At 39.7% G+C, this 264,674-nt stretch overlaps 6 protein-coding genes across 8 annotated transcripts; 2 read left to right on the forward strand and 4 right to left on the reverse strand.

Moving 5' to 3' along the window:
• The first annotated feature begins 14,249 nt into the window (after window positions 1-14,249).
• Window positions 14,250-25,799, forward strand: det1 (DET1 partner of COP1 E3 ubiquitin ligase). Its single transcript, XM_084734830.1, has 9 exons — window positions 14,250-14,539; window positions 17,909-18,249; window positions 18,456-18,722; window positions 18,845-19,057; window positions 20,059-20,282; window positions 22,176-22,305; window positions 22,842-23,032; window positions 24,049-24,240; window positions 24,935-25,799. Exons 2-9 carry the CDS (start codon window positions 18,001-18,003, stop codon window positions 25,122-25,124), a joined length of 1,656 nt encoding a protein of 551 aa, XP_084590956.1. The 5' UTR covers window positions 14,250-14,539; window positions 17,909-18,000; the 3' UTR covers window positions 25,125-25,799.
• A 17,011-nt stretch (window positions 25,800-42,810) lies between these two features.
• map1lc3b (microtubule-associated protein 1 light chain 3 beta) lies at window positions 42,811-53,176 on the forward strand. The gene is made up of 4 exons (XM_084733478.1): window positions 42,811-43,074; window positions 46,903-46,958; window positions 51,299-51,405; window positions 51,956-53,176. The coding sequence occupies exons 1-4, from the start codon at window positions 43,035-43,037 to the stop codon at window positions 52,122-52,124; spliced, it is 372 nt and encodes a 123-aa protein (XP_084589604.1). The 5' UTR covers window positions 42,811-43,034; the 3' UTR covers window positions 52,125-53,176.
• A 5,515-nt stretch (window positions 53,177-58,691) lies between these two features.
• On the reverse strand, window positions 58,692-88,856 carry zcchc14 (zinc finger, CCHC domain containing 14). 3 transcript variants are annotated; one of them, XM_084733813.1, is made up of 14 exons: window positions 87,385-88,856; window positions 84,455-84,679; window positions 77,562-77,811; window positions 71,447-71,517; window positions 71,234-71,305; window positions 70,417-70,484; window positions 69,677-69,843; window positions 66,616-66,652; window positions 65,997-66,534; window positions 65,761-65,858; window positions 63,251-63,348; window positions 62,954-63,106; window positions 60,848-62,089; window positions 58,692-58,947 (listed from the first exon to the last, which is right to left on the reverse strand). In XM_084733813.1, exons 1-14 carry the CDS (start codon window positions 87,877-87,879, stop codon window positions 58,892-58,894), a joined length of 3,570 nt encoding a protein of 1,189 aa, XP_084589939.1. In that variant the 5' UTR covers window positions 87,880-88,856; the 3' UTR covers window positions 58,692-58,891. The 3 variants fall into 3 exon arrangements, with proteins under 3 accessions (XP_084589939.1, XP_084589941.1, XP_084589940.1); XM_084733815.1 differs by having other exon boundaries at window positions 63,251-63,345; window positions 65,770-65,858; window positions 87,385-88,855; XM_084733814.1 differs by having other exon boundaries at window positions 65,770-65,858; window positions 87,385-88,854.
• Window positions 88,857-90,125: 1,269 nt separating this feature from the next.
• Window positions 90,126-165,666, reverse strand: jph3b (junctophilin 3b). The gene is made up of 6 exons (XM_084734447.1): window positions 163,911-165,666; window positions 140,768-141,254; window positions 135,596-135,961; window positions 113,504-113,628; window positions 109,983-110,986; window positions 90,126-94,219 (listed from the first exon to the last, which is right to left on the reverse strand). Exons 1-6 carry the CDS (start codon window positions 164,290-164,292, stop codon window positions 94,139-94,141), a joined length of 2,445 nt encoding a protein of 814 aa, XP_084590573.1. The 5' UTR covers window positions 164,293-165,666; the 3' UTR covers window positions 90,126-94,138.
• A 16,424-nt stretch (window positions 165,667-182,090) lies between these two features.
• On the reverse strand, window positions 182,091-194,153 carry klhdc4 (kelch domain containing 4). Its single transcript, XM_084734947.1, has 13 exons — window positions 194,017-194,153; window positions 193,280-193,371; window positions 192,251-192,329; window positions 191,413-191,511; window positions 189,008-189,144; window positions 188,626-188,718; window positions 187,799-187,961; window positions 187,635-187,713; window positions 187,323-187,531; window positions 185,016-185,247; window positions 184,622-184,804; window positions 184,304-184,429; window positions 182,091-182,787 (listed from the first exon to the last, which is right to left on the reverse strand). Exons 1-13 carry the CDS (start codon window positions 194,113-194,115, stop codon window positions 182,615-182,617), a joined length of 1,764 nt encoding a protein of 587 aa, XP_084591073.1. The 5' UTR covers window positions 194,116-194,153; the 3' UTR covers window positions 182,091-182,614.
• Window positions 194,154-222,297: 28,144 nt separating this feature from the next.
• Window positions 222,298-249,126, reverse strand: slc7a5 (solute carrier family 7 member 5). Its single transcript, XM_084733295.1, has 10 exons — window positions 247,882-249,126; window positions 244,353-244,478; window positions 231,193-231,298; window positions 228,571-228,615; window positions 228,337-228,460; window positions 226,456-226,559; window positions 226,215-226,311; window positions 224,937-225,086; window positions 223,023-223,200; window positions 222,298-222,937 (listed from the first exon to the last, which is right to left on the reverse strand). The coding sequence occupies exons 1-10, from the start codon at window positions 248,453-248,455 to the stop codon at window positions 222,882-222,884; spliced, it is 1,560 nt and encodes a 519-aa protein (XP_084589421.1). The 5' UTR covers window positions 248,456-249,126; the 3' UTR covers window positions 222,298-222,881.
• Window positions 249,127-264,674: the final 15,548 nt, after the last annotated feature.

Here is a 264,674-nt window from a genome sequence, read left to right on the forward strand (position 1 = left end):
AAAGTGAACCAAAGAGAAGCCTTTTGGATTCATCAAGTCAATGCTTGGAAATATTCAAGTCTCAGTGAAGATATAGATTATATGTGTTTTTTTGTAAAGCTTTATCTTTGTTCAATGTATTTCCTGTATTGATTCATTATTTTTCTTTGTATGAGTATTCCCTTTTTTCTTACAGTATAAGTTTAAAACTAAAAGATTATGATTTTTGAAAATGAATTTCTCCTATTCCTTTCTTATCTCATGTTCATGTCTCATTAGTTTCACCTGTTATGTTTATCTGGGTCATGTGACAACTATTATAGGTGTGGCTACACCGTTTGCTTGTTTAAAGCTCTGATGAAGAGCTGTATGATTTAGCCACTATAATAAGGACTCTAATCTTTTTTTTCTTTGTCACCACCATTTTTTTGTGGCATGCCTGGAATGCATTTCTTTGATTAATTGAAAATGCCTGCTGTAAAAATGAGAACTGTTAGTTTAGTTAGTTAGTTAATTTATTTTTACTCATCTTTATTGTGTTACACACAGTGTTAACAGTGGTTTGTTAATTAGTGAAATCATGTACAAACAATTGTTAATTCAATTTAAACTGTTTTATTGTTATTGTTAATATTGGATTTTATTTAGATCTAACTGCCAGCAGTGATGGCTTTGCAGCCATTTCCTCAGCAATATTATAAAGAAACACAGTTCTTGTCACCAAGTGTGAGATACTACAAATGTCTGAAATTCCAGATATCTCTGAGTCTGGCATGTAAAAAGGAGGAAGGCCACTTCTCCCACTTTGTACAAGTTATACAAGAAGCTTGGCCGAAGTGAGTTTGCTGAACGTTCTCTTAAAGATGCAGCAATTTTTTCAAGATTCAAGATTCACAATATTAACTGTCACAGCAGTTATACCAGTACAATCATGTGAAAAATTGTGCTGGGAAGCTCCATTAAGAGTTGGTTGAAAAAAGTAGGTCAGTTAGTAATAAAAGACAGAACAATAATAATAAGATAAATACACAGAATACTAGTAGGACTTAGTACAAAGATATAGTAAGGAGTAAATAAGTTCTGGATTCTGGAGAAAAAGTTAATTGTGGAGTCTCATTCCCAGGTTTTTAAAGGGATTGTTCACCCAAAAATGAAAATTCAGTCATTACCTACTCACCCTCATGCTGATTGAAGGTCAGGTTTAGTTTTTAAGTCCACAAAATACTGCTGGAGTTTCACAGGAAAACAGCGTTGCAGAATCTCCCAGACAATATAAGTGAATGGTGAACAGTTTTCAAATAGAAAGTGTTTTGTAGACAAACAAAAAAAAACAAAGCTTGACCTTCAATCAGCATGAGGGTGAGTTGATAACAACTGAATTTTCATTTTTGGGTGAACTATCCCTTTAAATTACAGATGCTTTAGATTGATTGTTGAGTCTCATTCCCAGGTAGTCAAAGACTGACATTTTGGGGCTGAGACTCAACAGTCAGTTATCATACTGACCTGTGATTGGCCAAAATCAGCTGTCACAGGCTAGATTCCCCAAAGCCTGAAAAACAGAGCCAAAAGAAGGAGCAAAAGTCTATTTTTCTCAGACCACTTGAATTAAATTATGCTATTTATTATGGAATTTTTCCCCTAAAATAATCTTCCTTCCCCAGCTCTAAGTGGTATTGATTATGTGAAAACTGGCACCTTGTATTGTTGCACTTCTCAGCCACAGGGAACATTTTGGCAGCCTGCTGTTTGTCAGTCATGGTTCTGAGTATTAAAACACCAAAGTTCCACTGTGGAGCATTAACGCAGCAGGCAGGACTACAACAGCTGCTGCCATATGATGCAGCCAGGAGGCAGGGAGGACAGATGCAGGATGGGGTATTATATACTGTAACATGTGCAACCGCACTTGCCTTTCAAAGTTAACGATACAACATGACAGAGTTACTTTTACAAATACCATTTCCAAATACTGCCAGCGACTGATGGACATGTTCTTAAAGCATGGCTGTTTCCTTCAGCCAGCACTCTGCCAAAGGAATAATAACAGAAAAGTGGCCATCACTCTGCTTTTCAGCTCACACTCTCAAATGGCAGAAATTACAGGCCTGCTTCGGCTCTAGCTGTTGAGACTCGGCTGTAATGTGTACAGCCGCTCAGTCCCCCACCAAGGCCATTCGCCTCGCGCTGAATTGGGAACGTGAGAGGGTAGTGAGGCAAGTTTGGGTGACCTCTTTTTAAGCTCTCCCTTTGAGCTCTGAGGTCTCTTTTTCTTTTGGGGAAAAATGGCAAAAATAATTGTGTCCCTGACTTCTCATCTTGTGCTGCTAACCCGAGTGAGGGGAAGACTTGACCCGGTGGGAAGAATCGACCCGTGTCCCGTTCATGTGATCATGAACCGCTCAACTACACAACTGTTCACTGTTCTGCTCTTATTTCAATGATCATAAAGCCTGATAATGGCAGAGAGGGGCAGTATTTTAATTATACATATTTAAAATATGTATTTAATTACTCTTAAGTATTTTTTAATTTGTATTGTTTGCTGGGCTAAAAAATCAAGATGTAATTTGCAATAAAATATTGTAAAAGCTTGTATTTGTGTATTTGAAATACATTATTTAATGTAATTTTATTCTCAAAGAAGACATTTTTGTTTGGCTGCTTTGGTGTTTGGTCAGGTAAAGGATCAAAATATGATTGCTTACTGAATGACACTAAAATACACCAAAAGAAAAGAGCAATTACCAAACACTTGTGCTTGAGAAGAGTGGTTCTCAACCTAGGGGTCGGGACCCACAAGGGGGTTGCAAGATTATTTCTGGGGGTCGCCAAATGGCTGTGGAGAATAATATGAAATAACATATTGTAGCAGGCAGCGCAGAATGAAAGTCAGGAAGCAGCTCTCAGTGAAAAGACATTCAACATGAGGGACAAGCACTCAAAAATATGGAGTTTAGCTTTCATGTGTTACACAGTAATCCTTCAGGCAGACGGAGGGGGTCTTGAACACCAACCTGATTATTCTGGGGGGTCATGACTGCTCTAGAACCGACATAAATGCTTAAAACCATCAACATGTGCTCATACCTAAATAACAGAATAGGTCGATTGACAGAGACTCCAAAACAACACATATGATCTTTGGAGACCAGTGACAGGTGTACATGATTTATTACAGTAAATATATTACAGATTTCTCCTTTAACTTATGTAGGTCATATAGAGGCATCAGTACTAAACTGAGACTGTTTCATAACCAGTTAAAACTCCTTGTCTTAGTTTTAAAATAAGTATATTTGAAACATCAGTCAAGTAACTTTAAACGTCAAATAAGTCAACGCTGATTTTTGGTTTCACACAGCACACAAACCTCCACCACCCTGGTTGAAAGTCGTGTGTCTGACTCATCCGTCTCTGTGTGGACATTCTTGCTCTTTATGCCACTCCCGTCATAAATTACCACGGCCACTAAATGTTGATGTCTATCAATAAACAGAAATAAGCGGCCTGCGGATGACATATGAGGCCATTTGTCTGGTGAGACAGGCTGAAACCACCCAGCATGCACCCCTGAATTTGCGGCCTCCCACCGCCTGATTGGCCACTTTTGTATTTTCAAATTGCAAATTACAGACGCACTTTATTTTACAACACACTAATAAGATGTATAAGCTGTACTTTTGTACTTTTTCAGTTTAGTCAAAAACTAAAATAATATGTTCTTTATTAGACTGTAGTTGTACCTTAATGGGACACCATACATTAATTATGGACACATTTTGGTATTTATGGACACACTACTATAAACTAAAATGTATTATTTCCCAATGTTAGACCCTCAGTAGACTTTATTAAAGGGAGAGACATTACAACAGAAATGTACTTTAAACTAAATCAAAATTTCATATCAGTTATTTCCCTGTGTAAAAACAATATGTGGACCAGATCTAAGAAGTAAACGCCAAAATGATAACAGTACAGGAATATTTGTGTGACCACACAGACTTATTGTAATACTCTAGACCAGGGGTCTGCAACCTGAGGCTCCAGAGTCTGACTTTAGAAATGAATAACATTATATTTTTTAATATTTTTCATGTTTCATTGTTGTAGGTCTATGAAAAACTTGAGACAGCTCAACGTACTGCAATAGATTTTTGAGTTTTGAGCCCAAGTCAAATTCTTCAGTTTTGAAAAAGTTTTACCAACTACTGATTTTTTGTTGAGATAATTTAATTTTCTTTTTTAGATTAACTTAAAACTTTGAGTTTTACAAACCCCAAAATGTTGTATTTAAAAAATTATAGTAGAAAATTTTGCAAAATCATCATTATTATTATTATTTATTTATTTATTTATTTATTTATTTATGTATTTATTTTGAGTTTCTCTAACTTTAAGTTTTACTATAAGTTTATCTAAAGAAGAACAGTAAATTATCTCAACTAATGGTCATCAGAAAGTTTGTAAAAGTTTGAGTTGGGCACAAAACTCAAAAATCTATTGCAGTATGTTGTACACCAAATTTCAAAAAAGTGTTAATTTACTGTGTCTATGGCTCGGTGTCTTTTCCTCTAAATTTTGATGGTGGCTCGTCTTCCTGGGTCTCCATAAGCTATGGCTGCCAAAAAAAGTCTTCAGGGAAAAGAGAGAATTAATAGCTGCAGCTCCAGACAGATTTTTTCTCCCCTTTTTTGGCCAAAATGTCTCTTTTGATCATAAAGGTTGCAGACCCCTGCTCTAGATAGACAATGTGATTTGAACAAAAAAGTAGACATCACTCTTGGCTACTCTGCTAATTGTATGGGACCAGACAAATGGAAGATTATACACACTGCGTTACAGTACATTTGTGGGGTATGACTACTGTCTAACAAAGAAGATATTGCTTCTATTTTTTCTCTAATTCAGTACAAAGTACAGCTTGTGCACTGCGTGTAAAATCAAATGTTCCCTAGAGTACTTGTATTTTAATTAATTAATTTATTTATTGATTTTTTTATGATTGCATGAGCACAATTTTGAAAACAGGACTCATTTTGTCAAAACACTACACACAATTCACACAACCACACACACACAGGTAGCAGAACACCTCAAATATTTTGAAACACTTCATTATACGACAACTTGCAAAAACCCAACTTTGTGACCATACGGCACACGCACAGTTCATATGATCTGATTCTGTGACACTGTTGTGCTCAATCTAAAACACGTTTAACATTTCTACTTTTTTATTGAATATTCTCTCTTTTTTTATATATATATTATCAGGGCAGTGGTTCCCAAACTTTTTTGGCATGCCCCCCTTTCAGAAGCCAGAAAAAGTGTGGCCCCCACCTCATACTTTTTGTCAATCATTAACAATAATTTGGGGTGGAACTCCTAAAAAAGGATTCAAAGGATTAATTTTAGTGAAATAAAGTTTAGAAGGACAGACTCAGCTAACTTTTTATTTATTTCCCAAACATAAATCATATTCATTCAGCTTTGTTTTACTCTCTGTTTCTCCCCTGGTCTTCTGCATGAACACGTGTGGAGACAAAACAGAAAGCATGAGTTACACTCAGGCTCTGGGCTACACTGTACTGATTTTAGAAAAACAATGTTTTTTGGTGCTCATGTCAAAATATCTAAATTACTGTTGCAAATTGTGTTGAACTCTCTGTCCAGCCTCTCTCAGTGTCAACCTAAAGTTTACATGGTCAACCAATGATGCACATTTGATAAATTCAGCACAGGTAAACTCACCTGTTGCCTTTTTATAGTTGTCATGCCTGACTGAGTTTACAGTTAAACAGCTGAGTGTCTGAACACCTGACAGCTGTGTGTTCGGCTGTTTGAATTGTGTTGTATTTTGAAAGGCAGTGCCTTGAAAGTGCAAAGAACTGACATCATGGTTCTGCGTCGAATGTGGAGAAAAGTGTTTAGTGGTTTGAAAAACACTGTGTTTAGTGTTTTGCAAGAAGTGTGAGGCTGAGAATGTGCTTATAGTCGTGCAGATCTGGGGTGAGGTTTTGCTCATTAACTGTGTGTTATTTTTAATTTCAGTGTGCAAGCCATTTAAAAAAACAGTAAATATGTTTTCTATTACATGTGATTAGCAAGTATTTGTATTTTGCAACAAGGTACTTTCTGATGTATTTGTTCCCATTTCTAAGAAATGGAAAATACAAGAGGTGGACAATGACAGAAGAAACACAAAGCAAAAAAAAGGAAAATACTGAATTATCACTGTAATTGTGAAATGGCATTTTTTTGTTGTTGTTGTTGTTGCTTGCGATGATCAAGAGAAAAGGAATGAATAATTGTGAATTTTCACATTACATAAGTATGTGCACACACATGCAAATGCAGAAACATAACAACCCCCTCCACACACACTCACAGACAAACAAGTGTACAGGCTGTTGCATTTCCACTCTCCTTCCTTTCCCCCTGGTAACTCACATCTAAAATTATGCCTCACTTGAAGAAAATTGAAATTGAAAATGTGGAACATTTAGCAGGAGGGTTCCCATATAACCAATTACACACAAGAACCAGAATACAGCTTCTCGAGGCTGAAGAGTTATTTTCAGCCAGAATAAATAACAGGAGGCTGGAGAAAAATCTATATGATTAATTGAGTGGTTTTTATGAGGAAATTAATTAAGCTTCAAGAACAAAGAAAAAAAAATGATGCACACACTGTTCACTGTTATTTTAATCAATCAGCAGTGGAATTCCTCATGGCCTTCAAGGTTTGTTGTCTTGACACTGAAATGATTCATTTAGAAATTAAAGGAATGGAGACAAACGGTGTGTGTGTGTGTGTGTGTGTGTGTGTGTGTGTGTGTGTGTGTGTGTGTGTGTGTGTGTGTTTAACCTATGAACTTTTCTTCTGCATGTCAAAATGAGATCTGTTTTGTGTGGGTTGTCTCACTGAAAAAAAAAAAACACACAAAAAGCAACAACAAATTTCCGGAAAATATCCAGCAACCGCGGTAGTCAACTCTTCTTCATGCTGTTTAAACACGTTTAAAGTGCTGCTGGTCAAATTTGTGGTTGGATGTCAGCTAATGTGTCTTTTATATACATGCATGTATTTTCATACACGACCGCACCTTCGGCTAAGAGACCACAGGCAGGTTATCTGACGTGTGACGGATCAGCATGTACTGTAATTTGATTGTGTCTTATTCACAGGTGTGTATGGACAGTGTGTGTGTGTTCAATTTTCTATGTAAATGTGTATTTGTACAGAGTGATTCTCATATATTACAGTCTGTTTTGTGCTTATTTTTTTGATTGTATGTCTATTGTGCAGCTTGTTTAACATGAATATGCTTCTCTTTTAAGAATTATTTTGGTAATACTGCACTATTGAAGGACTGTGCACCCAATTATTTTTCCCCATGTCTACACTCATCAGAAATGTGATATGACAATAAATGTGATTCTTCTCTATCTCCTTTTTATGCTTCTTTACTGTAGGTTTGTAGGGAAACACTCTACTTTTCTAGTAGATTAAGATTTTCCATACAAAACATATACATTTATATTATATTATATTATATTAGATTATATTAGATTATATTATATTATATCATATTATATTATATTATTTTATTTTATTTTATATTACATCTGTCGTCTGTCATATGCACAACAAAAATAAAATTCTTCTTCTCCCTCCAACATCTCAATCACAATGTATGATGAGAAAAGAAATCTGTATGGCACGTACAAAATGAGAATCTAAGACATGAAACATAAAATAGTGCAGATGTTGAATATAGGAATACAGTATAATATATATGAAAAAATAAATAATATGACGGGTGTACAGTTGTGAAAATGATTAGGCTGTAATGTAGACAGGATGTGGACAGGTATGACCAGGATTTTAGATACACTGCACTAATAAAAAGCTTATCTGTGCTGTTTATAATGGTGAAACAGTGAGCAGAGAGGTAGTAAATAAATAAATATATGAATGTATATACTGCATACACACAGATATAAATAGATGTATATAAAAATGAGGTTGCAAACTGGTAGTAAGTAGTGAGTTGGGGTCTTCTGCTGGCTTTCTTCCTGCACTGCTACGTGTACTTTTACTTAAGTGACATGTTCAGCACAGGACTGGAAGGGAGTATTTTTATATGACAGAACTGCTACTTTTACTTAAAGGGACAGCTCACCCAAGAATCAGTCGCTTGTCTGTTGCACTACTTATCCATGTTTTGGTGTGAGCTGCAGAGTTTTGGAGGTATCTGCCTTCTTTCCAGTACTATGGGACTAAATGGCACTCGGTGCTCAAAGCACCGAAAAATGCACAAAAACTCAACAGCGATGTCTCTTTCCAGAAATCATGACCTGGTCACTCAAGATAAGTCACAGACCTTGTTGTGAGAGGTTTCATGTAGGAACTACTTTTTTTCTGTGGTATAAAGAAAGATGTTTTTTGTGTTTTGAGCACCACAAAATGATGATTTAGTAGCATTACATTAGAGAAGAGGCAGACATCTCTACAGCACGTAAACTCACAGCAAATCAATCTAGATGAATAAATAACACTACACGCCGAAAGAAAAATATATTTTTTTTATTTTGGGGTGAATTGTTCCTTTAGGTAAGGAATTCACAGAATCTACCTCTGTCTAGAACACGTCAAATATTTCAATATCTTAACACTGCGACAGGACTTACTGAGGGCTTTTTTGTTAGCAAGAATCCACACATCCTTTGACTGATGACAAACACTAAAATCAGCTTTGGGGCCCCCTGAACCTTTTGTCCCCTGGACTTGTATTCTGCACAGCGTCCATGCGGGAGACGAGAGAAAAATAGCCTACCTGCACAGCTTCCTCTCAGCCACCTCTCTCACAGTCCACACTTTGCCAAGCTGGGGAGCCTGTGGCAAACCGGCCGGCCATAATGCATCTGTGATCACTGTAATTTCAGAAAAAAAAAAAAAAGCAGAAATCATCCACTGTCACAAAAGACAGGAAAAGTTCATGCTGTATAAGGATTGAAAAGTTACAGTGTTAAAATGTCCTATTGTGCTCTGAAATTAGGCTGGATCGAAAAGTTAAAAGCTTTTGTTAAATGCCAAACACAACTGTCTGAGCAAAAAAGATGGAGGAAATGGTAAAACAATGTATTTCTATTTGCTCCCCATTTCTTGAATAACCTTTTCTAAGTGCCTTTTATATAGGAGTTTTATCAAGTCAATGAATTTGCTCTATACTTTTCATCCACATGTCCTTTAATGCAAATGCTCTTTTAGACATTTCTATTCGTTATAATGATGATAATAACGGCAATTCTCGACTTTGCACTCTGTTCAGCTCCATTATTAACTGTTCCAAAACAGGGTGTCAGAGGGCCTCACTCTTTCTCTCTGTATCCTTTCTCTTACATTTTTTTAAACTTCGCACAAAAGACCTCACAGAAAGTTGCCGCTTGCCCGGTTGCCCTGGTTGCATTTCTTGACCACCTAGAAGAAAACAATTTGAAGTTTTCGAGCAACTCCATTTTGGGGTGGGGTGATGGCGCCGAAAGCACGCAGTTAAGAGGGAAAATTTCTGTGCTGTTTCACCTGAAGAAAGAGATGTGAACAAGAGCGGGAAGAATAGACACTGTCCACTTTGGGCTGTAAAAAGCACAGAAGGATGAAAAAATGATCTTAAATAAGCACTGTGTCTTCTGGCAGATTGGCTAAAAAGTATATAAAAACACTCAGATGTGGAGCCTCCATCTCTGCTCTACTTCATGGGCTGATGCTAAAAGCTGAGGCGAGGGTCCTGTGCAGTGAGCGGTTTATTAGCTATTTATTAGAAAGTATCAGAAGAACAACCAGCGGATGGTACATAGTTTCTATTCTGAATTACTCCCATGTGGGTTATTGTTGTAGCGCACAAACACCTGCACATGCACACACATGTACGCACGGGCACACAGACTTCACACATCCACATCTTGAAGCGCAGGTTTAATCAGGCATAGTTGAAAAGGAAAATGCCATTAGATTTTAAAGTGGATAATTTCACATCCTTCCCTCCATTCATTTCTTCATTTTTCTTTTCAAACCGGCCTTTTATGCCCACTACATGTGCTTTTATGGAAAATTACAACATTTAAACCAGACTCTTTGGTCAGGGATAATTACACAAAGAACCATTAGCAGTCTTCCAAGACCAACGTACTATGAGCAGCTTTCTTTTTCTTTTTATAATGCTATTCTCCATCTGTAAGAACATGCCTCATAAGAAAGAGGATAATTATAATTTAATTATCTGTCATTATGGGGAGCAAAACGCAGGTCACCTCGGGTTCACTCATGCTACATGCTGTTATAAACAAATCAATTAAATGAAGTAGGCTAAACAAACAAGACAGTTGTATACAGTACAGTGGCCAAAGGTCTGTTGTTTTTCCTCTTCCAATTTAGCTGCAGCCATTATAATCGTGTTCAAAGTTTGCTGGAGCTCTCGTGCTCCTCACCTGCAAACCCACCTACTGAACAGTAAATTGGCACTTCACTGAAACCAGCAGGTGTGTGTCAGGCTCATAGGAGGCCACTATAAGAGTTACCTCCCGTCCACTGCAATTACAAAAAACATAGAATAATATGCAGTTACATTTTGTACTGCGGTTCTCAGAAATATATCAGTCTCAGTAGCTTTTGGGTTAATAGTGTGTATAATAGAATACACAGGTTTAAACAGTGTTTATGCAAACAATATTATGACAAATGTTTATGTAATCTTCAATCTATATCAGATGTCATTTTCAAACACCTTTTTTTTATGGATGCCATTTTGACACAGGTGTTACCAGTGATGTAAATTAAAGGTCCAGTGTGTAAAATGTATAATAATAATAATAATAATCTTTATTTATAGAGCACTTTTCAAAATTCACATTACAAAGTGCTTCACAAAGGCAACAAAGTAAAACAGACAGGATCAAGTGTCACACAACAACTCAAACAGATAAAATAAGATGGTACAGAGCAAGGATAGGAATGTAAAAACATTTTTAAGAAAAGCAGTGCACAACAGTTCAAGTTTAGATAAAATCAGGAAAGGCTCTCCGATAAAGGTATGTCTTAAGAAGAGATTTAAAGGAGATCACTGACTCGGCTGTCCTAATTTCCTCAGGCAGTTTGTTCCAGAGCTTTGGGGCCCTGACTGAAAAGGCCCTGTCCCCTTTAGTTTTCAGCCGGGCATGTGGAACAGACAAGAGACCTCTGCCTGAGGATCTCAAGGTACGTCGTGGAGTGTAAGGTACTAACAGGTCAGAGATATATGGGGGTGCGAGGCCATTGAGAGCTTTAAAAGTCATCAGTAAAATCTTAAAATCTATTCTAAAACATACAGGGAGCCAATGTAGAGATGCTAAAACAGGAGTGATATGATCATGTTTCCTAGTTCTGGTTAAAAGTCTGACAGCTGAGTTTTGAACATTCCTGAAGTCTGTTAATAGATTTTTGGTTCAGGCAGGTAAAAAGGCTGTTGCAGAAATCCAGGTGTGATGAGATAAAAGCATGTAAAAGGGTTTCTGTGTCTTTAAAAGATAGTGTAGAACGTATTTTTGAAATATTTCTTAGATGATAAAAACATGACTGCACAAGCTTTGTTGTATGATGTTCAAAATTTAGGTTTCCATCAAACCACACTCCCAGATTTCTAGCAACAGGCTTAATATGATTTGTTAGGGGACCAGCAAATGGTGGGATTTGTGTGATCATTTGCTGGGGCCCAATCAACACGATTTCAGTTTTGTCAGCGTTTAGTTGGAGAAAATTTTGTGACATCCAATCCTTTACTTCAGATAGACAGTCATTTAGTGAATCAAACATATCAGGATCAGAGGATCTCAGAGGTAGGTACATTTGTGAATCATCTGCATAAAAATGGTAAGACACACCATGTTTTTGTAAAATATGCCCAAGAGGAAGCATGTATAAAGAAAATAAGATTGGCCCCAAAACTGACCCTTGGGGCACACCATATTTAACACACGAGAAGGATGACACATAGTTATTAACAGAGACGCAGAATTTCCTGTTTGATAGATAGGATGAAAACCATTGCAGTGCTGTACCAGAAATCCCTGCCCAGCGCCTCAGTCTGTCGAGGAGGATGTTGTGGTTGACTGTGTCAAAGGCCGAGCTAAGGTCCAGGAGAACAAGAACTGCACATTTGCCATCATCAGCAGCCATTAAAAGGTCATTTGTGACCTTAAGCAGGGCCGTTTCGGTGCTGTGGAACTTCCGGAAACCAGATTGAAATTTTTCAAAAGTGTTATTATTTTCGAGTGCCGATAGAAATTGCTTGTACACTTTATGTATGTGAATGTGAATTTATTGGCATCATATGGCAGAAATGGAATCTAATATTCTCAACTATGTTTTCATCAGTGTGTAATCACCTGAAAATAAGAAAAAAATATTCATGGAAGGTTTTAACTTAATATTTTAAGACTCCACAAAATCAAAGCAAGTATAAAGAAAACTCTGAGATGTTGGAGAGGATGTGGTGAGCAGACAGCAAATCACAGTTATATATTTTGGTCATGTAAAGCAATAAATGGCTTCTGGGAAAAATCTATTAGAGAACTCTCAAATATCTTTGTTATTTCTTTAAATAAAATAAAAAAAACTGTTGTATTATTTGGAAAACTACCAGAAGAGATCAACAAGAGAGATTCTCACTTGTTTTAAATAATTAGGGTAGCAATGATTAAACAAATTACAAGGAACTAGTCTTAATCAATGTTAAATGGAAGGATCTTCATGTTCATGTTTGCAGGTATCATGTATATTCATGTGTCTCTATGGTACCCAGTTGTTGAGTGATGTATCCTCCAACATCAATCAGTTTATTTAAACAATATCAGTTTATTTAATTATATCCTATGAAATAATACATGAGTAATAGATACTTTTTAAATTCTTGCCATTTTTATGATTATCATATTATTATTACTTATTTTCTGATGTTGTTGCTGTTGTTTCTTCCCTCATTATCTTTCCTTTTTCTTCCTTCATATGTATGTTAAATCATCTTCAAAAAAAAAATGCTAATTTTAAAAAAGAGAGAATAAGCCGCTTATATCTACAGAGGGTGCAGGTCCTCTGCTGTGGAGGCAGCCATGTTTCACTGCCATATTTCTACAGTAGCTCAGGATGGACAAACCAAACACTAGCTCTAAGTAAGGACCTCTCACCAACATGTTTGGAAGGGGACAGTGAGGGAAGGTGTTTGTAATCTGCAGGCTCACTACTAGATGCCACGAAAAGACTGATCCTTTAAAGTCTCATTCCATTCAGGTCAAACAGATTCACACCTGTTTACCCTACTATTTCATGCCAGTATGGCTGCTGTGAAAAGGGCCCCTTGCTTCTAAAGTATTTTGAATAATGAAGTATGCATACATTCATGTATCTCCATACTCATCTTTAACATAATAAGTGTTGAATTATACTGTTCTGTAACAATTATGTATAACAGCCCTGTGTTACTCTGATAACACTACGTCCTGATATGACATAAGTGTTTTCTTTTCCTGGTTTTAAAGGCTGAATTACAGTAAAATTATGTAATTTTCTGAACTTAGCAGACCCATACCCAGCACCCACTCATACCCACATTACTGATGATTATTTATCAAAATTATTATTTATCATTGTGTTAATATGTGTTAATAGTAATATCATGACATGTGATTTTGTCCATATATCCCAGCCCTGGTGTTGGGTAGTTTAATCTATAGCAATAAATCATAATCTGTAAAATCATCGTATGTTTGTACTATTTGAGAATTAACTGTGTGTTATTTTACAGAAAATGTGTATATTGATTTATATATTGTATATCACAGCATAGGCTAAAAAATATTAAAATATTATTTAGAAGCCACAGAGTCTGGTTTAAATGTTGTAATTTTTCATAAAAGCACATGTAGTGGACATAAAAGGCTCCTACATGTACTCCCATCACTAGCAAAATGAAGAAATGAATGGAGAGGAGGATGTGAAATAATCCACATTGAACCTGTGCTTCATGATGACAACGAATGCTGTCCAGCAGTTCATCTTACTGTAAAGTTTATTCTCAGTGTATGTGTGCTGGAGGCTTTAAGGTTTCATGTCACATTATTTGATTAAATTGTCACATGTTGCAATACCATACTCCACCTGAAGAGGCTGTGGTGGCGCTGTTTAAAACACCCCTGAGTGACACTTTACTCACTGCTGTCTTCCTCTTCTTCTTCTGTGGTTCCTCCACGGCTCACTCACAACAAACATAGCGGCGCCCTGACACTTAGCGCTTAAATGCTTCACATTGTCGCGTATTTGGAGAAATGTGATAGGTTACAGTTACTGTTGTGCTTTGTGGAAGAAATTAAGCTCGTAGTTTCCCAGCAATAGGAGGTACAAGCTAGCTAGTTAACTGTAAGTTGTCGGGCTCGTGAGCCAAACTTACCTGTTCGTGCTAACAGGCTGCTGAACTCGGAGGAGGCAGAAAGCTGCCCAGTAGCGGACTGGTTTGCTTTTTATGTGAGTAACAGCTCAACTTCCCGTGTTAAATGTCTTGTAATTTAAGTGAATTAACGGTAGCTGGTCTTCATTTGTCGAGTTGGCTGAGCCAGTGACACACGTTTCAGACCACAGTCTGGATCTCACAGAGCAGCACAAAGTCTTCCTGTCCGTGCTGTGTTACTGTGAATTACATGTGTGTCTTGGGTTTTGTTCCTTTATCTACATACACAGCTCAGTGAAAAGACATTGTATTACTCCGTCTGTGAAAGCAGCTCCAATATGTGGGGCTGCGACTAACGATTATTTTCATCATTGACTCGTCTGTCTCCATCAATCAGTTATTAATTGATTAGTGATTTGGTCCGCAAAATGTCGAAAAATGTTGATCACTGTTTTCCAGTGAAAACTTGACGTCCTTAAATGCCTTGTTTTGTCCGAAACACAAAGACATGGAGTTTACTGTCCGAGTGGACAGAAGGACATTAGAAAATATTCACATTTGAGAAGCTGACATCGAAGAATTTGGACAGTTTTTGATTAAAAAATGACTCAGAATGATTAATCAATAATCAATCATCATTGGCTTTGCAGGGCCTGTTTGAAGTCTCATCTGATAACCTTGATGATGGTATCTGAGTTATCTCAGTCTACATTGTTAACTGAGGATGTGGAGTTTGAAACACATTGGCATTCATTTTCCAGGCTGGACTTTTTTTCTTTTTTTTTTGATGAAAGCTGCTTTTCCCTTGCATTGTGGGAAATATAGGATCAAGTATTTTTAGAGCTTGACCAAGGGTAGAGTGACCAGATCCCAACAAACCAAAAGTGGGACAAAGAGCATCAGTGTGCAGGACAATGTGGGACATGTTAACAATGCTGAAAAGTAGTGGAACATTTTTGTTATGTCTGTCTAACTTAAAAAAAAAAACAATCAATTTTCTGTTATTGCCCTTAGCTTGTTGTAGCTGTAGGTCATTTTCTCTGTCAGTGTTTCCACCATTTTCCATCTATATTCGCATAGCTTGTGACTTCGCAGTTACTCAGATTTATAATAACAGTATAGGCAGCAAAAACAGTAACAGGTTAACCTACACTTGACCCGCATGTGCTCAGTTAGAGTGACATCAGTAGCCTTGTGATGTCAGTAGGGCTGTCAACACTGGCCAGACAATGATGTTTGAATATTCCCTCTAAAAAACACATAGGTTTGAACTATTCAAATATTTAATTAGTTTTCCGGCAGATGAAAACAGAAACGGTCAAAATGTCTGATGGGAGATATACTAAACTAACTACCATATAAAATATCTTTAAATAAATTAGCATATTTGAAATAAGTTGAAGTGAATTTCAGTGTAATTGTTTTATATTCAGTACTGAACTTGCTGCACGCTGAATTAAACAGTGACTTGCAAGAATGACATCAATTGGCACATCTGGCTGAGTGGTGCTGTCCACGGTACTGAGAAGAGTAATGCAGGATTTAACTCTGGCCCATTAAATTAGCCTTTAGCCTTTTGTTTTATTAGGATGAGAGACGAGGAAAGTACAAAGAAATGATGAGTTTGTTTTACAACGATAAAATTACTGTTTCTGTAAATGGAATCTGGTGGTTCTGACAAGACCGATATATGGGCTGTTTGGGGTCAAACAAAACGTATCTTACTATGTTCAACAATAAGGTCTGTGTCTGCTGGGATCCTGTCCATAATGTTCCCAGAAACTTAAAATAACAATCTGAGCCTCTCAGTGACCTGAAACGAGCCACAACTTATGCATCTGCATACATGCATGCAACATATGGAGCACCCCAATACTTAAACAAACAGCACTACACCCCTGTTTATTTGTCTGCAACAACATTTGTCCGGTAGTAATTCTTTATGGCCGGAATTAACAGACATATTGGTGGTCAAAAAAAGTCTAGCGCAAACTGTGAAATAAATTTTACCATGAGGGATTAATGTTTTGTTTAAATAAAATAGACACACAATTTCAAAAGAAAATAGTTTAACACTGGGCGATGATTCACAATAAAATGCAATTAAAAACCAAGAAGAAAACTGCATGCATTCTTGACACTAGAAGGAAAAAGGGGCCACTGTTGAGCTCTTTTTATTTATAATATTTCTAGCAGAGGAGGACGTGTTCAGAGTACACCAGGGATCCAGGGATGGAAAGATATTTCTTTGCCATCTGGGTGATGTGAGGATGTTTCCCAGAGTCCGATGTTTTCCAGATTGTGAGAGGATTTTGTTGAGCTCTTTTTTTGTTGGAGACTCTTGTTCATACATCGACATCTCTCTCTCTCTTTTTTTTTCCTTTTTTTTAAGCAGCAGCAGTGTTGTCCTAGTCTGGCTGTGCAATACCTTACCTCTTGCACACAACTTCGTCATCATGAGGCGCCACAGTTTTTTTGTCCTCAAGTCAAAGATATTTATTTGACTTTAGTCCTCACTGTAATTAAAGGGAATAAAAAACAGAAAATATTCATATTTGAGAAGCTAAAACAGACAATTTGGACATTTTTTCCTATACACTGTTTCAAAATGATTAATTGATTATGAAGATAGTTGGCAATTGATTCAGTAGTTAACAAATAATTAACTGACTGATCATTGCTGCTCTAATCTCAGCAATGATCTGATGGTTTAGAAACCTGGATAAGGTGTTTACATGTGCAAACAAAAATATTCATAACCAGGAAAAGAGTGTGCATGTCAACACTGTCAATAAAAGATTTCAGAAGTACCAACTTTGTCTGAGCTAGTGTTGTCATGATACTGGATTTTCTAATTTCGATACAGGACTTGGTGTTTGATACTATGAGGAAAATGGACTCAAAATTGAAGGCATACATTTTTAGATTTAGGCTATAACTTGACAATGGATATTCAACCGGAGCACATGGAGTGAGTGACAAGAAGAAGAAGACACAAGTGAGCAAGTGAGAGGAAGTGGGACTATGTGGACACTGCAGTGGTGTGTGTGTCAACTCACTGTCAAAAAGACAGTAGAGAGTGTGAAAGCACAGCTGATACCAGAGGATCGATACTGAGAAAAATGAGCAAAGCATTTCAAATATCCAGTATCAGTATTCTTCGATATGTTGGTATTTTTGACAACACTAGTCTGACCAGCAGCCAATAAACTCAAATGTTTTCAGTGACATAAAAAAATATTTTCCCATTTGTGCAACTGTAAATATTTTGTAGTTTTAATTGATCACTGACTTAACATGGTGAATCTGTTTGGTGAATTTGAAATTATTACAGCCTTTTTATCATATGATTAATTGCTCGACTTATTTTCAGCAGTAAAACTTTTAGCTTTACTTGAAAACCAAACTGTTCTTTCTCTCCTGTCTCATTTCCAATACTGTAACAGGACTGCACTTGTGATGTAGTTGTTACACCATACTGCCCGCCTGTCTAAGTACCTTCTGAGGAGGTGATTTGAGATCATTCTCTGATCAAGCGATGGACGAGGACACTCCAACCCTTAAGCCCAGACGGATCCAGAATCAAAACGTTGTTCATCGTCTTGAGAGGCGCAGGATCTGCTCTGGCCGACCCGGAGCTCACTGGTACAGAGTACGCTGCTTCCACCAGAACCTTTTCCCCAACTTCACTGTGGTCAACGTGGAGAAGCCCCCCTGCTTCCTGAGGAAGTTCTCACCTGACGGACGCTGCTTCATTGCTTTCTCCTCTGACCAGACTTCTCTGGAGGTAAGAAGACAAAAACTTAACCATTAACTTAGGGTTGATCCCCTCATAATCCCATGAACGTTGGAATTGGACTCTCTTTTCATCCCCCAACTGTCTAAAGGAACTGATCCAGACTAGAACAAACTTGGTCCATCTAACTACACTATTTTACCCAATACAAAGAGATGAGGAAAAACCCATCCTCTAATTCAGTGTTCTTCCTACAGATATATGAATACCAAGGCTGCCAGGCGGCTCAGGACCTGTTGAGAGGTCAAGAGGGAGAGACTCTTCTAACAGCCAATGACCAGCGCTCCCTCAACATCCGAGGCCGCCTGTTTGAGCGCTTCTTCTCCTTGCTACACGTCACTAACGTTGCCTCAAATGGAGAACACCTCAACCGGGAGTGCAGCCTCTTCACAGACGACTGCCGCTATGTCATCGTAGGGTCAGCTGTGTACGTCCCAGAGGAGCCACCGCCTTACTTCTTTGAGGTAACGATGCCATTAAACTTGCTACAGATGTACAGGGGAGCTCAAAAACTACTAATTTCAACAAATTTACTTCCATAGTTTGGCTCAGACTGCCCCTTTCATCCACATTTCATCTTCCCTAGGTGTATCGGAACAATGAATCTGTGACTCCCAATCCCCGGTCTCCTCTAGAAGACTACTCCCTCCACATTATTGACCTCCACACTGGCAGGCTGTGTGACACCAGGTCCTTTAAGTGCGACAAGATCATCCTGTCCCACAACCAGGGCCTCTACCTCTACAGGAACATCCTGGCTGTGCTGTCGGTCCAGCAGCAGACAATACATGTGTTTCAGGTGAGCAGAGTCACCATCTAAAATGTAAATATGTACCAAATTACTGCACAGGTTTCAGTGATTTCAGACTTAAGTGCATATTTCACTTCTAGGGAGAAGGGTTGGGCAAGATGTTAAAATTTCCTACCGGCGATCATCAGTCCATCAACCAGCGATTGGCCATATATTTCATCCCCCCTCCCACCTCCTCCCATCCTCTTAAGTCTCAGCTGGGAGATGTGGGCATGCAGCAAATTCACTACAATGCGTACACTACGTACTTTCAGTATGTCCAGTGAACCAAATAAACTGACAAAGTGTTAAGAACTGAAACATTCTCACGTCCATTTTCCTTAGTAAACAGAAAGATACACCCATACACCTTCTAATTTCAAGTTCCTCCCTTTCATTGAACTAAGATGAGTTTAAATTGCTTGTTAACTCCTCATAAAACACATTCAAACTCTGCATGAATGCATGTAAAACTCACCTAAATGGTGTTTGTCTTTTCACTGTCCCTACAATCACCAACTCTCGTTTGGTGGAATTAAATCCTTAATTGACCACGTTAGAGTTCCGTGCTCTACAGGTCGTTTCTCTCTGATGCCTCACCCCGCTCAGAGCACTCCTTTGGCTGACTAGGTGTGCACTGTGCCGCTGGATGAGAGCACATCACAGAGTAACAGCTGCTGTTTATTCTGCAGACCATTACATTAGCAAAATAAAAATTATCACCCCCAAAAAAGAAAAAAAACAGCGGCGATGGGCTGAAACCAGGCAAGGCAATATATTAGTCCAGTCGCCCAGCCTTAGTAGGGACACTCCGAAGTGGGAGAGGTAACATGACATCTAGTTTGTCACCTGATATGGTTTGAAAATTGTTCTGATCTTAATATATATACAACGTTGTTTGCTCATATTTTACTCAGTCTTCTATTTAACTAGTTTGGGGAGGTACTGCTGCTGAAAGAGCAGATTAAAAGTACCATCTTTGTTTTTATCTTCCTATCTCCCTTTCCCAGGTCACTCCAGAGGGAACGTTTCTAGATGTCAGGACTATTGGGCGGTTCTGTTATGAGGACGACCTCCTGACTCTTTCTGCGGTTTACACTGAGGCTCAGGCTGAGAGTCAGCCGGGGTTCCCTCGCCTGTACACTGACAAAACCATCAACTCACTTAAGCACAGGCTGCTGGTGTACCTCTGGAGGAGGGCTGAGCAGGACGGCAGCGCCACTGCCAAGAGGAGGTATGCAACGTTCCTTGCATACTCTCAGTTGATTTAAAAAAGTAGTTGTTTTGATAAGCTCCAGTGTATCAGTGTTTTTTAAGGTTTGGTGCAATTTATTATCATTGACAGCCTGTCCACTTCTCTGTCTGTGTTGAGGAAGCTCCTCCGCACGCACACACACACACACACATGCACACACACCGAGTACAGTTAGTGCACAGCAGAGCAGAGATGCTGCAGGTGAAGAGACAATGAAATTTAACAGGTGAAGTAAGATTTCTCAAATACATTTACACTTGTTATTGTAAGTAAGTGCAATAAAATCCTTGTCAGTAAAGAGCCAATAATTAATCAATACACCTGCTCAACAAGCATTAACATGTCAACAAGAGCAATATTTAATTGTCATTAATATTTTAATCTAAAAAACTTTGCTTTTAATGTGAATACACATGAGAAAATGTCCAATCTCTCATTCTGATATTGATACTAGAGTACTTTGTTGCTTGTCACGTAGCCAGACCACTCTTCAAAGCGCTGGAGAAAGGTCTGGCTCCACATACGCACAGTCTGCTATAGGGGAAAAAATGCTGTACCTTGTTTGCATTTTTTTTAAACTAATCACAATCATCTAAGACAGCATTAAACCCAGGATGCAGCCATTGTGCTGCTGCAAAATAGTGTTGAGGGGTAACTTGTTTTGGTGGAACATTTGCATGTCAGCAGACAAACCCTGGCATGAAAATGACTGTATCACTGGTAACAGCTGTTAGCGTCTTTACTTTTGTACCATTAGCATGTAGGTTACAGTTCTGAGGTTGTTCTTGATTCCCAGGGACTTTGACAACACAGATAGCTGACGGCACGACCAGTGCTAGGACTTATCATACCAGGAGCTTTTCTAACACCTGGAACTATCAGACAGGAATTATGTTTAGTCCTTGGTTGGGTTTAATTATTTAATCAACAAAACACTGCTGGAGTTTCTCAAGAAAACAGCGTTGCACATTCTCCCAAATGATTAAAGTGTATGGTGACCATTGTTTTTTCTGGTCACCATTCACTTCAAGTATTCGGGAGATTCAACGACGGCGTTTCCCTGTGAAACTCTAGTAGAGTTTTGTAGACTAAAAAACTAAACCCAACTTTAAATCAAAATGAGGGTAATTAGATAATGACTCAGGTTTCCTTTTTGAAAACTATGCCTTTAAGTCCATAGTTCCTCAAAGGGCTCTGAGGTGTCTGTCTATGCCGGTTCCGTCTTGTCTGCACATTTTGTGGCATAAGCATGACAGTGGGTGTGCGTAGTGAGCGTGGTTGAGCAAGAGAGAGAGAGTGCCATGCTCAGAGCAGACAGGTGTAGGCAATCAGTGCAGAGGTAGCAGGTTAGAAGTTCAGTTGTCCAGTGGCAGTAAATGTGCAGTGAAGGTTACAGTCTGCACACGAATAAAGCCTGCAGAAGAAGTTCAAGAAATTCCTGAGTCTTGCTTCCCATCTGCTGGGTAAAGTGAAGGGAGAGTTTGTGGGGTTACAAACATGAACAAAGTGAGCTGTTCTGTGGCTCAGGAGCAAACTCTGTTTCGCCTAGTTTGCAAAATGGACATAAATATATTTATTCAGTGTCTGTTTATTGGGAATCAACCCTGTGTTTATGTTCATTTTGTCAAAAATAGATTTGAAGCATAAAGAAATGCTTCAGGTCGCATTTAAATGGCTACAACTAATGATTAATGTCACAGAATTGGTCTGCAGCCAAATATTTACAATTTGGCACACTGCTGTAACAGTGAATAGAATACAAACTGCAAAAATTGCTCTTCAGTCTGTCCAGTGCCACTGCCATATTGTACTGATGTTAGATCTTAATTTAGGGATCTCTTTCATTCACCCTGCTCTCGGTTTTGTTGTCAGATTCTTTCAGTTTTTTGATCAGCTGAGGAGGTTGAGGATGTGGAAGATGCAGCTGTTGGACGAGCATCACCTCTTCATTAAATACACCAGCGAAGACGTGGTCACACTCAGAGTCACCGACCCCTCACAGGTAGAGACAACACTGCATGTGCACTGGCATAAACACACACACACACACACACACACACACACACACACGTGAATTCCTCTCCCTGTTCTCTTTGTTGCTCCCCCCTGCATCTCTCATGTCTTTTGTTGTTTGTGCTGCATATCAGGAATTCCTCTTTCAGGTCTCCAAGGACACCTTTCTCCTACAGATTCATTTCAGTCCTATGATTCATTCATGTTGACAACAAATAGATCTAATTAACGTGCATTTTATTTACGTTAAGTCTCAGCTCTAAGACTCCCTTGACAGTCATCTGTTTTCATCTCTGAAGAATATATTGTATAAGCAATCTCATATTCACTATTAATATATAGAAGATAAAAGCCTGTGGTTCTTAGTTTCACTATATTTATAAAAAATATCTCACTGTTCCAGACTGTCCTTGGTTGGTGATTGTGTCGTAGTTTAAAACAAAAAAAAAAACCCTCCAAGAAAAAAATCTTTAGTTTGCGTTTCTTTTCACTGAACCTTCATCCCCTCCTCCCTTCCTCTGACAGCCATCCTTCTTTGTCGTGTACAACATGGTGTCGACGGAGGTGCTGGCCGTCTTTGAGAACACCTCTGACCAGCTGCTGGAGCTGTTTGAGAATTTCTGTGACCTGTTCAGAAATGCCACGCTGCACAGCCAGGCTGTTCAGTTCCCCTGCTCCGCCTCATCCAACAATTACGCACGTCAAGTCCAGAGAAGGTACAGACTCGAGGAGAGAAATGTCCCATTATTGTTACAGTTGTTCTGCTAAATTGAATATATATTTCATTTTTGACATAATTGTGGTGCAAACTGCCGAGTGCAGAGATCTTTTCTGAATGATAGAAAAGAAGACATCTGATGGTGTGCAGCCAAATGTCAGGGAGGATTTGAAGACAGTGGTTAGGAAGGGAACCAGAACAGCAGCAACTGCCTGGAGGAGCAGGAAGGAGTTTGAGGACATAATCTAGATATAGAAGAGAGACATTAAGACAGTCAGTGTGGCTGTGATTGAATTTGGCGGGTCGACTTGCCAGTGTAGGTGACAAAGTCCTCTGTGGAAGGTGAAGAGGGAGGAGCAGACAGAAGGGGGGATCGAGGAAGGAGGATAAGATAAAAGATAGTTTGAGCGAGGAAAAGAGCTTATAATAGGATTTTAGAGTGGTGAAAATTGATGTCTGGAAGAAGGAGAGGAGAAATTGAAAGCGGGTGAGCACATTCAGCAAACCAGATTTGTACCACTTAACAACTGGCTAGCATGAACCCAGTTCACTGGGTTTTCGATGGCTACAAAGGATAAGGTACAAAACAAGTTGAGAGGAAAGACTGAAAATGTGAGAGCTTGAAGGGTTGAAAGGGAAGGAGAGAATAGAGGAGGGAATGTGAGACCAGAGTCGCCTCTGAGTGTCGGTACTGTGCAGAGAGACTTGGGACTATAATTTAGCCAGATATGTTTGAGTAAAGTGCTTTTAGAATAAACACAAAGGCATTTTCCAACCAAGTTCAGACATTTATTGCGTCTGATGGAGGCTTTGAGCTGTTATTCTGCAAAGAAAAGCAGCTATAGTGGAAACAAGGCTCTTCATTCCTTTGTCAACTTCAAACCAAACTACGAGGAACAAACACTTTAGGATCATAGAAACAAGTTTGTGCAAAGACAAGGAGTTTCTATTTGTTTAATGCTGACATTAATTTTAATGTTACCATGGTGATATCCTTGTCTGTCTGCGCTTCAGATTCAAAGACACCATAGTGAACGCCAAATACGGCGGACACACAGAGGCGGTGCGTCGGCTATTGGGTCAGCTGCCCATCAGCGCCCAGTCCTACAGCAGCAGTCCCTACCTCGACCTGTCCCTCTTCAGTTACGATGACAAGTGGGTGTCTGTGATGGAGAGACCCAAGACCTGTGGAGACCACCCCATCAGGTATGAACTCTGTCAGGAGGATTGTGCATCTTATCAGATAACCAATAACTGATATTTGGAGCCAATACACATTTACAGTAAAAATGAGAATCCTAGTGACAAAGTTTAGGATAAGTATTTTATACTTCCACTCCACTACATTTGGAGGCAGATATTGAACTTTTTAGTCAACCAAGCTTAATTTATTTGATGACTTTAGTTGGTTACTTTTAGAGCCAGATAGAGTGTCAGTCAGCCAATATTGACCAAGCTCTGCTATATCACTCTGTACATCTTTAACAGTGTTAACAGATATTTTTTACATAATTTGCAGATTGTTTTATTATTTTCTTAGATTTTTGTTGAAAGTGTCTGATTCTATTTATTGAAGGAAGCTGCAGTTTGTGGTGCTGTTGAACTATATTGTATTATATTGAGAGGTGTTTCTTCATTCAAAAGTGTAAAAGTGTAGCACAGTACAGTTCCACAAAGTACATCCTTCAGATTTACCATATATCAGCACCTCTGTAATACTCCATGAAGAGATGAATCATTGCAGGACTGTTGTATTGTATTGCATTAGTTTTAGCTAGGTGTACCTAATAATTTGGCTGCTGAATGTATGTATACAGTAGTATGTGTTGGAAATCAACAGGCTGGGCTACATGTAGAATTTAATGGTGTCTTTTTCTCCATATATCCACCCACCCACCAGGTTTTATGCACGGGATTCTGGGCTGCTGAAGTTTAAGATCCAGGCAGGCCTTCTGGGACGGCCCGTAAATCACGCCGTGCGGCGCCTGGTCGCCTTCACATTCCACCCGTTTGAACCCTTTGCCATCTCTGTCCAGCGCACCAACGCAGAGTACGTGGTCAACTTCCACATGAGGCACGTCTGTGCGTGACAAGCTCATATGCGTGTGTGTGCGTGCACAACAAAACTCACACTTGGACTCAAATTGTCGGGCCGTCGGGCTTCTGTTAGCAGTTACTGGTGACAATACAACAAACATGTCCTCCATCAGGAGGCACAAAACTGTTTGTTCTGTTGGTCGCCCTCTTCTCCTCCAGAGAAATCAGCAGTCCTCTGCCTGCATTCTCCTCCTGATGGAAACCACTGTTCCTCTCCTCTTTCCCCCTCCATCACACAGTGGTCACTCCACTTCCGCCCCTCCTCCCCCTCGGCGAGAAGGCAGCAATTCTGCCTTTTCCTTTCGTCTGCGCTGCTTCGCCTCCTCTTTCCCCCTTCCCTGGCAGAACAAAGAGGGACCTGTAGGGAGGAGAGGCTGGAATAAGTGTAAATGGAGATGTAGAGAGAGTGATTGATGTGCAACGGAGGTGGGAGCTGCAGGTAGCCGGACCTCTAAGAAGGAACCAGAGGTGTTTTCTTATTCCTCCTGTGCACTGAAAGCTGCACATTCATATCAGAATTGCTTATCCAGTTGGTCCATTACAAACTTTCTTTTTCTTCACATAGACTGGGAAAAAGATGATTTTATATTATATTGTTTTTACACTTTTTTTTTTTTACATATTATTGCTTGTATATATTTTATGCCAATAAAATTGTCTAAATTATATTGTGTGTTTATTTTTTTTGCTTTACAGGTGGTTGCAGAGGGAGTTCTTTTGCATTTCAGTGTGTGGAGGTAGCTGTATACAGTAGCTATTAGAGTTCAACCTATTTTGGATTTTTGGGACTGATGCTGACATTAGGGAGTAAAAAATATCAACACAGCAGTCAATATTTTTTCTTTACATATATATATTTGTGTATATTTATAAATTCAAAATGACTTAAACCCACTACAAGGACTTTTTAACTGGTTATGAAACAGTCCCAATTTCTAGGAGAAATCTGTAATATATTTATTCAACAAAGATTAAAGAAACCTGCTAAATTAAAATAGTGGCTACTGTTAGTTTGTTTCATATTGATTAGAGTTGAAATTAAGGCCACCTGTCTGCTGAATGGGTGTCTGTTTATGAGTCATAACAAATCTTCAATAAAATTTTAGAAAGAGTAGATGTTTGTAATGTTACTGAGCTCAAATTCCAGGGTTAGTATTTTCAGAGCTTTTCTTTTCAGGATAACTTTACATCAACAGGTACTTGACAGAAACAGGTTATCATCTTAGCGTGTAGGACTCGTTGCTTATAATGTTGCACTTCTGTTGCGCTCCTGCAGTGTTCCTGCAGCCTGCCTGAGCTTCCTTGAGCCTGGGGAGTAGGGGGCAGGGTGAACCAACTCATTTAAACTGTGGATTGTATATTAAAAGCCTATTTAATATACTGTCTATGTGAGAAGATTTCTTTTTGTATAGTTATTCTTAATGCCTGCCTGCGGGTCGGATTCTCTTTAAAACCAGAAGAGAAGAGCCTGTGTTTTCATTTTCCCCAGACAAAGTTACAGTGAGTAGTATGTTAGCCAGTTAAAAAAAAGCAGTGCTAATTATGGTGGAAATGCCACCACGTTTGTCCACAAGGGGCCTCCTAAATCAACAATATCAGAGTTTCTTGTAGTAGCTCAATGGCACAGAAACAGTAAAGCTTCAATGGCATTTTTAATAGTTATAAATACCTAATAATTAAAAAAAAACATATAGAACAACATGAATCAAGAAAGAGGATCAACTATACACATGATTCTGCCAAAAAAAAGCAAACAATCTGCATTGTGTTCTGTAAAAAACGTATTGGACAACATATGTTGATACTATTATAGATGGATTTAGCTGTGCTAGGCCAAAATAGCTATGACTATTATTAAAATTGTGTATAATTGTAATTTTTTTTTTCAGTTAATGTCCGTCTACTTACATTTGGGTATTTGCTGATACGAAGTACTGATATGAGTACTTATAATGGCATAAGAGTTCTTGCAGTAACTTCAAAAAATGTTTCATTCTCATCAGATTTTATTCACTTTCTAATTGTAACAAATTCTTGTTGCAGGTTCCTGCTGCTAGCATTAGCAAACTCCCTGAACTCTGCGTCGTGTTGACGCTTTAGATGTGTTATAGAATTGCCTGTGCTGAAGGAGCTACTTTTCATAAGGTGGTGGTATCTGAGTAGTTTTTAGTAGTAAAGCTATGAGTGCATCTTTAATTATAAGCTGTCACATTTATACTGTATGTAAAAGTACTTAATGGTGCAGGAAACCAGAAGTAGACTTGGTTTTGTTGCTGCTTCATACCTCTAAGTCTTGACCTGTGTACGTTCTCCTATATGCAGGAAAAAACAATTCTTCATATGTGTGTGTGTGTGTGTGTTCGTGTGTGTGAGAGAGAGCAGGCATGGGCGGTTTTTTATGCAAATGTGAGTGGGAAAACACTGGAGTAGAAAAACAATTGCAAACATTGTTTCATCTGGATGAAGCTGTGTTTTGTCGTGCAGCAGATCCAGTCCTTTTTCCCATCATACCTTGCCTGTAGCCTATCTAATGATCTACTTCTGAGTGGATAGTAGCTCTCAACAGCATCTCACTGAATGTGTCACTGCCATGGAGCCTTATAATGAACCTGAAATGATGTTAGCACAAGTTTGTACCGCATACTGAGCGCAGACGAGATCCAGTGCAAGTGTCATCATATTTAATTTGACTGCTGATCCCTGCAGTCTGTTCTCCTGCAGCGTATAGGATCATAACGTTGCCATTTTGAATCAGGTCCATCTGTTCGGCAGACTAAAAAGCCGGACATCTGTTTACATGTCAAATGTGTTATTAAAAACACACAAACACACGCTGATCCAAATCTACAAATATGCAAATGGCCTAGCACCACCTCTCCTGACATGAATGCAAAGTCACTGATTCATGAGCGGGCACATATGTATGATCAACAGACAGAAAGGCAAGAAGCACACACACACACACACACACACACACACACACACACACACACACACACACACACAGGCAGCTGCAAGAGAGGTCATGTATGGAAAGCAGGTGCTGAGGGATTAAGTGTCCTCCTAGCCTCTGGTTACCCACTACAGTGAACCTGGGAGCTGTGTGTGTGTGTGTGTGTGTGTGTGTGTGTGTGTGTGTGTGTGTGTGTGTGTGTGTGTGTGTGAGGGGTTTTAGGCAGAGGGAAGAGGGTTTTTACGGATGGAAAGATGATGAAGAGATGAAAGAATTGGGGATAGACGGGGGGTAAAAAAGCAGGACAGGGAGGTAGAGATGTGATCGATGTGGTGTGAGTGCAGCGACTGTGTTATGCAGCTGCTTAGTTTTGCATAAGCACAATAAATACTAGTTTGTAGAGCCAGGCTTAAGGAAGCCGTGTTATGTCATTGTCATTATAGTGTGTTTGTGTAAGCTGGTGTGTGACAACATGCTGTGATAATCAACTAATTACAGGAAGCGCACACAGCAGGCACACACAGGCCTACATATAGGAGGACTTATTGTCTGTTGTCCTCCTCTCGGCAACAGATTGCCCGGAGAATATAAATAATTGTGTACGTTTGAGTGCTGGAGAGGAGGTGAGTAAGTGCGTCCTCTCATACTGGATGTTAATGGCTCTATGTTCGCCTCAAGCAACATGTGTGCTGTTCTTACCCAATCAAACGCTGCTAGGGTTCATATATTTTCAGTTTTCTGCAGGAAATGTGAGCCTGAACTTCTCTTGTAGGTAAAGAAACCAATTATCAGCCGTTCACTTTCACCCCCGATGTTTAAAAGCCAATCAGGATGCAGGACACTGTGGAGTTAAAGTTGCTGCTGCAGTCTGAACGTATTGCTACATGAACCCAGTGCCTCCTAGTACCGAGTACAACAACAAATATGTTGTATCTGTCTTATTCTTAAGAATCAGGTAAACCCAGAGCCTTCTCCCTGACCTTGGTTGCTACGGAAACATAACCGCTCTCTGCTTGGTAACCTAGTCTTTTCTAATTGCTGTTGTCTTAGCAACAGCGCAACCAATGTAATCCAGAAAAGGCCACAATCCTAAGTGTTTCCTGTTTGCAGCGCTCGTCTTCTCGGAGCAGTCTCCGAACACACACACACACACACACACACAGAGGACACGTTTAATCATTTAGACAACAGTCACCTCTGAGAACTGCTGTGGTACACAGTGTGAGGGTCTGGTGCTGGAGGTGGCAGGATGGACGCTGAAATACTCACAGATAACAGCATGGATGGATCTGCAATGTGAACCACTTATATGCTGTATCATTTTTAGCGTGTTGTTCATCTTTGTGAGCATGGATTGATTCACAGTGGTCTCAAAAGGAACATCAGATCCTTGAGTTTCTATTTTCAGGTGCTGTTAGTTTTTGTGATCAAATCTTTTTGGGTTTTTTTTTTTTTTGCAAATGGTGTTAAAGTGACAGATACAAATAATTAAAGTGTTTTACACATAAATCCTCTGCCTCCCTGTCATTTTTTTCCTTTCTAAACACATTATACATGTTGCTAAACATGTGAAAAGACTGTGAACTGTGTAGCACTAAATTCTGAAGTTAGACTGATAGACTATAAACTATATATAAACTATATAAGAACCACAAACAACACATGAAGAACACCTCCACGCCTTCCCTCACCCTCTTAACGCTGAATTAAGGACATACCTTTAGTGACTCTCAGTCCAAATCAGCCCAGCAGTTCACTTCAGCCATCATCCAACATCCGGACACAGAAGAAAAAAAAAATACCATTCTGTCACTGTCCTCTGGCTCTGGTGACTCAAACATGTCTGGACATGTCAAATAAAGCTGCGAGAGAAAACACGTTTTTGTGGTGTGACGAACTCAGAACACACATTTATTGTCGCTTTACAGTCTGTTTAACAGCCCATCTCAGGGTCTCCTATGGACTGCTCAGCTATAATTAATTGAGAATGCTGTATAGTGCTTCTCTGTTCATGACCCAAGGAGCTCATTCTTTCTTTGCACTGCTGCATTTTACCACACCTCCAGAGTGGAGGATTTTGCTTTATTAATTCAGACAGATGCCATCAGTTGACTTCTACTTCCTAAGGTTAAAGGGGCTCTTGTAGGAGTGGGCGAAACCAAAAAAAGTGATTTTGTTCCATTACCAAGTAATACCTTACCGTGCCAGGCAGCTGGATCTTGCCAGGCTCCAAGCTATCTATTTGTGTCCGCACCAGAGGTGGTGCGAGCCAATCAGGACCCTTAGAGGGATTACTGACAGCGGTGGGCATGGTTTTAGGTGTGCTGGTGGTAAGAAGCGTCGATGGAAGTAACTCATCTCAAACAAACAAAGGCAGCTCTTGAAGAGGTTAGTGTAGATGCTGTGATAGCATCAGTTATATCAGAACTGGAGAGTATTTCTTCAGTGAAAGAAGAGCAGAGAACAACACTGAAAGATGTTTTCACTCTTCTTCCAGGCGGCTTAAGCATTGGTTTGGTGAGCTGATCTGATTGGATGAAGTTAGCCCATGTTAGACATGACAGGCAGTTCATCCAATCATCTGTCAAGTGTTGTTTGACAGCGCCTGCCCTTTTCCAACCAGTTTCTATGGATGGTTTTCCAGATGGTAACCATCTGGTTAAGTAATGCCAGGGCCAGGTCACCCATATCATTACTTGTATCTATACTTGTTATTGTAAAAGGGAGTTTATGGCAGTCAGTTTGTGGTGCTCAAATCTGCAAAAAATATGTTTGAAAACTAAACTGCAATGTCTCTTTCCAGAAATCATGACCTGGCTACTCAAGATAACACATCACACACCTTGTTGTGAGCATTTAGGAACTATTTTCTTTATACTCCACTACACCTATCACCATGTTAGCTAGGTCAGTAGCACACAAGCCTCGCATCCATGAGTAAATGCACGCATCCCTCTCCGTGGTGATATGGTTGTTGTGGTTTAGAAGAAAGAAAAAAGTCCCTACATGAAACTCTGCAATTCACATCAGAACTATCTAGATGAATAAATAGGATACATGTATTTTTGATTTTTGGGTGAACTGTCCCTTTAAAAGCAGCTGATGTGCTGTCATATAAGGGACAAATATCTCACAATTAGCTACTATCCTACCTCTGAATAAAATATTACCAAATAACTTATCAAACATGGGGAAATGTGTTTTATTACTTTCTCTTAATTATTCCTTTACATGCATGTGTAAAGACAAGACATTTTTGTATTGTAAAGTAATAAATGCTCATTATTATTTTGTATTAATCCTACTGATACTAGAATCAATACAGAAAATCAAGACTTCATATCAGTATTATTAGTATTATTGATACAATGGGGATCAATGCAGCCACCCCTAAGCTCTTGAACAAACAAATGGAAGGAGCCTGACTGTCCTTTTACTATTTCTGTACAGTATCTGGACGCCTGGTGTACTTCTGCAGTTGCCAGGTGGAACACAGACAGATTGTAGAGTAGCTAAGGTCATTTGAAACACACGGTGACTCATCTGTGACACCTGAACGGTGCATGTTATAATTGAGAAAGAAAACTAGTTAGCAAGCGAGCAGATTGGTCTTAACAGGTTGAAACAGAAAGCTAAAAGTGATGGAACTGATGAAACGCTCAGCCTCTTCCACTACAAGTGGTAGTAGGAGACGTACAACCTTGACCGACCACCTAAACACTGACGGTTCAATTTTATGAAAAAATGTTGTAACAATATACACTTCAAGTCAGCCAGAGAAGCTGGTTGTTGAAGAGGAGGTCAGATCTCTGCGCACATTCAGAGGTCCAGCTGTTACTGATGTATTTTAATATAAATGAAGGAGTTATGAGGAGTCCTTTGAATGGGACTGGTCTTCGTTCAGGCTGAAGCTGGGAATGATTCAGCAGAGCGTGAGCCAGCAGATGTGATGCAAAATGCTTTATTATAAATCGTCCATCCTTTTGTTTGTGCTTTCATCTGTATTTCCAGTTTCACTTCTCATGTTATGTGTGCATTAGTGACTGTGTTGTACCAATTTGATACTGATCAATATTATTTGGAATGGGGGGACAATATTTAGAACACATGCATTTGACATGAAAGAAGTAGAGGACTTTTATTTTGAAAAACCACTTGCTTTTTCTGCTTTATATTCCATGTTTTGAATTGTTACCTGGGAGCAGAATTTTGTGTTTTTCTGTACATATAGAAATTCCCAGTATAATCTGATGCAGAAAAGGCACAAATTGGTGAAAGTGGTGGGGAAATAAAGGCTTAGATTAAAAAAAAAAAAAAAAAAGTTAAACCATCTTCAAATTTTAGCCAATATAATAGAGCAATCAGTATAAGGTCAAAGTAGTAAAAATTGCATTATGATGCATTAAAAAAAAGACATATCCTAAGCTACTACAGAGTCAACAATACAAAGAAACAACACAGACAGCAGAAGTGACAGTGATCCATTACATCCACAGCTGCAACGCCTCCACCTCCAGCACCAGTGCAGCACAATATCCAACATCAGCACCCTAAAATATGTCAAAATAAAACATCTAAAGGAGTAATGTTAAGAACATTAGCTTAAGATAATAAATCAACCTTTATATGTAAAGTTAAAATGCCTCGTTATATCAATGCTGCATGTTTCAACTTTAGAGAAACAGAGAGTTCGCAAGAGTTCATTGGTCAAATTCAGCCAATCACGACTCCTTCATGTTTTCATAACGGTTAAATAAAGAATATCAAAGTTTTCTCGTTTATTAAGTAACATTTCTTGTTCAAGCTATTATTCACAACATTTTTAACATGCACCACTCTGTAGACATATATAGCTCAAGCTAATGCAACGGAAATACAATTCTTATTTTCACTTGATTATACACTCAGGAAAACATAATTATGAGTATTATATTTGATTTCTACAATAGATCCCTGTAAATCTTACGCACTGCGCCTTTCAAAGCTTCACTAGGAGTAAAGCTGGTGAAAAATACAGGCAGGGTGGCGAATAACAGATAATCTTATGGATACAAGGTAGTGGCTGCAAAAAGGTCAGAAAAGATTTACCTGGTGGGGGGACTTCATTATCCCCTGACATATAAAAAGCAGCCAGAATGTTCACTGATGACTGAAGGGCCGCAGTTTTATTACTCCAAAGATGGCTGCCATATTTCTTCTCTTTGTACGCCGTCATTGTCTTTTGCTCCACTTGATTCTAGATGAACAGTGTTACTGCTGTCTGCTGTGATCAGCAAACTCACTTTGTGTATTTACACATTATATACAGTTGTAGTTGTTAGTTATGTTTTTCTGTGTATGAACACATACCTCAGTCAAAACAAATATTTAAATATACAGAATAGTAGATTAGTAGTTGCTGATAGCTTGTATTTAATCACAATCACAAATGTGTTACTGTAAAGCATTTTTTTTATATCTGTCTGTACAAAAATCTGTACATAAGACACATTCATAAGAGAGAGATTTCAGCTAAATGTCAAAATAAATGTTGTTTTTGCCGTCAGAGGCAGGTAAAGAAAAAAAATCAGATTTCTAAGTCTGATGTTTTTTCCCCCGTGTTTATGACTTAAGAACAGATAAAAAAAAAATGCTTTGTCAAGATAATAATTTTAAGTTCCTTCATTTTTTTGCATCTGTGACAAAGATGAGAAAAAAGTTTTGCCAAGAAATTTTTTAAAAGTTCCTTTTTTTCCTTCTGTGGATCATTTTTTACACGTTTGTTTTTGTGATGCTCATTTTGGTCACAAGAGGATAAAGTGCATGACTGTTCCTTGTTCTAAACGGGGAAGAGAAAGATGCACAAACAAGTTCTTGAAACCTTTTGACTTGAAATGATGAACTGAATGAATGTTCTGTACAGAGTTCAATAAACTCATTAAATCAAGTTTCTAAAGAAATATGATCAGTATATTAGCAGACTTACCAGCATGCACTGTTTGAGAGGTAAAACTCTCCTGAGACTCGTCCTTTTTATTGAAGGAAACTTGCTGTGTCCCTCATACACTTTAAGATAAGTCATTCAAAACACTGCAGACATGTTTTCTCTAGAACAGCTGAATTCATATCAAGTTTATTTGACTAGAAAAGAAATATTATTTGAAAATGACCTCAGCTGTTGTGGCCTTGTAGCTCAGTTAGTAGAGTGTGTGACCCATGTACTGAGGCCCTGAACCCTCTGCAGCTGCTGTGGGTTTGATTCCCACCTGTGGTCCTTTGCTGCATGTTGTCCCCTCGCTCTCTCCCCCCTTCCTGTCCTCTCTACAGCTGTCCTATCATCAAAGGCATCATAAAAATTGCTTCAACTTCTCTTTTCCAGTTCAATCAACTTAAAATTTCAAGGCAGCCCGGGCAATAACTTTGCTTTATGTTAAACAAAATTCCATATGTAAACACGGGGAAAAAAAAAACATTTAGACCCGACTTGAAAAATGGATCACCAGATTTTTTTTTCACACTTGCCTCTCAGGGCTTCCATCGATATCCAGAGAACATAGAATTTTGTTTCATTTCCATTTTAGCTTCCTTAAAGGTGTTGGTACCTCCAACAAGACTATCCTTATAAATGATTTATATGTGATTTATGATGAGGTTGTAAACTTGAAATACCATTAACAAACAGTTATTAACAACACAGGGTTCCACATAAACAGTACTCCCAAAGCCTTACTGTAATCTGATACATTAATTTGATGCCAAATGATATTTTTGGACTAGTAAAATATTCTGACGGAGGTTAAATGTTAGTAACTTGTCAACAAATATGTGTTTGAGTTGACTCGTGTAAATGCTGCTGATGGAGAAGACAGAGGAAGCAATGAGGCTTTCAATTCTGAAGATTAATGTGGGCTCACGATTTGGCGAGCAACAGATCACTGTTGTCCTCTTCAGAGCCGCAACAATTCATTGATTATTTATCAGCTAATAAATTAATTGCCAACTATTTTGCTAATCTAATTGATTGATTGGTTTGAGTAAATTTTTAAGAAAAAAAGTTAAAAAAAATACTTTTATTTCATCTTCTAAAATGTGAATATTTTCTGGTTTCTTTACTCCTCTGTGACAGTAAACTGAGTATTTTTGGGTTGTGGGTAGAACAAGACGTCATTTTGGGCTCTGAGAAACACTGAACCACATTCTGACATTTTATAGATCAAACAACTAATCAGTTATCCAATAAAATAATCAACAGATTAATTGATGATTAAAATAATCATTAGTTGCAGCCCTTTTTATCTAATATGTTGTAACAGCTGATTAATGATTTATTAAGTGTTTACAACCTAACTAATAACCCAATTATATACCATGTATAAATCATTTATAAGGATATTCTTATCATTAAGTTGTACCAAGCAGGTTTTTTCACACTGAGATCAGTGGATTATTCAAAGTAACCAGAATATTGTGTCTTGAAAGTTGTTGTTTTTTTCGTTCAGTCAAATGTTGAATTTTTCAGTGCTGAGAGTGCAAAAATGAAAACTTTAATTGTCATTTGTGTGATCCGACACTTCTTTCCTAAATACTTCGAAATAAATAGCTTTGACTTATCCATGCCTGTTCCCTGGATTTAATACAACAAATCAATAATTAATCATTTGCTCTCCTCTTTTATGTGTTGATGGATACACAGTGGGAACTATTTCACACAATGTGAAAACACACACACACACCTCCACCTTTGCTCCCGTTCATATCCCTCACCTGTTATTGTTATCGACCTCTCTCGTATTGTTCCTGCCTGTAATATATAACACTGTAACAGTGTCAACATTTCATATCACACGGATTAGCACTGCAGCCGTCTGCACAGCTGATTGAGACCCGCTCTGCACTGGTGGAGCCTCCTGGTGAGAACCAAGAAACCACCACGCCACCACCTAATGAGTGGAGGGAGCAGGCAGGAGGGAGAGGGAGGCTCTAAATATTGACAGCAAATATTTGATTGAAGGGTAGGGGTGTCCCCCGACTCATAGGTGTGTGCTCAGACACAGAACACACACACTCACACACTCACACACACACTCACAGTCCAAAACCCCCAACTACAATTTCATGTGTTATCAGCGTCTACAGCTGTCTTTGACTTGAAAAGAGAGGGGTGGATGCTTCATACACACACACACACACACACACACACACACACACACACACACACACACACACACACACACACACACAGTCCTCAGGGCCTGCACCATGCTGAGACAAACACACAGCTCACTGTGGTGGATGATACTCTGTGTGTGTGTGTGTGAGCTGCAGATCATTTCTAACTGACTTCATGCCTGTCGTAGACACACCCGGCTGGGTGCCAGCACGTGCACAAACACACACACACACACAAAGCAGTAATATGCAGCACTCGCACATGCAGAGACGCACACACCTGACTGAGCACCAGTTGGGGGGTTTCAGGTGGAAATCCGTGGGGAAGGCTTTGCAGCATGGCCAACCTAAAAATATAAAGCACTGGGAGGTCCTGTGTGAATAAACAAACACACTGTAAAATCAGTCGATCATACAGGAAGAGCTGGAACAAAGAGGGAATAATACGTGTGTGTGTGTGTGTGTGTGAATGACTGTGAAGGATATGGTTGTGTATGTTCTCACTTAGCGTTTGGAAAGGTAACACAGGCCTGGCCCTCACACTGACAGTGTGTTACTGTCTCTCTTACAGCATAAGACTTCTGTATTACAGTAAAAAGCAAACTGAGGCAACTCTCAAGCTGATTTAAGACCAGTTGAAATTTCTACATGAGGTACAGAGTGTAGTTAGGTGGACCAGACGTTGCCCCTCCAGCTCTGGTCCCTGAGACCAGCGCTGTTCCCTTTGACAGTCCAGATCAGCAGCAACAGGTGAGCAGAGTTCTCCACCTGCTGGAGAAAAATTAGAACTGCATATATTTCTTGGCCTACTTCCTTTGGACTACAACTACCATCAATGCTGGTGTCCATAAGCAGAGATGAAAAGTGATTAACTATATTTAGTAAGTCCTGGATTAAATTACAGTGTGACGGTAATTTTATTTGAGTATTCGTTTTTTGTTGTTGTTTTTTTTCAATCTTCGGTCCAATTTTATTTTCTATTTATATGCTCCTGCTCGGCCAGATTATTCAGCAACACATTGTGTCTTTCCATTGTTATGCAGACGACACACAGATATACCCGTCCCTGAGACTGGATGAACCTAGAAGCCTAGCTGCTGTGTTAAACTGCCTCAGTGATATAAACTGTTGGATGGTCCAGAACTTTCTTCAGTTTAACAACTCTAAATCAGAAATCATTCTGTTCGGTCCACCAAATTCCATTTCTTCCATCAAAATTAGTCTTGGTCCCCCGTCCACAAATGTCAGATCCTCTGCCAGAAACCTAGGAGTAATTTTTGATTCTGATCTCAGCTTCCATACTCACATCAACAAAGTCGTCCAGTCCTGTTTTCTCCATCTATGTACCATTTCAAAAATCAAACCACTGCTCCCACACTCTGACCTGGAAACAGTCATCCACTCATTCATATTCTCCAGACTCCATTACACTTACGCTACATGGCTGAAATGTTAACCCCTTATGAGCCACTATGCAGCCTTAGGTCCTCGGGCGGGGAACTCCTGGCTGTTCCAAAGTCAAGGCTTAAATCTAAAGGTGACTGCGCTTTTTCCATCAGGGTCCCTTGACTTTGGAATGACCTGCCCGAGGAGATAAGGCTCACAGAATCAGTTACATCTTTTAAATCACTTCTTAAAACTAATTTTTATAGACTTGCTTTTATGTGATGTTGTCATCTCTTTTTAATATATTTAATTTTTATTCTTTTATTTGCACCTTATACTGACATTACATGTTGTTGTCTTATTCCATTCCTTTATTATTTATACTGTCTTGACAACATCATGTTATGTCTCTGTTATGTCTGTCCTCTTTATTTTAATGTATTCTTAGTGTCTTATTTTGCTAGTTTTACTGTTTTTATCCTTTTTACAGTGTTGTGTTGTTTTTCTTTGTTATAGTGTCTTTGCTTGTATCTTGTTTTCTTCAATTTTAGCTTGCAGCAGGCCCCAATAGTGGAGCCCTTAACTGTATGTAACCATTCAAGCTTGTCTGTTATCTTCTGCCATTTGTTATTAGTTTGCCATGCACACAGATTACACCCTGTACTGGCCATAGTTGTCCCCCCCCCGTTTCTAGTCCTACAAAGACAATGGCTCCACTTACCTCGCCACCTGACTGTGTGAGCTGCATCCATCTTGTCCAGGAAATTGAGAAGCTGGAGCGAAGAACTTCCACCCTGCACCTGATCCAGGAAGCAGAAAGGATCATGGACACCATCTTAACCTTCAGCCCCACACAGGACACCACCACCACAGGACACCACCACCACCACTGCTGGAGAGATGGACTCCTCCGTTCAGCACTCCACCGATGACGCTGCAGCTCCTGCTGACCTCTGGACACAGCTCAGGGTGAGGCCCAAAGTCCCAACAAACTCCTCTCCATCCCAGAAGGCCCTCTGGTCCACAGTGAAGACGAGTGGTAGGTGTCTTTCTTGCGCTCCCCCATCACATGAAATCCAACTGAGAAATACATAAAACATCCTTATATAACATATTTGACATTTAGGAGATCCAAAAGTAATCAGATTACATTACTTTAATATTGTGATACTTGGATTAGGTTACTGATTACACGTTTTAACAGGTAGTTAGTAACTGTATCAGAATTCACTTTTAAAATAACTTTTCCAAGCCTGTTAATGACCTTCCTGATGTCTCAGACAAGTTTTTTAAAATTTGATTAGCAGATGACACAAGTGTCTTCTATTCATATAAAGATCCTGATACCATCATTAAGGTGTGAAATGAAGAACTTAGGAAGCTGTGCAACAAATTTTCACTTAACCTTAAAAAAAAAAAAAAAAAAGTTCAATCTTTTTTGGTTTCAAAACAGGGAATTTTAATTCCTAGACAAAAACTGCAATTGATATCATCCTTAAAATTAATGTGAATTCTACACAGTTTCTCTGAGAGTCAGAATATTCTTTATCTTGGAAACCTTATATAATTACTATAACCACAAAAATTGCATAGAGTATTGGTTTACCAGGCAAAAAACATCACTTGATTAACACTGAGGTAGCCTATCTATATATTAATTATTGTAATATAGCTTGGGCTAGGACTCATCAGACCAAAACTGAGCTTATTTATCATCTTCAGAGATGTACACAAGTTGTGTCAAAAACTTTCCTCTCAGCCTCTATTTTTTTCAGTTAGGTGATTTATTGAGTGAACTGTTTTCAGATTATTTGTTCATAGTTCCTGCCCATTTTTTTTCATGACATATTTGCATGTAATTATCAGTTTCATAATTATTCCACATGTAGCTCTTGTCCTCTTAAAGCCCCTCATTCCTGTACTTTACAATCTCAGTTTAGTATATTTTACTGAGGGTCCAAAATATGGAATTTTCCATGGCAGTTTAAAGGAGCCCTGAAATCACTCCATACAGACTGTCAGTATCAGCTGGGTCCAAACTATATATTCTTTGGTCATATAAAACTAAAAGCCTACTGTGAGGATAATTTATTTTTTCTTTTCTTATGCTGCTGCTTGTGTCACTTCTCACATTTAATTCACTCGTCTTATGAAACCTTTAAGTCATATCACATGAGTGTATGTTCTTAGTTTGTTCATGACAGGGTTAGTGGATACTTACATGTATTATGAAAATAGCCTTCCTGATGTGTATTTATGACTATATTTGTGTATAAGATGGAACACATGTTGTTTAGGACCACCCTCTACGTGTAATTTTATTGACAGATATATAAAAACTATGTATAATTCAGTACAGTATTTATTACTACCTATTTGCAAGCCCCTGGAGGCAGTGCTCCCTCATATTTATTTGTAATTATAATATACTGTCTTTTTAAATCTTTACATTTATAACAACAGAACAACAATCAGTCCAGTATTGGGTGAGACTGCTTCAGCTGTAAAACAGTCTGTAATGTAATTCCTGTGGCAGGACCATTCAGATTTAAAAACAAGTGAGCCCAATGGGAAAATCACTGAGGGTTAATAGGTCACACAGAATACTCTGTGAATGTGAATGTGAGTGAGAGTGTTTGTCTGTCTCTGTGTGTCAGTCCTGTGATGTCACTTGTCCAGGGTGAACCTCACCTCTTGCCCAGTGTCAGCTGGGATAGGCTCCAGCCTCATCAGGATAAGGTTACAGACAATGGATGAATGGAAACAAAAAACATGAAGAACAACCAGTATATATATATATTTTTTTTTTTAAACAACCCTTTAGCTGTTTTTCTTGGACATTTAGGCTTATTTTAATTCTCAATTTCCATTTAAAAGCATATCAGAGAAGACAGATAACAAATTGTTTTTTTCCTTTACAGGTTTTTTAATATACAAAAAACAAAACAAAACAAAGGAAAGTGGATTTCTATTTTTTCATTTCCCCCCTAAGTGGGAATCATCAAACAGGTACTTTCACAATTTTTCACAGTCTTCTCATTTGAAAACAAAAATCCTGGCTGCCAAGCACACTGACCTCACTCACGAGTGATTTTCAGCTTTATGACTCTTCAGGTTCAAGAGACATATTTTAGAACTTGTTAGTGCAGCTGATGTGAGTTTCTCTGTGGCCCACCAGACCAGAGTGCAGTGTGAAGCTCTACTGAGCAAATGTTGGGTGTGGAGGGGTGTAATCCTGTTGTAGTGAATCATAGCACATGGCGTAGGTGTTTTTAAAAAGTGTAATCAATACCACATTGGTTCAGATGTCTCAAACTAGCTAAGAGATATATTCATCATTTCACACCAGACAGAATAGACCCGCCCTACAGAAGCCTGTCAGTGTATGTCCACTAAAAGTGCTTGTTTTTGCTACTGACAGGCTCAGACTGTTATTCTAAGTGTCTGACAACATTATGGAAATGATCCCTGCAGAGAGAGACATTTTTAAAGAGTAAGATCCTTTTTGTTTAACTGGAAATAGCCATTATATCACCATCCTCGAAGCCACAGACTCCAATTTATCATCGTAAAATACACTGCATTTTAACTCAACAGAAACAAAGTTACCAAAACCATCTTGGTTTTTCTTCCCACTGCTTCATGAATCACCAACTCTGGTTTGGTCGAAATAAACTCTTAATTTGTGGAGTTAGATGTGACACAAAAATGTGGGAAAATAGGATCCAAGATGAAAAATAACAAAGTTATTCTGATCTGATAATTCTTATGAAGTGGTATGTTATACTACCAACAGTATAAAATATTACCACTAGTCACTCAGTTCTACGAGCAGCTACAACAATAATTTGTTTATATGAGTATGAATATCAATACGAGTCTAAGAATATAAAATGACTACTTTTGCACTTAAGTATCATCATCCCAGCAGATCTATAATTTGACTTGGTGACCTTTTCTACCTAGAACTCATCATAAAGGGTTATACCTAGAACCATCTGCGAAAGGTTTCACCCAGAACACCCCCTATGAGAGGTTCTACAGAAAACCTTTCTATGGTGTAATGGTTCCACCCAGAACCCTGTCCTGGGATTCTGTCCAAAACATTTCCACCCTCTAAGGGTACTAATATGAACCCACCCATTGTTTTTTTTACCAAGAGCCCCTTTTTTATTATGAGAGTTTCATCTAAAACCCAGCAAGGGGTTTCTACTGAGAACCCTTTTGTGTTCCAAGGGCTTTACCCAAAACCCACACAGACGGTCCTACCGAGAACCCTCTTATATTAAGAACCCTGGATGAAAGAGTTCTTCAAGGATCTCAATAATCCATTTTAATGCACACTGTCTACTTACTACTTGTAAAATATAGCTGTTGCACCATCATGTTTCTACAGTATCCCAAACAGACTTATTAAACACTGGCTCTACATACGGCCTTCCATGTTTTTTGCAAGTTTTTGAACACATATAACATAGTACCATACATACAAATATCTACATCCATTCACACACATATATACAAAGTACCATAACACTATGTAAACAACATAAAATAAACGGAGGTAGGCAAAAGAGAAAAAAGGGGGGAAAAATGAATAAATAAAAAATAAATAAATTCCTCAAAAAGGACTAACAAATGGGGTCATAACACACAACTATATATAATATACATTTGACCAGTAGTTGTCTGTTATTTTTAGTAGGCCATGAAGTTTGTATATTCAAAAGGGGTTTTAAATATGGGAAATAAACTATTTCCACCATTTTAAAAAATGACTTTATAAGTGCACAACTACCTTCAGCTTAAGAGCCAATACTGACGACATTTATCCCTCCACAAATAATGAAAAAGGACAGAAAAAACAGGGGTGGGGGTGTTCAGAAGTCCTTAAAAGTTCTTAAAATATGCCTTATCTTCATTCCCTGGGTCTAAGGGAACATTAACTCTTGCCAAAAAAATTATCAGCATGATTGAAATTGTATCGTTTTTTGACAAGATGAAACCCAGGGTTTCTCAAAAGAAAGAAAAAATCAAAGGAACCACTCAAAGTCCTACAGTTTAGTGCTTGTCTGTTTATTCACCGTTAACTAAGTGTTTTTGTCTTAAATTGAATTTGACAGAGAGAGAGAGAGAGAGAGACCGAGGGAGATGGAGGGAGGCGAAATGACGTCAGAGGTCAGCTGACAGGTTTGTTTTGCTTGCTCGAGCTCGTCCTGATAAAAACACAGAGGAAGGAAGCAGCGACATCAAACAAGCTCCGAACTACTGCGCTTCAGCTCTTATTTTACCAATAAACTACCAGCACCGACACCACGGACACTTTTATAAGCCGTTTTTAGCTTTTATATTTCCGCTTTGATACCGCCGCTACCTCTGTTTCCATCTACTGCCAACTGGCTGACTTTGACGCAATATGCCTTCAGAAAAAACCTTCAAACAAAGAAGGACGTTCGGTAGGTCTTCTTACAGCTTTATTTCACCATTTTACATGCAAATCCTCTGCTCACTGTCATTTATGTACAGAATTATGTTTGCAGCTGTCGGCCGAATTTGTCTCTGAACTGTACCAGTGTGAATTACATCGTTAATGTGGACAGGCCAAGTAGTTGTTAATTATTATCCCAGTGCTGAGTATTAGCGTTCATTTTGTCTATCTAGTTCGGTGCACAGTTTAAATGTATGTTAAACACAGCTGTACAGCTCATTACATATCCTAACCATATACGGTGCTCTGTGCTTGTGTGAACTTATCCAAAAGGGGATAAAAGACAAATTGTTCTCACTCGTTTACATACAAGTTTAAAAATAGAAAGGAATAGATTAGAATAGATAAGAATAGAATAGGTGTATTTGCTGCAGGCCTGTCTCTCCCAGACTGTGTGTGTGTTTATTTGCATCAGAGCGGTGGGAGAAAAACAAAGTGGTGTCGAAATGCAGGGCAGAGGAAAATAGAGCTGCAGGATTGGGGGATGGGACAGTTTATAGAGGAGGAGGAGGAGAAGAAGAAGAAGAAGAGATGAGTTTAAAACAGGAACGAGACTCAAATGATACCAAAAAGTGCAGAGTTTATCTTTTGTCTGAAGGCCAGGCCGCAGCCTCGATGCAGTTTCGTTTCAGTTATGCCTTCTCCACCCACCACAGAACTGAAGACGAGGCCTGCAGGGCTCCTACAAATGCAACTTTTGCTCGTTTATCCATTTTCTCTCTCTCTAACTTTGTGTTTTTTTAATAATTTAGTACATAATTACACAGCATTTGCATTTAAATGTCCGTTAGGTTGATAAGTTGTTCCTTCAGTTGTGTTTGGGAACAGTGCCTTCATGGAAACATAATTCCCAGTATGACTAACAGTAACCGACTTCCTGTTTAACGTCACGTTATTGGTCCAAATTTACACAACCAGAGCACGTGAGCACCAGACAGCAAAGGGAAACATCGATGTCACGTGCGTTCAGCGATATACGAGAATGCGTCAGGTGAAGTTGTAGATATAAGACAAATTGATCATTTTTACTGTAACACTACAGCTGACTGCTGGCGAAGGCTCAGCTGAAACTTGAACAAATAGTAGTACAGGCAGTTTTCACGGCGGCCATATTGATATGAAATAATACAGTAAAAACAGGTGTCACCAGTGATACTAATTAAGGCCCTGTTCCGTTTAGTGCAGCAGAGCCTTTCCAGTGAACCAACACGAACAATGGCAGCACCCTGACTCTTTTTGACTTGAATATATCAGAACATTAATTAGTATAATTGGTAACACCTTTGTTTACACTGTTTTATGTCAAAATGGCTGCCGTGAAAAAGGTTAGTCTTGTTTACAGTGTGATACTTGAGTCATCATTTACTCAAGTCCAGGAGTGGAATGTAAATAAATACATTTACTTAAGTACTTTAGGCTACTTAAGTACAAATTTGTGGTACTTTTACTTTATTTGACTGTTTCTGTTTTATGCTACTTTATACTTTTATTCCATTTCATCTCAGGTGCAAATATTGCACTTTTTTACTCAGCTTTACTTACTAGTTACAGTTTAGATGACAATTTTTCATACTCCTGTCCTCTGTAAATCATGTAACTCCAAACATGTTTTTTTTTAATGTTTGTGATAATTTGAAGGATTGTGTATGTATGTATATGTATGTATTTATGTATACACTAGCATATATTCATACTTGTGGAATGTTTTACTTGTACTTTTGACACACTTAAAGCCATAACATTTGGACATTGTCTTTCTCTTTTGGAAACACTGATTGACATTTTTCACCATCTTCTGGACCAAACAACTGTTAATCGATTAATTGAGAAAATAATCGACTGATTAATTGACTATGAAAATAACCGTTAGTTGCAGTCGTACCTAGGTTATATATTTTTGTTGTGTTGTGTAGTTACATAATTGCACGCTACTAAACAACATAGTCAAACCACATTTTAAGTACTGTTTTACTGTTAGATAGACCCATCACAGCAGAATTTACATATTGTACATTTAAGTACATTTAAAATCAGATTGTTTAAAACTTTTACAACATCGCCTAAGCTTTTATTTCGCTCCTATGTCACTGCCTTGTGTATACATGATTATCTGTGCCCACATGTTTGACTACCTAGATTTTTAGTATATTACGTTGTCATTAAGCCTGTATGAATCTGTAGGCCTAAACTTAAGTTCAGTTTCTGAGTATGAAGCAGTTCAAGTTTCATATCTGTACGATAGGCCATAACATGAGTCAGGAAACCACAGGGAATCTTGTAGTTGTGCCAAGCGGTGCTGAATCATTCCCATATTGTGACAGAACAGAAATGTGTTGTGGAAAAAAAATACTTTTAGGTCAACTGCTTCCCTTTTTTTTCTTTTATTTGATTGAAATCTGATGACTCAAAGGCTGTTTGTCCCTTGGTCTGGTCATGACCAGACACAGAGCTTCCTTGTCCTTGAGCGATGAACTCATCCTGATTGAAATGTTAGTCAAACAACAATGCCCTACATTTTCTCAATTTTAGCATGAAAATGGTGCACTCATGAAGATAAACATTTGTCAGTTGATTGAATTAGATATCCTAGCAGTTGGTACTAATATTTTTAGTGGCTTCATGTCACAAGACTGGACATCAGCAACTCAAAGCCTCACTCTGACAGCTGACAGGAGCCAGTGCACTGCCTCTGATTGCTGGGCTCCAGCTACATTTCTTCCTGTTTCTACCAGAGGTTTCATCAGATGATCATGATGCTGGCATGTTTTTTCCCCGCATGTGTTGTGTTGTTGATGTTGTCAGCACAAAGTGCAGAGTTATCTATGGATGTTTATTTTGGCACAGTTACACATCACTTAAAACGGGGTTAAACCTCAGAAAGGAGGAGCCTGTGCTGCCATAGGCCATGATCCATGATCTATTCAATCAGCTGACTGACCTGACCTGATCTTTTGATTTATCACGGTGAAGGGGAAAAGACGGTGTTGTAAAGGTCTGTTTTCAGCTGAGATTGCAACAAACTGAGTTATAGAAAACACAAAGGCACATGTGAACATGATTTTTAAATCTTCAGCCTATACTGAGGACATTTAGTGAACATGCATTGTTCAGATTGGGAAAGATCTCCATTGTGTAGCCTAAATTACACATTTTAGCTTCAGTTTCTTCACAGAGGTGTGGAGTGTGGGTGTGCAGACTATACACACTTGTGAACACATGCTTGAAGTAATTGAGTAGAAAATGAGTGAAGCACAATTTTAGTCTAATAATCTGCTAATCACAGTGGAACAATGTGGTTACACCATGAGTGGATTTTAGAAAAGCCCATTATGTTTTCACCAGAGTGCCTTAAGTCCACTCAGCAGTCTTTTAAATACATTGTTCCCAGATGTTTCTATTCTGCCTAAGAATGTAATCATATTATGACTATTTAATGAATATTTTCAAAGTAAATCTTATAAGAAGGACCAATTACAGCTGCAGCATTGTTGGTTAAGATCTCATATGGATGTATGATGTGTAAAAGACCTCCCTAAAGCTGTTGAACCAGATATTATAATTAGATCATGTGATTATACTAACCCGCAGACGGGTGATTTGAAAACTGTATGCATGTGTGGAGTGACTGAGGGGTTCTGTTTATACTCTGACTCATTTTTTTATGGCTTCTCTGTGTGTCTGCATCGTCTTTGACCTCATTAGTGTTTTATCAGCACTTGCTGATTTCCCTGACCTGCTGATCTCTTTGTCTGCTTGTACATTTCCATTAACCCCAGTCTGTTTTTCTGCCCTACAGAGCAGAGAGTAGAAGATGTCAGACTGATCCGAGAGCAGCACCCCAACAAGATACCTGTGAGTTCACATAATGTATATTCACTCGCAATGACCAACTGACTGAGTGAGCACGAAGTTATGTAACTAAAACTACGTTAACTGAAATACAAATAAAAAAAAAAACAGATTTTAGAAAACAGCAAAAACTAACTGAAGCAATATTGTGTATTTGAAAGAAAATAAAAATATACATGAAATATCTTTATTTTTAGTATTTGTTGATTTGGTCAAATTTGTCAACACAGCAAGCATGACGAGGCATGAGTGTGTGTGTTTATTGAGACTGGGGTGTGTGCATGACTGTGCCTTCATGGTGTTGTTTGTACTTAGAGCTGCAGCGATTAATTGATTACTGTTAAGTTAATCGTCAGTTATGTGGATAATTGATTGATGGTTGTGAGTCATTTTTTAATTAAAAAAATATGATGATGATTTGATTTCAGCTGCTCAAATGTGAATATTTTCTGGTTTCTTCATTCCTCTCTGACAGTAAACTGAATATCTTTGGGTTGATGACAAAACATGATATGTAATGATGTCGTCTTGGGCTTTGGAAAACACTGATCAACATTTTATTGAACAAACAATTATTGGATTTATTGAGGAAAATAGTCAACAGATTAACTGTTAATGAAAATAATAATAAGGTTGCAGCCCTAACTGTACCTATTCTGAACTTCTTGAATCTTCTTCGTCTCTGATAAATACTCCCCCGTATTATAATTTTTGAAAAAAGTAAAACTAATACTGAAACTTATAAAAACGAAACATTTGAAATGACAAAAAGGAGAAAACCCACTCTGGGAACTACCTGAAACTTAACTGAATTGAAACAAAAATTAAAAAAGGAATAAAAATGAAATTAATAAAGTATACAAAACTATAATAACTCTGATGAGCACCAAACATCCAGTGAAGCAACATTGTTGTGAAAATGCTCTGGGGGGAAAAAACTGAATGCAGAGAAATATATCAGTGTGATGTGTGTAACAGTTAACAGGAAGACACAAAGAAGAAGACAAGCGTACTGCAGCGGAAAATGTGACCACATATTTCCTGGTTGTCGTCTGTGAGATCGTTTTTAATGTCACTTGTTGAAATCAGGCACACGTCTCACATCTGGTTTGATACTTTTTTTGTTGTCTCACTGGTCATAATTCTAAGTTTATTAAGTTAATTTGACCACAGTGACCTCAGCAAATGGGTATGACTGACTGCGTCTGCTAATTAGTTAAATTTCCTGTGTCTCCTAGCAACCACCAATAAACAGACACACACCTCGTGTTTCACCTGCTCGTTTTATCATTTTGAGACAGAGTATCAGTGCAGCCCTCCATCTGCTGCCCCGTGTCTCATCTTAAAAGCTCCCCAGTGCGTGCGTGTGTGTTTCCTGTGTACTCTCCTGGGGTTATAAACTGCCATGTCATGCTAAGTGTTGAGACCAGAGGCAGATGCGCTGTGTCACTGTAATGTAACTCCATCCAGAGGGCCTGAGTGGAGTCTGTGGTGGGAGGCGGGGGAGCAGGAGACTGTATGACAGACTGATTATAGCTCTGAGTCCAGGCCCCACCTCACCGAGCACGATACCTGCTCTCATGCCAGACAGATGTCAAGGCACTTCAAAAACATGAGCTCAGATTTCACACCAGCAATTGCTATTTCTTTTTCATTTTCATCATTAGTGTTATTTTCACTTGTTTAATAGTTTAGTAGTTACAAACTGACTCTCCTTATTCAGTAAAACAGTTGTCAGCGTTCAGATGAAACAAAAAATAAATGACACAATAAAATGATTAAGTTATCAGCCAACAGATTACAGATAAACATTAACTTATAATAGAGTGGGGCAATAAATCAATTTAATGTAAATTTGATAATAATAATGATAAGAATAAGAATAATCATCTTTTTATATAGATGTATAGAGCACTTTTCGAAATCCACATGACAAAATGCTTCACAAAGGCTGTAAATGAAAACAGACAAGTCAAAAGTCATCTGGTATAAAAAAACAAAACAATTTAGTGCATGAAACCAATGCAGTGGTCAAAAATAAGAAATAAAAGGATTTTAGGCGCTAAACACATAGCTACTTGTTGATTATCCCACTTAGTTATGAAGCAAGAGCTTATTGTTTTACAACCAAACTCAGCTGGCTTACTGCAGTTGATAACGAGTGACACCGCTTCCTTACGAGAAGACATGAGATCAAATAACTGTCCATATAGACCAGTGATGCCTCAGTGGCACATTTGAAATCCCTCCCTCTGTAGATGAGTAAATTAAGTGTCTGAGCTATTTATTGATAACTAACATATTTCTTTTAAAACCAGCCTAGTATGGGACAGTTTACTTATTTGTAACTCCCAAAAGTTCCCTTCTGTCCTTCCAAACCCTGTCTGTTTTGGGACACTCCTATAAAAAGGCTGCTGTGGATCGTATAAAAGGTGCCGCTTCTCAGTGAAATGTTGTCCTCCCTTTGACTGCTGTGATGAGAGGAAACAAAAGCATAAAGAATGTCACATCAATCTTAACCACATAAAATCGGTTGGAGGTGAGTGAAACTTTGCTGAAATAGAGCCAGGGCGAGCGATTTCTCAACAAACATGTTGCTCAGTGTGTTCACTGATGCATGTGGCAGGTCAGGACGTCCTCATTTAGGAAAACTGAAGCAATCAGATGTTCACTGTTCCAGTTACGAAGTGGTGTGAGCTTTGACAGCTGTGCTCTTTAATATTGCCTGGTTACAAGTTGGGTAGTGGATGAATTTCAAACGGTGGTTAAACTTGAACCAAACTACATGTGTTTTAAATGTTTTAAGGATGACTCCATTGAAGACTAAACGAATGAACAAATTCATGCTTTTTCTCCTGACGTTTTTCTCTAAGGTTATTTCCTCCTCCAGCCCACCACCGACACTTGTTGTAGTTATTTGTTTGTCGAGGCAATGGGCTAACGTTACTCACACTATGTTATTACTATGTAACGCACATCAGTACAAGAGCTTTCAATTCACCTTTTCAGTGAACACACTGCTGTCTTTTCTCTTATTCACAAAGTGGTGTTGATCATTTCACCATGGAGCTCAGCTCTGAGGAAACAGAAAGTTATCCAGTGTTGTGTTCAGCTGCAGTAATACCACTTGGAAACAGCAGGGGGAGTGTTGTCTCCACTTTAAACAAGAGAATATTTGGATTTTTTTACTTATTAATAGTAAATGATTGATTTTAAAAACAGAGGCAGATTGATTTTCTGTTCTTTGACTAATCAATACATGACAGATATATTGGTCGACTAATTTATTTTATTTATTTTTTTACAAAATGCAGTGCAGATTATTTTCACTTAGCATTATAGGTAGCACTTTGTGTATTTTATCCTTTTTCTTAATTCAGGTTTAATATGGACATATATTTTAGTCTGTATGTGTTTTTTAAATTATGGTAAAAAATACTGCTGAAAGTTAACTGTTTCAGTGCCCTGATGTCATTTTAGACTATAAAATACTGTAAAATATCCTGCCTCCATTGCATATTTTTGTCAAAGGTGTTAAACACTTTTGAGGGATCAGTGGACAAATATGTTTATATTGTATATAATGTATGTTCTATATATTATACTCTGTATAATACAATAAGAATATTGGCTAATATATATCAATACCTGATCGTTTTACTCCCTTATGTCAGCATCAACCCCCAAATTTTTGAACACTTTCTCAAATGAATTTCTTGAAAATGTACTCTATCAAAATGTACATCACTATCGTTATATAAGACTACACATCCCATGATACAACATTTGATCTGTTGCAGACAGTCAGGTTACCATGGCCATCCTAGCAGCATAAACACAAACATTAATAAGACATTAAATAGGTCAGATAAGTAGCAGAGATCAGAGGATGCGGTGTGGGAGACAGACGCAGCAGATTAGCGTTACAGGAGTGCGTGTAATTTGCAGATGTTGTCAGTGATGAAGTGGTGTGTGGGCCTCTGCTGTGCTGTTTTTAAAGGCTTGTTGGAAACGCATCTTAACTCCATTAAATGTCGTCTTGCTGGATAAAAGATTCTGTGTTCAGAGCTCTAGCAAATCAGTTGTGGTGCAGTGAACGTGGTCGCTAGATGCAGCGATGCGAGCGTCATGTTACTGTCACCATATCATCTGATACGTGTGACTTCATCTCCCTATTGATCCTGGACATTTTGTCTCAAAACAGTTTGAGCTGTCAGCATATGAGGTCTAAAAACAGCACAGCATATCTATACATCTTTGCTGTATATAATCCTAGAACCCCAGCAGCTGGAATGAACCTGGAGAAACCACTGACTGATGACGTGAGTGTCTGTCTCCTGTAGGTCATCATTGAGAGGTATAAAGGAGAGAAACAGCTCCCCATCCTGGACAAGACCAAGTTCCTGGTGCCTGACCACGTCAACATGAGTGAACTCATCAAGATTATCAGGTAAACTCAAGTCCTCCACTCTCATCTCCTCTCATCTTCTTTACTTGTCTGTCTTTTCCTGTCCTTTCCTGTCTCCCACTCGCCTCCTTTTTTCTTGAATTTCCTCTCCTTTCTTTTTTTCTCCTTTCTTCTTTCTTTCCTTTCAACTTCTCCTCCGTCACTGCCCTCTCCTCTCCTTTTCATTTCCTCTTTTTCCTTTCCTGTCTTGTCCTCACCTCTTCCTTCTCTCATTTTCTCCTCTCTCCTTTCCTTCCCTCTCCCCTGCTTTTCTTTCTTCTCCTCTCTTATTTCTTTTCCGTTCCATTCCTTTCCTCATCTCCCCTTCTTTTACCTATTTTCTTTTCTCTAATCTCCTCTTCTTTCATTGTCTTTCCTTTCCTTTCCTTTCCTTTTACCTCGTTCCCTTTCCTTTCTCATCCTCACTTCTTCTTTCTTTCCTTATTTGTCTTTTGATAACAGCAGAACTGGTGTAAACAGAACAACCGGACACTAAAGGTCTATTTTGAAATTCTCCTGTCCTCACTCTGTCTTGTCTCTGTCTGTCCACTAGGAGGCGTCTCCAGCTGAACTCTAACCAGGCCTTCTTCCTGCTTGTGAACGGCCACAGCATGGTGTCAGTGTCGGCCGCCATCTCCGAGGTCTACGAGCGGGAGCGGGACCAAGACGGCTTCCTCTACATGGTGTACGCCTCCCAGGAAACCTTTGGCACCGCACAGTGAACAGCCTTCCTCCTTCTTCCACCCGGCAGGCCATCGGACAATCGGTAGTTTTTAGCCCCCTCCATGTTTCTCGCCACACAAAAACCTTTAGTCTCGACTGTAAAAACTCAAAACAGCTAAATCTAAACACGGCGTACGATCGTTTCCCAAGTCGCATTGGTCCAGGTCGTGATGAGCGAACAGACTGATTGCACCACCGCACTCTCACAGTAGCATAACGCCACACAGGTCGACCAGAACAGCAGAGTTTTCATCCCCAAATCTGACTGTGACTCAGGCCGATAGAGTCTTTTAGTGTCTCTGCTTCTTTATTGTCTTCTCTGGTGAATCATGTCCACTGTCATGGCAACATACGGCCTGTTGACAGCAGTTATTTTCAGTGTTGTGGTTACGTGTCTCCTAGGCTGTATTTAAGTTAATGTATATATACATTTCAGGTAGTGATATTACATAAAAGTGGTATCTATATATACATTAGCCAATGAACAAAGCCAACCTTAATTTTAAGGTTTATTGGAGATGGACACTTGAGAGTTAGGGGTTCATACGTTGCTTTTAATGGAGATTTTTAAGGGATTTGTAGTCTGGATCAGATCGGAGTTCTTTTGCCAGAGACTAAATGCAACACAAAGTAGAGAAACCTCGTCAGTGTCTCGTCACATTCCCTCAGCGGTCCTTCCTCTGTGTTTCTGTCCCTCCCTGCCTTGTAGCCTGAAGCATCTTCATTGTAACTAAGAGATGTTAGGAAACTGCTTTTTGCTCTTGAAACAGATGATTGTAGTCTGCAAAAAAAAAAATGCCTTGGTGTACAGATAATATGACTTTACAGCTTTGAATATAGAAAGGGGTTCCAGTGAGAGTGTAACCAAGTCGACTTTGGACACACTACAAGGAGCATGGTCTGGGTGCATGTGTAAACTGAGGATGATGATGTTTCTGTAAATGCTGATGAGGGGAGGGGGGTCGCCGTTTCTTTTCCTCTTAATCTCCTTAGTCACGCGCGTCTATTAAAGTGATGAAGGAGAGTCAAAACGAAAGCGAGAGTCGGGCAGGTTTCCCCACAGCTGTCACTGTTGTTCCGTTTACTGTCGCTGTGGGGGGGGGTCGCCCACCTGCCCGCTGGGGCTTTTAGGGTCCGACCTGTCTGTCTGCAGATGGTCCTCCACACTTTCCGTGCTGTCGTGCTTCTCCTCCTCCTCGCCATCTTTTTAACAGATTGTTTAGCTGCTTTTATATCGCAGTATTTTATCATTTTGGTTCTTTTTATTTAATGTGATTTTTATTCCATTGTACGCCATCATGTCTTTACTCTTCTCTGTCTGCAGTACGTGAAGTATGAAGGTGACTTTATTTTCTGACTAGTGAAAAGCCACTGTGTGTCTGTTACGGAGGGGTGGAGCATTTGTTTCAGTGCTGTCTTTTTCTGCCTGCTCCTCTGTTTCACACACACGTATCCACACACAGCAATATCACACAGCCTCCTCTTATGTATTTATGTTGGTATTTTGTAAACAATAAAAAGGAGAAAAAAGGAGAAGTTGTGGGTTCTTGTGTTATTCTGACTATAAACCAGCATCCCCAAACCACGGCTGTTCACATTGTGTTGTAAATGTGTTCATTGTGTTGCTCATACCACTTCACAGACGACTGCTGGTTCTCATACTATCCAGTGTGTCCAGTTACAAAGTGAGAAGTGTAAAACACGCTACAGAACCACGCCGCCTGTGCTGAAGTTACAGGTGTTGCATCATAAAACTGACACAGGTTTTTCCTAGTTGGTTTGGCACTAATCCCCTCATGGAAAAGATCTAAACTTCATTAAATTTTTATATGTCTTAGCAGAAACTGAATACGTGACAGTTACAATGTCCTTTAAATTTCTGTAATATGAGACTTATATAAATTGGGAACTTGTAAGTACTATAAATAACAGTAATTCTAGAGTGGATGTTTGTTTAATCAAACTTATGAGTTGGGCGGCCATTAGTGAAACAGAAATCTCGCAAATACTGTATAAAAACCTTAAAAGACATGCTAGATGTCATATAATGAGACATTCACATAAAAAACATATATATATGTATCTCATCGTAATGCTGAATCTTGTGCAACTTATCACATGTTGTCAAATGTAGTTTAACGAACCAACGGTAGCAGTTATCATTTCTCAAACACACTGACACAACAGAGAGCAAACCTGACATACCACAGTGACTGAACATGCAGCAGACATCATAGAGGGACATACTGTGGCAGTTTGATCAGAGGGAGGGGGACACAGAGAAGAAGACGTGGTGGACAGTTACACTGTGCTGATAGTGTTTTTTTTTTTGTTTTGTTTTTTTTGCATTGTCAGGACAAGTATCAGATGAAAAATGCTGTGACCTGATAAGAGTGTTTGGATCACTATGAGGTGTTGGATTCACATTTTGTTTTTCATTTCTAATTAGTTCCTGATTTACATTAGCATGTTATTTTGAGACAATTGTTTTTATGGCACTTTCTATTTGCATCATGTTTTACATAAAAAGCTCCACACGGTGAAGAGGAGACCCATTACAGTGTTACTTCCTGCTGCACAAATTTAGATCAAATCGATAAATGTTGGTCATGTTCTGTATTTTTTTTTTTAGCATTCTGAAACATCTAATCACACGTGTGTAAATTTGGGTCCATTTCACTGTCCGCCCTGTAATTTACTATAAATGAGAATGCTGTTTTTTTATCCATGACAAAATAAGACCTGTAATCTCAGTGCTGCTCCACTGGCTAATTTTAACACAAGTCCTCCAGTCCACTGGGTTAGTTTTAAGTTTTAGATGTGACGATTTAGTGACTGAAAATATCTGACAGGAGTGGAGCTGTGCCAAACACACCTAGCAAAGGGGATAAGCATGTAGCTGTTAGATATTTAAGATTCATGTGGTCTATGAACAGATTTTTGTCCATTGTGAAATAAGATTTGATTTGCTCTTGCCCATAAACATGAATTTAAAGTGGAACCATCAACCATCCATCAATTTTATACTCCAGAGTCTGACAAGAGGTCTCAGAGTGTAGTTTTGCATGTTAAAAAGGCTTTGTGATGTCACTTGAGTCAGTGTCAGTTGAGGCTGAAACTGCAAGTTTGAAAATGGAAAACAAAAATCTGAGGTTGTGGAGTTGTGGATCTTACCAGATCTCTATAGCTTGTTCCTCATCTCCTGCTTCAGTAAACTCCTGCTTCAGGAATAATACATCAAACAATCTGTTGGCGGTCAAGTTGCACTGTGGGTAATGTAGTTGCCAGGTTTTGATAAGGAAGAAAAATGTGTCTAACAAAAAAAAAGATGCTATTTCTGGTTCTGCTGCATCAATGTTGACCCATATTTTACAAAAACTGTCCTTCAGTCCAAGAGTGTTACCCTTTAAAGGACCAGTGTGTAGGATTTTAGTGCTATCTAGTGGTGAGCTTTCAAATTGCAAACACCATTCCTCACCCTCCCCATTAAGTGTGCAATCTACTGTGGCCATTTGTAAAAAAAAAAAAAAAACATCTAGGGCTCATTCTAAGGTAACAAAAACATGATTCTTATTTTCAGGTGATTTTACACTCATGATACATGACATTTCATCTCTGCCATATTCTGCCAATAAATCCTCATAAATCTAATACACTGGACCTTAAAGCTAATAAATAAAACATGCATCATATAATGAAAGACAATCAGAAAATATTTTATTACTTAAACATGTTTTTCTGTCAAATATCAGATAAAACAACTTTTACAGCACAAGAAGCAATAAAAAATCTGACCTACAAAATGAACTTGATAATTAGAAACTGTTCAAACATTTGCACACAAAACATTTCAAAAGCACATTTTCTAAAGATAAAGCAACATGCATGCTGGAGCATCAGTTACCCACCAGCCTCTCCTGGGATTGTTACAGATTTAGACTGAAGTTTGGCTTCAAACTGCAAAATGAAATAGTTCCAAAAAACCTATATGGTGGAGCTACTGTATGTGACAAAAAATGTCAAAGGAAGCCGCTCTTTGGTTTGATCTATTGAGGCTTCTGCTGTGCAACCATTGAGGAAAATGTCTAAAGTGTTGTTATGCACCCATGTTCAGACACTGTTACAGAGAGTTAACTGAACATTTGGCTGAACAAGCGAAGGCTGGCTGGTTGATTCGAAGCCCTGTATTCCTGTGAGAAGGCAATACTCCAAAGACGTTTTATCATACAATACTGAATATTCAGTATTTACTATTTTAAATAAACGCCCCATGTCCCTGTGCTGTGCCCTCCAGGGGCACAGATAGAGTTTCATCTGAAGGACCAGCTGTCCTCGTGTCTGTAAAACTCCGGGTCCTGCCCAGCAACTCACTCACAGTCGGTCGGAGACTTCAATACACTGTGAAACTTTTCCTCATGTACTCAACACCCTTTCCAACTCCACAGGCCTGCATTTTCCTTTGAATAAAGACGATACACATTAATTACAAAAAGAGAAAGAAAGTCAGCTCCGTCTCTCCTGGAGTGAGAACAAGTTTAGGATTTACACCCAGGTACATTAAACAACAATAAAAAATCTGACATCTTCAAACTGAACTGAAAAAAATGGCACTTATTGAAATGTCCATCCAGCCTGCAGAGCGAAGAAACGCTGATGTGAAGTGAAGATACAAAGATGTCCTGTAAGAACTTTCTGAAGTGTCTGAAGCTGTGGTTGTCCTGCTGTAGAGGAGCAGTATTTGGCTCTGGAGGCTGTTTTGCTCTCAGGTTGGCTCACAGTTAAAGAGGCTGAAGGGCTTTCATGGACGACAAAGTGGCTGGTGCAGCTTCCCTCTGTGATTGTCTGCTGCTGAAGGGAGATTCCAGTTTGCAAGTGTGACCTGTCCACAAACAATTCAGCTCTTAACGGTTGTGCTCTGTCCCAGCACAAGGGCTGGACACTCCTGGTGCATATTTCTTCACCCATAGCCGACAAATCTGACATATTTCAAACCTTTTAGAGGATACATTCCCATTGCAGAATTCAATATCTAATAATTCACAGCAAGTTATTGAACGAAGCGTTCAGGTGCCAATATTTCTAATCTACCTATACTTTTTTTTTCTACCAGCAGGAAAGTAGTTCCTACATGGACCTTCTCAGAAAGAGGCCTGTAGATTATCTCAAAAAATCGGGTCATGATTTGTGGGAAAGACACTGGTTTTTAATTTTTCAAATCTATTTTTTGGTGCTTTGAGCACCACAAGCAGAGTGCTATTTAGTCCTGTTGGAGAGAAGGCAGACATCTCTAAGGCTGATATCTCCAAACCTGTGCAACTTAAAAAAAAAAAAAAGTACTTCTGTGTGTGTCCCCTCGATTGCACATTGCACCTTTAGCAGTAATTACTCTAGCAAGATCTTTCTGATACCCTCTGGACACAACCTTCAAAATATTTAACAAGTTGACATGAGAGTGCCTGAATGCACTGTCAGCTTTGGCCAGACCACATGATCAGAGGTGGAGCTGCAGTCTTAGCAGAACTTCAGTTCCTGCTCGGTATCCACCCTCCTGATGCAATTCAGTTCCTTTAAAGGTGTCCTGTGGAGTTTTCTTGTAAACAAACAATTTATATTTACAGCGAGTGTTTTTCAACTTTAAGTCTAACAAACATGTTGGGTCCATTTCCTTCAACATAAAACATTTGCAAAAACAGTTTGTGTTTAATGTTTTAAATCCTGCACTGTTTACATTCATGTTTACCACAGGGTACCTTTAAAGTTCTCCCACTTCTTCCCCATTTGCTCCTCTTCAAGGAGGACGACCAAGAGGGTGATACAGCTTAAAACCTTATTGGTAGCTAATCCATACTACACACCAAATCTAAGCAGATTTTAAATATGTAGTGTCTACATATGCATACTAAAAACTTTTTTGAGTGTGCTACTGATGGACACTATTCTCTCACAATACAATGCTCAAAGGAAAAAGAGGAGCTGCTCACAGCTGCAAAAATGAGCTGTGGATGGTAGTTAAACTTGTTGCCAAATGGAACTGGCACTTGCATTCTGAAGTTGCATGTTGATTGCCTTGGCTCTGCTCAGCGCACGTATTGCATAACTTTCTGTTAGTATAAAACAAGAGTATCAAGTCTTCTGAGTAGGATGAGATGTTTTATACCAACAGATTCAGTCAAAGGTGCTTGTTTGTGGCTTCAGAGAGCTGGACATGTATCCAAGGTATCCAGTCTGCCACAATCTTTTGATTAAACAGAGTTTTATGTTACGAACAAGTAAAAATGTTCCCAGGTAGTGCTGTGTCTTTGGTTTGTAAACTGCTCAGTCATTTAGCTGGGAGGCAGAGGATTCTGAGACTCTGGTTGTTCTGCACCATAAGTAACATTGCTGATTTTGTAGTGTTTCTTCTGAGGATGAGTTCCAGCAACATCTTTGAAAGGAAGTGAGGCAGCAAGTTTACAAATCTCCAGCTCTCCTCGTGACTTGTTTGTATTTGTGGAGATCTGAGGAGGGATGGAAGCTAATCTGATAACACACACCGTGACAACCACTCCTCGTCCTGCGAATGTAAGCTGCTGTGAAATAATTAGAAAAGAAACAAGAGGTCTGTGCTTTTAGATCTCTGAAAAGACTTGTGTTGCCTCGTCGTACCAAGAAGGAGGCTGCCTGCCTGTCTGCTCGTCCCTTTTCAACTCTGTGGCCGCTGCCTGCTGGCCTCAGCAGCAACGTGAGGTACAGTTGTGTCGGGAGTATGACAGTTCAGATCAACTGGTTAGTCCCCTGAGTCCTTACTGTCAGAGTGAGGAGTGTACTTCAGTCGAAATGTCCCTGCGAAACACAACAGAGAGATACAGTTGCTGGGTTTCAGCTTTGCAATACCCAAATACAAAGACAAACAGTGGTATGTCTTATTTGCCTAATGAAAAACAGCCTGTTGTTGGTTTTGGTTGAACCACATCCTGTGCCCCACTTACAAGATGTGCTGTTATCAATACAACTGTGGTGTGAAATCAGTGTTGTACCACAAAAAGAATAATATTAATTATAACTGTTATCATTGTCTGATAAAGGAGATAAATTCATTAGGCAATTAGGATCTGGGACCGTGACAGAAACCTCCTGACTTGCAGATCCCATTGTTACTGTAACCATGGTAATTAGGACATGATTTAGGAAAAAATCCATTACAGATTAGCAGTTTCTAATTCAATGCTCCTAAGATAGAATGAATTTTATACTGTACTGTACAAATGTCATGACTGCCCAAAATGTTTAATAAACTCTCCTAACTTTGGGTTAACTTCTTAAACTGTCCTAACTTTCACTTTTCCTCCACGTAGTGTTGACTGACTTGTTTAATCCAGTGGAGACCTGTCTTTGATCTTCTTTCAATTAAGAAATTCACTCCAGTTCTGATATAACTGATGCTATCACAGTATCTACATCTTCACGAGTCGCCATTGTTTGTTTGTTTGAGACGAGTCGCTTCCATGAATGCTTCTCTCTGTCGTCACACCTAAAACCACGCCTGTAGCTGCCAGTGGTCCCTCCTAGAACACTGATTGGCTGCACTACTTTCGGTGCAGACACAAACGGATAACTTGAAGCCTGGCGAGATGGATTCTCACGTGAATCCAGCTGCCTCACAAGGTGAACAGATCTTATGAACACCTCTAACTCTGGCTTGAAGTAGGCTAAAGGATCTGTTGTTGTTTCAAGTTCCAATGCATGTTTCAGTATGTTTCAATCAGAAAAACCAACAGTTACACATCTGTTTAGCTCAGTGAGATGAAAAAGCAATATTGCTTACTAGGTGACAGAAATAAAAGTTGCTAAGCGATGCTGGATTGAGAAACAGGATAGGATGAAGTAAGGGCAGATAGGATTCCTACAGTTAGTTAAGATTTGCTCATAGGAAGTTTCTTTAAGTGCCTGAAGTAGGGCTGAACAGTTATTTTAAATTTTACAGCAGATGCAATATTTGTTAAAGGTGAAATGTTTGTCAAAATAGCATTTTAAATGAAATACTGTGATGCTGCAGGGATGTCCTGGTCTGCACATCATATCCTACAGATTAGATACACGGCAGATACAAGAAAGCATCTTTGTTTGGTACAGATCCCTACAGAAATCACACCATAATCATCCGTTATCAATGAAAATGAGAATAATGATGTTGAAAAGATAATTTCCTACAATATTGCAAATCATATCGTCATTGCAATATCAGTCAAAATAGTCACAATTAGATATTTTTTTCAAAATCATTCTACCCTACCCTGAAGCAGCTGTAAAAATGAATAGAATACAGAAAATACGCAATCATGAATCTGTTTAAAACTCCCATGACAGAGATCATCATCAATTAGCATTTAAAGCACACATTAGAAAAATAAAAATAAAAGGATGAAAAGATAATTAAAATTGCCAATTCAAAATTACATACTAACAATTATATTTATTTACATCATTTAAAAAGTTTTTTAATTGTTTTTGGTTATTCCACTTCTTGTTTATGAGTATGCCTATCATTTTCCATTCATTTTAATTTTGGGATTGTCAAAATCAAAACTTGGGGCATCACTGTAGCTCAGTTAGTAGAGCGTGCGTCCCATGAACTGAGGCTGCGAAGCCTCTGCAGTGGTTTATCATTTTACTGATTGATTTTTACTGAATAAGCAATGAAAACGTCTATCTGAAAATAATTATAGTTCATGTGTTCACTCACCTTGTTGTGCTGAATCCATGGGCGGCTGTTTGCACTCTTCCGCTCTGTGTCCGTTGGCACCACAGTTATAACATGACAAGTTCCCTGCTACCCGTTTCTGGCCTCCATTTCCCACAATGCCATGGGGCTGGTAGAAGGCAAAGCCCTGCTGCTGGTCGTGTGACACGGGGCTGTGTCGGTAGAGAGGTGGTGGCACCATCATCGGGTAGGTGAAGGGTGAGGCTCCAGTGCCGGCAGCGCTGGACGAGGCTATCAGAGGGCTGAGGTGGAGCAGAGGACCCAGGGTGAAGAGGGAGGGGCCAGCCGAGAATGGCTGCAGGTAGCCGCCTGCTGCATATCCAGGCAACGCCCCGTAAGCGCCGCAGTTCCCCCGACAACCGCAGGAACTGCAAACACACACAGAGGGGGTGTGACCTGAACTTTGATCCAATGAAGAGGCAGAGGAGGGGGAAGGGGAGGGGCTGGATGTAGGTTGGGGCGGGTAGTAAGTATTGCCAGGCACTGCTGCCACAGGAACACTGCTTGCGGTTGCCATGGGAACAAAGCCACCACCACCACCACTGGAACCGCCAGACTGTGAGCCTGATTTTGTGGAGGGACAGGAGGAGGAGGAGGGGAAAGAAGAGAAGGAGGAGGAAGAGGAGGCAGGTGGGCAGGAGTAGTATCCAGATGGAGAAGGGGATGAAGAGGAGGAGAGGTGGAAGTGCAGAGGCGGGTGGGAAACGTGGTGGAGGCTGTTGGAGGTGGAGGTCAAAGCCGAACTGGTTTCCACCATCAGACCCACAGCACCTCCCGCCAGGCCGCGGCAAACCACCGAGTCCTGGAGGGCGGAGGAGCCGTCCATGTTGAGCCCCGGGAACAGGTTCTCCAGCCTCACCCCCACCCCCACACTGAGCCCCGCACTGAACCCTGCACCCCCTGCAGGCAGGCCAGAGCCCAGCGGCTTCGTCCTGTCCTCCGTGCACAGCGGAGGCGGCCTGGGCTTACGGGGGGAGGTCAGGATGCGTGCTGGGTTTGAGACTGGGGAGAGCAGGGTCTGGGGGTAACTGGGCTGCGGGTGGTAGGGAGACTGAGGGACGCCGAAGGAGCAGGAGGGAGGGAGAGGAGGAGCTGGGTCGGTTTGGACCGGTAAGACCTGCGCTGTGGGGCGGCTGGAGCCTGTGGGGCAGCTGGAGTTCAGGATGAAGAAGCAGGAGCGGTCCTTCTCGGGACCCCCTCCTGCTGCGTCTGCACCTGACACACCTGTGACACAGACACATGGGGGTGTGATGAAAGCTCATTTTGATGTGTGTGATTGAATATTAGACGGAGGAAAGCCACGATCAATAACAGTAGCTTTAAAAAAACATTAGACAATATCAAACAGAGAATTTTCAGCAGCTCTTTCTCAAAAACAGAAAGAACCTCACAATCAGAAGTTGTCTTCATTTAAAAAGAACACAATTTCCTCTCTAATTTGATACCAAACATCTCCTATTTGTAGCCTTTTACACCAAGTTTTTAGACTAAGCTTCCACATATTTATAAAAACACAAGTAGCACTAAAACTGCTGTAAATAGCTGTAATGAAATGAATCTCAGTCTGTCTAAAAGAAGAGAAAGTAACTTCAGGTCAATTTTATAACAAATATGATCTACAACATTCCATCTTGGGCGAGGAGAGCCAAGTAGGTCCCCCTGGTTTTTGGCAACTTGGGCAACAAAAAAAATAAAAATATCACTGCATTTATATGTGGAAAAGTCATGACCCCGTCAAGCCTCCCTACCTACTGACTATACGTCACACTTCACTCCAGACAACAGCGTCTGTCTCTAGCAGTGACAGCTGGATATATCGGTTCTGGTTATTGATGATCAATGTAACTACAACACAAATTATATACATTTTATTACACTAAGGGTGATTGTAAAATGACGGGCACTCCCGGGCAATTTTTACTCATGTATATTTTTTTATTTATATTATCAAAATCAACAGTGAAAGTATAGAGATTTCTGTTCAGCCCATGCTAATGTCAATTGAGAGTTGAGCATTTTCACTTGTTTTCTGTTCTATTTTCAGCACTAACACTCTGTGATGATTCAATTGTCCTGTGAGAAACTTACGCCTGTGAATGTCTCTGGTCCTGTCGAAGGTGGAGTCACAGCAGAGTGGTGTCCGCGGGGAGCAGGAAGAGCTGGAGTAGCCTGAGGACGAGCTGCTGTCTGTTGAGACAGGGTGATTATGTGGTACAGCGTCCACCTCCACCTGCAGCTCTCCTGAAATACATTTCAATACACCACGATTTTGGACTGTCACAATTGAGAGAGAGGTTACTTTCAAATGAAGTCAACTGGCAGTAAACTTATGTGTGAATAAAGTCAAAGGAGCAGAGACAGCCTGAGCTGAACCAGCTTTATTACCTGAAGTGGAGATGGCATGTGTTGAGGGTCCCATGTGACTGGAAGGCATCACCCTGGCGATGCCGCTACAGGACCGCTTCTCCATCTTCATCTCCCTGCTGGGGACACACAGACAGAGAGGTATGATGCATGTTGTGGTTCACTGCCTTCAATTTTACAGGCTAATTTTTAGCATAAGTTAAACCTCTCCTGTGGATTTAGTGAATCGTGGATTGTTTAAAAAGCTTTGTTTTTACACTTGACCAGAACAAAATAAGCCATAAATTCTAATGTCTCCATATAGTTATGTCAGATTCCTGTCCAGCTGAGAGGCAGCGTAGGTCCACCTGTCACCACAATGGGGAGACATTGTCCACTCAACATGTTCTTCAGCATCCCAACTTCTCCTCTACACACATCTGCAACTCCATCTCATGGAAAACCACTGCAGGAACTTTCCATTAATGTGCCTTGTTTAGGCACGCTCATACACAAACACACGTGTTGCCACCTGCCTAATGGAAACCTGTTGATACTGGGGATCAGAGATAAAGAGAGCAAGTTCACATGAGAGGAACCCAGAGGTGTGTGTGTGTGTGTGTGTGTGTGTGTGTGTGTGTGTGTGTGTGTGTGTGTGTGTGCCTGTGTGGGTGGATGTGTTTGCATGTGAGTCAGAGCGTGTAGATGCATCTGCTTGCACGTCCATGTTTTTTGTGTTTTTGCATGTGTTTGTGTTGGTTATCTCCTCATAAGTACATCTTATCTCTGAGGTTCACCTGAATCTGGTTAACCATTGATGCTGTTTGGACTGTTTCTGCTGAATATTTACTGTTGAAATCAGTAGCTGATCAGTCTCTCTGTTAATCATTAATAGGACAAAGCATCTGCTTACTTCACCATGCACTGCCACAAAGACTTGCACTGTAACGGCTCCTGAAATGAATGCTAAAAACCTTAGATGTTAGTTGCTTAGATGATAAGCACATTCAACAGATACTCTGTATGTACATTAACTTCCCACAATGTGAGGAGTTATTTTAATTGAAGCAACAGTATTACTTGCCAGCACATCAGTGCTGGACACACACTGAATTCAGCACCTCCAACATCTGGGAATTTTGTATTGGCAAAACTATTATGCAATCAGAAAACAAGTTCAAGCTGTAATTTATATTCTATTCAAGATTAGCAGACAGATTTGTACGTGTAAAATTGTTCAGAGCAATTTCAGAGTGATTTTTTTCCCACAGCTGTCCCACATTGTAGTTTTAACTGTTCAACAACCACTGTCTCAAATTTAAGCTCTTTTTAAACAACTCAACTTCATTGACTCACTCTGGTTTGTCATGGAAGTTCTTCTAGCTGCTTCCTTGCACTTATGTACATATATAAAATAAAAAAAAATGTAATGACCCTTGGGTGTTAGGCTACAAACAAAAGTTTTCATTATTCTTTTAGTTACTGGTATTATTGGAGTACTGTTTCTTGTTTATTTCTAACTGTTCATTGCAAACTTCAGTGTCATACACTTTAAGGGGCATTACTCGTGTGGCTGCAACCTCACATTTTTTTTAATTTAAAAATTTTAACAATTAAAATGATATAATATATATTACACGACACATAACCGTAATTATTTTATTTGTGCGGTTAAGTTTCACTGCTGTCCCAGAATTGTCCCAGACACTGTATCTTTGTCTCCTGAGGTGTTATTTTTTTTTTGTCCCCGGGACAACGGGGCATCTTTAATTTGGAGCACTGGTTCCTTCAGTTCATTTTAATGTTTTAATGTTGTTTTTTTCCTTTTATGTTTTTACTGAATTATCTAAAATGCTTTGAGTAGCCTTTGTGTATTAAATGTGCTACACAAATTAACTTGCCTTTGATGTAGCAGCCTCATCACCACTTTGGCCTGAAGGCTACTGATTTCTCCTGTTACTGGGCTGTGGCATCTACTTTTTTGAAGAAATTAAAGGAATAGTTTAATATTTTGGGAAATATGCTAATATGCTTTCTTGCTGAGAGTTACACAACAAATGGAGTTAAGATAGACATTAACATTTGGCCCTCAACAGAGTCAAGCTTGCTGTTTCCCCACTGTACCAGCTTCATTCTTAGCACACAGACAGGAAAGTGGTGTCAATCTTATCATCTAACTCTGCGCAAGAAAATAAATATTTCACTTAGTAATGTTCACTCCAAGTTTGACATTCTAGTTCTGAAAAATTATCAATGTCTGCATTGTGCTTTTTTCAATGAATAACTCATTGTGGATTATCCCTTATTAACTGCCCCTTAATTACCACATTATAACAAAACAATGTTATGTGTTGATATACCAATACAGCAAAAAATAAAATTAAATAACTTGTTTCTAAAGCTTTATAGCTGCATTGGACCACTTATGAATCACTCCTTTACACTGCCAACAGTTTTACATGTCAACCAAACTACTCAGTTAGAACTCAGCCAAAATGACAAAAAAATAAAATGAAATAAAAAATGCAGCATTAGTGATGTCTGCAGCTTACTCTACTGACTTTTGTAGCTCTAGTTGCGTCTTGAGTTTCTTCTTTGCTCCTTGGGTCAGGTCATACTTGTTCAGGTCTTCCTCTGTCAGCGCTAAAAACTGCAGGTAACACAAACAAACACATGTGAGACTAATAAGTGCGTATAAGAAAGTGTATTGCTTTATTTCTGACATGAATACAGCTTGACATATTAATTTTAGTGAATGACTGGAGGACAGAGTCTAAAGTTGACCCACCTCTTCCATGGTCAGCTGTTTGAAGACAGGGTAATACTTGTGGAGCCGAAGCCTGCGGAGCCAGTCCAGGATGCCGTTCTGCTCTGGAGTGTTGGGCTGAGGCTGGCACGCTGCCTGTGTATGGGACTGGGAACGGGACTGGGAGTGGGACTGGGAGTATGACAGGGACTGGGAATGTGAGTGGGACGTTGGCTGGGAATGGGACAGGTGTAGAGACTGAGGCTGTGCGCTGGGCTGGCTGCTGGTTTGCGGATGAAGGTGGTGCTGAGAGTGGGAGTGCTGCTGGGGCTGAGAGTACGAGTGCGACTGACTGTGTTGGGGGTGCGGCTGGGAGGAGGGGTCGCCTCCGACGGCCATGGAGCACTGGGTGGGCAAAGCCGGCACAGGGGGAGGGAGGGAGGACAGCTGGGGGGAGTGCTGGGGAGGGGGAATGGAGGGAGGAAGAGGAGGAGGAAGGGAGGAGAGGTGAGAAGGGCGAGTCAAGACAGAGCTGTGGGTGCTGACGACAGGCTGGACGCTGGCCACTCTGTACACGGCCCTGAGAACAGAAAGACGGTCTGAGGGGACACAAATGATGATGATGAAGAATGATAGAAGACAGAGACGGAAAAAATCTTACCTGTTGGTTCCTCTGTACTGAACCATACAGCCAAGATCTGAAGGACAGAGTAAAAAACAAAAAGACCTTCATCATCGTCATTATCATCACTACCAAACTGTTGAAACAACTCAAATAAATTTGAAGTGAACAAGTGAGGGACACCCACATGCTGCTCGTGTAAAAGACAGAGTGAGACACTGACATCTTCAGACCTTTCATTAACAAGATTGATTTGACTCAGTTTCAATGTGCAAAACATGCTAAACACTGCCTCATATCTCACATAGCACACAAGTTAAAAAACATTTGTATCAAATTATGTAATTCACAATGAGTTAATCAAAGCATCACACCATTATATGTTATATAATGGGCATTAGACTTTGTGTTGATTATATAAATAGACAATAGCAACTGGAAAAAAACACATTTTATCCATAAGTCAGTATTTGAAATGATGTAGATAAGGAATGCTTTTTGAAAACTTTGATTGTATTGATTATGTTGTATTACTGTAAATAACACATGAAGTTTAGAGTCAGACTACACTTCAGTAAATCCAGGGACAAATGATTATTATTACTGTGTTTTTTTTTCTAGTGTGTCCATTTACTGTTTCTATAATGTTAGAAGAGTTTTTTTTTTTTTTCAACTGAAAACACATTTATTTTCACTTTTTCCAAACTCTTCACTGAGCAAAGAGAAATTCAATGTGGACTAAACTGTGAATCACTTATCATTGCTTTCACACAAAATGCATTCTCACACATATGATCACATATTATGCAAGATACACTTTTCATGTTTTTTCATCACAAAATGTGTCCTCATCGTCTCTAAAGACCACCAAAATATGAGAAACTACCATCTTCTCTCTTTTTTGCTTGCTCCCCCTTTCAGAAAATTTGTGTTCCAAAACACCAGTCAGATTTGCCTCCCCTTATGATGTCACTAAGGGCTTAGCACAGTCTCTGGGACAGTGAATCACAGTGGGCAGTGCCTGCAGGGAGCTGACCAATCAGAGCAGACTGGACTTTTCTGGAGGGGAGACAGGAGCTACAACACTGTGTTTCAAACAGAGGGTCAATAAAGGAGCTGCAAAAATAGCCAGTATAAGAAAATAAATGTGTTTTATTGACACTAAAGTCTGTAGACCTATTCTATTGGAACCCCCAAATAAAAATACGAACCCCAAAATGAGCATTACGTCTCCTTTAAACTCTGTATAGTACACTCTATTTTTTTTGCACATGCAGTATTGTACAAGCAGTTACCTTGACATAGAAAGAAAAACAACACAACACAGTTACTGTAAATTAGACTGCAATTTGCTATATTTTTCTATATCTAAAAGGAAAAACTAATTGGGACATAGAACACAGAGTCTCTTTGATTACCTCTGAGAGACATGTGCCAAGTGAGAAAAAAGAAGAGGCTTGGTAGTTTTGTAATTACATAAGATGATGTGGCACTTTTAAACGTTGTTAAGAAAAGTGCTACGGGAATTTATGTTGCTAATCTCTAGACACTGTGGAAATTTAGAAAAAAATGATCTGCTTTATTAATCTATTTATTAAGAACTTGCAGACTTGGTCAGGTGTCATTTTGTTGATTGTCTGGAAACTGTTTTGTGTGTGTCTGAGGCTTGGATGGTATCAAGGTATTACAGTATACCAGGGTGTTTTCAATTTTCAATACCATCATTGTGAATAAAGTTATCTGAAATATAGAAGCTGCTGCTGAATGAAATTAATTTTTTACCTCATGGAAAACAAATAATTGATGGGTCATTTCTGCTCCATGTACCCATGCTTATTAATTAAATATGACTAAATATGGAATCATGAAAATATTGCCACATTTAACTTTTCATTCATATTTTGACATGAATGAATGACTCTATTTACTATGTATTCATTATTCTATGGTCCATAGGTACTTAAATTCCACAAGATTTGTCTAAGAATGCTAATTGCATATTAAAACCAAGCACTGTGAGCTAGATAATGACATATATGCTACAATGACTTCAATCACCAGCTTTTAATGACTTGTTTTTTCACACAAACACAGTCATATACCATATACCCCCGTGGAATATCAGGAAGGTATGGAGGTATGAAAAAATACTGCTCAAGCCTTGTGTGTCTGCTGTCTATTTATTGAGATAAAGCCATTAACTAGAGGAACGCTGCACTGACCCATGTGTTCAGTGCAATAAATGTAATGTCACAGCCTCACAGTCGCTTTTTAGGAATGGACTGTGATATATTGTGGTGGAGGGCAGAGCGCTTTGTGTTAGTGGAGGCAGATTACAGCAGAGTCAGACACATTCATATTAGCCTTGTTCCCTGGGGTCTCCTGTGAGTCTGCCGTGCACACACACACGCACAAACATACACACAGACACACACACATACACACACACAGAGGGAGGTAGAATCACATGCAAAAAGTACAAGCACACACAGATGCACTGACGGCTATAAATACTCTCCAGGATGAAGTCACACTCACAGAATCAAACACACACACACAAGCACTCACACACACACACGCGCTCCAACATGAGGTCACCACACTCCAGGCTTCCCAACACAAACATGCCACGCTGAATTCCCACACCAGACTAAAATAGACCCTGTCCGCTCCCTCCAACACCTCCGAAACACAAACTGAAAATCCTGCCTGCAGCCTCACCTCTCTCACCTCTTCACTACCACCAACCAGGACCTTCACTCACGGCCTTGTGCTTTTCACTACCTCTGTTTTCACGTCCTCCTTTCTCTCTAAAATCTTTTATCATGCCCTTCTTGCCCAGTCTCTCCTTGGCACCCTCATTCCCTGCATCTAAGAATAGAGATCTCCTGTTTTATATCCCTCTGAAAAGTCTTACTAGTTTTATAGACTCTGTTGCCACACACTCATGACATCTGCAGTTTAATCTCATCTGATGATTTCTGCTACACTTCATATCCTATTTCTCTACATTTTTTAATAAAAGAAAGAAACAGAAATGAAATAAAATCCTAATAAAAAAACAGAACATCACTGACAATGAGACACAATACAGACTTACTAGAGCTGGAGGTGAACGGGCAGGTCGGGGCTACAGGAGCTGTAGGAAGAGAGGAGGGTAACGGAGGGAGGGAGGCGGAACAGTTGGGTGAGAGAGGCCTGGTGGAGGTGAAGAACAGCTGGACACTGTGGTGCTGCAGGACATGGCAGGGCAGCGCTGTCAGACACCTGGGTGCAGGCAGAAAGACAGGACAGCAGGGAGACAGATGGGGAGTCAGACAGACGCAGGGGGGCATATAACATCAAATGGATTCAAAAACTACAAGAAGAGATGTTCAGAGGTTGGATTAAAAAAAAGACGCTACTGCTGCATCTTCACTGATTGACCCTGCTTTGCAACTAGCATGTAAGCAAAATGATGTTTGCAAGCTGCTGCTTCTGGGAAAAAGATAGAATTTACCAGATATACTTGGTATTTTGCAAATATGATGACACAAGTCAGAGAAATGTCAAAATGCACCAAAAAAAACACAGTGAGGAGGGAGACTGTAAGCAAGCATGCATAGAAATAAACGGTGCTGGTTTTAAATAATTCCAAAAATCTGCTTTACAAATGCTTTATACGAAACAGTAAATAAATACTTCATCTGTGGTGAGTGGCCAAATTCTCTGATAAGCCATCATTTCCTGAGAGAGTTCAATTAAATTCCCTTACATTCCTCAGCCGGAGCACACCTCACCATGTTAGGACAGAAACAAGTTTTAAAGGACAAAAAGAAACAGGACGGGTTATGGACTGACCTGGGGTCCAGCTCTATGGACTGAGGGAGGAATTTCTCCACTCCTTCATCAGGAAATACTTGTGATAGCTTAGGAAGAAAAGTTCAACAATTAAGACATGACATTATGCCACTCTCTGCCTTGTAATCGTGAGTCTTGAAGTTGCTGTGCTTTGCACACTACGACTGATCAAAGACAGGGGTCACTAACTACAAAATAAATTCACCTGAGGTGTCTTCTCTTCTCAAACTACATTTACTCACAAAAACATATTAGATTTTCAATACATTCAAGTACATTACTGTCGTGTTCATATCACCATATATATATACATTTGAACTACCAAACCAGAATCGGTCATTGCTGGAAGAGAGGGAAGAATAGTAGAATAAAAACAGTTTTGGTGAGTTTTATTTTCCTTCTTTCTGTTGAGTTTGAATGAAGTGTGTTTTACAATGAAGCAATTATGGTTATTGTAGCTCGGTAAGCGAGAGAAACTTGAATTTATAAAGTGTGAGTAACTAGAAAAAGTTAAGTGACTAGATGGAACAATTTCCTTTGACAAGGTCTGTGGATTATCTTGGAAAGAGACACTGGTTTTGTATTTTTCAAATTTCTTTATTTTTTCTCGCTTTGAGCGCCACAAGCCCAAAAAAGTCTAGTACAGGTAAGAGGAGACATATGTGTTTATCATTTAGGAGTTAACTGTCCTTTAAATTTAGAAACACAGGAAACAGTTAATTCATTTATTCATACATAATGAATGAATAGATGAATGAGTATAGCCTGAAACTATTATAATCAGTCAGGGAAAGTGTGTTTCAGTGGTGGTCCTGACCTGGGAAAGCAGCTCTGTCACTTCCTGCTGAGTTCTGACAACGGATGACACAAAACCATCTGACCAGCTGGCCTGGAGGGAAAGAGTAAGGATGAGGTGACGGGGTACAAAAACCAGGTGGAAGAGAGGGAGTAAAAACATGAAGAGATGAACAGAGAAAATTTGGAAAAGTGAGCATGAGGCATGTGTGTTGTTTTTTTCTGTGCGACTCACCTCGAACACATATTCACTGGTGTCTTCAGACTTGTGTGTCGCTCCTCTCAGTACCACCCTCTCAATCAGCGCTGAAAGGAGCACAGATCGTTTCACTGATGATTAACCACACTTTGAGACAGTTTCTTGAACACATCAGTCATTTAGAGTTGATTAGTCTAAATGGCCTGGAGGAGTTTAAACTTGGCCTACTCTCATCAGTAATAAATCATATGAGGACAAAACCAGAAGTAGTTTTAATCATGTGATCAGGTGTTACTACACCTGAGCATCAGCTGACTGCACAGTTTATGCTTTGTCTCGAGTCACCGCACAAAGTGCCTGTAGTGTCCAGTGTGTGTATGAGGTTGGCAGGATTGTTGACTATCCTCAGTGAGTCCATGTCGATTAATATTCCAGGTGCTCAGGTTTGATTCCTGTATTATGTTACTAAATAACTCTCCTTCAACGACGACATGCATTTTAATCACTACAAGATGTAGGACAGTTTTATTACTGAACGTGTCCTGTTCTGCAGAAAAACAATGTCTTTACCAGAGGTTTGAATTCACTGTATCACCCCAGACAAAGAGTCACGTCTGGTTATTGTGTCCATTAATAATGTCTTTTCTGATTTTTCAGGCAATGTATTGTATCACAATATGTCAATATAATACATGGACATGGATAAATGGATTTAACTATAGTGCCCCGTTTAAAAGCATTTAATCAATTAACCTAAAAAAACAATGCACTAGCATAATGATAACTGTAAGACTATTTGCCGTCCTCATCTAGTTATTGTCTTTTATCTCCCTACACATTCAAATACATTTTGTACAATGGCTTGACATGAGTATTTCTCAACACACAACCCAAATATAATAAATTCGACTGCCTCTAAGGATGATTGGATTTTTACTGATAGCCAACCTGCTGATATTTCCCAACTCATTTTGACATGTACTGATGCTGATACATATGCACTTTTTATTCCCCACCTAACTGAGGTGTTGAGAGTATCAAGTATCTCCTGTGGTGGAAATAATATATTATTATGCTTTTCAAAATCTATACATTCACAGTGAGAGAGCTACTGCTGACAGGTGAATTTTCCTGGCACCTTCATTCTTTCTTTTAGTTCTTCTGAAATTAGTCATATTGATCAGGATGACAGCTCTTAATATGGGCATTTACATTTATAATGTTAGGGAATGTGACTGACTCCACTTTGCATGACCGATGCTAAGCAATCTTTGTAAACAGCAACTTTGCTATCCGTTTCGGTCACTTCTAAAAACCTCCACACTGCAGACAAACTTCTGTTGTGTCTAATTGGTCTGTGATAGCAGCAGAATTGTTGGGCCAGTACTGATATTTAATTTTAAAGCCTTTATCGGAATATGATGCCGATATTATATCCACTTCCTTCAGCTCTCTCTCTGTAGCCTCAACTAATATTTACACCTTCATATTTTCTTGCTAATTCAATTCTACCCTTCTTACACATCTAGCTTCATCTTCAGCTACCAATGAGACAAATCTGTGAGATCTACGTGCTGCTTGTCTTGCTTTTCGATTTACCATGGAAGATTAGTCAGCTACCCACAGTACAATAAACCATTTGGTACTTATCAACACTTAGTGGCTCGGAGATGTCTGGCTCTGTACACTCACAGTCCAGCAGTAACCTGACTGAACAGTTTGTCCATCAGATGAGGCTAAAATCTTGGCAATAACTCTACTATGTACTGTATATATATGCACTCTAATTTTCCATCTGGACAGAAACTCTTCTGACTGCGCTGCCAAAGCCCTCCCCACAGCTGCTGCTGTACAACTCATTCAGGATGGTGCTTCCCGTCAGGGATTCAACCTGCCTAAATCTGTCTGGTGAAACCTGTAATCTGCCCACCGGCTGCCTGCCTGCAGCTATTTGTATCAAATTTAAAACACTGATGTTGGCTTTTAAAACTATTAACCTCTGAATAATCATCCAGCCCTCAATTCTGGCACTGACACTCCTGGTTCTGTAGTTCTGCAATGTCATTTACACTCCTGACAGGCCAAATTATCTCCCTCGCCACCATTACTTTCTTTCAGAGGCTGTAGCTGGCTCAGAAACTTAAAGAGTATAGATACTGGTATCATATGAAAGAAGAAAAAGCCACTCCAGTGTCACTGACCATATCAGGCTAGCTTGTTTGGAAGCTGGCTGTATAACTCTTCAAAATCAGGCTAAATTTTGAAGAGTGAAAAATTAGCATGGTGATTTTCATAGGCGTCCCTTCACATCTCACATCAAAATATCTGGAGGAAAGTGGATTCTATGGAAACCATGTGTCTCTGCTTTACAAATATGCCCACATTATACTAATCCCTTGTAGTTATGGATGCAGTTATTTGCATGTGGTATAAATGTGTAATTTTTGCCAATTCTATTTAAATATTTCTGCATACTGCATTCCCTAAACTGGATTGTAATTGCATTAATTATGTATGACTGAAACGCTGAGACTGTTGGGAATTCTATTCATGTTTGATGATCGTGGCCATAGTAGCTATTTCACTGTACTCACCATCCAATCACTGAAAAAAACAATTCTTTCAGATATCTCCAAATTGTCAAGTTTATGATACCAAATCACAGCATGAATTTTTCTATGGTGTTCCCCAAGGTCTTCTTAATCTTAATCTGGTGTTTTGAGGGAATTTTTGTGAACGTTTTTATAAATTTTTTCGAAACCAAATCTGTACTGAATGGCATCCACCCAAAAACAGCTGGAACAATTTATGAGACATGATAGAGCATGGGAATGACCATCACATATTTTCATTTTAATGTTCTAAGCCATTCAACACTACAATGTGACACAGTGCTGAGCTGCATCTTAAATTAATCTTTAGATTTCCAGATTTCAGATGATATACAGCACTTCTATGTGGCAGATACTGTTGCCCCCCTAAACATTACATTACATTACAAAAATAATTGTATGGTAGGGAGGGGTGGAGTGGAAAAGGTTACTAATGTGGATTTTCTTTTCAGTTACTCTTGGTCTCCTGTAAAAATACAGACTGGCCCTATTTTTTTTATACATAGCACTTGTTTACAATAAATATATGGATGCAAATCTGTCTGTAATCACACACGAGTGAAGACTGGATGTATTCATCTGTGCACACACATCTTGGATTGTTAGCCCATACAGTACGTCTACTTCCACGTCTGAATGCATGCCTCAGGTGCAGAGGCAGGTTGGGGCTGATCCACTGTCATTAGATCCATGTCATTAGATACAACCAGGTGAGATGAAGTGGTGGAAACGCTAAATAGATGTGTGTGTGTGTGTGTATGCAGAAGACCTGCAGGTATTGATTCAGACATATTAGAGTCCAACACTCTCTATTTAAATCCACATGAGGCATGCAGCAACAAGCAGCAGGGGAGGGGAAGACATGAGCGAAGGAGGAGATGAATTAGAAGGGGATAAAGGAGTAAAAGAGAGAGGAGGTGCTCCCACCACACACGCACACACACACGCACACACACACACACACCTCACCACCTTGCTGTGTGCTTGCTTGTTGGGCAGCAGCTGTGGAGGGCTCTAAATGCCTCCTGCCATTCACACTAATCTAGGCTGCCACACACACACATAGTGTATATGCATACACTTTTGAAGTCCAGGAGTGTGTATGCAGAACATGCTGATGACATGATCAAAAAAAGTTTCAGTGATCTCATAAAGAGATAATACTGCAAATTGAGAAAAAATCCCTCGTGTTGCCTCTGTGTCTTTGTTACTTCACAACTACAGTTAAATGTGTGCAAGAAAACACATTGTAAAACCAACACGAGGTGTGGCTCATTCTCCCTGGCCTGAGGTAACAAACACACAGGGAAAATGGTAGGGCATGGCATATAAACTTTATTGTGTGTGCCTGTGTGTGTGTGTACTTCTCAGCATTTGTGTTTTATGGGTTTCTACATGCTGAATACAACTGTGTGTGTGTGTTATGCTGCTGACAGCTATGTGGTGTGACCATGAGGTAGTGAGATAGTTGAGTATTGTGTTACAGACAGAGGCAGGGGGCCAAGACAATAACAGACCGGCCCGCGGAGGCTCACCCACCTAAAACCACATACTGTACGCCAGCTGGTCACTGAGTGATTGATTTCAGACTAAGGATAATAAGAGATATCGTCTGTGATCAAATTGTCTTATTAAAACCAATAATTTCAGTATGAGTGTGACCAAGACTTGAGAACGAGACATTTCTGTCAGCCTTGTCTTAATGTGTGTTTAATATTTGCCAAGTTAAGATTGTTGATCCATTAATTTTTAAAAGACCCAACAGTCCTGCGCTACATCCACCGAGGTGTTTTCACTTTAACTGATTGTGATGCACAATACCAGGACTCTGGGAGAGGCTCAGTGCAGTCATTTTTAATGTTAGAGCTTTTGGTACTATTTAAGGGCAATTTTACTTAACAGTAGTATGACACATTCAAATGCATCATTGTAAGGAACATTAGATAATTTAAACAAAGACACGACTATGTTCCACCAATCAGTTTTTCTATATTGACACCAAGTCCAATGACCACGTGTAATATGACAAGAATCGTCACCCACCACCCAACGCAGTTCTATAGAGCATTTCATCCTCTATTAGGTCAATGTTTTGATTTTAATGCACATTTATTGAACTATATCTAGGCCTGGGCATTTTTCCTAGCTGAAAATGAGGCTGAGGTAGAATCATCCAGACAATGTGCATGTGTACCGTGTGTTCACTTGGGTCAAGCACACATTTTTTATAAGCAAAATATTTTAGAGAAAGAAATGACAATTATCATGTTATTAAGCATATTTTAATAAAAAAAATAATCAAATATTTGATTTGATTCTGTGTTAAGATGTTAAGATTTTTAAAATCAAATCAGGCTGTGTATAAAGGGCCCTCTTTTTCTTTCTCTTAACCAAGCAACAGGCAGTAGACAGACAAAATTAGCAAACAGCTGGTGAAAAAAAAAAGAAAGTAAAAAATATTGCAGCTAAAGAGACAGATATTTTTCTGAGGAGTTGGTGAAGACCAAAACAGAGCTAAAGGGAGAATTAATATTGGATTTGCATTTAACATGTGGTCAGAACCACAACTCTAAGTAAGTGCTAATGTTGCTCCACTGTCTGTAAATACACTGATTGTTTGCTAATAAGTTATCTCTATGAAATTAATAAGTTGGTGTTAGTGTTAATTTGTCCCTTAGTGGCCAAAAAACATTAACAACAAAAAAAAATTTCTACTGGTATCTAGTCATGAGTTTTGGTTTTATTTTTCAGAGGTTTTAAGATAAACAAGTCTGAGATTTGCTCTGCCGCCTCAATGCACACGAGGTGAACTGACTGATTAAATTGAAAAATTCACATTTACACGTTGTGTAATTATTTTAATTTAATATGGGAATGTACTCAAAATCTTCTTCAATAAAGTTTTATCACATAATTGTTGATTCAGAGGGTTTGGTCATGGTTGCCTTGATGAATTACCCTGAAACTGAAGCCATGTGCATCCTTAAGTGATATATTACACTGCCGCTCTCGCTCTCTCGTTCTCACTCACTCACTCACTCACTCACTCACTCACTCACACACACACACACACAAGCCTTAGGGCAGCATTCTTTGCGCTTAGTTTTAGTGTTCAGATGTGCCAGCATGCCACATCTTGTTCAACTGGGCTTAACTGAGTGTATAGCATGACACACACACACACACACACACACACACACACACACACACACACACACACACACACACACACACACACACACACACACACACACACACACACACACGGCAATACACACAAATGGAAGGTGGGCATGAGGCCATACATATATACATACTGTACATACAGTGAGTGAGTCAAAGAGACACTGGGGTCAAGATAAGCACAGAATAGTAGACAATATTTCCCTAACAGAAGTCAATATGTCCTGTAAATAGTACATGATCATCAATAATCTTTCTTAATTATTAATCAGCTGTGAGTACAGCAACAACTTAGAAATGTAGTACAAATATACAAGCAAAAACTTTTGTATTGACTGCTCCAGTACACCGCTCACCTTTTCCTGCTTTCCCTTGGTGGGTCTTGGTTGGTGCTGCTGCATCCTGACCTTGCCCAGCAGGTAGAGGAGGAGGCAAATGAGGGGGTGGTGGTGGAGGAGGAGGAGGTGGAGGAGGAGGAGGAGGAGGAGGAGGAGGAGGAAGGTCTGGGTGAGGAGGGCTGAGCTCCTGGCTGACCGCTTGATCTCGTCGTCCCATGGTGATCCCTGAGCCCGGCCCGGAGACTGTGGCGGCCTCTCTGGTCTGGCTCTGCGGCGCAGGGGTGAGAGATCAACCAGCAAAGGAGAGGTTAACACCGCAGAGCAGAGGTCGTGGATAACTACATACAGCACAGGACAGCATTAACTCCTGAGCCTCAAGTACAGCTCTTTACAACACTGGAGCTTGTTCAGTACAATAACAAGAGGGTATGCCTGTACTTGCAGAGGGGTCAGCTGCAAAAAGGGAAATCGTGAATTCTGCATTTGCTCCTCATGCATGGTCCCACACTTAATTTTGTTGATTAGGCCAAATCATTTTCAGAATAGTTTTCACATTTTGGTAACATTAGCTAGCTTGCATTTTGCTGCCATTAACTAAGTTACGATGTCAGACTTCATATCACTTTAACAGGACAAGGAGAGTGCTGATTAAGGTATCAAGTTTGCTCAACTGAAACACAGAGCAACAAAGGGCGGAGCTTAGGAAGGGTCAACTGGATAGTAATGGTCTTCCAAGGAAGCCAACTAGCATACACTGCCTGCATGTCTCATAACTCTATGCAAATGCCAACTTTTGGGGGGGGAAAGAAGAACAGACATTTAGATAAATTTCACATTTGACATCAAGGAAAACAAGACCCTGAATCATTAACCGTGGGGAACATCACTCAGTGGTAAAAACACAACGAACTTGAAGCTGCATTTGCAAACAAATCATCCTGAAATTCATACAAAGGAACACAGTTAAACGTTTTTGTTTTTCAAGCTCTCAGCTAATCCGAGCTAGTGTATTTTAGCTAAAGACTAACAAAATCAAAATTTGCTGCTAAAATGAACACACAGTTTGCCTTCACATGGGCACAAAACACACACAAGGCAACATTCAGCAACCATCTCGATGAATGCAACTCTTAAGCTCTGTACTGTCACTGTTTGTACAAATTTGAACACTGAGCAACGCTCTCTCCAAGGCTGGCACAGTGCTAAAACAAAGTGAGGAGAAAGGTCTTGTGGCACGGAGCAAACGAATATTTAACTGGGCCTGTCTTCTGAGAGGGCGCTCTTATTGCTAGCAATGCCTTCATGTAGCACTTGTTGTGAGAAAGAGTTGACATCCAAATACACATTTAAACCTGGAGCCACCTTTTACTGTTCTGAGCTACTGTGCAAACATGGCTGACTCTGTGGAGAGGACTCGCGCCCTCTGTAAATATAAACAGCTCATTCTACAATAACAAAAATACAATGAATCTTAATTTTAGGTGATTAAACACTAATGTTCATAGTTATAGAGCTGCGATGATTAATCGAGCTATCAAATATTAATCGATTATTAATTTAATCGCCAACTATTTTGATAATCGATTAATCGATTTGAGTACATTTTTAAGAAAAAAGGTCCAAATTCTCCAAATTCAACTTCTCAAATGCAAATATTTTCTTGTTTCTTTAGTCCTCTATGACAGTAAACTGAATATCTCTCAGTTGTGGACAAAACACGACATTAGAGGATGTCATCTTGGGCTTTGCAAAGCACTGATTGACATTTTTCACAATTTTCTGTTTATGGACCAAACAACTAATTGATTAATCAAGAGAATAATCAACAGATTAATGGATGATGAAAATAAACATCAGTTGCAGCCCTACATTAAATCGTATACATTCAACCTTCAAGAGAAAGATATTCATAGTAAAGCTTTGGAAATCTTGCTAAAATTACACATCTGCTAGCAGAAAACCTTGTGGTTGGTCAGTTTGCTTTCACACCAAACAAACCACACTAACCAGGCAAACGCACAAAGGTGTGTTTTAAGTGAACCAGACAGGTTAAATGTGAAAACACCCCTACATTGCCCAGAACACCTTTCAAGATCCCCAAACATTTGGCATGGGATTAACTAGGAACTGCTGCACAAAATTTGACATTTGATGTCACAAAGATGACAGACTTTCTGTTGTCTGGAGCTGCACTAACATGATTTCTTCTGGTCACACAATATGTGCATTTCATTATGAATAATGTATGGAATGTGGACTGAATGGTGGATTTTAAGTTACTATATTTACTTTCATTTGTTTCTGTTGAAAACTACTTGCAGTGTGTTTGTATCTAGCATTGCTTTTCAACTTGCTGTATGTGGTACAGTTCAACAGGAAAACCCCTTGAAATGCTTATTCATAAAATTAAGATTAGAAAGATTACATTACAGTTAAAGTCTGCGGCTCTCTACTTTCCTGAGGGAAACGTGCTCTTGCCTGCAATCACACACATGCACAGCATGAGGCAGTAGATCTGAAAACAATTAAGTGTGCTACTGCCACATCCGCATGTTACGTATTTACCCAACCTGCCAAGTCTCTGCTGTCTGCAGATTGTTAGAGAAAGGAAACAGAGTCTGACTCTGTTACACTGTAGGTACATGACGTGAATCAACAGGAAGGATTACAAGGCCACGACAAGACAACAAGATGACAAGAGAAACAAGAAGTGTTGAAAGGAAATCAAGATACGTTCCAGATACTTGGACAGTGTGTGAATCTCCCTGAATGTTGCTAGTAGCAATCGAGCAGTAAAACAACTTAAAACTATCAAACTCTAACAGACTGTGTACTGACAGCAACTCCTCCTCCATTTCCTACAAAAGTCATCTTATCTCTGCTGTTAATTCAGACAGTGGACTTAAAGATACATAAAGCCCTCATATAATAGGGTGGTTATGAAGGTTTGTACAGACCAGTGTACTGTATCTGCCTTTTCATAACACTGCACTTCTGTTACTAGAGCCCACTGGAGAAAATCGAATTCAACTATTTTTCCTCTGGAGTGACTCGGCATCCAGCTGCTTTGTGTTAAAATAAGCTCAGGCAAGTTGACTTAAACTCCTGGAGGATGACAGAACTGCAGTGGCCGGTGCAGCACTAAACTCTGTCCTATGAGCAGTAATGGAAAGTATCTAAGTAAATACAATTTTGAGGTACTTGGACTTTAAAGAGCATTTATGTGTCATGCTAATTTATACAATTACTCAACTGTAGTTCAGAGGGACATATTTAACTTTTTATTCTACTACATTTATCTTACAGTTGTAGTTACTGATTGCTTTGAAGCGTAAGATATTACATATAAGACATATGATGAGCTTGTAGGATATTATGTAATAACCAAATAGTACATAAAGTATGTCAATGTCCTGAGTGAAACATTGCGACGGACAATGATATTGTTGCTGCATTAAATACATTTTAAGCCACTTGGGAGCAGCAGAACAAGTAGTAAACACAGACACAGGGAAACATTATCCCAGGTTTCCCTACATTTCCTTCCTTAAAGTCCAGTAGACTCTCTTCGGTAAGCTCTGTTTTGGTTTTCACCAACTTCTGAATATTATCTGTCTCTTTAGCTGCTAAATGCTTCTCAATGTTCAATAGTGAGTTGTTTTTTTCACTTTTTTTTTTTTTTACACTCGTCTATGAAAATATCAGTTGATACTCGACTTTTTTTATTCTGTTGCAGCAGTATTACAAGTTAGTTTGCCTTCTTTCTAGTGCAGTAGGAATTCCATGATGTGGCGATGTACTCCAGGCCTTCAATGCTGTGTGACTGTACAGAGTTGAACAAAGACTGTCCACAGTTAATCTGGTTGGTTTCTTATTATGTTAGAAACATGCTCAAACTTAGTTTGTTCAATCAACAGAGCAGAACAAAAAACAAGTAGCAACAAGTAGCCTACAGTGAATCTAGAAGCACAAGTGACACATGCAATGTACTTACATACATAACATTATGTGAATTAACTGATATCATTATGCTGTTTCAAAAACAGGAGGGCCATCGACTTCAACATGTCTGGATGGTGTGTTTTGGATTTATTCCATTTTCCCAACAAAGCATTTGAGTGCAAGAGGAAAAAATCGGGGGAGTTCAGGGCAACACGAGACAAATCATTTTGGGTTTGAAGCGTTAGTCACAATCTCTCCATTGCATGTTTTTACTAAATACCCTGCGATAACAATTTGCAGCCAATCATTCTGGGCATCCCTAGGTTTTATATTTCTAAGACGCACCCCTTTCACATTAACTATACTCTAACTTCCTTGCGTGTCCTTTTTTCCACCACTGATTACACAGAGATTCAATGATGGTTACTGCTAGACTATTTTATTTCTGTTACACTCCTCGCAGCCTACTAGCACGGTGGCTAATGTTAACCCTGCTACAGCAGAGATACACATTATGGCCTGGAGTTGAAGCTATTCTGTCAAATAGAGTTCATCTACAGCAGCTGACAGTGGGCCTGGCTGAAACCTTCTCTACTGTAGATAATGTACATGACTGCTCTGCTTTACAGTGAAACCCTGTCATTCCCTTCAGAGCACTGAGGGAAGGAAAGAGCCAGAGAGGGAGAGAGAGTGAGAGCATTTATAACTTCCTGGGGATTCACTGGAGACACACACACACACACACACCACAGTGGGTTGATTTCAGCATAGAGAAATGTGCTGACCTGCACTAAGCAGGAGCCAAGGGCAACAAAACACTAAATACAAACGCTCCTCTCTGAGCTGGGTACTTTCCCTTCACTGCTCACACATGTTTAAACAGTGTGCCTGTCTGCTTCTGTGTGAGCACATAAGTATGTGTTTATGTTTGTGTGACAGAGGGGAACAAAATACCCAACATCTTGCTTCTTAACCTTCTTTTCATATCTGTCTCGCTCATATTGATAAACTAGATCAGTTTCTTTCTCTTCCAGATTTGTCACAGTCCTGTTTCGTGTCTAAATAATCCCTGTGCGAGATGATCCCACGTTACTGTAACAGGGTTAATGAACCCTCATCGCTGGGAAATCCCCTCGTCTCCCTCCCCCTATGATCTCCACCTTTATTACAACACATCTAGGCAGAGGGACCACACTTAGCTGTAAACAACTAGTGTTTTTCTTCCTGTCCTCGTTTATTATCAATATTTGGACATTTAATGGTTGACCACTGATTGCGTTGTTAGAGAATTGTATTTGTTTTACAAGAACAAAACTTTTCTTCACATTTCAAGACAAACTTCACATCCAGCTCTAGAAGCTTAAGACTCATCGTTTTATTGGTCATGAAAAGGTGGAAAGTCCAAAGAAAATCATTGAAAACAGGGGAATTATAAGGAATGATAAGAAATGGAAACTGGCCACATGTCATTGTTTGGTTTGGGTTCCCTTTCATACACCTGTTTGTGTACCTGTACATACAGAGACATACAGCGAATACAGCTCACTGCTTATGAGGGTTAATGTATATAGTGTGCATTTTAAGTATGACATACCACACTGAGTATCAGAAGTAAGGATGCTTATCCTAATTTTCCTATGACCAAATGATATCACATGTCATATGTTTGACTAGCATTTTGTTTGGTTTTTTACTCGATATGATGTAGCAGTTGTTGATGAAGCCTAGCAAATGTGTTGAATATTTTTCTTCCTCATAAAAATTAGCACAGTTAATTGTAGTTTATATAAAAAAAACTGTGCTGATGCTAGCAGCACAGCAGCATGAAGCTAGCATGCTAACATGCTAGCAGCATGTCTTCTAATTGTGCCACCCGCCAGAATTATATTTATGGGGTCTGAATTTGAATTTTGTGGTTTAATTTGTAAGACTCTCATTTGAAAATTAAAGGACCCATGTGTAGGATTTAGTCCCATCTAATGGTGATAATGTAGATTGCGAACAACTGGCCTCACTCTCACCCCCTCCTTCTATGCATGCTGATGCCAGGTCAGTCGCAACAGGTGTCCACTGTGGGGTGGACAATAGCAGTTTCCCTTTTTAAGCAGATGATACTCAAAACTAACTAAGCTGTGACCCCTCAAAACAACTACAAGAACACTATCAATCTGCCAAGCTGCCCTCATGATGTCCACAAATGGATGTCACCTAATGTCCTGCAGCTAAATTCTCATAAGACAGAGATTCTAATCATGGGTCAAGATAATGCAAACGCTCAAATATCAACACTCTTGGTTTTCTGTCACATTCAATAATCCAGCATTGCAGAAAACTCTGTGATTTCTGATCATAATCTCATTTTAAACAAACATGTCAAATCAATGGTTTAATCCTGTTTTCGTCACCTCCGAAACATTTCAAGGATCAGAACATTGCTCCCTTCCATTAAATCGCTTAGATTATTGTAATTTATCAGCAAAAATCGACTCCCATCTCCAGCTCATCGAAAACTCTGCAGCCAGGATTCTGACTCAGTCCAAGAAACATGACCACGTCTCACCCAACCTGGCTTCCCTACACTGGTTTACCTGTTGCTTTTAGAAATGACTGTAAGATATTTGCTCATTACTTACAAAGCTTTGGGAGACCTCGCTCCTAGTTTTTTGGCTGAGCTTTTAGTTCCCTGTGTTCCTTCACACTTTCTGAGATCCTCATATGCGTCATTGCTGGTTGATCCAAGATTGACATTTGTACATAAAGGGGATAGAGCCTTTGCAAACAGAGCTCTGAGACTGTGGAACGACCTGCCTGAGGAGATCAGGGAAGCAAATTCTGACCCACCTTTTAAATCACTTAAAAATCCGCTTTTATATATATTTGTTTCATTTCTTAAGGAACTGAGACTTACTCACTTGTTAAATATACAACACTAACACAGCCCACTAAGCTCTGGCTGTGTTGCTCCTTACCTTGTGCCAGCAGGTGCAGTGTGTGTGGCAGGGTTGGCAGGCAGACAGAGGCAGGTAGGCAGCATTGGCATCAGGCAGGGAGCAGGCAGCGGGGGACAACGAGGCCAAAGGCAGGGACACTGTCTGATGGTGATAGTGGTGATGTGGCTGAGCGTAACAGACGGCGCCTCGATCCCCGCCAGGGCCTGCTGCTTGAGCCTCTCCACCTCCTCCTCCACTGCTCACCTGCAATGACCAGTATGTTCAGGAAGATGCCAAAATCAGAAGTACAGCTGGAGTAAGATGTGACAGTTGTGTCAGCTCTTTTTCTGCTTATGTCAAGTTTTATTTTATCACAAGACAAAAAGGTCTTTTGCTGTCCTGTGCAGTGTAGTGACAAGTGACAGGAGTATGGACTTCACAGATTGTAACTTAATCGAACAAGAGTCCAAATCTGTTGTAGCCTGTTACAGCACTAATCCATTCATCATCATAATAGAGAGGAAAGATCAGGAAACATCTGAAAATAGTGCATCAGGAAGAGTGTCTCTGTAAAACACTTTGGCAAACAACTGTTGTTTGATTTTAATATGCCGAATAAATATACTGAATTGACTTGATATGGGTAATTTGATATTCTTTAAATACAATGTATTTAAAATATGTTAATTATAGTATTGAAAGAACTGAAGCTATGAAATAAGAATGATGCAAGTTCTCATTCAAAACCTCAGTTTAATTCAGTCTTTATAGTCCAGCCTAAAATTTGGCTTGCATCAAAACCAGACTGTGGTTACTTACTTTTTATGTACCAGTACTGTGTGCAAGTTATAATTTTTTAAAAGACAAAAAAATAGCCTATGTTGTGTGATAAGGACTTCAAAAGAGGCATTGCGTGTCATTTTTTATACTAGTATTGTGTGTATAAACTTCTAGAACTGGGACAACTCTACTTGACAATACCTGATCCAGCATTTTAGGCTGTATATGAGGTATTTATGATACTGGCATCCACACTGTCACGGACAGGGTTTGCACATATATTGAATTTGACCAGATACAAAAATGAACATTTTGTCTTAGAACTTTTGCAAATGCAAATGCAATTTATCACAGAAGACATCAAGATTCATCAGTAAATGAAAGACGATTAGCCAAAAAAACACATAAATCATATCTTTTTACTGTGACCTTAGCTGTGGTTGACACTGTAAGCTTCTGCTTGCTGTCACCTTTCTCCTACAAGCATATAATTTACTTTGTTCACCACTGAATAGTGTGATTGAGGCAGCCTGTCACTGACTGTGTCTCACCTGTAATTTTGGTGTACGGGTACATGTCAGTGTGCAGTGCTCATATTTCCTCTGCCAGGTCACAGAAAAGCCTGAAATTAGTTTGTGTTTCACCTGCTATAATGACTTTTGCTTTCCTCTGAGCAGGTGAAAAGCTCACCTGCGGCCGGGGGGGGGGCTGACGGCAGGGCAGGCGGGCTGATAACTCAGAGCAACTCGTATGTGTTAACAATGCTCAGTGGTCTGGATTAACGGGACCCTTTTATCCGAAAGGAGGCACCTTCTCAGAGAGATGTGGCTTCATAGCGCAGTAGCAGCCATGCAGTCATCTCCCCTGCTTTACAAGCTCCTTCATCTAACTTTTGGTTCATTTACCAACACATGATCTCACTCAGTCACTGAGCAGAACTTTCACCATCATTGTTTTTTGCTTGTGTCATTCACATTCATAAGACTTTACAGGACCGTTTTTGGAGCTGCATTCACTGTACTTACATTTTAGATAATGAAGACAAGTTAAATGGTATTTGCATGAAACAAGCTCCATGTGTCAGATCATCTAAATGTTGAGAAAGAGGATTTTGAAAGGAAAAACGAGAACTAAAAGGTACATTAACGTACGTATGGAATAGGAGCAGGAATGTAAGGTATGTAAGGTAGTCAAGGTATGTACTGTGCCATTGGAGTTTTTAAGAAATAACTTCTATGGTACAGTACGTACTTGAACATTGTTTTCCAAAAGTTTCTTGATCTAACCATCTAAATAGAAAGTATTCTTTTATTGAAGAATGTAATGTAGTAAAAGAGCAAGACCGATATATCATCTGGCCAATATTATCAGCCTGATATTGGCCTATCACAGCTATATTAGTCTATGTTTTTACAAAACATCAGTTTTATTTATTTTTTGTTTTAAGTTAATTATTATTTGTATTATTACATTATTATTATAAGTATTATTTAATATTTGATGTTTTTTCTTGATTCATGTTTGCTGCTATAACAAGGAGTTTTTAACTGGTCATGAAACAGTTTCAATTGATTACTGATGCACTCTATATGACCTACATAAGAAAACAGGACCATCAGTGAGAAACATGGTTATTTCTATATAGTTATTCTTAACGCCTTCCACCAGGTCAGATTCTCCTGAAATCACATCAAACAAATCTAAGTAAGTATCATGTTATGAGTTAAAAATAAGCAGAAGATTTTGATTGATACTGGTATTGTCTCCCATATATATTGATTGGAGCCCTATATACTGAAACCTGAAATTGTACATTTACTGTATATTGGAATATCATTTTAACTCCCTAATATCAGTCAGGATCATCCTCAAAGACAAAAATCTAGTATCGGTCATGCTTTGTAGACCTTTTTCATAACAGCCATATTGATCTGAAACAGTGGGATGAGCGCAGATGTTACCAGTGATATTAATTAGAGTCCATTAAGTGTAGCAGAGTCTTTCCAGTGATCCTGTTTGACCTGAACACAACAGAACCTTCATTAGTATCATTGGTAACACCCGTGTTTGTATTCCTATTTCATGTCAAAGTATTATATAGAGTCTCAGCCCCTGCTCCCTACTGCTGATAACCCTGCAGAAGTTAGGAGTGAACTCCAATGGCTCTCCACTGAAAGCATCCCTCTCACCTGTAGAATGTCCTGGATCTGACCAAGCTGCTGCCTCAGCACCTGTTTCTGGTGGAAGCTGAAGGCCGGGTGGTGAGAGGCCATGGTGAACAGAAGGAGGAACTGCTCCTCGGTCCTCCCGTCGTTCAGCGCCAGGCCGTAGTTATTGATCACCGTGTCTATGTGAGTCAGGGTCCGGTACAGGACTCCCGCCGCCTCCCTGTTGTCCGAGCCGAGCAGGGCGAGGGACACCAGCAGTTTGCTGCGCACCACCTCGTCAGTGATGTTGGTGAGACCCGAGAGGTCGGCGGGGTTGTTGGCTTTGATCTCCGCATCCCGGAGGGAGTGGTAGTCCTTGCGGGCCAAGTCCTCCAGGCAGGAACCGAGGAAGCGGAGCTCGATGGGGACGCAGAGGTCCAGGAGGCCGCACAGGAACTCTGCTCTCTGGGCTGAGGTGAGGGAGGAGAACCAGCGGTACACCCCCTCCCTCTGGACACAGCTCCGGCTCTCCACCATCCTCACACATCCACTCACACTGAACTGGAGCTGTTGTTTGGACACTAACTGGAGTTAAAATGTCTTTCCACACAGAAGAAACTTCACAATAAACAGAGCGTGTGCGTAATTACGCAGGCGCGCGTGAGCAGCTCATAAACTCGGAGCTAATTAGTCAACTTTATCTGAAGTCGGAGACTGTCTCTCACTTCATATTCTCGGTATTTACAGCCGAAGCAGTGAAATGAAACAAACAGAAGTATTTCTCTTTGTTGGCGGAGCAGGCCTTTCTGAACCATAATCTCACCGAGTCTCCTCACATGAAGCCACAGGCTCTGGGTTGTGTTCAGTACGGCAGCCGGGAGTCCCTCCGCCGTGTCCCTCCCCGCCGGTCGGACCGCTGTCCTTCTCACGGTCCAGAAACAGCTCGTGCAGAATGGCAGATCAAAACACACCGCCCCATTCACGGAGACGCTCATGCACACACTTTTTTAACCGAAGCCGCCCCGTTCTGCTGTCCCGCAAGACACAACAAACCCTCCCTGTAGAGTTGCTCCTCCGTCCTCATGGCTCAACACAACTTGCGCGAGGAACCGTCGGCCGCTAGCAAAACTGTGCTGCTAAAGTTTAAAAACAAAACTAGTGGGGCCTGAAGCTGCTGCTGCCGCCACTTTGAAATACCACTATAACATTTCCGAGACATTACCTCATCAAACGCCGGTGTGGAAAAAGCAAAACCTCACAGATACTCGAGGTTTTGTTTGGAGTCCATGAATGAATTCCGTGCAAAATATAGTCGTACGCTCCCTGCATTCTGCCATGAGTCTTGAAATCCAGAAAAAACAGCTGGGTATAACATTATCCCAACTCTGACAGCAAGGCCCGCCCATCATACAGAAATTTCCTCTCTGATTGGCTTCGAGCCCCGTCTGTATTGGAAGCCCCTCTCGTGATTGGCTCAGAGGGATATCCGCTGCCCTGCTATTTCACATCTTCTTCTCATGCGCTCATACATATCTCAGCTTAGTTACTAGGGCTTTAAAGTGCCAGATACACGTTCAACTGATGCTATAAAATTTATTTAGTAGGATAGTCTTACGATGAAGAAAGTTCTGGTATCTCGCACGAATAACTTAGTTCTCACTTTTAGTGTAGTTTCTTTTTTAGTTTTAGAAGTAAGCTTGCCTCAGATGTGATAGCAATGATACTTGAGCTAAACAAAAGGAACTATGACGTTAACCAATATTACAAGTACAATCGCATAAAAAAAGTAAGTGTAAGGTGTGTTTTTTACCAGTTTTTAGAATATCTTGCAGAAAGAAGAGGAGAGAGAAGTAGAAAAGTCAACTATAATGTCAGTGGTGAGTACTAAAGGGTAATACTAGCCTCTGGAAATCAGATTTTGGCAAAAGATAAACAGATGTGGTCGTGCAATGGACGTTTATCACGGCGGCCATATTGATATGAAATAACAGGTAAACACAGATGTTATCAAAGACACTAATTAAGGTCTGGTTCCAATTAGTGTAAAAGCCTTTTCAGTGAGCCAACACATACAAAAGCAGCACTCCCTCTGACCTGAATGTAACGGGACTTAATTAGTATCATTGGTAATACCTGTATTTATATTGCTATTTCATATCAACGTGGCTGCTGTAAAAAGGTCTATTTCATGTCAGATCAGCTGGTAGTTCACTAAAGACACTGTATAGATTAACACACTTTATGTTCTCCATGGCAGCAGCAGTATTCTGTATTATATTAATAACTGTTTAGTATCTTTACAGTTAACTCCTGTGTGTCCTCTAATGAAGCCCCTTTTCTTTTATTTTGTAGTTCATATCAAGGACCAGAAGATGGCGCCAGTTGTCCATGTTGAAACCTGATGCAGCAGCAGCATGCTTGCTGATGGACGTGGTGTTGCATCCAACATGACACTTGACCATTGCCTTATCACAGATGATAAAAACACAGTAAGAATGTTTTTAAAATGTTGATTATATAAAGAGTTACTTGACATAACATGCATCCCCCCCTCGAACCTGCCCGTCTGTATTCTTCTTCATCAGTTTATCCTCTTCTCCATCAATACAGCCTCCCACCCTCCCACCTCTCATTGAGAACACTGGTCTCTAGTGGTAAACCCCGCCTCCAAACACAGGCCCCACCCCTTCCACTGACGGAGGAAAATTCAGTTAAGGTTGCTATAGTAACCGTACCCCTCCCTCTCAACCAGGCCTGTACCACTCCCTCTCTGCATCAGGGATGCTGCCTGACATGAAAAGTATGAAAACACAACACAGCGACACAAAGGAAGAGGCAGAGTAAAAACACAGGATCCGAGAGTCATTTTCTTTCAAACACTTTCATTATTTTCTCCACATAACTCAAAAACAAAACAGAGTAATTCCCAGAAACATAAAGAAAGAAAGAAAGAAAGAAAGAAAGAAAGAAGGAAAGAAGGAAAGAAAGAAAGAAAGTCAAACTATAGAGAGAGAGCTTGGCATGCTGTAGCATGCTGCGGACTAACAGGGTGGCGGCAGGGCATCGTCACCAGGCTGATGGCATACAGCAGAGCTTCAGTCTGGGACCTAAATGAAATGAAAATAAATTGTTCTGCCTCTCGGGGGTGGAGGCACGTTAGACTGTACTCCTGTAATAATGTGGGGAAACACCAGAAATGAGCCTACAGCCGAGTTTGAGTTCCAGTCCAGAGTTTGAGAAACGCTGTTGGGACAGAAAAACAACAGCGAGCCTCCCTGCCCCCTGGAAGTTGTTACCGATGGCAACAGGCTCAGCCACCTCATCCCATCACGTGGACGAAGGAGGGCGCACACACGTTCAGACACTCCGGTGAGCGTTCATGTGCATACATGCAAACAAACACAGAGGCTGGTCTGCACACAGACACAGACACAGACACACACACACACACACACACACACACACACACACACACACACACACACACACACAGCATCTTCACTGGACTATAAAAATAGACAAATTGTGAGTGGTATTTGTGACTATACTTTAGTCGGTCTGTTTGTCACTCAGGGTCTTGAGTCGGTGGAGGTGAAGCTGAGGAATAGAGGAGGCTTCTACACTGCTTCTACACTACAACACCCCTGCATCATTTCACTAAAAATCCTTTCAGACTGTTAGTTCTGCTGCTGCTGCTGCTCAGAGTATCACTTAGCTCCACACAGACACTTCAACTGGTTTCATTTAACCCAGAAAAGATCAAGAACGGTCCATAAAAGGCATTAGGACTCAGTGCCAAATACTCATTTTTCCAGGCACTGTACCTCTCAAAACTTAACTTGTCGCATGTGCTTCTGAAGCTTCTTTCACTTTCAGATTCAACGCACAACTAAGATATTACAGTACATATGCATGCATTGTTGTACTTTTATCAGTTTGCGCTACAAAAGCAAGGCAAGTGGCGACTAGTATTTTTTTCAGACATCTTGCAAGTATAGTATAAAAGATGTAGTCGTTGTCTTCAGGTTAAGTTTTGAGAGAAGCAGTGGGAGACACTGATTTAGAGCCATATTTCTGGTGTTGCACATACAGGCTTTTCTCCTGCCTTGAAATACCTCTGCTAGTGGTACAGTAGGCGCAGGGCTTTGCCAAGGACGGTCTGTCTTGAACTCCCACCAACTCAAAGGAAGCTCCATCCTCTGATTGGTGTGTGTGGAGGTGGGAGCGAGTAGGAGGGAGAGATGGAGAGAGCGCAGCTGTCAGCTGATGCTAGTAGGCTAGATGTGGATGAGCAGTGACTGTGTCCTCTTGAGATGCTCTGGTAAAGTTCATGAGCAGCGTGAAAGGCCACTGAGCTACTCGGAGACCACACACGCACATACATACATACACACACACTGCTGGAAAAGACACCGCAGCTTGATACAGACTCAAACGCTCACAAAACTCCATTTACAAACATGCACACTGCAATCACACTTACTGTAAATATAGGGATTCAACTAATATTTTCTCATTAACTTAACGTATACAAGTTTTATTTATTCAAGTCAATTAAACTTAAAATTGCTAGTTCTTACTTTCAGAACTTCTAAACATGAGTTCTCCTAACTTGAAGTCCTGTGACTTGAAATGATGTACTGTACAGAGTTCAATCAACTGATTAAACTGAGTTTCTAAAGAAACATAATCAGCATATTAGCAGACTTCCCAGCATGTACTGTATGAGAGTTAAAACTCTCCTAAGACCCTTCTTTTTCTAGTTTGTAGAAAACATCTATGATGAAACGAACTGTCTCCCTAACACACTTACAGATAAGTCATGGTCGCTTGTTTTCACAATAATGAAAATACTGCGAACATGTTTTGTTAAGTACAACTGAATTAATATTAAGTTTATTTGACTACAAAAAGTTAATTTGTTCTGAATCATAATGAAATTACCTCAACTTGTCTTTTCAACTTCAATCAACTTAAAATTTTATGGCAGCCCAGACACTAACTGTATTAAGTTAAAACAAATAATTCATTTTGTCCTTGCTGTATATACAGCATGCACTCATTTGTTCATAAGTACACACACACACACACACACACACACACACACACACACACACACACACATTCTCACTCCCAGCATGAGATAAAGCACGAGAGGAGACAGACATCTGAGTGGGGACAGATGAATGAGAGGGATGGGGTAACAGCAGTGAGTGTGTGTGTGTGTGTGTGTGTGTGAACAGGGAGCCATCAACCATGTATCTAGGGAGCACACACTAGCCAGCTCCTGAGTCTCACTTAAACACACACACACACACACACACACATTAAAGGGATAGTTTGGATTACTTTATGTGAGGTTGTGTGAGATAGTTATCTATTATTACCTACAGTAGATGGCGGTCGTCACGCCCCCAGTTTGAAGCATCAGCATGGAAGCTAAGCAATGAACAGCTGTGGACAGGGTCAGAAGCAAAGGGTACATTAGCCACTTTAAAAAGGTCCACCCAAAAAATCAGTATCAGTTTAAGTGAACGCTATATTTAGACTATTTTCACCACTTTACCTCGCTGTCAGGCAGCCTTTTTGCTCTCTCCTCACCAACCAGACTTCATAAGCAAAATTACTAATTTAACTTTGCATAACACAGGAGTTGCTGGTCTACCGCTGCCTCGATTGGTGAGTTTGTTTGTGTTACTGTGTGACTTTGGGGAAGTAAAGTTGTCCTTTTAAAACACCAAAGTCACACAATCACACCAGCAAACTAAAAGACAGAGGCAATGGTAGAACAGCAGCTTCTGTGCTCTGTGAGATAAAATTACTTATTCTGCCCATGGAGTCTGGTTGGTCAGGAGAGAGCAACATTTGACTTGTACAACGGCAGCTTCCCGTTGGAAAAAGCTGTCTGATAGCGAGGTAAATATGAAAATATTCTAAATATAGCATACACTTAAACTGATATTTATTTTTTAGGTGGCTAAAATATGTTTTGCTGCTGACTGTCCACAGCAGGACACTGCTTAGCTTCCATGCTGGTAGTCGTTTCTGTTTCTCAATAATGATGATGGGAAATGATGACCACCATCTACTGTAGATAATACACTGACTACGGATAACTACCTTATACAGGTCCACTCCAGGTACTCAGAACTATCCCTTTAATATACCTTGAACCATCGGTAACAACACCTGGGCAGGCGGAGGACCCAAAAGGCAGGAGTTATATAAAGAAGGGCGGAGGGTTACAAAATAAAGAATATATCCATCAACATATTGTACATGAGAGAAAATGTTAATAAATAAATTATAAGTTACAAATCTGTTGAAAACTATGATTTGAAGATGAAAAAGTCTGTCTCGTCAGTCCTGTCTGCAGACAGTGGAAGCAGACATCTTGCTGTAATGCCAGCCGCAGCTCTCACGGCCTGGGGATCAGACCAGTTCAGCCCATTTGAGTCTACACGTGAACTACTGAAGCTCACTTAAGTCCAGTTCCTGGACTATATTATCTCCCTGTAGTCCAGTTACCTGGACTGCTTTATCCCTCTTTCGTCCACTTCTTTGGGCTACGCACTTCAGCCTCTCTGTCACAGAGACTGGACCAAGTTCAGCTGAGATAAGCCCGGGTTAGCCACCTTTAGCCCAAACGATGGCAAGGCCCTCCTTGGTCCGAGTCTTCCTTCAGCCGGCGGCAGTCCTCTCGCCAGGAACACGAAGGAGCAGCAGATTCGTCGTAATACTCATATGAATTTATAGTTGTAGCATAGATAGGCTGACTCTGAAAGCGGTGCTGTCTTTAAATAAAAAAGTGGATAAACAAAATAGCCACTCCAATGTTGAGCAGAATCACCATGACAACGAGGATAGAGCTGTAGGCCTGCGTGGGAGAGAGAGAGAAAGAGAGAAAAGGGGAGAGTGTCAATAATAAGGACACACACAAAACCTGCTAATACATACAAATGTACTCACAGTCATAGTCATCTCTTTACCTTTTTCACCAAATCAGTGTACAACAGCCAAGATGCTTTTCATAACCACAGCTGGTCATTATATGCAGTATAAAGGGAATAATTGAAAAGAAAGTAAAGTGGAACACAAACCTCCAAACCAACAAGTGTAGGTGGTAAGTAGCTTTGCTTTACCACAATTAAAAGAGATAGTTTGGATTATATGATATGGGGTTTTATGAAGAACTTATCTAGTAGATTCCAGTTTGCACGACCCCAGTTTGGAGAAGCAGAGAGGGGCACCTACACAGAAACTATTCTAAACAATGTACTGCTGTTGATGGGGCCAGCAACAAAAGGTATTTTAGCTGCTTAAAAATGGTCCACCTAAGAACAAAATCAATATAAGTTTACATATACAATATAAATAGAATACTTTCACTGCTTTACTTTGATTCCAGACAGCCTTTTCCGATGGGAGACTGCCATTATATAAGCCAAATATTACTACCTCCAAACCAACTAAACTCCATGAGCGAAATTAGTAATTTTACCTTGCAGAACTCAGGAGTCGCTGGCCTACCACTGCCTCAATCTTTTTGTTTGTTGAGTGACATCAGTGTTTTAATAGGATAGTTCGGATTAAGCAAAGTCACACAATAACACAAAAACTAACAGATCAAGGCAGTGGTAGACCAGCAACTCCCATGCTCTGCAAGGTAAAATCACAGATTTCACCCATGGACTTTGGTTGGTTTGGAGAGAGCGATATTTGTATAACAGTGGGTTCCTGTTGGAAAAGCCTGTCTGGCAGCAAAGTAAAGCAGTGAAAATGTTCTAAATATATCATACACTGATATGAAATACTTGTGTAAACACATTACCCATGATGCTAATTAAGGTCCCGTTTCATTTAGTGTATCAGAGTCTTTCCAGTGAGCCAAGATGCACAATAGCAGCACCGTGACTCTGTTTGACCTGAATGGAACAGAGCCTTCATTAGGATCATTGGTAACACTGTTTATCCTATTCTTTCATATGGCTGCTATGAAAAAGTCCATTGCCCAGCTTCCATGCTGGTGCCCTTCTCTGCTTCTCCAAACTCAGGGCGACTGCAGTAGGAACTATCCTTTTTATGGACCAAAAGACTATTTTGACACAAAGATGTATGATTCCCTTCCATTTTATCAGTGTATTCCTATGAAATTGTTGGTGATTAAAGACTTTTGTTGTTGCAGAAATAATTTCACACTTTTAACGTCATGTTCGTTGGACATTGCATAACTGCGCACACGGCATCAATCATCCCACTGCTGTCAGGTGAATTCTGCTAACTGTCACTTCAGCTGGAGGAGGCTGTTTTACTGGGACAGAAAATCCCACAGCCCTGGGGTTTATAAAACCTTTTCAAAAAATTACAAATGAACTCAAACGCATGGGTGTCAAGTTAAATACAATGCTCTGACATTTTGAAGATGCAAGGTTTTCACCTGACAACAGTAATATTCTCCTGTATTGAATAAATGTTGATAGTGGCTTTAGTGCTGCTGCTGTTTGATGCTAAGACAAATGAATTTGGTACTTTTATTTTAGCTAATTTCAGCTGCAGTGATTCATGCTCTCTTCAAGTATGTGGAAAAGACACCTCTTTTTCTATGTTTTGGGTATACTCAAAAAATCAGCATGTTACTGATCTACACCCTGTCTAACCCATATTTCTGTAGAAATAGTGAGTAAGTAAAACCACGGTTACAATGTACTCACAGGAAAAAGATATCAAAAAGCATTTTAATTAACATTTAAGTGAAAGAGGAGCAGAAACAGTTGAGCAGTCTGAGCCTGTATGAGATCAGCTACTGATATTGACATGATGGAGCCAAATTGTGTAACATCTTTAAATAATAATATGTTTAATTCAATCCTTAGGCAGACAGTGAAGCCAGCAACAGGTTCATGTGGGAACCCTGTGGAGTGTTTATTAGCAATCACGCAGCAGAATCTTGAACTAATTGCACATATGCTACGGCTTTCTGACTTACACAAGAATACAAAGCGTTGCAAGACAAAACAATATTGTTCAAGCTGTTTGAAAGTCAAAGGAGCCTGGCAATGTTTCTTAATTAAAAAGAAAAAAAGCAACTGGATAACTGACTTAAAGAGTAATTTTGGTATTTTTCAACCTGGGTTCTAATTTCCCAGTTTTCCCTCTTCAAGTGATGAACCACAATTTTTGAAATTAGCCCAGTATTGAGGGAGAGCGCTGCAGCCAGGAGAGGCTAAACTGAGCTACAATGTAAACCCTTCTGGATAACTGCACACCGTTGAAAGTAGGTCCACTGTAAGAGCTTTTTTGCCACTGATAGGCTCAGATTGTTATTCTGACTGTCTGACAACATTACAGAAAGGAGCCCTATAGAGACATACTTTTTTAAAGAGGGAAATATGTTTTTTAAACCAGAAACAGCTGTTTTTGCTCTCACCAAACTAACCAGATTCCCTTTACAGAAAGGGTAATTTTCTGCAATGTGAGTCTCACCGCGATAGATGCGAAAATATTCTGGCTGTACACACTGTTTCTCTGATGTCCAACCTCCCTCTCACTCCTCTTTCATTTTTTTTATCATTATTTTTTTACTGGAACAATAACAAATAGGCTAAAAGCCAATACAGCAAATTGCCATTTACATTTTAAATTTTCATACTCCCCAACACTTAACCCCTTCTCTATCCCTTCCTGCCCCCTCTCCACCCCCCTCCCCTCCACCATCCAACAGGATAGATGATCACAGCAGTCCTATTTAGACAGAAGATCTTTCAAATCAGATATCAGATTCATCCACATTATTGTTGTGTCTGGTCCTGCATCATTAATCCATGCTGATGATAGTTCCAGATAAGAAATGTCCAAAAACCTCCAGAGCCAATGAATATTTGAAATATTGTGAGGAGGTTTCCAGCACTGGACTACAATCTTGTCATCATTTAGAAGATGTACAGCAGGATCCATTGTTAATAGTACCCCAATTTGTCCTGCAAGGGTATTAACAACCTTCCCCCAGAAATCAAGAATCCCCGGACATTCCCATACAACATGAATAAAGGAGCCAACAGTTCCAGAAAGAATAAGATGAGTCAGGGACCACATTCGATGCCTAATTCTCAGTCCTCTCTCAATATTTTTGCATCTATCTCAATGAATTAAGGGTTTATTTGAACTAAACCAGACTTGGTGGCTGTTGGAACCATGGGAAGATGTGCCAAGACATTTTTGGTGCTAACATTACAGTTTTGCAAAGGGAGTCTGGTTAATTTGGCAAGACCACTCTAAAAAAAATGTCTCTCTTTGTTGGGAACCTTTCCATAATGTTGTCAGACACCCAGAATAACAATCTGAGCCTGTTAGTGTCAAAAACAAACACTTTTAATGGACGTACTTTGACAGCGCACAGTTCCATGGATGGGTTACATTACAGCTCAGTTTCATCTCTGCCAGCTGCAGTGCTCTTTGTCAATACTGTCCCCATTAGTCATTAGATACAAAAACATACTGAAATGGAGTCCAGGTTGAAAAATACCCCTTAAGATGTACTTTAGATCAACTAGGAATCACACACAATGTGTAAAAGAGTGTAAATATAGCTGGTGGAGACACACCAGTTGCACTAGGGCCAGTAGATAGAGTGGATCACCCAACAACATGCTGGGAGGAGAACTGGCCATTTTTAGTGATTCAGAATTGCAACCTCAGAATGTGCTTATGTTCAAAGAAGAACTTACATGAAATATTGTGGCATGTTTTTAATTATTTAGTAAAAACACATGGGAGCATAATTTGACAAAATGATATGGTTATTGTATAAAAACTAAAAGTAAACTATAAAACTACTGAACTAAATGAATGATTTCTTATTTTCTTTAGTATTTTTGTTATATACAGACATGGAATGATGATTGATGGGTAACATGTATGTTGTTCAATGCCAAGTCTCTATTTGATCAGGCAATGAGCTTTAGTGCCGAATCTGTCTATACTGACAACCTGACTAACTCAGTTGAGTGTATGTGCTTTATAACTAGTAGCCTAAGTAACATGCACTTAGGCCCCTCATAATAGTGTGCACTGGAGCCTTACACCATTAATGACCCTTAAAGTTGAAAGAATTCAAAAGTCCAATTTGTCTGATTTAACTGGAAACTATGAGACACTAATCAGACATCCATCTCACTGAGACATTTATGTGAAATAACTGAAAAAAATCCCCTGCTTTCACAAATACACGAGCACACCAACGAGACGAACTGATGAATAATATACCCTAAAGAGCAAGTGAAGGGAGAATGAGACAAGTCTTGAGGGACTCCACAGGTCAAATGAACACAATTAGACACTTTATTCATGATGGGTACAAAAAAAGGCTTCCCTAGATGATCTAATAAGATATTATCACTAAATACTGTAGTTTCTGTTTCCAGTCTGTCACTCTTTCTTATTATTTCTTTTACACCGGTGGTTTCTGGAAAAATGTCCCAAAAAAGGACTGAACTGTAACGCTGCTTACTATTTGCAGCATCTTTTTGATGTGACACGCACGGACACACCACCCAGCAGCAATGATGATACATGTGCAGTGATGAAGGAGCAATTTGCATCTTAAGGTAAATAATACCATCCTGTGTTGATCCCACAGGGAAGCCCACCTCCTCTGACAGAGCGAGGTCAGAGGGCAAGCTCTGCTGCAGAACCGCAGCCTGGAGCTGGCGGGGAGTCAGTGTCTTGCTCGATGACACTTCAGCAGATGCTCGGTGACAACCTGGGTCATGTGGGTGAAGGCCAGTCTTTCTGACCACCTGTCCGCTCCGGGTAAATATGTGAAAGTGAATCTAGTATATTCACTGACATTATCATCGATGCAGCACTTTTTTTTCACCCCACACAGAATCCTTTTTTAAGTGCTTGAAAATTACACTTTTCACTGGTATTTACATAGAGTGTATTTGGGTCTTATTAAATGACCAAAAGAGGAGGTGCAGAAGACCTATGGTTTTAATTAAGTCTACTTCTAAAATAATTTTAACAATAGCTGCAGTGGGAGAGGGAAAATGGGACTCTGAGTAACACTACACTCTGATATTAAGCAGCATCTGTGCAACATTGTTGTAAATGAATCTGTCCAGAGTGGCTGCTAACAAGGTTTCTGCTGATCAATCCGGTGATAGGCTTATCACAGATCTGTGTCACAGATGATTACCAGAGCAGGAGGGTGAAATCCTCTGATAATCAGCCTTTTCTACCTCTATTCAGTAACACAATGTTTGCGCTTTATGTATCCATGCACTGTAGTACAGTTCCTGACTTACAGATATTCATACCTGTTTTCAGTGGTTTTTGCACCACTTGTTAGTTGATTAGTGAATTATTAGATTGTTTTTATTACTTCATTTGTACCAACTGGGTATAATCATTTATAATTAGTGTTTCCAATGAGTAAACCATACAGAAACTCTAAGGTCTAGTCTTAAAGGTCCAGTGAGTAAGATTTAAGGGGATTTATTTGCAGAATAAGGCAGAAACAGAATATAATATTCATAAGTATGTTTTCATGATATCTGCCAGGCTTAAGCCTGGAGGGGATCATGTAATCACTCTATGTGTGTGTGCATGTGTGTGTTTGTGAGTGTGCGTGTGATGTCTGGACCTGCATCTTGTCCAGAGTTAATCTCAAATACTGCTGGACTGATCAGTCTCATATTTTTGTGCACAAACAGGATTGTGTGCTCATGAACGCCTTGAGGGAATTTCTTCAAACTAGACACAAATGTTAACTCGAACTCAAAAATGAACTTTTTTGGTGGTCAAAGGTCAAAGGTCATGGTGACCCCACAAAGTACATTTCTGGCCATAACTCAAGACTTCAAATTACACACAAATACATAATAGCATAAAATGATGAGGCTGTGACATTTTATTTCCAGAGGGTCATGGGTCAACTTCACTGTGACATCATAATGTTCAGCTCTCTATCAGTCCTCTGTGTTTCTCTGTAGAAGTAGTCTTCTAGTGTCTGACTAGAACTTATTAACAGGTTTCACACATGTATAGTGATAACTTCCATTTTGCCAAAAATTGGCAATACCTTTAATACTTTTTATTAAATTGCTTCAAAGTTACAGGTCAGTATTGTTCCATACTAGCAGAGAGGTTATTCTCTATTTCCTGCCCAGGGACTACAGATGAAATTTAGCTTATCGCTATGGTACAGTTAAAGAGCTGAGCATTATCACTGTCAAATAAACAAATAAAATAAAATCCCTAAAAGTCTTCACTACATACATTGCATGTAGAGGTGGATGTAAACTGTAACTTGACTGGCTGGTGGAGACATACAGCTGTGAGGCAGTAATTATTTTTTGACTGCTCTGTTTTATACAACCACTGACAGCTGACTTCTAACTCTTCTTAACTGGAACTTTGCAAATCTCAGCTGGTTGCATCTGACAGTTGTGGTGACATTGCAGTAGGTGTTTCACCATCTGTTGCCTGGCAGGGATCTGCACTATACTGAGTTAGTGTATATAATCACCAAAAAACAGGAGCTGTTGTGTTTTCATTACTTTAGAATGAGCTGTTTGTTTCTGTAGTGGGCGTAGGTTCTCATGAAGGCTGCCATGTTGAACTGTTGTGTTTCTACAATAACCCAGAATGGACAAACCAAACACTGGCTCTAGAAAGTGTTACGGCCACTGTTGGTTCTCCTACACCCTCCTTAGAGGCTTACCACTAGATTCCATTAAATCATACACACTGGCCCTTTAAATATATTGTTGGAAATGTTAGAAAACACATTTATTTGTTTTCTGAAATTTAGACTGATGCAATTCTTATACCTGTACACTAAACATGAATTTACAGCGTGTACAGATGTATAAGAAAAGCTAAGCACACGATGCTGCTCAGCCTTTGCTTCCAATTTTTCTCACTGGCCTCTGACAGTATTAGTCCCCATATTCCGTGGGCAGCAGACCGCCAAAGTAAATTTTGAAGCTAGAAAACTTTATCCTGTATGTGGTGACCAGTTCCTCTTGGACTGAATCAATGTCATCTTTGTATCTGTTATCCAGTGTTTAAAACATCCATCATTTACAGCCATTTGTCGATTAGCTTAGCTTGCAGCTTGTTGTTAGCTAATGGCTGCTGGCTGTAGTTTCAAATTGGCACTTAGACCTTCTCATCTTACTTTCAGCAAAAAGTGAATAAGCAATATTCCGAAGCAAAAGTAAAATCATTAGCCTATATCTCTGTTACTTCATTCTTTTTAAAGGAAATTTAGAGAGGTACAGCAGTTTGCATTGATAGCTAATTTCCCACTGCCTTTTATAGCATAAATGTTATATTTATCTTCATGAAATCAACATTTTCTACTATTATTTTTTCAGTCCTCAAGTGATTTTGCACACTGAGGTCACAACATATTGACTTTTCACTATTTACAATTAATATTTACTTTTCAAAAACACATTAACAGAGCCAGTTTACTCTTAATCTTCCTAGTGTGAAATCCTAAAAATGCACAGAGCACAGAGCCTAACAAAGATCAGGTTAAGTATAATAACCATACAAATAGTGTGAGCACCCATTTGACATTCTTTTCCCTTTGCTTGAAGCCACTATGAAGCACTATGAACCACTTTGCTGTCATTAAGAGAGAAACGCAGCTTAATGTCTCCACCAGCTCCCTTGACCCTACCAAACACCTTTTTTAACAGAATGCTTATTATCCTGAAGATGAAGTGCTGGCAAAGAACAAATCATTCCTGCTTACTGGCATCCTCCCCTGGTACTGAGAAGTGCCACTGTGAAGCATCTCTTGAAGAAAAATTACTTAGATCTTCTGGATAAATCTTTAGAAAGACAGTTTTCAACAGTGATATTGACTATGTGTAATGTGAAAATGATCACCCACAGTGACAAACTGCCAGGAAATGATCACAAAACTCTTCAACTCTTCAAGCTAGTTTTTAGTTTTTGGCTCAAAAACTTACTGTTTTTTTTTTTTTAGTACTCTCATCAGCAGTGAGCCACTGCTAAACCCACTGTACTCTAGCTAGCATCAAAGTTAGCAGCTAGCAGGTGAAGAACATTGGACTTTAAGCAGCTAAAGAGCCAAACACTGGAGACCAAAACAGAGCTAAAAGGAGAGTGAATATTGGACTTTAGGTAGCCAGATGTTAGCGTAAATGAATGCTAATGTTGCTCTGTGTCTGTGAATGTGTTTAATGTAAAGAATATGTTAAAAAAAATTCCTGTAGCTAACCACCTCTTACCTGTAGGGCTATTTATTCATCAAGATAGTTTTGATTTGAGTTGTTTTTTGGTGCTCAAAGCACCAAAAGAAAAACCATTTAACCATTTAAAAGACCTTGTTGTGACCAGTTTCATGTAGAAACAGTTTTTTTTTTTACCGTCCTCCAATCACATCACCATGCAGAAGGAAGCGTGCACCTACTCATGGATGAGAGGCTCGTGCTTGTGACAGTGCGGGATGTAAACATTAATTGCATTAATTGCATAACCTTTTGTCCATGAGAGGATGATGGCATCACTCTGCACAGTGATACGTTCCTCCATGAAACTGCTTTTTTTGCACTTTGAGCAGTGTCATTTAGTTTCATTATATTAGAGAGAGGGCAGACATCTCTGTGGTTGATATCTCCAAACCTCTGCATCTCACACCAAAACTATGTAGATGGATAAACAGCACTACAGACCAGGGGTGAACTGTTACTTTAAGCGTATGGTTAGGGACGAGACACAACCCTGGGTCTCCCACATGAAGACAACACACTACACCACCATCAACTACCCCCCACCTCCATACCGTAACAATCTGCTTCTCTACATAAAGGGACATTACTTCCTGCGTTGGCACTGAATGCTGGCATTGGATGAAAATCGTACTGTACAGATTGGGCCAACATGGACCTCATCCCTCGGGCTGCTGGGCTGTAAATTCTGTATCACTCAGTCATGTAAACCCTACTGGTAAACTACCTAAAATATTAATCATGTCTCCTCTTCAGAAGACAGAAGTTCTAATAATTAGAGCACAGACTCAGAGGCACAAGTTCTGCAGTGACTTAAAATCTTTGACACAAAACATCAAGGTCCAAGACAGCAGGGCTAGCCTTTTGTCGGCTTTTTGATCCTTATCTGAATTTTGAAGCTCAAATACAAAATATCTCCAGCATTGCCTTTTATCATCTCAGGAAATACTGCTGCCATATCTCTCCCACACACGTACCAAAGAATCTATGCATGCTTTTATCACAAGCAGGCTGGACTATGGTACTGTCATTCTTTCTTTTGTGGCCCACCCAAAAAAGCTTTAGACGAACTGTGGACCAGCCAAAATGCAGCAGCATGTGTGATGACCATTTGGTACTGGATTCATCTTTGCACATTTTAAGATTCTGCTCTTGGTTTTTCAAACTGCCAGTTGGGGTAATGACTGAGTGCATGTCAAACACACATTCAAGATGTGTGACTGCTAAATTTGTTCATTCATTGCACTTTGGCCTTTCAGTTGTTTGATGATCTACCACCAAAGTGGAAGTTTTAGTATCTATCTTTTCACTCATACTAACTGGTTTATCTGGTCATCCAATAATTTATGTCTAAATGGATAGTTGAGATTATTCAAAGTGGGGTTGTATGAGGTACTATTATCTACAGTAGATGCCGGTCAGCACACCACCAGTTTGGGCACAGATGCTAACCTATGTACTGCTGTGGACAGGATCGGCAATAAAACTTAATTTAGCTACTTAAAAACATTCATCTAAAAAAATATCAATGTCAGTTTAAGTGTCTGCAATATTTATAATATTATCACCACTTTACTTCCAACATAAAGCAGTCTTTACAGACGCATAACATTACTTTCTCCAAACCAACCAAGCTCCACAGGCAAAATCAGTTATTTTACACAAGAGTGTTGTTTAACCACTGGTTCGATCTGTTAGTTTGTTTCTGTTGTTGTGTGACTGGTGAATCCAAACTAGCCCTTTCAAACAATGAAGTCACACAATAACACAAACAAACGAAAAGACTGAGGCAGCAGTAGGCCAGCGACTCCTGTGTTCTGCAAGGTAAAATTGCCAATTTTGCCATTGGAGTTTGGTTAGTTGGGATAGAGCAATATTTGGCTTCATAACAGGAGTTTCGTGTCAGAAAAGCCTGTCTGATGGCGAGGCAAAGCGGTGAAAATATTCTAAATATAGCATACACTTAAACTGATATTGATTTTGTTTGGTGTTTTGGTGGCGTCTCCGAACTGTGGACATGCCAGTAGGTAACACACTGACTCTCAATACGTACGTCATGCAACCTACATAAAATAATCCAAACTATCTTTAATGTAATTTATTTCTTTACTTTTAAGATGTCTTTGTCATCATATTAGTTTTTGTTATTGTGGACTATGAAGGGCTCAGTCGTCTGGGGACACGTCTTACTGAGCTGTTGTTCCTGTAAATATGAGCCTGTGGGATGCACAGAGGTTCATTTCTGTGTTCCATGATGACGACTGGTTGATGTCTGTGAGTGGACACAGAGGTGCAGAGCTATTTTGGTACTGAGGTTTCATGCTATACTGGTTACAGTAAAAGATTAAGCATCTTTTCCTCGTCCTTGTACAATGCACTTTTGTGTCGCAGTCTTGCACAAAAAGCGCCATATCAGAAAAGTTTGATTAACTGATCGATAAAAAGAGATTCTGTGTGTGTTTGTGCGGTGTGTCAGAGCAGCCCCACTGTTCCCATGGTGTTCGCAGCCTTCCCTGTGTGTATTTATCTGGGTGTGATAGTATCTGTGTATGCTGTGAACCTGCCTTATACAAATCTCACTTGCTTCTCTGCGGCTGCAAACACACACAGACACACACACACACACACACACCCCACCTCTACCCACCCCCCGCCCCCTTGTCACTGACACACGCCCACCGATTGGCCGCCGTTGAAGCAAGGCATAAGCTGTTCCCTAGCAACACAGCGCTGGTTAACCAATAGGGGGCCGTCTGTGAGGAAGGGGCTAGTTTGCCAGTCTGCTGTTACTAAGGTGCAGAGAGGACCGCTGGGGTTCTCTCTCCGCCTGTATATCTGTGTGTGTGTATGTGTGTGTTTTAGGCTTTAGGTTTTTAAGTAGCAGGTAGCAGCAGCAGAAGCCACTAAACTACAAAAGAACCGACTTTATTCCCCGTGCCAAGTCATCACACTGCTGCAGACAAATTTGTGAGCAAGTTGTGTGAGGAGTGTGGAACTGTATTTAACAGTTTACACACACGTAGAGCATTGTGTGTGTGTGTGTGCGGGAGAGAGATCGCTTGTATTCATAACATGCTCACTGCATGTCTGTAGCGTACGATGTGTGGTCTCCTCTCGCTGCTGATTTTCCTGTTGGTTTCATTAGCTAATGCTGCAACTGTATTATCATCCAGGATTAGCGTGGTTGGGGCCGTCCACCAGCCTGAGTCAAGACATAGCCAAAAAATTATATTATAACGCCGTAATCCTCCCCGCTTGCTCATAGTACAAAAAAATCTTTCTTTATTTCACAAGGTTAAACCTTGTGCCTCTCCCCCAGGATTATCTTAATATGTGGGATAACATTGTGTTATGTCACTGGGGATGGAATGTATCCTCATGACAGTGGGCAACAAATCCTTTTAGTCAAATCAATGTGTGGCAGTGACACGACAGATATGACAAATGCACCATACAGCTGCTGTCCAGGGTGATATTAGAGCCAAACACAGCTATGCAGAGGTTCCAAGAACAGAATTTTAAAGCTGCTACAGAAAATATTTCTATATTTGCACTGGATAAAATGACTGCGTTTAAAGTGAAACAGGATGTTCATATGATGAACCCACAGAAAATTATCAACTGACTCAGTTCCTCTGAGTTCTACAGAGCTATATAGTGTTTAGTGTTTTTAACTGAACCCTGCAAGCTCTGATAAACTCATTTTAAGCCACCTTCCCAGCACCAAATGACAGACAAAGTTAGCTACTAACTGATGAAAACAGTGGAGCCATGAGCAGTTGGTGGAGGCTAGGGTTTAATCCCGAAAAACAGGATTTCCAAGAAATCTAATCAAGACCATTTCCCATTTCCCGGGAAATACAATGATGAGAAATGGGAAAAAATGTTTTATTCATTTATCTTTGTTAAATACAGAACATATTAAAATATATACCTAAAAATGTAGGCCGACAGTTTTCTGTCATAAAACATGCAGTAGATATGTTTGTGTGCGTGCTGAGTGCCAGTAAAACACAACACAGCCTATTACTTAACACAAGGCGCTATGATTAAAAATCACATGCATGCTTCAAGTCTGACCTTGTGGAATTGCACATCTATTACAGGTAGTACGGTAACACCTTTTGGCCCATGAAATTCATTCTGATGCAGGCTGACCTCTTGTGATTGCACCAATACTGTAGTTAAGAAGGTTAGTTGACTGAATTCATCTGTTGCAGGGAGCTCACACTCACAGCCTCGACTCACACCAGCAGAGCAGCCACAGAAAACTTTATAAAATGAAGATTTGTAAAATATCACTTTCATGAGGTTGTTCTTCTCAGAAAACAAATCACAGACAATAAACTTGGCATTTCATAATTCAGTCAGTCGCAGTCGAGCAGCAGATATAATGAAGTTCAAACTGGATTTGAAGCTTATATTAATTCTAATGTTGATGGACATATATTGTGTCCTTTTTGTCTTAATAATCATCAAAATAATACACAAAAAAGGTCAGGTTAGGAACACATATATGCATAATTCATTGTGTCACATTTAGTATTGCTTGAAATGATTGGGGCTTAGCTGAAGTTATGTCTTTACAAAAAAAGAAGTTTATTTCCCAGGATTCCCTGAAAAATTGGCTTCTTTTCCCGGGATAGAAAAAGTTTCATTTTCGGGAAAAAGATTAATCCTGAGTGGAGACCATAAAATAGCTATAAGAAGAGTGAATATTAGACCTAACATTCATCAGATGGCCGTAGTCATAACTACAAATGAATGCTAATGTTGCTGTATGTCTGGTCACTGTGTAAATTGCAGTTGTTTGCTAAAATGTTTCCAATATCAACTTTATAAAGTAATAATGATGACGTTGACGTCATCAGTTTTTATAATAATTTACCCATCAGGTTAATTTGTGGAGATACTGTGATGCAGAAACTCCAGGGCTTACTAACACAGTAACAATCTAAACAAGTTTAAAACAAGTCCTTTCTTCGCCCTACTGGACTTTAGTGGTGTCTAGCAGAGGCACCATGTCCTCAGATATCAGCAGTGAAACTGATGTGTAAATTATTATCATAACCAACAGCCAAACCCACAAAAATCACAGTAACAGTATTTGTGTAGACAGCAAGCAATTACAATATTATGTGTATCGCTGAACCATAACAAATTCACAGAGAAAATATTCTGACTGTGCCAGTCTATTTTGTGGCTGTTTGTTCCTGTGTGTGTGTGTGTGTGTGTGTGTGTGTTGGGCACAAATTTGTCAGTGTGATGCTTGATAGGATAAATGAGAAGTTCATCACCGCCACTGAAAATTCTCTGATCAGGCACAGCTCAAACTGTATACTTGACATGTGACATCACACCTATTAAAGCATTACACCTGTAATCACCAGGGATTCTGTTTATGTTCTTGAGTTCTCAATTAAACCTCACAGAAGTATCAATTTCCTGATTTCATGAAGAATTTAAATACCTCACCATCATTTCAAAATATTCAAAAGATTCAAAAGGTTGGATCTCATAAGCAGTGGAATACCTAATTTCACCTCTGTTGTTGGGTTCCACCAACTCCTAAGAAAAGTATCTGCCTCTTAATCTGTTTATTTCCCCACTGTGTTCACCAGCTAGTTGTTTATTTTGTCTGACTGCTGTTTGCTGCTGAGCAGGTAGTGCACAACGGAGAGAATGAGCTGAAAGATGAAAATCCTCTGTAGAGCTGAGGGGAACCAGAGATTTGCAGGATAATTCTCTGTAGGTATGTCACTACAAGCAACACACCCAAGTGGTCATGTGATCCATTGTGAGTAGAAAAACACTGGTCATAGCCACTTCTGTGTTGAAATTTAATCATTCAAATTTTGTTCAAATTTACTTTGAAATCCATCCGTCTGAATGTATGTGATTTGAATTCTCTTCTTTGCTTCTGCTGTCCCTGTCCTTTTCTTTCCCCTTCTTCAGCCAACCAAACTCCACTTGCAAAATCAGCAATTTTACCTCGCAGACCACAGGTGCTGCTGATCTATAAGCTAGTTTGTTTGTGTTATTGTGTGACTTCTGTGTTATAAAAGGTTACTTCAGGTTCACTGAGGTCACACAGTAATACAAATAAAATGACTGATCAAGGCAGCGGTAGACCAGCAACTCCTGTGTTCTGCAAGGTAAAATTGCTGATTTTGCAAGTGGGGTCTTGTTGAGCAAGAGTGATATTTGGCTTATGTAACGGTTTCCTGTCAGACAAGGCTGTCTGACAACAAAGTAAAACAGTGAAAATATTCCACATATAATGTACACTTAAACTGACTTTTAGATGACTAAAGCAGATTTTGCAGCTGACCCTGCACTCAGCAGTACATTTCATGGCCTCCATGCTGTTACTCCTCTCTCCTTCTATAAAATGGGGGCATGCCTACTGCCATCTACTGTAGGTAATACACTAAATATTGATACAAACCCGATTCAAATAATCCGAAGTATTTCTCTAAAATTACCAAATTCTGATTGAAAATGACTAAATTCCAAAAAGTTATACTCAAGTTACTCCAATTAAATTAGGATCTTGGGATTTTTTAATCAGGTCAGCATCAGGTCTTAACAATTGGCTCACATTGGATTGGTTCAATTCAGAACAGTCTATTTTCTTTTAACAAGGAAACAGTCCCCGGGTTGAGAGTTTTGTGGTGTTGTCTTATCTGCACGGTCAGTTTTATTCAGTTGCTTGGTCAGTGAGGTCAGGTTTCTTTATTTTTCTTGATTTTTTTCCAGTCCTAAAAATGAAAAGGTAACTCTGCACAGATTGATTCATTTGTTTTTGGAAGTTTTAAAGACTAGAAATCCAAAATTATGGGTCAGTTGTTTGTTCATAAGTCCTGATGAAGTGAAGACCTTATTCAGAGCAGTGTTTCCGATGATACCAATTAAGGTCCTGTTCCATTTAGGTCAAACAGAGTCAGGGTGCTGCTGAGGCTCATTGGGAAGGCTCCTGTTACACTAAATGTAACGGGACCTTAATTAGTTTTATTGATAACACCTGTGTTTAGCCTGGTACTTCATGTTAAACTATGGCTGCCATGAAGAAGGTCATAATGAAGATATTCAGCCATTGTTAAGGAGGTGAATGTTAGTACTTGCCAACTGGTGTTTATTTAAGAGCCAGTTTTCTATTTTTTTAACTCTGAAATTTTTACTCACACTGCCTGTGCACCAGAAGGTTTTTTAGCCAGTGACCATACAAACCACCTGCAAGTGAGAATAACCCAGCCATCAGCTGTTTTGTGAAACTCTTGCCTTGTGCTGCTTTAATCTCATCTCTCAGAGCTGGTTTTATTTGTGTGTAACAGAGTTGTGATAGTGTATGAGCATCAGGGTGAGTCTTACCGTGTTGCCTTTGCTCTGCATGAGGCTGTGGTCCTGCTGCTCCGGTGTGATGGGGGAGGACTTCAGAGGGGGGGAGAGGGTGAGGTCCCGACGCAGAGGCCGTGAATCCATCTTTTCCCCCGGTCTATCCAGCTTGTGCACTGAGTCTTTACCCCCCTCCCTCCCCTCTTTCCCCTCTCTTCCTTCCCTCCCCTCCCGCCCCTCACGGTTCTTATGCCTCTGTCGTTGCACGGTGTGCGAGCGCCCCTCTCCATGAGCGTGACTGTGCCCGTGCCTCTCCTCCCCGTGCCCATGGGGCTTGTGGGTAGTGGAGTCTCTGGGCTGTAAAGGCTTCATCTCCATCTCATAATTGCTAATTTTCTCCTCATCCTGCTCCAGCAGCCGGCCGCCCCTACCGTGCACGCCCCTGTGCCCGGATGTCCAAGAGGCAGACGAGGATGACTCCGTCCACCTGTCTCCTCTGGCTTGCCTGTGATTGGATGATCCATGCTCCCGAGACTTGTGATTGGAGGAGCTGTGTTTGTGTCCGTTGGTCCGGCTCGCCCCTCGTCCGCTGACCCCACCTCCTCCTTTCGACAACATCCCTCTCCTCTTGTCCTCGCTCCAGCTGTTGGCCCGTGGGTATTCCCCCTTCCCTCCTACTCCGCCTTCACCTCCCCCGCTTCCTCCCTCCATCAACACCTGGATCTCTGTCTGCCCTCCTCCCCCACCTTTCTCACCCCTTTCTCCTCCATCCTTCCCCCTGTCCCCGTGGTCCACGGCGCTCTGCCGGTGGAAGCGGGCACTCTTGCTGCGTTGGGTTGGCCGTGCGGGGGGAGGCGGAGTGTGGGGCGGTGAAGAAGAAGGGGGACTGAGGTCTGGGGTTGCAGCATCGTTAGAGGGGTCGTCAGAGGCCCCACTCTTTACATAGAGGTCAGGGCTGTCGGCGGTGCCAGCGCTACTCGACAGCCCCTCTCCCTCCACCTCGCTGGACACCTGACGTTTGGGACGCTGCACCTCCATGCCTGCAGAAGACAGAGGACATCGTAAAGATGATGAATATTTGACATTCAACATCATCACTTCTTACTCCTTTAAACAGCACAAGTATCAGTACATATTACCTCACTGCATTTTAGGGACTGTATGAAAATAGGATGGGGAGGCTGCTATGCTACTGCCGCTGTGTACACGTGCTTCACACACTTTGTTTAGGGCACCAACTGCCAGAGGGGGGCACCAGAGTGAGCGAGCCTCTCACAGCTCTACCTACTACTTTGATAAAGTCCACGGGAACACCCTTGTCTCCAGTCAATATTCTTTTCAGAGGCTGTAGCTGGCTCAGTTAAAGCTAAAGCTAACTATGCCATTTTAATTAGATCTCAAGTGGTCAGAAATGTTTAAATTTTGCAATGATCTGTGTAAGTAACGGTATCAACCCAAAAAATCTGAATAGGCGCCTAACCAAAACACAGGGACTATTAGAGATTTATGACTTGTTAGGGCACCACAAAGCCTTATGCTCAGGGCATCCAAATGGCCAGCAGCAACTATGTGGCTGCTGATGGACTCGAATGCAGAAGAACCTACTGCAGTGCCACCACAACTGCCAGATGAGATTAGCAAAGTCTTAGTTTTCTATAAGAAGCATAGAATATTGTAATGGTATTGTAACAGAGTCTCTCCCGGATTCACCTTGTTGTATAAACTTAATAAACAACAAAATGTTATTTATTTAGAACATTTCAAACAACCAGGCAGCTTTACAAAAATATAATAGATATAGAAATTTACATTTTAGAGAAGCTTACAAAGGCTGAAATTCTAATGATCAGTTTGCTCAACCCAATGGAAGTTGTGGCAAGTGAGAAGGTTAATGTTTTGATAGAAATAATTAGATTGTCCCCAGTTTTTTAATTCCAACAAGTAACCAGTATCATGTTCAGTATTTCAGTGTTTATAACAAACCACATTTCATGAAAATTGGTTAATTAATTAAGGAACGTCTTCTTTTTTTTTTTTTATTGATTTAATAGGGATGAAACTAATCTGATAGTGGACTCTTCTGATAGTCTATTATTCATTGATTATTGAAACAATTAATTGGCTAGTCACCCAAAAAATACAACTCATGTTTTGAATTTTTTCATTTGAGTTTGTGTTGGCTTTTAACCGCAAGCTAGCTAACAAGCTATATTGCTTTGGTGAGTCCAGATCTGCATCTTCCACATGTCCAACGTCCCTCCTCTTCAAATGTTCGTGCATTATTGACGTGCTCCCATGATAAGCAAGGTCTGCCTTACAAATCTTTGTTCTTTGCTGCATTGAAAGTGAAATGCTTCTAGAATTTAGCTATTTTGCTATGGTTGTTTACCTGTTGCTTCCCGGTCACTACTGCGTGTGTGCACTGCTCAGCAGAGATGCACAGGGACCTGCCTAATTTGCTACTTCCATTCGCTCTGGAACAACGATGTTTAGTTCAGCTCCACAGCATTAAAATCACACGTGATGATGTAACCAACATATCAAACGACAATCAAATTTGTTGGCAACTAATTTTGCAGTCCATTTTTGTTGACTACATTAACTAATTGTTGCACTCCTAGCAGGTAAACCTTGTTTTTAGCCTAGCAGTTATGGATGACTTGCAGCACGTGCCAGCAGGTTAAGAGCAGTCAGCGGTCGCTATAAAACAGAGCAGTCAATAAAATAGGTTTTTAAAAAGTTCTAAATCACCGCAACCATAAGAAGTCTATTTGCAAACAGTAATAAATGTGCACAAAAATATGGGTCTGATGGGTCCAGTACTATACAAGATTAGCTGTGGACAGTAGCTCCAGCCCCGCTGGTCATGCACTCACGATCTAATGCGTGATCAAAAGCCATGTTTGTGTGTGAATGAATCTGACATGAGAAAAAGTTTAAGGACTCTTCCCTGATCTTGCAAAAAATTATAACTACCCTGTCTTCTCCGATCCCATCTCTCTCCCCCTAAATTCTTTTTGCAGTCCTTTAGTTTTTACCTGTAAACTAATGCAAAGAAAACGTAGGGTAAATGATGATGTCCTGGATGAACACAAACATGTTGCAAAATGTCAGCACTGATGCATGTTGACATGGATGTCCTCACAATAACATGAACAATAGAGCTGTGTGAGAAACAGACAGCCGCTGAGAGCAGAATAGATGGCAAAAGAACAATCACTGTCATCTCAGGTATCTGTGTGTGGGAGTGTACAGTACATGTCATGAAGCCAGTGTGTGTGTGTGTTTGTCACAGTGCTTAGTGGTGCATGTTCTTGTGGGTTGGCTACCTGCAGCGCTGTACAGGTGTGAGTGACAGAGGCAGAAACACAAAGCTGGAGGGTGGTTCACACTGACCTTTTTCACCAACCCACACACACACGTGTATGTGTTTTATGCGTTCATGCATGTGGACACACACACAGGTTGTTGTGTATGTGTCTCCTTGGCTGGGTTTGTATATCATGGACGTGCTGCAGTACACATGTATGCTGTGATTTTGCCGAGCATGTGCTCACCATTTCCTGGGTGCTGGAAGGACGGGGAGAACTGCTTGGCGGTGACCCTCGCCAGGCGACTCTCCTCCTGGGCTTTCTGAGCCGCTCCCACTGCTGCCTCCGCTTTACCCTGTGCATGAGCCGTCCTGACACACAAAAGACACACAGGGAACAGAATATGTAGACTACAATATGTATATATGTCACACTTTATCTTTAAACCTTCTTTAAAATAAGAAAAGAATAGAAACACAATCATTGGCAGTAGTGTCCAAAACCAATTCCTGTATAAAAAAAGCTTAGCAGGTTGGAAGTAGATAAGGAATCCAAGTTCAAAAGAACAGAAAAGCTAAACTAAAAAATACTGTAGGTAAAAAATACACAGTAACTGACCTTTTGTAACAATAAAAGTTTTTCACTGATGTAGGAGTATTTATGGTGGAGCCTTTGTTTATTCAATACACACTCAAAATGCAACCAGTTCACCTCTATTAACTTTATGTTGGCTTCTGGTGGTTGTTCCCCAAGGGATGATGGGATTCCTTTTGCAAAGTGGATCTAATCCTTTAATGGTTGAAGGAAAAGTTAAGGTTCAGAAACTGTAAATGCAAAAGCAAATGAAGGAATCTGTTTTTTTTCCACAAGTATTCCAGAGGCCCTAATGTCGTCCTTTTTGGGACCCGTGTACTAAATAGTTGGTAACCTTTATTGTCCAACACACAACCAATAAACCTGACAGGGTGGACACACACTAAGCAGGCTAAATTTATCACCCTCTGTTCACACTAACCTGACATTTTTCTCACCTTAGGACAGAGCTTTTTAAAAGTCACATATTGACCACTGTTTAATGCTGCTTTGGCTGTCTGACTGAACAGACAAGTACGTAAATGAGAAGAGTTACTGTAAATCCTGTGTTTGGTTGTATAAGCAGTTATTACATCAATTAACAGTATAATTGATCAGACAGGAGGGGACGAAACAGGCCCAATCAGGCAAAAAAATTAAGTACTGCTTTTTTGCCTGGGCTGATAGTGGAAGTCGGTTATTTGTCAACCTTTAACAAGAAAAATGGCCCAGTGGGAGGATTAGGGTTCAGCAGCCCCGACACTACTGAATGATCCAGGACAAATTATAGGAATATTACAGGCAGCAGATTCAGAGAAAAGGGCACAATTACAGTACAAATCTGTTTGCTGCTTCAGCACCACAGACAGCATTGGATAAATTAAAACACAGAAGGCTACTAATATTTCAGAGCCATGGTCAGGGCCATAAATTCTAACTTGCGTAAACCTCGGTCAGATAAAGGATCAATGACTAGAGCAACATATGCAACTAAACAAACCTTCTGCCCCTAGTCTCTCCAGTTGAGAGGGTCTGCCTGCACATGTGATCATTCTGCAATAGGGGGAAAAAAACTGGTGAGTCCTGGCATTGAAATGACTAAATCCCAACAAAAGAAAAGGCAACAGCTTAGCAACCAGGTGCTAACTTTTCAGTGATGCTTGTTTTCAGTGTTTCTTGTAGCAACTGGGATTTTGGAAATAGTTATACACAGATAGCAGAGGGAAAGGAAAATGACGCCTGACATAGGCAGCCAGTGGCAGACTTATTCATCCAGTGAGTCACACTGCTCTGCTCCTTGGGAATGGAGAAGGGGGGTGGCAGGTTAACGGGGGGGTTGCATTTTGGTTATTTTGCTAACAAGAGGGATGGCATCTCTCCAGATAACCCCTCAAATCACCTCCTGCTGATCAGGCACTCGCGAGAGAATGATAGCTGGTAATAAACAAAGTTTATCTGCTGAAGCAAAAGCGAACATTTCAGTTTTTCTGTAAACAAAAGTTTAGTTGGTTGTTGTTAGATGGTGTGGGCAAAACTCTAACTATGTATTGTGCAGGGCTGCCAGCAGCCTTAGACCATATTATAAAGAGTAGACGAAGCTTCCAGGTCTGAAAAGGAAAGCCAACGCGAAAGTGTGTTACACCTGCTTTCTGTCTTATGACCAATGTGAGAGACTTAATGGGTTGCAAAAAGAAGTCTGATTGTATGTAATTTCATGGCAAAATGACCCTTCTCACTTCATTTCTGACTTCAGTTAACAGTTTTCTACTGAGTTTGTGGTCTCATTTGTTAGTTTCAAGTCTTCTTTTATAAAGCATGATGTTCATTTTGTAATTGATGGTCCCATTTATAGAAAAATAGACAATAAAGCAGGGTATGCTTTAGGGCGGGGCTATAGTGTGATTGACAGGTCATTCTCAGTGAGTCAACAGACAGGGCTCACGAAACTCAAATCAAACTGTCAAACTAGAAAATGCTGATCAAATATGGATCAAGATTCTGTTACAGCATTGCCTATTTCTCACCTAAAATATTTTCACCAACATATTTTAGTGGACTGTTTAGCTGTAATACACGAAACTTTGTGTCCAGGCAGGGTGCCATTATTTGCTGCTGAACGGACGAGACAAAACTAAGCACCGATCCGATCCGAGCTCTTGACGGTACTGGACATGCACACAACCAAGATGGTGACTAATGCTAAACTCAAGTCTTCAAAATGGCAGCTCACAACCCACTTGGTGACGTTATGGTGGGTTCGTACTCACCGACAACCTCTCCTTCAGGGCGCTTGTATGAAACAACACTGAGGTAGGTTGGGTTATCGTAAAATTGATTACCACAACGTATCAAAAAAAAAAAAAACCCACTTTGTGACATTACTAATTCCACAAGTTACTCTGTTGTTATTTGATAACTGCTAATAAATAAAACAGTCTGTATAGGAGCAAGGAAAAAAATGACTTTTAGCAAGTAGTTGTCTGATCCACTTTCTCAACCGGGCAAAAAATAACTTTGAACTTAATACAAGGAGTTTTTAACTAGTTATGAAACTCACTTTAATGCTGATGCCTCTATATGACTGACAGACAGACTGACTATGTCTATACAATTATCCAATTCTCCTTGAAATCAGATGAAATATTTTACAGCATGCAGACCAGACGGGCTGGTCCCAGGCAAAGTTACGTTTGCAAGTGAAAAAGAAGCAGGAAGAGATTTGTCACTAGATAATTTTATTTTTGAAGTTATATTTTGTGGTTATGGCAGTGGAAAACACTAACGCTTATCCACAGAAATCAATACATTATGAAATTTCCTTGTGGCATCTTGAACATTGAGTCCTGTACTGTTAGCAAGCCCCGGTCACAATCTTTTCCCTGTGATTATGGAGATGTGAATAATACATCTACATAGAATCACGTCTCTGTTGTGCCCATATAAAGCATTTATTCTCGGGTATCATTATTAAAAGAACACGCAGCATACACCGCCTCGTTCGTATCTGAGTTATCTGTTCTATTGCATCTTTTTATGGCTGACGAATCTCATTATAAAAGACACCTGAGCCAGTGGGTGAGAAACACACACAAAAACACACAAGACTGTGAACAGCATGTAGGCATCAACATATTACATGATACCTCACACAGTAGCTATGGGAGGACATTTATTACAGAGCTGCACTATGATGAGGCAGTATGTGTTCATCTGTTTACAGCCACTGTAATCTTTTGCTTGAAAATGTGTTTATTATCACAGAATAATTCATCCCGCTGCCCCTGCTTGTCAGGCTTTTCATTCATGTCTCTAACTGCTCTTTTCACAGCCTCCTTTTCATATCTCCCTCCGTTCTTTCTTTCATTTCTGCCCATGTCCGTCTCTGCCTCTTCCTAATTGCTCTTTCCTTCTTAATCACAATCCCCTTTTCATCTGCCTCTTGTCCCACCCTCTCTTTCTTTCTCTCTGGTTATATCAAACACATCTTTTCTCTCAGTCACAACCCTCCCCTCACCTTCATCCGTCTCTCTTTCCAATCGTCTATCTTTCTCTGTCTTTTTCGAAGGGCTCTCGACTCGAGTAAAATAACCTCTCCATCCCTCCCTCCATCTTTTCTCTCTCTGGGCAGTAACAGTCTTGATGCAGTGTTGCATGTCGATGGCTATTGATTTTTTGCTCTTCGCCTCTCTGTTTCTCTTTGCCCCTCTCTGCACTCTCTGCCAGCGCTGCTATGCCAGGCCCACAGTATACTCAACACCACCATGTGTGTGCGTGAGTGCGTGCTTGTTGGCTGTGGGGGAGGTGAGGTGTAAGGAGGGAGAAGAAGAAGACTGTCTTACTGTTTCACATGACATAATCACATGTAGACTTTTTTCTTTCTTTCACAACAAGCTTATATTCAAAAGGCTTAAATGTCATGAATAAACTGCTTCCCATGCACGCTCGCTAATCTGGCACAACCTGCTCTCACCTCGGTGCTCACGCCACAACACATAAGAATCTCCTTCTTTCTCTCTCTCATCCTCCCCACCAACAACTTCCTGTCCCGCTCCTGTCTTTTCCCGGGAACAACCTGTTTCTGGATGAATCAACTGCCTGCAGAGAAAAAAGCTGCCCGTTCAATGGCAGCTTGATTATACAACACAACATCCTGTCCAAAAGAAAAAAAGAGTTTCAGATGGAGGGCAAGAAGAGACAAAGGAAAGAGAGACAGAGTGGGGTGACGAGGAGAGGAGAGGAGAGGAGAGGAGAGGAGAGGGATGGAGGAGAGCGCGTGAGAAAGAGGAGGTACAGAGGGTGTGATGGAGACTGAAGAGGAAGAAAGATGATCGTATTAAAAAGGTGTTGGGTGTTCAACATCAATGAATCATTAGCAGATTAATTGTGAGACAGTGTAATTACAGTGGCGGCCAAAAGATTGACAACCTCTACATTAAAGCCAAAGAAGGGACAGGCTGGGAGGGGGCAAGCAGCAATGTCTTCTTTATGACAAGAAGGGACAGGGTTTATGAGAGATTTTACTGTCACTTTCAGAGCCACTAGCACAGAAAACACCACTGGCAGCAGACAAGGCTGCCCATTGTCTCCACTTTGGTCTCATCACTCAAGTTACTGTGCAGCAAATTTCAGTGATATTGTTTAGTGACGATATGACCGTATTTTTATTATTAATGTCAAGTAAACTGTAATTAAAAGTTAACAAAATTAGTTACTGAATGTTTAGAGTTATTTTTAAAGTCCAGATGAAATGAATAATGCCTTTTTAAAAGACCAATATGTAGCACTTGTGCTTGGAAAAATGAGCATTGCAGTCTAAATAGCAAGCTAGAGCCATAGAGACAGAGGATGATGCGTCTTACTCTGAAAACTGTCCAGTAAATCTCTGCGTCCCTTTTCTGTAAGAAATGATCCCACTGAATAGCCAGAGGTGAAATACTTTAATATGCACAACTATTTGATCACATCACCAGGTAAGATCATCATTTCTAAAGTTTTGCTGGTCAAATTAGCGACTGTAATCAATGCATAATGTTACTGAGTGTCAGGATCCCACAGTTTCCTCGTTCATCCTGCAGACACTTCATGTCTGTATCCACTTTTGTGCTTTTAAAGACTATTTTTCAGTTTGGCAGCTTATAAAGACTTAGTTCTGGGTTCTTTAACTTTTTAGTAGTGCATCCCAGCACACAGCAGCTTTTAGACATTCTTCTGTAGTTTGCTAGTGGACAAAAAGGGACAAGAGACAGTGTCACACAATTCAAGTCAATGGAGAGCCATGGATTGTTGTGCGCTGTCTCTATAGACCAAGCCTGGGCAAAATGAGGCCCAGGGGCTGGATGTGGCCCACTGAAAGGTTTCTTGTGGCCTGTAAGGTCATCAGGGAAATAATAAAAAATAAAGACTATTAACAGCATTTTCCCTACCATTAAACCATTATCAGACCTTTATTTTGAAAGAGGTCAGTGTTGTGTTCACTGCTAATGATAACAAACTGCATCTTTTATATTAAACTGTAACTTTATTAAATCAGTGCTGTACATCCATGTTGTTTACTGCTACTATCATTCCAACCTGTATGCAGCATGAATGGTACACTGTAAAACATCAAGGTTTGGACATCGCTGACAAAATATTAGCCTTCAATTCATCATATGACAATTCAGAAAGGGTGACCAACAGTAGAGGTGTCCTATATAAAACACTTCTGACCATTCTATTGTTAGAGATTTGGCCATTATTATAGGACCTTATATCATTTGTGTCTGGCCCACGGCAGCCTGATGAATTTATCATGTGGCACCCCATGAAAAATAACTGCCCACCCCCGCTTAACTGTATATTAAATAGGTTGTGATCCCATTTAATATATGATCTATAGTTGAAGTGAGTTGTTTCCCCCCACAGACCCTCCTACCCAGACTTGAGGAAGCCTGGGCTGGCTTCAGGAGTCCGCAGATGCACACAAAATACTAAATTGACAACAATGAGTCCTGAACTATAAGCTGATCAGCTGTTTGTAACAGTCAGTTGGCTGTCGATGTAAAGTGTCCATTATTATTAAAACAATTCCCCTGCCAGACTCCATTAACATTTTGCTCAATTACACGTTATAAACATCTACCACTTCTACAAGATGATTAATAATTTCATACAACTCATAAACAGACAGACACTTCCTCATTCTGCATTAATGTGAGTTCTAATTAATGTTAAACAAGAAGCAAAAATTTCAAAGAAGGACGTCGTGGCTGGATCCTGGTTGTCAATGAAGTTAGTTTTTCAACTGAACATGTTTCCTTAATCTCTGATATCGTTTATGATTTATTACAGTTTTAACTCTCTTAGATCATGTCCCTGGACATACTGTGCACCTATTTGACAATATACACTTTTTTTTAAAACTAATAATCTATTTTTTTGTATATTCATATCAACATTCAATCATTTGTTCTTCCCATGAATCTTGATATGATGTGTACGTACACCAATAATATCATGACTTTTCAACTTTCAGCTTCTTAACATTCAACATTAGAATCAAATTCCTTCCAATGTTATGTCCTATTGCACTTTGAAATACACAATGATAGGGAAGAGAGATAAAGTCAACTTTAAAAAGTTGCTCAATGTAAAGCATAACAGTGGAACACTGTTTGTTATAATGCACATAAATTATTTTATTTCATATGTGATTTTGCATTTTTTTTGCCAGATCATGAGACATATCAATATTTGGAAACTTTTCAATGTCAGGTTGAACTCATGCTCAAACAATTCATTGATTAATCAATTAGTTAGATCAAAAGAAAAATTATCAGCAAAAGTCTGGAAGGGATCTAGTAATAGCTTCCATGTGTGTGTGATCAATGCACATACATCTTGTCCGCAGCTAATTTCGAAATTCTACTGATCTGATGGATGAACCTAATTTTATTTGTGCACATTCATGACTGTGTGCTGAAGGACCTCTGTGGTTCAGAAATTTTGAAAAACCTTGAAAAATCTTTTTGTTATGACTTTTGTGCCTTTATGTTTTTCTGACTGAAGGCATTAGGTTTTCAGGTCATCCCACCCTTGTGAATGTGATATCTTAAGAATGCTTTGAGGGCACTCAAGGGGTTTTGAAAACATTATCACCCTGTGCTAGAAGCTCTGTGAGGCTGCAGTGGTGCTTTGAGCTAAATGCTAACATCAGCTTGCTGACGTGCTCGCAATGCACCCCACTTCAACACTGAAAAAGTCCAAAGTTTGACAGTCCTGCCATGCAGTTGCTAAGCTATGATTGGACAATCACTCACTGGGGGAGGAGTTTAGTGTAATATACACTTTGACAACAATATATTGATCCATGTAGCACCTTTAAAGTACCCATGGAGATAAGCTGTAACTGCAGGTGTGATGCAGGTGTCAAAGTCACTGACCCTCTCATTGTTTGTTCAGCCATAGTAACCATTTACCCTCCATGCTAGCAGAGTTGGTAATAAAACAGTACACCTCTTCACACACAAGTGAGTTGAAGAGCAAGTCTGTTGTGTTAGCTCTGCCTACAATTTCTAGCAGACCAGGCACTGCTGGGTGATGGAAAAGCATGTGACTAACTGTGCGCTGCTTGTGATTTTTCCTGGTAATGCCGCCATAGACACCCATATCATAATGCAAATGCCCTGCAAATGCAAGGGCTTTCATAGGTGAGCCATAGGCTCAATCGCCATTGCGTTAACTCATTCTGCGATAGATAGTGACTAAATAGACATTTATTTAAATGAAAGTCTTTGCAATTATTACTTCGAGAGGACAGAATGAGCAGGGAAACCGGGGCTAAAAGGACAATGGAGATAAAGGAGGACAGCGAAGAGGAGGAGAGCCAAAACAAACACGAGATGGGAGAGATACACACACAGAGGAAGACAAACACAAGCACACTGAGGTGAGGAGAGGAGAGAGACAGGGAGAGAAAGTCTAATCCAGGACTCAGCTAAGCTCTCCATCATCTCTGTCATAATTCTGAACCAGCTGATGATGAGGAGGATGATTCATACCTGAATATCTAACAGAGCTTTCCGGTTTGCATCACTGCTAATAGTGTGTGTGTGTGTGTGTGCATGTGTGTGCATGTGTGTGAAAGTGTGTGTCGGGCTTTAGGCTTGCTGATGAAACGAGGTCACAGGATTGCAGTGAATGGCTCCGTCCACAAAGCACAGTGAGTCACTGGTGTGTTTATCTGGTACTAACTAATCACAGGTAGCCTGATGCCACATCAGTTACATCAGCACATGTGACAACAGCGATCAGGACGCATCAGCCTCGTATCACAAACACACGCGCACACAAATCCGGGATTTATTGTAATATCAGACACGTGGACAGCTGACACAGAATTTCTACCAGATCCAGGATGTTGACCTTTGACCTCACTGCCTCCTAACAAGGATCACACATATCAACACTAAGAACTTGGATTAACATTCAAGAGTAGCAACATTTTTAGAAACGCACACACACGCTCCAGGAAAGTTGGAAGAAGAGCCATATCATCCTTGAACCAGATTGCCGTTGTGCTTTCATTTAGCTCCAAGGCTCTCTGCAGCAGCTACCCTGTGACTGTGTTTCACCTCTCAGGGTTTCTCCTGGTGTTCCACAAGGAAATACCCTGCTGTTCTGTTCTGGGACACAGAGAGAGAGAGAAAGGCTGTCCTGTCCCAGGCTATGCTGCTGTCTGAATCTGGGTTAGACATTTCTGTGTGTGTGCATGGGTGTACCACAAAGAAAGAGCTGCTGAGAGCTGGTTTGAACACCAGGCTACAACTGTACTGTGTGTAAACTTATGCTCAGTCTGAAATCATATACTACAAACCCAAAATGTATAGTATTGTTCAACTTTAGTGTAAATAAACAGTAGTACGTATATAGAGAGCCAATGTCACACCCTTTCCGACGGACCACCATGGGACCTAAATATGACCTGAATCAGTGGCAAGAGACAAATTATTTTTTGAGCTTGTTTAAATTGTGCCATGAATTACACCTGTGATGTTTTTCGGTATAAAAGACAGTTTTGCAAGTCAAGGAAGTCTCAGTTTGTTGTTAACCTATTGAAGTATCAGACTGTGAAGATCAGAAAGACTACACACCCAGAACTTGCTTAAGTGACGTCACTTCGAAAAGCTAATGTTAGCCGCTGAAGCTATGATGCCTGTGTGTTTTCATACCAGGATGTAGTCACACAACAGCAGGTCTTACTCATTCTTTCTCTTCACGGCTGTCAAAAGGACCAGGAGTGGCTGAATAAAACACTTAAGTTGAGAATACATTACAAGGACGACGTATATCACACAAGACGAAAGATGTAGCTCACGGAGCAGTTTCACATAAATCTTGATTCACTATGATAAACTGAGACTTTCTTGACTTGTACAATTATGTTTTTAAATTTACAAACAACATTTAATTTGTGGTACAGTTCAAAGTCTATTAAACTATCAATGTTCAGACATACTGCGCGACATGCATCATGTCACTTCCTGAGAGCTTCCTTGCTGAGACTCGTAACCGTGGTAACCTGAGCCAACAACAAGCTAATTTAAAAGATACATATACATCTAGGAAAGTAAAACCTATCTTGCATTTACCCTGAAGCATTATCGATCGCTGTCCGCCTTTAGCCATTGTTGTTTTCACTACTGCATTGCATTGTGGGATATTTATGCTGCCCCAGCATCCAGTGCTTGCATACTGTAATATTTCTCCAGAAGTGCTATGAACCTCGAGTATTACTGGTTTAATACTAAGGTTCCGGACATACTAAAAAATCTCACACACTGTTTTAACATACTAAATAGTATGTTAGTATGGAATTTCAGACGCAGCCCTAGGATCTTAGCGTACTGTTATATTGGATTCTGCCATTATACAATAAAACCAGTGTGCATCACCTACCAAGACTGTCTGCATGCGGCAAATACTCAGACAATTGCCAGTTAGATACTCACATACCTGCCAACACTCCTGTATTTCATGGCCATCTCCCAGCACCCTCCTGTTTTGTTGTTTCTCCCAGCCCTGCTTCAATTGTTTGGCCCTCAAACTTTTTTATGAATGCTTGTCATAAATGGAATCATATGTTTTGTATGTTTGTCCGACACAAGTACGCATTGCACCTTCAGTTTAATGCTGTATTTTGCACCCACAGTTGAAATTTGAATAAAAAATTCCATGTGCAAGGTGGTCGGTCTGGCACACGGACTGAGCGTCCACTTGCACACCTCTGAAACAGCCGTGCCAGTCACAGTTACACGTCTTAAAGATTTACCTCAGGAGGTGTCTGGATGGTTCAGAGAGTCATGACACGAACACATCACTACAAATATGCACCCAAAGAGAAATAAGTATAATGTTCGATCACGTAGTAACAAACAAAATTTAAAAAAAAAAAAAAAGTAAAGAAAAAGGATTTGGTTATGATCACATTAGGACAATGCTATTTAGCAATAATTCTAATATATTTCACCTTATGTGTGGTCACACAGTTTAGTAATTAGTGTTACACAACAGTGCTTGTGCTGTGATGTGCTTCAAAGATAAAAGACATTTCCTTCATAAAAAAGCAAAATATACTGTTATAGTCGACCAGTCTGTATGGTTACTGTAGAAGCTGGTTTTGTTTTCAGATGATTTAATGAAGTTAACTCTCCGTGTTATTTCCTGCTGACAAGATTCGGCACTGCGCAGAGCACTGGGAACTGCCCATCGGCTCAATGGCCAATTATTCTGAAGCCTGTATAGTCCAAAAAATATCCCATTGGACCAAAAGCTCATATGTCCGACAGCCTGTTCTGCAGAAATCAAACGCCTGTTGCTCTAAAAATATAAAATCTCCCTGCAGTGGTTAAATTCAGTGACTGCTGGCTCTGTTCATGTTGGGGGTTTTGCCCTTAATTTACCATATTCACATGACAGTTATTTTCCTTGGATGTCACTCTCAGGGTGGGAAGCTTAAATGCTGTTACCAAAAGGAAAATGTTGTACTGCTGTGTTACAGTTTGCAAATGTAAATGCAAATCTAATTTCACAGCTTTTTCAATAGATCAGCAAATGAAAAGACAACAAATAGTAAAAATCTTGAGTGACACCAGGCCATATTTCGATGTCAAACAACTTATTTGTAAACCCATTAGTTACTGATAGACCAGTGGTTTCCAAATTGTGTGCCATGAGGCAAGTACAAGTTTGCCTTGGGTTTCTGTAATGGTACGTTTTTATTTAAATATACAACTATAGAAAAAGTTAAGAATTAAGTTTTTAATTTCCTGTGTTAGTAATTTGCATGCACACATTTCCCAATACAGAGGAAAATTCTATGCTCTTCAAAATTCCAATCAAACTGAACCCCAGTTTTCACCATTCACACAGTTGCCCTGATTAACTGACGTCTAATTTCTTTTTCCCACCTGTACTCCAGGAACTCCACCTCTGATTGGCTAGTAGGCTACTCGTTGCCTCGTGAGGTTGGTTACAGAAGCTATTTTGCATGGATATGAATACAGATGTACCCTGAGATTTTGTCTTTTCTTTGTGGGCAAAAAAGTTCGAAAAACACTGCCTTAGTCAACAGCTAATATTAGCACTCACTTCCAAGCTAACTTTAGAGTTTCATGGTGTTGCATGATACAATAGGAAGGTTGTAAATTAATTTTCAAATATTTATTTACCTGGAAATCAAACACACTGGATGTAATCAAGCCTGTGATGCACAGTAACATCATCTTGGCTGCTGGGTGAAAATGGTGAATATCTCTCAGGCCTTACACCAAACAACAGTTTAAGCTATTTTACTGTCACAGACACAAAATCATGAGTTTTACTTCAGTTGGTGTGCGTCTCTCATCCGAGTCATTAGTTGGCAGGGATAACGGGCTGTTGGACAAATGATCTTTCAGTCCAGGGGGACATTTTTCAGACTTGTGGGGTTTTGCAATAATGGGCTGTCGGAACAATATGGCACCTGAGCACTTTATGCTGCTTCTATTTCAAAGACCTCATCTTTAAACATAGTTTTCAAATCAAGGATAAGTTTAAAGTTTTTACCATTTCCGAACATAGGTCCTAGCCGTTTCCAGGGATGTAACATCAATATAGCCATATTATTTAATGCAGTCTGCAGGTTAGAATGCTAACATGCTAATATAAGATGTGTTGGGGTTTAGCTCCGTGCCTCACAGAGCTGCTAGCCTGGCTGTAGTCTTAGTCATGCATTTCCTCTGCCACTCTGACTGCCCTCATGAAATAGGTTCATTGAAGTACTTTTTGTGTTAAGATCTGGGTTTATCTGCTTTAAGCATGCATAAAGTGGCACCCTACTTTAAACAAGGGCACTCTGTCCCTCCCCAAAAATAATTTAAGCCCCCCCTTGTGCATGAGCTCCTGCCCTCCAAACATCCGAGCACAATCCTCCTCAGCATACATTAGCTGAATTCTGCATGACCTGACTGTGTGTCTTTACACTTACCAATGCATCTTTATTGCTTTTTTATGTCTTATTCCTGCCAGATCCACCTGTAGCTCCAAATTACATCTCATGTGGTTCAGTCAAACATTGTTCAAACACACAAAACTGATTAAGTTACATGATTTTTAGGAGAGTACTCGACAGAACAAAACAGACAAATACACTTTTTTGCAGACAGATGGGAAATGAACAACAAAATGAAACAGAGAGAGAGAGAGAGAGAGAGAGACAGCCACTTGGGTCACAGACAGACACCGAGAGAAGCAGAGAGTCTCAGGTAAACCAACAGATGGGCACAATAGACAACCAGGTGAAACTACTAATGAATAATACAGTTTGAAGGGTCTTCACATCAATAAGTCTGCCATATTAATTTGGAAGCATTTGTACAATTAATAAACCAGCTCACCTTACCAAAGTGCAAGTGAAGTGTTCATAACTATATAAAGGTATCAGTTAATTTGATAATTAAAAGCCCAAGATTCAGGGGGGATCTGTTGGCAGAATATGGCAGAAATTATATTCACGAGTATGATTTCATCAGTTTATAATCACCTGGAAATAAGAAATGTTGTGTTTTTGTTACCTCAGAATGAGTATACGTGCCCAACACTGGCTCTAAATATGGCCTAGACAGCCTCCGTAGCTTCTCCTATACACTTGGAAGGGGAGGGTGAGGGGTGTTGCATTCAGTCTGCAAGCTCACTGCTGGACGCCACTAAATCCTACACATTGGGCCTTTAAATACTGATAGCAAATGTACCGCCAAAATTACCCCCTTACAAGGAATATGTCACCATTAAAATGCTCATTAAAGTTCAATTTCTTCTCTGTATATCCAGAAAACGGTCCAAAATGTGTTAGCCTAGCTTAGCACAAAGACATGAAGCAGTATGAAACAGGACATGTTTTATCTTGTTAGCAAGCCAACTAGGAGCCATGTGTCTGAGTTGGTCAGGTTAGGAAAGGAATAGACGGCAACTCGACTATTAATAATGTTAGTAATGTTTGAGGTAGAACCAGTGTGTTCAACTGAAGTGTTTACTTTTCTACATCCACATATGTCATATACATGAGATGCAGTATAAAACTAAGACAGCATTACTGTTGGATGGTGCCATGAGGTAACTAGCTAGCTAGCATGCCTGCTACAAGAGTTTGTCTTAGCTTAAGCTAAATATGTGTATAGGACCAGTCTCTGTGTTAATACAATTAATTTATAGAGAGAGGAAAATTCAACATGAAGAGCTATAACAACAAAGAATCTAATTAAAATTATTATACATGCATTCTGGCAGCTGTCCGCCTTGTTTATTTGTACAAGCCAACCGTCTTAAACACAATTCTCTGGTCATGAATTATTGTGGCACTCAATCACTCTGGTGGACACCACTCACATCGAAAACACAATGTCAAAGAAAGGCTAATGTTCTTTTGGAAATGATTTTCTGTGTGTTTCAAGTCTGTCAGCTCAGACAGAATTGATATCCTGTGATCGGTTCTAACAAGGTCAGTGGTCTTCCACAGAACCAGAGCTCTGAGACTATCATGAAACATCAAACATTTTTATTCAAGGGAATAGAGTTCATTCAAAAAGAAAATCATGACTTACACATTAATACATATTACGAAACAAAAGTATGTGCATGACAGTGAACAACGTTAAAGTGGTGTTTTAGCTGACCCCTAATAGTTAACTAAACCTTTAGTTGGTAAGAAAAGTCTTTGTCGACCAAGTTTTAATTTATCCATCATTTATCCATCCAAAAGAAACTTGAATTCCATTTGGGAACTGTACCTTTAATCTTTTGACACAGAAGTCACTGGTGCTGCTAACTGTGTTGTTGCTGACTTTAGCTACAGTAGTTAGCACAGTTAGCTGTGCTAATAGACTGAGATAACTGGATAATGAGGTTGTCAGACAAATGGGCTTTCAGTCCAGAGGGACATTTTTCAGGCTAGTGGGGTTTCACAGCAATGGGCTGTCAGAACAAAATGGCACCTGAGCACTTTATGCTGTCTCTGTTTCAAAGGCCTCATCTTTAAACCTGTTATGGTTTTCTAATCTCCAATGAGTTTAAAGTTTTTACCATTTCTGAATGTTGGCCTGAGCTCTTTCTAGGGCATGATGGTCTACAGCGTCAAAGTGGCATTAGTTAGAAATATGGTCTGGTTGCCCCCTGATAGTTGACTAAACCATTAGTTGGTAAGAAGAGTCTTTGTCAACCAAGTTTTCATTTATCCATTCGTCAAAGCAAAAAATACACCATAAGTTCCTTTCTGTGCCTTTAATCTTGTGACACAGGAGTAACTGGTGTGCTGCTGCTAACTGTGCTATTGCTGCCATTAGCTACAGTAGTTAGCACAGTTAGCTGTCCTATTGGACTTGGACAACAGGACACAACCTGTGGGACGGATGGAGGTTGGTTTGATGACCGGGAATACAATAACCTTACTAAGGTGACATACAGGACTGTGACTAGGATTCTGTTTCAGGGGTGATGAAGACACGGCGGGTTTAGGTGAGGCCAGGGGTTGAGGAGCGAGTTTGTAATGTTAGCGTTTGGCCATGATTCAAGAATTTGTACAGTAATTGTGTCAAATTTTCACACAAATATCCAATGGGATCAAGTACTGAAGTGGTGACTTTTTATATCCAAAAGGTCAAAGGTCAACTTCACTGTGACATCATCATTTTCTGCAAAAACACTTGAAGTGCTCTGTCAGTCCTCTGTACATGCTTCTATATTGCCAAAACATACAGAAAATACACAATGGACAAAACTTTTACTACACAAAATATATGAGTCTGGTCAGACATGAATTTAATCTGCATCTTAACTGGTTTGCAGAGGCAAACACTGGGCAGAACTTTATATTTGTGGTTATTTATTGCCTTGTATTGACATCCACTTAGGTTAGTGACTTTTTGTATTACTGCCTACTTGCTCTATTAGTCTTGTGGGGATAAATCACACCTATAAGGGTGCAACTTTGCTTTACAGGTACACATACAGTATTTTAAAAACATAATCTATACTCAACAACACTTATCACATATTAGAGCACAAAAACCAGCCACAGAGAATTTTGACACATTTTATAATAGGATACTTGACTTTTAGCCATGATATGCAGTTGAAGCCTCTGAGGAATACTACAATATTTTAAAAATTGCAGACGGGCTGCTCTGTGATGAGTACAGCTGCCTCTAGACAGAATACTATGCCCAGATGTTTCAAAGACAGATTGGGTCTCTCTCAGTTTTTGTTGAGAGGTTATACAGTATTTATTTACATGACCAACATACTTGAAGCTTGTCTGCAGCTAATCTCGTATAATGCTGGACCCATTAACCTAATCTTTTTCCGCACATTCATGATTGTGTGCTGAAGAACCTCTGCGACTCACAGCTTTTGAAAAAAACTTTTGTTTTCAGGTTGAGGGAATTTTGTAGCAAAGGTTAACCGGACTTGATAGAGTTCTTTAAGACGTTTCGCCTCTCATCCAAGAAGCTTCTTCAGTCCAGAACTGCATGGATGAGAGGCAAAACGTCTTCAAGGACTCTATCAAGTCCAGTTGCCTACGACAACCTTTGCTACAAATACGGTGACCTGGATGACTGAGGATCTTCACAGACTTGCAGGAATTTCTTCACCACTTGGACTCAAGGATGAACTGATTAGATGTTGGTTGTCAAAAGTCACTGTGACCTCACAAAATATGTTTTTGGCTATAATTCAAGAATTCATATGTTAATTATGACATAATTTCACATAAATGTCTGAAGAGTACCTGCTTAAATGTAGCTAGTTAAATGCAATTAAATTACAAACTCCACTGAGTGACCTCATCTAGTTGACACATTTGTTTGCAAAATGAATTTCCTACAGTGTATTAGAGTTTAATTTAAACACGGCACATTACAGCCTACACAATCAAATTAGTTGTGGGATATCTGGAGACTGACAGTGACAGTCTGCTGTATGTTAGATACAACCTGAAAAAAGTCAGTCATACTGCGGCACAGGGCCGCTTCTATTAGAATTAGGCTACACATGTGACAAAGTTTTGGTCCATCAGCTTATTTCTGGCTGTGCTTGAGGTCTGAATGTTATGGGACAATCTGTTTATCAGTGCAGGTCTGACAAGACGTTACAATAATTGTTAACAAAGACCACTTTAAAATGAAGGATTAGAGTGCAGAGACCAAATTACAATAATATGTAACAACCCAGCGTGTTCTCTAACTTGTCTACATTTCTTTTCGTCTTTCTTTGTCTTTGTGCGTGGTTGTCAATAGTGTGAGATAAGTGAGGTGAGCAGCTGGAGTGAGCTGTGGTCAGACTGCCCTCAGCAGAAGACAGTGATCAGGACTAATAGGATTGGACCTTTAGTCATTCAGCTCGTGGGTCCTCTTGCATGTCCCCTCAACAAACACAGGCATGACCATCAGCTGCATTCACATGCATTAGAGTGTAAGCTTATAAGGAAGAGCAGGTTTGAGTGAGTGTGTGTGTGTGAGTGTGTGTGTGTGTGTGTGTGTGCGTGTGTGCGTGTGTGTGCATCCAGTTCAGCCTCTCTGCTCTCTCTCAGGCTGCCTGCCAACATTGTTGGCATAATGCGGAAATCTCTCTCACTCTCTCCTACTTTTTCTGTCTCACTTTCTTATTGTCTTTTTCTCTCCAACTCCCACGTTTACACTCGCCTCATCTCTCTCCTTTCCCTCTTTGCAACGTCACATCATTTCCTTGTCACGCACTTGTCCTTTTTCTATCCTCATCTTTACAAGCTTGACCATCTAAGCCTTAACAAATATAGAAAACAGGCAATCTGCTCTTGACACATGCAACACATACACACACATGCAAGCATATATACACAGAGTATACTGTACATAAGTTAGAATTATTGACCATGATGTCAGTGTTACATTATTGATCTGTTCCAAGGTCAACTGCTAATCAGATAGTAAACCTAACCCGTTTTCAGACAGCTGATTCATTCACAAACTCAGTGTCACTAACCACTTTTACTGCAGCCGTTTATCCCAGTCGCTGCTCACATCTTTCCTTTGCAGGACTGAACATCTGTTGCTCAACATAACCTAATAGAGGCAAAAACGAGAGCTGGCAGTGCGAGGCTAGATGTCTTCCTGGATAACACTGAAGTTTAAGTATCTGTGTTCGCATACAAATCACATGTGCAGTCAGCTGCATGCAGCAACATCTGATTTTGGAGAACATATCCACACAGTTCAGATCTGAGATAGCACACAGTTTGAGCTGCAGGGTGAACTGAAGCATACGAACACAAACATAAAGTCAAATCTTAAGCTGAGGTTCAGCACAGTGTATCAAGTCAAGCATGTGAAAAAACTTATCTTATCAGACTCCATTTCCAAGCCAAAATTGAATATAGACTTTATGACAAATTACTTTTTGCCACTAACTTAGGAGTCGTACTTAAATCTTTAGTTTCAGAAATGCAACTCACAGGAGATTCCAAGTCATTTTCTTGTTTTAAATTCAATGTCAAAAATCCAATGAACTCATCTTTGAGCTGTAATCTGTCTGGTACACCTGCCATTAACCAACAACTCAAACAAACAGTTTGACATTTTGGAAATAGACTCTCATATCTGCCTGATAAAAATGAAGCTAGTGTTATGGTTAGCTTAGCTTAGCTAGACTGGAGGCAGGGATGACACAGCTAGCATGAAACAACCCCATAAAACCACAACTTGTAGTTTTTACATTTGTGTTTGTGTATGATGAATTAAACAGGATACAACTTCTTAGCTTCTTTTTTATGCTTTTCCTCAAAATGTCAAACTATTTCATTAAATGCATCTTTTTTAGAGATGCACAAGTCCTACTTTTTCAATTACTATATGTACAATATGTAAGTTATGCCACTTACAATAAGAAAAGACATAGTATGATAACTTTGTTAAATAATGCATGGGAGTTTTTTTCTTCACTTTAAACAACTTTTTCAGACAAAAATCTATCTGAAGTAATATTATAGTAATATCAAAGTTTCATTTATGTTATGTTCAGTCATATTTGCAGACTTGTTGCCCCACTCTCTGACATATCTGATGTATCTCGTGTTTTCCTGAAAGTTAGCTAGCAGCAGCTAACAGTAAGTGCACTGTTACCATGAATAAATTACAGATTTCTCCACATTTGAACATTGTTGGAAACATTTGAGATCATGTAAGTACACAGCTTTACAAAACATATAACATATGTATATAGCCTTTTTAGATACTTTCATGTGGAAATTTGACATATTTTAGCTTTAATACTAGCTATGTATGCTGAACTTCATGCATTCCCTGATACCAAACACTGATTCAACCCTGCTGCTCTTTCACTTTACCCACCCAGATTTATCCCGCCAAAGTATTAAACTAAACCAGAGACCCTTTATTCACATGCCTGGTTCACCACCCTTTAGGCCAAAACCTGTGAGATGAAATGCATCATATAAAGTCACTTTAAGGAAATACTGTTTAAGTACCGACAAAGACACTGGTGAACTAGACATTTTACCTTCTTTTAGTGGATATAAATCTAGCTGTGGAATGGGATTCCTGTGAGGTTAGCTGCCAATGCTGGCTCAGTTTGTGTTCCTGGACTGATCTCTGGAGTAAAATTATCCCAAATGTTCACCTTTACACTTGCCATGCAAACTCAATCTACACATGAAAATAAAAGCTGTGACAGCAAGAACTGTCACAGAACTACTGAATCAACGGCCCTATAACCTGGTTCCTTGAAACAACAAGGTCTGGGACCAAAATGGGTCATGAGCCTACTTCTGATGGGTCCCCACGTGACAGGAGTATCAATGTGTATCCATGACTACACGTCCCAGGACAGCTAATTAATTTCTGCTTTGAGTCCTGAGCTGAAAAACAAAAATTGTTGCTTTATATTCCTGTCCAAAAGTTTCTAGCTATAGTAAAGAAGGTCAGGGCACACCCATTAACATCATAACCCCAACTGTGCACATTGTTTTAGTTCAATGAGCAGACCTATAATGAGAGCAGGCTCTTATTTCCATTCTGCAGAGCTGCATCATCAAAGTCTTAGCAGCTCCTGACTGTCTCGCTTCGCTTGCTGTTTCACTTGTACCACAACCTCCTTAACCCTACTTTCACCTTAACCTTAATCCTGTTCTTAATCTGTCATTGATCTCAATTATAACGTGGAATGGAGCCATCCACCAGTGTTTACAGGTGGAGCCAACTCCCCCAATGAGTCAGAGACATGGAGTCATCAGTGGGGGGTGTGCACCGCTACAACACAAGGACGGAGAGACAAGAGAGAAACAGACAGGTAGTGAGATGGAGTATGAAGAATGGAAACTACAAATCACTGCTGATTTGAATCATTTTGTTCAGTTGCATTCATAGATTTGAAGTCACTGACTTCAGTGAGTACATGAGTAAGTGAAGGCATCATGGTTCATGTGACTGCAACATTCAGTGCTGGTTCCCACCTTCAATTCAGTCATATGTTGCTAGTTTAGATTTTAACTTTCAGTTCAGTACAAAAATAGCATATGCAAAAACACTGTTAATGCCTCAGCGTCCCTGTAATTGCAACAGAACTGTTAACTGTCTTTTACAAAGCTTTTTAACGACATAGTAATGTACTACATACAGTACATAGAGATGAGGAGATTATTATATGACTGAGTCTGTAAAGCCATGTGATGCTATTTGTACTATTACTGTACAAGACTTATTAGTCCAACAAGGAAGTTGTAAAAGTTAATTTGATTCCTTAGACAACAATACAATTTTTGTTGATATCTCGAAGTCTGCTACAATACAGTTAAATGCAGGAGTCTGCTATCAATATTAGACAATGTCATTTAACCCTTTCAGTTACATTTATGTCAACTCACAAAAAGAAACTACATTGTGATTCAACAATTTTGTGACTGAACTCTTTTAAAGGTGTACTGATTTATTGATCCAGATCGATGTATGTGTATGTGTACACCTCTACTGCATGGTGTTCCAACTTCCACAGTCTTTAATGTAATATAATCAAAATACCACAGTAGTTAAGACCTTCTTTCAGATCTCTGAATTGATGCTTCTGTTTTTGATTTGTCAAAAGGTCCGGTCCTCTCCCCTTTGACATATTCTTTGCTAATGGTCAGAGAAACAACAATTTATCCATCTACATGTGTTTGGTGTGAGCTGCAGAGTTTTGGGGATATCGGCTGTAGAGATGTCTGCCTTATCTCCAGTATAATGGGACTAAATGATATTCAGCTTGTGGCAGTCAAAGCACCAAAAAAAAACATGTGAAAAGTTCAAAACCAGCATCTCTTTTCAAAAATCATGACTCGGTTACTCAAGATAATCAACAGTCCTTGTTGTGAGCAGTTTAATGTAGAAACTACTTTTTTTCTGGTAGAAATAAAGTTGTTCTGGTAGATTCTACTGCAGAAAGAAAGTAGTTCTTACATGAAACTGCTCATAAGAAGGTCTGTGGAGTAACCAGGTCATGATTTTTTGAAAGAGAGACTGGCTTTGAGTTTTTGAAATTTTGGTACTTTGGGCACCACAGGCTGAGTGACACTCAGGTCCATTATATAGAAGAGAAGGCAAACACTCACATCAAAACTATCTAGATGGATAAATAGCACCACAGGCGGGGGGAAATATGTATTGTTGACCTTGGGGTGAACATAGCTTCTACATCAACTAAAAATAACAAGACAAAATATTCTAACCCAGTGTTCAGCCCCAGAGGTCGGTGCTTAAATTCCAGATGGTTTAGATTCTAACAGCCTCTGAAACATTTCAGATTTTCAGTATATCTCTATGACTTTAAATATTCATAACTAAACAATCAAACTAAACTAAGCAATCAATAACTCTCATCACAACTTGATCCAAATATTTCTAAATCCTGATTGGTGTACAGATGTACATGACATCATCACCTCTTCCAGCTGAGCCGTATGAAGAGAAACATGAATAGAGGAATCTCATGGATGAATCAACCAAAATAACTTTAGAAAGAAATGTTTATGCTCATATATGACCGTATCCATCGCTGGAAGAAGCTGATTGAGAAAATAGGTTTTCAGAAACTTTGTGGTCAATTTAGATTATACGTTCACTATGACAACATACGCACACAAACCACCTCTCGAGTCGAACTTTTACTTCACCCAAAGGAAAAGAGGGTAACATACAAAACACAAAACCACCATAAAGCCCATACCTGGACAGAGCGATCTCAGCTTTCTGCCGGGCGATGTCGGCGGCCTTCTGCGCTCCCTCCACGGCTCGGTCCACCTTCTCCCTGATCTTACTGGCCCGGAGCGGGATCAGGTTCTTCCTTTTGCCGCTCACCAGGATGTTCTGTTTGTACTTCCCTTCCTCTTTTGTGCCGTCAGGAAACGTGGTGCAGCCGTAGCCGTGACGTTTGTTGCTGAGCCACTCCCCCTCATACTGCAGCCCGTCAGACCGCCGACTCACACCGTACCCCGTCCGCTTGTCGTTCTTCCACTCCCCGCAGTAGGTCTCTGTTGCCGTGGCGTCCACGTCGTCGTCAGCGACAGCCAGCTCTGCATCTGCATCTCCGAGACTGTAAAGGTGAAAGGTTACATTAGTTTAGCTGGTGTGTTCAGTCCATAATCCTATGTCCTACATGTGACTTTGGGAAGAACAAAAGAAAGTTTGGTGGCAGGTAAGCTATTAGAGTTCTAGAGGCGGCTGATGAGTACCACCATCTCCAATATCTCCAATATCCTTGTCAACACATTTCATCATCTCTCCCCTCTCTTTCTGTAACCCAAAATTTGATTGAATTAACACCTATCTTTTACTGAAATGACCCTGGTGTTCTAAAACTTCCTGCAAGACAGTTTAAACTTAGGTAGTACCTAAGTTGAGGTACTACCTAGTCAGGTAGGACCAAGTCAGTGTTTTGCAAGTCTTAAGTCTTTCCACTCAAATCCTGAGTCAAGTCGTAAGTTTAAGACTAGCAGTCCTAGACTTTCAATTTCAAGTCCTAAATAAGTCATAATGTGTTCTTCAGCCACTGTAATAGCTTACAACAGACCCTCGACTTACTGTTCTTTGTGCAACTTCAAATGTCAAACACAATTGAAAGTTACTGTGTCTCCTTTATTTTTGGACCTGCACGTTTTGCATACTGCAATTGTTTTTTTTTCCCACTGGAGCTCAGGATGTAATGTTAATTCTATATAGTTCTCTCCTGAAACTTGACTGGTTGCTGTCCAATTGGTTGGAATTAAGTGTTTACTTGCAGGGAATAAATAGCGTTATGTTAGCTGATTCAGAAATTGAAGGAAAGTGAATGAACTCGTGGATTTACACTTTTTGTGTTTTTGTGTCAAAAGGCTCAAGTCCAAGTCAAGTCCCCAGTTATTGGTGTTAAATTCCAAGAGGAGTTGAAAATCTTTTTGATTTTATCAAGGTGAATGTGAAGCAGGTCAACACCTCTGGCAGTTATGTCAAAACCACCACTCAGTGTGGTCCAAAAACATACAAAACCAAACAAAGTGATCAAGTTAAGATAACTTCCAAAGAAAGTCTTTTATTTTATCTTTTATTTCCGGGGGAGTTACATGCTGAAGCATTTTTCTGACAAACAACTTAATCCACCTGCTTGGCACTCCTGTGCAGCGTCACTGCTTGGAGCATCGGTTGCCACACTGTCAATGAGCATAGCTTTTTTTTTTACAAGCATGATGGTATCAAACCTGGCAAACTCACTCCAACAATAAGACTCCCAGAGGACCAGTTGTTTCCTCTTGCCTCCAGTCTTTATTAGCCTAGCAACGTCAGTTCAATTATGATTTCCGAGGGTGTTGTCAACGCGCACGGACCAAAATGCCTCTGGACACTATTGGATAGACCTACAACCAAACAGAGCAGCAAACGTGTGATGTAGTGGTGCTAGTCCATTTCCAAGCAGGGCACAGCTAAATGGTAAACTAAAGGCCTGAGGCGTTGTGCTGGATGGACCTGCTGACTGGATGCAATTGGATAGACCGACAACCAATCAAAGCAGCTGAATGTGTGACATGTGACTTTTCAAATCTGGACTGAAGACGCTCCTCGGTCAATCATGACCCCAAAACCCACCATATTAAATAAACGGTTGTGATTGGCCTGATCTACAGCTGGTGGAATGCTGTCAGATGTTTCTGCCAGACCAAATGAACATGAGCTTGAAAGACTTGCATGGTTTCCATGTCTTGCAAGTCTTTTGTTAAGCTAAGCTTATCATGTCCTGACTCAAGTCTGCATACTTATCATACAGACGTGAGATTGATATCGATCCTCACTTGGAAAGTAGACCAGTAAGGGCAATTCCCAAAATGTTTAACTATTCCTTTAATATTTTTAGAGCACAAACTATCCAGAAGACAGAGCCATGATCAAATCAAAGAATCCCAAGTTGGAAATGCATCTTTTTTTGTTTTCAGGATGCCTTATGAAGAGTGTACATCCAAAAAATAAAGAACGGACAAAACACTGATGATCTTCCCATTCCCTTGTCTCTGACTATAGGGTAGAGTGGGGAATAATAATTTGTCTTTCTCAAGTAGAATTCATGTAGACTTGTTTTCATCTTGCGTCCTTAGGCCCATTAATTAGATCTCTGCTTCCCTTTAGTGAGTTTCCACTGACCCAACATTAAGATTTATCTCTATAATATGGTCATAAAATGATAAAAATTAATTAACACATTAATAAATAAATCACATACAAATGAATTAGAAAGTTTTATCTTTCATTCAAACAAGCTCCCACAGAGGGTTTTCTGTAAATGTTTACAGCAGAAGAAAAAAAAACCCTAGAAGTTTCTCTCCTTATCAGCCTTGCCAATAATTAATCAGACCTGATAAGCTGCTGTCAGCCACTTTGCCAACAAACAGGTCAGGAGCTGCTGATTCTTGTCGTCAAGTAATTGGTGCCTTTAAGAATAAGCCACCTCAGTCCAGCGGTCTTGGAATTTTACATAAAGCTTTTCCAGAAGCATGCAACTGATTTAACTCATTCAAGAAAAAGACATTACTGTGTACCATTTGTTCCAGTACCTTCCATGTCTACTCTGTGACTCTGAGCTGGTGCAATAAGATTGATGAGAAAGTATGAACAACAGAAGAGCAGACAGACACAGATGACAGACCTATCACTGGGTAACACAATGTAAAACCGGAAACATTTTATTACACCACGGGCCAGCTGACCAGTAAACTGCCCTATAGGCCAGATTTGACTGCATGCAAATTCATTTTAAAGACACTTAAGTAGGACAGGTGCCTGTTGTTGCTTTGGTGTCCTCCAGATGAAGGACAGTTCCCTTTCTCTGTACGTCATCCCTCCTTGTACTCTCAGTCCACCTTGTTCCCCACTTTCATTCATTTCATTACCTCGTGACGGAGTTGATATGACACACTCCTCTCAGTGTCAGCCAAGCACAGTATGTAGGATGTAATGGTGCCATGAAATGGCCTTGAAACTGCTTTGGTATGTTCCTGCGTGAATCAGAGTATTGGGGCCAGGGGATTTAAAGAAGGGTTGGGTCAGCTGCCCCACAATAAGATGGAAATTCTACTCAGTGAAAGATGCATCAAGAAAACTTTTTAACATGACAAGGATGTGAGAAAGTTTTAGCAGTATGGCTAATGTGGGGAAAGATTGTAATTATGCCAAATAAAATATAGTTAAAGGACCAGTTTGTAGGATTTGTTGGCATCTAGATGAGTTTACAGATTACAAACACCTCATATCACTCTCCCCATTGCATGCGGGAGAACCTATGATGGCCACAAAAGTCGCACAAGACACAATAGGCTGCATCTAGAGCCAGTGCTTGGTTTGTTCATTCTGGGCTGCTGTACAAACATGGCGGTGCAACATGGCAGATTCTGTGTAAATCTGACACACTGGATCTTTAAGGTAAAAATATGGTTAAGCAACTGAAACAATTGGTTTGGTTTGGTTTGGTTTGGTTTGGTTTGGGAAAGACAGCTAGTACAAAGGCAAATATCAGTTGTGGGTTTGTGACAAACTCCATTTTGCTGCTTCCTGAATTGACCCTCCTAACTCCCGCCCCTTTTAGAACCTTGGTCAGCTTTCTCCTTTCCTCTTTCCTGTGTTTAGATATGCTATGCGCCAGGCTTGTCTGTGTTGAAAAGAAGAACAAATCATAAGTTAGGAATACTGCATACCTTGCAGCGAGCCCCATGGCAGGGGACGCAAATCAAGCTGGGGTTTCTCCACTATTAGACACTTAATTTTTATTCACCAATTTGTGCTTTCTCTGCATCAAATTCAATGTCCTCTTTCTCTTTAACATAAATGTAAAGGAAATAAAAAGTCAATGACTATAAAGTACAGTTGCATTGGAAATATTAAGGATTAGAACACCAGATCATAAAGATGGGCAAAATGTTTGGTCGGTCAAAACTCCACTCTGGATCCTCTGCCCTTGCACTGCTCGGACATGGTGGTCCCCTTCTTCAGTTCGGACAGTCTACCATCGATAACAGAAAATATTTGTACAGTACTCATTCCCACACTCCAGGAATGGCCCATTTGTAATTCAGATCTGTATTTTGACAGCCTTTTTCTTTTTACGGACAGACTGCGGGCAGACTCGAGCTGGAGGTATTCTCTGGAATTATTTTTTTTTTTTTTAATGCCAGTTTTAGGCTCTGTAACCAGGGAAATGAGGACACTGAGGGACAGATAACTTTCCTGGCTGGTATTCTCTTCCACAAATTCTGATTTAATACTCTTTTATCGTTTATTATTTCTCATGTCATTCCAAGCATGTGAAAACAGAATGTATGCATTAGAGTAGGATGTGCACAAAAACACGGGACAAATTGCATCCTGTATTGATTTACAGGATGATTCTGAATTATACAGGACAGGTGGCAACCCCTGGACAACACTAGCTAGCTAACATTACCTAACTTCAGATAAATGTTGGTATATGTTGCTTTTACAGGTCCCCCAGTCTTCAAAATCCTTTTTTTAAAAACATAAACAAGTCTAGCATATAGCATGTCCAAGTACAGGAAACAGGAAAGGAGAAAGTTGACTGAGGTTCCACCGAGTAACAAGTTTGCTCAACTGTTATTGGAGCACAGAGCAAAAAGGGGCAGGACTTAGGATGGGTCAGTTAGCTTTGAATGTTGGCATGAGAAGTAAATTGTGCAGAATTTTCCAAAATAGATGTTCCTAGGGTAGTGGGTTGCAATATAAAAACAAGTTTAAAAAGGCATTTTCCCTTCATTATACATGTGATTTTCATCTAGTGTTTTAGTTTGAAGACAACGTCACTAAATAGTAGACCGAACAGCTACCTGACCTGCAGGTGATTGAGCCCACTCCACCCAGTCATTACCTGATAGTAGAGTTGATATCAGATGCAGCAGAGGACACAGTACTCATTCCAGCCTCGCTCCTGAACGAGCTCTGTTTGGACCTCTGGGAGGCCAGAGAGCTCCTAGACTCGGACTTCCTCAGCTTGAGCCCGGACAGGATGGATCTCCGGAATAACCCGCCTTTTCTCTTCCCCTTCAGCAGCTCAGCCTCGCTGTGCGCCGTCAGGACGAAGCCTCCACGTGACACGGCGGGGCTGCTGCCGCTGCTGCCTGTGCTGCACATAGACACGCTGGTGGTCAGCGTGCCAGGAACAGGAGGAGGACCGGGAACCACCGCCCCGGTGCGGTCCAGCAGAGCTGTACCGTTGCTGTGCTCCGAACCGGAGCGGAGAGAGTTTATGGAGGTACGGAGCGGGGAGCGGATGACGGCCGCCATGCCGTATGGGACACTCTGGCGAACTCCGTAGCCATGTCGCATGCCGCCAACCCACTGGCCCTGAAACGTTCCTGGAGAAAGAGGAGAAAAATGTATAAATACCTACACAGATATTTTCTTTTATACTTTATGATTTTTTGCAAGACAAAAGATGAAGAAAAACTGGTTGGTTTGGCAAATTTGGTTAAGTGCCTGACCTTCACTGCAGTGCAGAGTATACCCGCTTCCCCAAGCTTTTCTATGAGGCCTTCAAGGACTGTCTCCATCCTACACAATGCATGAGTCAGACCAAAACGAGGCGAGGTAGGTGGTAGGACTGAACAGTTAATCAAAATATAGCAAAATTCAGTGTGGCCAAGAGCAATATCCAAAGATATTGAAGATACTGAATTTTTTTGATTAAAGTAAAATGTGTCACATCATACCATTGTACAGTCAATGAAGCTTCGTGGTGCTACGGAGATGTCCAGGCTAAAAATCATTCTCCCCAGACATTAGAACAAGCTTGTTTGGTACAGCAAAAATCCTATCATTTTTGTATTTTTTTCAGTGAAAATTAAATTACCATTACCACTAAAGGCTCACTTATGCCCACCTTACATACACAAATATATGTCGGTTTCAAATTATGTAATTGACACTGCTCGCATACGTATATGCGTCCTTTACATACGTCAAAGACAATGAGGAAAAGGCAGATGTTTCTTGCAACAACAAACATGGCAACACTGGAGGAGGTTGTAATAATTTAACTTTTGAGAAAGAGGCAAAAGTGGAGGCTACATTGCAGACGGCGGTGGTCTGCATGGCCATTAATTTCATCATGACAGCTGAACAGAAAATTCTTTACCCTCCATAGCTATGGATGGTAGGAAGATAACATTTTTAATTCTGCCCACTAAGCAGTGATTGGTCAATTGTAGTCCCCAACTGGTGGAAATAACAACAATAGATAGATAGACAGATAGATAGATAGATAGATAGATAGACAGATAGATAGATAGATAGATAGATAGATAGATAGATAGATAGATAGATAGAATAAGAAGTACATACATTGAAATACACCTATACACATAAATCGATGGTGGACTCAAGTACAAGTAAAAAAACTGTGCTGCTGCACTGTAGTCAATTTTGATTTTAAAAGTGTAATGCATACTTAAGCAAAAGTAACCAAAAGTGCAAACTTGAAAATCTACTCATAAAAGTAATTTGAGTATTTCTAATTAGTTACTTCCAGCCCTGGAGATACAGATACATATATAGAAGGTTGTACTTCTCTAGTAATTACTTGTGTGTTAAACAGCCTGTGGCTGAAATGGATAGGCAGGATTATTCAACATGAAGTTCAGCCTTGAGAGGATTCTCACCTCTGGTATCTACTGTACTGTGTTCACATGAGTTCCTATGATATACAGTGATGCAGGGATCTTCTGAGTCTTACAGAGGAGCCTTGTTAGCCTGGTAGAACTCTTATTCTCATAGTTTATATTGTGCTTGCTCAGTGGTATTCTGAAATAAATGTGTGTTTTGGGGGCAGTCAATACAGGCTCCACATGAAATATCAGGTTAATCCACCAGCTGCTGGATGTAAGGTACAATACAACTTGAGTAGTGTCTGAAATTTTAATTTTCCTTTTTGCCATTTTGCCACACCAGATAGTCCTGGACATGATTTTTTTATACAATGTGTAGCTTTCATCTCTCTTTAATGCAGCATCACGTTATAATGTTCTACATACTGTTTTTATGCTGTGATGTGTTTACAGTTGTATTTTTTGATGAAATAAAGTAATAATTTGAGGAGTACTACTGTACATGGGAGTGGCTTCCACTTGTCTGTCCATTCGTTCCCATTCATTCACACCATGTCTCTGCACTACCCACACATACTGCTGCATAATAGTCCCCATGTTGCCGAAAAGTAGGGCATCTGTGTGTGTGTGTGTTTGTGTGTGTGTGTGTGTGTGTGTGTGTGTGTGTGTGTGTGTGTGTGTTTCCACCATTCCTCTCTCTCTCTCACACACACACGCACACTCAAACGGAAGTGTGTGTGTTCCAATAGGAGCGCAAGTGATCCATCCCGCCTGCCCGTACCTCTGATGTAACAGCACTCTGATTCATTCTGTAGCAAACGCACTTGCTCGAACCAAACTACATGACCATATAAGGACTGCAACCACGTTCTCCATCTCCATCGCAAACACACACAAACATTTCCCTTGTGGGCTCAAGTGTCAGTGAAGTGGGAAGTGCTGAATGAAGCCGATGGTATGGGCCAATTGTATTCTTGCCTACGTTCACAAACACACTCACACAGGCACAACAAGCACATCCACAGCGCTGTAAAAAAAAAAAAAAAAACTTGAGAGAGAAGTATTGTTGTTTGTGAACCTGCCCTCGCCATTAGGATGATATGCTGCCTCTTATCCCTCGCACACACACACACACACACACACACAAACAAACAAAAACAGTCTGTGTCATAGACAGCTGGCCAGCACATCTGGCTGGGCCTTTGTAATCATGTCAGTACACAGCTGTACGACCATATGACAGACAGATCAAAGAACACACATACACACACACACACAAACACCCGTGCAACAGCGTGACAAGATTACCATTTTATTAAATGGCCGCCAACATGTTTGGAGCAGGGGAGTGAGTCAGACAGCAAAGAAGAGAGACAGTTCTGAGTGAGACAGACAGATAGACAGACAGACAGAGCATCATCTGTGTTTCTGCTGACAGTGCAGAAAGAAAGAATTAGACAGAGAAAAATGTGAATGTGAATTTTGTTATGGCAGCTCTGGAACTTTTTTGGTGCAATGTGTTTATGACAATTTTGTTTTTGTTTTCTTTGTAGGTCACTGTTGTTTATTGCTTCATGTGTAGAGTCATTTCACTCATCTTTTTCTCTTAATTTTATTCTGATATTGAATTTTGTCTCATTGATGTTGCATGATATTAAATTATAATTGTTGTTTTGTGTGCAGACCCCTGGCAGACTAGTGACCACTTTGTGGAGGCTAATGGGAATCCAAATAAAGAATAAAGAATAAAGAAAGTCAAAGCATATAATGAGAAAAATGCTAACTGATTTCAGTACGACCAAAACAATAGGGCTGCGTTCCAAATCGCTTTTTCTTGTAGTTTGTTTTGCAGCTGCCCTTACAAAGTACTTACTGTTACATTCAGCATGCAATTAGGACATTCTACTTCATCACAGCATTGCGTGTTGAACTTTGACTCTCTTGCTCATACATGTACTGCTGTCCATAGTGCAAAGTTTGACGTAAAAAGAAACTGTGTGCAGCTAATGAGCTGTCATCTGTCTGTTCTCTCCAGCAGCTCAGCCGATGTGATGCATCTTCAGCTGCACAGAGAACTGCGGGTCAGAATCGCCCGAAAAGCATGCTGGCTTGTATACAGCAAATGCAGATGCAATTTTTCTTTAAATCATACTGCATTCAACATACTATTGTATGTACTGGGACAAGTCTTTTTTCAGGCATACTAAATAGTACAGTAGCATGAGTATTGTAACACACCTCATGTGTGTCTCAAATCCATACTTCATACTAATTCTCTGCAGGTTTTGAGTATGTTCACACTGGAAACGTGACAAAATAAACTATACTCAAGACAGTACGCATACTACAAAACCTTTAAAATGGAATTGAGCAGCTGCTCACAGTTGTTCAACTATAATTTGACTGTGAGTGGTGATGAAACAGCTCCAGAAAAAAAAAAAAAAAAACAGAAAACAAAAGTTAGCATCAAGACTGCAAACAGGGAAACAATGAGCCCCAACAAACCCTCCTTGTCTCCAGCCTTAATCTTATGCCAAGCTAACCACCCTCTGGCTGTAGCTTCACATTCACCATACAGACATAAGAGTGCTATGAATGTTTTCATTAAATTCTCTACAAGAAACCAAATTAGCATATTTCAAAAAGAAAAATAAATAAAATCCTCAACTTCAAGTTTTAGGGTGACTGACGCCCAACAGCACAACTGTTGATTTCCTTTTACTATAAAAGTGTCAAGTATACAGATTTCTTGTATAGCAACAGCAAAAACAATTTACTATAAATATCAGTACAAAGTGTGTACTTTACTGTTTTGTAGCTACCTAAAATAAAGTTAACTCTTTCTTATCAGGGGTGTAAATGACAAGTTTCAAAATGATACGCTATTATATCAGTTCTTTTGAAAACTACATGATATATGCTGATATCACTCAGTCTGCCACAGTACAACTTCAATTTGATTCAGTTCATGGGTCTGCGATCAATATTACACATTTAAGAAAAAAGCAATAAATGATTTGACATTTTTATGACTGAACTCTTCCAGAACATTTGTGCTATGAGACATGCCACAGGAATTTAAAGCCATATCTTAAAGATGACGATATAGATCAATATTTTCACTTTGCATTGATTATATTTGATCACTGAACATTGAATCAATGTATTGATCCAAATCGATGTATCTGTGCACTTCTGTCTCTCATCCCAATAAATATTTTGTGTAGGAATCAAGGAAAAAAAATGGAAATGTTGTACAGTTTTAGTATACTCCCACAGATTTTGTATCTGTTTTACATTTTCTCCCTCATTTGCCATGTATTGTTTGAAACTACTGCAGCTGTTATAGCTAAGTAAACACTGTGTTTCTAACATTTTGTCCTCACCATTTAGACAGCTGGAAATAGAAGAAAGATCACCAGTTTAACAGAAAACAGTTGAACAGCAGCACGATCTGCAGCCCCCACAGTGACCATAAACTTGAATCAACACCTCTTTCAAAAAAAAACCCCTGAACATCATAACTAGTCATGATGGCAGGATTTACTGCAGGGCTGCTGTATCAGACTGCATTAGGTTTAGCTAGGTGTACCTAAGAAAGTGAGTGAATAAATATATGTGAAGCAGTGTGTGAGTTTTTGTTATTTTGTGATGTGTATACAACCCTCAGAAAAGCCTGAGTGAATCAAATATTCAGTGGGGCACTGGGCTGCTTTTCCAGTGTGGGCCTGTCGCTCTCCATGGTGCTGAAAAACACAGTTTAAGAGGCTGCTGTGGTGATATTCCTTCAAAATCAAACCAATTTACAGTTTTTGTGTGAAAACAGTGCACTACATTGTAAACTCTAGGAGACATAAGTATCTAGCTGCTTTGTAACAAGAGCGACATGCAACAGCAGATTAGGTTATCCTCCACTCATCATTTTCAATATGAAGCTGTCACAGCTGTATTTAAAAAAAAAAAGAAAAAAAGAAAGACTCCTGGATATGTAAAGGCCTCGACCCCGGGCGTACAGTTGTGAGGAGAATCCGCTTCACAACTCGCCTGCCAAAACAATTTCACTGATTCTGCCTGGAGGCCAACAGGAAGCACTCACGAATCATATGGGCCTATAACCCAGGCTGAGGGTTACCGCGGGCACGAGGCGGCCGCACGGAAAGAGTTAACGCGGAGAGATCAAAGCTGCGGAAACATCACAGAGGCACAGTGATTTGATCACGCGCCAACCCCCAGGCTGAATTCATAATTGTCTCTTTAACAAATGCGCGTCTGTTCTCTATTTCTAGGTTAAAAACCATCTGTCTCTCAGGGTCTGCACGAGACACTTGTCAACATCTTCAGTTCACCTTGTTGAATTGTACTATTTCCTATTTTTTTTAAATTAGACCACTATTCATCCATTGTGTTCAGATGACAAGGCGTCAGAATTCACTCACTAGTTCCAGAGGAGTTCATATGCGTCTATAATATTTCACAGTAATCTCAGTTACTACTTAACACCTCAAAATATTGATTTGTGCGGCACAGCGGTAAGAAAGAGACCGCATGGAGCAAGAAGGGCTGTGAAGGAGTTGAAATTGGTTATTTTATGAATTATTAATGTGTTGTTTCACCATGTCAGCACTTGCATGTCAGAGCAGTGTCTGTGTTTGTGTATTTTGAGAGAAATTGGGAAGGCAGAGTGAGATTAGACAACACGAGGTCAAGTGTCTCACACAGTTTGTGCCAGAGAAGCTTTTAGTTGTGGCAGTTTTAATTCTTCAGTTCTTTGACAAAGGTCCACAGTACAGTACTTTACTACAGTAAAGAAATGTGCAAGTGCAACAACAGTAATCAGAGACAGAAAATAGTTCCTATATGAAACTTCTGACAACAAGGCCTGTGGGTTACTTTGAGTAACCAGGTCACGATTTCTGGAAAGAGAAGTTGCTGTTGACTTTTTCAAATGTACTTTTGGCGCTTTGAGCACCACAACCCGAGCGTCATTTAGTTCCAATACACTGGAGAGAGGGCAGACATCTCTGTGGCTGATACCTCCAAGACTCACACCAAAACTATCTAGATGGATAAAAAGAACAACAGGTAAGAGGGAAAACACAGGTAACTCTTTATACTAAGGCACTTGTAATAAGCATTAGTTAAATGGTACTAAGGCCCCAATAATTTGCTTATTAAAATTAATGATAAGATTATATAAGGGTTAATAATAGCATAATCAACATGTTTATTGTTACATTTAAGACATTTATAAGCTGTCTTGTAAAAAACTTGTTGTTCGACTGCTTAAGAAGGTTAATAAAAGCTTTATGAGTTTCTTATAATTGTCTATAATAGCTTTACAAACACATTTATTGAGTTTAACTCATTATTATTATAGTTGCTGTTTTACTAAGCTGTTGTTGATTTCTACATACATCATTATGTATTTATTAGCAATTAACTATGCATTTTGGGGGTACCAGATGTAAAGTATGAACAGTTGTTAAGGTTATTTAATCCTTTATTATGCATTAATTAATGGTTCCCCATGTTTTTTTTTTAATTGTTACTATTTTCAGATGTTTTTCCTCTGCTAGGAACTGTAGTGAAGTATGTAGAAATCTTAGTAAAGCAACATATGTGTTATTGACATAAATATAGTCTTATATTAATGGTAATAAGCATCTTAGGGCCTTATTACCTATTAACTAACACTTACTACAAGCATCTTAATATAAAGCGTTATCAAAATATGTAGTCTTGATTCTGGGGTGAACCCATCAACATTGCTGGTACAACAATTCATCATTAATAACTAAAATGCTGTATTTCCACAGCTTGGTATAACTCAGCTCAACAGGACTTGCTTGTAATTGTCCATTCTTCTGTGGTTTTCCATCAGCAAAAGTTGGTGAGAGTAGCTGGTGCTTTTTTTGGTATGTAGAGGTTCCAGATGAGCTGACCTGATATGAAAAGGTGGAGTGAAAAACACTCTACAGAACTGATTTGTCAGAGAGAATCATCACTAGAATCATCACTTTTGCACACAGACATCCTGCACATTTTATTATTCAGTAGATACAGATTTTAAAAAATGGCATCCCACAAAACCATGCTGAAAAGTTCAGGATAACCTCCATTGTTCCTGCATGTTTGTGACACACTGAAGATGATGTCACAGCAGTTTCACCTGCCATTGCTTTGACAGCTAAGAATCCAAGCTACATTGAGGGGGTACAAAAGAGCGGTGGGAAATGAAATTGAGAAAAATACCTAGTACCCAAGGTGGATTGAGTTGAGCCAAGCCAAGACGAGCCATACCATGCAGTGAAAAAATGGCATAAGACCCAAAGCATGGAGAATTTAAGATGGTACAACATTTAACCTATGATGTCTAACATTAACATATTAAAGTATCTCGTAATGCTAGACATATGCTAGATATTTTGTTGAGTTGTGTACTATTTTCCCAGCAAAATTCAAACTAAGATAAATCCATAATTCAATCAAAGTAACAATGCCTTTCCTACTAGCCGCTAGCTGCCGATATCCACCAGGATATGTGTCAGATATGTCAGAGTGAGGAAGGAAGATGACGAACATGACTAGATGTGAATAAAACTTTAATACATTACCTCGTCCATGAACTCTAATTCTTAAACTTAAAGTCCCGTCAGATAGATTTGCATCGGGGATGGTAGTTGTTTATCAATGAAGACAATAAGTCCCATGACCCCATGCTACTTCATGACATTAAACTACATCTTTGATGTTGTTTTAATGTGAGAGACCCCTCGCAGCAGTATTAATTTGCATTATTTAATGATTAACAATTTCCCAGAGAGGCTGCTCACACCACAGTCAGGGCAGAGAGCACTCCAGCCCGGGGTTTGTTTCAGTCAAGGGGTCGGGAGACACACACAGTGAATGTTAGCCACACTATTGATGGTAATGTAATATGTTACCACGATATGAAATGAGAAAAAAAAAAAATAAATAAGAATGTGAAGTTGAGATTCTGCTTAAAAATGTATCTTTCACAAAAAACACAAGTTTCTCAGTTTTTTTACCTGGAAAGTGGATTTTTTGATGCGACCAATGAACATTAAGGCGCTTCAAAAAAAAAAAAAAAAAAAAAAAAAAAAAAATTAATGAAGCTATAACAAAATGTTTTTTGTGTTTGAAACTATGAGATCTGTTCTTTCTTTTGATATATATCATGTTAACATATTCATAGAACTGAATATTCAGTGGGTGTTGAAAAATGCTGGCACTGGCTGGCAACTTTAAAAAAATAAAAATAAAAATGCTGGCAGGGAAAGTTAATCTGCAAGGGAAAAAAAATAAAATAAAACTGCACATGGGTAGGGGAAAAAAATTAAAAGACCTTACCCCGAGACTATCCTCAGTAAGAAGAAAATCTAAATAACCCTGCCCCTTTTTTGACCTTCCTGCCCTGCTATTAATTTTCATATAGTCCCTAATGAATAAGAGTTTTAGAGTTAGAGCTGCAGTACCATGCCATCCCAAGTGATTCCAGGGCAAACTCCCTCATTAGTATGTCCAGTGAGTCAGTATTGTATTAGCAGTGGAGCAGGGCAGACTTCCAAGATGGATATTTAGAGTTTTCATGTTTCAGACAGAGCTGCTAATCCTCACTACAAACATCAAACCACTCCCATTACATAAGCTAAAGCCTGCAGTGGGCTTGTTGTTAGTAGTAAAGGAGGTGTGTATTAAAAAAACGCACCAAAGCAGAATGCCATGGCATGAATACTTTCTTAACCGCACAACTGGAGAGAATCTGTGTGAAATCAAAAAAAGTGATGCACAAGTGTTGAGGAGGTGGATTTTCCTTGACGCCACTGTTTATTGGTGATGTGTCACTTTTTTGTGAAGTGATGTGTGGGTATCATGTGCAATGCTTTTAGGAGAAAGAAGTAAATTTAGTGCACTTAGACATGTGAATATATGTCTTTGAATGCTATGAAATGATACTGTAATGTAAGAAATAGCAAAGACAGAGAGAAAGAAACCAGTTAGGCAGGATAAGCCATACGATCAGGTCACGCAGACACATCAGCTGCTGAGAAAAGCAACAAAAGGAAAGACAGATGGTACACTTAAGAAATATAGACAAGACAACTGACAGGCAACAAGTCGTGCAAACAGACAAACAGACAGGAAAAGCTAAACTATGGTCAAATCGCTGACCATTAAAAGCAAGGGAAGTCAGTTCAAAGCTAAACCTCTGCCTGGGTAAATCACTGTGCGGGACCGTTATCCGTTTAAGAGATTTTGCTTAGGCCCTTTTTCTGTCTGAGTCTTTCAGATTTCCCTTTTAGGATTATTTATCTGCTCAGAAATGTAATGAAAACAACCTGTCACAACATGGTGGTCTGCCCTGAACATTTTGTAACTGATGGTTTTTGTCCTCATGAACTCACTGTATGTATGAACTTTGTCTAAATACAAATGGACTGTCCTCAATTGTTTGTACATAGACAAGTATGTATACTGAGGGTTACAGAAGGGTTCTCCTTGAAGTGCCAGAGGTTCTTCTCAGAACCATTTGCTTCTGAAGAACCCTTTTTTGAAGAAAGCATTTGTCAAGGGTTCTTTGTAAAACTAAGTGTTCCACTAGGAATGTTTTTTATGCAAAGAACCCTTTTTGGAAGAAAGAGTTTTTCAAAAATTGTTGAAACCCTTGAAGAACTCTCACGTTAAGGGAGTAAGTTAAGTATGTACCATAATATAAAAGGGTTCACAGTAGAACCCTGGGAACCCCTGGGTGGGTTCTCAGGGGTTAGACAAAACCCTTGGAATATTAAAGGGTGCTTGGTAGAACTCCCTGGGTAGGTTGTAGATAAAACCCTCAGAATATAGAAGGTTTCTTGATAGAACTCCCCAGTTGGGTTCTAGATAAAACCTTTGGAATATAAACAGTTTCTCAGTGGAACTCTCTGGGTGGGTTCTAGATAAAACCCTTGGAATATAAAAAGGTTCTCGGAAGAAGCCCATAGGTGGGCTCTTGATAGTACCCATAGAAGTTGGAAAAAATCTAGATAGAACCCCTAGAAAAGATTCCGGGTCGAACCATTACACCATCGAACATTTTGTCCGTAGAACCTCTCATAGGAAGTTCCAGGTGAAACCTTTCACAGATGGTTCTAGGTATAACCTTTTATGTTGGGTTCTAGGAAGATCACTCTGAAAGGGTCCCAAGAGGAACCTTTATTAAAGGCTTATTAAAAGGGTTCTCCAATGGTGAAATGTTAAAGAACCCTTTATGGTTCTAGCATCTTTATTTGTGTAGCTTTATCTAGTGTCACCCACCAGTTGGAGCTAATTTGCACTGCCCAACCCAATATGGACCTTTAAAATACATAAAACTCAACAACAAATCCAAAAGAGAAAATACACAAACTCAACAATAAACATGTACACTAAACATCAAAATAATACCGAAAATACAGAGAGAACACTATGGGACACAAACTATAATACAACAAACACACCATGAAACACGAAGCACCAGATTTTCTGTGACGGTCTCTGATTGAGTTTAAAAAGATTCCAGTCAGGATCCAGTTTGAGGTCTGTAGGTAAGATATTCCACTTGTTGGTCCCCAAAATAGAAAAAAGCTGTTTGCACTTGTGTTGCTGATTTACATGAGGGCACCTTGACTCGAATCAATTATATGTGCATACAAGATTAAAAAAAAAATAAAATAAAAAAGGCACCTAGGACATCGAGTGGCAGGCAAGAACACCTACAGCGCTCTCAATAATAAATGGGTGGTTGAATGTATGAGACATTTGCCCTCTGAGAAAACTTTGTACTTTTTGTACATGTTGTGGTCAAAGAGACAATCTTATACTTGAAAAGTGACAGGTTTGATTTCTTGTGTTCATCAAGATCCACACACTCTGCTGAACCATCCTTGAACAAGACACAATTAAAGAAAGGATGCACTGTAAAAACAAGTATACCAAGAATGGATGGATTTAAAGGTACCCTGCCCCACCTTTTTTATATTCACATTTACTAGCTTCTTCCCGGCCTTTTGTTGGCAAAATTCCTAAATACAGGTAGTGCTCAAAAATTTCAAACAGTACCTTTAATTTAAATTAAAATGCAAATGTGAAAAGGTCAGTAAAGAGGAGCCGCAGAAAAGACAAGTGATGCGTTGTGGCACAGTAACATGGTTGCTATGAAAATATCAGGCAAGTAAAGGAAGCCAGAAAAACCAGTGAAATATAAAACACTGGACAAACTGAAGTGGGTAAACAGCAAAAACATGGACGCCTAGTTATGTTTAAAAGAGGGGTGCATGACATAGTGTGGCAGGAAAACATTTGTTTAATTAATCTAGTTTTTCACTGGGACTGAACAATTAATTAAAAACTTACTGAAATTACAAAATGGTCTTCTGCTTTGTTCAAATCCCTGGCTGTGCGATATTATTTAAAGGAGAATTATGTGTCAAATACTATTTTAAATGAAATATTGTGGTGCTGCAGAGGACTGCAGAAAATGTCTTTGTTTGGTAATGATCCCTGAAAAAAATAACATAATATCATCGTTTTAATGTGTTTTTCAATCTAAATGAAAATAAAATAATCATGTCCTCTAATATCTCAAATCAGATCACAATAGTCAAATAATTGCAATTAGATATTTCTTCAAAATCGTTCAACCCTCTTTTTCATTGTGTTTCTGTACTCAGCAGCGAGTGAAAGATAAACGCTCACAAAGGGCCACCATTTACTGCAAACTGCCGAAACTACAGTACAACAGTACAATTGGCTGAAAATTAGCCTGTTTGATTTAAACTAAAGCTCCCTGTGCCCTCCAGGGAAAATTTTACAGCAAACTCCCTTCAAGAAATTTGACATATTAACAATTCCTTACGTGTCCATAAATACACATAACTCCAGAAACTCAAGATAAAGGGCAACATATGTCAACAGTTTTTGGCATCAATATAATTCATAAAGATAAACTGCATGTATGTAAAAACTCTACATTTTGCATTTTGTCTCCTCAACTTTACCAGCCTCTGTTGGTTAGCTATGCTGAATCAGATATACACAGAATTAAATGCTGACTCATTAAATTGTCTATCATGTACGTGTGTCAGTGTTTGGTAGTTTGTTTGTTTTTTGGCTGCCCGCAAAGTAACTACCTGTTTTGCTGCTTCCCGTTTGGTGTAGGAGAGAGTGCGCCTACCACCTTATAATATTAAACATGTTTGATTTTATTGGAACGTCAAGTCAAGTCAAAAATTAAAAAAAAAAGGACTTAAAACAGCTCTGACGGATTTTTATTGATAAAAAGGTGGGGATGCAAAAGCACATTTCCTCCCCCAAGCCTAATAGAGAGGGGTTAGTCGCTATTTTTGCTCCATTGCTCAGGGACTTATGAGCAAAGGTAATAATAAGAAGAAAGAAAAGATATAAAGGCCTCATTCTAAGGTTATAAACACACAACAATTCTTATTTTCAAGCAATTATACACCATATTCCATTTCTGGCATGTTCTGCCAATAAATCCCCCTCAATCTTACATAGTGGACCTTTAATGGGATCATCTTGAACAGAATAAAGGACTTAGTCAGCATTCAGACAGGACTTGCAGACCGGATTTCACAGAGCTGTACTCTACTGACCAAATTACAACTCTGAGTATCATGACTGAGCAAAGATGGAATACACTTTTCCACTCTATACCCTTGACGGCACTGGATAGGGAGACTCTTTGGAATATTCTTCAGCACTGTGTCAAAATCATCAGACCCAACATATTTTCACTCCCGACTTGTCAAATGCGGCCCTGTGTTTGAAAGTAGTGTACTACTGAAAATCTTTTCTCTGTGTTTCCTCCTGGTAAATCCACCATAATGCTGCCAGCGCTTGCACTCCTCATGTACCTGCTTCTTAAAGGTGATGAGAGCTGACTTTCTGATTGGTTTAAACTCACCAATGAATAAATCGAGGCACTTGTGCACAGCTGATAGGTGTATCCCGCTGTGCACTGCTGGCGCAAGGGGTGGAACAAGGCAGGACACCCATGCACCCCTGGTGCAAGATAGCAATGGTGGATTTGGCCACACCTTGAATAAATTAATTCCACCACACCTTGTGCTTTCAACTTGTGCTTTAGGCCAGCGTAAGATAGGGCCCCTTGTCTTTCTTTATACTGCATCACCTGATGGCGCATCAAACCATTTTGCTAGAAAGAGTCCAGAAATTACGTTAAATGTCGGCATCATAGTTTGAAGCATTTGGGCACTGACCAAGCTACTGTATTTGAGATGCTGGGAATGAGAATAGACTGCAAAAACACATATGAGGCAGTGACCTGCAAAATAGTCCACAGAGGGCCTCGAAGTGAGGACTGGGGTCAAGGATGCCTACTGTCCCCTTTTTTTAGTAATCTTGCTGGCAACTGACAACACTCAAAGACATACACTGCACACAAGACTGTGGACTGTGGCAGTAACTAAGTACAAATACTAGTTACTGTACTTAAGTAGAATTTTTATTTTTCTGACAACTTTTTACTTTTACTCCCTGCATTTTATCACAAATATCTGTACTTTCTACTCCTATCATTCTCAAAACATGCTAGTTTTATTGCACTTGAGGGGAATTATTAATTATTTTTGTTTTGCATCAGTGCACATCACCTTCCCAACATCAGGACTAATTTCAATGTAAATGGATGAGACAGTAATACACAGATGTGTGTCCATCAGTGCATATCACAGCTGATAGACACAGCAAGGCAAAAAACAACATGTAAAAGATGCAACAAGATGAAAATAATGTAAAAGATGTAACAAAACAAACGTGATGTGAAAGACATCACAATGAAAATGACATAACAAGACAAAAATGTCTGATAAGACGAGAACAGAGTAACAAGACAAAACTACATAAAAGACAGAACAAAGCAAAAACAATGTAAAACACATAATAATAAGAAAATGACAAGAGAGGAAGATGTGACCATGGAGACCAGGTGAGGCTCAGTCACCTTTGCACAAAAACAACAGGTAGAAATGAATTTTTGAGGGCTACTTTCTACTTTTATACTTGGTACATGCACACATTTCAGAGCCTGTACTTTAACTTGAGTAAAGAAGTTCAGACCAGCGTCTTATTTTATAGAAGTGTCTGTACTTTTAATGGATATATATATACATATATATATATGTGTGTGTGTGTGTGTGTGTGTGTGTGTGTGTGTGTGTGTGTGTGTGTGGTTTTGACACCTCTGAACATAACCCATCTACATGCATGTTTCTCTGAGTGGTCCAGAGAAACATGTCTTAGTTACAGGATGAGAGAAAACAGAGTGGTGCTGTTAGCTGAAGAGCTTCCTCCCACACGCTCAAACAGGCTGCAAATATATTCTCTCAAACACAGTCATCAAGCTTACAGCGCTCCTGTCTTACCATTACAGTACACGGTCCAGAAGAAGCAGGGTTTTTTTTACTTAATTTGGCCCAGCTATCACATCTCTGCGTAGATAATAATTGGCGTGGTCGCTGGATGTATTTAAATATGAGAGAAGTGAATTTATTAAGTCAGCTTACATAACGTGGTCAGGGCTGGAATAATTACTGCACTGATAGCAGCCTTTAGCAAGCTAGCAAGATATGTTAATGTAGGACAATTATAGTGTTGTTGTAGCGTATTTGCCAACAGCTGGGGGACAGGAGAGACGTTCCAGGACGCTGCTGAGCTGTCATGAGCCTTGTTTAATGAAGCATCTGTGATTGGACGTGCAGCAATATAAATGCTGCTGTCACATTTTTCTTTTCAGTGTTTGTTGAAGACTTCAGACAGAACCATTTAGATATTCACCCCTCAGTTATGCTGGGAAAATATATTTTAAAAGATCAACGTTTTGGCTATTAAACCTTGTAATAGGCCAACCTCCTAGTGATTTAAATTTTTTATTTTATTTTTGTCTTACAGAGTTGACAAAACATTTTGTTTTTTTACATTTCACAATATAGCTGTAGTGAGAGGCAATTTTACTTTTTAAAGTTGGTCAGAGTTCTCTTAATGCTAATCAAAATACACAATTTTAAATTATGATTCTTAATGTGTTTTGATTTAGAAAAGCCACAGAGTTGATATGTTATGGTTGAAACACATCTGACAGCAATATTATTTGAAAAATAGAAAGTTCACCAGTGCTAGAGCAATATTCCCACCTTTTTTAAACCAGGAAGTGAGACAGTTGTCCTTAGGTAGCTAACACTTTTTTATTCCTGATTAAACTATATTTTTGTAAAAATCTGACAGTTGATGGAAATCTGGGACACAACTTAAAAGGGCCAACATTTTCATAAGAAATATATTTTAAAACAAAGATGATTATACCTACATTATCAGTAGGTATTTTTATGTTTAAATTTTGAAGGCTTTGAAGTTGTGAATTCTTGTCAGGGACATGGGTGTTTTCTGGCACAGAGCAAGTTTAGAAATTCAAAATAAAAAAATAGCAAACCAAAACATTTTAAGAAGAATAAAGAGTACATTTTTTGATAGGACATGATTTGTCTAAGAATGGGAGATATGGGGAATGAAGAAGAGTTTGTGTGTTTGACAGTGTGTGGTGTATTAACTCATCAGACACAACAACCACTGCCACTATAATCTTTAGTTGTTACCACAGTTGTAATCTCTGCCTCTCCCTTTGTGACTCACTTCATTTCTCACTAAAATGATTACTGAAGCTGTCTTTTCATTTTTCTCCTTCAGTCTTTCTCTCTCTTCCTCTGTGTGTGTGTGTGTGTGTGTGTGTGTGGTTGGTAATCAGTCAGCTTAGCTCTTCATCTCAGTAAACACCATTAGCCCGGAAGGCCGAGCCAGCCAATCAGAGCCCGGCAGAGCCGGCCGAGTGGCCAATGGTGGCTAGGAACACTCAGTCCCTCGTGACACGCTGACCTGCTGCATGTCGGTGAGCGTTGCTATGGAAACCCTACTGTACAGAGCAGCTCCGAGGAAACGCAGTGGAGCGAGGGAGGCAAGAGAGAGGTGGGAGGAGAGGACAGAGGAATGTTGGCAAACGTAGGAGAGGAACCAAAAGCCAAGCAGCAGCGAGAAGATGAGGAGGAGGAAGAGTGTTTCCTAGAAATGTGGCATCAGGTGGAGTTGGAGGAGAGAGTGGGACTGACAGTCAGTTTCGACCTGACTGTGGGAAATGAAGCTGGCTCTAAAGTGCACTGCGTGATCCAAAAGTATGTAGGCAGCAGAGCATCTTTGAATGTTCTGGCTCCTGACTCTTATTGCTTTGGACATGACAGAGCCCTGAGGTTGCAAACTTAGACTGTCAGTGTAAATCTGAGAGTAACCTGTGTGTGGATATATCAGATGACCGCGTCCCATGGTTCAGTTTATTTCAGGGAGCCAAACATCACATGTAATAACTCTGTCAATTTGATTTCATCACCATTACAATCTCATTAAAGTCACATAATTTATGTCAACCTTTATGCCTTATTTAGTAGGATCAGTTTAGTCTGGAGCCCATGAACTCAATACATATTTCCCCCCTGTTTTGTAGTGCAATTTATCCATCTAGTTATGGAGATATCAGCTGTAGAGATGTCTGCATTTTCTCCAGTGTGATGGGATTAAATGGCACTCAGTTTGTGGTGCTCAAAACACCAAAAAGAAGAAAAAGAAAGAAAGAAATTGAAAAAAAAACAGCGTCTCTTTCTAAATATCATGACCCAGTTATTCAAGATAATCCACAGACCTCATTGTGGGCAGGGGGAAAATGAAAGTGAAAAGATGAAATGAAAAATGCCTTTTTATCCCCTTTAGATCCTCACTCATAATGTACATCCATTCAACAATATGCTCTATATCATTACTTGTATACTTATATCAAATTAGAGCCAGACCGATATATCAGTCTGCCAGTATTATCAGTTTTTCTTTTTATAGGCAGCATTTTATGATAGATAGATAGATAGATAGATAGATAGATAGATAGATAGATAGATAGATAGATAGATAGATAGATAGATAGATAGATAGATAGATAGATAGATAGATGGATAGAGGGGCACCCAAGAGGGTAATGTATTATATGTCCTCCACTGGAAGGGCCCCCTGGAGGATTTCATCCACTATAAGGGCATCCAAGAGGGCCCTTTTGCACCTGTAGTGACTTTTAATTGATTAAAACTTTTTAGCCTCTTTTGGCTCTTTGTTTTAGTTTAATGGTCCATTTACTTTCAGTCTTACTGACATAATCAACCATGTTTCCATCAGTAGCAGACAAGCACTATAAACTAGCTGTCCAGCACCACAGGGCAGACAGACTAAAGTTAATAACTAACGTTAGCTGGTGAACAAATTTGAACATTTAGCTGCTGGAGAAAAAGAGAAGGATTTTCTCAGGTGCTAGTTGGGAACAAAACAGAGATAAAAAAAAAAAAAAGAGAGAGAGAATGACATTAAACTCACATTTGTCAAGTGGCCAAAAGCACAACTGCCAATGAATGCTAATGTTGCAGTGTGTCTGCTGAACGTGTAAAAGCTAAACTAACATGTTAGCGTAATAACTTAATGAGTTAATGAGATGATAAAACAGCAGGGCAGTGTGTTTGTGAGATTGACTGAGTTACTTCACGTCCTCGAGGGCAGAAATCAATCCCTACATTTTTTAATACATTATTAAGTTTTTTTGAATAATGCTGGAAAAAGCTACAACATATTCAGTTTGTTGAATCCGACATGCAGAGGAGTATTAGTGCCAGGCACACAGAAAAAATACCATCTATTCAAAAGAAAAAATCTACTCTGATTTATTTTTCTTATGTCTATAAATGATATCGAAAGTTTGACTTTAGTCCCAACATTTTGACTTCATTCTCTAAAACAAAAAAATCATCCTCCACTCATTTTTCCTCTTATCTACAGCCCTGATTCTGTAGAAATGTACTCTTCAATGCTGCATGTCAACAAATCTCTTGGGTAGTTGGACGATTTTTAGTTGTTTGAATCTGTTACAGTTTCAGTACTATTAGCCTTCATAATCTTTGTCTTTACCGCTATTGTTACGTAGTTTCCCCTGTCATACTAATAAGACTGAAAGCAGATATAGACTTCTTATCCTCAAGGTTTTACACACAGCCTTTCTCTGGAGCTGTGGAGCAGCGTTAGCCATGACTTTTGAAGAACACAGAATGAAGCTAACAGATACAATGTGAAAAGAGACTAAATTAGCGTAGAGCTAAAGATAACCCACAGAGGGAAATGTGCTCTGTGAATATCACTAGAAAGAGACATAATCTTAGCAAGGTAAGCTTTATCCTGGCAATACATGAAACCGATTGTCACTGAATAAAATGCCTGGACACTCGATCACTTCATTCCTCTGTTAAAGACATTTTAATTTGACATACATTTTTGTTACCTCATACATGTATTTAAAGGACAAATGCATGCTGTTATAATAAGGACACTGTGTACTGTTGGAGCAAGATAAACACTCATAACTAGGCCAATCTCTGCTGCATTTACAGTATGCAGGTTCAAATACTTCACAGAGTTACAGTGTCTCTCCAACACGTCCCTCACTGCTGTCCATTTTCTTTCTTTCTGCAATGGTCTCACTCGTCTTCTGATTAGAGCGTATCTCTCATAGTAATCATGATAATCATCCATCCAGCCAGCCAGCCATCTCTCCATTGTCTGTTCATAATTTCACTGATCCATTCATCCATCAGTCTGTACATCTGTCCATCCATCTATCCCTCCCTCCCTCCGTCCGTGCGTCCCATCTGTCTGGTTAACTATCAAGCTGACTTCTTCTCCTTTGTCCTTATTCAACCCCTCAGACCAGTCTGGTCTAAGGATTTTATCAGGCTGCTAAGGCCCATGTATGTGTGTGTGTGTGTGTGTGTGTGTGTGTGTGTGTGTGTGTGTGTGTGTGGTCCAGACCAGCATTGTACAGCGGCCTGCTAGTTGTAGAGTTATGTAACAAAGCTTTGCTTTAACTGCATGTATGCTACTGGCAGCTCTGTGGCTCCACTCACACCACCAGATTTTGTGTGTGTGCATTTTTGCACGCACAATGTGTATGCTCGGGTGTGTGCGTGTGATCTATTTTTATGCCAGAATCCATATGGTGTGTGTCTCATTAACGATGACTGAACTGAGCCACGGTCTAAGAGACTCAAAGTGCATTGATGCCATTGATTTCAATTTCAGGGCAAATCGGATGCTGATTTCAAAAATGTTCTACTGATGAAAGGCCCTTACAAAATATATCTACATGTAGGCCTACAGAGAGGCTTGTATTAAATCCTGTGAATCATCAATTGTATATTTTGGTGCCATTGTTAATATATCAGCTTTTTACTGCAGGACAATGAAAAAATAACACTGAGTCACAGATTTGTTACATGCATTAAAGTGCCCAGCACTTAATTTGGCAGAACAGTCAGACGGGCATATTGGCAAGTGTCACGATACTATTACAATTAGACTTTTCTTGGCCATTCCTACAAGAAGACACTGTAGTTTGTCTTAAAGGACCAGTGTGTAAAATTAAGTGGCATCTAGCAGTGAGCTTGCTGATTGCAAACACCTTGACTCGCTTTCCAAGCGTTAAGGAGAACCTATGGTGGCCACAAAACTAACACAAAAACACAAAAGGCCCTAGATTTAGTGTTTGGTTTGTCCACTCTGGGCTACTGTAGAAACAAGGTGGTGCAACATGTAAGCGGACCTGCACCTTCTGCAGATATACAGGGCTCATTCTGAGGTAACAAACACAACAAGTCTTATTTTCAAGCGATTTTACACTAATGAAAACATACTTATGCATTAGGGGTTGGCATCATGGCCCTGAAATAATATCATGAAGTAACAATATTCTTGGCAATATGAAAAAATGCAGAAAAATAATTTTGCTTTGGAATTCTATCTTTTAGTTCTCCTCTCTGGATCATCTCTCTCTTCATCTCTCCTATATCCAATCAATTGCTTCTGCTTGAGGTGGTGAAATTAGTTGCGTTTCCCCTTTGTTACAGTTTTATTGCACTTCTTACATGTTAGTGAAGATTATTGTACATCTGATTCTTTGTGACCAAACCACTTTGTAGCTTCAGCGGCTAACGTTAGCTTTTGGAGGGAGAAAGTCATGACATCACTTGCATGACTTCTGGAGGCATAGTCTTTTTAATTACATATCTTCACCGTCTGATACTTCCACAGTTTTACGACAGAATTTCTTGACTTGTAAAATGACTTTGCACAAATGGAAGCAAAAAATAACTTGTCTCTCGACACTGACTACAGTTCATGTTTTAGGGAGGTGCGTAGTGGTGCACTGGAAGGAGCAAGACTTCCCTGAGATTCCCCTCAATATTACGCACTGAACCTTTGAGTTGTATTTTTAGCTATGCTAGCAACATGGCTAAAATGCAGCATTTAGACATGTCAGACTGGCAGTTGGCCAGTAGATTTACCACACTGGTTCAGACTAAAATATATAAACAGCTACTAGTTGGATTGGCACAAAAGTATGTTCAGATATTCATGGTTCCCAGAAAACAAGGCCTTGGGACTTTAGTGACCTTGGAACTTTTCTCATAATGCCACCATGAAGTTTGCATCTGTGGTTTCAGTTTGACTGAAATGTCACAACTTTTGGATGAACTGTCATTTAATGTGTCACAGACATTCATGGTCTCCAGAGGATTAATCATGTTAATCATGTTGATCCTGTTTTATTTAGCGCCATCATCAGGTCAAAATGTGAATTTATGCAATACTGTGTCACTAAATATTGCAAAACTAATGACCTTCCCATCAACTTCAGCTGTACTGTGTGCTAATTATCAAATGTTGGCATGCTAACACGCTAAACTAAGATGTAACCTTTATATTATCTTGGCATCAGCATTGGAATAGTGAGCATGTTAGCATGCTGGCTCTTGCATTTAGCTGAACTGATCCATTAATGGCTGAAGACTTGTTTGGACAGCTAATAACTAAAACCACAACTACTTCCATTTTGTTTGGAGTGATTGAATATTTGAACATTATCCTCCTACACTGCCACTGAAGTGTGAATCTTTTGTTCTGTGGTGTAGGCAAGATTCATTCAAGGAGGAATTAAACTTGGCATGGCACATGGAAGTGGGGGATAGTGTTGCCACCTTCAGTGTAGAAAAACAAGGGACACCTTGTCAGCGAGCTCAGGCGCGGGGACACACATCAGGCAGAGGGTCTGGAGATCCTCCGTCATGAGATTTTGAGTGTCAAACATGAATGTAAAGGAAATAAAGAGGCAATAAAGTAAAGCACAGTTGCATCAGTAATATTAAGGATTCAAACATCAGATCAGAGACACTGAGCAAAATGTTTGGTTGGTCAAAATAACTCCACTCTGGGCCTCTGTCCTTGTACTTTCTCCAGGTCGGACAGTCCACTCTACTCTATTGTACCCACTGACAGGACTGATCTACTTGCGGTCTTTCTGACATTCAGGTCTGTATTTGGACACCTCTCTTTTTACAGGTGGACTTGAGTTAAAGGTTGCTTTTTTTAATGTCTGAGTCTCTGTAACAATGGCAACAATGGTGGTGAGTGACAGACAACTTGCGTGTCATTCTGATATGACACTTCCCCAGTATGTCTCATGAAGCTCTTTTAGTTTAATTGTTTCTCATGTCATTCAAAGTATGTGGAAATGTAGTGGTATGCATTAATGTAGGGTGTGTGTGAAAATAAGGGACATATTGCATCCTGTAGAGGACAGTGCATATTACTTTTCAATACAGGACAATCCTGTATTTTGCAGGACAGGTGGCAACCCTAACTGAGGGTGAAGACGTGGATTTTATGTCGCTACCTTTTCTCTTAAATTATTACAACATTGTAATCTGTTTTTTAAAACACTTTGCTTTCTTGGGACTATCTACTTGGGAGATGATGTCCTCCTCTGTCCCCCTAACCTTTCACTCATCCCTTAAGACTGCATGGCCTGAATTGAAGGCCTCCAAATAAACATTGTGTCCTCAGGTAGCTGAAGCAAGGGGTGAGGGCTGGGAGGAAAGAGAAACGAACAGACGTGGAGATTGAGAATCATTTACAAAGCCTGTCCTGATGCAACCCCTGCCTCTGCGCGGCTGTGTGTGGACGCAGCACAAGAAAGGATGACCCTAGAAGACCTCGAGACAAACTCCTCCTATTGGACATTTGTCACATCTGTAACTGTAAATGGCCTGTCAATCATTCTCCAGTAAGAAGTCCTTTTCACACATGACAGTTGTCACTCACTCTTCAGTATCGCTCCATGACAGGCACTGTTTGCTTCACACACCCAAACCAACCCCGAAAACACCCACAATGCATCTGTCTGTGTGTCTCTCCTCCCTTTCTTACCTCCATCAGAATACGTCTCTGTTCCGTATCCGTCCTGCAGCCCGTTGTTCCACGTCCCCTCGTACTTTCCACTCGTCCCCGTGCTCTCCCGTAGGCCGTAGCGTCCCTTAAAGCCATGCGTCCACTCGCCCTTGTACACCCAGCGTCCTTTATTCTCGACGCCCACGCCATGTCTCTTGCCCTGAGCCCAGGTGCCCTGGTAGGTGTTCCCACTGGGCCATGTGTAGACGCCCAGCAGCTCGAAGCCGTGGGCCCAGGACCCACAGTACTCGCCTTGGCCCTTGGGTCCGGTGCAGATCCCATGGCCGTGCGCCTTGCCCTCCTCCCACCCTCCGCAGTATGACCCCCCATCGTCAAAGTTGAACCTGCCGCCAGTGGACATGCATGAAACAGGTCTTGGCAATTCCCCTGAAGCCTCGACAAAAAGAAAAAGAAAAGAAAAATAAAACGAAGGGAGGAGAAAAGAGGACAGGTTGGTGCTAGAACCAATCCATGGAGCTGAGTTTGGAGGTCGGTGAGGTCAGGGGTGAGGATGAGGAGAGAGTGGGAGGGAGAGGGGGAGGACTCCCACACAAATCAAGCAAGGCCACCCTTAGTTTTCAGCCGGTTTCAGAGAAGAGGAAGGAGAAACAAGGTGAAAGACAAAACTTGGGGTGTCAGGGGTCTCCCGGCGTGGTGGGAAAGGGCGACGCTGCTCACACCATCCTCTTGGTGGGCTCCTCGTAGCATAGGCTAGCACTTTCCAGCTCCTATGTGGAGGACGCAGGTGAGAGGGGAGGAGAGTGGGCCTGGCGCTGCCATTATCCTCTCTTAGCAGGAGTTTGAAGCATCAGGCAGCTCCACCGGTCCTGCCATCGGCCTGCCTACACAGTCTACGACACGCACACAACTCTTCCTCCTACTCCTCTCCTGCTTTCCGCTCAGGCCCCCGCGCTCAGTTGCCTCCTACCTGATGATGCCTCCACCTCTCTGGGGTGTAGAGCTGAGAAGTCTCCCCAGTGGCAGCCCTTCAAATCTCCAAGCCTCCAGCATAGAAGCCACCCTCAGGCTCCCTGATCGGGCCCAAACTGGAGCTCTGACATGTTGTCTGAGTTAGAATAAAAAGAAAAAGACTCTCCTCCGCAGAATTTTTTTTTTTCTTCAAGCCCTCTCCTGATGATCAGACCAAAAAAAGAAGTCTCAGAATCTGTGGCTCACTTCAGGCTTCACCATCCTCTTCAGCCTTCATACACACACACGCACACTGTGCCTGGCCGCACACACACATGCACAGAAAGAGGGAGAGACAGAAAAATGGGGAAACACATCAGGTAATCTGCTCGGCTGCCTTCTTTTTTTGTCTGTCCTGTCTTGCTGGAGAGCAGCAATGCAGTCTCCTTATGCAGGCACACACACATACACACACACACTCTCTTCTTGACAGCAAGTGCGCACACACAGACAATGAAAATAAACAAGTGAATTGATTAATTTCTCCTCCTCTATTCCCCCTCTCCCTCTCCCTCTCAGTCTGTCTGTAGGTCTTTAATCCACTGCGTCCATAAGTGGTTTATCCTCTGCGTGGGTTGCCTTCAGGTCTCCTGCTTGATGAAATAACATCCATCTATATGATCCTGTTATGGTGTGTTGTGTCCTCTTCAGCATCTCCTGCTCGGCTCCATGTTTCCCTATGGAGCGCCGGCTGACGCACAGCCTGCCTTCCTGCCTGCTGTCTTGGTCTTACAATCTCTTCTCCTCCTACGGCTGGATCTCAGTATCTCTCTCTCTCTCCTGTGTGTGTGTGTGTGTGTGTGTATGTATGTATGTGTGTGTGTGTGTGTGTCTCTCAGAAAATCTGCTCATTAGAGAGGACTGTTCCAATGCAGCCAACCAACCAACCTGCCCCCCCTCCTCCTGCTCAATAGCACACTCCAGCTCTTAAAGAGACACAGTCCACACAGACACCAGCTTCTCTCTTCACTCCGTCACCTGTAGCTCCTTCATCATTTGCTCACCCTTGTCTCTTTTCTGTCGGCATCTTGTCTCAGCCTCGGATGGTTGCTTGGCCTGAGAGTCTGAAGATGACTGCAGTGGTAGTGATGCATATTTCTAGTTAGTAGACATTTTACCATATGCATGTATTTGTTTTTTTGTTTTGTTTTGTTTTGTTTTGTTTTTTTGCTGAGAATTAAACTACAACTCCTACTGTATGACTTAATTGTGAAATCATGATTTATGTGCTCACTCCGTGTGGTCTGATCATCAAGCCACAACCTGGATGCTCACACTGTTACATAAAATATAAAATAAAACAGCCCATCAGCCCCTGCGGGCCGTATCTGGCTATAAAAGGTGCCGGCATAGAAAGAAATTTCTGACATTGCTGAAAACTGGGGGTGGAAGTTGGGTTGTATGTTTGCCATACAGCCTAGTAAAGTTCACTGGTGTTTGGAAAACTCCATACTTGACCGAACAACTTTGTAATCAGTTTCTTTGACTAACACAGCCACAAACTCTGTGCAGACAAGGATTTTCTGTCTGTACGTGCATTAAACATTCAGCAGTGGCCAGATTTGAGCTGACTCTTCTATTGGCTACTTTAACTAATTAAAGCTTAACAAAATAATTATATCAATGGACCACAAACTGAACTTTTAGCGACTCTTTCTGTCCAAATCAGCCTGGAAGTTACTCATCAATTCAGAAGAGGCAACTGATGGTGAAGCACCTACTGCAATCCCACCACAACTGCCAAATGCAACCAGCTGAGATTTGCAAAGTTCTGCCAACATTAACATGACCCCCACATACATATATATATATATATAAATATATATATATATATAAATATATATATATATATATATTTATATGAGACCTAATTTTAGATACTTGCTGATTTTTTATCATTTATTCGGTGGTTGTAGGCTGAAGATAATCGCAGCTGTGCTGATTATTCAGTATAACAGCACAACCTCAAGTGTGATATTGCTTTTATATAACAATTTTGCCATTTATTAGTTAACAGTGACAGTTTTGTTATTTGGCTCTGCCAAAACAAATTGTTCTGCAGCCAAACTGAAACTGGACTGTTAGCTTGCTAGCTACTTTGTGTAGTTCAACACATTACTGGACACATTACTGCAGTAGAGCTCTCCTTAAGTTGTCCAGATGAATCCACAAAACTGTCTCCAGACTGTATTCAGCTCACTCTTTTAATCGACTGTTAACGATATTTATATATTTTAGACGTGGACCAAGCAACTGGACCAAGACCGCTGGAAAACTGTTTGCTTCCAAGCAGTGCAGTTTGTTTGTGGTCTGTCTATTATATGTCTATTACTCTTTCATACTATTGAAGAAAAGATTATGTCAGACTAAAAGGGATAGTTCACCCAAAAATTTAAATTCAGTTATTATCTACTCACCCTCATGCCTATTTCATCATAAGCATGGAAGAGTACCAGACATATCTGAGGAAACCAGGTTGTTGATGGTGGTCTGTATGCAGTGGTTCCTCTCTGAGAAAGCGCTAAGACCTCCCATTGATTAGCTGATATGAATACTACCAGATAATATGATTCTTCAGAGGAACAAATACTAAACTGTGAAATGGATTGTATTTACTTATACTCCATGGTTTAGAGGGTAATAAATCAGTTGAAGTGGTCTGTGAAGTGACTGACTGATTGCACCACTGATTCTGATTAAGATTTTTAAAATTACATGTATGGCTGCCCAGTACACAGTCTGTTATCGGTGGCAATGGAGGTTTGCCTTCAAAGTTGAGTGCTGGAGGGCAAATCATCACATCAGGCAGAGCAACACAGAACTAGTGCCATTTATTCTCATTATATTGGGGAGAAGGCAGAAGGCTCTTTACAGCCAGTATCTCCAAAACTCCAAAACTTGCACCAAAACAGTATAAATTAATTAATAGCACTACAGGACAGAGGAAAAACACGTATTTTTGAGTTGGGGCTGAACTGTCCATTTGTCCAAGTGTTCAACTGACACTGAATTTTACTTTAATTTAAAGTCTAATATGTCATTTAGTTCCAGGGTTGTGATTGGCTACAATGGAACACTTAAGTACATGAAAGCTGTGAGCCTGGGTCGTGCTCATTCCCAGGTCGTCATTTCGCCAAGCCCCAACTCACAAAGATGCACAAGGTTCCCTTTAGTCTGCATGAGACATCAATGTAAACCCATTTACAGACATTGTAGAGAGAGAGTGTGTATAGAGGAGGTGGGGAGATGTGGTGTGTGTGTGTGTGTTTTTTTGTTAAGTTAAGAGTTATCAGTTGTCAGTTAAGAGTCATTTACAGTTGACACTGACTAGTGGTTTGCGCTGTGTTTCAGCTGCAAATGTGTGCACAGAAGGGCAAACCATGAATAGGTTAAGAAAACTGTGTACAATGTTCAGAGATGTCACCTCACTACTTCTATTTTAAGTTGTTAACCAGAGATATATTGTAGAACTCGACAGGGCTTTGCTGCTCAGCACTGCCAACAGTTTTTTTTCCCAGTGGTCACTCACAGTATTGCAGCAAAAATTCCCCGCCAGCCAAAAAAGGCATTTCCCCCCTATAGGTCACCAGTGTAAAAGAGATGTCTGTAAAACTGTTGACAGGACACCTCAAACTGCAGACAAGGTCAGTTATGACTATCATTGTGCATTTTTGATCCATGGAGGTTTTACATTTGTTAAACTGACAGAAAAGATGTAACAAGACACAAACAGTGTTAAAGACTCAACAAGATGAATATGATGTAAATATGGAATGAGAATGAGAAGAGAAGGAGATGCAACTGTGGAGAAAAGGAGATGTTCAGTTAGCTTTGCACAGAAACAACCAGTAGAAATGTCCTTCAGAGGGCACCTTTCTACTTTCATACTTTGAGTACATTTCAGAGACCGTACTTTTTCACTTTTACTCTACTCTAGGAAAGAATGTGTGTACTTTTGCCACCTCTGTGTTTCATGTTTATTAACTTTACATAGAATTCAAATGAATACTGAATGTTTGCTGAACGTGTCTGTTTATGAGTCCTAATAAATCATTAATAATCTTTCAGAGGGAGCAGACATTTATAACTGTTGTTAAATTAAGCTATATGTTAATGGAGCCTGGCAGGCAGAGAACAGGCAGCCACTTCACTCATCGTCCAGAGGGTGTTATTTCAGAGCAGTGGGCTTTTGATTTCAAGATAACAGGCTTAACTTTACAATGACAGACAAGTGACAGTGACAAACTGTTATAAACAGCTGATCAACTTTGACAATAACAAGTGAAGATGAATCCTACACTCAAAGTATAATATTGCTCTCGTCTAATGATTGTGTAGATTCAGTGTTTCTGCAGCCTGCAGGCAACCTGCCTGAACTTTGAAGGCCCTACCTTACACCCAGTGCAAAGCCATTGCGCTGCTGACTCAGGTGGTTTTACTGGCTTACAGCGGCGCAAGTGCCATTTTTGCCACATCGCAAATGTACTTACGCCTGGTCTGTGTGGTCTAAACATGAAGGCAAAACGCCTACCTTGTGCTTAGCGCATTGGAGCAAAAACAACTTGCGCCTCAGACCAGCTAAAAGTAGTTTTTTATTATTATACAATTATTGTATTGGTTTTTGCAGGAGTTGATGTAAAATAAACTAAGTTTTAAACAGAGTTAATAAACAGAGTTTTAACCAAAAAAAACAAAGAAAATGGTGTGTTCCTTATGTTTGTCAGAACGGTGAGAGTGACTTCCGTTTTAATGCCCCTAAACCAGGTGGTGTACAGCCTTTGCAATCAAAAGAGCCATTTTAGCCAAAAAAAGGAAAGAAAAATCTGCCTGGAAACACAACTTTTAACTAATTTCCCTGTACTAATATCCCTGAAGACCTTTACTTAAATTTGGCAGCAATAGCAAACTTATTGAGACTCAAGAAGTAAGAAAGAAGAAGAAATTTAGAGGAAAAAGCACTGAGTCATAGACACTGACTGTCACACACATTTTAGTTGATGAAATTTTAAAACTTTTTTTTTAATGGTGTACAGGTTGAATATTTTTACAGATGGTGAATATAAATCATTTTACACTGTAAAAATAAAAATAGTTGAGACAACTAAAAATTTCCAGGTAACATACTCTTATGCTTAAAATAAACTTCAAAAAGTTTTGCTAACCTTTAGTATTTAGTTGAGATAATTTACTTTAGATAAACCTGCATCTTTTAGAAACAAAACAAGTGTATTTCAAAGTTTGGTCGCAGTGAGCTGTGAACCTGATTTATCATCATTGTCATGCCTTAAAATTAAATGTCTTCAACTGAAAATATTAAAAATTTTAACCATCATTCACTTTCACTTGAACTTCTAATTTAATTTTGGGTCTAAAACTCAAAGATTTAAGTTTATGTAAAGAAGAAGAGTAAATCATCTCAACAAAAGATTAACAGCTGGTAAAAATTTTGCAAAACTTAAGAATTTCAGATGGCTCAAAAGTCAAAATATTTTGCAGTTCATTTCCTTGACACATGCACGACAATGATAATGTAAATTTCAATGTTAAAAAAATGTTATTAATTTCCATAAAAGTTTTTGCCAAAGTCACAGGGAGCCACTAAACAGCGGCTAAAGAGCTGCAGGTTGCAGACTCTCGCCCTGAACTGTGGAACTCATTGCCTTTGAACGTCAGAATGATAAAATCTCTCATTTATTGAAACATTTTAACATTTTATTGTTTTATTATTGTACATTTATCCCTGCAGACTTTGTATTTTTATTATTGTGTGTCTGTTTACTTTTTCCATGTGACGCATTTTGGGCTGTGTGTATGAAAGCTGTCATATAAATAAAGCAGAGCTGAGTTGAGTAGGATTTTCCATTTGGATTCAGACATGACAACTCATGCAAAATATTAATAGACTGTACTGTTAATTTCCGTTGCTGTTAGTGGTGTCTTTTGTTTACTTATCAGCATTGTGCTTGTTTTCCCTTCAAGGCAGTTGGAGTCACAAGATCATGCAACAATCCATCAGCCAATCAGCATCTTTGGAAGGACTACTGGCAGCTACAGGTGTGGTCTAAGGTGTGATAACAGGGAGCAGAGTCCATGGATGCAACTCATCTTGAACAAACAAAGGCGGTTCCTGAAGAGGTTGGTGTAGATATTGTGACAGCATCAGTTATATCAGAACTAGAAGAGTATTTCTTCATTGAAAGAAGAGCAAAAGATGCATGGAAAAGATGTTTTCTTCTGACCAGCTTTGGCAAGAGTTTGATCTGACTGGTTGAACTTAGATCATGTTGGTTGTGATAGATGGTTCATGTGAGCAGAAAGGAAACACAAGGTGACACAAATGTTAGCAAAATTATTTCAGATTAAGACAACTGTCTGTCCCCTCCTACCTCTCCCACTGTCCTCTCATCCTTCCTCCTCAGATCACAGAGTCCCTCCCTCTCAAACTTCTTTCCATGTCCTCCTTTTCCCTGTTCGGCTCCTCCCTACAGCTGTCCTGTTGCTGTTGTTGTCCTTGTCCTTCTGTCTGCCAGTGTCTGGGAGAGCTAAGCCAATTCCAGCCCAGATTACAGTAATAAAATCACTGTGAGGCTGGGGATTAAGGCTTAGGCCTCTAAACACACTGGTAGTAGAGAGAGGGAGAGAAAGAAAGAGAGGGAGGAGGAAGAGAGGGAGCAGGTGAGCAGGTGAATGAGAGGGAAGACGGGGGGGGAAGGGTACGGTTAATGTGACTTCCTGACCACAACAGAGGGATTAGGATTTAGAGAAGTTAGTAACACAAGTGTCTGCACTCACAAATCCATGACATCATCTGATCAGAGTCAATTAGAGTTAAGAAAGCACTGACATAATCACAGATAATGGTTACTGTGTCATTACATTACACACATACACAAACAGCACTGTGCAAAAGTTTTAGGCAGGTGTGATGAAATGCGGTAAAGTAAGAATGCTTTCAAAAATATAAAATTTAATTGTTTATTATTGATTTACAAAATGCAAAGTGAGCAAACAGAAGAAAAATAATCAATATTTGGTGTGACCAACCTTTACCTTCAAAACAGCATCAGTTCTTCTAGGTACACCTTCACAAAGTCAGGGATTTTGTAGGATCCTAGTCAGGTGTAGGATTAACCAATTATACCAAACAGGTAATAATGATTTCATATGTAGGTTGAAACACAGCCATTAATTGAAACAGATGTGGAGGAGGCTTAAAACTGGGTGAGGAACAACCAAACTACCAAGGTGAGGTTGTGGAAGACAGTTTGATGTCACAGGTCAGACACCATGACAAGAATGAGGACAGCAACAAGACACAGGATAGTTATACTGCATCAGTAAGGTCTCTCCCAGGCAAAGATTTCAAAGCAGACTGGGGTTTCAAGATGAGCTGTTTAAGGTCTTTTGAAGAAGCACAAACAAACGGGCAACACTGAGGACTGTAGATGCAGTGGTCGGCCGAGGAAACTTAGTGCAGCAGATGAAAGACACATTATGCTTACTTCCCTTTGAAATCAGAAGATGTCCAGCAGTGCCATCAGCTCAGAACTAGCAGAAACCAGTGGGACCCAGATACACCCATCTACTGTCCAGGGAAGTCTGGCCATAAGTGAAGAATTGTGGCCAAAAGGCCATACCTCCACTATGGAAACAAAGCCAAGTGACTCAACTATGCAAGAAAACGGAGGAACTGGGGTGCAGAAAAATGGCAACAGGTGCTCTGGACTGATGAGTCAAAATTTGAAATATCTGGTTGTAGCAGAAGGCAGTTTGTTCGCCGAAGGGCTGGACAGCAGTGCAATGTGTATGAGTGTCTGCAGGCAACAGTGAAGCATGGTGGAGGTTCTTTGCAAGTTTGGGGCTGCATTTCTGCAAATGGAGTTGGGGATTTGGTCAGAATTAATGGTGTCCTCAAAGCTGAGAAATACAGGCAGATACTTATCCATCATCAGTACCATCAGGGAGGCGTCTGATTGGCCCCAAATTTAGTCTGCAGCAGGACAATGACCCCAAACATACAGACAATGTCATTAGGAACCATCCTCGGTGTAAAGAACAAGGAGTCCTGGAAGTGATGTATGACCCCCACAGAGCCCTGATCTCAACATCATGGGTCTGTCTGGGATTACATGAAGAGACAGAAGGATATGAGGCAGCCTACATCCACAGAAGATCTGTGGTTAGTTCTCCAAGATGTTTGGAACAACCTATCTGACGAGTTCCTTCAAAAAGTGTGTGCAAGTGTACCTAGAAGAATTGATGCTATTTTGAAGGCAAAGAGTAGTCACACCAAATATTGATTTGATTTAGATTTTTCCTTATGTTCGCTCACTTCACATTTTGTAAAGTGATAAAAATTAACAATTACATTATATATTTTTGAAAGTATTCTTGCTCTACAGCATTTCTTCACACCTGCTTAAAACTTTTGCACAGTACCAGCACTCAGGTGGTTTGGTGAGTATTTATTCTTTAACGCTGCAGTAGAGAGAAAGCCTAAAAACAGCTGATTGTTGAGTCTCATCTCCAGGAATGCGAGTTAGGTTTCTTTTTCTCCATGGTGAGCCCTCCTACGGACCGACAGATATCAGCTGTGTGTAATAAAACAGACACCTGACAGCACAAATGGTGACAGAGAAGAGAAACTACATTTCAAAACACAGAGATTCAGTTAGAAGCTAAAGTTACTGAGAGCTGAACATAAAGAGACTTTTAAAAACGTCTTTCTGTCTGTTCTCCTGCACACACAAACTCAGTATCGCAACACTCACTTGTTCAGGGGGGAGAAAAGGAGGATCGTCATGGTTTGGCTGTGGTTGGCGAGACGTCACCGCATCCCACTTGGAGGCAGGTCGTGCTCGCTTTGACCCTGTGTGTTTGTGTGTCAGTGCTGACAGTGGTCACCAAAGAAACCAGTTCTTTCTTTTGCATCCCTCCTCTGTTTACTCTCACAAAGTGTCTTTCAAATCGCAACATGGACAGAGGTGCAGAAGCCCATTTCTGTCTCACTTGATTTACAATACGCTGAAAGGTTATTATGGAATTATTCCTCTTTGATACCAAAAAAAAACGTTGCCTACCACAGCTTTGAGTTATATAGGAAATATTTATAAAATGTTTTGCTTTCATTTTTTTAATTTTTGAACTTGCCCTATGCCAGAAAACACCCTCGTCCCAGACAAAAATTCACAACTTCCAAACAAAATGACAACAAAAACAAATGACTTCAAAATCTAAACTAGCAATACCCACTGATAACAGGTATAAAAATATGCTTATAATCATCTTTGTTTTAAAATTGATTTTTTCTGAACATGTTAATCTGTTAAAGTTGTGTCCCAAATTTCTGTCAACTCCATCAGATTTTTACAAAGACATAATTTAATCAGACATTAAAAAAAAAAGACAGGAATACTGTTCATGCAATGGTTAGCTTTCTATTTTTCTACAAATTCATTAATTCATATTGCTATCAGATGGATCTCAACCATGTCAACCCTGTAGCTCTTCTAAATCAAAGACAAAATAGGAATTGTGGCTTAAAAATGTGTATTTTGATTAGCATTAAGAGAACTCTGAACAACTTTACAAAATATGATGAAAATCTGATGAAACTGACAACTACCGTATTTTCCAGACTATAAGTCGCACTTTTTTTCATAGTTTGGCTGGTCCTGCGACTTATAGTCAGGTGCGACTTGTATGAATTAAAATATATAATTTCACATGTTCTTAAATGTTATTTGACACTGACTGACATGACCAAGGAGTAAACATTACCTACAGCAGCGAGAGGGCACTCTAGGCTTGTGACAACTAACGGTATCTGTTACTCCTGTACCACTGAAAATTAATTTAAACATGAACTTAAAGACAACTGAGAAAGACTTAACACAAATGGCCCCCAAAAGAAAATCATATTCTGCAGATTACAAGCTGCAAGTAGTGAAATATGCAGCCTAAAACGGTAATCGAGCAGCAGAAAGAAAGTTTGGACTGAGCGAGAAACTTGTGAGGGACTGGCGAAAAGCGGAGGTTACTCTTACTGCAATGAAGAAAACAAAGAAAGCTAATCGCGGGCTAAAAGCAAGATGGCCACAGCTGGAGGAACAAGTTCACAGATGGGTGCTTGAACAACGTGCTGCCGGGAGAGGCCTGTCAACGGTGCAGGTACGTCTCCACGCCCTGGTAGTTGCCAAGGCAACGAATATGAATGATTTAGCGGGAGGACCTTCTTGGTGTTACCGCTTCATGCAACGCAACTGCTTCTCTATCAGAGCACAGACAACGGTTAAAATAAATTTCCCCAACAAAATGCGACTTATAGTCCAGTGAGACTTATATATGTTTTTTTCTTCTTCATGATGCATTTTTTGACTGGTGCGACTTATACTCTGGAGCAACTTAGTCCGAAAATTACGGTACTTTTAATTAAAAAAATATTCACAAGGTTAGCCCATTACTACTTTTAACAGCTGAGTTTAATCTTTTTAAATATTTTCTCAGCATAATTCAAGACTTCAATTCAAAACCATCTCAAAATAAGAGTTTGTTCCAATTCTCAAGAATGAGTGATGTATGGGGGCTGTATAGGTCTCAAATCAAAGTTTATCTCAGTTCAATTTGCCACAAATATTTAGTCATTCAGTCTAGTTACCTCCCATTAAATCAGTGAATCAGTATGTATTCAGGAAGATTACATAATTTGTCTAGCACCAGTAACTTTAAAGCTATGTAACATTTCTGCATAAAAATGTCTAAAAATACATCATTTTCTGAACCTAACCAAGTAGTTTCTGTGCCTCTATCTTGACATTGGATATTTATTGTTACTAACTTCACCACAGAGCTCTGCACATGCAAAACTGATATTAGAAAGGTAACACTCAAGAATTTCACACAATTAATTAATGAATGTACCTGTGAGTCCATAAAAAGCCTCTTTCATGGAGCAGTTGTCTCTGCAGACAAGAAAGAAAGAAACTGTTGTGGAGGCAGCAGTGAACATATATAGTGGCCAGGCCACACCAAATAACACACAAGGGTAAAACAAGATGGACACCAACTACAACTAATACCAGGCAGAAGCTAACAACAATCTGACCCCCCCTCTGATTTGGCAGCACATGGTTTGGTCTGATGAGCTGGCTGTAGGATTTAACAGTCTCCACCCCTCAGTCGCACCTTTTGCTCAGCCAGGTAGAGAACCGCCCCGAACAACCACAGTAAGTCAAAGACAAAGAAACACACGGTTCATATAACAGAAAAGAGTTTGTTTAACCCCACAGTGTAAGAATATGTTCACTCCATTTAAACAGTGTGAGGATACAAAGAAATGAACAAGATTCTGTGTCATAAACTGTTTGGTTTACTTTGGCAGCAAAATATTCACTGCATCTCCAACTGTGTACAGAAATGTACCAACTATGGTAAAAGTACTGGTGTTAAAAAGTTTAAAGTTTGAAATTAAAAAATATAACATTTTTAACAAGTTGGCAAGTCTTAATGAGGGTGACATAACTCTCCATTCTCTTAAATAATGCGTTTGAAATTACTACTTTTTTTCAATTTAATAAAAAAATAAAGAGAATGAGTCAGTGCCCCCTTTGAAGACCCAGTCAAAAACAAAAACAAAAAATCTGGACACACCCCTGTATGTTGGCTCCAACTTTTTTTCTGTCCTAATTAATCTCAGTCCATGTCTGTTTAACATTAATAAGAATTAAAGTTAATGCAGAATTTTTGTCAGATGATCAAGTGTCTGTTTATGTGTCTTAAGAAATCAGTAATGATCTTGTAGAAGGCATAGATGTTTATAACTATTAAATGGAGAAAAAAGTTAATGAAGTTTGGCAGAGAGTGAGACAGGCAGACATTTAACTCATCCAGAGTGTGTTAATTCAGAGCAGTGGGCTTTTCTTCTTAAGAGAACTGGCTTAGCTTTACATTGACAGACAACTGACCATTATGTTATTGTTGTTGTTGTCAGTTTATGAGGCTGTGTGCATCCTGTGGTCCTCCTGCAGCCTGCCATGTCTGGAGAGGAGGGGACGGGGAGAAACACCTCGATTCAACCATAGATTGTACATTAAACAGGATTAAAACCTATTTAATATAAAGTCTATGGCTCCAGGTCTCTATTTGGACTGTTGTCATGATTACAGTACATTCATTGTTTCAATTCATCATTTCAAGTTAGAAGAACTTGTTTTTCAGTTCTGAAAATTGTTTTATCTTGAATTAATAAAACTTGTATATGGCTAGGTTAGAACTTTATTGTCCACAGTGTGGGAAATTGTTTTTGTCACCACAATCAACATGGGTTACAAATAAGACAAAGGTACAGAACAGAACAATGGGAAAATAAGTTAACTAAATGTTCATTTTTCTGGTCAGTTTGGTTTTAATTAGTTATTTGATGCTATAAAAAAAGGGGTGGTTTGTCTCATGATTGACAGTGAGCCCTGTGTGAGTGTGGGTTAGAATATTTTGGGCTTTGTTTTTGCACAGTGTGAGGAAGTGGAGACACGTTGTTCTCCATTATTTTACAGTCAATTTAAACATATACTAATGTGTGTGAAAATCAGTGTGAATTATGGCCTAAATGGAACTTTATGCTCCAGTAGAAAAATGTTCAAACGGGCACCTCCATGTTGGATCAGACAATGACAGTAAAGTTAAAGAAATATACAGCAACTGAGGTGAAATGTTCTTTTTCTCTTCTCTGTTAGGCAGTCTTTTCCATTAAGCATACTTTGTGTAAAAAAGGAAGATCTGCTTGCAAATCTAAATAAAATATAGTACACAGTTTCCACACAGTGGTCAGAAAGGAATTTAATGTTGAGTCACTAGTTTTGGCAACTTTGACGTCTCTACTCATGATATCCTGGCAGCCAGAAGAGATTCAAGTCTTCTCCATACTTTATTAATATCAAATCTCTTTGCAATATAATGTACACTGAGTTAAGAAAAAGCTAGATATATCCCCTTGCCTGAAACTGACGTACTCTACAAGTTTCTCTCTCACACACACAAACACACACACGCACACACCACACGTATCTCTGACGATTACACGCTACGTGCCCCCACGTCAGCAGTGCACCCAAAAAAATCTCTTTAGTTATTTATAAAATCTTTTTTTGTCCTGGAGTTAAAATAAAAAAGGGGGTCGCAGGAAAAAAAAAAAAGGGAGAAGAGGGGCTGTGAAGGAGGGAGAAGTGAACGAGAGGAAGGCAGCCTCATTCTCATCCATCTCTCCTTCTCCTCTATTATTCATCAGCCTCTTCTCATCCCTCGTTCAGCATGCTGATGGAGGATAAAATAGGTCACTGAGGGATAGGCTGGTGCTCGCTCAGTGACTGATGTCTTCCCTCACACGTCGTGCACTCCCCCCCTCCTCCTTCCCTGCATCCCTCGCTCCTCCTCCTCCTCCTCTTCTCCCTTTTCTTCCCTGCCGCCGCTGCTGTCTTGTCATCCCATCTTTCTCACCCACTCTCCATCCCCTCACCTCTCCCTCATCTTCTGATGCTTCCTGAACGCTGTCGCTCCTCGGCTCAGCTCACCTTCCTTTCTCCCTCCCTGCTTGTTGAAGAGGAGTAAAAACTCAGACAAAGGACATGTGCTGCTGCGAACTATCTGCAGGGGGCACACCAAACCATCATATCTATGAAGCGGTTATCTTGCTGTACACAGAAGAGATGGGCCCAGCAAATCAGATGAGGTGGGGAGAGATGAAACTTAACTGGAATGATAAAAAAGATGACCAGTGTATCAATCAGAGGGAACAGAGGAAACACCAGATCATTTGACTTACTTCCTGGACTACTTTTGTCCACGTTCTCGTCAAACCTCCACTGTAACCTGTGGCTGTCATTAAAGTACAGTTGGCCATTTTCAGCTGGATTTTTTATTTAAAACTGATTTCAAGTGGAAAAGTAAAATAACCTTCACATCTATTGTAATTTGTACTACATTGTTGGTCCTGCTTGCATATCCCTTCAATGTTTTTAAGTAGCTGAAGCAGCGTAGGCCACCGTTTCTACCTGTGGGACTGAGTGCACTGACAAACATGTCCACCAGATGGGGACAAATCCTATCTAGAAACACACAAGTACAGGGCACAGTATGGATAATGGATGTTTTTCTAAATTATTTAAGCATTATCAGTGTTGAAAAAAACATTTAAAGAGGAAGCACATTGTGGTTTGCTTTTAATTCTAAATTGTATGACTGATGCATAAACAGGTGACCATTTGCATTCTGTACTTTTTATAACCACTTCTCAACAATGGGATCATGTGTATTGTAAACTGTGAAATGATGTCTGTAAGAGTTTCCCATGTTCTCAAGTACATTTACCCCTTATTTTTTTAAAGTGAAGGTGTGTGTATTGTTTTATGTTAAATTAAATGTTGGGGGTCTTTGCTGGTTCGGGTTGGGTAAAATGCACCTCTTAGCTATATATGATATTATGTCGATCCTACTTGCAGACATGGGGTCCAGTGTCCTGCACAGTTCTGTACCACAGGTCATGCTCCTCTTTCCGAAAATGTTTGTTTTCTGCATTCACAGAAAATATGGATGCCTGACCCTGTGCATGGTTTACATGGATGACATGTGGAGGATGAGTTGGGATATATCTTATTTACATGGTGTTAATATCCTGGTGAAATTCTTCAGCCTTTTGTGGCAAAGAAAACCAGCACTCTCAGCTTACATGGATGGAGAAGAATCCCCCAGAAAGTGCCTGTGTCGAGGAACAGCTTCTTAACGCTGCTGAACTCACGTCTCACATGTTTGCTTGTGCCAGTCCTATCCAGTACTCCGTCAATCCGTCACCGTCTCTCCTTCCTGCACTGCGGGGTGCTCGTCTTCATCTGGAAACACACGGTCAGGTAGAGAGGTTTGAAACAAACTGTGGTCAAATTTAGTGCAAACAGCTTCTAGCTGGTTTCCAGCCAAATCAAACATCACCTGTTAGGAAGCCTATCTGCTCCTAATTTCCTAACAAGAATATTTGATAGATTCAAGTAAACAGGAGTGTCTGAGGTTGAGTTCAGTCCAACTCCTCATGTTAAAGGACCATTGTGGCTATTTTAGATATAAAAGTTACAAAATGTGGGCACAAGTGTAGAAAGATGTGAAGTTTACCAGGCAAACAGATGCTGTCAGTCTAATGACAGGAAATATAAGATCTGCTGTTTTTAAAGCTCGACCCGGGAGTTAAAGTCTGAAGTACAGGACCACGAATAGAGATAAAACAACTACAGGCTTCACAATAAACTGCAATAAAATTCCTGATGATGAGTATTATTGTTTCAAATTTTAATTCTGTTTCATTACCACATTTTTAAAAACTCACAGTACATCCTGTCCAGTGTCAACCGAAGTTGATGCAGGCGTCAAACACGGAAAAAAACAAAAAAACACTGACATTACAAAGGACATGATGTCATTTCAAATCATTGAGATGTTTTAAATATAAAACTTGGTGACATGATTTCAGTGCTTTCAGATTTTTTTAAAAACATTTTTAACTTTTAACAAAACCGTGATAATAATGATAACTGTCATTTTGGTCACTATGATTGTGATAAGTCATTTTTACATTTCATTTCTGCCCACTCATGCTGAATTTTTGAGGCCGATACAAATATTTTATTTATTTTTTTTAACATAAACACATACAGTAGCATCCCAACTTTTGTTTTTTTGGCACACTGGTGCCATGGCCATGGGCCTTTTGCAAAGATTTTGACTTGTCATAGCAGCAAAAGCTCAGGTGCTACTAATAACAATAACAATGGCCTGGTTCCATTCATGTCTCCCAATAGACAATAACAGTGGTACTGTGAACCAGCATGCTCATTACCAAGAAAACAAAATGTCTGTTGTGAAGAGGCTGATTGCCGGCTGGTCAGCCGGGACACCACTTTGATTGAGGAAATCGAAATATCTCAATAACCATGAAATGGATTGACGATCATGGTCCTCACAGAATGAATTCTACCAACTTTTGTGCTCCCTGACTTTTCATCTCATGCCACCATGAGGCTGACATGAGCAGTGAAATAATTGTCTTAACAACTACTGGATGTTGTGACATTTGCTTCCAATGTGAAGAACTTGTCTGGACTCAGACCCACCACTGCGGCAACATGTCATGAAGGGGATGTTTGTCCTCAGTACCCTGCTCGAGACAAAAACACCCAAGTATTCTTCCTCCTCTCACAGTTCTCGAGATCCTCAGGTTTTGCTTCCAGGTATACGATCCACTTTATAGCCGAGGCCAATGCCGACTTGGTTCTGTCCAGTTGATCCTCTGTTGTAGCCATACAGGACTCAGCTTTCTCGATTCGTTCTTCGTTGGCTGTTATGTCTCTTTTAATGATGTCCAAATTGTTCTCTAGTGTTGTGATGAAGTTCACCATTTCACCCAAAGGATTATCTATCCTGCCTGAACTCTGCACAGAGTGCTTTTAGCTCAGTTAGCACCACAGCTATTTTAGCCATGTCGTTAGCTTCAGTGGTCTCGACCGAGGGATCTGTTTTCCTGCCTTGTGAGCTTGTCTTGTGTGCTTTAGTAAAAATGTCACACTCCTTGACTGACAGAGGTTTTGACAGTCAGGTCTGAGTTGAAGGTAGAGTTTACAAAACTTTGGGGTAGTTTTAAGCGTGAAGTTGTGGAAGCCCTCACACTAAGCAGCCATCTTTGTCAGGGTCATGTGATCCCATTGTGTTTTATTTTTCAATGTTTTAAACTAAAATCCTTACATATTGCTCCTGTAAACCTGCATGAATCAATATTATTTTACTGACAGTGGATCAAATGTCTTTGTGCAGTGTGAAAGGTGTCGCTCATGGTAACAAACCCAGTGAATTATCACTCGCTTCTGCAGTTTTCCTCCATTCTTTGATTGTTTTATTGTCTTTGAACTTATTGTTTTGGTTTTAAATTCTGCAGACTGACGGTTTTGGTGGCCAGAAAGAGGTCTTCAAATGAAAGCTAACGTTGCTCTGTGTCTGATGACAATATCACTTATGTGTTTACAGCTTGTTCTGAATTTGTTACACAAATCTGAACAAATCTGAGAAGCCTGCAAGTAAATCACCCGCTGTGACATCACTGATAGGATTGTGAACAGAAGTGCAGCTATTTCATAAAATCAAACTGTGGTCAAGCAGCAGTTTCACTACAGTATGTGCTTTATTTAACAGTTACAAAAACATGTGAACAAAAATAAAACATGTTATAGAGAAGCTGTACAACTTGGTAGAACAACCTCCAATTTATTTGGTTCTTACAGAACCAAAACCTCATGCAATTTTAATTTCAATGCTCATCATTTAAATTATTTAAATTCTAATTTCTTCTTTTTTACTTTGCTTTAGCACATTGGTCTCAAAACTGACAGCAGCAACACAGGTGTGATCTGTTAAATATTATTTAGTCATGTGAGTTTTTTTTTTTAAATGGATGCAAACTGTTGTGTTTAGTGACTCAAACACACAAATAGAAAACATCCCATATATTCAAATTTCATCTCATCAGAGGTGTTTCTGTTTTTACACTGATTGAAATTCAACTTGCATTACTTAGTTATTTGCAGTACAGTTCAAATGATCTTTTATAAAAGGTTATTACAAAAAATATTTTACATGCACACACTCACAGCACACTCACAGTCATTCAGACAGTTTGGCGGATCACACTACTGGTCTTCATAGAAGACTTTAGCCATGGCGAGGGCAACCTTGGCGACCTTTTTGTCCTTGGCGTCAGGGCCCATGTTTGTACGAGCCAGTCCTGTCCAGTACTGCTCTGTACGGACCTGGTAATCCATCATCGTCTCTCCTTCCTGCACTGCGGGGTGCTCGTCTTCATCTGGAAACACACGGTCAGGTAGAGAGGTTTGAAACAAACTGTGGTCAAATTTAGTGCAAACAGCTTCTAGCTGGTTTCCAGCCAAATCAAACATCACCTGTTAGGAAGCCTATCTGCTCCTAATTTCCTAACAAGAATATTTGATAGATTCAAGTAAACAGGAGTGTCTGAGGTTGAGTTCAGTCCAACTCCTCATGTTAAAGGACCATTGTGGCTATTTTAGATATAAAAGTTACAAAACGTGGGCACAAGTGTAGAAAGATGTGAAGTTTATCAGGCAAACAGATGCTGTCAGTCTAATGACAGGAAATATAAGATCTGCTGCTTGACCCGGGAGTTAAAGTCTGAAGTACAGGACCATGAATAGAGATAAAAAATTCAACCAAAGTTGATGCAGGCGTCAACAAAAACACTGACATTACAAAGGACATGATGTCATTTCAAATCACAGACATGTTTTTAATATAAAACTTGTTGAAATGGTTTCAGTGCTTTCAAATTTCAGTACTTTTCAAAAACTAAATCAGCAAATTTTAACAAAACCATGATAATACTGATATCCATCTTTCTGGTCACTATGACTGTGATGTTAAATTTTTATACAGTTTCATCTCTGCCCACTCATGCTGAATTTTTGAGGCTGATACCAAATGTGAAACTTTAAAAAACTCATAATAATAAATCAGCCAGCATTCATTAGACTGCAGCACATCTAACGGTTGAAAAGTAAACTTGTCTCTGGTGAATAAACTTTATAGCCTCATGGTTTCACAGCCCACCTCAAACAAATGTTTGGATTTCCATGCTGCAATTTTTTGTCCCTTATTGTTTTGACATATTTGCCAAAACGCTTATAATTGCTTTAAGCTGATATCAGCCAATATATTGGCGTGGCCTATTTAAATAGCTATTAAACACATTTAGAAATAAAATATTGATTTTTGCTGATATCTAGTAGGGTTGGACGATTGGACGAATCTATTACCTATTGATGATGGGCTGACTCCATCTCCAGTTGGATTTTTTGGCTGATTTTTGGGGTCGATATTTGTTATTTTATTTTTGTTAATGTAATACTCAGCCAGACCAAGAGTGAGAGACTAACAAAGACAGTTTTGGTGATTTAGAGTTGAGGTGTGTTTTAGGAGGAGTTAATTAAGCTTGTCTTAGCTCGGTAAAAGAGAGAAACTTGACTTCAGAAGGCGTACAGTTGTATTTTTGTGTTTGAAAAGGAAAATGAGTGAGATGATATTTGATTTCTTGACACTTTGTGAGTTTATTTTGTTAACTGGACATAGTGTAGCCAACCCTAATATCCAGGCATTTAGTGTCTAGAGTCACCTGCTGATGGTAGATGAGATTATATATTGTTTTTTCATGAGTTTGGAGGGTTGTTGTATCTTATCTCAACATGTGTTTAATGTCAAGCAAATCCTTATCTAGATATTGTGTGTGTTGCTGACTGTAAGTCACATGAAAAGGTTAAGATATAGATAGAGGCAGAACAATCCCTTGCCTTCCTCATCCTCGCTTTCCTCTTCAGACTCGTCCTCCTCTTCCTCCCCTTCAGCTCCTTTCGCCTCCTCCTCCTCCTCCTCCTCCTCGTCCTCTGACTCAGACTCTTCCAGCCACTCCTGCGTCTCTGTGGAGAAAGAGTCATAAATCCAAATGAAAGCTCACACCCGTCTCTCCCATCTTATCATCCTCCTGCGTCACAAGATGTTCAGACAAGACAAATCAACACGCTGGCTGCTTTACGACCGCCCGCTGAGCCTCTGGGATGCTGAATACATTTCACATCTTTTTTTGTGTGTGTTGCATCTTCTTTACTCACTTGGGTCCATTTCGACCAGAACCTCCCACTGGTCCATCTTGTGGAGATCCAGGCAGTAGAAGTCGTTCAGGGTGAACTGGCGGTCGCCGACCTCAAACATCCCCCCGTACAGGAAGAGCTTGCCCTGACGCACTGTTGCCATGGCGCTGGACCTCTGGCAGGGCTCCACCAGGGGGGCTGAGGCTGAACATGCAGAGATTTAAAAAAAACACGTCATTGTCCAGCCTATTGATATATTTTTTCAGGTTTTTTCCTTTTCGTTTTTTTCGTTGTAAAGCAACAATAAATGTGTGTTCTGAGTTTGTCACACCACAGAAACGCGTTATTAACCACCAAGCCAAACTTGAAAGATAATTTATAATGATAAGTTTAGTGTGTGTGTTTCTAATCTTGCCATTGTCCTCTTCCTCCTCCTCCTCCTCCTCCTCTTCCTCCTCTTCCTCCTGAGCTCCAGGGATCACTTCCTTGATGGTCATCACCGTGCCGTCCTCGGTGACAATCTCCTTGATGACCTCGGTGGGTGCTTGAGGTCCCGCCTCCTGCTCCTCCTCCTCCTTCTCTGCTCCCTCCCCCTCTGCTCCACCCTTCTTCCCCCTCCGTCGCTTTTTCTTCTCCGACTTGTTCCCCTGGACAGACAGGAACAAAACAATAAGCTATTGCAGACAGCCTGCCAAGCAGTTCTCACTGCTTCATATTGTAATGATGTGGTCCCAAGCCAGATGTTCTAGTCAAGACTTTGCCTAATGGTCCAGTGTGTACGATTTACAGGGATCTATTGGCAGAATATGGTGGAAATAGTCTTATAAATAAGATCTGTTGTGTTTTTGTTACCTTCGAATCCTCCTCCACAGAGACCACCATGCTGAGCCTCACTTGTCTCTACGGTCACCTTAGTCTGACTCACCTAGGGCTGTGGCGATAACTGCAATACCACAGTGACGTGACGCCTACTGCAGGGTCGAGCTCACTGCCGTCATCACTGTAAATTTTATTTTGAAGGGTCAATCTCATGTTGAGATCAGCACATGGATCTATTAATACATCTGTGCATCAGCACTGCCACACACAAGTCAGGAGCACAGCTTTTTGATTGGTCGACAGACTCGACCCCAGGCATTCTGGGATTTCCTATGGGTGGCTAACAACATGCTAACAACAACAACAACTGTTTCGACATGGAAAATGGATAAATAGTCTCCAAAAGGCACAGCACTTCCAGGCTGGATTACAAAGCCTTTGAAGGGGATACAACTGCACAAGAACCGAAGCTGTAAAGGTACAACGCTAGCATTAGCATTAGCTTTATGTTAGCCTTTCCTGCTCAGCTAACGTCGGGGCTAATCCTGTAACTGTCTCAGCAGTTGGGGAACAACAGAGACTTTTCTTGGTCTTGTGATCGTGTTTGTCATGTCACTGTTTTGGTTGATGCTCACTCCAGTGCAAGCTTACGAACACGCACGTGGATGCAGAAATGCAGTTTATTTAAAAGCATCAAATATGAGGATATTCTGAAGATTCTACATAGTTTTTTTAATGCAGAGCTGTTCTCAGTCTGAATCCAACCTGATCAACTAACAGAGTACTTCTCTCAGCTGCCAGGGTGAAAACAGTGTTCCACCTTCTTCTTTGGTTGAAAGTCTGCTACACCCAGCATCATTGATGGGTGACATCAGACGTGTGCATCTGTAAACACACCCAGCAGTGATGTCACAGTACATGTGTACAACACTGCAGCCACTAAGATGTGATGGCACTGGAGATCACAAAATACATGATTTTCAGGGGGTGTCAAGTTGCTCTATAAATAAAAGCTGGGAAAACTGCAGAACATACAAGTAAGCATTCATTCAATAAAACTACTAAAACTGAAACAATAAGTTAACCTCAAGAAACTGGAAATGAAGACAGGACTAATTCCTACAAAGGCAGCTGAAGGAACACAAGGATTTGTTTTGATCTGTTGTAAATCTATATGATAACAGCACAAGAACATAAACATGAAAAAAAAATTAGCAGTAATGAAGTGGGGCTGAACAATTAATCGAAATTTTATCAAAATCGCAATATGGTCTACTGCAATTTTCAAATCGCAGGAGGTGCAATATTTGATAAATCCCGATTTTTGTTTGCAAAATTATTATAGTGCTGCAGAGATGAGCTGTCCTACAAATCAGACTCTGCAGACTTAAGAAAACATCTTTGACGGGCTGCAACTTATGATTGTTTTCATTATCAATTAATGTGTCAATCATTTTAATGATTAATCAATTAGTTGTTTGGTGCATAAAATATCAGATGTTGATCAGTGTTTCCAAGATGACATCATCAAACATCTTGTTTTGTCCACAACTCAAAGAAGATATTCAGCTTTCTGTCAGAGAAGAGTAAAGAAACTAGAGAATATTCACATTTGCGGAGTTGAAATCAGAGAATTTTGACAATTTTCTTTAAAAAACTTATTAATCTGTTATCAGAATAGATGCCAAGTAATTTAATAGTTGACAACTAATAGATTCAGACCTTTAACATGTCTTTCAATGACAATGAGAAGAATAATGTAGAAATTATCATTCCCTCTAACACTGCAAATCATATGGCAATTAGATATTTCTTTCAAATTTGTTCAGCCCTGTAATGAAGATGCACAAAGCATCCAAACAAACACTGATTGGTGCAGCAGGTTCACAGTTTCGCAGCTCACCCTGAGCAGGCCAGGGAACCAGCGGTTCTTCACGGTGTCATACAGATACAGGTCATTGTAGAAGTCGCCCTCCAGCGACTCCTCCTCTTCCTCATCACAAACCCCACCAAACAGCACCGCCCGCCCCGCCGGGCCCACCGCCAGAGAAAAACCTGAGCGGGGAGGGGGCTTGTGACCAGAGGGGTTCAGCCTGGACCACGACCACTTCTCTGGAGGACGGAGAAAGACAGAAAAATACAAACAGGGACATCAGCTTCCATTCGTGTTTATCACTTGTAACGTCTGAAATCATTGTGAAGGTTTTTTTTGTACCTTGGCCATCTTTACCCTCTCGCTTCAGAAGAAACATGTCAGAGTGGATGGTCCCCTTCTCCACATCCTTCTTCACTCTCTACATGAAAACACACACAGTTATTAGGCAGACTTCACATCACAAATAGAGGCTTAAGGTCAATCAGGGAGAGGCGTGCACACACCACTTTAGAGTATCCCCCGTATATGATGACACCCATGCCGTCGGGCGTAGAGGTCATCTGACAGGCGGAGCGTGGGCAGGGGCCGGAGCCTGATAGAGTGAGGCGTGACCAGGAGAAGGTGTCCAGGGAGAAAGAGTAGACGTCATTGTAGTAGATAAAATCCCTGCAAGGGGAGGACAGGGAGGCTGAAACTAAATGGAACTCTGGTGTTTAGAGAACAGTCTGCTGATGCGGCTAACTTGTTAGCAAACATTAACATCCATCATTTACAGAGCAGCTTTTCACACTCTCCTTTTGGCTCTGTATTTGGTCTCCTGACTGTTGCTCTTTAGTGAACTTTCTTTTGTCATCATGTCTGACTCAACAGGACCTTTAAAGACAGTTTTTTTCCCAGGGTTTTTGATAAATGCTATGGCATTGAACCTGGATTATTTTGGCCACAACATTAGATGAGAACACGGTGAGTTATCACCTAACTACATGTTGTTTACTCCAAGGGATGGAAGCAAATGAGGTGATAAAATGAGTAAATATCACAATATTTTTGACTTAATACCTTACCTACCTAATCATCAATGATGTGGATATATTGACTACTATATTGATATATTGATTTTTCTGTAGATATTCAGACCTGGAAATGACTAAAATCAAATTCATACTGCGTAGTACCCTGATAAAATTGACGCGATTTGGACAAGGCTGTCTAACTTCACTCATTCAAGGAATCAAGTAAATAATGATGAAATCAAACATGTTGCCTGTCCACCATCCACTCTATTACAGACATACAGTCCTTGTTTATTCTGCTGTGACCTTCTGCCTACCTGGTGCTCTCATGGAAACCTCCAAACACCAGCAGCTGTCTCTTACTGAGGACCATGCGGTGGCCGCTGCGACCTGATGGACCACCAGGAGCCCTGGAAAAACACAAAGCCAGTGATCACTTCTGATGGTTGATGTCTGTAAAATGATATCTAATTATAAATCCAAAACAAACATCCACAACACCATGCACCTCAGGGACTTGTTTTATATAATGAAGCAGTGACTTTGTGAAATAAGAATCAATAAATCTACTGATTAGGCTTACAACAGAGGTTAGATTTCCTCATAATTCATTTAATCCAAAATATTATTTCTGGCCACCTTTTACATCCCTGTATTCACACATTTAATTATTACTAATTTTATGATCCGTGCACATACTTGATGTTCTCCCAGGTGTGTGTAGCCAGATGCAGCACCCAAAGGTCCTTGTAATGGTAGAACTGCTCCCCGTTTGGAGAGGCAAACTCTCCTCCAAACACCCAGAGCTGACCCCCGCCCTGGGGAACGACCACAGCCTGAGGAAGAGAGAGGGAAAGAGGGAGGAGTGAGACAGAGGGGAGGAACAAAAAGAATGGGAGGAGGAGGAGGAGGAGGAGGGCTGCATGAACAGTGAGATAAGGAGGCTTGATGTCCTCAGATTTAATTGGTTTTCTTCCAACAGGCCATCAGGTGATGACATTGCTGATACCATTTAAAGTTTCTTCTGTGACAGTAGTCTGCCCCCTAGTGGTTCAAATGAAGAATCACATAATTGAGCGAGGCCTTCCAGCAAAGTGATGTTTCGGTGTATCAAATGTATCATCATCAGAGGCCATTAAATATAGCTGAAGGTCAACATACCTGAACACCTGCCGTTTGATTAATACTAAAACTGAACTAGAATCAAATACTCTCATAGAAATCAGAGAAGTTACACATGCAGAGGAAAAAGTCGTGTTTGTGGTTGCTGGATTGTCAAACAAGGCAAAAAAAAAAGACAAAAAAACACTGCAATGTTTTGATGTGAGCAGAAAATATTAACGGAGTGTGCACTAAATGATGGTTAACCTCTTCAACTCCACATGGATGCCCACGTCCAGAGCCATCATGACTGTCTTTCAGAGGCTGTAGCAGACTCGGTTTTAAAGCCAAGTTGTTGGAATAATGTTGAGAAAAACTGACAGTCATTTAAACTGCGTCCCTTGACCTCTCATCTGAATGAAAATGTGTTCTATGGGTATCAGGGATGTCACGATTGCAGAAATTTAGTAGTCGATACCAATACTAGTGAATTTCCTCAAAACCACTGAAAAAAACAAAAACAAGAATACATGTTTTTCTTTCCTACCTGAAATAAAACCTCTTCTGAGCTTTGAGAACAAAAGACTGAGGGGGAGATTTACTGAGGCTGCCACAAATCACTGTCAGGAGAGCATGTTGTCATGTCTGGAAAGTAATGCAAAAGTGATTTCTGCTCAAATATAAAGTCTGTTGCTTTTTCTGTCTCATTCTCTCGCTCTTTTTCCCTTCTTGTTTAACAGTTAACTTGAACAGAGTAGTCGTACACACCTGCGGGTCTATACTGTATTTTTTAGCCTGGTGTTCAGCGGCTAAGTGTAGAAAAAGCTGCTGTGTGCACCACTGCAGCCACCGTGTGTGTGTGTGTGTGTGTGTGTGTGTGTGTGTGTGTGTGTGTGTGTGTGTGTGTGTGTTGACTGAGAGGGAGACAGAGACGGGGACAGGAAGGTGGAAGAAGGACTACTGCACACAATGTTTCTGGTCGTCATTAATACTTAATCTGACCGCTGCTTTGTCACTCGACCTGCCCGTTGTAACCTGTGGTATTCTCTAGAAAGTCGATCCGAACCTGCCCGCTCCATGGTTTGACTTTTGGATGAGTCAAAGCTGCAGCTGCTGTGTAATTGTTGTGGTTCAGTGCTGTTAGGCGTTCCTCTACTTCCTCCAGCATTTAACAGCAGACTACAGCACTTGTAAGTGTCCATACTGTCCCTGTCATGTCCAGAAGAATTACATCTTTGGTTCCTATGCTACTATTAAAAAAAAAAAAAAAACTTAACTTCACAGCAAAGTATTGGTTCTCATGACATCTGTAATGGGTACAAGAGTCTCATCTTTATGCAAACCCCATACAGATTTTTGCATGCAGTATAAATGTGTTATTTTCACCTACTCTATTAGAATATTGCTGCATACTGGGGTCCCTGAGTCGTGTTGGAGTATCATGAATCAGTGGAAAGCTGAGACCTTTGTGGTTTCAATGAGCCCAGCTGTGTTCATGTGTGATGAAGTGCGCATAGCAGCCATTCCACTGTAAATGGGTCATTTTTTGAAACCTGACCTCTCTAAAACGACTTATAGTGACATCTAGAATAATCACCACCTCATGAAACTTCACAACCACAAACTAAAGATCTGAGGTGTTCAGGGGACGCAGGTCTTTCCTATTCATGCTGACATTAAGGGGTGTTTCTGAACAATCTCCAGAACAGAGGTGTTTGCCATCCAACTGCAGACAAATCCAGTTCCTGTAGGAATCTTCAATTGCCAAAGTTTTTGACACCAAATCACGGCATGATTTTTTCTGTGGTGTTCCCCAAGGTCTTGGTGTCTTAAAGTGGTATTTTCAAGAGATTTTAGACAATTTTTTAATCAATTCTTAAGTGATTAAAAAAGACTGGTTACATTGAACACCAAATCTGTGTAATAAATAGGATTTTAAAAAAACAGAACCAACCAAAAAACAAAAAACTGCTTCACGTTCAGAAAACCTGACTGTGGCGTACCTGGTGAGAGCAGCGAGGTGGAGGAGGTTTGGGAATGTCTGATTTAACCCACGTGTTCTTCTTGATGTTGTAGAAAAAGAGATCATTGTACAGGTATGTCTGCAAAAGAGGAAACAACAGGATTTTGAATTAAATTTTTATTTAGTAGGAGTTCTGCTGTAACATGTAAAGTGGGAAAAGAGGAAAAATGCATTCATTCACAGTGCGAACGATTGTGATTGTGTACTGCAAAAATTCTTCCCTATTACCTCTCTATCATCTGATTAGGGCTGCAACAACAACAACAATTATTTTCACTGTCAAGTAATTTGTTAATATTTTTTTTTAGATTAATCGATAATTATTCTTGTCACAATATTATCAGTTGAAAATAAGCTACGTCTTTTCTTTTTGTCCTTTCATGAAACAATTATTTTCATTACTGATTAATCTGTTGATTATTTTCTTGTTGTTTGTTCCATATAATGTCAGAAAATGGTGAAAAATGTTAGTCAGTGTTTCCCAAAGTCCAATGTGACATCATCAAAATATTTTTTTGTCCACAAGCCAAAGACATTCAGTTTATGGTCGGAGAGGACTAAAAAATATTTGATGAGCTGGAATCAGAGAAGTTTCACTTTTTTCCTTAAAAAATGACTTAAAACAATTCAGCAATTATCAAAATAGTTGATGTATAATTTAATAGTCTATTAATCCTTGAATAATGGTTGCAGCTTCCTGATTCCTACTCATTCAGTTTTTCATTTTCAAAAGACAGATTTGGAAAGTCTGCATCCATAGTGACAAGTTTCATGAATTACAAAGACAGAGAATCATTTATTAGAGCTCTTTTTACTACCTTCTTTCCATTGAAGTATTCTCCTCCAAACAGGATGAGTTCATCTTTCTCAGGATGGGCAGACAGAGACGCATTCAATCTGAAAGACAAAAACAGATCAGAGACTACGAAACACACATCCTCCTACCTTGGCTGACAGGTATGATTCGTGCACAGTGTTACAATCTCCTCTGAAACTTCTGTCGGTCAGTCAAGACAGAAATATCACAACAACCTTTTGGAGGACTGACGTAAAATCTGGTACATTCATGTCCCCCTCAGGAAGATTTGTAAAGTTTTGGTGATCACCTGAACCTTCATCTAGCGCCAGCATTTTAACATGACAACAGCAATAACAACACCAATCTGTAACAGAAAATGCATATTTCTTTGGAAGTTACACTTCTGTAGTATGTGGTGTGTGGAAAACTCATGACACTCTTCTGTAACTCTATGAGAGAGTCAGTCAGTACATTTTCTTTTATTACTTGGTTTGACATTCTCTCGACAGGTAGTCAAAACAGACTTCATCACATCACAGTTTTCTCTCATGTCATTAAACTGGGAATGGAACAATACCAAAAACTCAAGATGCGGGAATACCACAATAAAATGATATTTATTGTTATATTAAAGAATGAAGAAAAATAACCACTTAAAAATGTATTTTAATAAATAATAAATGTGATAAATGATGTGTGCAACATTTTTTGCTCATAAAAAATGTGTTTTACCTTCTGCTTTCCTTCTTCAGTGAACAGTGATAAAAGTTGCCAGTCATGACTTAAGCATGTGCAAAAAATAGAATTAATTAATGAATTAATGAATTAATGTTTGAACTATGAATGTACACCTGCAAAATAAAAGCAATGCAGTAGTCAGTAGTAGTTTTTTATCAAATAAAATTAAAATCGTAAAATAATTAACCACAGAATAATAACATGCTACATATCATCATCTAACTCATTTAAATTGTTAAACGCTCCAAATGAGTCACCAGATGATCTTGCACATGTTAAGTGTTAAGTGTTAAGTGATGCTGTCTTTTACCTCGGTGATGGAGGTGGACATGTCGTCTCTACAACTTGGGTCTTCTTTGCATCCAGATTCTGAAACTCAGCAATCAGAGCCTCCAAATCATCCTGCAGACAGAGAAGGGAGGGAGGAAGGCAGAAAGGAAGGACGGAAGAAAATAGCCAGACAGATATTTTATTCTGTATTATTTCATGGCTTTGTTAAATACTCTAATGTTAAATACTACTAATTTTTTGATTAGTCAATAACAGCATTCTAAGGTCTTTTATTTCTATATAACAGACTGTTGCTATGAAAGACAGGCCGATCAATTATTGTTAAATCACTAAAATAATTTTAAAATTAATATTTTGTGTCACATAATTGTGTGCCACTTATTTTTTTTTCCTTTTTTGGATAAGTAACCATGTCATAAGCTGGATAATATACAGTGAGCAGGTTATTATTGCTTCACATTGGGGTCCTACATCATGCTGTGGGGTTTTATTTTACAATAACGACCTGCTCACTGTACATTATCCCTTACATAATGACCTGTTCACGGTGCATTATACCTCATTTAGAAAGAGCTGAACTTTAGTTAGTACTTCTAATAAACGATGCAGTGAATAGACCAACAGCGAGCAAGAAATCATTTTCACAACACATTAACAATCATTTGTACAAAGCTATTACTATTGTGATATGACAACTGCAAACATTAACATAAAGAGTTCATGTTTTAGTCCAGGCTCAGTCAGGTTGGTTGTTACCTCCTCTCGTTTGGACCTCTTAGAAACCTTCTTCTCCATCTTGGCGGCGGTCTTCTCCGCTCCCTTCACCTTCTTTTCTTTCTTGCCTTTTTTGCCCATGTCTGCTGAGATGCACTGACAGTGTCGCGGGGTTTTTGTCTCTTATTTTCAATGAAGTCGGTGTCACATGGAAATCCAAACAAACTCACATGCCAATGCTTTTCTTTTACTCAGACAAGCAGGATTTACTTCCGGCAACATACTGGACGTGAGCACAGTGCGGAAACCTACCAGCGCCCTCTAGCGTGACGGCGGACATGTAGAAACTCTACTACTGCATGACTCTGAACTGTGACTCTCTAAACCACACACTGTACATAAATACATCTTTACATACAGTCTCTACTGAGGGCAAACACACAACCAAAGCAGAAAATATTGAAATCTGGTTCTAATTATAGAAAATGGGTCAGTAAATCCTTTGGGCATAACTATTTTAGTTTGACTTGAATTTTCCATTTTCATATAACAAATATTAAAATCATTTGAAAACCAAACGGGAAAAGGCTCGTTGTTTCTTATTCTGAGATTGGATAAAACAAGATAAGATAAAATAAGATAAAACTTTAGTAATCCCAAGAGAAATTCTTTTGCCAGAGATTGCTCCAAAATTACCATAGAAAACCATAAAACCAAAAACCAAAGAAAACAACAGAGTACTGCAAAAATGCAAAACAACAGTGCCAAACAGAATAACAACAGAAGTAACTTAAATTAAGTAAAATAGTAAGCTAAAATAAATACTGGTAGTGATATTGAAAAATAATAAAAAGTAATATTGCACCTGTTAATGACCATTATATTACACATGATATCGGATCTAGTAGTATCACAAGTCTAATGACCAAAAGATATACTGACCAAAATGTGAACTTTTATGTTTTCGTACTTTAATATTCTCTTGGTGTACATATGTGCGTCACTTATACACACATATATTCATGTGAATATGTATAGTCAGTGGGTCTTTTGGTCGTTGGATTTTCCGTTCAGAAGCAGGTATTAAAAACCAAAAAGCGAGCTGGTGCACTTTACCAGACAGATCTGCGATCAATTAAATTACAAAGGAAGTAACTGGCACACACACACACAACCTGAAGTTTTTGTTTTGTTTGTTTTTTGTTCTGGGCTCCTGAGGGTGTGTTTGCGTGTCTAGATACACGTGTTCATTTATCTTCAGTGTGTGTGGAATGTCACAGAGACAAACAACAGGTACTAATGAGTCTTGGCACCCTGATATGGCATTTGTTTGCCATTAAAAAAACCTTCCTGAAGGGCCCCTGAATGCATGTAGCAGCAGTGGTCCATCCTGTTTACTAAAGCTGCAGCAGGGTCGAAGCCAAATCCCAATCTGTTATTTAGTTGTTCAAATAATGTGATGGAAACTAATAATTCTTCTGCGTGACGTTACTCGTTCTTATTGGGGAAAAAATAATTTCTAAAATGTCACGCAGTAATGTTAAGAGCACTACTTTCAACTTTTAACTTTCTATAGTTTTACACACATACTTAATTTTAACACTATGATTATAATATATGTTAATATTCCTATATATGTGTAAGATTACTGTGAACTGCAGTAAAATTAACACATCAAAACGTCATTGCGATTTCAGATTATTCCCTTCAACTGCAGATATGTTTTTATATCTTAACTGTAAAGAGCTCCTATTTCCAGTGCAAAACCAACTCTTGCATGAGGACGTACTGAGCTATAGTCCAGATTTAACATGATTTTCTGGTATGAATCATGCCCACTGGTCTTCTGTTTGAATAGAGATCCAGATAATTTTGTTGGTTGAACAGATAAAGAGAATGACGTCTTTATGCACATCTTTTCAGCAAAAATATGATGATTTGATGAGAAGATGCTTAGAGATTGATAACTATTGACTGATAATTGATTGAAACTGTATGACATTATATTGTATAACCAGTACTTAAAATCTGTACTCAAGTACAAGTACTGTTACATTGCTAAAATATTACTTAAGTACAAGTAAAAGCATTGGTGTTAGAAATATACTTCAGTAAAAGTACAAAGTATTTGTCTCAGAAACTACTCAGAGTATTAGTTACTTTTAACCACTGATGTCACAGTCACCTCTCCAAACTAGGGTTGCACATTTTTTGCGTTTTCCAGAACCAATAATTGAAAACACTAACAACCGATTAATCATAAATCAATTATAAGATATATAACACATTTTATTTCCCTAATTTTCTTTTTTTTATTGTTTTTTTTTTAATCTTAAGTCAAAGATTATTTTAAGTTTATTTTATTTTAAGTCAAAGGCTCTACTATTTAAAACAATATCAAACGAGCTGCAGTTACTTCCATGACTATTGATTAAATATCAGTGAATACATTTCTAATTGGGTAAATTCTTAATAACGATTAATTGATTAACGATTAATTACTCTAAATTTTTGTTGCATTTTGTTTTGTTTTTCAGTTGTATGTCTTTGTTTTCATTGGCTCGTTTGTAATCAGCTCACCTGATTGGCTAAAAAAATGCAGATGAAAAGTTTGGATATTAATTAAAATTGTACAAGTACAGACTTGAAAATCTACTCATAAAAGTACAAGTGCCCCAAAAAAACTACTTCATCACAGTAATTTGAGTATTTGTAATTAGTTACTTGAACCACTACGTATAACCAGGAGAGGGCAGCTGTGTGTTTCCTTCCAGTCATTTAAAACCTTTACAGATGACTTAAACCACAGCGTTACAACAACAGGACGAACTCCAGGGTGTCAAGTGTTCATCTCCTTTTGTAATTACAGGCTGAGACAGATGCAGGCTCGCTTTTGAGTAATGATGTCTGCTTTGTGGAGGGAAATATTGCAGAATTAAATGTGACAATCAAATGATTGTACGAGGTTATTATATTTATCGCTATAAATTGCTTTCACAATCTCAGAGAGGCCGTCTCATCTGTACCTTCCGCTCCTCTGAATGGAATGGGCCCCCTCTGGTTCGATGGAAACCTTATCGCTCGTCTCCATCACCTGTAATTATTTCATATCTGTTCACAGTGATTAAAGATGGAGGACACAGTGTTTACAACTGACCTGTGAATTCATCAAGGCCGCTCTCTGCTGTGGCTATCAGCTCTTTCCAGCCATCTGTCAGCATATTGTGATATTCATTTTTCCTTCCCAGCATCTACAAACACCCACAAAGGCTCACACACACATGTATGCGCACACACACGCTCACACATCAGCTGACCACACATACATGCAGCACATGACTGCTCTGTCCCACACTCATTCCTGACTGTTAACCTTTGGGGCTTTTCTGAGGCACATCGATGTATGCGCTATTGTGTGTGTGTGTGTGTGTGTGTGTGTGTGTGTGTGTGTGTGTGTGTTTGCAAGTGAGTAAAGAACAGAATGTGAAGTGTATTCGATATGATCATTACTGTTTGTCTTTATATAGTGTCAGTCAGTGGTTCCCAACCTTCTTCCTTAAAGGGATAGTTCACCTAAAAATGAAAATTCAGTTATTATCTACTCACCCTCATGCCAATTGAAGGCCGGGTTTATTTTTTTAGTCCTGTGACCCACCTGTGTGAGCAGGGACCAATCCCCACCCCGCCCCACCTCCCCGAAACCACATGTATCGCATGCAAAACTTAAGTGTCTTCTCTTGTTGGCTCTTACTTGTCACTGCTGTTCCTTCAGCGGTAGTGGCATGGTTAATGTTAGCTGTGTTAGCTTTACCTTCTGCACTTTTCTAGGGGTCTCTGAGCTGGAGCATCTGTCAGAAACTGCTCTTTGTCTGTACGCTTGGGATAATAATACAACTAACTGGCCAATATGTTTCAATAACACACACTAACAAGTGTGCAGTTGTGGATTGGTGCTACACAGTGATTAAGTAGGTTAACTAGCTCACATGATAGTTTTTTCGGTAATAATATGTTGGATTCCTGTAAATTTGTACTTTGAGACATATGTGAATTTGAGGGGGAAAAAGTATCAAACAATTATTTTGAGGCTCCGCTGCAGTATCTCTGTGGACCCCTGCGGGTCTGAAGACCCCGTGTTGCATGATCTAAACTTAATCTCATTTGGTTTTCTTCACAGAAATGAATGAAATTTTTTGATATAGGCACGTAATAGACAGAGAGAGAGGGAGGGAGCAGTGTGTTCAGAGGGAAGCAGAGAGAAGCAGAGGGCCTCAGGGACCTCGTCTTCATGTTCTCCTCCTCAGGGCCGTCACACATTTTTATCACAAGTTCTCCACTTGTGCAGCTGCAGACCCTGTAAAAAAAGACAAACAAACAATGAAATCACATGATGAACTACAAATTCACTTTTTATTGATTTATAAATGAGGAACATAACCCCCCTCCTGTGAGCCGGATCCACCACGACAATTTACTGCATTCATGTGGGGATCCACGAGACCGGGTCCCATCAGCAACACTGGTTCTCAGACTGCTGTTCTTGAGACCAGCCTGTAGACTTCATGAAGTATGCAGGACATGTTTCCATGGCCTACAGGTAAAAACGTGACACACACAACCTTTGGTAGAAGTTATACTGGTGTAATCAGCACCAGGTACTTAAAAAAAAAAAAAAAGTATTACCATACAGTTAGTATTTACCTGTTAAAAAAATAAGTCAGTCCAAGTCAATCCAAGTAATGTAACCATAACTGCAATCTGCGAGCCTGCCACCGGATACTATAAAATCCTACACACTGGCCCTTTAAAATAATGTTTACACATTACAGTAATGAATCCATAGTTATATTCCAATATTTAATATTTTCATCCTGCCTCCTGTCTTTGTGTTTTCTTGACCTTAGAATGAGCCCTTTATATCTACAGAGGGTGCAGGTCTTTTCTCAGGTTGGCCGCCATGTTTCACAACCATGTTAGTATCCCAGAATGGACAAACCAGACGCTGGTTTGAGATACGACCCTTTACGTTTTGTGTGAGTTTTGCAGCCACCATAGGTTCTGTGAGGTGTTTGCAATCTGCAAACTCACCACCATCTTCTATAAAATCCTACATACTGGTCCTTTAAAGTAATGTTTGCACATGACAGTTACAATTCCATAGTTATATTCCAATATTATACGATATGATTTCATTCTGCCGTTCTTTGCAATAAACACTTTTACTTTTACTTGTTCCAACACAGTATCCACTGAACATGACACACTGTGGTCTCGTAGTATAAACCTGACTTTGACCTCAGCATTTGTTTTCAGGCTTATCTGATTTAAAATAATTGATACATTCTAAAACGCGTTTCTGGAACATCCTGTTCCCACCAACATTCCTTTACTCTTTCACAATGTATTTATTACCTTACAATAATTGTACACACCTTATTTACAACAATGCCTGTGACCCTCACTGACTCTGTTCCCACCCCTCCGTCTTATACATTAATGTATCCTCACCTGACTCTATTTTGCACATTGCAGTATCCCTCTATACTGTGAATCTGCACGTTCCATGTCAGATCTTTTGCACTCTTACATAAAACTGAACAGGTCCTTCATCTATTTAAATAACAGTCATGCTTGTAAATATCATTTCCTCTGTTTTTGCACACTTTTTTGTATTCTATACTCTTCTATTTATGCTGCTTTAATTGACAGGACTTATCTTAATCTTTATTTATATTTCTAGCACTATCTTTGTTATGCACCAACATGCCACGGCAAATTCCTTGTAAGTGAAAACCTGCTTGGCAATAAAACCGTTTCTGATCCTGAGTCTGATTTGTGTTGAAGGTTAAACTTGATATGATGTAACAGAAGTGTATGTGTGTGATTAAATGTTCACATACATTTTATGTACAGTTCTGTGTTGTGTAATGTAACCTGATTACTTTCTGTTACTTTTGGATTACCTCATTATAAAATATGGTGAAACTGTTTAGCCTAATATGTTGTTTTATGGGCTGCAACTAATGATTATTTTTTATCATCGATTAATCAGCCATTTATTTTCTCAATTAAGCAATTAGTCATTTGGTTTATAAAATGTCATAAAGTTGTTAAAAATGTTGATCAAAGGCTGAGATGACACATTCACGTTTTGATACGTTTTAATAAAAAATGACTAAAAGTGATTAATCAATTAATTAATGTTGTCAGATGAAAAAAATCCAAACATGTGGAGCACATGGACGTATGTGATTATTTCTGCAATAGCAATTAATCTCTCAGTCATTTTCTCTGTTAATCAATTAGTTGTTTGGTCCACAAAATGTCTGACAACGGTGAAAAATGTTGATCAGTGTTTCTCAAAGTCTAAGATGACGTCCTTGTTTTTTCCACAACTCCAAAATAAGCAGTTTTCTGTCAGAGAGGAGTAAAGAAACCAGAAAATATTCATATTTAAGAAGCTGAAATTGGAGAATTTTCACTTTTTTTTCCTTTAGAAAAATGACTCAAGACTCAATCAATTATCAAATTGGATGCAGATGACATCCATTTTGATTGATGTCTCCAGGTCCACATTTTTGGTCGTGGAGACAAGATGCATTCACGAAAGGTTACAGATGTATGCAGAGATCAAAATGAAGGCTGAGTTTGAAGACAGATGTGCCTCCAGTTTGACTTCAACTTGGTTGAGTTGACCTGATTTGAATTATTTGACCCGACTCAGTTCTGGTTGGCCTCAGTTTCTGATTTTACCTTCCTTGACTTGAATTGATTGACTGGCACTCAGTCAAAGAGGTCATTCCAATTTGACTTGACACAGCCTGTCTTGTGTCTGAATTTATGACATGTGCTGACTAGATCTGACCTGAAAAGACTTGGCATTGTTTGGCAGGATGTAGAGTGACTTAACCTGATCTGACGGAAGTTAATTTTAAGACAATTTAACTGGCCTTGACAACACAGGTACTTTTCAAGCTCCAGTCAGTGAGCCAAGAGGGAACATGAACATCTTCTCTGAACAAATGTTGTTTACTGGGATGAGAACAGAAGAACAGATGGCTGGCTTGCACCTGTGTCCCTCTGCATGAATACACACACACACACACACACACACACACACACACACACACACACACATGTACAAATGCATTTGTGAGTCAGCATCCTTGCGTCAATATCGCCCTCAGCACCGCGCCGTCTGCCTGTTAGCCTAAACGTCTGGTCGTGACTGACGCTGGACGAAGATAATAAAGGCCAGAGTGGATGAGATGAGCAGAGATGTTGACACCTGAAAAAGATAATTACCCAGCCTGTGACTGTGAAGGTTCCCCAAATAGATACTGTTGCTGCGCACACACGAACAAAAGAGCAGGAATACACACACGCTGTGGACCAACATGGAAAACTGATGTCATTCTTCTGTTGTTCAGACACAAAGCAATCAGTCTTCATGCTGAAATTTACTTCCTCAAATTCAAGCAAATGCACACACAGTAAATTTCTGTCATTATTTTGGTGCAAATATTTACAATACAATATTCATTACATAATTCTAGGAAATATTTGATTTAATCCCAATTCATTTTTTAATCACTCAGTGTCAGCCATCTGTTTCTGATGTTTCTGTACCCTGGTAAATTCAGCTGCATGTGTGTTATATTTTCTGGAGGTGCAACAATAAATTCTCTCCCTATTTCAACATTATAGAAATGTAAAACTACCCTGTGCTGACACTGGTCTTTGAAAAAACCACCTGCGTTGCAATTGGCTGTGGTAAGATTCCCCTGTTTTTTGACTGGTTGTTGTAACATTCCCTTTTGCTGTGACTGGTTACTGTAAAAAACCCCAGTGTTGTGATTGGCTGTTGTAAAACACACCTGTTTTCTTTGACATGCTGTTGGACATCAAAATGTTTAGAGCTGGCCCTGCTGTGACCTCGTGTCCATCTCATTCTCATGAAAGTGATATCTCAGGAACACTTGGAGGGAATTTCTTCAAACTTGGTTCAAGCTTCCTTCTGAAGTGATTAAATTTTGGTGCTCAGAAGTCAAAGGTCACGGTCATCTCACTAAACCCTTTTTTTGCTAGAACTCAGAAATTCACACATTAATTGTGACAAAATTACACACAAATATCTGACAGGATAAAATGATGAAGTGATGACATCTTATATCTGAAGCATTTCTTCTAGTTTTGTGTGTGTTTTCCTAATTTAAACTCTGTGTCCTTCTCAAACCTCCTGGGCAGATTCTCACTCTTTCTCCACCATTATCTAAGAGTACAAATTTACTTTAGACATGCACCGGAATGATCAATATGTTGAGAAATATTTTCAACTACAGTAATGTGTGTGTGTGTGTGTGTGTGTGTGTGTGTGTGTGTGTGTGTGTGTGTGTGTGTGTGTGTGTGTGTGTGTGTGTGTTCTTCCCCTGTGCTCCTTTAAACCTCACAAACAATAGAAAAAGACAAACACAAATAAACTGTTTAATCCCGGTGCTCCACCCAGTGTTCGCCTGTGAATTCGTGTGAGTCTCCATGCACATGTATGCTCAGTATGTCCCAGGGAGCATGTAGATGCCGCTACGTGTGAATATTTTTCAGTGTGTGTGTGTGTTTATATAGGGAAGTGGAAATCAGAGCTCACACCTGTCCATATTCCCTGTACTGTGAATATAGATTGTTTGTTGTACTGCAGCCACAGCCCTATTTGGTTTCCTCTGACACACACAGCCGTTATCAGCAGCAGCAGCACAGTGTGGGAGAAAGAGGAAACAGTACATTTACATTTATTTAGCTTCATGACGCTTTTATCCAAATACAATAAGTTCATTCAACCATCTGGATGCAACCTGGAAACAAAGTACAGCAACTTCATCAAATAAGCTGAACTTAGAAACAATAAGAGATGGAGGAAGCGTTTTGTTTTTTCAGTGTGCATGGGCTGAGGTACAGTAGTAAAAGTGAGATGGAATTTAAAAATAAGTGGCATAGTGATTTTGCCGAATTTACAGCTGTGGAAAAAAAATCTTTACTCAAACACAAGTTTGAGGGATTTGCTCTTTACTCAAGTAATTAAATTTTATGCTTCTTTATACCTCCACTCCATTACATGTCAGATTAAAATCTTGTACTTTTCAATGAAATACATTATCTGACAGTTTTTACTGGTTACTCTGCAGATTCAAATTATTCATACAAAATCTAATCAAATAGTAATAAATTATGATATTGATAGATTTGTATTATATTTATTATATTGAGAGTTGGGAGGGTTACTTTAAACACTTTGTCACTTGAAAACTAACTTTTTCTCAAGTAATTGATCATTTGTTTGGTCCATAAAGTGTCAGAAAATGATAATAAAAGCCCAAGATGATGTCCTCAAATGTCTTAGAAACCATATTTAAGGGGCAGAAATCTGAGAATTTTGACTTTTTGGGTGCAGGTCTTTTCTCAGGTTGGCCGCCATGTTTCACAACCATGTTAATATCCCAGAATGGACAAACCAGACGCTGGTTTGAGATACGACCCTTTACGTTTTGTGTGAGTTTTGCAGCCACCATAGGTTCTGTGAGGTGTTTGCAATCTGCAAACTCACCACCATGTTCTATAAAATCCTACATACTGGTCCTTTAAAGTAATGTTTGCACATGACAGTTACGATTCCATAGTTATATTCCAATATTATACGATATGATTTCATCCTGCTGTTCTTCGCAATAAACACTTTTACTTTTGGCACTTTGAGTATATTCTGATGCTGATACTTTTGTACTTTTACTCAAGTAAATGATCTGAGTACTTACATTGATACATTCTAAAACACGTCTCTGGAACATCCTGTTCCCACCAACATCCTTTCACTCTTTCACAATGTATTTATTACGTTTGAATAATTACACACACTTTATTTCAACAATGCCCGTGACCCTCACTGACTGTTCCCACTCCTTCATCTTATATGTTACATTAATGTAACCACATCTGACTCTGTTTTGCAAACTTTACAAGGACATGGCATTCATTATAATAAGAATACGGATACAAACAATTCTGCTGTTTAAGAACACTTTTATGAACATGACTTTTATCGGGATCTGTCTTTAAAACAAACTGTAGAAAACATTTATGGAGATATTGGTGAATGAGGCCCATTGATCAGAGCAGAAGTGACTCTACTGAAAATTTTTCTTTATTTATAGTTTTGTGGGCACATGATGTTCACATGCATCTGAAACCGTTTCCTCCAAAAGGTCATTGCCCACCAAGACACCAACAGCCTTTATATCATGTTAAGGCTTAAAGGGACACTTAACTCCAAAATCAAAGATCCATATTTTTCCTCTGGCCTGTGATGCTATTTATTCATCTAGACTGATTTGGTGCGAGTTTCAGGGATCTGGAGATATCAGCTGGAGAGATGTCTGCCTTCTCTTGAATATAATGGAACTAGATGGCACTCAGCTTGTGGCTTGTGCACAAAGTGCCAAAAAATGCTTTTAAAAAAAACTGTCTTTCAAGAAATCATGACCCAGTGACTAAACTACACCTGCCAACAGTACCACAGTGCTAGTTAGCTCAGTGGTTAAACCTTAAAGCTCAGCTGAGTAGGACGCCACTAATGTTTTGGATCCCACGCTGTCACAGGCACAAGCCTCTGGTCCATATCTAACCTCCCTTTTTGCAGGGATAGAGTTGGCAGGTGTAGCTTGGTTGAAAGAAAGTAGTTTCTAAGGTGTGGATTATCTTGAATAACCGTGTCATGATTTCTGGAAAGAGACACTGGTGTTGAGTTTTTCAAATGTTATGAGCACAACAAACCACGTAACTTAGTTCCATTCCAACAGTCTAGATGGATAAACAGCATTAAAGGTGTGATGAAAAATATGAGTTTATAACTCTGTGCAGGTTGTTTCACTGTCTTTTCCCCTCTGATCTGATTTTATTTTTTGCTTTATGTCATGTTACTGTACATGAGCAAGTTTTATTCATCCAGAAACTGTGTAAAACCTTTATAAAGAATGTTCTGATATATTTTGCATCACATTCACCAGAACACAAAATTGCAGGTTATCATTTTAGCTGCATAATAATTTAATAAAGTAATAAGTACGTAATTTTCTGCATTCATTAAGAATTCTGTTTGATTTATATTTCAAAACCTGCAGCTACAGTAATCTTTAGATTGTTAAGTTTCAATAGTGTAGTAGTGTACTTGTGAGTTGTTTGTGCTTGTTCAAACACCTGTCAAACGTGTCTGATTACGACAGAGCCAGTAATTCAGTTGGACTCCAGCCTGTCTGTCTGCCTCACCCTCTGTTACACTCCATGATGCCAGCTGGTAAAACATTTTTAATGTGTCTTTTTTTTCTCATAAAACAGACCAAGTAAATATTATTTGAAAAAAATGTGTTACCTCACCAGTTTAATATTTATGCAATTTAATTGTAAAAGTTAAATGAACTCTTATGTTTTAGAGATGGGAAGGTCGATTCTTTCCTCTGAATAGAGTTTGCATGAGTCACTTGCTGAAAAGAACTGGGTATTCAAGATACATGAATCACCAAGTCAGTGGCCTTGAGCCCACACTGGACACAACGCTGCACACAAGACACCGTTCAGCGCTCTGCTAATTTGAAAAGGATAAAATACTTATAGTCCTACAGATCCTCTACACTGAATGAATTGAACTCCTGTTATGGTTTAACAAGGAAGACCCAAATGCAGATGATGCAAGACGGAGGAGAGCGGTTCAAAAAAGGTTTAATTAAATAAAACAGAAACAAAGAAACAAAAGCTTACACTGAATGCAGGGAGGTAAAATCCAAAGTCCAAGAAAATAGGATCCAAAAAAGGCAAACTCAAAAAAACAGGGAAAAAACACAGAAGGGAGACAAACGTGAAGCAGGCTGACCGACATGAAAAACAAGCATGAACTGACAAAGACACAGAGGAACACAGGGACTAAATAGAGGGAACAAGACACAGGTGGGTAAACAGGTGAAAGACATGACAATCAAAAAGAGCGGGAAAAAGAACAAAGACAGGAAGTAAAGACCAGACACATGAGGGAGAACCAAGACTACCAAAATAAAACAGGAAATCAACAAAACCCAAAACCATGACAACTCCATCCATCCATTGTCCATAACCAGTTATCCTGACATGTCGTGGGGGGGCTGGAGCCTATCCCATGAGCACCTTGAACTGCTGTTAACTACACCTTGAACAAGACGCCAGTTCCTAGAGATATAGAGACATACAACCATTCATGCTCACATTCACACTTATGGGCAGTTTAGAGTTATCAATTAACCTATTATGCTGCAAACTCCCCAGCCTCAGAAAACCTTCTTGCTGTGAGGTGACAGTGCTAACCTCTGCACCACAGTGCCTCCCCGATTTAACTCTAATAATAAAATAAGTCATATTGTGGGGGTCGTGACCGTCATTCATGGATGACTACTGACTGTGGTGTGGATCTAGTGGCCCGAGGCAGAGCCTCAGCTCTGGGCAGGTCTCTGCTCTGAGCTGAGAGAGTAAATGAGAGTGCCGGGTGGGGCAGACCTTCAGCTCAGTGCAGGAAGCGCCAAAGTCGGTGCTTGTTTTACACAAATACTGTTAATATAAGAGTGTGAGTAACACATGATCTTGCTTTGCCTTCTCATTTTGGACTTGCTGCAAGCAGGCAGGCGGGGTAAGTCAGTTTAGTTAACTGAGATAAGAAGTTGACGTGGTGTGTGAAAGAGTGTCAGCATGTTTCAGCAAACTTTACATCAATAATCTATCAAACCAAACTATCACAATTCTCTTCAAATCAAGACAGGGAGTCACATTTCACTGTTTGATCATTTGAGGCACATTTAATTGCTTGTTTTCAGCTCCCTGGTGTGTGTCTTTTCTGACATACAGCATGCTGCAACCATGTGTTGTGTTACTGCCATCTTTGGCTCACTGCTCATGAGTGAAGCATGTGAGGAAAGCCACAAAAAAGGGATGCAACATGACCTCCAAAGAGTCACGTGACAAATTAAAACACTACCATTGGTTTCCTCAGGGTCCTGCCTCTTTTTTTTTAAGTATTGCAGCATAATTCAGGATGTACTGTGTGAGCGTAAAGGCATAAAAATGGGTTACGTAAAGGCAACACCATGCAACAGAGGACTGAACACATTAAAGTCTTAACAAATCCACAGTGAACTGCTGCTCTTGCATTGATCTGTTCATTACTGATGCATCTCCTCGACTTTTTTGGAGTAGACTTGGTCACCGGTGTGTTATGACTCACTGAGGAGAGTTCATTTGTTTGTACAGTTTGTTGGCTCTGCATGCCCGAGAGTTATCGTGTCTACTGTTGTGTAAGGGTTACTTATACAGTTTGTGCCCTGATGGTGCTCAGATGGTTTCCAATAGAAAACAAGCTGCTCTAATAGTTTCCAGACATGCAAACAAACAAAAGACCAACAAGACCATCTGTCAGACACATGTCCTGTATATTGTAGTTGTACAGATTTAAAGGGAAATGTACTTTTCATGTCCAGTCAGTGCTGATGGCAAATGTAGTCTATTTGAAAAATAAATTCCTCAGTGATGATATGTTGCCCACGAAAGCTGAGTTCTGTTAGTGTCTACATGTACCAGGATGCACTGCACACAAGCCTCTGACACTCATGATCATTATGCCCTATATCACTACTCTTAGCCTATAGCTGTTACTTTTGTTGGCTAAAACTTAGTGTCAGGTGACAAAAATATTCACACAGCACTAGGAATGAAAACCATTACTCAGCACCTACAAGAGATAACCCAGTACCGAGTAATCAAAGCTTCTCCAGTCAAAAGACAATCCTTTACCCAGATCTAGAAGAAAAAGACTATTTATAGTTTTGGTTTTTTTTGTTTAGAAACAAAAGCATTTTAGCATTTTTCATATAGAAGAACCCTGGAAAAAAGGCATCAAAGTAGAGAAGTACTCCACTGGTATCGCTATCACTTTTAAGGGTACTGGTATCAGTACTCAGTATTGTGCCATGTCACATGTAAAAGGTGGCTCAAAGTTCAGTTCACAGAGATTATAATCAAAAAATCCTGTTCATTTCTTCTGTGTGTTTTTTTTTTTTTTTTGTTTGCTTTTGATTCAGTTCGACATAGAGCGTCCTCCCACCAGGAACGCTGGCGTCTGCATAATGATGTTATAATAAATGCTGTGCAATATTCACACATGCACACTGACAGGACATCCACATGAAAATTCCTTTCCTTTTATAAGCTCAAACAAAGTTAAAGGAATTAGATACATCACAAAAGTATGGGCAATTTTATGTTTATGTTTTAAGTTTTTTTTTTCTTTTTTGTATTATTTTACTCATCAAAAGTGATCACAGGATAGTTTGTAACAGATGCCCACAGCTGGACAGTAAGAATGTCTTGGAAACGTCTGCAGCAAAAGTTTCTTCAAGTTCCTCGACTTGTTTTCTGTGATTTAGTATTTCTAATTACTGAGTCTTGTTAAGGCGAAGCATTCCTCTTCCATCAGGTCATTGTAAGGCAGATTTACAGATTTTGTTCAAAGAGGCAGAGCTATAAAACAGCAGGCATGTGTCTAGAGATGCAACTAAATCAAAGACACTCAAAGTTCAACTGAAGATGAATTTCAATGAGGTCTCACAATGTGTGGATACAAACTGAAGCCAGTTGACTTACAATATTTATTTCCTGTTAATAAAGGCTGTACAACAAGCATGTAAGTTAAAGTAATAATTGCAGCTGGATACAGAAAAAAAAAAATTGAGTGTTGGATTGCAGCCAAAATAACTGAGTGTTGTGCATCCCTGAACCTACACAAACACAAACACACACACACACACACACACACACACACACACACACACACACACACACACACACACACACACACACAGGTGTTCTTCCAACAACGGTCTCATGATCAGATCTCACACATGCGTCTCTCAGGCTGTTTGAAGAAAACCCTGTCAGCTGGCTCTCTGTCCTGAGAAAAATACATGCAGGGACACACTGGGTCAGCTCAGGCCTCTCTGTGAAATGTTGCAGCAACCTGCAGCAACTTCCTCTATACTGCAATTTCCTAAAACACTCCTTCACAGTAACAGAGTTTGTGACTGTTGAAAAGTCATCATCAGGCCCTGCTGGCGTGTGGTACGGGGATTTAATGGTAAATATATGGTTCTAAGGGTTAGGAATGCACCTGAATCCAAATGTGTTACGGAAAGTACAAATAATGTGATGGAAACATTTCTTCTACCTGAATTTGCTTATTATTCTGGAAAAAATCATTTCCAAAATGTTATGTAGTAACCTTTAAGTACTCCTTTTGACTTTTATCTCAGTCCATTTATACATTAGTAATTTTCACTTTATTTTATATCCTTATCTAAAACATTTTTCTCATGTTCTGATTGTTCAGTGTCCCCCAGTTGAAGGGTGGTGGCAGGGTTCAGTTCATGACACTCAGTTTAGTTTTAAAAGGTGGGAAGGTTACTTTAAAAATGTATTTTGATATAGTTACTAATTACCTGTTAAAAATCTAGTCAGTAACATAATCAGAGTATCACAATATTAAAGTACTGTAATTTGATTACTTTCTGTTACTTTTGGATTACCTCAGAATAAAATATGGTAAAATTGTTTAGCCAAATATAGTGCAACTAATTACTGTTTTCATCATTGATTAATCAGTTGACATTTTCTCGATTAATCGATCAGTTATTTGGTCCATGAAATTTCAGAAAATGTTGAAAGATGTTGATCAGTGTTTTGTCAACAACCCATAGTTATTCAGTTTACTGTCAGAGAGGAGTAAGGAAACTTCTGGCTTTTTTTTAATCAAAAAGTGATTTGAAACTAATAGACAATTTGTAATAGATTAATTGTTGCTGTTTTATGATTTATGTTTGTTGTTAGGTTTATTAGTTTATCCAGCTGTTGCTTCCTTTGTTGTGTGTGATTTATTGATTTGTTGATTGATTTCATGACAAAAAATTGTAAGATTTCCACCCAGTGAAGCATTTTTCACTGGAGGCCATGATAATGAATTGGTAACTGTGTGTACACTGTGCATGATAGTGTATCATTCTTTATTTTAAAATTGTAATCCTACTAATAATCTCCATTTTTACTAAATGTATCTGTAATCTGATTACACCTTTTTTTTATCTGTAACTGTAATGGACTAGTTACTTTTTTTCAAATCCAGATGACATAATCCTGCTACATGTAATCGGTTACTCCCCAATCCTGCTCATAGCATATACCTGTATACCTGCATACCAATAGGGAATTATTGTTGGTTAAGAAAACTGGAGTTACCACTACCTCCTCACAGATCACTGTCTCTGCTGAACATCCTCCTCTGGCAGACAGGGTCAAAACATTTTCCTTAAACACTGCAGTGTCCTCAAAATGTGATCATCTCTAAATAATATCAGCTCAGTGTCTCCTTTGATCATATTGCAACAAACTACAACTGCATGACCCTTCGATAACGGGCCTGACCCTTTAACTGAATGGATTCTGTAGCTGACTGTGTTACAAGATGTCCCTGGTTTGAGTCCCACCTTGAGGTTTCATCCTTCGGGCTCTTCAGGGTGAGCTCTAACCAAGGTCTGATGTTACAGTATTTAACTGTTCTTGTAATCTGTGAGACAGACTGATTCATTCTGACACAAGAAAACCATCCAAACAGTGTCTGAATTACACAGTGTCTTTCAGGAGCCCCATTTTCTGGTGCACATCGTGACTAAACAGAAGTGTATAGTCAATTTACAGCGATAAACACTACACTGTGTTACTACTACAGACAGTCAATGGTGAAAAGTTCTATTTATGCAGGAGCTAAAGTAAATAACATGTTCTGTCTGTCTGATCTTCTAAGCTTTGTGTCAGAACCCTTGACAGCGTGGCTGCGGCGGTGGTACATACAACAACCAGTACACACATCATTGCGTTAATTAGTCAAGATCAGCAGTCTGCAACCTTTAGAGTCAGAAGAGCCCATTTTGGCCAAAGATAAATAAATAAATAAAACATTTTTTACATGACGCAGGTAACATGACTTGTCTTGTCTTGAGTCACTTCAGTGACATCGTGTTATTAATGTAATGTAATATACATATTATAACCCTGAACATGGTCTTATAAGTAGTTCTTGTTCCTGAACCTAAAACACATGATCCACATGTTAAAAGGTTTTCTCACAACACTGCATACATGCTAAAGGGTACCTTGTGCGCTTATATGAGACGCCAAAAATGGTTCTCTCACCTTCCCTTTACCATGAAGCTGTAAAACTGACCTCTGATCAGTCATCCACTTCCACCCCAGGCCACACTGAATGCTCTGAATACCTCAGAGGATTAGCTTGTTTGCTTCTCTGAACATTCATCAGCTGTGTGTCACATTTGCATCAGCAACCAACCTTATACACAGTCCTAATTTAATCTACCACAACTGTTTACTGGTAGTACACATCCACATGACAATTCCTGTCATCAACAATGAAATAACAATAAACATAAATGAAACACAGTTTGATTAGTTCTTTAAAAAAAGAATGGCATCACTTCATATTAAGGTGATTGTAAGTGAGTGTGCCTGATGCTTGCTGCCGACTAGTATCCCCACCATAATGCCAGAAGTATTAATAGCAGTGTATTTGTGTATTTGCACATGCTATTATGCACATTTGTATATATATGGGTGAGTGTGTGTGTCTGTATGTGCACATGCTATTGTGCATTTGTATGTATATGGGAGACAGACAGTCATTTTAAACTGTTAATAATTTCAAACCTTGAGCTGCTTCAGGTGTAATTGTCTCTGTATGAGGTTTTAACTGCAAAGAACCCAGATTGGTGAAATTAACCAATCACTTGTGTGTAACAGCACAGTAAAATTTGAATGCTGAAATGACATCACTGCTGTTGGTTTATTCAGCCAATCGCCTGGGTGCAACGGCACAGTCAATTTTAAATATTCCAAAAAAAAAAAAAAGGCTTTTCTCAAGAAGGTCTGAATCTGAGTAAACATGGGAGTTAATGTGACATTTGGTTGGCAAAACTGTCCTTTTTGTCCTTGGTGAGCCAAAACTATAGATCCATTTGCTTCTGTGGTTACATGCCTGCAACCAGCACGGTTTTTCCTACAATTGATATAGCATAAATTGTGTGTATATAGTATAAATTGTGTATGTGGAGTGAACATTGTGAGTGAGAAAGTGAGTTTAAGAGAAAATTTCTAGATGATTTTACAGCTCCTCTCCACTCTAGCTCTAACGGTGGCCAATCGCCTGTATGTAACTGCACAGACAAATTTGAATACTGAAAGGAACAAAAGAAAGAAAGAAAGAAAGAAAGAAAGGAAAAAAAAGAATTTGACCTGAAGCAGCTCAAGGTTTGCATTTAGGAACAGTTGAAATAGATCACAGTCTAAAATGTCAAAATTGGACACAGAAAGACAAAGACAGACAGAAACAGACAGATAGACAGACAGAGCGACAGAGACAGACAGTCATTTTTAACTGTCAATAATTTCAAACCTTGAGCTGCTTCAGTAATTGTCTCTGTATGAGGCTTTAACTGCAAACTGAGATTGGTGAAATTAACCAATCGCCTGTGTGTAATGGCACAGTGAAATTTGAATACTGAGATGATCTAACTGCTGTTGGTTTATTCAAACAATCACCTGTGTGCAATGGCACATTCAATTTTAAATACTCCAAAAAAGTAAATTGAGACGTACCTCTCCAACTCCAGCTGTTTAATCAAACACTGTAATTGCTACAGCTAAAAAACACATACGGTGAGTGAGAGGACAGGTTGTGGAAACAGTTTAGTGAACTGTTAACAAAAGTCATAGCACACTTGTCCTGAATTTTCCACACAAATTTTCAGGCACACTGAATAAGAAAATCATTAACAGTTTCTAGAATGTTACTAAAAACCTTATGAGTTTCCTGTAATTATTTGAAATAGAATTGCAAACACAGTGATTGAGTTTAACTAACTTATATCATTATTAAACCTTTACTGAGCTTTTGGTGTTGCTTCATCAAGATTGCTACATAATTCGTTATGCATTTATTAGCAGTTCTTAGCAGAGGAAAAAGTCTGAAATAGTAATAATTAAAAAAAAAAATTAATAAAGCTTAATGAGCACTGGTCACACGTAATATCCTGAACCCCCAAAATCCAAGTATTAATAAGCCCTAATGTGCACTGTTCACACTTCAGATCTGGAACCCCTAAAATGCATAGTTAACCATCAATAAGTGGCTAATAAATACATATTAAAGTATGTAGAACTCTTAATAAAGCAACATTACAACCTTGTAAAGGTTTAACAATGATATAAAAAGTAACTTAGCTGACCTAAATAAATGTGTTTGTAACGTTATTATTAACAATTAGAAGAAACTTATAAGGCTTTTATTAACATTCTCAAGCAGTCTATGAACTGTTATCAAGTTTCCTATAAGGCTTCATATACATATTTTATAATCTAGCAATAAACATGTTTATTAAGCTATTATTAACACTTATATGTTCTTACTATGACATATTTTAATAATATATTTCTTTAATTGAGAGGACAGCTGACAGGAAATGGGGAGAGAGAGTCAGGGAATGAAATGGAGCAAAGAGCCGCAGACAGGAGTCAAACCCACAGCCTCCAAACCAGACTGAGCTACCCAGGTTTCCCCTTATTAACACATATTTATGTTAATAAGCATCTTATAGGGGCCTAATTACCTATTAACTAACGCTTATTACAGACACTTTAATATAGTGTTACTAAATGAATTCTATATGTGAAGTGGGTATTTGCTTTTAGTAGATATTATAAGAAAAACACAGTTTTCCTTTATTTTAATTTTTATTTTATTTTCCAGAAAAAAGAAACACAAAATACAAAGTCATACAAATATCAAGAGGAAAGAAAAAAATAAAAGCAGCAGCAGCACAGTGGTTCAACAGTGCTCTCTTCTCATGCCCTCATCACATTTTTTCAGTCCAGCTCAGTGCAATGTACTCAGATAACAATTAACTTCACGGCATCATTTGAAAAATCGTCGGCTGTCTGAAACTGAACTTGGACCTACCTCTTTTCACTCATCCAGCACTGTTTGGATAAAGCAGAACTGGACGAGTCACACCAGTCATCCATGTGCCACTCCGAGGCTGTGGCATTCCACATCCATTCAGCTGTGACCTACAAGTGGGAACACGGGTGGGATGTAGGAATTTCCGACTGTCTGCGGGTCTTTGATAGATTCTGGAGTACAGGAGCACTGAGGAGGAGGAGGAGGGTGAGGAGAGCATGTGAAGGCCTGAAGAAGAAAAGCACTTAGCAGACACCCTTTTCTTATCTACCCCTTTGTTTAAGACAGTTGAGAAGCTCATGCCTCCTGCCTGTGCTGCAGAGGCTACAGAGCTACATAAGAGGCAGTTTAACACAAGTACAAGGCAACATAGTTAACACACAGTAGTTACATCTGTATACACAGTAGAGCTGCAACAATTAGTCAATTAGTTGTCAATTATTAAATTAATCGCCAACTATTTTGATAATCGAGTCATCCTTTTGGGTCAGGAAAAAATGTCTAAAAAGAAAAAAGCTGAGACAACTCAAAATTTCAAAGCAGTACAATAGATTTTTGAGTTCTGAGCTCAAATCAAACTCTAAAGTTTTGAAATAAGCTAAAAGAAACGTATTATCTTTAGCTGAGATCATTTAATTTTCTTCATTAGATAAACTTGAATCTTTGAGTTTTAGTAATTCACTGTGAAACCTGATTCATCATTTTTTGGGTGCCTGAAAATTAAATGTTTTTTTTACTGAAAATATTAAAATATTAGCCGTATTTCACTTTCACTTTACTTGGTTTACTTAATATTTGAAATACAATTTTTGAGGGGTTTCTTAAACTTGGACATTCAAGTTTATCTAAAGCAGAAAAGCAAATTATCTCAATAAAAGATAAGTGGTTGGTAAAACTTTTTCAAAACTTAAGTTTAGAGTTAGAGTTCGGCTCAAAACTCAAACATCTATTGCAGAAAATTACCCCGAAATTTAGTTTTCTCAACTTTTTCAGTGATCAACATTTTTCACCATTCGCTGACATTTTATGGACCAAACAATTAATCAAGTAATCAAGAAAATGATTGACACATTAAAAGATGATAGAAATAATCATTGGTTGCAGCCCTGATCAAAGGTCACAGTAATGTTCCACGTGAAACTGATAAATCTGGAATGGGCATAAAGAGAAATTAAAGCTTTAATTTTGTAGGCATTGATTCAAAAATTCATAATTCCACTTAGAAAAATAATTTGAAACTATAAATAAACAATAAAACCTGACGTTCATTACTCAAGCCTTTAAAAAATAAATCTCACCAAAATATATGTATATCACCAAAGGATACTATTCTGTAAACAAGATAAATAAGATAATATTTTATAACAGTTAGAAAATATGTTGTTTTGTTTTTTTGTTTTTTGACATCTTTAGCTTTACAGAATCTGACGGTCAATAGCAGGGAGGCAGAGAGGAAACAAAGGTACAAAGGTTCAAAATGATGTGATGATGATGTGAAAGATCTTTCAGAGGAGAGGAGACGGGGAAAGAGACACTGAATCTGTTAGTACGACCACAAGAAGCCTTACAGAATCTCCCAAACCAGATGAGTGAATGGTGGCCAGTTTTCAAATGGAAAGAAAGAAAAAAAATGAAAAGCCTCCATACTGCTCGTCTGGTTTAATCCAAGTCTCCTAAAGCCCCGAGATGACAAGATGACTCGAAAGACGTCATTTACACCACTGGGTCTGTTCTGAGGTCCTCAAAATCAGATTTGCACGTCAACTAAAATCACAATTTCAGGGTTCGAACACCTTTTCCAAAACCAAATTTGAGCACTTTTCAAGCATTTTCAATCTTTTCCAGCACCTTCTAGCTGTGATAAATGACATATTTATATACAAAATGATTATTTCACCTCTTTATCACATTAAATCAGATATTATTTTGCTATATCAACCAAAATTATGTTTCGTGATAGAATTCTATAGACGACTGACAAATTAAAAGAAAACACAACAAAGTTTTTGAGCATTTTCCTTAACAGATAGTTGAAAATGCTAACAATTGATTAATTGAATTGAATCATTAATAATTAATAAGATATAAAACACATGTTTTGTTCTCTTTTTCTCCTCTATTTTTCATTGTTTTAAGTTTAATTTTAAGTTTCCTTATCCAATGAACGGCTCTGCAAGAAAAACAATGTCAAATGAGGCGTAATTAACGCCATTTCTAGACTATTACTTAACTATCAATTAATGCATGTTTAATTGGTTAAATTCTTATTGGCAATTAATGGATTAATGATTAATCATGAACTTCCTATAGAATCTGGCTCACTTATTTTATTTCTTCATCAAAAAGCTAACTAATTCAGTCAGGCAGCAATTAATTGTGAAAGTAATCTGATTACAATTCAAGCAGCTTTTTCAAGCTTTCCTTAGATACAAGCAGTTTTAAATCTTCACTGTAGATCTTTAGCTTGGAGCCACATTGACATGCGCGTCCACACCATCTGAACTGGGTGTGTGTGGGTCAGGTCTTTTGACTTGGATTACATCATACGAGCAGTTTGAAGGCTTTTTTGTTGTTGTTTTTTATGTTTGAAATCCAGGTGGTGAGTAGATGAATTTTCATTTTTGGGTCAACTATCCCTTTAAGCCAGGAGCCAGGTTCAAACCTTAATATGTTACACGCCTCTTTCATACATTTTGGGAATTATTCAACTTTCAAAGCCAGCAATGCAGTTGGGTTTTAAGCCTTTCAGCATCCAGCATCCACACCGCAGTTTCTTCAGAAACTGCTTTCTCTTCTCACTTACTCCTCTTTCCACTTTTCATGCAGTAATACCTGCCAATGTCAACTAAAGGAAGAAGCCAAACAGTGATGGAAGGATAAGTGAAGGGACAACATGAAACGGTTTCTCCCAAAGCCAGTCTAAGTAAACAGCTCACGGCCATTTGGCAGAAAACCAGTGCTGAAGGTGAGCAACACAAGTGACATTGTTGGTCTACTTACTTTCAGAACAGTGTTTTTGGCAGCACTTAAAAAGAGAACGCATTAAAAAGAGAGAAAGCACATGCCCTATTGTTTCAACATCCTTTCCCTCGGTGCAGATTTTCTCATCAGTTGCATTTTAAAACTTTATGTAGGATATTATGAAATAAAAGTCCAGTTGTTTCCGGTAAACTGGCTTCAAATTATTGTTCACTTAATGTTCTGTACATGTTACAGGCTGTATTGTGTCTTTCCTGTCCACTTAAGTGACTCCAGTGGTGATTTGATTTAGAACAATAAATCATGCAGATGTTTTCAGAATAAAATGCGCACAAGAGGTACAAATTAGTATGAAATTCACTGGAGAAGTGTGTCCAGACTGTTAATTATTGAATTTATTAAAGGGGTTAATAAGGAGGATAGAGAATTTTTAAGCTTTGAGAATTTTTAAAAAATATTTTATGTTAAGAGATCTTGAAGGTGGATGTTAATAAATAATTATTAATGTATTTATGTATTTATTCTATGAATTATCAGTGGTTATATGATGATTATGTTACATTGGAAAATCAGTTGGATATAATAACCCAGTGTATGTTAATTCCTGTAGGACCTGTAATGTTTTTTTAATCAAGAAGGGATTTTAATAACTGCATAAGACTTAAATATAACTTTATAGCTTATAAGAACCAACAGCTCAGGCCATGAGGGGGAGGAGGCAAGGTAGAGTGTGAGTGTGCAAAGTACACAAAATAACCTTCATCTGCACAGGAAGTGTAGATGGAGTTAATGTTTTATTTTCCTTTTAATTTCTTTTTTTCATTTTAATAAGTTGTGATTAAATTCTGTTTAAATGCACTGACTCATACATAGCACACCAATGTTTTTATTTTGACTTTTATCCAATATACAGGTACGTCTATCACTAATGTGATATTTATTTTTGTTTATCTGACTTTAATTCACATCCGTGTGTGAATGGAAAGCGATGTACAATCATGAAGTTTATGTGATTACCCAACTGAACAGATGAGTTTCTGTTCTGGCACTTTCATATGAATTGTTACCTCCGAAATGAACAGAAAAGGAAAAACACAATTAAAAAAAAAAAAACCTCACTGATTTAGTAATTAAACCAATTAAAAATGTATTAACGGACAATGTTTTGTGTACCATTCCTCCAGAGCTCATGCGTTTTCTCACAATCTGCCTTGTTAATCTAGAAATGACAGTCATTGCATCCCATGTGACATTTTGTTTGGCAGCTCAATTTGATAGAATTTTTTAAACAAATATTCCTGAAATTACTGTAATTAAGTAGGTTTTTGGGTACTTGTACTTTTATGAGAAGATTTTCAAGTCTGTACTTTTACTTGTACTTAAGTATGCAATATAATATGTATCTACTTAGTTACTTTTAAACCCATAGTTGAGTACTGAGTACAATTTGAATCAGCATCCAAACCTTTCAATCAGATGATCTGATCATAAACGGACCAATGAAAACCAGGACATGTCTGTCACAATCTTGTCAGTTGACGTACGTCCCTGCGCTCCACCTGTTCTCACATGTTTGGACCTATTTTTCAACTAGTGATCAATTTGGCAACAATTTTTCCACTGATCGATTAGTAGTTTGGTCCTTAAAATATCAGAAAATATTGATCAGTGTTTCACAACTCGACAATATTCACTTTGCTGTCAGAAAATTGATTAATTGCTGTTAAGAATTTAACCAATTAAAAATCTAGTCATGGATATTTATATTATATTTTGACATTGTTTTGACAGTGGAGCTGTTTGTTGAATAAGGAAAATTAAACTTGGACTCAAAATGAGAAAAAAATTACCCAAACAACACAGGAAATATTGGAAAATTGGGGGGGGGGGGACATGTTTTGCATCTTATAAATTATTAATGAACAATCGATTGTTAGTGTTTTCAATTATTGGATCAGGGAAACGCACAAAAACTGTAACCCTAGTTTGGAGAGGTGTCGCTGAAATGAACGGTTAAAAGTAACTAATACTCTGAGTAGTTGTTGAGATGAATACTTTGTACTTTTACTTAAGTATTTTTCCAACACCAGTACTTTTAATGTGTAATATTTAATTAATGTAACAGTACTTGTCTCCACTGCTGCTGCTCCTCACCCTCATCTTCCTCAAACCTGCAGTTATTATTCTGGCCACTTGGGGGCAGTAAACAAAACATCCACATACAGTAGGTGTTCTGACTGAAATGTTAATAAAGAGCTGCCTCTTCACACATCCAGCAGTCATTTGGACTTTGATATTTCTGGCAGCCTGATGAATCAAAGACCAATATTTGCTCTGCTTTTGTATTTATGCTCCTGTGGGAAATATCTGGCTTTTTAGCTGCTAAACGCTCCACTGTGTGAAACAGCTAGTCGCTAACTTAGTTTCTGCTGTTATTGAAGGTCGGGTAGGATACAGAGGGGTTTTGAAAACAAGGATGATGAGAGCAGTGAGACTGAACAAAAACACCTTTACAGGCCATGAGTGAAAGAAGACGCTCTGAAGTTAAACCACACAGTCATGTTGATGATTCTCTGTGGATTTGTCACAAAGAACATCTTTCACTTTGTGCATTTCCTCCATATGTAAAACTGTTAATTAGAAACACTGAATAACTCCACCTTTTCCAGAAGTAGTTATTGTTGTGTTATTGTCTTCATTCGTTTATTTACTTGTTTATATATTCATTTAATGCCCCCCTCTTTTTCTTTAATGTAGACATTTTAAAAATTGTATGTGTATTATATTATATTAGTGGTAGAAGTAGGTTTTTTTTATTGTTTTTACTTTGTTTTTTAGTATCACGATAACATTTTTCCAAGTTGTTTTTAGTTTTATTATCATCATCATTATTATTTTATTATTGTTATTATTACTGTTTTATTATTTGATAATTACTGTTACTACCACATAACAAAACTGTGAAAAAAAAAATGATTAGAGCAGTTTTAACTAAAAATAAACCAACGTCAAAACCATCCTCATGAAGTATATTTGGTATTTAACCAGATTTAAAAAATAAAATAAAAATAGGAAATTAAAGAGAACAAATGAGACAAACACAGACCAAAACTAAACACAAGAGAACACAAAGGTGGAAAAAAAACTCAAGATTTATTGTAAAGCACTTTCAACAAAATGCCCTGTAAACAAATTAGAAGGACTAATAACAATAAACAATAGAGTTGTCTAAAAATAAATAAATAAACTTTCTACAGTCCTATCCGTGTTAGTCTGCCATCGGCTCTGTGCGATGGCTGGAGTGTTAGAAAGGTCCTACCTCTAAAACATTACACATTAACCCCTGCATCCACCGGCGCCGTCTCCACGGCAACAACTCTGCCGCCTCAAACAGCGCTCGCACTGTCTCAACAGAAACGACGCTGCCACAGTGAAGTGTGCTTTTGGTCCGTTGCCGGGAGGAGGGTCGACGTTAATAATGATACAGCACTAAACTGTCTGTCGCTGCGTGTGGACAAATAAAAACGGAACATGAGGATGAGAAATAAAAACTAGCAGTTCATACTGTGATGTGAAAACGTGCTCCTCCTGCACTTCAACCAGCCCTCCCCCCTTTAAAAAACAAACAAACAAACAAAAATAAATCTCCGCCTTCCCACTTCCTCTCTAGCAACTCTCTCCACAGACTGTTTACCACCCACATTAACCACCCCCAAACACACACACAAATAAATGACAGAAAAGCTTGAGTGTAACGTTTACATTTAAATGTCACAAGTGCCTGTTAGTCCACAACTGTCTGTGTCCAAGAAAATCACACTGAAACTGACTCCAGTGTAGAAACCCTCCACACACACACACACACACGTGCGCACACACTTACAGTTATTTCAGTACATAGTCTGAAACCTCAGCTCTTAAACCCTCTGTATGGCTCAGTACGCTGAGATATTGACCCCCAGAGACAATGAGATCGTTGACCCAAAAAATAATGAACAGCAGGAAAACAGCACATACTCTGAGGTTTGACCCACTTCTCAGTGATAGTCAAAATACAATTTCCGATTCCGGTGTAGTATATGCACCTTTTGTTATGACGATTTAAAAAGCAATTAAACTCCAATACCCAGAAATCCTATGAGGTGACATCAGTAGACCTTTACCACCATGGTCAGTCAGTAATTAATGCTTTAAATATTAATATGTAGGCTTTGAACAAAAATATGATTTTGTCAGCCAGACAAGTGAGAAAATATTAAAGGGATAGTTCCAATTATTTGAATTGGGGTTATATGAGGTACTTAACCCTAGTCAGTGTATTACCTACAGTAGATTAAATTTGGCACCCCCCAGGTTAAAGCAGCAGAGATGAGCACGGGTATAGGAAGCTAAACAATATACTGCTATACTTATACTATACACACAATATTTTTACCACTTTACCTCGCTGTCAGATGGGAAACTGATGACCAGCCTCCATTGGTGAAATCAGTAATCTTTCCTTGCAGAATATGGGAGCTGCTGTTGTAGCCGTGCCTGGATTGATTACTTTGTTTGTGTTGTGTGTGTAACTTCAGTGAATCTGAACTAACCTTTTAAAACACCAGGAGCACAAACAAGCTCACAGATCGAAGCAGCGGTAGACCAGCAAGTCCCAGTTCTGCGGGGTAAAATTACTGATTTCACCAATGGAGTTTGGTTGGTTTGGAGAGAGCAATATTTTAAGTGGCTAAAATAGCTTTTGTTGCTGACTCTGTCCATAGCAGTACATTGCTTAGCTTCCATGCTGGTGCTCCTCTCTGCTTCCTCATACAAACCCACACTAAATAATCCTAACTATGCCTTTAAGTAAGCTACACTTGCATTGCTGATTTATAACATGATACATATTTGTCTGATTAGTGTAAAAATGAGACAACAGAAGAGACCTCTAGCACACCAAGATCTCCATTCATCTTCACTCACTCCCTACAGCAGCAGACGGCTTTAAAACCACACTGGGTCAACAAACAACCGATGCGGAGCGGTCACAGGCATCATAATGCCCATGACCGACCAACAACACAAGACTTTGAGCTATAAGTGCTCAGAGCAGCTAAGAGTTGTAATGACTGCAGGACCAAAAGGCTTCCAACTTCTATTTGAAAGACAGATTGGCTCCAGGGGATTAAAAGTGGATGCTTACAGGATTTTTTTTTTTTTTTAAAAAAGCAGGTTGCAGCAGGTTTTAGACTTGAGAGACCTCTGTCCTCCCTCCTCAGACATCAGCGACTGCTACGGCCACAGCCAGCAAGAACACCTTCATTTGCCACATAAGGCACAACTTGCTAAACACAACAGATGATGGAGGATATTTTACATGAACTTATTCACAAAAAAAACAGTAAAATAAAAACAATTCATTGAAATGCATCATTGTAAACAAAAGAAAAACCCAACAAAACGCATAACAGCCTACAAAGTGTTAGTTAAGTGACTAAAAACGGTCCATACACAAATGACAACCGAAAAATGTCAGAAACAAAAGAAACAAAAGCAAACAGCTAAGACACAGTAACGCCTGCATGTTTCTGCCTTCATCAGTTCCTTATCAGCACCCAGCAGACATGCAGGGTGTGCATGTGTGTGTGTGTGTGTGTGTGTGTGTGTGTGTGTGTGTGTATGTGTGTGTGTGTGAGAGAGAGAGAGAGAGACAGAGTGGGGTAACTGGGATCAACAGAGGTCCGGCTTCATCAGCTGTGATGTCAGAGCCCAGAGGTCACTGTTGGTGCAGCCCATTGGCCACAGGCTTTTAGCACTCCTGAGGCACCACCTCCATCATCTTCTGACAAAAGGCTGTGGTCGAGACTGTAACACACACGCACATGAGTGATGATTACCCACAAGTGAAAAAGCATTTCAAGAGCTCAAACGTGACAGGAGACGGACTCACAGATGCTGGACTGCAGCCACTTGGGTTTGTTCTTCCACCACACGCCGATTATGTAGACAGGGATTCCGGTGCCGATGATGCCAAAGCCGATGGCGCACTCCTTTGGAGTCTTCCAGAAAGAGACGATGATGAGGAAGAGGCAGGCCAGCACGAAACTCACCGGCAACAGGAGGTTCACCTGCAGGGAGAAGAGAGGACGATTCATGATCACAGTGCCATATTTTGGGATACAGAGTAAGCTTAGTAACTTTCTGGCACATAACCTGGATAAAGTTTCATCTTTATCTTGGAAAAGAAAATGTCCTAGCCTCCTTAACGAAAAAAAACATTGGGCTTCATGCTAAAATCTTATCTTAAATTTCTCTTAATTATTTCGTATGAAGAGCTTGTACGAACATGCTACGCTGCACCGCTCTTAACTTCAGATAACTGTAAATGATCCAGCTGTGTGTATTTGAGTGCACATGCATGATACTTGTAAATCTGCATAATTAACACGCTAAAAGTACCATATAAGGCTATACTTCCTGCCCCATCTGTGACAAAGTACTCATTCATGAAAATGGCGTCAAAGAGTAAAAAACTTTTTCCTGCTCTGTCTCTCTTTCAGATAAGGGGTCCACAGCCTGAATGTTGAAGACCTCAGGTATAAGGCCATGAATTAAGACCAAATCCCCTTAACTCCACTAAAGGTAAATCGTAATGCAACAGCAAACAACAGTTTGGAAAGACTCTTTCCTGTGTCACCATGACAACACCCTTGTGCACAAAGACAGGTCCGTTAAGACTTCAGTGTGGAAGAACTTGACCTCAATCCATCTTTTTGGATGAGCTGGAATGCCGACTTGGAGCCAGAACTTATCGCCCAACATGAGTGTTGGACCTCGCTGACGCTCTTGTGGCTGAATGGGTGCAAATCCCCTCAGCCACATCCAAAATCTGGTGGGAAGACCTCTCAGAAGAGAGAGGAGGGGGTTGTTATACCAGCAGATGAATGCCCCTAATAATCATGAGTGGTACAGTCAGGTGTCCGAATGTGAAGCAAACATGAGCTGAAGATGAATCAGACTGCTGATGTAAAGGGTGTACAGATGAACTTGTTCGTCTAATTGTGTGATTCTCCGACAGCTCTGCTTCAATCTGTTGAACAGCAGGAATGTGACAGACAAAGGAAGGAGAAAGAGTGGGTGAGTGAAAGACAGAGATGGAGGTCAGCAGAGAGACAGTGCCACCACTGTCCCAGCACAGACGCACACAGTGCCGGGCCAACAGATCTATCTGCCTGTTTCACTTCACTGCCCCAAAAGACTCCGCCTCTGACAGCGCAGCGTGCCAGTGGGCAGATGAGTAGAGTCAGGGCGGCCATCGGGCTCTAATAAGGGTTACACACAGACACACACAACATCACACGAGGAAGCTCAGACACTCACATGCGAACAAAGTGCAGGCGTGGCACAATGGTCTTCTTTGTGTTAGGATGTCCCGCAGCTACTGGTCTATCAGGAGGCTGAGCGCTCTTCCTTTTCTATGAACACACACACAAACACACACACTCCGACCCAGCAGGCCTCGACACCAGCTGACAAGCATCCAGCTTCTATTCTGTCCGTTAATCTGCGATCAGTCTCTATTCATCTGAGCTCTGCTCAATGGACCTTTGTTGGGCGCATAAAACAAAGAAGAAACATTTCCTTCTGCCAAAGCTAACTCGAGTGGGAGTCCATGGTGACAAAGACCAAGTGAGACTTTCATGTCCGCTTGTCTCCCACTGTCTCATCATCAGAAAGTGGAGGTGGGGGGGGGGGGGGGGGGGGACTAAAACAAAAAACAAAAACAAAAAACGAGTCGCATCCATGTGCCAGTCCTGCCTTTGTCTTATGTTCTGACTGTCTGGATGCATCATGTCTGGCTCACCTTGATTGGTCGCTCCAGCTCTGGCTTCTTGTAACGGAGCCACATCATCCCCAAGATCGCCATGGCGATGCAGAGCCAGTTGAAGAAGCTGAAGAAGTTTATGACGGAGAAAATGTCGTTGGAGAAGGCGTACAGCAGGGTCATCAAGCACTGGAGAGAGTGAGAGAGAAGGAGCAATGTTTTCTTTTTATTTTCATATTTCATATAATGTGCTTTGATTGGCATTGAGAGAACTTTAAAAATAAAATGGCAAGTTTCAATAGCCGAGAGTTTGATCTTTTAAAATATATTTTCCAGCATAATTGAAGAGTAAAAATCTAAACCTCCTCAAAGTACACTTTTGTCCAAATTCTCAAGAATGAGTCATTTATTTGATTTGCTTAGAGGGATGCTTTTGATTTTTTGAAGTTGTTGTATGAGGTTCTTATTACCAGTGTATTACTCAAAGTAGATGTGAAGCAGCAGGAATACCAGTGCAGGAAGCTGAGCAAGTATTGTTGTGGACAGGGTCAGCTGCAAAACCTAAAATAATCAATATCTGTTTAAAGGTGAGATATGCTATTTTGGACAAAGATTGTTTGTCTGAACTCAACAATCAAACAAATCCTCCTTCAGTGGTCCCTCAGAAGATTCACTGTCCCTTTCGCTCCCGCTCTCCCTCCCATTTGTGCAGTGCATCAGTACAAACGCGACCTGTCACTGATTGGCTGGAATAGTGTTGTGTGGTTCAGTGTGAGCCACCGTTTGTTTACCATTTACAGAGTCAAGGCTGTGTAGAAACATCAGATTTTTTTTTCAGCGAACACAGAACAGGAAGTGCAAGGACTGTGAGGAGGGATTTGCAGAATTTCAGTAAAAAAAAAAAAGGTGTACTGGATTAGAATAGCACATCCCTTTAAGTGTACACTATATTTACAATATTTTCTCATTTCCCATGCTGTCAGACAGCCAGAAATATCATTCTCTTCACAGACAACCAGACTCCATTACCTCACCTCATAGAACACGGTCTACATTGGAGCCTGGTTAATCTGGTTTATATAACATTGGATTCCTGCTTGAAAATATAAAAAAGGTTAAAAAAGTTTAAGTGGCTAAAATACGGTTTTGCTGCTGACTCTGTCCACAGATGCATGTCTCATAGGTGTGCCGACCGCCATCTATTGAACACTAACCTCATTCAGCCCCTACTTCAAATAATCCGTACTATCCCTTTAATCTACTCAGTAAGATATCTGTGTTTTAGTGCACAGTGAGTTTGAAAATAAGAGGACATACAGTGAATATAAGGGAGGGCAGCGGGGTCAGCAGGGTGGGGTGGATCATTGACAGCAGAGTGGGCAGGTGACCCTCCCGGGAACCCACAAAGAATAACCTGAGAGGGAAGGAGAGATGTGGATACTGAGTGTGAGCAGATGAATGACTCCAGGTAATGCATGTTGTTCCCATGATGACAAGACTCTACATGTTAATGCAAGAGTTTTTGAGCTGTCACTGTTTCCCTGTGTGTGTCTGTTACCTGGATGATGTGAACAGAGAACCGTTGACTGATCCAAAGCAGGACAGACCGACAAACACTGGGATGATCCACGCCATCGGACCCAAGTGGGCGTTACCAAAATCCTGCAGGACGAAGACACAAAGAGTACATGTGATAATAAGCCCAGTAAAGCAGCAAAGTGGGTCCAGTCACACCACAAACTGACAGAGTGAAACATAGTGATGCCTCACATGGCTGGTAGGTGAGCCACTGTAGCTGGCAAGCTAACGCTAGTAGTGATGGTTTATGGCTTTTTGAAAGGAGTCGGATCTTATGGCTGCATTCCTTTTCAAGACCCGTTTAAACAATCGAACAAAAAGAACAACGTGTCCAAGAATTTCACATGGGTGGACTTGGTTTGGCAGCTCTAAATTAGCAGACCTATTGTCAAGTCATCTGTGCTGTAAACTTTACTCAAGGTGATGCCTTATCACTCTGCTTTGATACTGAATATGTTACTTTGAATTCACCCTCTGTATGAAATGTTGCTTTACCTTGAATGCAATTAATGCTATACTTTATATCATTACACTTACACTTAAACAAAATTGCAGATCACCAAACACAAAGAAAAATCTCTTCTGGGAACAAGAGCCAAGCAGTAGGGATGATAATAAATAAATTAATATCTCAGTTAGAGGAGGAAAAAACAAACAAACAAGAAAATGCGAAAAGGTTAAATGAGGAAAATAATAGCTAGAACTGTACTTAGACAAAAAACACAAAAAAGGGGAAAAAAACTAGAATAACCTAATAGAATGACTAGAATAAAGACAGAATGGCAATTAAAAAAGGTAAAAATGGCCCAAAGTAAATGCACAAATAGCCAAAATGACACAGGCCTTACACTTTATTTATGTTGTATATTGGCACAATTAGATAAAAAGTAAAATGAACTTTTGTGTGAAATACATTTTAGTGCAAATTATAGATAAATAATTATCAAATTAACATTTTACACAAGAAAGTTTTTTAAGAATAAAAAGAAAGAATAATACAGTGAAGCAGCTTATCAAAATAATGCTTTGGGTGAAAGGCCCATACTACAGATCTTCTGACCATCAGCCCCCCCACCGCCTGCTTTTAACCTGACAAATGATTGGTCACAGAACAACATTCAGTCAGTGCATGGATGGAGTGCGCGTGGCCGGTGAGCAGCTGGCAGGCCAGGAACTCTCACACACACGGTCAGTCACAAAAGCTCATTTTATTTTCAAGATTGTGCATCATTTTATTCAGTGAAGACTTATGGCTTAAGACCTACGTTACCATGACAACAACCAGTGCCACCAACTGAGCAGTAGCACCCAACAAAAAAAAAAAAAAAAGAGGAGAATGTGGCTCATAATTTGTGGTTTGCCAACATTGTTATGGAGAGAGCATTGATTTATTTGCATCATTTATTTTTATGTCTTTTTTGGAGACTTTTGACAGTCCCCCCAATGGTGGGATTAACACAGATTTTGTTTTGTCTTTCTAAGGTAAATGTCCTGCAACTGCTGAATTCCTCCAGGGGACACATATTTTCTGCTGGGGTTAAAGGAGCTGAGCAGTTGGATATTTACCCAGAAGTCACTGTGCTACAGTCCTACTTAAGATAGTCAAGAACTAAACAGCTTTGTGCAACAGATGAATTTAGACATCTCTCAGAAGTCTGACTATCTGTTATATCTAAGCCATAGTCAAAGTCTAACTTTGTAAAACAAGTCTTAACTCTGTTGGGGAATATTTTAATAATGATTCATATTCTATAAGTAGAGCATATCCAGAGGTTTGATTTCGTCTTCTGATCAGTGATGTACCATGAGCACATTTATGATCTTTGGGTCTTGGCAAACAGTTCAAAGTGTGTGCACTCACCACAGCCACAGCCTTGGAGTCGATCATCTGCTCAGGAGAGAGGGTGGTGAAATATGCCAGGTTGGTCAGGACGTACACTGCCGTCACTATGGGCAGAGAGATGATGATGGCACGAGGAAGGTTTCTGAGGAAGACACACAGGCATTTCTTAGATTAAAACCACAGACAATCATTTCTCTACAAACAAATCTGTATGTTGTCAGAAAACCATACAAGTCACTCATTAATACTCACTTGTAAGGCTCAATCATCTCCTCAGTGACAAAATTCAAGTAGTTCCTGTAAGCAGAGATCAGAGGTAGTCAAGTAGTCAATAGTCAATTTATGTAGCAAAAAGAGATTTAACTCTTTTGTATAAAACTCTAAATGCTGAAGGATGACAGAATTACAAAAAACTCTCCTTGATTTAGACAAACATAGCCATGTGCTACAGAAGAAAGACAAGAAAGACTGAGTTTATTGATCTTGGGGGAGTAAATTCACAGCATAGTTACAAACAAGGAAGTAGGCTGAGTGATAATTCAATATTCTGGTTAATGGACATTCACTGGAGTTTTATCTTGAAGCTAAGAGGATATTATTACAAAATTTTGTAGTACAAAGTAATTATCCACTGTTCCACCGTTCCACTCTGCGGGGACACTAACAAATCATTAGGGATCCACAATAAATATCAGGGCCAATAAATGACTGTCCAATAATGGGACATTTCTATTCTATCCATCCATTATCTATACCTGCTTTTCCTTTTCCAAGGTGTGATGTTTATTGTAACTTCACAGTTCATCACCAGTGGTGACAAACGATGGCAGCGAGGAGCTGCCCTGCTACATACAAAACCCTGACTGAGAATCAGGTCGTCCGAAAGTGACTTATGCTGCTTGTGAGACATCATCGGAGGTCTGAATTTCCCAGTTGAGATTTCCAACTTTCGGGCTCTAAGTGTTTCAGGTGCACAACACTAACAGTAAACAAAAAATATGGCAAGTAGACGGGTTTCATTCCCACGTGTGCGCACAATTGGATGCTCAGCAGCGCAGCCTCCTTGCATAAATGACTTAGAGGAGGAGCGCCAGATGCCATTATTTTTCTTTTCTTCTGACACTTATTAACATCGGCCACATATTTCTCCTTGCAGAACAGGTTTTACTCTATGATGGCATCATTCTAGGCTTCCATTGGTGCTGCCATTGTTCTGTGAGGTCAGATGACTGCTTCTCCACAAGTAGGATCTCTGACTTTGAGTGACCTTTCATTACACTTTTCTAGCAAGATGTTGGAAATTTTGGAGGTCCAAGTTGTCTGGAACACAACATTGGCACTCCACAAACATGTGGTGTGAGACAGGAGTGAGGCGACCACCATCCAGCAGTGATAGTAAATACTCTTTAATAATAATGATGATAAAATAATAATTCAGTATATGACAAATATTGTACTGTATTTTAGTATATTATAATACACATAATAGATACACACATTATATACACTGCAACATTCACACCCACAGCACTATCTGGCTGTTACTCCTGACATGTGACCAATCAATCAGCACTGAATGCTGTGTTACAGACAGGCTGCAGGCTGCTCCTGTGAGTGACAGCTGTGTGTCAGAGGGAAAGCGCGAGCAGACATCGCCAAAGTTACAATAAACATCACAGCCGTGTGATCTATTTCTGTAACAAGCACATCCAGTTTCTGACTGATTGTTTACAATGAAAGTGCCCCGAAATCATGGTCGGATTTCACTTGATGGAGGAGAAAGTGACAGCTTTTAAAATCAGTCGCTCTTACTTTAGTCTTTAGTCTGCAGATCACATGCGGGCTGAACCGTGGCAGGTGATCCTTACAAGGACCAGACTAACTGCGATCAGTTGCACCCCTAGATTGTAGCTTTGCACCACTGGCTCCTCAGCCAAGCACATATACCAAATGTCTGAACCTGCAGTTCCTCTCATACTGAATAGAATTACTATTGCAGCAGCAGACCGTTAGTTGTGCAGAACTAGCTTGTCTCAGGACAGTCTAAACCCAGCTTACACTCCCATTTAGAGGGTGAACATCCCAACGCCTCGTTAATTCTGCCTTGCAAGGACAAGAAGAACCAACATCGACGGATCAAAAGGTAACACTGCTATGAACGCTTGACTGCCACAAGCCAGTTATCCTTGTGGTAACTTTTATGACATCTCCTGCTTAAAACCCAAAAATTCAGAAGGCTCATGAGGCCCCACTTTCAACTGAAAATCAAGATCACACGAGTTTTTGCCCTTCTGCTCCACTGGACGTTTCTGTCCTCCCTGCACTCACTGTAGGACACCTGTGCAACCATTGGACTGTACTGCCCCAGTCAAACTGCCACTGTCCCCAGACAGCACCCGGTGAGAGAGGCAAATATATATTATAATTCAAATTACAGCTGATAAATATCAGCTGTGATAATAATAATAATAATAATAATAATAATAATAATAATAATAATAATAATAATAATAATAATAAAAAAGCAAGTGCACTTTAAAAGCCAAAATATATTTAAGTGTTTTTGATTAACTTTACTAGCACATAAATAAACATCTGAAGAGTCTAAGCCGTTCTTTGTTTTTTTTGTCATAGCAATGTCAGTTAGATTTGTTTCTGTCCAAGCTGCAGAATAGTAAATCATCCATCTTTGCTCACTACATCTTAACTGTTGTTACCCTCAGGTATGTATAAACTACAGGTTATATGAACTTGAGCAGCATCTCCTACAAATTACGTAATGTTAATTCGTTTGATCACCAGTTGATCATCCAACTGGATGATGAACAGGAACTTGCAACCTGATCACTCAGGTAGGTCGATGCATGAACTCACCAGCCACCGTAGGCAAACAGACCACTGTAGAGTGCCAGGCCAATGCTGCCAAACTCATATTTGGACCCCTCAAAGGAATTTTCTGGAAGAAGAGCGTCTGTGCCACCTGGAGAACAAGGACAAAGAAATGGGTTAAGTTTTTTTTTTTTTTTTTTTTTTTTAAAAGGCCCAAATCCGTCTGTCTGCATTATTTCTCTGCAGGCAAAGTACCAGCCAGTCTGGAGAACCTGAAATGTGGAACAATAAATGAAACAATGATCTGTATTTGCCCCCCATACCCTAACACAGACCAAACAGCCTTTGGAGGGAGGCAGGGAGCTTAAATCTGTCTCAGTATGCGGATCAGTGAAAGACTGTAGAAAGTAGTGGAGTTAAGAGAGGCTGAGGCGGTCAATAAGTGACCCTGGCCGCGGATCACCTGAGGCGTGGACGGCTCGCACAGCAGACAGACAGAAGAGCGACAGATGGAGAAAAGTTGGTGGGTTGTTGCCTTGCTCAAGGGCAGGGAAACAATAGTTGGGGGAATGTTTTACATAAAGTGACCAGCCGTCATGAGGATTTATTCTGACCTCTGCTGGTTTGAGGGGATCTGGGCCACATTCCTGATGGAGCTGCTCCCGACAACACGCACACGCATTCTCAGACACGGCGACGGTTGCTAAACCAACAGCCTGGGGTAGTGTTGGTACTGGGAGGGTTAGCTCTAAGCCAGGGCGCAGCGTGGGAAACGCCCGATTACTGCCCCACTTACAAACAAACAGATGTATGACCCCAACACTCCAACTGGTTAGTTCTGCCCTACATACGAGCCTGACACATAGGGTTCAGTTTCGTTTCAAAAATTAGTACCAATACCAGCAAACTTAAACTGATACCAGTGGAGTACTTCATTCGATACATTTTTTCGAAGGTTCTTCTTAATGAAGGGCAATTGTGCGGCTTAAATACCTTTAAGGTATTGAGATCTGATACCCAGCCCTGCACAATGGGAGCTGTGCTGAGGTCTCTGTGTCCCGGCCTGTACCATTTCTGAGCTCATGTCTTCAGCCGAGGTTACCAGTGGTTGTTTCATATAAAGGAACCACAGAAAAGCAGAAAATTCTCACAACTGCAAAGCTGGAACCAATGAACAAATGTATTGTTGCTCGAAACAAACTGACTTACCAAAACAGCTGTTGACCAATTTCCTAACAATCGACTAAATGTTTCAGCTCTACTTAAATCTTTGTCTCTAAAAACTTACCCTGACCAGTGCAGAATTAAGTAAATCTACAGTTGGCCTAAGCACGATCCTGTCAGCAACACGTTACGTATAGTTGATCCTCTTTCTTAATTCAGGTTATTATGACTGATATTGTAATTGCAATATGATTTGAGACATTAGAGGATATTAGCATTTTTAAATCATTATTCTCATTTTCATTGAAAAGCATTTTAAAATGATAATGGTGTTGTTGTTTTTTTGCAGGGATCTGTATAAAACAAAGATGTTTTCTGAAGTCTGTAGAATACAAAGTGTGGGCCAGGACACCTCTACAGGGTCCTCTTCCATGGATTCTACATGTTGCATCGCCATGTATCTTCAGAAGTCCAGAATGGATAAACCGAACACTGGCTGTAGATATGAGTAGAGCTGAAACGATCAATCAATTATTAATCGAAGACAAAAATTCAAAACTCTCTGATTTCAGCTTCTTAAATGCAAATATTTTTTTGGTGTCTTTAATCCTCTCTGACAGTTAACTGAATATTTTTGGGTTGTGAGTAAAACAAGATATTTGAGGATGTCATTTTAGGCTTTGATTGACATTTACACTGATAAGTATAACTAGAAAGATTTTTTACTTTTAAAAAGTTGAGAATTTCTTCGGGCTGATGGTTTGAAAATGTAACAACTTGTTTGTTTGTTTTGTTTTGTTTTCTCTGGGTCCATGGACAAAAAAAGGACTGTTCACCCCTATTCATTGAAACAATGTATGGACACTGAAGGGATGCCAAAACTCATGGACTGCTTCTTAAAGACATTAATGGCCTTGGCATGTAACATGCTTATGTACTGTACGACTAACTGTTAAAAGAAAATGAAAAGAAGTTAAAAAAAAAAAAAAAAAAGTTGAGGAATTGATGGGTATCGATTCAGATTTCCTAAACCGATTTGATTCTGATTCAATTTAATATCAATTTTGCTTGGATATGAAAGATATTTTCAGATAACTAATGCTGTGAATTGTACAAGGAACCCTCTAACCTGGTGCATTGTTAAAAATATTAATGTTTACATTAAGAATTGACCCCAAAGTTACATTAATCATGTACTTTTTTTATTAAACATGACCTCACCAACACAATAAAATTAGCAAAATCTCACGCCACAAGATCTTGTGCTACAACAACTCACTAGACTGACGAGGTTAAAACTGCAGGCTGTGAGATCAATTTTGCGATTTTATGAATCGATATTGGATTAGGCAAAGGAAAATTGATTAATTGGATTAATCAGTTTTTCAGTCCTAATCGATGCACACACTAAGATCTCATGCGACCTTTACAGCTTCTCACGGTGGTAAAGTCTGAATCATCCCTGACTCTTTCTTCAACCCTTCTTCTGCCCTGCTGTTATTTTGTGCGATAAGGACTCTGTGTCAGAAACTTTGTAGTAGACAAACACAAACATGTTTGGTTTTACAATCTGCCATTCACAGTTTGATTCCTTCTTCTGTGATTCACCCATCGCTTTCCGCCACGCTGGTCAGGAAACACTCCGAGCTGCAATCAGCTGGTCACAGCTGATACCAGGGCCAGGCAGTGAAACCGAGACACACACACACACACAATGAAATATGCATGCAGCACACACTTAGAGTGCACACATATCAACAAAGACTGAATGAAAGCTAGTTTCTTCCTCTGGTAAGCGAGTTTAAATGAGGCCTGGTTTATTATCAGTGACAAGAAAGATTTAAAAAGTACAATGAGTGTATTTATTCAGGCCTCACTGGTTTGGTCCTTTTTGAGAAATTAGCTTATTCATTTTATTCCCAAGAGTTAGATGAGAATATCAATACCACCCTCCTGTCCGTGGGATAAGTGTAACACTACAGCCACCATCTGATTATCCTAGCTTAGCATTAACTCTTGACAACAAGTAACTCCCTCCAAAACCACAGACCGCCATTTTTATCTTTCTGCTTGTGTACAAATCAAGCAAACACTATTCATTTTGCTAATACAGAATCTTAAGAGCCTCTAGAAAGGTTTTTTTTATAACCACTGCTAGTTGTTTCTCCTGCCTCCAAGCCTTATGCTAAGCTAGACTAATCACATGGTGGTTGTAGCTTCAATCTTATCATGCAGACATGAGATTGGTATCAATCTTCTCATTGAACTCTGAAATAAAATGACTAAGCACAATTTCCGAACATTGTTTAACTATTCTTTAAAAAAAAATCTCTAAAAACCTAAATTGTCATCTGATCACTTATGTTTTCAGTTTTGACATCTTTATAAGAACAGTCACTGCCTCAATCCTAAAAACAAACGTGAAAGTAGAGATGTATGATGTTGATTATATTGATAATTAGCTGCTTCTCATGACCAATACTGATAAGATAATTGATAATTTCACATTTTGGTATTTTGCTAGGGCTGAAGAATATGGTAAAAAAAAAAAAGTTAGATTATTATATATATTATTATATTATGATTTTATTATATTATTATATTATTTTGGCTGAAACTATGATTGCAATACACAGTACAATTAACAGGAATGATCATTTTTGCATTATAATTTTCATCTTTCCTATTGAAATTGTGATAATGTGACATTTGCTGGGGTCTGTACCAAACAAAAGGTTTTCTTCTATCTGAAGAACAAGATTTTTAGGTCATGACATCTTTGCAGCATTACAGTACCTCATTATAAAGCTCTTTCTCTTTTCTTACATGTTTTTCCTTTTTCCTCAAAAATAAATGCAATTTGGTTCTGGTTCTGCAATTTCGATGTTGCACTTGTACATATTGTGATTTTGATAAGATTGCAATTAACTGTGCAGTCCTAGTTTATGCACATCTGAGTGGAAGAAAGGCTGATGAGTTTAAGTGAAGACTCTTTTTTCTAGTGAAGTTTATCAAAAGCTTCACATATACACTTTGGCTTTTGTGGAACATTTTAGAATGAAATACTTTGATATAATCTGTCAAATCTGATATTATTAATGTCAGTATTTATTGAGTATAACGTCATTACCAAAATAATAAATAGAATAGATAGATTAGACTTCCAATTATCAGCTGATAAATGATCATGCATCGTTTGTGAAAGTCATTATCTGTGAACTACAGAGAGAATACCTGTATGGAAATAACGGAATCAGATTGAATTGGATTTTTCAGAGAGCTGCTGATTCCACTATAGACTGTTTGAGCTGTGCAGGGTAAATATCTGTCTGATAATATCGATTGATCTGTCTGGCTCTCACAGAAACGTGGAGAGAGCAGAACCTGAATAAAAATCACATGTACCGTTTTAAGGACAAGACTAAATCTTCCCAATCAAACAATTTAGTTTTTCTTTGTAGCTTTGTAATTGGATGCACTGAACTAAACAGGATTATCTGCTGCCCTGATTCACACTTGACAAAGGAGTCTTCATGTTTCTCTTCAACAGAACAGTTATTGGGTGGACATGGTGAATTTGGATAAGAAACTGGCTTGATGTGATGAACTAAGCTCACTCTAATCAGCAAATCTAGTATATTTACATTTTCTACAGTTAAATCATCTTCTGTGCAATATGTTTTTAAAACTATGTCATCACTGTGAAACTTTTGCTGCTTGTACTCTGTGTAATCTAATCTGTTTCTACTAGACTTTACAAGGAAACACTAGTTACATTATATTCTCGTAATTTAATGCTACACGTGTGTTACAACATGTGTGCAATTATCAATATACACCCAAATATCTGTCCATATATCCAACCATTTTCCCATAATTGTCAAAGTGAAAGGTGCATATAGGTTTGAGTGTATAGTTTGTTAAAATTTATACTTTATATTTGTATTTTATCTTGTATTTTATCTTTAGATAGGTAGTATCTGATCACTTTTTGAGCTGCTTTTACTTAATTTTAACTATCTTATCTTATGTAAGGCTGTTTGGGTGCATACTTGGCTGTGACCGAGTTTTCAATCTAAAGAGGCAATGGATCAGGTGAAGGCAAAGGCATCGCATGGATTAGCTCTACTCTTCCTTAAGACTGAGATGAATGGAGTTCTCCATGTTTCACACACAATTACGCTAAGAGGTCTGCTTTGGAACTTTCCCCACTGCACAAACATCCACCGCCTCGAGCAGCAGAACTCTGCTGTTGTGAGAACCAGCCGTGCAAAACCACTTCAAGATGACACGAGGACATAAAATACCAGACTGCCTGAGAAACTGTGTGTGTGTGTGTGTTTTATTAGATAAAACATGTTAGTACTGGAGAGATGACAAGTTTAGAAGACAAGTTTTTGTGGTCGGTCAATATGAGATCAGTCTCAGTGAGTGTTTCTCTTCTTAACAGTGTTGGCTGGTGTCAGATTGAGGAAGGAGGGATTTTCTGCAGCTAATCAGATTACACTGGTCTCTAATCTGAGACACCAGCAGACTCTGACCTTATGAGCCACACAGCTCATGAACACTTACACATACTGACAGGACAAATAGGCTGCGTTATAATGGATCAGGATGAGCAGAGCAGAGTGCCTGTGGTGTCAGTGTGGTTCATCTTTACCAAACACTGTGGTGATTAGATGGAAACTGCTGCATTTCTACATGATCTCACAAAATAAGAGACTGAGCGTTTACACCCACATTCTCAGTTTTCCTTCCGTGATAGTGGTATTAAGTTTCAATTCTTTCTACTGAATAGTAACTTAATCAGAGTGCCTCCCTGCAATGTAAGTTTCACTTGTTATTGTTTTACTAAAAAACTATTTGTTAAAAAATTATTGGACTGTTTCTTTAACTAGGGTTCCAAATATGAATCTATTTCAAAATTACAATTCCAAAGGAATCATGTAGAAATTTTAATATTGTTCCTGCCTGCCTCATTAATATTTAAATATCTTATTTAATCATAATCCTGAAAAATAAACACATAAAGTACATTAGGATAATAGCACAGGTGGCATATTTTTAAGTTAGCCTAATTTCCCGAATGTTTAATAGACTCCATGTCAGATCCCTGATCATTATTGTTAAAGCAAACAGAAAGTATAAAACAGCTGAAGAACATCATTAGATAACGCATGGCGTAAAGTTATTAGCAGCAGTGCAGATCTATCTTAAGTGACTTCTACTAACAGTAACACATCACACTTGATATTCCTGATTGGTGCTGACAGAAAGTCGACAGGACGATGCTGCCGCCTCACCGCTGCTGCTGCTGCTGCTGCAGGAGGTCAGATCGCTCGGTGCTTCACTTCCAGCACTCGTGCGGAGCAGTTTGTCCTGCTATGATAAGTCATGTGCAGTTTTGCGGAGCGTACAGAGGACAATACCATCGCATCTCTGTCTAAAATACTTCCACACACAAGATGAGCGAGGCTTGCTTTCTGCAGCTTGTTCTCCGCAGCCACGCAGCCCGTCTTTGTTTATCTGAGACACCTCAGATTATGTGGATTTAGACAGTTATTAGAAGCACTTTGACAGAAAAGATTTAAGGATGCAGTGAGACTACATGTGATTTTAGAAAAGCTCACATTTGAAATAGCACTTAGTAAAGGACTAGAATTACAAATGAGTAGAATTACTCCTCAGGCTCCAGATACACACCTAAACAGTAATTAGACAGGCAGGGTTTGCATTCAGTTTATGTGGATTAAGATGACTCAAAGAACAAGAGGCGAATATGGCTCAATTTCCTGAACTGAGCGAGGATTTTTGAATAGATAAAATTACTACCAACTCGTCATATCAGTCACTTTGGGTTTTAGACATCAGGAAGCTGTAAAGTAAATTTTAATTTATCAGTTTCATGAAAATGTATAAGTCCATTTTCTTTAGTGTGGAAGTGGCTAAGACTTGCAAAAAAGGTCACAGAATAATTTTACTGCTTAATTAGACTGCTTTGTCCACTGCAGTGGGGCTGCAACTAACAATTATTTTCATTATGAATTAACCTGTCAGTTATTTCCTGGATTAATCCATTATTAATCAATTCATGGTTTGGACCATAAAATGCCAGAAAATGTTCAACTATAGACTGAAGAAACATTATTTTCATGTTTTCATACATCAACATGGAGTTACAGAAGAAAGCCAATGACAGATGGACCGACAGCAAAGTCCAGGATGTTGTTGTAAAGATGCACACAAAGATTATGTGCAAAAACAGCTGTCACTGGACTAATTGGCCTAATTTTTGTGGGTCTTTAAACACCAACAGGCTGAAGAAACCTTTAAGATCCTTGAAAAGTAGTTCTGGGGACTAAAAGTTCCAGGAACTTAGCGTGAAAAGTAACTTTGTGTCTTCAAAGGAACTTTTTCACAAAGCTGACCCAAACTTCAGACAAACAGCTATAACTAATGTACAGACACAACTGCACTGCATCTATCAGGAGGTCATCATCTATTTGATGGGACAGTGCTCCATACATACACTGCAGGAAGTTTTCTCTGGGGTCCCTGTGCTACTGATCTCTGCCAGGGAAAAACAGCTTCCAGTAAACCACATAGTCTCTCTCTCCACCACTTCCACTCTCTCATTTTCTCTCTCTGTATGATGTAAACCTCTCTCTTTCATCTCCACCTTCCCTCATTCCAGCCCAACTCCAAACCTCCTCCACTGGTTCATTCCAGTCGAGGTCCTGTTTTCCCACCAATCAGCTGATCTGTCCTGACCTGTGACCTCTACACAAACAGGCAGCCTGTACCTTCATCTGCTATACATGTGAACATACAGATGCAGTCTGTATGTTCAGACTCACAAGTGAACAACTAAAAAGTCAGTTCTTCAGGGTGATGTGATAGAAGTAGCAAAAATAGGCAGTGTGGAGATCTGAGCAACTTTGACAAGGGCTATATTGTCACAGTTAGAAGACTGGGTCTGAGCATCTCAAAAAACATGGCAGGTTGTGTGGGGTGTTTCTGGTATGCAGTGGTTAGTACATAAGAAAGGTGGCCCAAGGAAGGACAACCAGCGACAGGTCATGGGTGGTCAAGGCTCACTGATGCACGCTGTGAGTGAAGGCTAGCCTGTCTAGTCCGATCCCACAGAAGAGTTACTGTGGCACAAACTGCTGAAAAAGTTCATGCTGGGCCTTGATAGAAAGCTGTCAGAAGACACAGTGCATCACAGCTTGGTACATATGGGGCTGCATAGCCACAGACTCATCAGGGTGCCCATGCTGACCCCTGTCCACTGCCGAAAAGTGAAGACTTAGACATTGGAGCAATAGAAGACTTGACTTGGCCTCCAAATTCCCCAAGCCACAATCTGATCGGGTATTTCTAGGATGTGCTGGGACAGCAAGTCAGATCCATGGAGGCCTTACCTCGCAACTTGGAGGACTTAAAAGGATCTGCTGCTAACGTCTTGGTATCAGCCACCACTGTACACCTTCAGATGTCTCAGCAGGTCAGAGCTGTTTTGGCAACATTAAGCAGGTGGTTTTAATGTTGTGGTTGATCAGTGTATGTTTAGTAGATGACATCATAAAGAGTCAGTTGGCTAAAAAAAATAAAAACTCACAAATATTCCAACACTTTTCAAGACAGCAATTGAATTGCACTGACAACACACCAGTCTGCAAACCAATCAATCGTAAGACCTTTGGTTCAGTCCTTGGGTCAGACCTTTATTAAATGGCCCTTAGATGTTTCCAGCTTCAAACTGTAGGTTTGGTGCTGCAGTTTGAGTTAAACTGAGACTGTCAAGAGAGCTGTTTTTCAAAGCTGAACCGGACAGCCAGGCTGGGGTTCATGTCAGGTGGGAGGTCAAAGGGTAAGAGGTCACAGTCCTCCAGACAGAGGCAACGCACAGCTGGACTAAGCAGACATGTCAGTGGTGTGGTCAGCTGCTCTCCACAGTTAGCTCTCAGTCTGTGTGAGCTCCGCTTCAGTTTGAACTCAGTGACATTGCACCCTTTTCCCCCTTAAAAAGGTGTCTCTAAAAACAACAACTTATTTTGCAACTGAGTAAAAATCTGACAAAGTGTCAATGTCCAGCTATTAATCTGTAACACAGTTTGCTTTGTGATTACATCTGATCTGCAGGACTCAGCCTGTGCCTCATTCTGACTCATTCACATTCAACACATGTGCCTGCTGACTTCCCTTTTAGTGGGTTTCCCCCTCTAATTTTCTTCACTCAGCAGATCACAGGTTCACTCTGATCTAATGTGCCGCTGTTTGCCTGGTGTCTCTCCAGAGGGGCACAGGCAGCTGACGGCCTCACTGCAGACAGGAAGAGAGCCAGCCATAGGAGCACAGCAGGGCTTGGCAGCAGACACACACACACACAGCAAGGGGGACAGCTATAAGCCCACAGTTAGTTAGCTGGTAGAACATTTCTGTCATTGGAAAGGAAGCAGAGAAGGTATTATGCCACCTTCAATATTTAGGATTATGAACCATAGTAATTTCTATGACATGAACCCAATGAACCCCAAAGTCTTGGTCAAGAGTTGGACTGTCTTCCTCTAGGGGGCAGAGTTTGATCCCCCGAGTTCATTTCCTGTCTGTATTAGTCTAAAATAGCTCTTCAGTATACCTTCAATGGGCTGATGGCTTGTAGTGAATGGGACACCAGTTCTTGCATGTTTGTGTGACTCAGACATCTTGTGACTCATAAGTAGAGGTCCAAATAAAAAGAGCCACATCACTTTACAATATCCTGTGGTTTCGGCCTGACTCCAGGAAGCACCAGCTCCACTGCTTCCACAGGCTCACCGCCTGCATGGCACAAAAGACAGCAGAGCTGGCTGAAATTAACTTTGGCCAGAAAGGGACTGCAGCGCTGGAATTTGATCAGATACAACCACAGACTGTGTAAGAAGCAATACCATCAGCCATTGTCCTGCCTGAAATTTGGCTTGCAAACAAAACAGGTGGTTTTCAGTTACTTTTTCTGTACCAGCACTATGTGCAGGTTGTTAATAAAAAAAAATTTAAATTGTCCTAACTTGTATGCCGCAGGCTTTTTTCTTTTCACCTTGGTATTAAGAAATTGTACTGAATATACTTTATTTACAGCAGTATTGTATCACCATTTATAATTGTGGTTTTGTGACAACTCTAATATAAAGAAACAGAACTGCTCAAGTCAAATTTAAAACCACTTCCTGTTTCAGGTCGGGTGACACACACCGCATCACTAAAGATGGCACGCTCCCTGCATACGTTACCACATCCACTGAGTGTGTGCTGTTCTGTGTGTATTAGACCAACTCTTATTTTACTGCCATCTGCATAAACATACGTTTTTCAAGGCGCATTCATCCTTCAGGGTGTGTACTTGTGTCTGCCTATATCCTGGTCAGAACTTTTCATTTTTCATCAGGAGTTTTGTTATATTCTGAACTGAACATTTCAAGAGAATATATTAACAAATCCAATGTCAAGTCTAAAGCTTTGATTGTGCTGTCAAGGGTGATGTGACTCACTTTACCACTAAACTGATTTTAAATCACATTATAATGGATTTAAAAGGTAAATTATATATTATTTCTGAAGACCTATTTCAGTGGTTTTATTCAATTTTAATTAAATTATTACATTTTATTCTTTTCAGAGTTTTTGAAGTGGGGTTGTATGAAGTACTTATCCACAGTCAGTGTGTTACCCACAGTAGATGGCAGTCGGTACACAAACTAACCTTTCCCTGCTGTTTGCCAGCAAGGTAACGTGGTTAAAATATCCTAAATATAGTAAATAAAAATCTGAGCTATCTGAGCCTTTTGACTTGCTCTCTAAAGCATTGTGCAACCAACAAAATACTGTTTGTGGATTTAATAGTAATATGCTGATAAGTGGCATACTGATTACTTTGCCAGCGTACAAAAAACCAAGACAATAAATTATATTTAGGTGCAACATTAATATTTTCTTATATTACTATAAATCACAAAGCAAATGCTCAGTTATATATAAAATTATAAAACATCCCAAACAATGAACTGTGTTGTATTGTTATGCATTATACAAAACTAAACTCAACATGTGTTAAAATCTGTTTAAAAAAAAAAGTTTTAAGTGACATCTTGCTTCAAATTGATAATTTGGACAACAAAAATTGAATGATGATGTCATTAGGGCCGCAACCAATGGCGGCTGATCAACAGAGGGCGCCGCCCCACCTCACCCTACATCTTAAAACTTCAGTGAAGAAGACTTAATTACTTTAAAATATATACTGTACATTTCTTTAGATGAGCAGTGAAAATATTGTGTAGTTAGTGAGTAAAATGTATAATCTGCACTAAAATGTGCTGTTAAAAATGTTTTAGGATGTTCAAAGTTAGGGATAGCAATTTTTTGGCCCATTTACTCTCGTTATAAGTTGCACATGCGCAGTCTGATCCTCTCAATACAAGAGATAGGAGCTTGGTGGGGCACAGAACCTGCTGGTTTACACATGACACATGGTTTACACATACTGAGTTTAGCACATCAGCTGCTACAATGGAGTCATTAAATCCATGAAGTCACTTTAAACAACGTGTTTTGAGAGAAGAACGTTAGAAGAGAAGCTGAGAGTTAAAGAACCTGATCAGCCGACATCATAAAGCAACAATCAGAGGAAGATGATCAACTCTCTGTGGAGAACATGAGACAGTGGAACTCAGCCTCACACTGAGACCAGGTGATCTTCAGACAGGTGAGCAGCTGGATGAAGTATTCACATTCTGTACTGCAGTAAACACACCAATACCACACTGTAAAAATACTCCACTACAAGTCCCGCAGTTAAAATCTTACTTGAATAAAAGTATGTAAACATTATCAGCTGTTATCAGTATGAAAAGTAAAAGTACCCACTGTGCAGTAAAATGTTCCCTGTCAGTATCTAGTAACTGTACCTGTCAGGTAAATGTAAAAAAAGTTAAGTCGAACTATAAAGTAGTAAAATATGGATTTGAAACCAGATTTAGCTAAAGTACTTGAGTAAATGTACTTAGTTACATTCCCCCACTGGAGATGACAGAAGCTGAATGTGTGGTGTCGGTCTTTTACAAACTTTTAAATAGTTGCTGTTTTGTTGGCAATTTTTAAATTGTTAATTTATTAAATCTTGTTGTTTTCTAATAGGTTTTAGTGTGTTTATAATTTTCTTCTGTTGTCTGAAGGTTTGTGGTATCAGATTTCTTTCATACTTATTAAGATACTTTCTGCTTATTTTAGTCTTTCAGCATAAATTGTAAAATAAAATATAATTATTATAAAGGATTTGCACAAACTGAAGTACCTTAACTTACCTTAACTAAGTAAGTTCCATTAGATTATAAAGCATGTTCATTTAGTTCTGTAAATAAAGGCCCTTTTCGTACATTAAAATACACTGGTGTGATACCTTAAGATGTTTGCCTGATTTTCGCTATATATTTTTGTCTTTAATTTGTCAAAAGATTAAGAAAAATGTTCATCACAACTTACCAGAAACCAAAGTGAAATCTTTAAATTGTATATCTTTTCCAAAACCCAAAAATTCTTTTTTTTTTTTTTTTTTTTACTGTCATTAAGGACAAAGATCATTTCAAACTTGAAACTTAAAAATGTTTTATTCATTTGACCTCTTGAAGCCCACCTTCATGGCCCACACTTTGGGAATCACTAGACTAACTGATCAATCAATTAATTAATCATTGCAGCTCTAGATGTCGTGTTAAATTCATATCATCAGATATGATTCTGCTGGTGAGTATTTTTTTTTATTCTGTCTGTGATTCAACAATTTAAGTTGTTCAGTCATTTCTCTTACTTTAGTGCTAATAATAATCCTGTGTGTCATATACTGTAGAACTGTAGGAAGGTGTGGTACTTGTGGTAAGGTAAGGGGCTATTAAAGACATCATGGCCCTCGGGTGGGGCCACTAAAACCCCTGCAACAACAGGAAGCCTGTGTGTTTGTGTACAGTATGTACTGTCGGGGTGTGTAAGCTCGTGCGCCGTACCTTGGCCAATCTTGACGAAACCGATGATGATGATGAGTCCGAGTGCGAGGAGCTTGGCCGCGGCGAAGAAGTCCTGCACTCTGGTGGCCGCCTTCACACTGTAGCAGTTCACAAACGTCAACAAGACTGCAGAGAGACGGAGGGACAAAGACAGAGTGAGATGGATAGAATGCAAGTGGTGGTATCTTTATGTGCTCTATGATGTGGCTCCACTGGTTTCTGTTATCAATCACTTAAACCATGTGACTCAAAATGTTCTCACACCTACACCACCGCAGCATCTCCACTCATCTACTGAGTACTGTGGCACAAACAGTTTCATATTGGGAACATGAAGAACTAATTTTTCTGCGGATGTTTTTGATGTAAAAATAGCTTTAACAATGTTTCCCTCAAGAACTCTCTTTAATTTTCTACTCAGATTTGATGTAGTGTGTGTGCGTGTGTGTGTATTTGTGGCTCTCGAAGCAGGGTGGGAGCTGTGCAACTATTCACAGAGACGGTAAACAAATTCTTGAGGGAATGAAATCCTTCGCACCATACCCCTCCATTTTTTACCTACACGTGTACAGTGCTGGTAACCACCCCCTCCTACACGCACACTCAAAGGCTTGTTGAAGCGGCCCCTAGCTCTGGAGCCCATTAAAAGTGATTAACTAAAGCAGCAGGTCCCTTCAGAGCTCCTAAATCAGGTCGGGGCCACAACAGAAGGACGAGACCAAGCACAATGAGGCTCTGTGTTAAAGGGACCTAGACAAAGAGAGGGAGAGCCTGAATACTGTGCATGGCTGCTGGACACACAAATTCACACATGTGTGCACAATACTCAGATATGTAGGTGTTTACATGTATGCACAAACACATGCACACAGAAACACACTGATTTCAATTAGACTAATTCCCACAGTAACAGGTCAAACAGAACAATAACTTGCACCAATTAGACCTAGGAGCTATGGATTTGTGTGTGTGTGTGTGTGTGTGTGTGTGTGTGTGTGTGTGTGTGTGTGTGTGTGTAGATTTGGCTCTCAGCCCCACAGTGACCCTGACCACCCCACTACAGGCATGCACACACACACACACACACACACACACACACACACAGATAAGTGAGCCTCTAGTTTGGTCCACAGCTTTGTCATGTGGTCTCAGTCAGGATTTAGACTTCAGTCAATCTGAAGATTAGGTACTGGGGCACCACACATACACACACAAACTCACACTCACACAGGCACACTCACACACACACACATACATACATACAGACATACATTCTTCCATGTGTAATCATGTATTCAGATAGAGATAGTGCAAGAGGCAAAAGGGGGGGAACACTTGTTGTGTGTTGGTGTCACAGAAAACAACCAGGCTGGTGCCAACCGGCTGAAGCTGCTAATAAGCCAATTGTTAATCTTGTTAAGCCTTCAGTCAATGTGTGTGTGTGAAACACACTAAAGTTGACAACTATCGACTGTAAAGCTAATGTCAGCAGGCTACAACACACTCACTGACCCTAAATACAGCATCATAGTTGACTGCTGTGAGTCAACTGAATGTACCTGTTTTGATTTTAGGCATTTTAATATCTTACACATACAATATATTAGTAATGATATAATAGGGTTGGGCAATATATCGATATTGTATTGTATCGTGATATGAGGCTAGATATCATGATAGATTTTGGATATCGTTGTATTGTGATATGGCATAAAAGTGTCTGCATTAAGGTAACATGATATTATTGTCTGGCTGTTTTATTATTTGCCTTTACCCAATTAGTAATTGGTATATATATATTTTTTTTTTATAAGAAATCCCATTTGGTAATATTTTGTGAAGGCACCAAACATCCTTACAAGACTTTCACAATATCAATGGATTTGGTCAAAAATATTGCGCTATCATGATAGCTTTTTCAGCTATACGATTTTCTTTTTTTGAGTAAACATCTCATTGGCGTTGGGGTTGTGTATTGGCAAGAATCTGGTGATACAAAACGTATCATGATACAGGTGCTATGTTTCGATATATCCTTCAAGTAGATGTTATATTGCTTTTTTAATCTAATTGTAAGAAAACCCATTGTATAAAGAACACATCACCATATGTATTGAGTTGAAAAGTCTACTTTTTATGCAATCAGAACAGAGAAAATAGGTGGTGTAAGGTTATCCTCAAATTTAGAGCTAAGACAGATGCAACATGATATTTTAGTAGCCTATACCAGTGGTTTCCAAACTGGTTTCCTTAACACAAAATCCTCTCAAATTGTGGGTCTGTGTTCTAATGTGCTTGTTTAGTGGAGGTCCTTGTCATAACAAAAGAACCACGTCTCACACGTTCGTTTCTTTTTCATTTTTGTCAATATCTCATTTACACAGTTATCATCGAATTTAGAATTAAGAAAGAAGGCAACTCAAACTGATACCCTATGATAGTAAAGCTAGACAGATATATTGGTCTGCCAATATTATCAGCCAACACTGGCCTATCACAGCTATATCCACCTAGATCAGTGTTAGCATGCATGATGAAAACTTGAAAACTTTTTTTGTGATGGAACACAATTAATTTAAACTAAGCTTATTCTAAATTAAGCCAAGATTTTTAATTTAAAGTTTTATAGGCAGAGCATTGTATATTTGATATTTTTTCTTCATTCAAGTTTAATATAGCCATATGTATTGTTCTGTGTTTATGTTTACATTCACTTATATCTATTTATAAAATTTAAAATATTAAACATATGTTACTTTGAACAATAAAGTTCATTGTTAAACTGTATATGCTACCTCCATTCTTTGATAAGCACATTTAAGGGATCACTAATAGCATTAACAGCCCCTGTTTGGTCCTACTGTGGTCTCAAGTAACACACTAATAAAACACAAATAATTAATAGGATATAAGTAATAGGATACAGGGTTTCCCTTGCTGAATTAGATTTCACCTATTAAACACATTATAGTTTAGACTATATTCTAATACATTTTATTTCATATTTAGAACACTGTGGCCTTTCTATTCTGTCAAATCTAGAAAATGTGACATGTTGACATATTTAGGCCTCTGTAGTCAAGCCGTATTCACTGAAAATAAATTAACATAAAATAAATAAGTAAATAAATTACAACACGTATAAGTGCACTTAGTGGCCATACATTGTTTCTAAATTGGGTCGCGAGCATCCTTCATCATCACGGAGCTGATGTAATCACGCTGCAATTTTGCATTTGAAGCTGGGCGCGTGTATTTATGTGTGCGGATGTGTACTGTACCTCACCTGCATCACACGTGGTCGGTAACGTATCAAACCGACGCTACTCATGTAAACTCTGTGCATGTGTGTGTGTGTGTGAGGTGAGTCTGTGTCCCCTCAGCCATACGGGTGTGAGCTCATTCAGGCACACAAACACACACAGGAAGTCTAACTTAGTACCACTGGTACAACTCAGCACAAACAACAACAACACAACACCGCCTGAAGTTGCATCATCCCGGCATCATGGCTCGGCTCGGTACTCACGGATGCAGAGGCAGGCCACCAGCTTGGCCCCGACCTCGGGCACCTGGCACACGGGAAAGATGGGCTTGAGGAGGTAGGTGGCGAAAACGTAGGCGACGATGTACTGCGAGGACGGTCGGATGATGAGCAACTCGATCCAGAGTTTGAGGAAAGCCGGCAGGGAGCCGTACACATCCAGGATGTAGGCATAGTCCCCGCCGGACTTGCTGATGGTGGTCCCCAGCTCGGCGTAGCAGAGGGCTCCCACCGTGGAGAAGACCCCGCACACCGCCCACACTATCAGGGACAGCCCCACCGAGCCGGCCTCCTTCACCACGCCGGTCGGTGTGACGAAGATGCCCGAGCCGATGATGGTGCCCACGATGATGGCCACGCCGTTCACCAGGGTGATGGTCCTCTTCAGGGCGACCCCTTCCTCTCCTCCGGCGCTCTTGGCGTCGCCTCCCGGTGTTCCGTCCTGGTTGGAGTCCTCCTTGTCCCCACCGCTGCCCGGAGACAGCATCCTCTCCGTGACCTGTTTGTCCTCCTCCTTGTCTGCCGAAGAATTTGAGTTTCTCTTTTTCAACCCCGACATGGTTGTCTTAGTTTCCTCTTTCTTTTTCCTCAATCGGGGGGCACGAAGCTTCCCACTTTGCCGCCTCTGTCCCTCTGTCTCTGGGCTGTCCTGTCTCTGTTAGGTCCCGGCGTGGTCTGATGCCAGTCGGGCTCAGCCACGAGGAGTCCTCGGTGTGTCTGCTGTGTGAGTCAGAGCAGCGTGCTTTCTCCTCTCTCTACTCTGACAGCGTACAAAGAAAGTGTACAAACTGGCATGATGGCCCTCCTCTCCTCCGTCAAGACCAGCCCCTGCTTCTCTTACCTCAGTGTCTCCTCTGTATTAATGCCTGCTGCATCACTTCTGTGTGTTTGCGCCCTCTAGCGGTGCTCGCAGGTCCTACTTCTCTCCTCTACACTTCCTCATACCACTCCTCCCGTCTGTTCTGGGTTTGAGGGACCATATGCCCCCACATGGTGGACTCCATCCCGGTCTACATAGCATCATCTCTGCCTTAAACTGCAAGGAAATACCTGTAATACAGCACAGGAGCAATAATCACGAAACAGTGGAATCTATACCATTTTCCAGCCAGGCGCCCGAACCAGCTGGACCGGTTTTTATAGTGTTGTAATCTCAGACAGAGACTCTGAAAATAGCCTGAGGGGAGTTGAACGCCATTCCAGGAACGTGGCTTTAAAACATCTTGTGTCGTTTTACATCCGGCTGATCTTCTTTAAAGCATTGCACAGCCCTATTTGTGTTTAGAAACCTGTCAGAAGTGAAGTGGAGGGTGTTGCCGAGTGTTTTTAAGGAATGTAAAGTTTTCATATGCAGCTAATATCACTTTGTATCCCCCCTAGATTGAAAACTGCTTATTAATATGGTAATTCCAGTATTTATGTAGCACTCTTTTTTCTAGTTCAATCAGTTTTGAGAGTTGCAGAGTAGGGGAGACCAGGGGGAAAGTGGTTATACATTTTCATGTATAACCCACAGACTACTTGAAATACACTAGTCATCTTTTGATATATAAACATATGTGGATTAATATAATATTGCTGATATATGTTTACGTAGAAGACTAAAATATTAAATACAAGAAGTTAGAGTGTTACAGTTGCCCTGTAACTTACTCATTCAAAAGGACAATTTGAATTAATCACATTACTGCTGCATTGTAAGATTTTTTTGTAGGTCCTATATAGTTTAAATTCTTCTTAAATGTCAGGCATTGCATGCTATGGTAACTTCATTTTAATCGTTATTATTATTCTTGGACTTGAGATAAAACTAATTTTACTTTTAAATTTAAATGTAATGTCTTTGGGTTTTGGACAAAAAAGACATTTGAGGATGTCGTCTTGGGGTTTGGGAAACACTTTTCAGGTTTTTTCAATAATTTCTGACATTTTATAGACCAAACAACTAATTGATTCATCTGGAAATTAATCAACAGATAAATCAATCAGGAAATGAATTATTAGTTGCAGCCTTAATTGAAACTCAGTGTTACAATTGCCCCTGATTTTGCAGGCATGATAAAAATGCAATAACCTGGAGATGAAAGTTTAAATTTGCAGTTATTAAAACTTTAGACAGCAGAAGAACAATACAGTACATCCAGAAAGTAATTTTCATACCTCAAAATCTGTTTTGTTGTTGAAAACTTCTGCTGAGGTGAAATAATCCTGTTCTTTTTGGGCAGAGAAGGAATCCTACTGAGCAGTTCAATGAGGCCTGGAAGCACATATATGCTACCCTACAAGACTTAAAGGGACACTTCACCCCAGAATCAAAAATACATATTTTTCCCCTGGTCTGTACTGCTATTTATTCATCTAGATTTCTCTGGTGTGAGTTGAAAAAAAATGAAAAATTCAAAAATTCAAAACCACTGTCTCTTTCCAGAAATCATGACTTAGTTACTCAATATAGACCTTGCTGTGAGCAGGTTCATGTAGGAACTACTTTCTTCTGCAGTAGCATCTACCAGAACTACTTTCTTTCTTTCTTACAGGGCTTTTCCACTGGCACTTTTGGCTGTGCAGAGTCAAACCGTACCATGCTGATTTGCATTTCCATTAACACTTGTATCGCGCCAAGCTGTGCCGTGCCACATCTGAGATGGACCTACTCTGGACCGGGGCCAAAGCGAGCCTGGCTCGTCTCCAAGCAGGATGCGGTGACGTCTTGCCGACTGTGACCAGATCATTGACGCAATGCTGGAAAAGAGACAGTTAAATGGCTGTAATCAGCCCAACCAAACCTAGGAAATCTGTCTGGACAGGAGGGGAGCCAGGCTTACCTGCCAGAGCAAATAAAGCATGAGCTCGCAGATACATCTGGTCCCCAATCTAAATCAGGGATGCAGGGAACTGAAGCATGTTTCTGCAGTCGCTGACTTAGAGTCAGGTAACACACTGGACAAGTGTCCAATCTGTCTAACAGGTCAAACAACCATGATCAAACACCTGCAGGCAAATTGTGGTCACCAGTTTAACCTGGGTGTGTTTTAACTAAGGTAGGAATCAAACAGAAAATACAAGCTGCACACAGAAAAGCCCCAGCAGCCCCTCAGATGCAAAACCCAGGACATTGTTGCTGTGACATGATCGCATGTCGGCCACATTTAAAGACAAATGCAAACAGCACATGAAACAGCAGATGAAACATGAATATGCAGTATTTCAGAATTTTCCCTTTAATGTTTGCACATTGGCTTATGTACTGTATGTGTTTTGTCCTTAGGGGACCCTGAAACCACACCCCTGTTGTGTAACACACCTTTTATCACTACCAGGAATCCTAGTTGTGTAACAAACCTTTCATCACACAAACACAATTTTTTATATGACTTTAAAATCTTTATATTTTGTCTATTGCCGATTAACTGTGAGACTTAATTGCAAGGTGCATGTCAGGGTGGAGTTGTTGAAATGTTAAAACTGTGCTGAGAAAGGTTTTATTTATCAAATACAACGTTGTGCACGTTGAATCCACAGAAATTATATTTACGTCTCTTGAGAAATTCAGGTGTTCATGTTGATAAAGAAGAGCTTCTTATGGAGTAATACGATACAAGCAGCGAGGCAGTGAATAATAGAGTTTGTCTGTAACCATGACAGTGATGCTACAGTCAGACCCACAACTATGCTGGTAAATGCTGCCTCCACCCATAAAATGCCCCAGATTGTTAGTCATAAGTAGAGAACCAGGACAATGTGTCAAAGTCTTTTGAGTCTGTGGTTGGAGCTGCCCTGGCCTCGATTGCCAGAGGTATAAATTTGAGGCACGGAGCTGGTGGAGTACATGTGCTGGTGTTGCAAGGGTGGTCACATGGGAGCTTCAGGGAAACTAAGTCAGTGTCACTGGGAGCACATCCAAGACCGTTCCAAACTGGACATCACATTTACCGCGGTGACCCTGACAGCTGACTCTCGAAAAATCTCTGTCAGTCTACACAAGCTCACCAAGAGATGCACACACACTAAACATCAGCTCACATGAAACTCACTGTGAAGCCCCCCCCCCCGTGAGACAAATACACAAGTCTGAGCCATGCTCTTAATACTTCTGATACATGCAAACACATTCACTCACACACACACGCACAAGCCGCAGTCAATTTCCTCTCTTCAGACTCGGTGGATGCGGGCAAAATTTATTGGCTGAATCCAGCCTAAAGGTGCATTCTGAATTTGTTTCTGTCTGTCTGCACAAAGTCTGAAGAATGCCAGACCTTCATTTCTGGTCGAGCCACAGATCAAGACACACAAAGATACCTTAATCCATGTCTGTCTGTCTTTTAAACCCGTGCAAACACTCCCACAGGCCTGCAACATATATGGAGACAAATAGAGGAGAGTGGGAAGCTGAATTCAAAATATAGTTTCCTATGAAACATAGCATTGAAATAAAAATTAATGGTTCTCCTTTAATACCGTATGCTAGATGCGTAATGTATACGTCTGTTTGGTCAATTTTAGTCTTGCGTAGCCAGACCTATATCAACAGCATTCAACGCTGGGTCACACATGATCAGAGAGCGCCGTAGTCATACCCATCCCAGTGTGTCCCATGAGACCTTACTTTGATAAAAATATGAACAGTAGTCAGTAGCGAGGGACATCTCTCATTTTGCACAATATCATCTTATATCACCAAAACATCCCGGAATGGAAACACACAAGCATTTTATTTGGAGGGAGAAAGACACAGTGTCACTTATGCAACTTCTGGGTGTGTCTCCTCACAGTATTGCCGTACACTTTTTATATAATTTTCTGACAAACTGATCTTGACTTGTAAAATTATCTTTCAAATTGACAGACATTATAATGCGTGATTCATGGCACAAATCAAATGGGATCATAAGCTGATTTGTCTCTTGCCGGTGACTACTGTTCATATTTTTTCTGAAGTTTTGTCCTATGGTGGTCCACCAGAACGGACTTGAGTTCAGCTCTCTGTTCTGTAGAAGAGAGGGAGAGACTCTCTGGCTGAATTTGTGTAAATCAATCGCAGTTGTTTTGGGTGGCGCTGAGCCCGACATGCAGTGACAGAGTTGGAGGGGATACTTGTTTTGATGTAACACTTGCACATAGGGAGGCGGGAGTGGCATTACAATGGTTAAATCTGAGTAAGAGAAAAGCATACTGCTGTGTACTGCTAACATCCAGGTGCTAACATGCCGTTTTCAGCACAGCAGGTAGAATTTGGGCCGTTTGTTGCCTTTTCTGGCCACCAACTGTACGATATTTCCACCACATGACTTGTGTTTTCAATTTCTGGACTGTTTTTGTGAATGCAAACTGGATAATTGGAAAATTGAAACAATGTATCATCCCTCTGGTTTTGATTCAGGAACTGGACTTTCAGGTGTAAAGCCACCCTTACTAACCACTACCTAACTACAAAATGTTTAGGTGATATTACATGTCAAATTATTACAAAAAGCCCATGCAACACTGCTGTTTTCTCTCATGATCACACACAGGATACACATGTGACATACTTTTAATACATACAGAGCATATTTCCATGTCTTTTTTTCATTGAAAAAGTATGCATTTTAACATATCTAATACATTATTGGCTGTAATAAATGTACATGTAGGATGTTTGTTTTTTATTTAATTATCTTAATTATCTTTACATATTTCACATTGCTCTGTTATGCAAGATGGATGTTTCAACTTCAGACCTTAATTTTTTTAATTTTCTGCAGATTTGTTCACTCTCGCTTTGTTTTCAGCAGAACTGCAGATAGAGGTTATCTGTTTTGTGTCATAAGGTTTCCCACAAAGCCCGACCCACTGGCACACTATGAATTGCAGTGTACAGGCTGCCTCTGTTCTCAGTTCGGGTCCTCTGTGGTCTTATAGTCTTGTGATGAATGTAACAATGATTTATTAATGCAAAAATTCTTCACGTTGGCACTTTTTACAGTGCAGCTTCTTGTCATATTGACTCAGTTTAGAACAGGCCACACATTTACATGAATGAAAACATTATTCCAGCTGGTAATCTGACCTCCCACTCTACATAGAATTTTTTTGACCAAAGAGCGTAGAGTTGCAGAAATGAGAGGGAGCGCTGGACTGATGGGGAAAAAAAACAAAGACGTGACACTGGTGTGGGTGTGGGAGCGGTCCTGTCCTGGCAGCTGTAGTAACATCCACTCTGTTTCAGCTACTCTCCCAGGGAATCTGCATGTCGACTGACAACTGAAATCATCAAACACACAAACACATAAACAGTCATTTCACCAAACATCATCTACAAGTCTTTGCAATAAATCAAGGCACGTTTTGCTGCTCATTATTCGTTGCTGAAGTTTTTGGAAAGCCTGAGAGAGATGCATAGAATTTAATACACCTATCACAGTGTCTGCAGTGCTGTGAAGAGTGATCTTGATGTTCAAATTGTAGATGGTTATGGTGATACTGAGAGTAAACTCTATTTTTAAATTAGTTATCCCTGAGGGGATCATGTAATGGCTTCCGTATGAGCATGTGTGTGTGTGAGTGAGTGTGTGTGTGATGGCTGAACCTGAATCTTGTCTAGTGCTAATCTTAAATACTACTGGACTGATCAACCTTTTTCTGGTGCATATTCATGACTGTATGTTGAAGGACCTCTGTGATTCAGAATTCCTGAAAAAACCTTTTGGGGTTTTTTAAATAACTTTTATGCCTTTCAGGCCATCTTATTCTGAACATGATATCTCAAGAACGCCTTCAGAGATTTTCTTTCAAACTAATAAAACTGAAGAACTGATTAAACTTTGATGGTCAAAGGTCAAGCTGATCTCACTAAACCCATTTTTGGCCATAACTCAAGATTTCATATGCTAATTATGGACAAATTACACACAAATATCTATTGATAAAAGAGTAAAATGATGAAGTGGTGGCATTTTATATCCAATGTCAAAGGTCAGCTTCACTGTGACATCATAATGTTCAGCTCTCTATCAGTCCTCTGTAAAAATAGTCTCTCAGTGAAGGCAGCATGCTTCTCACTGGAAGTTATTCACTGGAATCACACACTGTGTAGTGAGAACTTCCGTTTTACCAAAAATTATACTTAATCTAAGTTTTCTTGTCCTGGTGGCCCAGGGGTTAATGCACAGACTATCAGCTGCAGCATCACTGGTTCATGTCAAGCTGGGGGCCTTAAGGGGATAGTTCACCCAAAAATGAAAATTCCATCATTATCTACTCACCCTCATGCTAACTGAAGGTCGGGTTTAGTTTTTTTTTTTTGTTCCACAAAACACTGCTGGATTTCCACAGGAAAACAGTGCTGCAGAATCTCCCAAACAACTGAAGTGAATGGTGACCAATTTTCAAACAGAAAAAACAACCAAAAACCCCCCATAAATGAGTTCCCCAACATGCCATTCACTTGTGCATGAACTCCGTCACACCACACACACCCAGTTCAGACGGTGTACATGTGCACGTGAACGTGGCTCCAAGTTAAAGATCTACAGTGAAGATTCAGGCTAAAAACATGGAGTAAATGACGTCTTTCAAGTCAACCTGCCATGTAGGGGCTTTAGGAGACTTGGATTACACCACATGATATGGAGGCATTTTATGTTTTTTTTGTTGTTGTTGTTTTTTGTTTTTTTTTATTTAAATTTTTCTGTTTCATTTGAAAACTGGTCACCATTCACTTCCATTGTTTGGGAGATTCTGCAATGCTGTTTTCCTGTGAAACTCAACCTTTTGCTGAAGCATTTTGTTGTCATGTAATAAAGAACAGTTGCCTCATGAGATCCATTTTGTTTGCAGAAACTGTACAAGTTATTATATCGAGAAATTAAAGTGAACTATTTTCACATTTTTGTCAGCGGTTACAACCAGGGGTGGAAATAACTAATTACAAATACTAAAATTACTGTAATTAAGTAGTTTTTATGATACTTGTACTTTTCTGAGTACATTTTTAAGTCTGTACTTTTACTTGTCTTAAGTATGCATTACGAGTAATCTACTTGGTTACTTTCACAACCATAGTTACTGAGTACAGTTTGAATCAATATCCTGCATTTTAGTAGCCAATGAGGATTTCTGATCATAAACAGGCCAATGAAAACAAAGCAATACAAATAAAAAACAAAACAAAATGCTGCAGCAACACATTTGGAGTGAGGATATTAACGATTAGTCATTAATTTATTAATTGCTGTTAAGAATTTAACCAATTAAAAATGTAATCATGGATATTTAATTGTGGCATGACAGTAAATTGCACCTCATCTGACATTGTTTTGTTTGGCAGAGCCATCTGTTAAATAAGGAAAATTAAACTTATTGATAACATGACAAAAAATAACAAAAAAGAGAAAAAACAAGAAATTGAAAATGAGGAAAAAATAAGTTTAGTATCTTATAAATTATTAACGGTTAATTGATTGTTAGTGTTTTCAACTACTGGAGAAGGAAAATGCACAAAATTTGCAATCCTAGTTCGGAGAGGTGACGTGACATCAGCTGTTAAAAGTAACTAATACTCTGAGTACTTTTTGCAGTGAATACTTTTTACTTTTACTTGTACTCATACTTGAGCACAGATTTTCAGTACTCCTTCCACCATTGGTTACAACAGTGAGTTCAGCCTGTACTGTGAAATTTAATGCAGTTTGATCCAGTTTAGACCGGGCAGTCAAAACAGGGATCACATGGACGGATGTCCTTTGTCTGAAATATCTGAAGCTCCAAACAAACACATCAGAGAGGCTGAAGAGCACAAAGATGAGTGAAACAGGAGGAAGATGAGGAGGAAGAGCAGCTGGCTTGGAGTTCAGAGGGGGACGGGCCTCTCATTGTGTGCTCCTGTTTATATCTCTGCCTGTACGGAGAACTGGAGGGGCTCGTGGGCTGTTGATCTGAAACGACTGCCCTCAAACAGAGAACAGAAGGACAGCAGGAAGACGAGTTCTCTAAACTCAAACCTGCCCTCTTCATCTTCTTCTTTTCATCTCTCAGCTGTATTGATGGCCAGTGAACAAGGTCACTGTGGTGCAGACTAAACGGTACAAATCACATAGACATGAAATACAATTTTCAATTGTCATATTAACTGCTGTGACAGTCAGCCATCCAGGTTTATTCCAAATCTACATAGGTCTATGTACAGCCAAAGAGCCAACAAGGTGCTGGAAACATTCCTCAGAGATTTTGGTCCATATTGACAGCATCACACAGTTGCTGCAGATTTGTCAGCTGCACATCCATGATGTGAATCTCCCGTTCCACCGCATCCCAAAGGTGCTCTATTGGACTGGTGACTGTGGAGGCCACTGGAGTACAGTGAACTCACCGTCATGTTCAAGAAACTAGTTTAAGATGATCTGAGCTTTGTGTCACGGTGCGTTTTCCTGCTGGAAGTAACCATCAGAAGATGGGTACACTGTGGTCATAAAGGGATGGACGTGGTCAGCAACAATACTCAGGTAGGCTGTGGTGTTTAAACGATGCTCAGTTGGTACTACGGGGCCCAAAGTGTGCCAAGAAAATCTCCCCCACACCATTACACCAGCAGCAGCCTGAACTGTTGATACAAGGCAGGATGGATCCATGCTTTCATGTTGTTTATGCCAAATTCCGACCCCACCATCTGAACATCACAGCAGAAATCAAGACTCATCAGACCAGGCAACATTTTTCCAGTCTTCTGCTGTCCAATTTTGGTGAGCCCATGTGAACTGTAGCCTCAGTTTCCTGTTCTTAGCTGACAGGAGTGGCACCCGGTGTGGTCTTCTGCTGCTGTAGCCAATCTGCTTCAAGGTTCGACGTGTTGTGTGTCCAAAGATGGTCTTCTGCACACCTTGGTTGTAACGGGTGGTTATTTGAGTTACCGTTGCCTTTCTATGATCTCAAACCAGCCTGGCCATTCTCCTCTGACTTCTGGCATCAACAAGGCATTTTCACCCAGAGAACTGCTGCTCACTGGATAACTGTGAAAACCCCAGTAGATCAGCAGTTTCTAAAATACTCAGACCAGCCTGTCTGGCACCAACAACCTCGCCACGTCAAAGTCACTTAAATCACCTTTCTTCCCCATTCTGATGCTCGTTTTGAACTTCAGCAGGTTGTTTTGACCATGTCTACATGCCTACATGCGTTAAGTTGCGTTAGCGAGCAGTTGAACAGGTGTACCTAATGAAGTGGCCAATGAGTGTAGTTTCCCCATGTTTTGACATGTTTTTTAAATACAATTTTCACCATTGTTAACCATCTTAATTTAGTATGTTAGTATCCTAATATTTTCTAATTAGCACAAACAGTATAAATTACAGCTGAGGCTGAGGGAAACATCATTAGTTGTGCAGGTGTTTGTAACATTTCTGGCATTGGATAAAATTAGGATTTTGGTTTGGTGATCAGAACCGTTGTTGATGCTTAAGTGTTTTCATTATGCATGAATTGCGCTTTACGTCACCTATACGCCAGCATGTGGCCCAACAATGACAAAAAGCTGTTTTATAAATATTATAGGGTATTTTTTTATGTTATTTCAAAGTTTCGGTGCAACAGAGTGGGGGCCTCACTGTACAAAAGCACAATTTTATAACTTTATTGACTCATTTGCATGAAACTGGACCATATTTTATGGAGAAAATATTTTCTGGCTTCCTCTCTCATGTCCTCTATTAGACAGATAGCGTTAGCTTTCTTGTTAGCTAATCATAACTGTTTCACCATCCTCCCAGTGAACAGGATTGGAACACAGCCTCCGAGACTGACAGGGAATTCAGGTTGTTTACAAAGTTCTCTGAGGGAATGATAGCTTTACTTGTTGCTGAGGTGGCTTAGCTATACACTGACTTCAGCCCCCAGCAACAAAACCATCTCGGTACTGTAGCGTATGTCCTGTTGTGAGACTGGCCTCCGTTTGTCTCTGAGGCTGTTTCAGTCCCAGTCCAGTTGTTTTCACTGGGAAAAGTCAGCTAACAGGACCGCTCTCCCTCTTAGCGTTACATCCACAGACCGCTTTCGCTGCATTGTGGTGAGGGGCATTACGCAGAGCGATACTGGTTAATGTGAATCAGCGTATGCAACAATCCCTCCCTAGTTGCCAGTTTTACAGGAAACCCTTAAATAAACAGTCTGCTGGACATTTCATGGGATCTTAAAGATTCATCCTCTGGAGACATACATATCAGACATGGTGGCGCCAGAGGAAAAGTCAAAGGCTCACCATAATCAGCCGGCTTCATCCTCTGTGGACAATCAGTGTCTGCACAAACTGTGATGGCAATCCAACCAATAGTTGTTGAGCCTCATCAATATGGACCGAAGTAATGGACGAGTCACACTGTTGCATTGGGTGACATGTTCCTTCATTACACACACTGTAGTTTATTTAACTCAGTCCCACACTCACCGTCCTGCTGCTGTAAATAATCACTACAGCACCAAATGTATATTAATCCGCAGCTGAAAATAGTCCCCAACAAACACACTTTTTACTCCTGTTAACATCTGATGAAAACTACACTGCCCAGCAGCCGTTAAGAAATGTTTTCTCATTCAAGTTCTACAAAGACACGTGCATGCTGGGAATCGCACACACCCCGTTTGGTTCAAAGCATTGGGGTCTCCAGTCAGTCTGTCCATTCATACAATCAAGGGAAGCCCAGTAGAGACTGGCCGGTGTGTCCCTGTACACTCAGGCCCCTCTCCCCTGCAGCCAAGCACAATAAACACCCCCAGAGGTCGGCTTCAATCGCAGCTTCTTTAGCTGGAATCAGGTGGAGACCCAAATCGCGCCCAGCCGTGGTAACAGTGTATAAAAGAGTCTAAACAACCCATCCTCTGGTCCTTAGGCGGCTGGGCGGGGGCCAGCAAACATCCCCTCTCTGTGTCAGGGGGCTTCAAAGGAGATAGGGTGGGGGCTGAGACGGAGAGGCAGTGACCTACAGTTTTTTATTTTAAAATGTGCTCCTGCTCTGATTCAAGCTTGGAGGGGAGTTGGGTCTGCAGGAGGAACAGTGAGGATGTTCAGTCAACATTTCTTAGAATGACAGTTTAGATACCATCAGCTTTGAAGGTTTCACACTTTCAGTTTTGTGTTCTTTTTCCCCTTTTTTTAAATTTGGAAAATAGATCATTCCATGTATTCGTTTTTTTATTATTTGAAAATACTGTCAAATACTGACTGATTGCACAAAATACATTGAGCATGTATTAGACTAATTCTTCCATTTTTAAAAAAAACATTTATACATACAACAAACAACCCATCCAAACCTAAATCCAAAACATTGAGTACACTCATGTAGAAGAGCAGAAAGGAGAAAATGAAAAAATATAGGTCACATTTAGCTGTGCCAAATGTCCAATGTGTAAACCATAAATAAAAACAGAATAACTTTTCCACATATATTCTATTGAATACAGTGCAAATAATAATGTCTTTTGCGCCATTTTTGTCTTGTCTTTTCCGTTTTGTTCTCTTTTTCGTCTTGTCAAGTTGTTTTTGCTTTGCTACGTCATTTTTGTCTTGTCTTTTTAATTTTTTAACATCTCTTTCGGCCTGTTACATCATTCTGTCTTGCATCTGTTGTTTGTTCGTTATTTTTGACAGTTACGTCATTTTGTCTTTTCAAGTCTTTTTCATCCTGTTATATAATTTTTGTCTTAAGTTGTTTTGCTGTCAGTTATGTCTTTTTGTCTTATGTTGTTTTTTTCTTGTTAAGTCTTTTCCTTTTTTATCTTCTTTTTTGTCTTGTTGCATGTTTTATGTCCTTTCTGTCTCATTACTTGTGTTTTGCATGATATGCACAGATGGAGTCACCAAGGTATCGTCTTTTCATCATTATTATTATTTTGGGGGATTTTTTGCCTTTAATCAACAGGAAAGGGGGTAGAGAGTCAAACCGGCAGCCGCTACAGAGGACTAATAGTCTCTACCATCTGAGCTTCAGGGGCGCCCCAAGGTATTGTCTTTTCTACATCTTATATCCCATCCATTTAGATTGAAATCAGTTTTGATGTTGAGACAGCTGCATGCAATTGTGCAAAATAAAAATAAGCAATAATTCCACTCAAAGGCATTCAAACTAGAGTAATGAGCCTGTTTTGAAAATGTAAGGAGTAGAAAGTACAGATATTTGTATTAAAATGTAGGGAGTAAAAGTAAAAGGTTGTCAGAAAATTAAATACTTAAGTACAGTACAAATACCAGAAAACTCTAACAAGTAACAAAGTATTTGTACTTGCTTACTTCCCACATCTGTTACCTCTTAACCTGCTGACATGTGGAATGTTCCAAACAGGTTCCACAACTTTTCCAGTCTTTTTTTTTTTTTTTGCCCCATCCCTATTTTTTAAAATGTGTTGCAGGCATCAAATCCAGAATGAGTTTATATTAACAAAAAAACAAAAACAAAGATAAAAACAATAAAATGTATCAGTTCAAACATGAAATATTTTGATTTCATTTTTATTTGAATTTTACACAGCATCCCAGCTTCTTTGGAATCAGTGTTGGAGAACTTTGAATTGTTGTATTATTAGTTTTGCAGTGTCATTCCCTCTTTGTGGAGCACAGGTCCTCCCCCAACTCGTCCACTATGTCTCCACTGATCTGCACACGGGTTATGGTTTTAAGAGAAGTAACACAATCATTTATTCTTGAAATTAGCCTTTTTGAATGCTTTGGTGTTTTCTGCTGTTCACGGTTTGGTTGTACGTTTAAACAGATTAAAATCTAAATTAAAAGCACTCACTACTTCATCTCTCCTTGTCATGGGGACAAATGGAGACATGCATCCTTTTTACATCACACATCTTTTTATTGTTATACATCATTTATTAATATGTCAGTTATTTTAAAATCATCTTTACATCTGTATCATGTGACACAATTTGGGTGGTTTTTCAACATCCCCCCTCAGAGGAGAAGGGATCCCTGGGAGCAAAATGCTTCCTGGTTGCACAGCTGGGCGGGGGCCTATAAAGAGTCGTCCAGGTGGAGCAAAGCAAACGGGGAGGGGAGAGGGGCCTGGTAAAACCCCGCGGGGCAGGAATGTTGGCTGCCCCCTGGACAAATAAACAGCTAAAATATGTACTACATATACAGTGTATAGCATACACAACATACACCTGCTAAAACATCACACTGAGCTACAGGAAGGAAGCGATGAAACACGTAGCAAGAGTGTAAACGATCATGAAGAAAATACAGCATGGTGACGGCATTATTTTGTAATGCTTTTAGGCAGAGAGTGATATAGGTCATGAAATGAATGATGCTTTAAACTCTTAAAGATGCAACTGATGCAGAAAACATCATATTTCATCTTGATTTTAACCATGTATGAACAAAACCATTACACACTGATTCCAGCTTTGACAGAAAAGGCCATTTGGACAAACATTTTCCAAAGAATGAACATTTTGTATTGGAATATACTGATATTCACTGCATTCAAAGTAAAAAAAATGCATAAAAAGTTACTTAACATGAGTAAAATGTCATGAAACATGAAGGCAGATCATGGTGTACAATTCAAATACATCAATAAAATACAGCTGTACAAGATGAAGGCAGTACTGGGTCCCTTGTCTCCATGTTAGTATCATACATGAACACGGATTATGTATTGCATCAATTTTTAAAGAAAGCAAAAGCAACCATGCAACACTCCTAAAAGTATTATTAATGCACATCAAATTCCATGCCGAGCACACTCTCAAATCTTTTCTGCCTTTAAAAAAAAACTTCTCAAACCGCTGTGGCCCCTTCAGCGTTTATTTAGCAAATCAGCAGCCTTCACGACAGGTTAACATCACGTAGCGTCAAATCTTTACAATGCATATCCAGTAGTTCTGTTCAGTGTGTGGCCTCATACTGGGCCCCAACTGGGGAGGGGGGGGCAACAGAGGACCTGCTGGGAAGATGGAGCATGGCATGTACGCCTGATGGGAGCGTCTGTGCAGGAGGGGAGGAGCAGCCGTTTCAAAAGAGTTTGAGGGCCAGTTTGGGTGGTTGCATTGTTACTCTGGGATTATATAGACAAGCGTGACCTCTCACCCCTGCCTCAACATAACTGTACTTCAGTGGGGGAAACTTTCACATGTGGATGTTAGAAGTGGACACACACGTTTCCTTTTATGTTTTCTGTAGTGCAATTATAGTCTCCTGTCCTGAAGAAGATATGAAATCATACACATCTGAGAACTTTCCATCTCCCCTCTTCCCTCTCTTCACAATCTTTTTCTCAAACCTCTCACCTTCTTTCTAACTGTGCTGCATAGTAAGATCCCTCCAGTGTGTCACTGTTGGACATGAGCCAAAGCACGTGGACTGCCAGGATTCTTTAGATGATGCAAGGTTGCATATGCTCGCGCCAAAACCTTCACTCGCGCTGTGTCTATTTGTTGGATTGAGCGAAAAACAGATGGAGGAGAGCTTGGTTTACCGCAGTGTACAGCTTTTAAAACTTTGGATAGGGTACATCAAGTGCACCTTGAGCAGCTGAAAAACAGAGCCGAAGGGAAACTGGATCTTCCCGTGTTTTGTTCCAGAAGTAAGAACACCTCATCCTCCCACTGACATTTGCAAAAATGTGAATAAATAAAAGCACAGCCATGGAACAGAATGTGAGTTCAAATGACATAGCTGTTTATTCAATAAATCGAATTTTAGCGGCATTTACATCCTAGATCTTTGTGGTTTAATGCTGCAATCCAGCAACCTCACCTAATGTTAGTGAACTAACATTAACATACCTGATGTCACAGAAATATGGCGGTGCACAGTGACTGTCAATTTTTACTATATGTAGTGTTTGTTTCTACTCTCTAACTGTACAAAACTCACCATTCAAAGGTCAGTTTGCTGTGGGCTTCTAGGTTTTCCTGAGCAGATTGAGAAGTTTGGAAGTCAGGAATACTGACATGCGATGGATTGCAGCATATACATCACTGCTCAACAAAAAGGGGCAAGTCCATGGACGAGTCGAGGTATCGCGACCTTTCTGTAACAGCAGCATGACAGGGAGGACAGAACACTGCAGATGTTTGTAGACAGAAGAGGCTGCACTTTTTTTTTTCATGGGAGCTGCAGGTGTTTCTGTGGTCACAGAGTAATCTGTGTTTAACTTCAAACTGGAAGATTTCAGTTTCTTATAGCAACAGCTGTAGTGGATGCTGATTTGTTTTAGAAGGCAGGAAGTAAACCACAGGAACATGCTTCATGTTTTCAGAAAGACTGACGAAAAAAAGGCCAGATGAGAGTTTGCATTGAGTTGCACAAGCAAGTGGAACAGAGGAAAGACGGGGTGCAATGTCATGAAAATGTTGACGCGCAAATGTTATGCAAAGTGTGTGGACATGGTTGTTTCAGTTTAGGGCTGCAACTAACCATTATTCTCATCACTGATTAATCTGCTGATCATCATTCAATCATTTTCTACCTATTAGTTATTTGGCTCATAAAAAGTCAGAAAATGGTGAAAAATATTGATCACTGTTTCCTAAAGCCAAAGGTGACGTCCTTAAATGTCTTGTTTTGTCCACAACCTAAGCATGTTCATTTTACTGTCACAGAGGAGTGAAGACACCGGAGAATATTTACACTGAAGATGCTAAAATTTAATAGCTGACTAGTCAACTGACTAATCACTGTAGCTGTACTCTACGATGAAAGCTAATATAAACACATTGTCAGACACTGTTAGTCAGGTGAGGCGATATGAGGCTGTTTTAGTCAGTTGGTCCCACTGTGTCACCCGTCT

The sequence above is a fragment of the Lutjanus erythropterus genome, chromosome 13 (assembly GCF_056507025.1).
Source record: "Lutjanus erythropterus isolate fLutEry1 chromosome 13, fLutEry1.hap2, whole genome shotgun sequence".
NCBI classification, from domain to species: domain Eukaryota; kingdom Metazoa; phylum Chordata; class Actinopteri; order Lutjaniformes; family Lutjanidae; genus Lutjanus; species Lutjanus erythropterus.

Coding starts and splice junctions, on each gene's coding strand:
- jph3b (XM_084734447.1), bottom strand. CDS start 164,292: ATGTCCACTGGCGGCAGGTTCAACTTTGACGATGGGGGGTCATACTGC. Junction 135,962..140,767: donor GATATCAACTCTACTATCAG/GTAATGACTGGG, acceptor TCACCTTTACAG/TCTCGGAGATGCAGATGCAG. Junction 94,220..109,982: donor TGCAGAGCAAAGGCAACACG/GTAAGACTCACC, acceptor TCTCCCACGCAG/GCCTACAGCTCTATCCTCGT.
- det1 (XM_084734830.1), top strand. CDS start 18,001: ATGGACGAGGACACTCCAACCCTTAAGCCCAGACGGATCCAGAATCAA. Junction 18,723..18,844: donor CACCGCCTTACTTCTTTGAG/GTAACGATGCCA, acceptor CATCTTCCCTAG/GTGTATCGGAACAATGAATC. Junction 24,241..24,934: donor TGTGGAGACCACCCCATCAG/GTATGAACTCTG, acceptor CCCACCCACCAG/GTTTTATGCACGGGATTCTG.
- map1lc3b (XM_084733478.1), top strand. CDS start 43,035: ATGCCTTCAGAAAAAACCTTCAAACAAAGAAGGACGTTCG. Junction 43,075..46,902: donor CAAACAAAGAAGGACGTTCG/GTAGGTCTTCTT, acceptor TCTGCCCTACAG/AGCAGAGAGTAGAAGATGTC. Junction 46,959..51,298: donor AGCACCCCAACAAGATACCT/GTGAGTTCACAT, acceptor TGTCTCCTGTAG/GTCATCATTGAGAGGTATAA.
- slc7a5 (XM_084733295.1), bottom strand. CDS start 248,455: ATGTCGGGGTTGAAAAAGAGAAACTCAAATTCTTCGGCAGACAAGGAG. Junction 228,616..231,192: donor CTGTTTGCCTACGGTGGCTG/GTGAGTTCATGC, acceptor CTCTGCTTACAG/GAACTACTTGAATTTTGTCA. Junction 226,560..228,336: donor ACTCCAAGGCTGTGGCTGTG/GTGAGTGCACAC, acceptor TTCGTCCTGCAG/GATTTTGGTAACGCCCACTT.
- zcchc14 (XM_084733813.1), bottom strand. CDS start 87,879: ATGGTGGAGAGCCGGAGCTGTGTCCAGAGGGAGGGGGTGTACCGCTGG. Junction 66,653..69,676: donor CCCGTTCACCTCCAGCTCTA/GTAAGTCTGTAT, acceptor TCTGTCCTTCAG/ATCTTGGCTGTATGGTTCAG. Junction 63,349..65,760: donor GAGCTACAAAAGTCAGTAGA/GTAAGCTGCAGA, acceptor GTGTGTCCCCAG/CAGGGAGATGAAGATGGAGA.
- klhdc4 (XM_084734947.1), bottom strand. CDS start 194,115: ATGGGCAAAAAAGGCAAGAAAGAAAAGAAGGTGAAGGGAGCGGAGAAG. Junction 187,532..187,634: donor AGAGGGTAAAGATGGCCAAG/GTACAAAAAAAA, acceptor TCCGTCCTCCAG/AGAAGTGGTCGTGGTCCAGG. Junction 182,788..184,303: donor GGAAAGCGAGGATGAGGAAG/GCAAGGGATTGT, acceptor GTGTGTTTCCAG/ATGAAGACGAGCACCCCGCA.